This window comes from Odocoileus virginianus, chromosome 32 (assembly GCF_023699985.2).
Source record: "Odocoileus virginianus isolate 20LAN1187 ecotype Illinois chromosome 32, Ovbor_1.2, whole genome shotgun sequence".
Taxonomy (NCBI): domain Eukaryota; kingdom Metazoa; phylum Chordata; class Mammalia; order Artiodactyla; family Cervidae; genus Odocoileus; species Odocoileus virginianus.
In genome coordinates this window covers 2,514,981-2,759,142 of record NC_069705.1, presented here as the reverse complement: position 1 = coordinate 2,759,142, position 244,162 = coordinate 2,514,981, and the positions used below count along the sequence as shown (strand labels likewise).

General features: G+C 44.0%; 5 protein-coding genes, 1 long non-coding RNA gene and 1 pseudogene across 12 annotated transcripts; 5 read left to right on the top strand and 2 right to left on the bottom strand.

Moving 5' to 3' along the window:
• Nucleotides 1-22,290: 22,290 nt before the first annotated feature.
• On the bottom strand, nucleotides 22,291-105,891 carry HOOK3 (hook microtubule tethering protein 3). Of its 3 annotated transcripts, XR_011485083.1 has the most exons (23): nucleotides 105,700-105,891; nucleotides 97,802-97,887; nucleotides 83,764-83,836; nucleotides 80,697-80,747; nucleotides 79,103-79,235; nucleotides 75,645-75,712; nucleotides 68,916-68,978; nucleotides 67,327-67,410; nucleotides 61,588-61,751; nucleotides 58,293-58,433; nucleotides 56,600-56,801; nucleotides 53,641-53,751; nucleotides 52,663-52,750; nucleotides 46,600-46,669; nucleotides 44,321-44,461; nucleotides 39,666-39,753; nucleotides 35,442-35,476; nucleotides 33,349-33,431; nucleotides 32,223-32,323; nucleotides 30,960-31,064; nucleotides 30,162-30,233; nucleotides 27,186-27,284; nucleotides 26,645-26,735 (listed from the first exon to the last, which is right to left on the bottom strand). XR_011485083.1 is itself a non-coding variant. In XM_070459760.1 (22 exons), the coding sequence occupies exons 1-22, from the start codon at nucleotides 105,754-105,756 to the stop codon at nucleotides 26,595-26,597; spliced, it is 2,157 nt and encodes a 718-aa protein (XP_070315861.1). In that variant the 5' UTR covers nucleotides 105,757-105,891; the 3' UTR covers nucleotides 22,291-26,594. The 3 variants fall into 3 exon arrangements, 2 of the variants coding, with proteins under 2 accessions (XP_070315861.1, XP_070315862.1); XM_070459760.1 differs by lacking the exon at nucleotides 27,186-27,284 and having other exon boundaries at nucleotides 22,291-26,735; XM_070459761.1 differs by lacking the exons at nucleotides 27,186-27,284; nucleotides 105,700-105,891 and adding an exon at nucleotides 104,914-104,937 and having other exon boundaries at nucleotides 22,291-26,735.
• LOC139032561 (uncharacterized) lies at nucleotides 73,795-78,479 on the top strand. Its single transcript, XR_011485084.1, has 4 exons — nucleotides 73,795-74,174; nucleotides 74,798-75,794; nucleotides 76,150-76,285; nucleotides 78,423-78,479. It is a non-coding gene; the product is annotated as an uncharacterized lncRNA (long non-coding RNA).
• On the top strand, nucleotides 97,929-98,528 carry LOC139032549 (large ribosomal subunit protein eL24-like; annotated as a pseudogene).
• Nucleotides 105,892-105,982: 91 nt separating the features above from the next.
• Nucleotides 105,983-137,259, top strand: RNF170 (ring finger protein 170). Of its 2 annotated transcripts, none has more exons than XM_070459762.1 (7): nucleotides 105,983-106,142; nucleotides 112,281-112,424; nucleotides 122,249-122,324; nucleotides 123,850-123,958; nucleotides 128,734-128,807; nucleotides 132,815-132,925; nucleotides 136,534-137,259. In XM_070459762.1, the coding sequence occupies exons 2-7, from the start codon at nucleotides 112,288-112,290 to the stop codon at nucleotides 136,801-136,803; spliced, it is 777 nt and encodes a 258-aa protein (XP_070315863.1). In that variant the 5' UTR covers nucleotides 105,983-106,142; nucleotides 112,281-112,287; the 3' UTR covers nucleotides 136,804-137,259. The 2 variants fall into 2 exon arrangements, with proteins under 2 accessions (XP_070315863.1, XP_070315864.1); XM_070459763.1 differs by lacking the exon at nucleotides 105,983-106,142 and adding an exon at nucleotides 106,666-106,731.
• Nucleotides 137,260-142,107: 4,848 nt separating this feature from the next.
• THAP1 (THAP domain containing 1) lies at nucleotides 142,108-151,850 on the top strand. 3 transcript variants are annotated; one of them, XM_020888325.2, is made up of 3 exons: nucleotides 142,108-143,850; nucleotides 147,973-148,168; nucleotides 148,899-151,850. In XM_020888325.2, the coding sequence occupies exons 1-3, from the start codon at nucleotides 143,780-143,782 to the stop codon at nucleotides 149,271-149,273; spliced, it is 642 nt and encodes a 213-aa protein (XP_020743984.1). In that variant the 5' UTR covers nucleotides 142,108-143,779; the 3' UTR covers nucleotides 149,274-151,850. The 3 variants fall into 3 exon arrangements, with proteins under 3 accessions (XP_020743984.1, XP_070315865.1, XP_020743985.2); XM_070459764.1 differs by lacking the exon at nucleotides 142,108-143,850 and adding an exon at nucleotides 144,476-144,809; XM_020888326.2 differs by lacking the exon at nucleotides 142,108-143,850 and adding an exon at nucleotides 146,752-146,874.
• A 26,273-nt stretch (nucleotides 151,851-178,123) lies between these two features.
• CHRNA6 (cholinergic receptor nicotinic alpha 6 subunit) lies at nucleotides 178,124-193,326 on the top strand. Of its 2 annotated transcripts, XM_020888333.2 has the most exons (6): nucleotides 178,124-178,610; nucleotides 180,789-180,928; nucleotides 187,536-187,580; nucleotides 188,607-188,716; nucleotides 188,816-189,794; nucleotides 192,107-193,326. In XM_020888333.2, exons 1-6 carry the CDS (start codon nucleotides 178,532-178,534, stop codon nucleotides 192,236-192,238), a joined length of 1,485 nt encoding a protein of 494 aa, XP_020743992.1. In that variant the 5' UTR covers nucleotides 178,124-178,531; the 3' UTR covers nucleotides 192,239-193,326. The 2 variants fall into 2 exon arrangements, with proteins under 2 accessions (XP_020743992.1, XP_070315860.1); XM_070459759.1 differs by lacking the exons at nucleotides 178,124-178,610; nucleotides 180,789-180,928 and adding an exon at nucleotides 184,246-184,815.
• Nucleotides 193,327-200,863: 7,537 nt separating this feature from the next.
• Nucleotides 200,864-232,835, bottom strand: CHRNB3 (cholinergic receptor nicotinic beta 3 subunit). The gene is made up of 7 exons (XM_070459758.1): nucleotides 232,556-232,835; nucleotides 219,615-219,766; nucleotides 218,388-218,432; nucleotides 208,381-208,490; nucleotides 207,985-208,127; nucleotides 207,214-207,953; nucleotides 200,864-204,672 (listed from the first exon to the last, which is right to left on the bottom strand). Exons 1-7 carry the CDS (start codon nucleotides 232,605-232,607, stop codon nucleotides 204,538-204,540), a joined length of 1,377 nt encoding a protein of 458 aa, XP_070315859.1. The 5' UTR covers nucleotides 232,608-232,835; the 3' UTR covers nucleotides 200,864-204,537.
• Nucleotides 232,836-244,162: the final 11,327 nt, after the last annotated feature.

Sequence of the window (244,162 nt, the reverse complement as noted above, 5' to 3'; positions counted from 1 at the left end):
TGGTGCCGCCGGGGGAGCCTCGGAAGCCTGGATGAGCGCTCCGCGTTAGCCTTCCAACGACATCTACATTCCTCGTACACCGTTTTTTATTTTTTTCCTTTTGGAAGCCAAGAGTTTAGAATGCAGAATTCCAGTAGACCAGGGCTTTTGTCTTTTGAAATTAAAATTCTGATTATACAGGGAAAATGTGTGTACGTTATAGGAAAGGTAAACGTTCATTTTACACACACTGACTACCAAGTGTAGGCAGGGCTTGCTCGTGAACGAAATAAAGTCTCTGCTCTAAAATATGCCTTTAAGAGTCCAGGACGAGCAACTCCACAGATGGTGCTTTGGTGTTTTGGTTGTTTTGAGCTGCAGGCACTTGAAAAACAGCAAATGCGGGAGAAGCTTTCTCTGAATTCCTTCACCTGCCTAAACACAGACCCTCCAAAGAAGAGCTCGGTGAAACTAAGCCCTCTCCCTGGGAGTTTCAAGAGTAGGAGTGGATGCCACACCCAGACAAGTTTTGTTCAACTCTCATATCTCCAGCCTATTCTAAGGGCCCATTCGTCGTCTTTCATCGTTCCTAAAAACGTTTTATTCTCCCCATAAGAGGTCTTCATCTCCCCGAAGCCTGAATTCGTTTTTGTTTGTTTTTGGCCATTACGACCAGCTCCCGCAGCCAGGGACTGAGCCAGGCCTCTCACTAGTGAAAGTCCAAGTCCTAACTCTAGACCTCCAAGGAATTCCCTAAGCCTGAATTCTAAACCACCTCAGGGAGTTGTTAGTTTTCCTTTGGATATCTCTAGTCATTTTTGTATTTTCTCTAGGTGTACACGAGGTATGCTGCTAAGTCACTTTAGTCATGTCCGACTCTGTGATCCCATAGAGAGGCAACCCACCAGGCTCCCCTGTCCCTGGGATTCTCCAGGCAAGAAAATCACCATGCATTTTTGAATCTCAGGGCAAGTTTTGAAATCAACCTTTTCTAATTCGAGTATGAGAACCTAATAATTTAAAAATGTCTTGCTATTATTTACAACCCAATTGCAAACTGCAATTTGCAACTTAATTTTTAAATTACAAACCCAATGTGAGCTGAGAACTTTAGAAGATACACGATCTCTTAGGAGCAGATGGGGTTGGAAAACATAACCTAATTAATCAACCCCTAAACAATCTAGAATTGAGTTTTATTGGGGTTCGTGTGAATGATAGTGTATTCCAATGTACACCAAAGAGACACCTAGGAATTTTTTAAAAGTCAGGCATGCTGACAGCTAACATGATTATTTTCATTAGCGAATTCCAAGTGGTCTGTTTTCAATCTCTAAATTTCTTTGGAAATTCTGAGAGCCATTCTTCCTCAGAACCTCCAAAACTAATTTGTAAAGTACTGGATTATAAAATTCATGTAGTGGTGATAACTTTATCAAACTGTGCTTGTTCTTTTGTAGTCATCAGGCATTAGAATGTGCTTACATATCTTAATTTTAAATTGGTTATTAAAATGTAAGATTATATATTTCAAATGGTCATTAAATGGGCTGTTTAAACACACACACACAAAAAAAAGAACACTGGAGTGGGTTGCCATTTCCTTCTCCAATGTGTGAAAGTGAAGTCGCTTAGTCCTGTCCGATTCTTAGCGGCCCCATGGACCGCAGCCTACCAGGCTCCTCCATCCATGGGATTTTCCAGGCAAGAGTACTGGAGTGGGGTGCCATTGCCTTCTCCGATACATGAGGTATACATGCTAATATATACCATGTTTTTCTCTTGTTAATCGGCCTTTTGTTACTGGAGTCTCAACCAAGAACTCAGAAGGGTGGAGGAAAAATTACTCTTCACCCTCAACAGTAGGTGGTCTGGAGGCTTTTCAGGGGCTGTCTGAGCAGAGACCTGTGAGAAGGAAAAGCTTAGCAATCAGAGAACAGGAGTGCGTGCTTGGTCTGGGTTCAGAAAGGGTGCCGGCAGGGCTGAAGGCCTGTGAGTGAGGGGAAGGAACTGGTAGGTGATAGTCTTGCCATAGACCCTGATGCTGGGGAAGATTGAAGGCAGGAGGAGAAGGGGACGACAGAGAACGAGATGGTTGGATGGCATCACTGACTTGATGAACAAGAGTTTGAGCAAGTACCGGGAAATAGTGAAGGACAGGGAAGCCTGGCGTGCTGCAGTCCATGGGGCCACAGAGTCAGACACGACTGAGTGACTGCACAACAGCAGAGACTGAAGTAGCAGCCAGGGACTGTGGTAAGAATTTGGATTTTTATTTTTATTGTGTTAAAATAGTTATAGCATAAAACTTACCTTTGCCATCATTTTGAAGTGTGTAGTTTGGTGATGTTAAGTGCGTGCACATGGTCATGTAACCATCACTACCATCAGCCTCCAAAACTTGATCATCATCCTCCCAAACTGAAATTGTCTCCATCAAGTACTCCCTGTCCCCCACGCCCAGCCCTTATAACTACTATTGTACATTCTTTCTCTGTGACTGTGACTGTCCTGCACCCTCACAGAAGTAGAATCATGTAGTATTTGTCCTTTGGTACCTGGCCTGTTTCAATTTGTGTAACAGCCTCCAGGTTTATCCATGTTGTAATGTGTCAGAATTTCCTTCTTTTTTTGAGGCTGAATAATATTCCATTGTGTGGCTAGGCCACATTTTTTTTAATCCACTCATTTATTAATGAACATTTGGGTTGTTTCCACCTTTCTGCTGTTGTGAACAATGAAATATCTGTTAAGAGTCCCTGTTTTCACTTCTGAGTGTTTACCCTGAGTGGGATTGCTTGACATATGGTAATTCTTAGTTTTTTGAGGAACTGTTTTCCACAGCATGTGTGCAAGGGTTCCGTTTCTTTCCATCCTCACCCATGCTTGTTGTTTCCTGGTTTTGTTCTGATAACCATCTGAATGAGTGTGAACTGGTATTGTCACTTCTGGTTTTGATTTGTATTTCCCTAATGTTTAGTGATGTTGAGCATCTTTTCATGTGCTTATTGACCATTTGTGGGATTGGATTTTAAGTGGAAATTAGTGGAAGGTTTTGAGTAAGGGAGGGACATGTGATTTACATTTTTAAAGGATTACTTTGGCTACTGTGTGTGAAATACATGCAGTAGAAAGGCAAGAATGGAAACAGATGAGTGAAAAGTTATTGTAGCAGTCCAGGCCAAAGGTCAGAGTGTTTAAATTATGGTTCACAATTCACTGATGGATAATAAAATCATTTGAGTGGATCCTATGAGGACAAGGTGACCCGCCAGTCTCCTCCAAGTAAGGACTTGCTGCCCAGCTTTGGGGAGTGCAGTCAGCGGTCAGCCTCCTGCATCGTGGCCTGAGGACAGCCCACTAAGAGAGGCAGAGCCAGGGAGGCCTGGCCATTGCACCTGACGGGGAACATTGACAGACACCCCCACACCCGTGAGGCTGAGGCCGCCCAGTGCCTGCTTTGCAGTTTGACCCTCAGGTATTTGTCCCTAATCTTACATCCCAAGTTCCTTCTTGGTATCTGATCCCATGACCAGCATTTTTTGGTCTGTGTGACCAGTATTTTAAAAAATGAAACATAATGGAATAGGAAATAGTGCATAGTACACTTAGAAAAAGTAATTTTGGGGTGAAGTTTTGTTAATTTCTACATGTTGAGGTTTAATAGACCACGTTGTGAAATGCACTTCTTACCCTGGGTCATGATTAACAGTTTTGGAAAGCAATGGACTGTATCAGTTGAGGTGGAGGTGATGAGGAGTGGATGGATTCTGTGTGTTCTTTAAAGGTTAATCTGATAGGATTTGCTGACGGCTTAGCTGGATGGAGGATGCAAGACCCAAAAATAGTTAAGAATGACACTAAGGTCAGTGTTCCTTTTGATCAGAGTAGATAAAACCCTTTGACCATCCAGTCCTGTTTTAGTTCAGTAGTCCACTGTGTTCTTTCCCTATGGTTCTACATCCACACATATGTATTTCTAGTGATTTTTTAAAGTCATTTTTATATAGCAGACTTTAGCATTGAGTGAAAATATATGTTTTTTTTTTTTTTGGCCACAATATATCCTCTCTGTCTTTCTTGATCCAGTGATATGTACCTCTCCAAACCCCAATAACATAATGACTCCTCCAAACTCTAATAAATTACAGAACATACTGTTTCAAGTTGTTAGTTATAGGAAGGGAAAATCAATGACTGTTGCCACTCTTTCAGTTTAGGTACACTACACTGTATTAGCTCTGCCAACAAATCAGTCCAAATAGGAATACAATCTGAGTAAAATGACTGGCTGAGCCTCCTTCAAGACAGCTGGATACCGGTCAGCACGTGGACCTTCTCAACCTGTACTTGTCTTCTAGATCCTTGTGATATGCTTGGAATTGTGCACTAACATCCCTGCCTTCATACCAGTCCCTGAGGTTATATGAGAAGCAGCCTAAAGATGCTTGATGAAAATATGGTCAGAGAGATGGAAGTCAGAAAAGGGAAGATGTAAGATGGGGTAGAAGAAAGTCATCACCAAAGAGAACGAGGGACAGATGGGATCTGGATGAATATCCATTAGGACACAGGCTTGCAGGACACACAGATGTCTCATCTGAGATGAGAAGAACCCTGGGGAGAAGCAGGGCAGTTGTTGGTCCCCCACTTTACAAATGAGAACCTGGGCCAGACCTGATGCACTTGTTACAGGACATGGAGAAGGTCATCAGTAAGGAGCCAACACATATGAAACCCAGGCCTGCCAACCCTGTTTCAAAGGATGCCTTCCTCTGCCCAGTATTTCTTTTTTTTTTTTTTTTATTCTTTAAGAAAAAAAACATTATTTGGCTGCATCAGGTCTTAGTTGCAGCACCCACAAGTTTCCATTTCCGTGGCGGCATGCAGATCTTTCATCGTGGCAGGCAGTCTTAGTTGCCCCGTGGCATGTGGGATCTTAGTTCCCTGACTAGGGATTGAACCTATGCCCCCAGCAGTGGAAGCATGGTCTTAATCACTGGACCACCAGGGAAGTCCCACCTGGACAGTTTTACTCAAACTCCAGTGACTAAGCCCCAGCCTCAGGGATCCTAATTTCACTGGTCAAGAGTGAGGGCATGGCATCCGTGTATTTTCAAAGCTCCCCTCATGATTCTGAGATGCAGCCCAGGTTGAAAATAACTGCCCTGCTGAGTCTGTGGTGCAGCCCGCTGCTTTGTCGTCAGGTTTCCTGGGGACGTTAAGATGCCATAACACTAGGCAGGGTTGGTTAGCAACCAGTATGGTATTCTTGCTTGGAGAATTCCATGGACAGAAGAACCTGGCGGGCTGCAGTCCATGCGGTCACAAAGAGTTGGACATGACTGAATGACTTACACACAGACACATACACACATGGTTGTGCTAAATGTAGAAATCAGCCAATCAATAAACAACTTTAAAATAGATTTGTTGTTGTTTAGTCACTAAGACGTGTCTGACTCTTTGCAACCTCATGGACTGCAGCACGCCAAGCTTCCCTGTCCTTCACGATCTCTTGGAGTATGCTCAAACTCATGTCCATTGAGTCAGTGATGCTATCCAACCATCTTATCCTCTGTTGCCCCTTTCTCCTCCTGCCCTCAACCTTTCCCAGCATCAGGGTCTTTTCCAATGAGTCAGCTCTTCCCATCAGGTGGCCAGAGTATTGGAGCTTCAGCATCAGTTCTTCCAATAAATATTCAGAGTTGATTTCCTTTAGGATTGACTGGTTTGATTTCCCTGTGGTCCAAGGGACTCTCAAGAGTCTTCTCCAACACCACAATTGGAAAGCATCAATTCTTCAGTGCTCAGCCTTCTTTATGGTCCAACTTAAAACGGATTACCATTTATTATATAAATAAACTAAATCATACGTGTGTGTAAATAAAACTACTTAAGAAGTGGTATAAGTTGTAGTGCAAATTGTTCATCAGTTCTTCTCTTTATTATTAATCTTTGGTTGCACTGGGTCTTTGTTGCTGCGCTTGGGCTTTCTCTAGTTGTGGCGAGCAGGGCCTACTGTTTGTTGCGGAGCACAGGCTCTAGGCAGAAGGACTTCTGCAGTTGCGGCTCTTGGGCTCTAGAGCCAGGGGCACAGCGGGTGTGGCCCATGGGCTTAGCTGCTGTGCAGCATGAGAAATCTTCCCCAACCAGGGATCGAACCTGTGGTGTCCTCTGCACTTGCAGGCAGATTCTTATCCACTGTACCACTAAGGAAGTCCCGTCAATTTTTATGAAGGTATATTTTACCTCTCACAAAATTTACCTTTTTCATGTGTCCAATTCATCATCAGTTTATTTTTGACTTTTAGGGATTATTGATATGAGCTTTTCATTGGTATGGCCAAATGACACTGTCACTTATTTTTGGTTCTGCCAGGTCTTAATTGCAGCATGTGGGATCTTTAGTTGTGTCATGGGAAGTCTTGGTTGCAGCATGTGGGATCTGGTTCCCTGACCAGGGATCAAACCTGGGCCCCCTGCATTGGGAACTTGGAGTCTTCGCCCTCGGACCGTCAGGGAAGTCCTGATGCTCTCAGTTTGATTGCGCTCTTCCAGAGGTTTCCTCATGAGTTGGATAGTCATTAGGTGCCTGGGAACTGTGTTAAATGCTTGAGCTTTCAACTTCCCCGGTGCCGTGACCAAGTGGAGCCCAGTCACTACATGAGATAGTGACCCAGGCAGGGGAGGATGTCCCCAAGGTGCTGGAAGAGGACACCCGCTAAGGTAGAAGTTTATGGCCAGTAAAAGTATCCTTCAAGAAAGAAAGCAAAGTAATGAGTTTTCAGATAAACAAAAATTGAGTTGTTTGCCACTAGTAGACACTCAAAAGTATCACAAAGACGTGGACATGGCTGAGTGACTGACACTTTCACTTTTTTGTGGGATGTGGTACATTGGTGTTCACCATATGACAACTCGTAAAATTGTACTTTGTACTATACTAAGTATATTTTCATCCTATGTATTTTTATGTTTTTGTATTATATTTTAGAATAAAAAATATTGTAAGGAAACAAAACTGGAGTAAAATGGTGAAAAGCCCCAAAGGGAAACAAATTACATTTGACAGTGGAAAAACCCAAGGGTTAGGGGTGCCAACACCCATGCAATAGAAAATCTACAATATAATTTTACAGTTGACTCTTGGCATTGGTTCTTTCTGCATCTGTGGATTCAACCAACCATAGATCCCATAGTACTGCAGTCTCTGTTTATTAAAAAAAACAAATTCATGTGTAAGGACCCATGCAGTTCAAACCCCTGTCATTCAAACATCAACTGTAATTCAATTTATACACATACAAGTGTGATGAAGATGGTGCTGGGAAAAAGTATCAAAGGCGAGGAATGTAGAATCCTGTTTTTCTGGAGTTTCATGTAAGTCAAACCAACTCTAGCTAAAGGTTTTATGCTAGGTTGATTTGAAAGTGATGACTTTTGTAGAAAATTGTGTAAAAACTGTACTGCATTAAAACAATTTTCTGTTATGAAAGAAAGCTGTAACTTGTCTTTCTGTGAAGGCCGCATGAAATTATGTGAGGGAAGAAACACAGCTTTAGTTTAATTAAGGCAGCTTGCTTCTGTCTGAACACTCAGACAACTGTTCACATACATTGGCCAAATATAATGTACAACTTGGCTTCTGCCATGGAACAGATAGTTTTTAATGACTGAATGATATTCCTTTTAGATGTTATACTTTATATAATACTTAGTAACTTATCCATGGTTGAGTATTTAACATTATTTATCATTTTCTCCTGTTATTGCATTCAATGAATATCTTCATTTCAATACACATTATCTAGTAAATGTTCATTTTGTGACCGGTGGACCAGTTTCTGTTCTCAACTGCAAGGGAAAAAACCCAACAAAATTCCTGCTCTTATGGTATTTTCATCCTAAAGAGAGAGATAAAAAACGATAAATGTACTATTTATTGAATAGTGGTAAATCCCAAGGAAAAAAACTCAGGCAAGAGGGTGCAGAGTGTAGGGGTGGGTTCTTATGGATGTTGCTAGGGAAGTGCTCAGGTCATAGGTGACGTGTGAATAAAGAACTGCAGGAGGTAAAAACGGTAGGTCAGTGTGATTGTGTGTGCAGAGGACCACGCCTGGCAGAAGCCCAGACTCTGAAGAAAGACCAGCTGATGGGTGGATGGGCCTGGGAGGCCAGTGTGGCTGGAGTGGAGTGAGTGGGAGGTCGGGTAGTAGGCGAGGCGTCAGAGGGTTAAGCAGAGCAGAGCACACAGGGGTGGCAGAATTTTGGCGTTCACTCCGGAGTGAGCTGAGAGGTCACTGAAGGATTCTGAGGAGTGAAGGGCCATGATACAACTTGCACCTTTGCAATAAGTCTTTCAGCTCTTCAAAAACGGGGAGAGTGGGGCGAGGTAAAAGCAGGAAGACCAGAGAGGAGGCTGCTGCCTTGACCAGGATAGAGAGTGACGTAGACTAGGGTGGAAGTGGTAGAAGCAGTCAAAATCTGGCTAAAATTTGAAGGGAGAATTAAGAGTTGTTAATCTACTGGATATGGGAGCAGGGTGTGCAAAAGGGCAGGGCAGGGATGACGCCAAGGCCTGAGCAACGACAAGGATGGAGCTAACATCTGCAGGTGTGGGAATTCTGCTGCAACAGCAGAAATTCTGTTTCTTCATGTGTGCATGTGCGGTGGCTGGGGTGGTGATGGTTAGGAGCTGTTTCGGATGTGTTAGGATTCAGAAACCTCTTACACATCCAAGTCTGTAGACTGAGTAGGCATAGGAGTTCTGGAGTTCTGGTCTACGCTGAAGATTCGAATTTGGGAGTCTTTAGTGAAAAGATGTTACAGAACTGGCATGAGACTGAATGAGATCCCCAATGGAGAGAGTAAAGAGAAGGGGGCTAAGGACCAATACTGGGGTGTTTCAACACTGGAGGTTGAGGAGAGGCAGCTCCAGTGAAAGATCCAAGAGAGAACCCTGGAGAGGGGGTAGCAGTGAAATAAGTAAGAAAACATGGTGTCCTGATGGTCAAAGTGTTTGATGGAGGGGAGGGAGACTCACTGCCCACAAGACTGACGTCTGTGTTTGCCGTCTAAGTTTCATAGTGAATGCTTAAATTTAGGTGTATCATCGAATTTGATTTCATCTTTATATATGGTGTGAGCTAGGGGTCCATCTTTATTAAAGGGCTTCCCTGGTGACACAGACGGTAAAGAATCCGCCTGCAATGGGGGAGACCTGGGTTCGATCCCTGGGTTGGGAAGATCCCCTGGAGGAGGCCATGGCAACCCACTCCAGTGTTCTTGCCTGGAGAATCCCATGGACAGAGGAGCCTGGCGGGCTACAGTCCATGGGGTCACACGGAGTCGGACACGACTGGACGACTCAGCACAGCACAGGGTCCACTTTACTCTTCTACATGTGCATCCACTTTCCTAGCACACTTTGTTGAAAATAATTCTCTTGCCCCATTGGAGGGTCTTGATACCTTTGTCAAAAAGCAATTAACCATAAATAGAATGGCTGTTTCTGGACTCTCACTTCTATTCCCTGATGTCTATGTATAACTTTTCTAAGTATCAGATTGGTTTGATTACTATTGATTTGTAGTAAATTTTAAAATTAGCATGTATGAGTACTTTGTATTTATTTTTCATAATTAAACATTTCAAATACACAAATACAGAGGAAAAATAATACAGTGGAACCACCATTTTTACCTGTCAGGCAAATACTGAAAGCATCCTTTCATGGAAACCCATTTCATCAGTATCCTTCATCTGATTTCACAGTCTAGTGGATCATTTTGAAGCAAATCCAAGCATCATATAATTTTATTATAACATGAAAAATACAACTCTAGTGCAATTATCCTGCCTACACTTTTAACAATGAGAATTTCAGCTACAGCAAACACAGAGTATCAGGGACTGGATTTACCCTTCAACATGAAACAACTAAAAAACTAGGTCAAAAAAATGAGGCAAACAGTCCTCAAATCACTGGACCTCAGGAAAACGACAGTGATTCCTGGGTGATGGGAGACACACAGGTGAATCCAGTGATTGTCCCAGCTTCCAGGCTAGGAAACACTTCCAGGTCATGATGTGGTAAGGGGAAACCAGGCAGGACACAGAGGTTGTCCTGAGACGAGTGGCTCAATTTTACAGAATAGAGTATCTGGACAGAAATACTACAAAGAGAGCTCTGAAGCCTTGCAGGGGACCTGTGTTGAGGCTAAGTTGAATAGTGATCAGTGTATGTATGAGAGGAAAGTAACTAAGGCTGGACAAAGCGTCACACAAAAGATACAGTTCAGTCACTCAGTCGTGTCCAACTCTTTGCAACCCTATGAATCACAGCACACCAGGCCTCCCTGTCCATCACCAACTCCCGGAATTTACTCAAACTCATGTCCATCAAGTCAGTGATGCCATCCAGCTATATCATCCTCTGTCGTCCCTTTCTCCTCCTGCCCCCATTCCCTCCCAGGCCTCAAAGTCTTTTCCAATGAGTCAACTCTTCGCATGAGGTGGCCAAAGTATTGGAGTTTCAGCCTCAGCATCAGTCCTTCCAATGAATACCCAGGACTGATCTCCTTTAGGATGGACTGGTTGGATCTCCTTGCAGTCCAAGGGACTCTCAAGAGTCTTCTCCAACACCACAGTTCAAAAGCATCAATTCTTGGGCACTCAGCTTTCTTCACAGTCCAACTCTCACATCCATACATGACCACTGGAAAAACCATAGCCTTGACTAGACAGATCTTTGTTGGCCAAGTAATGTCTCTGCTTTTTAATATGCTATCTAGGTTGGTCATAACTTTCCTTCCAAGGAGCAAGCGTCTTTTAATGACATGGACATTAATATAGGTATAATTGTGTTCTATATTGGTCAAGAAGCAACAGGAGAGATTAAACATATTAAGTAGAGACATGGAAAAAATATATATAGCATATAAAATAATAAAAACATTAGAGCTTCTAGAAATGAAAAGTATACTGTGTGGCATTAGTAGCAAATTAGACATTACAGAAGAAAAGTGAATTTGAAGACATAGCAGTAGAAACTACCCAAAATGAAACACAGAGAGAGATTAACAGCACCAGTGAACTGTAAGGACTTCAGCTCACTAATACATGTGTAACTGGGGCTCCCAATGGGGAAGAGCAGGGAGATAGACAAGTGTTTAAATAAATAAGGGTTGCAATTTTTATAAGCTGGAGGAAAAGTATATACTTAGGGATCCATGAGGGTCAATGAAAGCCAAACTCAAGAAATGTGAAAAAAAGAAAAAGACATAATGGCCAATCAAAGTCAAATTGCTTAAAACCAATGATGCCTTTAAAATCAGCCAGAGCAATAAGACATACCACGTGCAGAAGAACAAACAGGCTGAGCAGATGGCTCACCAGAAGTGGCCACCTCCAGATGGTTCCTAGTGACCCCACCTCCTGTCACTCACTCCCCGAGCTGGACTTCAGGACTAGCTTTTTAGAAGTAGGATGGAGGCAGTGATGATACCTCGTTTTATTGCACTTTGCTCTATTGCACTTTGTAGATACTGTGTTTTTCACAAGTTGCAGGTGTGTGGCAATCCTGTATTGAGCAAGTCTATTGGCACCGTACTTCCAACAGTATTTGCTCAGTCTGTGTCTCTGTGTCACAATTTGGTAATTCTCACAATATTTCAAACTTTCATTATTATTATAATATTTGTTATGATGATCTGTGATCAGTGATCTTTGGTGATACATATATATATATATATATATATCAGGTTTTGAAACACTGTTGAAGTACCACAAAGTATGCCCACATAAGACAGGGATCTTAATTGATAAATGTGTGTGTTATGGTTCCATCAACTGGCTGTTTCCCCACCTCTTGGGCCTCCTGGTTCCCCAAGACACAACAATTTTGAAATTAGGCCAGCTAGCACCGTACATTGATCTCTGTTTAAGTAAAAGGAAGTGTTTTAAGTCAAAGGAAGAGTCATACATCTACTTTAAATCAAAAGCTAGAAATGATTAAGCTTTGTGAGGAAGGGATGTTGAAAGCCAAGACAGGCTAAAAGCTAGGCCTCTTGTACCAGTTAGCTAAGCTGTGAATGAAGAGGAAAGCTTCTTGGAGGAGATCACAAGTGTTCCTCCAGTGAACACATGAATGAAAAGAGAGTGAAACAGCCTTCCTGTTGACATGGAGAAGGTTTAGTGGTCTGGATAGAAGATCAAAGCAGGCAGAACATCCCCCTAAGCCAAAGCCTAATCAACAGTAAGGCCTTAATTCTCTTCAATTCTGTGAAGGCTGAGAGAGGTGAGCAGGCTGCAGAGGAAAAGTTTGAAGTAGCAGGGTTTAATCCTGAGGTTTAAGGAAAGAAGCTATTTGTATAGCATAAAAATGAGAAAGTGCTGATACAGAAGGTGCAGCAAGTTACCAGAAGATCTAGCTAAGGTAATTCGTGAAGGTGGCTCTGCTGAACAACAGATACTCCGTGCAGACAAAACAGTCTTCGACTGGAAGCAGATGCCATCTAGGACTTCCGTAGCTAGAGAGAAGTCAGCGCCTGGCTTTAGAGCTTCAAAGGACAGGCAGGGGCTTCCCAGGTGGTCCAGGGGTTAAGAATCCACCTTGCAATGAGGCTAAGGTAGTAATGAGAAGGAAACTTTTAGCATTAAGGGTCTGTATTAGAAAATAAGAAAGGTTTCAAGCTAATTATCTCAGTTTTTACCTTGAGAAATTAGAGAAAGAAGAGCAAATTAAGACTAAGTTTAAGGATGGAAATAATAAATATCAGAATAGGTATCAATGAACTAGAAATCAAAACCAAAAAAATAAAAGAAAATTAAGCAAACCAAGAGATAGTTCAAATGTATCTCTATGTGTCAGCATGGAACTGGAAATTAAAACGGAAAGATAATACTATTTACAAAAGCATCAAAAATATGACATATATACTTAGGATAAATCTGAAAAAAGATATGAAAAAATGTACACTGAAAACTATAAAACATTGATGAGAGAAATTAAGGAAGACCTAAATAAACGGATGAAAAACTTTTTTTTAAATTAATTTATTGTGGATGAAAAACTTAATATTAAGGTGTCAACTCTCCCAAACTGATCTATAGATTTAACACTATCCCAATCAAAATCCCAGCAGGCTTTCTTCTGTAGAAATTGATGAGCTGATTTTAAAACTCATACGGGGGGATTTTCCTGGTGGTCCAGGGGTTAACACGCTGTGCTTCCACTGCAGGGGCAGGTTTCTGATCCCCACTTGGGAACTAAGACCCCACATGCTGTATAGTGGGGCCAGGTAATGATAAACAAAATGGAAAAAATAAAGAGTATGAGGAAAAACTAACACCAAAAAATAAAAAAAAATTCATATGGTAAGTAATGCAAAGGACCTAAACAGTTAAAGCAACTTTGAAATAGGAAAAAGATGGAGGGTTTACACTGTGTGGTTTCAACACTTCTTATAAAGCTGCAATAATCAAGATGGGGTATTACTGCTGTCAAGACAGATCAATGTAACAGCTGACATCCAGAAATAAGACACATATAGACAACAGATGTTCAACAAAAGCATAAAATGCATTTCAGTGGAGAAAAGATAATTTCAACAAATGCTGCTGAATCATTCTATATGCCTATCCAAATAAACCAAAAACTCCTACAATTCATACCTCGCACTTGCACCATATAAAAAAATTAAGTCAAAAATTGGTAATATGTATAAATATAGTATCTAAATCACTTGTAACCTAGCTGTTCCAGTCTAGGTGTTTAACCAAGAGAAATGAATCCCACAACCAAACAGAGCTTCATTCGGAATAGCCGCAAATTGGAAACATTCAAATAAAATGAACAGGCGAATGAATAATCATAGCATATCTGCACAATGGAATACCACTCAGCAATAGAAAGAACTATGGATACACACAATATGGATAAACCTCTAGTTATGCTGAGTGAAAGAAGCCAGATAAAAATGAGTACACACTGCAGGATACCATTTACACAGAAGCGTATACTATGTAGAACAGGCCACAGTGTCAGAAAGCAGAGGTGTCGTCCAGAGATATGGATGGATGGAGGGGAGCTGGATGGCCGGGAAAGATCACCAGGGCGTCTGAGAGAACCTTCTGGGGTGACGGAAGTGGTCATTATTTTGATCGTTGATGGGTTCATCATGTTATACATTTCAAAAATTATTAAACTGCACACTTAAAAATACAGTTTAAAAATGAACAACAATTCATTAATAAAGACAGGTTGGAGATATGAGAAAAGGGAGCATGCTTGTATGTTAACAGGAAGGATTCAGTAGAGTGGGAAAAACTGACAATGCCAGCCTGGGACGTGGGGGAGATGTCTGAACACGTGTCCTTTAGGAGGAGCCACTGTGCAGACGGAGGACTTCGGCAAGGAACACGGACAGTTCATCACTACGCAGAAGCTTTCATATTTTGGGCAAATTTCTTAAAATATCATCCCAGAAGGTAACTGCCAAAGTAGGGAGTGGAAACATTTTAGAGCTCATGTTACATACAATCTGCCTGCAATGCAGGAGACCGGGATTCAGTCCCTGGGTCAGGAAGATCCCCTGGAGAAGGAAGTGGCAACCGACTCCAGTATTCTTGCCTGGAGAATCCCATGGATGGAGGAGCCTGGCGGGCTACAGTCCATGGGGTTGCAAAGAGTCAGGCATGACTGTGCAACTAACACTTTATGACTTTTCACATACAACTAGATACCTGTCCAAAGAAGTCTGAGTGTTTTTTGTGGCTTCAAGCTTTGCAGGTGTTGTTCACAGGTTTAGTTACATACCTGGTGGTTCTGCAGCCCTGGGGGTGCATTTGGCGTCGGGATTAAAAAACAGGAAAATATTCTGACTTCAGGAGTATGACCTTTGTAGTAACAGTCTTCCTGATCTTTGACTCCAGAACAACGCAGCTAGAGTAACTGCGAAGTGGAGGGTCAGCCCCTTGGACCTGGTAGAGTCCGTGACAATCCTGACAAAGGAGAACTGATGCTTGCGGTTTCGGAGGCTGGGTCCTGACAAGTTTTGGAGCTCTCTCTCGGGTTTCTCAGGCCTCCTGCTTGGGGGAAGCAGCTGCGTCAAGCAAGCCCCTCTCCTCCGACACTCCACCGAGTGAGTGGTCCCCCTGGCCACGTCAGGAGTTTGCGTGAGGAGAGGTCTGATCCTTCCCGTGTGCCCTGTGCACCCCAGTCTGGGTGCCACACAGGGGAGATCAGTCTGCAGACAACCCTAGCCGTGGCCGTCACCAGAACTGTGAGCGAGAGAGGGGCTCCGATGGAGAGTGGCTGGGCCTGTCCCAGCCCCGGGGAGGGCACGGCATCGCCAAAGCCATGTGCTCTGTGCAGCAGGGATGACCGGATGGCGCGAACCATCCTCACGGCCAGCCGGGGTCTTCCAGCTGGACCACGCTAGGTGGTAACTTTCCTGTGTTGGCCCCCATTTGATCACACGGCTGTTTGAAGGCAAAAATATATATATATTTTGCTTCCAGTTTTGCGATTCAACCTACCTTCTCACTCCCTTCCCCTTTGCTTCAATATTCAGTCCTCAGTGCAGACACTCTAAATAAAGGCTAAATTTAAAGGAGGAAAGAGAAGAAAAAAAATAATAAAGGCTAAATTTAATATGGTTGCTCCACGCTGGTGAAGGAAGAACACTTACATTTTGCTTTCTGACACTAAAATGTCATTTTTAAATGCACATTAAAATGGGCACTATTCTGGCATACATAACAGGGTTGGTTTGTTTGTATTTAATCCTGGTACTAACTTCACTTTGGCATTATTCTCAATATGATCAACGTCTCCACAGTTGCTTCCACTCTGTGCTCTGCTGTGCTTGGTCGCTCAGTCGTGTCCGACTCTCTGCGCCCCACGGACCGTAGCCCCCCAGGCTCCTCTGTCCATGGGGATTCTCCAGGCAAGAATGCTGGAGTGGGTTGCCATGCCCTCCTCCAGGGGATCTTCCCAACCCAGGGATGCAACCCAGGTCTCCCACATTGCAGGTGGATTCTTTACTGTCTGAACCACCAGGGAAGCCCCAGAATACTGGAGTGGGTAGCCTATCCCTTCTCCAGGGGATCTTCCCGACCCAGGAATCGAACCAGGGTCTCCAGCATTGCAGGTGGATTCTTTACTCTCTGAACCACCAGGGAAGCCCCAGAATACTGGAGTGGGTAGCCTATCCCTTCTCCAGGGGATCTTCCCAACCCAGGAATCGAACCAGGGTCTCCAGCATTGCAGGTAGATTCTTTACTCTCTGAACCACCAGGGAAGCCCCAGAATACTGGAGTGGGTAACCTATCCCTTCTCCAGGGGATCTTCCCGACCCAGGAATCGAACCAGGGTCTGCCGCATTGCAGGTGGATTCTTTACTCTCTGAGCCACCAGGGAAGCCCTGCTACAATCTACTTAACACTGAACAAGCCATAGTTCAATCATGGGGAGGGTGGGCGTGGCGGACACCCTCACCTGAATTTTAAAGGTCTACAGGCAGGAAAAGGGGCATCTGTGGCCTAAACTTTGGTGCTGCTGTTGTTTAGTCACTAAGTTGTGTCCAACTCTGCCACTCCGTGGACGGTAGTCAATGCCAGGCTCCTCTGCCCTGGGGCTCCCCAGCCAAGAATCCTAGAGTGGGTTGTCATGCCCTCCTCCAGGGGATCTTCCTGGGCCAGGGGTCAAACCCACATCTCCTGCCTGGCAGGTGATTTCTTCACCACACAGCCACCTGGGAAGCCCCATGGCCTAAACAGGATGCTTCAAGAAGAATATATCGTGAAAGAAGGTAAGTACCTACCATGGTTCCTGTTGGACTGTCTGCGAAGAGGGGAGAAGCTAGGTTTACCTTTCATCCCTCAGAACTTCGGACAATCAACTTACACACGCTAGGTCCCAGCCTAAATCAAAAGAAAACCCATCCTACGTACTGGGAAAAAGCTCAAAGAACATTCCCGATTTACAGCAAGTCAGTGGCATAATATCTAAGTTGACAGGACACTATGGCAAGTGGATGAATACTAAAGACAATTATTAAATGTGTCTGTGTCAGGGTTTAAGAGAAGAAAAAATAATCTAAACTGAATTTTTATACAAGTCTTTATTTACAACTTGTTTAACAACTGTACACTTTTTGCAGCCTTGAAAACATTTTTGTACTTGAATGAGAAAATATAGTTTGACCAAATCTTAACTTTATTCTTCATATACATATACATATATTATATGCATACATATAAACATATACATATAATTAATACCATAACAAGTTGGCAGTCATAAAATGAATAAGTGACATCAAAAGGAAATACAATATAAGGTTTAAAAAATTAAAAATCTGTCTCCTGGTGATTTCTTGGACTTCGTGTTTTTGTGATTTTGGTGAAAATTTCTTAATGAGGCTCTCTAACAAGTCATTTACCTCAGAGAAACAGTGAGAAAACTCACGAATCTAACAGAGTCAATGACTGGTAAACAGGTGTGACACTGCTTGGATGCATTTATGTATGAGGTTGCTAAAACTGCACTGATTCATTTGTGAGGTGAAAAATTTAGTCCTACATGGGTTTCCTTTTGGGATTATAATGACTCAGAATGAAATTGTGAAATTACAAATTCAATAGTCAACCAGAAATAAGAACATACCTAGCAATATCCTTTTTGCAAAGGCTAAACTGCAAGGAGGATAACTACAATGTCAAATATCAAACTAACAATTCATAGAACAATCAGTAATACTTAAGACATGAGTATAAGGCCATAGAGCTGGGACTGTAACCAATACAACTCCAACTCTAATGTACTAAAGTGTTTTCCAGCTCGTCTGAAAAGTTTAAAAAATACTGTAGGAAAAGAAAAAAGCCTCTATCCCCAAATCTTTGATAGAATTTGTTAACTGAAATAAGGCAAATTATTAAACTGCTAGATATGTTTGAATTTTACCATTCATTACACAACCAAAAATTGGGTGTTATAAATGGTGGGGCAAATTTCAAAACACAAAATTGCAAAACAAGATTAAACCTGGAAATTATTCTTCTGAGCACAAAGCATTATGAATTACATATAATCTGTAAACAGCAAAGTTAGTGACAGCAATGGCATATTAGTGCATCTGAATTTTCAATAACTAAGACTATTAAAAAAGATTAAAAGGCCCCAAATCATTGATTGGCATTTGTGTACAGTCATTTCCTGTATTTATACTAGCATGTTCTTTCTTATTTCAAGCATCTTGAAAACTTCCCTTAACTAAGAATATGAGTCTCTGCAGAATATACACTTAAATTCGGCCACCAAAAAATAATAAACTCACATGATGCCATGTGCTCATCTGTACTTGAATAAGAATTTCTTTACAGTTGTTTGTAATTTGACACTACTGGATCAAGTCTGCAGTTGATTAAAAAGACTGAAAAGGCAGAGGAAAGTATCTGACTTTCTGACAGTACAGTTCTCACTAAATACCAAGCTGACTCCAAAGAGTTGCAATTAGTCTCTTCTATTCGTTAAAAAATTCAAAGATGCATTTGTATAGATCTGTTGAGTCATGCTAAGCGCTTTAGTAATAAGCCAAGGCAATTAATAAATCTTAAAAAAAAAGTTTCATTAACTAAGTTGCTGGAATAAAATCTGCTTCATACATGAAACTTAACTTGATTCATAACCTAAGTAGTTAAGAGCAAGAGACTAGGAAGAAAATCAAAGAAACTATTTGGATCTTGATATGCCTTTAAGGTGAAAGATGATCAAATGTGATTTTGGGGGCAGAAATGAAAAAACTGTTGGCAAATCTCCTTAGATCTATATAGATGTAAAAGAAACAGAATAGAGACTTAAAAGAATAGTGGACTATGATGTCTATTAACTTTTACTTGTAAATAAATAAGCATTCATCAGTTTCTGCTGGATAAGTGTTAGAAACTATCATCAATTTTAAAAGACTACTTAAAAAAGGGAAGAACCTGAAGATACTAAGTTATGATTTATGAAGTTACTTAATTATACCACTTAAAAAGTAAAGTGCTAAGACTGTTTAAAAAAATATATTGAAAACTAGTTTCAAAGAATGGGGTTTTGATTTTTCAAAGTCTTTACAAAGGGCTGGTATTAATTTTTATTTAAAAAAAAATACCTTTCTTTAATGATGCCAGAAAAATCTATAAGTGTATCATAAGTTAACTGAACGTCTTTATTTCATCCTTATTCTCTCTTTGGGCACCAAATGTCAAAAGCGCCTTCTTCAATGATGGACACGTTCTGGATCTATGTTGTCTGGTACAGTAACTGCTTTCCACGGGTGGCCTCTGATGAAATGTGGCTGGGGGACTGGGGAACCGGAGTCTTAATTTTACTTGAATTTAAACCAGCACATGTGGCTGTGAATTGGCTAGTGGATTGGACAATGCAGGTCTAGAATCTGCTCTTAACTAGATTAGCAAGAAGCCAAAGGATGCTCAAGACGTGTAGAAGATGATTGATCCATTCAACGTTCTGTCCCCATGTGTGAGTGTGACTGTGTGTTTAATTTCTGTTTTCACTCTGGGAGGATAAGAAGTGGCTCTCCTCTCACAGGCTAGAGTCCAGCCTTCTCTATTTGTGCTGCTTTCTTCCAGGTGACCTGCCTACGCCAAGCACATCAGCAGAACAGAGGGCAACACAGAAGCAAGCACTGCAGAACTATTCACGCTCTAAAAGCACTTCTCTCATCTAAACATAAGACAAAACTCTTACGAGAATGTTCTTAACGAGCATATCTCCCTGTTCTTTGGCAGTAATCACTGTGTTAATGTTTATGTAACAACAAATATTTCAGTACGTTTTGACCACGATTTGAATACAAATATATTCAAGTACAAATGAAAAGAGTCCTGACTCCACAAAACATCTCTCAACAGAAAAAAGCTGGAAACTTTGCCATATTTGAACTTAAGAAAATGGCTAAGTTCATAAGGCATATGTTATAGTAGAACTAAGACCACTTTTGTTGCATCCTGCCATGGTTAGTATCTGCTTTTTGCCATCACCTCAATCCCAGCATTTTCCAGATTCTTGGACATCACAGCTCCTGGAGTCTGGCTTTCTTTCTCCTGTGTCTGAGTACATGCAATGATGAAGAAACTATGAAAGTAAAGGAGAGTTTGCCAGTCTGTATTTTAGGAGACAGGTAAATGAAAGGTGAGAGCATCTTCTGGTGAACCAGAAGACTGTTCACTTTTTATTAATGCAACTCCAAGCAACAAGGAGTTTAAAGTGTGTCTGTGAGAGACCTTGGCTTCATAAGTATTAACTTCACGAGTCTTATTAACATGAAATATAAAATATAATTAATGACTCGCAGCCCCAAGCCAGCTTCAGATAGAGTTCTAGACTCAGAACTTCAGATCAGACTTTAAACATTTCAGCAAGAGAGCACAGCCCATTTATTTGGGCGATCTTTTATGGCTGTCTTAGTGGTCTTCCAAAACAAGAAAAGGAACCCCAGTGGAAAAGATGTACATGGAAAATGCCACAGAAAGGTAGAAGGGAAAAACTTATCTAATGTTAGTAAGTAAAGTGCTGTGAGTCTTGCAGTAAAGTATAAATAATACATAAGTGAGTAGAAGTAGTAAATAATATTAAGACATTCAACTCTAATAGTGACATATATAAAATAAACACACTATATATATTCTACATATATAGAATGTATATACAGTAATAACTGTCCACAGGCTGACAAATTACACCAAGAATAAACACGAGTCCCTTTTATAAGTTTTATAGTTATCAATGCTAATCTAATTATTTTCCTTTGTCAGTTAAGAGATCTCTAAAGCAATGATGACTGCTCAGAAGTCTCCCACATGCATTAAAGCCTCAGCATGCTTTGGTGATTTTTCTCACTCTGAGCTTGCTCTTCTCATGATACTTACTTAGCCTTTTAAGCTCTGAGTCGATATAACTTAGGGTATTTGATAGCCCCATCGTCCTTACATTCCAAGGCCACCTACACACTTTGTCTGATGATTTCATCATCAGACCCCGAACACCTAGTTCAGAGCCTGGCAGTCATGTTGCCAGGTACACAAAGGCTCCCCTTGAACATATGCACATAGGAAGTCTACTCTTGCCTTCACTTTAGACAAGAGTTTCTGCGGGGCCACTGTGTGTAATTAAGGCAGACATCAAACTGAGCGTACGGTTTGTAAACCGCACACATCAGCAGAGCCAGGTTACTGCTAGGGAGTTGGTAGTGAGTTTCAGTCACCAGAGATGTCTCATCTCATCACACCATCCTATCTTCACAGTCTTAAAGATCTAGTTTAGAGTGAGTAATGGATTACCAGTTTCAAGATGAAAACTGATGCTTTCCTCTCCACTCACAAACATGTACTGTTAATCTGTGCCCAGTGAGTACCCACTGAAAGGAAGGATGATTAGAAAATAAATGATTTTTGTCTACTTTTTTTTTAAACAAAATGACCATGTAAAGAATGACCATAAAGTCAGAAGACTTTATGTAAACTATTACTTTAGTATTACTATTAAGACCAAGTGTAGGTTGAATGGTGTCAGCACTTCCATCTGCCTGGATACTTGTTTATAATTAGGTCTTTTCGTCTGCCGATAATCGATCTACTCTTTAGGAATGGATCTGCCTTGGCAGCCTTAGATTACTTTCTCAGAGTTCTATGCTCTCTTACATGTAGCATACAAACTTATTTCATAGGATATTATTGGAAAATGTTAGAAGGCAGAAAAGTACACAAGAGAGGCATAATTGCTGAAACAGAATTCTTGGGAAGCATTGTCAGGCCGCAGTTGCCAGACTCATATACTTGCCATAACTAGATTCAGGTCTCTTGTTTCTCAAGTAATGTCCCTTCTCTATCACGTTAAGTGCAGTGTGAAGAATCCAAGTATATTTCAGGATAATATTAAATACAAATTTTAAAGCTTTTATGTTTATAAATACATGGAAATTAGGTTGATAAAAGGCTGTTTTAAAACAAATTATTGGTACATATTTCTCAAGAACATAATCAGTGACTGAAAAGAGATGGAGGTCATCACACTTGCCCTGTCCTTCACTTTATGAAAAACAGGAGCAAAATTTTGACACTTCCACGATTTAGGGGGATGGGGAGGGGCAGCTGTGTCAGTAGCAAATTATTTTATGTTTTTTAGGCTTCTGAGAAATAAACATTATTTATTGCACAACTTAAGAACAATAATATTACCGTGCTTAAACTGTTCACTAAAACATTTTCAAATTTTTCAATAAAATGAACATACACCAATTATTATTTAAATATGCTTTATAGAAAGTAAAAAACGATGAGACAAACAGAGAATAGCCTCCCTTATATAAAAACGTCATGATACAAAATATTCGAATCATCATAGTTACAAAGAATAAGCTCTGAAACTGCTTTTTTTCTTTTTGGAACTGCTTTCTAAATGTAGTGAAACTGGCCTCTACATCTACTAAAATGAGCTGCCCTTTTGACAGTTGGAACTAGAGGAAGAGAGATGATCATTATAAAAAGGGGGGGGGGGGAGAAAACGGAAAAAGCATGCAAAAATAATTTTCAAAGATTCTGAGATCCCCTCTTATTCTGTTCCTACCCTGCGGGGTACCACACAGACGTCACTGCTGAGAAATGTACCCCTCCATCAGTTCCACAGCCATTTCTAGGCAGAGTCACTTTGTAATTTGAGGATAAAAAGTCAAAACATGCGTCCACAGCTTAAGGAACAGACAACAAAACTCATGTTGCTGTTTTGCTCTCAGCTAAAAAAAGCAAAATGCCAAGCACTGTCTTCTCCCTCTAGGGTCACAGACGTTCTTATCTGGGTGGCTCTAAACTAACGAGGTTTATATTATCCGGGTTACAAGTGCTTTGTCAGATAAACCTCACATGTTCCAACTGGGGAAAGTTCTAATGCTCCCGGAGTCTGAGATCTGGACCACTGGAGATTCAATGTAGGAAGTCAGGATAAGTTCAAAAATTTAGAATTTTGCTTCAAGACAATTCCTATATCAGGATAGATTTTCAAACTTTTAGCAGGGTGTTGTTATCTTTAAAAGATGAATGTTGGTCAGAGAGCAAGAGACTCCAAAAAATATCTTCTATCATCAGATGTGAATAAATAAAGCTGCAACTAAGAAGGAAGTGTGAGTAAAAGAATTCATAAATAAAAATGTACCTCTCTTTCAACTTAAACCCCACTTCCCTTCACATCTGACTGCTGGTCTGTCTGTAACAGCACAGATTCGCATGCCTTCCTGAGGCCTGCTGATCGATGTGGCCGGATGCCTCTGACTGGAAACATTTAGCTTAAGTTTATGCAGTTGAGCTGTTACTACCCAGACAAAACAACAGCTGACAATATCATCCTTATTATAATGAAATCATCTCACTAGCCAGTTTTATCAAACAGAAATAATTCAATCCTGATCAGTGTTTAGAAAACAGAGTCTTGGGACTACCCTGGTGGTCCAGTGGTTAAGACTCTCCTGCTTCTAATGAAGGGGACACAGGTTCAATCCCTGGTCGGGGAACTAAGATCCCACATGCCACGTGGTGTGGCCAAAAAAAAAGAAAGAAAGAAAATGGAGCCTTTCTTTTGGGACTTCTTTTTTTCTTGGTTATTAGGTAATCAGACAAATACTAAAAAGATATGATGGAATTTGTATGAGTTCTCTTAAGATATGTACAACTGTATTTTTTATTCTCTTTTAAAGATGTGGTAAACTATAATATTTGCTGGATTTTTCCCCCCATTACAAACTTGTTAAATACACACTGCAGAATATAAAATTTATACTTTTGTGGTCTTTCATTACTAAGTTTGTATTTTCTCACCCTGGTTAGAAGGAAAACAGAAAATAAGGTTTCTGTTTAGAAGAATTCAGACCTGGGGTGACCCCTTGTCCCACCCTTAACGCAGTGACTCTGTGCTGACTCCATGGTGCGTCAGGACTGGCTTCACTGCCCCAGGGAGCACGGGCTTCATGGAGCCACTGTGCGTGGGCATCTGTCCGGCACGGCCCAGCTCAGCTCCCGCCTACGTGAGGCGCCCACTGTCTCGCAACTTGCAGAGAGACTGCATTGGCACAAACCTCCTAGAGATTAATAATCATCGCTGGGGAAAGAGAAATTCATCAAACCCTGCCCAAAAGCTGGGCTAAGGAAGCAGGGTTCTCACTGGGACAGTGCAGCTTTATTCCTGCTTTTCAAAAAACATCACACAGTGTTTAGAAATAACATTTCTGCTGTGGAATGAAAGCAATATACTAAAACTTAAGCCTGCTGTAAAGGTGAGTGAAGGTTATGAATGTAAACACCAAAATAATGGGATGCTGAAGAAAAATGGGATGGAAAATTTCTTTCCAGGAGCTTGGCACTTTCCCATGCAGAGAAACAAATCTGAGTAGGTGGGTGGGTAGGAGGCCAGGACGGGGCTAGTAAATAGAGAACTAAAAGGAAGACTCCTCATCTCTTGGGATAGAATCCACGTAAGAAACAGCTCAGGGACTCTGGTTTTAGTCTATCTTATTCTGTTGGTGTATTTACCAGTAATTTCAATTTTACCGAGGTTAGTGTTCATGCCTTATTTTAAAACAGTTGGATCTGTTCTCTATAATTTGTGAAATAAGGGGATGGGACATGGTAGGGGTGGGCGAGGCTGAACCATCTTAGATTTTAATCTTTTATTGTCAACACATTCCATGTGCTTGGGTCTGCCCAGCCTCCAGAAGCCCCAGGATGCACCTACTCACGTGGTTCTGTCCTTTCCTACTAACTCCTCCTGCTTTTCTTCTTAGCAGGCGGAGGCATTCACACTGAGCTCAGACTTCTGTACTTAATGTAAAAAATTAGCTCAAGGCATGGAGTCACTCCTGCATACATTCTAATACCCTTCTCCAGGTACAGGTTCTGAGGACAAATGAAAACACCATTTTCTTTAAAAAAGGAAATAAGGATTTAAAATCAGACATCCAAATAAAGTTTCTGAGAATTCTTAGGTACATTTAGCTTGATTTAAAGTTACTCATTAAAAAAAAAAGTTACTCATTTATATTTAATGTACAAAACTAAATGAAACCTGAACTTCCAAACAGCAAGTACATGAAATAGAATCTTCTTAATAGGTAACCTATCTAAAACCAAAACTGAACAAATGATCAACCTAATTTCAGTAAATTTTTGCTTTTAAAAAATGGACTGTGGTGCAAGAGAAAGGCTGGAGGGGAATATATTTAATATAATTTGGGGCCAAATATTTAAACCAATATGGAAAGTGAGCCAGAGACATTTCATGTTCAAATGAATGATATTTTGCATTTATATAGCACCTTATATAGTCAAAGTGCTTCACAGTCTCTTGTTACTTGACAGCCATTCATCAACGTAAATAAACAGTTTATAATCTGTCAACAAATGTAAGCACTTTGGGGCAACCAAATACCAGAGAGAGAATCTACTCAGCAGCCAATTCTTAGACTCATCCACAGAATTAAGAAACAGACCTGTCATAAACGTCACACACAGGAAGTCACTTACTGATCTTAATGACTGGTATTAAAGATGTTAAGTATTAGGAATTAGTGAGAAACAGAAGGGTCTATATTAAGGAATAAGACAAATGAAGTGCAAGTCAGCAAGGGAATTACCCCGAAGGTAAGGCTACCTGTGACTCGTAAGTTATATAAAAAATAAATCATTGAGACGTGGAGGGTGGTTGAAATTCAGTGTTAGCCCCATTGCAAGAATCTGATCCTCAGTTACTGTGATATTCCAAAACAAGAAAAAAAAAAAAAAAGAATGTACTGCCTGATTTTTTTTCTTCTGTAATTTCTCCTTGAATAGCCTAACCAACACATTCACTTCTGCCAGCAAACAAGATAGCATGAAATAATGAAATTCTATTTATGTTTTAAAAATAGTTTCCAAATCTTCAGACAAATTTAATTTTCTATAAAACAATGTGAAAACTCATTTTTTCCCCTCTAAATAATTCTCCCAGGGGCCTTCGGTGACAGCTGGTTAGCACCTCTGCCGATGTATTTATGTCTTTGCAAAAAGTGCACTTGCCAACCATTTCATGTAGTAAATATGTAAGTCATCTGAAGTGCATTTGGAAAACAATTGAAAACACAGATTAATACATCATAAAAAGATCAATTCCCTTTAAACAAAGACATTCTTAGAAAGCATGGTAACACAGAGGCACGATAAAGAATATAAATTGTATATCAATTCTTGGCAGAAAATCTAATTCATTACAAAGCCTACACCATTGGGGAAAGGACATTTTCATACAAAGAAAAGTACTACACTAATATACAACACGTTTAATTGGGCATTTAAAAAGATCTTTTGGCACGTTAAAAGGAACTGAAAGGACTACAAAATAAAGGACTGAGAAACTAAAACATTACAGATATAGAAGAGAGAAAGTCCTCAAATGAGACACGAGTAAATGGTAACATAAAGTAGAGACGAAATACAAGCGGGCTGAATTTCCTGAAACGCCGTTACATGTGACAGAAGTGTGTGTTGAACGCGGGTGTTCTGACCCCAGCGGCGGGACGCGTCTACCTTGCGGTGGCCGGCTGGACGTGGCCCGGGTAAGACCGCCGCGTGCTGGTGGCCTGCCTCTGCCTCGCCAGGAACGACTGGCCCGACCCTGTGCTAGCAAGCCTGTCTTCAGCCGCCTTTTTGTGCAGAGTCATCCCCTACATCACAGGGAAAAGAAGTCATCAGGAAACGGGAACACACTCTCACAGCGGAAAACCATCATGCAGAATTTGTTACGTGCGGCCAGAAGGCACGATTTAATCTGTAATTCTCTTCATTACAGATTGAGGTCTTACAGATATTTTAGTTCCAACAATTAGGTACAAATCTTCCTGTGGAGAAATGAAGGCTGAATTTTCTGAATTTACAATAATCTGGACGGTAGATAATAAGGAGATGGATCTCTGGAATTATATCACCCACATGAAATCATACACACTTCCCTTTCAGATCAGATGTATAAAGTGATTTTCCAAGGGAGAAAAAGGGTGATTGATTGGTAGCGGCTGATTCTGTAGGGTACGGAAATCACAGGGTTTAGGTGAACAGAAGACCACACAGCACTCGTTCTTTCTGAAGGCGGAGAGTCACACCAGGTGAATACGTACCACCGCGCTGCTTTTCTTCCCAGGCAGACTTGTGTTCTCAAGTTAAGGGGAGCTCCTGGCGGCCCCCAGCAGAGGGCCCACTTAGCGCAGGGGTCTTTCCTGAGGACAGAGAGGAGCCCACCCACGGGCCCACGACCTGAACAGCAGGGAGGCAGCCTGCGGCCCTCTCTAAACTGGGAGGAGCCCACAGTGAGCACTCTGAGCAGATGGGGAAAGACGCCTTGGTGCTCACTGAATGGGCTGAGCAGATGGGGCAAGACGGCCTCGGAGCTCACTGAATGGGCTGAGCAGATGGGGCAAGACGCCTCGGAGCTCACTGAATGGGCTGAGCAGATGGGGCAAGATGCCTCGGTGCTCACTGAATGGGCTGAGCAGATGGGGCAAGACGGCCTCGGAGCTCACTGAATGGGCTGAGCAGATGGGGCAAGACGCCTCGGTGCTCACTGAATGGGCTGAGCAGATGGGGCAAGACGCCTCGGTGCTCACTGAATGGGCTGAGCAGATGGGGCAAGACGCCTCGGTGCTCACTGAATGGGCTGGAGAGAAGGCTGGCCCGAGAGACGGGAGGAGCTGAGGGCGGCTGGCTCCTCCCGCCGGTGGCTGCAGACAAGACGATGGGAGCAAGGGGACGCTGGCGACAAGGAGGCGGGAGGACCAGGGCTAGGAGGAGAGGCAGAGAGACACCCAGAGGAGCTGGGCAACCAGCACAGAAGACAAGATGCACCTCCCATCACTGGTCAGCTCCACGGAAACAGGGGTCAGGGCTCAGCGTTTGAGGCAGACCCAACATCCTCCACTTTCCCAGTGAGAAAAGCCAGGATGCGTTTTTCACTCAGTTTGAAACTAAACCATTTAAGGATCTGAAGAAAATGGACAAGTATCTTTTGGTAATATTTAACCTACTGATTTGCCTACATATATTAACAATTATATTTAAAACATACCTATCTTTTTTTAAACTTTCATTATCAAAGCAACTTATTCAATTTCTTGACACACGTTTAAGATCTCAGGGTCCATCACAAGGCCATTCTCTGAGACACTTAATACCTTTCACCAGGTACTGAGCTACTCATCACCTTCACTTCCATTTCAGTTGTCTGAGATACAGAACTTTCTGAATGGATATATGACGCTTCTGCTGTTTGTTGCTTTAATCACTTAGTTACATCCGACTCTTTGTGACCCATGGACTGTAGCCCGCCAGGCTCCTCTGTCCATGGAATTCTCCAGGCAGGAACACTGGAGCGGGTTGCCATTCCCTTCTCCAGGGGATCTTCCTGGCCCAGGTTGAATCCGTATCTCCTGCAATGGCAGGTGGGTTCTTTACCTCTGAGCCACCAGGGAAGCCCTATGAAGCTTTTCCAGCTATCTTATCTGAACATAACTTGTGAGATCCTACTGGGAGTTATTCCTTCACTCTCTGCAGAGTTGAAAACTATCAATAGGATTCTTCTTTAAATACCACGTCACAGAGTACATCAGTTTGGTTCCATAAGAAACATAATATGTGAAGTCATGAAAATCAATCACCTATATGAAATCACTAGTATGGACTGAGGGTCAGCGCTCCAAGGTTGCTACACTCACCCTGAAGGAGGTCAAAGAGGAACCAGTACAGGTGACATCAGGACCAGCTCCCAGAGACCTCCCTTAAATACAGTTTTTTCTTATTTTTTACATTTTATTTTCAATTAATCTATACTAACAGTAGTGATACCATAAATCCAGTAAGATTTCCTCTTTTCTTTTCTAAAATTGTGATAAAATCTTAAATATGTAGCTTTAACCAAGGCAAATAAATATAAATGTGGACATGCCACAAAATTGTGTGAATTTCTGACAAAAGCTCAAATTACACTATTAGCAGACCTGGGACACTAACCTTTAAGACACAGTAGCTGTAAAATGGCATGATTTACAACTGTAATTGTAAAATGGTATTGTGTCACGAACACAACTACAGGGTCAAATGGGTATGGGCAAAGGAATCTGTCGCAGGCAACTAAACTCACATCCTGAAAAGGCAAAAGTGGTCGTGTTGGGAAGAACAAAGAGGAAAAAGAAGGGCTTCCCTGGGTGGCTCGGCGGTAAAGACTCCGCCTGTCAGTGCAGGAGACGTGGGCTCGAGCCCTGGTCCGGGGACCCCACACGCTGCGGGGCAACTCAGCCCGTGCGCCACAACCGCTGAGCCTGTGCTCTAGAGCCCGGGAACTGCGACTACTGAGCCCACGGGCCCTGGAGCCTGTGCTCTGCGACAAGAGACGCCACGGCAGTGAGAAGCCTGTGCACCCCAAATACAGAGTGACCCCCGACCCCGCACTGCGGCTCGAGAAAGCCCACACAGCAACCAAGACCCCACGCAGCCCAAAAGGAAATAAAGCTATTACAGAGAAGATGAAAAGGTCTAGGAAAAAAAATATTGAAAAAAAGTACAGCATTCTTCAAAATCCATAGCTCTCCGTATCTGGAAAAATCTTACTGAAAGTCAAAATGCTGGTGAGCATTTATTTTGCCCTGCAATACATACATTTTTTGTGTATTGGAAAATTCAATTTCAAAACCTGCATTTGTTCAGGGTCCCACACTGAACATTTACCAAACCCTGTGAGACAGTTAAACTATCTTCGTTACAAGAACCACTCCTGCAAAGGCACTGAAATAGTCCCACAAAACAAAACCTACTCCATCTGTGTTTAGACATGACTGAAGTCACTACGCCCAAGGACAAATGGTTCTGAGAGACAGAAATTTTCCCATCCTTCAGGACAGTGCCCACAGTGTTCTAACCCCGTTTATGGGTTCTTGTATCTGCTCTTCGGCCCTAAGATCAGCATTAGGGTTTTGTCAGTGTGTGTTAGGATGGCAGTTACTTTCAGATTCATTCGGTAGAAGGACTTCTACACTAAAGGCAGTGTAACAAGTAATACACACTCATTGAACTTTGCAAAGTGTTTTGACATGTTATTTTCTTACCATGTTGTACCAGGCACTGACAATGTATTTCTCTTCCATCTCTCTTTGACTCTTTGTTTTCTCATATTCTTTCTAAAAAGCAAACACATGTAAGCATGTAAACATGAAAAACATTCAACAGTAATAAAAATCTAATTCACGCCCATCTAAATTCACGGGCACAACTGTACAGTTGGCCCTCTACATCCACAGGTTCCGCATCCACAGAGTCAACCAACTCGACACCCAGAACAGTAAGCACAGGGCTTTCCAGGTGGCTCAGTGGTAAAGAATCCTCCTGCTAATGCAAGAAACACAGGTTCCATCCCTCGGTCGGGAATGTCCCCTGGAGAAGGAAATGGCAACCCACTCCAGTATTCTTGCCTGAGAGATTCCATGGACAGAGGAGCCTGGTGGGCTAGAATCCACGAGGTCAGGGGTCACAAAGAGTTGGATACAACTTAGCGACTAAACAATGACAAAAACAAACAAAAAGCCATATATTCCAAAATAGAAAAAAACAGACAAACAAAAAAATCCATAGCATTTACACGGCATTAGGTACTACATTGCAGGCAGATTCGTTACCGCCCGAGCAACAGTGAAGACCTTGCATAACTAACCTGGACATGGTTCAGCGCACATGGATGATGTGCAGAGACTGTGTGCAAATAACCACATTCACTACTGTCTATAAGGGACTTTGCAGCCACAGATTTTGGTAACTGTGCCCTGCAGATGTGGAGACTGGACATGGCAAAGCTTCTAGAATCAAAAATAAAAAAATCAAATGTCTTATCATATCATATAGAAAACTACCTCCAATGAATGGAATTGCCGGTCCCGTTCCTGGAGCTGATTTTTAAGAGCTTGTATTTCTGGTGCTGCTCCTTGATTTTGTTTAGGATCTAAAGTACGGATAACCTGCAGAAAGTAATAAAACAAAAAAGTTTAAGTCTCAAATCTACAGTGTGTGACATCTATGGCAGCAGTTATTTTAAAAAAAAAAAGGATAAACCTTATGAGAGTCCAAAGCTATCTCACAAGGATACTTTAAAATTTGAATGTATGAAATGATGTTCCATTGTTACAACCTTTAATTATAGAAAAGTTTAAAATTAAGTGAAAGAGTCCATTATAAGAAGTAATTCTGGCTTAAAACTCATCAATCACAGTACAGTAGACATGACTGACGGCAGGCTTCCTTTTTCTGTTCTTCTGAACTGATTCAGAGACCTCTGCCTCTGACCAGATGTGTGAGTCCAGCCATGGGTCTCCATGTCTATACGCCTGTCACTGTGACAGTCTCCTCTGCCACAGGCTGGGGTTTAGACTCGGGTGGGGGACACAGGTCTAGCTGGGACACCTGTGGGCTTCCAGGAGGGGTCTTTTTGGCCCATCAGTTTACTGTCAAAACCAATCAAGCCTGCAGAAAAATGATCAAGTCTACAGAAAACTTGTAAGAGCAGAACAGTGACAGCACGTTTCCTTTAACACAGACTTCTTGGGCTCCCCCTCCACTCCAATGCCTATTTCTACTTTTCATAACATGGATTTTCACCCAAAAATCTGGATTTATCTGATGACTTTCTAAAGGTAATTTATTTAACCTGTTCCAATAACCTCATTCTCCCGGGGAACTGGCAGCTAGGCCCGGAAGCCAGTTTAGATTCGGGCTGACCACAGCTGAGGCTCTTCGGGAGGCAGAGGTCAGGTCTCCTAGGGCGTGCAGCTAATCTTCTGTTTCGTCGCACAGTGAGGCATGTGGGATCTTAGTTCCCTGACCAGGGATCGAACCCATGTCCCCGGGCCTTGGAAGTGTGGAGTCTTAACTACTGGATCACCAGGGAAGTTGCTCATGCAGCTAACTTGAACTATTAGGCAAGGTGAGGACTGCCCCTCCTCTCCTACAATGAAAGGTGCTTTCCTCTTGATAACGAGGAAGTAGCCCGCGGGTGGGGCACCGTTTCGGTTCATCTCCTCATGGTCTGAGAGGCCATGGTTCAGGCGTGTATCATGAGAATCACGAGATGTCAGTAAACCATGATCGGAAAGCAGTAAGACTCGCAGACTCACACTTACACTTTTGGCTTTCTCTAGGTATTTTTTATATCGTTCTTCCATTTGCTTCATTTCCTCTTCTTTCTTCCGTAAAGCTTCTTGTAATTCTTCAATTTTTAAGGCTATTGATGAGACAGTTTAAAAAAAAAAAAAAATTTTTTTTAAAGACCATAACAACTTTAAAAATACTTCAACTGACAAAACAGTAAATAGTTAACAGCTTTGAGAGATTGTTTGGTCTATCCTTATATATAATTTTATTTTTAAAAATTCACAATCTTTTTGTTTAACAGAATGCTTTTCTTAGAAATAAAAACTATACTATGGAAGTACACAAATTATAAAAAGCATTCATTGAAGGCTAAAGGGATGACAAAATGTGGTCTATGTATACAAATAGTTGAATATTATTCAGCTTCAATCCTGATACACGCTTCAACATGAAGTGAAAATGAAAGCCATTATGCGAAGTGAAATAAGCCAGACAAAAAGGGACAAACACTGTATGATTCCTCTTATACGCGTTGTATACAAGAGTCAAATGCAAGGGACTGAAAGCAGGATGGAGGTGACCACAGGCTGGGAAGACAGGAGGTGTGGAGTGGGTGTTTAATTAGTAGAGTTTCAGTTTGGGAAGATGAAAAAGTTCGGGAGATAGACAGTGGCTGTGTGACATTGCAAATGTACTTAACATGTCACTTAACTGTATACTTAAAAGTGGTTAAAATGGTCATTTTTTATGTTATGTATATTTTACAACACGAAAAAAGTAAAAGTTTGTATTGCTCCCGCCTCCACACAAAAGGATCGATGGTCAAGTTACCTACATGTGCAAATATTAATAAAAGGAAAATAGTTTGGCTGATATACTGCAACTACACTATGAAAATAACTTCATAAAATATTCATTAGCATTCATAGTTAAGGAAAAACCACAACGGAACTAGAAATCTAAGAACTGTTGTACTGATGATCACACACACACACATACTCTTTCTGTGCTCTCTGTGAACAGGGCACATTCCTTAATCGCTAGAAAATATAATAGGGCCTATTTCTAAAAGTACAAAATTTTACATAAACTCATTATCATGAGGGTAACGCATGCCTAACCACCTGAAAACTCTGATAATCAGGAAAAACTCACAGCTGTTGTTAAATCTTGGCTCAAGATCTTCAATGATGGCCCTCTTCTTCTGCAGCTCATTATTGGCTTCATGCAGCTTCTCTCTGTACCAAAATATACAACTGCGTCACCTACTACTGTTTTGCATTTTGTTCACTTGAAATGAAAGAGGTAAGTTCTTTATTCTTAGGATACACTAGCATATAGCGCACAAATGCTATGAAACAAAGATGAAAAGACTTAACCAACATATTAATATTTTCTAAACGACTAAAAAAGAGAGACAAAAATCTCAGAGTCTGAGATAGAAGTCACACTTTCATATAAACCTTCAGCCCAGGGGGCCAAATTCAGCCCGTGGCCCGTTTCTGTGTAGAAAGCTTTTAGGACACAGGGCCTTGGTTTACATACTGTCTGTGGGTGCTCTCAAATCAGAATTAGGTGGTTGTGACACAGACTATGGTTTGTAAAACCTAAAGCCACTGCTTTCTTGTTCCTTACAGAAAACGTTTCTGACTCCTGGCCCGGAGGGGCCTACCTGGGACCGTGACCACTGCTGTCAAGACTTGTGTTCAGCCTTGCAGCTTCTGCCGATTTGTCACGGGAGCCACGGGGAACTAAGACAGGCCTCCTCTTCACTAATCAGGTGCTTTTGAGGAAGATTTTTACCATGTAAATGACTGAACACGGAACCATGGTCAGGTAGTAGTTTTATGAAACAACAGGTATTCTATTTTCCGCAACAAAGGGGAGGGAAATGACAAAAGGACAGACTTCAGCATGAAATTCTCACTGCAGGTAACCCCCAGCGGCTGGGAGGTGACAGGTGCTATTCCAGAAGTTTAAGCACCTGCCCAGGGTCAGACTTGCTACCAACTGTCAGTGGCTCGGAGCACTCACTTCTGCCACATTAAAGAAGAATCTGGACAGCACACAGCGAGCTGCCGGACTGGAGAATTCTTCCCAATCCCTGCAGGACATGTCACGTGAGCTCTGAGGTACCCAGGGTGTCTGGTTCACCACAGCCCACCAATGGAACACTCCACCAGGCTGGCAACCCATGGCCACCCACACTCAATGTCTTTAAGGACAGAGTTCGGCCAGGGTACGACAGATAGAAGGACTAAAGTTGATACTAGGTGTGAGAGAAATCACAAAACATGCCTAACATCGTCAACCTCCGATAAAGAGGGACAGACACTTCTTCATGAGAAAACAAATGTCATATTTTAAGATGGAATCTTCTAGATTAAAAAGTCGTGTTCGGGTATGCTAGCAATGCAAGGAGGTCTTTGAAAGGCTGCCACCGTGACAAGCTTAATGATACTTTAAAACATTCATATAAAAAGGAAGGTTCAGCTGGCCACAGGCTCTAGAGCTGGGAGAGAGCAGTCCAGGAGGCCAAATTCAGCCTGAGGCCGGTTCCAGCATAGAAAGCTTCAGGGACATAGTCACAGCACTGGTTTTACACTCACACTGTCCACGGCTGCCTTCGAACCACAGCTAAGTGGCTGTGGCACAGACCATGGTCTGCAGAACCTGAAGCAACTGCTCTCTGTTCTTACAGGAAACATTTCTGCCTCCTGATTCGGAGGGTCACACAGTCCTACCTGGGACCATAAATACTACTGTGAAGACAGAAAACTCTGGAAGCTCATGTGAGAACACAGTTCTAATGCAGCAACTGGTCTGATTCAAGGACCTTGGGTGGAGATGACCCTTTAGACCAGGAGACCCACAACCCCTGGGCCACAGGCTGGCACCCGTCCGTGGCTGGTCAGGAACCAGGTGGCAGAGCAGGAGGTGAGGAAGTCTCACTGTATTTAAGGCCACTCCCCGCTGCTCACAGTCACACCTGAGCTCCGCCTCCCATCCGTTCAGCAGGGGCATTAATAAATGTCACGTGCTTGAATCATCCCGAAACCATCTCCCCCTCTCCCTGTCCGTGGAAAAACTGTCTTCCATGAAAACCAGTCACTATTAACATGTCTCATGATCGTCTCTACCTTGAGGGCCACCCGGTCCCCTGCCTAGATGCTTTGTAGCCACCAACACAAAATATTTCTGCTTCTCTGGACACCCCAACAATGGGCCGCAACAGTTTTTATACTCACAGATGCTCTTCAAGCTTCTTTTTTAGAAGAACTGACTGAAAATGGAAAATAGAAAATAGTTTATTACTTGACATTTTAACGAATACATTAATTACTTTTTTAAAAAATGAAGAGTACTTGCTCAGGGTAGCAAGTAACTGAGCAAGCCCTCAGAAAGTTCTCTGATCAGAGTCTGAAAACACATGATGTACCCACGTTTGTTTCTCTCTGATAAGGGAGACAACAGCTCAGAAGTGATAGCAATCAGTATAAAAACCCCCAAAACTGCATATCTGAATTCTCTACTTATAGCCAGGGAAATGAATCAAAGAGTCCTTTAGGTACAGACCTAATGTTCCTGGACACAATAGGCAGGTAAAAGTCTAACAATAGCAACAGACTTGCCCTAAGACACTTTCTGGGCTTCCCTGGTGGCTCAGAAAGTAAAGAATCTGCCTGCAAAGCAGGAGAACCAGGTCTGAGTCCTGGGTCAGGAGGATCCCCTGGAGGAGGAAACGGCAACGCACTCCAGCATTCTGGCCTGGGACAATCCCACGGACAGAGGATCCTGGTAGGCTATAGTCCATGGGGTCACAGAGTCGGACACAACTGAATGACAAATACGTACACAAGATACTTTTTGTCCACTGTGTTATTTTCCCTGCGTCATGAGATCAACTTATATAAACAATGAGTGACTTAATCCGAGATTTCTGATTAGCACAGGCTGGAAATAACTAATGTGATGGAATGGGAAAATGAAAGATAAGTTAGCCACAGCATTTAACACGCTGGGGAATGCAGCTTTGATTGGGTATTAAAAAAAGTCTCCTGAGATGCAGGAGGTCAGAATGTATGCAAAGAATAATGGCATTCCATACAGGACCGCCAGGTTTCAGGATCAAACTCAGTACTAGTGGGGTACATATTACGAATGAATTTTATGAAGCAGTTCATGTTGAGATACATGGTTACATAATTAATTCGGCCGGATTCAAGTAATATGGACTTAGAAAACAGACTGTCCAATCAGTGCAGAGCCACACGGGGGGCACACCCCTCACACCAGGCCCTTCCAGTTTCAGCCCCGACTCCATAATGATGGCTGTAATCGCTTGCTCCAGCTCACTCTGACCCAGCCCTGGACTACTGACATGCCCTGCTCTGCTGAGCGTGTCAACTGCCACAGTGCTCTCCACCACCGCGTCCCCCAGGCACAGAGAAAGACACCAATCCCGCTGGCTTTTGATTACTGCCGTCCCTTCTCCAGTGCCGAGGGTGAAACGAACACACTTTCAAAAAACATCTTCGCTTTCACTGTGCATTTATGTTTTGATTAGGCTCTAAGCAAATTTCATTGTCAGTGTTTATTCTGAGATAGTATGCAGCAAGTAAGATGATGCTTTAATGAGCGGTTACTATGCCGGGCATGGCACTGAAGTTTGTTGTGTGCGCTGACTCGTGGCAACCTCACCACAGTGGGTACCACCAACACCTCTTGGGGATGAGGAAGTGAGGCTGGGGGGACGCCCGGACGCTTCCAGAGCCCCGCACTAGAGCCCAGGCCTGCAGACCCAGAGTTTATGCACAGGCTTCATGCTCCTGCCTCCTGGGCCACATGCCTCTCCAGCTGAAGACTGGTTCTCTCATAAAGTGTGGCAGGAGGTGGCCAGACCGTGGCAGCAAGCTCGTGTCAAAACACTTTATAAAGACAAACCAATTACAACACTGGGGTGGGAGCGCGGTGGGGAGAGAAAGGAGCTGAGTTCCTTTTAGTCTGACTTGTTAGCTTTTTGATATCCTTTAAGTATCTGAATTGTAAAGGGCACAAACCTATAGGTAATCTTGGTTATCTTCATTTTGCATAGAAGCCCCGTAATTTAAAATTTCAACAACATCAACTATGATGGCAGATAATGCATACATCAAAACACTGCTCAATATATAGAAATGAATAGGAAGCCATACTTACAATAGCCTTGAGCAGAAACCATGCCAAGAGACAGAGAAGACACATTAGTACGAAGCATACACAGCAGCCAACAGAAGGAACGATTTAGTAATTCATGAACAGAAGTAAAAGATATGCATTTTGTTCAAAAAATGTACATTTTTCTTTCTTCTATGATCTCATCCTGTCTTGTTCTCTGGAGTTTTATACACTGTGGCTAGCTCAAATTATCCATATGCCTGGATAGAACCAATGCTTTTCTGCTTCCACGCTAAAAATAAATGACATAAAAATAATAATAAAAATGTGCAAACCATGCTACTCTGCCTTAAGGTCACACGACTGTGCTTTTGATAACAGAAATGGGCGGAAATTGTGCTGTTCTTCAGAGAGGACCCATCCCACTTGGCTGGTGGTTCTATGCATTACATGTTTGGAGAGGCAACACTGTAGGCTGAGCGAGAGACAGAAGACAATAGCATGAAACATCTGCTGGGGAAGAACCACATGGCATGGACCACATTTCCCTCCAGCCTGTGGTCAGAGTGAGGAAAGCTTCTATCTGAATCTATAGAGTGGAGAGTTCTGAGAGGAATTTCAGGAATTTACAGCAAAACATCTCATTAACACTGAACAGTCAAATAAACCGGGTCATTTATGCTAACAGTACTTTCAGGGTTGGAAACTCATGTCTGAAATGTCGTCTCTTGAAGTAGTGACACGCAGCGTATTTAATTAGATTTCATCCCCACAGTGATACCTAATCAAGCCATGTAAAATTATTTTTTGTAGAATAAATCTCTTTCTGTGTGCTTTAATATTAGAGAAACAAGTATAGCGGTTATTGTTCTAACACTAAGGTTGAGGAGACACTGATGTTTTGTCATATTTACTTCCTGTGACCCACACATTCTTCCTCTCTGCTGTAACAGACCAACAGGAAGTCTCCTCAGAGTTTCCAAGACCAAAACCAAGTCTAGGGTTACCTCAGTTTAAGGGACCTAGTGGTTCCACTGAACTAAGAAATGTCACTTTGGTTCACCTCTAAGACCCTCTTGGTGAGGTTTACTAGTACTTTCACACACAAATGCTGGCTCTGCTTGTCATTTAGCGTTCTGGATAAAGGCATGTGTAAAAAGTAAACTAGTTCCATTTTAATAAGGGAATGCGGTAGTATAAACATTGGTGAGAATCTGGGGAACTGGGAATTCACGTGGGGAGCTAAGAAGGACTACACATTAGAGGATAAGCTGCAACCTGTGACCTCAGAGGGCACGTGGCCAGCGTAACCCAGACGGTGCACGCGTAAGAAACCCAAGAAATCATCAGGTCATGGATGAGCTCTCGTATCTCACACCCTCAGGCCTTAAGCAATACCCTCTTAGGTTACTGAGGCTGGATGAAACTGGATGGGTCTACAGTTTTGATGCTGAGTGCCCAGAATGACTCCAACAATGAGAATAACCAAACAGGTTTATACTCAAAAGTCAGCGGATTGCGCTGGCAATGGGAAAAAAATCACCACCTGACGGAAGCAAAGACTGGTCACGAGCATTCAGTTTTTATCCCCTCTTCAGGTTAGTTTTGAGCTCTCTGCAAGTGTAGCTCTATTGTACACAGCTTATTAAATGTACAGGATTTGCAAAATGAGACTGGTGCACGCCTTTGTTAGACTGACTGCTACGTGCCGCGTGAGCACCTTGATGTGCGGGGAGCAGGAGGAGGTGAAGGAGGAGCTGTTTCTGCCTCCACATTCTTGCTGTATCCTCGGCGAGCGCCTGCCGAGCAGGCAGGGCTGTGACAGAGGGGCGGACGGAAGAAGGTCAATGAGCTTCTGTCTGAGCGTGTGTGTGTGTGGCCAAGGGCAGGGGCAGAAAGAGGGACTCATGAACCCGGAGAGGGTAGGATTCTAGGAAGGGCATTATTTTCTTAAAGCCAAATTTTATATCAAACATTGCTACCTGAACATGCTAAGATTCTATCAGCACTTTTTTTTTTTTTTTTTGACCAGAAGGAAAATCAATACTCTGAAAACTGAGTTGAGCATGTATGGAACACAAAAGCCTAATTCCTTAGCTAAAAACTACAAATGAAATTCTAATTCCTAGCAGGGTGAATCTGAATGAAACAATAAAGTCTGGTCTTTTCATAAGGACTGTCAGTAAAAGGAAAATATTGTTTCTTTTCTATAACCAATATAATCAGAGTTATTTTGATAGAGACCATAAAAAATGTTATAGCTTTTCTAAACATTATGAAACTGTTGGACCATTACTGTATAAAATAAGACTTACATCTTCTGCCTTTGAGCCTTGATCTTGTAAAGATTTTTGCAGCTCTTCCACTTGCGACTGTACTTCCAGGAGTCTTTGATTCACCAGCCTAGAAATAAAACATACATTAATATTCCAAGTTCTGACTGAACTTATACCTTTTGCCTTAGGTTTTCATATAACGAGCAAAACAAAGTCTCATATTACAGTCGTATCAATTCACTTTTGTCATTATTTTTTGTATAGCTTGAAATTTCGATGATGACATCCAATGCAGTGTTTTTGATAGACACATTGTGTTGAGCTGGTATACTGATGCACATATATTCGTTTGAAATTCACTTCAGTATACATTTATTCAAATGAGTGCTCAGTGTAGTGGTAAAAGATCCTTGTGGGATGTCCCTGGTGGTCCGGTGGTTAGGATCAGCACTTTCACTCCCAGGGACCTGGGTTCAGTCCCTGGTCAGGGAACTATGATTGGGCAAGTCTCCAGGCGCAGCCAAAACACAAAAACAAAAAACCTGCACTTGGGGAGGCAAAATGTAAACAAATAATATACGAGATAAATACTTCAACACAGCACACAGAAGTACCGAGAGGAGTGATAACTGCTCAGAGAAGCGAGGACCACACCTCAGAGTGTGGAGGAGTCAGGCTTCACCTGAACTGAGACCAGAACAACAAATAAAATGCTTGTGTGGTTAATGGTGGAAAGGGGATTCAGGACCGAGAATTCAGCACGTCCACAGGGCACAGAAAGGGAGCAGGTATGATGAGTTCAGGAATGATGTGGTTGAATTCTACACTGTGACTACGTGATGAGGAGAAGGAAGCCTGGAGATGAAACCAGAGGAGAGGCTGGGCCACCATGTGTGAAATTCAAGTGTGTTTTCATTTATCCTATGCTCAGTCGCTCAGCTGTGATTGAGTCTTTGTGATCCCATGGACTGTAGCCCACCAGGCTCCTCTGTCCATGGGATTTCCCAAGCAAGAATACTGCGGCAGGTTGCCATTTCCTATAATCAGGTCTAAAATTTGGTTGCAAGGGAATAGCCCAGCCAGCCTTTAAAAATGCTGACTCTGGAGCTCAGTCTCCACAAATTCTCTAGATCATTAGGCTGCAACGGTCGGGGGACTAGTGGGTCTTGGGTGATGTTGAAGGAGCTGACAGTATTTCAGAAAGATCACGGTGCCGGGCGAGTCAAAGAGATCATTTTGGAAGGCGGAGAGCAGCAGGAAAGCAGGAAGCCCGGGCAGAGGCCACCGCAGTGATGACCACGCGTCCCTGAAACAGAAGGGGTCTGAGGAGGAGAAGAACAGAAACCACAAACGAACAGAAGGAGCAAAATACAGCTGAGGATTTGACTCTCTGCGACCAAGAACTACTTCCTGAGAAAGGGAACACAGGAGGACAGGCTGAGCCAGAAAACGAAGAAACTTGCCCGGTATTTGTTGAAAATGAAGTGATGGGAAATGCCTGTTACAGCGGCTAGACCCTTGCAACTGGCGCCCAGCAGGAGGGCGGAGCGGGCCCTACAGACCCAAGGGCCGTCTGGCGATGGCTGGAGCCGTGAGCATGAACGACAGTGGCCGCCATAAGTGCGGCTCAGTGCACAAGAGACCAGCAAGGTCCCCAGCAGATCACCAAGCAGAGGGCGGAAGGGACGGCTCACCCTGGAGAGGAACCAGGGACTCAGAAGGAGCGAGCGAGGGCTGCTCCTGAAGCTGAGAAGAACTGAGGAGGGGGAAGTGATCAACAGTGAACACGGTAAAGAGGGGAGGAAGAAAAGCCCAGGATGCTCCCATGGGGCTGGCGGTTCTAGTCATTAACACTTTAGGAAAAGTCAGATGCCCCCCATTAAGGACAAAACAGGACAATGACTATTTAGAATCCAAACAGCCAAGAATTTCAGCATGAAACTTTTTACTCAACAAGAAATTCTTATTAGAAACCTCCAGGTGCTATAATTTAGTGAGAGTCACAGTAAAGATATAATAAACCTATAATAATAATTGGTAATTTTTCACACGAAGGAATCGCTTTTCCACTCAGTGAAAGAATTATCTGAAAATTCACATTCAATATGGGAACAGAGGTACATAAGTACATTACTGACTGTAACTTTCTTTAATCTTCTCAGGAAGCAATACAGAAAATACATCAAACTATAAGACTATTTCAACTTTCCATCCTAGCGATTTTTGAAATTTATTTAGTCAGCAAATATTACTACTAGTGGAGGCCATTGTAAGTGTCATCACACACAATCTAAAATACTGGTTAAAGTATGGCTCAAGCATGTACACACATGTATGAAGCTAAAAAACGTACGTAAATATATATGAAAAGGTTCACCGACAAAAGAAGTGATGGGTTATAATGCCGACCTCACGAGAGAGAGATTCTGATGTGGCTGTGCTGTGGACACTTCATGCCTCTCCTAATACTGCTGGAGGGTCAGCAGGTATCACGGATTCTAACAAATGCCAACTTATTGCAAAACTAACTGGAAGGGACTTTGGAGGCTGAGCTCTCCTTCTAAGGTGAGGTACGTTGTGAGCAAATCGGATTTATGGTCATACAGCTCCAAGACTCAGTGAGACTGAAACTCTGCTTGCTTGATGCGAGTCCAGGGCTGTCAACCACTAGGAGGTTAAGGCAGAGACCAGGTAATGTGCGTACTTACTAAACTCAGTAAGACAACACATGATAATTCACCTAAGAGGAAAAGCATTCAGTGAGCGGAAGACGTCAAAGAAAATGTTTTACAAATGTGGCAGAAGATAAACTGGTTGACGAGAGGCTCTGAAGTCAGGTGGCCTGGGTCTCAGTCCAAATTCCTCCATCTGCAAAACTTTAATAAAGTAAGACCACATGTTCAAAACACTCAGCACAGTGTTTGGAACAAAGAGTGGCTTAATAAATGCTAGCTACTATTATTATTATTACTGTGGCAGGTCATAAAACCCACAGATGGCTATGATATACAGGTAAGTTATTGGTGTTGCAATCTGATAAACCAAATAACAGGCACTTGGGAGGTAACCAGTCATCTGTATGTACAGGTGCTGTAATACGAATGACAGCTAGCCGTTCTGTTTTTAAGGAGAAAAGGGCAAAAGCTGTAGTAAGGCCTGTGAAAGACATGGCAAAGTGTTACAGAAGGTGTAGTAGGTGTTGATTCACTGACAAGAAATCAGTGTCGGGAGAAGGTTCTCCCGACTAAGATGCTAAGATTTAGAGGAGGCCGAGGATGGAGGGGTAATTCAAGATGCTCTCAGCTGGGCTCTGCATGATTGCCACCTATTTTCCACTGTTCTTATTCCTCTCCTTTCTCTTTTCCCACTTTTTCTAAGTATTTTTTTAAATAAAGTACTCTATGCTCCTAAGAGTTGATATGCAAATGTCTTCTTATGTTTATATTCAATTACGCTCTAATACCTCACCCTGTGACATACACTGTTTGCTGACTCTCCCTCAGCAGGTTTAAAAATTAAAGTCACAGGAGGAAAGGTGGAGTATGTAAAACTGTCATAACAATTTTGACTCTCAAGACTGACTCATACCTGGAAAATGCCAAATCTATCAGGCATAATAAGCAAAGAATCTGCAATATCACATCAACTGTGAAACTATTTATAAAAATGTCAAATCCCTCAAAAAATGACAGAATATCACAGCTCTAAGAGAAAGAAAAGACACCATATGTTTGGGATCTAAGAAACGGTTCCAAAAAGGAAAAGAATCAGAAGATTGTCACAACAAAATATAAAAGTAATCCTTGCCCGAGTAAGAACTGCTTTTAAAAGCAGCTGGAATGACTGCCTACTGCAACACTCTGAGAACTTACAAGCAGCAAAGTGATATGCTTATTAGATTTGCAGATACTAAATTCTCAAAATAATTGGATTATTCATAAGATGGATGATTTCCAACTAGAGTAGCAAGAATTAACAGATTAAAAAAAGAAAGCTCTATCAATTCAGTTACGAGGGATCCCACTGTGTTCCTTATACCAACTGATTCTTTGAAACATCAGCTTGTCTACACAGGGCAAACTGATTAATCTGATCATGACGATGAAGTAAAAGTGTCTCCAAAGACTGTCAATTAATGGTGACGTGATTTTATCCTCTAGGTTTTTTTTTAATGATTTTGTTTATTTCTGAGTAATTAATTTTGCCTTTGGCTGCGCTGGGTCTTCACTGCTGCGTGCGGGCTTTCTCCAGCTGTGGTGAGTGGGCTTCTCTCTCATTGCTGAGCCTTCTCTTGTGGCTCCAGGGTGTTTGGGCTTCGGGAGCTGTGTCCCCAGGGCCCTAGAGCACGGGCTCAGGAGGTGTGGTGCATGGGCTGCGTTGCTCCTTGGCACGTGGGGGCTTCCTGGACCAGGGATCAAACCCATGTCTCCTACATTGGCAGGCTATTTAAGCTTCTAGTTTTAATTAGTGATTAGGAAGGGGAAATGGCAGGACTTTCCTATCATTTTGCCTGAAGAACTGAAGATGGGGCCGCTATCACAGAGACACAGCCCTTTTGGGCATATCTGCCCATAAGTGGAAAAAAGTACTCGTGATATGAAACAGAGGAAAACACTCTCACTTGCACCCTACAGCTCAGATCTATGTTTAAAGGGATCAGATCAGGGTGAGTGGAGTAGCCGCCACGCCCTCACCTGTTCTCCGTCTCCAGCTCGTTCTTGCGGAGGTTGGCGTCATCCAGAAGGCTCTGCAGCAAGGCGATCTTCTCGTTGTCAGAACCCTCCTGGTTGATTTTCAACATCTTATTTTCATGCTGAAGACGAATGAGCTTCTCCCTGAGAGTGGAAGAAAAACTGATTAACACGGTTATCAAAATCCAGCTAGGCGCCGTTACAGATTTAATATGTAGAACAGAAATGAAAAAAAAAAAAAAAAAAAAAAAGAATCTGCAAGAAATTTAGCTCCTAACTGGCTAAGACATCATGCCTCAGGTCTCAAGCCCTTTCTTTTTTTTTCATTTATTTTTTATTAGTTGGAGGCTAATTACTTTACAATATTGTAGTAGGTTTTGCCATACATTGACATGAATCAGCCATGGATTTACATGTGTTCCCCATCCCGATCCCCCCTCCCACCTCCCTCTGGGTCTTCCCAGTGCACCAGGCCCGAGCACTTGTCTCATGCATTCAACCTGAAGCCCTTTCTTTTTATAATAGAATTGACAGTCTGAAGATAAACAATCTCCAAACATCATGATGTGTAACGAATGAGGTTTCAAAATCCCATTTCCTTTCTGATTTAAACATTTACACATTCTGCCAAACTGCTCAAAAGAAAAGCTATATAACCACAAAAAAAAAAAAAATTTTTTTTGTAGTTCTTTGTGGCGATGGATACTAACTGAACTTACTATGGCGATCATTTCACAACATATACACATATCAAACCATTATGTTGTACACCTAAAACTACTACAAAGTAGTCAATTATATCTCAATTAAAAAATTGTATCTCTTTAGTTTATGAGGTTTCTAACTTTTCCACACCCTTAACATTAGTGAAAATTATCACTTTTAATAGATTTTTGCAAACTGTGAAAGACAATCTCACTATGTATCAAGAATGCTGACCTATGTCAATACTGGTCTATTAATGTGTTGAGAAGTTTCACCCCTTGCACTGTTTCACCTTGGTAGCTCTTGTAGACACTCAGTGTATTTTAATTTGTACTGAGTAATACTCTATAAAAGCTATTTGTTGAATTTTCATCATTGTTCTTTTCTCTCAATTAAAAAATCCGACTTCATTACCTATAAGCTTCCTTAAAATTTTATTTTCAGACATAATCATTTATTTATAGGGACTTCCCAGGTGGCACTACTGATAAAGAGCCTGCCTGCCAATGCAGGAGATACAGGTTTCATCCCTGGGTCGGGAAGATCTGGAGAAGGAAATGGCAACCCACTGCAGTATTCTTGCCTAGAGAATCCCATGGTCAGAGGAGCCTGGTGGGCTATAGTCCATAGGGTTGCAGAATCGGACAGGACTGAAGTGACTTAGCATGCAGCATGTATTTATTTATAAACATTCAAAAAAATAAGTATTTATTTGTGAAACAAATTTTATTGGTCCAATAATAAAGTACCATATCAGATGGCAAAAAAGTAAAAGGTATTCAAGATGCTTCCAGAATTGGTGTTGCATCACACACCTTCTGTCCTTAAACAAATGCTAACAATAATAAATATTGTCTTCATTTATTCAACAAGTGTTTGAATGCCTATGGCAACTTTCACAGTTTATAAAACTTTTACATACATAACCGTTATTTTAGCAAATACCTCCAAGGATGCTATCAAGAATCAAGAGCTGGTGTCGACTTAAAAAGGGGGCAAACTAGCCCAAATAAAGTAAAAGCAATATTCAGGATTAATCATTAACCTTTTGCTGGACAGTTGATGCTTTCCAATCAATTATTCGTTCTTATGCATAAAGACAGGCATACACTAAAATAAATGGAATATTTAAAATACAAATGTAAGGAACTACTGACGGAAGAGCAATAGAGATAGGGCGATGTTTCCTCCTGTCTCTGCTTCTGTCTTCCCCAGACCATCCCCCGCACTTAGGTAATAAATCTTGGCGACTAAGTATTTAGCAGGCTGATGGCTAAGCATAACCTTTGTCTTTGGACCAAGTGGTTTCATGGCTAAATGTCTGCTGCGGCTACCCAAGCAGAGATGTGTTCATTTGCTGTGTATGTGTGAGACCCCGTCCTCCCCAAGAGAGAAACCAAGCCTCTGCATGATCAGCTGAGAAGGTCTCTAACGTGCAGAAATGAAGGACGCAGAACCTCGCGTTCAGGTTGAAAGCGTTAGTGATAAAGAGTAAGTAACTGGTCCTCTATATCACAGAGGAGTAAGTTTTCTACAACAATACTGTGAAGTGTGACTGGACTTCACCATCTCCTTACCTGATTTCTGGTGTGACGATCTCTGCTGCAAGACTGTCTGAAGACTCCTGACTTCCCAGAGGCATCAACCCTATAAACACACAAGCATTGATTCAAGGTTAAGAGAGACCACAACTACCTCCTTTAGTCCCTATATGAACCCTACTTTGAGCATTAAGGTATAAAAACTACATCACAATTGCCTTCCATCATCATCATTATTATCATGTTAACATTTTTAAGTGTACAGTTGAGTAATGCTAAGTCCTGTGCTGGCGCTAAGGCATTATCTTGTGGAACCATCACTACTGTCTATTTCCAAATGCTTTCATCACTTAATACATAAAATCTGGAACCATTAAGCAGTAACCACTCCCCACTGCGTTCTCCCTCGGCCCCTTGTAACTTTAATTCCGATGTCTGCCCATTCATACCGGTATCTGTTCGGTGTCTGGCTCACTTGACCCAACATGCTGTTTTCAATATTCATCTACATTGCAGCATTTATCAGAATTTCATCTCTTTATATGGCCCAACAATATTCCATTATACACATGTATCGCATTTTCTTTATTCATTTATCTGTCGATGGACACATGGGTTGTTCTCACCTTTGGGCTACTGTGAATAATGCTGCTGTGAACATTGGTGTACCAGGATCTAGTTGGGTCCTTGCTTTGATTCTTTTGGGTATATATTTAGGAATAGACTTTCTAGATCGTATGGTAACTTTGTTTAACTTTTTATTATAAAGAACCACCAAACTATTCCACAGTGGCTGACCTATCTTACATTCCCACCAGGATTGCAAGAGGGCTCTGATCTCGCCACATCCTCATCAACACTTGTTATCTCCCTTTTCTCTCTTTTTTGATGACAGCCATCCTAATGGGTATGAAGTGGTACCTCACTGTGGGTTTGATCTGCATTTCTCTAATGACTAATGATGTTGAGCATTGCTTCACAAACACACACTGGCCATCTGGATATCTTCTCTGGAGAAACATGTCCTTAAGTCCTTTGTTTGCTGCTAAGTTTTAGAAGTCCTTTATACTCTCTGGACATCAATCACTTATCAGATAAACGATCTGCAAATATTTTCTCCCATCTTGCACATTACCTTTTCACTCTGTTGGTAGTGTTCTTTGATACAGAGAAGATTTTCATTTTGATGAAGTCCAGTTTACCTATTACTCCTTTTGCTGCCTGTGCTTTTGGTATCAATTTCAAGGAATCACTGCTGAATCCAACATCATGATGATTCTCCTCTATGTTTTTGTCTTAAAGTTTTACAGTTTTAGTCCTTACATTTAGGGTTCCATTTTGACTTCCTTTTGTATATGGTGTAAGGGTCCACCTTCATGCTTCTGGATGTGGACATCCAGCTTTCCCAGCACAATCTGCTTGAAAGACTTTCCTTTCCCCAACTAAGTTGTCTTGATGCTCCTGTTGAAAATCAACTGACTGTCTACGGGAAGGTTTACTTCCAGGCTCTTTACAGTCTACTCCATTGGTCTGTACGTCTGTCCTTTCACCTATACACACTGTTTGGATTACTCTAACATTTTACTAAGTTTTAAAATCAGGAAGTGTAAGTCCTCAAGCTGAATTTTTTCTTTTTCAAGATTGCTTTGGCTTTTCAGGATCCCTTAAAGTATATGTAAACTTTAGGCTGGGTTTTTCTATTTCTGCAAAAAATACTATCAGCATTTTTATAAGAATTGCACTGAATCTGTAGATTGTTTCGGTGATGTCATCTTAACAATATTAAGTCTCAAATGAACATGGATATCATCCCATTTAGGTTTTGATTTTTTTCAGCAGTGTTTTGTACTTTTCAGGGTAGAAGTGTCTTCCTGGTTAGATTTATTCCCAAGTATTTTATTCTTTTTAATCCTACTGTAAAACAAAGTGTTTTCTTAATTTACTTTCCATATTGTTCACTGCTAGTGTACAGAAATGTAACTCACTTCTGTGGTTTGATTTTATATCTTGTAAATTTGCTGAATTCATTTTATTAGTTCTCACAATTTTTTTCCCTTTATGTAGGAAAGGGTTTCAACATATAAGAGCATGTCATCCACGAACAGAAATATTTTGGGTTCTTCCTTCCAAATTTAGATTCTTTTTTCTTTGTCCAATTGCTCTGGCTAGAACTTCCTGTAGCATGTTGAATAAAAGTATAGAAGTGGTGGTAGCAGGCATCATTGTCTTATTCCTGATCTTAGAAGAAGAGCTTTTAGTCCTTTATCACTGAATATGCTGTTAGCTGAGGGTTTTTCACATGACCTTTCTCACGCAGCAGAAGTTTCCTTTCTAGTTTTCTTCCTAATTTACATTATTTTTTAAATGAAAAGGTGTTGGATTTTGTCAATTGCCTTTCCTTCATCAATTTAGATGATGATGCAGTTTTCCCCTTCATTCTATTAATGTGGTATATTAATATACTATATATTATATAATATCTATTAGTATATATACATTATATATTATTAAATAGCAAATATATTTCTATGATATATTTTTAGTATTTTATAATTTATATATAAATCAACATATTATATATAAATTTTAATAAAATATATATTAAATTTTAAAAATATATTTAATAAATATATATTCATTTATATAAAATTATATTTTATAATTTATAATATATAAATTATGTAATTTATATTATATAATTTTATATTATATAATCACATTTATATATAATTATATATGAAGTGAAGTGAAGTCGCTCAGTTGTGTCCAACTCTTTGCGACCCATGGACTGTAGCCTACCTGGATCCTCAGTCCATGGGATTTTCCAAGCAAGTATATCAAACCCAGGTCTCCTGCATTGCAGGCAGAGGCTTTACCCTCTAACCCACCAGGGAAGCCATAATATATAATATATATAATATAATATATATATATAATTTATTAAAAACATAGTATATATAAATCATAAATACAAATATATATTATATAGATAATAATATAAATAATATAATTATATAATTAATATAATTATATATTTAAATATATTAATATAATTATATGTATAATTTAAATTATTGCATATTTAAATTTTATATATTAAATATATTATATATAATTATATATATTATACAAAATAATATATATTAGTATAATATAAATAATTATATAAATAATAAATATGGTCAGTTTTATAATTATATAAATAACTATATAAATATTATATTATACAAATATTATATATAAATTATATATATTTTAAATATATATTACATACTTATATATAATATATAAATTTAAATATTTTAAATATATATAAAAATATATAATTATATATATCAATACACATTATATTAATGTTTATATTTTAATATATTATATTAATATATTTATATTACAATATAAATGTATATTATATTATACATTATAATTATGTTTATAATTATAAATTATAAATATAAACTTTTATATAAATTATATATAACATATAATTATAATCAATTATAATATATAGCATATTATACTATACTATATAGTATATTAATATACTATGTAATATAACATATAATAATATAACTAATATATTAATAAAATAACTACACTGATCTCTATGTCTATCCTATGTGAATTTCATGGTGTTCAACTACAGTAGTTTTACAGTAACTCTTTTTTTCTGTTTTTTGACATGGACCTTTTTTAAAGTCTTTATTGAATGTACGACAATATTGCTTCTGTTGTTTATGTTTGCATTTTTCGGCCCTGAGGCACGAGGGATCTTAGCTTCCTGACCAGGGATTCAATCTGCACGGCCTACATTGTAAGATGAAGTCTTACCCACCGGACCACTAGGGAAGTCCCTATAGTAACTCTTGAAACCAGGATGTGTAAGCTCTCCAGCTTTTTATTTTTAAGATTTTTTTTTTGTTTTAGTGGACCCTTTGTATTTTCATATAAATTGTATCAGTAGAATCAGTTTGTCAATTTCTACAAAAAAGTCTGCTGAGAATCTGATTGGGATTACATTGAATCTTTATAGACCAATACGAAGAGACTGTCTTAACTATAGTGCCTTGCCAACAACCAAATGTGTAATGTCTTTACATTTATTTATATCTTTAATTTATCTTAGTAATGAATCATAGTTTTCAGTGTAGAAGTCTTGCATTTCTTTGGTAAACTTATTTGCAGTTTATTCTTTAAGATACTATTGTAATTTCATTTTCAGATTATTTACTAATAGTATACAGAAATGTATTTATACACTGATCTTGGACATTGAGATCTTGCTGAACTCTTCTGTCAGATCTCCTTCCAATCTGGATGCCTTTTATTTCTTTTTCTTCCATGACTGCACTGGCTAGAAACTCCATGTTGACTACTGGTGGCTAGACTGAACAGCTTTGCTTCGTTCCTGGTCTTAGGGGAAAAGCATTTAGTCTTCCATCACTAAGTGTGAGGTCAGTTGGAAGATGTTCACAGATGACCTTTACTAGGCTGCAGAAGTTTCCTTCTATTCCTAGGTTTCTAAGAGTGTTTATCATGATTTATTTACAAAATGGAGACAGACTCACTGACAGAGAAAACAAACTTATGGTCACCAAACGGGAAAGTGGGTGGGTGGGAATAAATCAGGAGTTCAGGATTGGCAGAAGCAAGCGACTGTGTATAAAATAAACCACAGGGCTTCCCTGGTGGAGGTGTGGTTAAGAATCCACCTGCCAATGCAGGACAGAGGGGTTCGATCCCTGGTCCAGGAAGAGTCCACATGCTTCGGAGCAGCTAAGCCCATGAGCCAGCACTGCTGCTGCTGCGAAGTCGCTTCAGTCGTGTCCGACTCTGCGCGACCCCACAGACGGCAGCCCCCCAGGGCCGCCGGCCATGGGATCTTCCAGGCCAGAGTACTGGAGTGGGGTGCCAGTGCCTACTGAAGCCCACACGCAGAGCCCGTGCTCTGCACCCAGAGAAGCCACAGCAATGAGCAGCTCCAGCACTCTAACGAAGAGCAGTCCCCGCTCAGCGCAGCTAGATAAAAGCCCACATGCAGCAACAAGGACCCAGCATAGCAAAAAGATAAACAAACAGAGAAATAAAATTATAGAAGAAAAATTGAGCTAGGGTTTGACAAGCTGGTCCAGAAATAGGTCAAGAGGATGAGGAAAGACAGTGGCGGTGAGAACACGGCTGAAATGCAGGTACGCAGGCGGGGTGAGCTGGGAAAGGAGGCGATCAATATGGTCACTGGCGAGCACAGAGGGGTGAAGGAGGACGGAGCACAGGAGCAGGTTGGCAGAAGGAGTGGGCAGGGAGAAGGAGGCTGCAGGCAGAGGAAAAGGGAGCGTCCAGTCTCAGGAACAGGAAACGTGAGTGGGGGCGAACCGACGGTGAAGTGTGCTGAGTCCTCAGCCAGGCTCACGCGCTCCCCGAGAGCTGGGAGGTAAACTCCCAGCGAGGCGCTGCTCCTTTCCTGTGAGGAGAAGGTTTCTACTCTGGAGGTAAGTCCCCAGGTAGTGGGTATTAGTGAGCTGATACCCACCTCTCATTTCAGCTGAAAGAAAGATCATCGATTTAGAAAGGCTGATAGACTTTTTAAAAGAGGTCACTAGAAACTTTTCAGGTTATTAACAGAAATGATTTAACAAATTATTTATGCTTTTGATTTAATAAAAACCAAATATTTGAATGCATTCCCAAGTGGCACTAGCAGTAAAGAAACTGCTCGCCAATGTAGGAGACACAAGAGATGAGGGTTCAATCCCTGCGTTGGGAATATGGCAACCTACTCCAATATTCTTGTCTGGAAAATTTCATGGACAGAGGAGCCTGGCGGGCTACAGTCCACAGGGCTGCAAAGAGTCGGACACGACTAAGTGGCATATGTGTGTGTGTGTGTGTGTGTGTATAGGTAAGTAAATCTGGTCTCATAACTACCATCTATTTTGCATAAAATCTGGGTAACAGTTCAAAATTTGTATCAATCTCATGGCCTCTTCTCCAGCTTTAAGTTCTTGTTTTTTTGGTACAATCATCTTAAAATGAATCTTAACATTTTTCCTGATACTACGGAAACAAATAATCTTGCTTGGGCTTCTGAAACATTGTTACCTTGAGTTGTGAGCTGTCCTTCCTGAGCCTGAACACAGCGAAGCTCTTCAATGGTTTCCTTCAGAGAATCCCTTTCCGATCTCAACCTCTGGAGGGACATTAAGAACAAGGGAAGTCAGCTTCAACCTTCACGAATTTACTCATTAGTGGTCTCTCTTTACCTGACAGAATGATCAACAGTGGGGAACATGACATGTTATAGTTTTTAATCTTTTATAGAACGATCACAGAAGGAAAAGATTAGATTCTTCCCAGTTTAACCATACTGAATATATACTACGTGCAAGGCAGTATGTTATCTAGTTCATCGTAAGAAACAAAACTATCTACTCCATTCTTAACAATGAATCTCTCATTATATAAATAACTTTCCATGAAACATAAAAATCTTAAATATTCATGAATTATGACAAAGTAAAAATATTTTTAAAAGCTTCAAAATATGCTAACACCACCAAAAAGAACTGTGTCCTCTGTGTTAAACATACAGAAAACAGAAATACATACAGCTACACAAATTTATAGAAGGTCACAAGATGATGGAAAAATAGCAGCAGTGGCACAAAAGGTAAATATACATAAAATAAATTAGAATAAACAGTTTCTCAATCTTTTATTTTAGATCTGTTTCTGAAACACAAATATAAATCTTCTGTAACTTAAAAATCAAGAGGTGCAGGGAGCTCAAATCCGACGCTCTGTGACAGCCTAGAAGGGTGGGAGGTGGGAGAGAAGTTCAAGAGGGAGGGGACCCGCATAGACCGACAGCTGATTCATGCTGGCAGGTGGCAGAAACCAATATAACACTGCAAAGCAATTATCTGCCAATGAAAAATAAATTAAAAAAAAAGTCAAGAGCATCTCTAAATTTTAAGTTTATAAGTAGAAGAAGAAATTAATGTAGTCAAAACAAGAACTGAGTATCATTTTCTTAACTTCGGCACTGCTCAAAACCAAAATGCCCCTGTGTATACTCACATCCTTTTCTTTTTGAAGACTGTCAACTTTTTCTTTTAGCCGCTTATATTCAAAATCTAATTTATCGGCTTTCTTCGATTCTTCAGATAATCTATTTTGCAGTTCTACTACCTGGTATAGAAAGGTATCATTAATTTTTGTCATTTGATACATTAGAAATTATCAAATTTCTTCTATGCATCTATGAAGATTATCTTTCCCACAGATACTAAAAAAAAAAAAAAAAAAGATAAGATACAGAAGCCTGACTCAATGGAGAGAACCTAGGTACAGAAATCTGCCTAGATACTGTGGGTTCTAAAACCAGATCACCTGGAAGAACAAATGCTCAAACCTAGAAAAACCTACAGGACTTTCGTTTCCTGCAACACAGGTAACTGGGCAGTCTGAAAGCCTTTTTAGTATGAAGCAAAAGAAGTGCTAACGGGAAAAAAAGTCCGATGGCATTGCTAAACTTGTAAGAAAGTGCAGGAGGTCATCAGAGGCTAAAACTGGAGAGGAAGTTTCTGAGGAAGCTACAGGCACTGTGAGATGCCACCTGAAAGTGCCAGGGGCCCAGAACTTTACCATATTGGGAGACAAGTGGTGGTTGGTAAGCTGTCTTGGGTTCTGAAAGATGGTGAGTCAGTAAACAGGTAGGTTAGGAAAAAAAATCCATCAGCTGGCAAAGTCAATAAGGAAACTTGCCTGCCTTAAAGTGAGTGCAACTTGAAAATCTGTAACCATAGCCTGTGGATACATGGATTTGTGTTAGAATTTTTGCCATATGCCTTGTCTAGCAAACCCTAAGCCAGGCAATTAATTTAAGTCATCCTGGCTGGTAACACAGTGGAAAATCTGGCATACAAAAAACCCAACACTGGCTGGAGGAACACAACCTCAACCAGGTCCCCAGCACTCTCAAAGGTGAAGATGAGCGCAAATCCCAAAGCGCGGAAGTCTTAAAGAAATACACCGCTAAGAACAACAGTCAGGGGGAAACATTAACAGTATGGACAAAAGCAAGATCGTCAAACAAGCCCTCCGAGGAAGTCAAGCTGGAGTTAAATACTTAAAGGAAATAAAGAAAGAAACCCAAATTATAAAAGGAATAAAATACCACCAAATACGATCACGCGGGTGTGACTAGCCACCAAAAGAGAAGTGGCAGAAAGAGAAGTGTTACAACGAAAAGTAAAATAACACGAAGCTCCAGCTCCGAAACCAGTTCACGGGGTCACAGAACTGGAGACGACCTAGCGACTGAACAAGATCAGAAACAGAGAACAAGTGTGATATTTCTATGTTCTGTAGTGCAATTTTACCATAATAATTATAGGTGTAGAATTCTTTTTTATTTATTCTGTTTGTAATTCACTGTTAATACTAAATCTGATGTCTTTCATTAATTCTGAAAAACAGCCATTCTTTCCTTCAAATAATGTCCTTCTATAATTCTTTCTGTTCTTTTCTGGAACTCTGATAAAATCATTTCTTATTTTAATTTACTACCCTTTAATCACATGTATAGCCTCTATGAGCTACATTTAACTTTCAGTAATTCTTCCAACTTAGTTGTATGTTGAAAATTTTCATAATAAAATGTTGTGGAAAAATGTATCCACCAAAACACCCTACCAGCCGTACATGGTACACGGGGCTGTTCTACTAAAACGTCTCTATTATAGTAAGTGAGTATAATTTTGAGGCCAAAATCAGCAGATAAGGAAAGCACGAGATAGAAAACTTTGAGTAAACAAATCGTAGAGGTAAAATATTCCTAGTAAAATAAACCAAGTGAATCTAACAATGTGAAAAAACAAATAAATCTGCTATGCCTGAGTTTATCTCAGGAATGCAAGGGTGGTTTAAGCACAGAGATCTATTAATATAATTCATCAGATTAACAGAAAGGAGAAGCAGCATAGGCGTCTCTTAACAGGCGGAGCTGATTAAATTCAACATCCGCTTACGAAAAATACCTGTGAAATTAGGAATATAACGAAATTTTGTTACTCTTAAGAAAATGTGGCTACAAAAACCTAAAGCAATCCTTATAATATACTGGTAAAACGTTTAAAGCACTGCATAAAAAATCAACAAGAAATGGTTGTCTACTATTACTGCTTCTGTTCAAGACTGTAGTAAAGGTCAGGCATGCTGATTAAGAAGGAAAAAAAGGGTATATGCTGTAAAAAGAAACAAAAAAAAAAAAAGATTTTTATTTGTGTAAAATATGACTTCTGACAAGAAAACTAGCAGACAACATTAGAAGTAATATGGGGGACTTCCGTGGTGGTCCAGGGGTTAAGACTCTGCCTTCTGCAGGGGATTCAGGTTCCATCCCTGGTCAGGGGGGCTAAGATCCCACATGCCTTATGGCCAAAAAGTCAAAGCATAGCATAGAAGCAATATCATAACAATTTTTTTTTCCATAACAAATTTAATAAAGACTTTAAAAATGGTCCAAAAAAAAAAAGAAGTAATAATATGGGAATTTGACAAGATTATAAAATCAGCACATAGGACTTCCCTGGTGGTCTAATGCTTAAGAATCTGCCTGCCAGTGCAGGGTTCACATCTTGGTCTGGGAAGATCCCATATGCTGCAGGGCAACTAAGCCCATGCGCCTCAACCACTAAGCCCTGCTGCCACAAACACTGAAGCCTGTGCTCCTAGAGCCCATTCTCTGTAGCAAGGGAGGCCACCGCAAGGAAAACCCTGTGCACCTCAGTAAAGAGGAGCCCCCGACTGCTGCAACCAGAGAAGTCTGAGCCAGCAGCCGAGACTCAGTGCAGTACATTAGGACGTAACACGAGTGTCTGCTGTCGGGACCAATGGATAACCTCTGGGTAAGAACCCAGCTTCCGACGGGAAACACCGAACACCGTGGACAGAAGCCAGTGGACTCTGATAAGCCAGTGAAACTGCGGAGAATTCAGCTGCTAACAATGTGAAGAAACCACGCCACTCTTCTTACCTGTCTCTTATACGTCTCGAGTTGGCTTCGAGCCGCGTTGGCTTTCCTCAGCTCCTCCTCTAGACTGACTGTGTTCTGCATATACATAGTATTCTTTTCTTCTAAGAGCTTAACTTGCCGCCTTAAATCACCTAGATCTTCTAGCTTCTTCTTATATGATTCTACTTGGCCTTCTAGTTTAGACACTTTATCAGAAGAATGTCTAGAATGAGATGGGAAACCAGGAATCACAAACACATCCACAGTTGTAAAGCTGCTGTAGACAGTGCTAAACCAGGAAGATCGCCAGGAAGTAACACGTTCTAATGAAAATGACAAGACCAAAGGTTGAGTCCAGCTTAGTTTTTTGGGCAGGTTCAAAAGTATGACCAAAGCGACAGCAAAATTTGCAATGAAGAACATTAAATAAAATTTAAGGAATGCAAGCAGGAGCGGGTAGTCAGAGTTCCATGCAGCACAAAAGCAAAATAAATTGTACGGTGTCCAAATGATTTGGCAGTTGGATGTTACTAGTGACCAGAGTAACAGCTGCTTCAGGGGAGCAGTGGGGGCAGGCGGTGGCGAATTCTAGTGGGTTAAGGAGAGAATGTAAATCTGACCCCGTGTAATCTAAATCTGTTCTGGAGAGGAGGAGAGAGTAATACTTCTCTTACTTTTTCTAAGAAGAGAGGGACCGAAACATACAAATAGATGCTTGGGGGTGGACTGGGGCTGGGGGAGATTCAAATGGGAAGAAAGGTGATACTGATGTGGTACTGGTCCCTGCAGAGCCAAGAAGGGTTGAGACCAGAGCACCAGGATCAGCAGTGGACGGGAGGACAGGCACCAGTCTGCACGCAGGCAGCAGTGGTCAACAGACGGTGGGCATGCAGAAGCCAGCACGCGGCGTGTCCACGGGTCACGACCTCGTCCCTCGGTGCAGGGACAACGTCATCCACCCAGACTGAAGCTCAGGAGAGGTGGGGGCAGGGGGACAGACAGGTGAGAAGAGTTAGGAAAACTCAGAGCAGCGACAACCTAAGTGGGGGACAGAGTGGTCCACGAATGGGCAGCGGAACAGGGGGCCAGTGAGGGGGAGCCCAGAGGATCGTTAAGTCTGCAGGAGGACAAAAATGACATCACTATGTGATTCTATTTGTTCTCAGCATTTAAACATCCAAGGGGTAAGATACAGATGGTTGGAATGATCTGACGGAGGATAGGTTATACAGGCAGAACAGTGGAGAACCGAAGAGGCAGGGAGCGAGGGGCCCGCTGAGAGCACAGTTGAGTCCAGCTAGGAAATGAGCCTCAAGGGGGAGACAGGATCTGAGCAAGTGGACCACTGATCAGCTGGACGACGCAGACTGACGACCCAGGAGCAGCAGAGAGAAAGCTCACAGCTACGCAAGCATGAAGTGCTGGTCTGAGATGAATTCCTACTTAACCAACGTTTATATGCCGCACTTACCTGCCAGATACTGTTCCGAGTGCCTACAAACATAAACTCACTCAGTTCCTCGTGTCAGCCTGAGTGGGCATGTGTACTGTTGCCACTTTACAGATGAGAAATGCTTCCATGGAGGTGAACCCCGGGGTCCTAGCTCTTAGACACCTTCCCGTGCTCAGAAACCTGATAGTGGGAACACTGGAGGCGGATCTGTGCTGGGGGATGACGGGTCTGAGATCCCACAGGGATGGGGGGCTTGGTTACCTAAGAACATCTATTTCATCCTTCAGAGACTGAGCATCGTCTGCCAGAGTGGTCAGTTCATCGTTCTGCTGCCGAAGTTCAGAGATCTCCTTCTCCAGCTCTTCACAGCGTATTCGATAGTCATCTTTGGCTGCTTCAAGCCTGTCATTGAAACAAAACAGACCCAGAAAGCACTACTTACTAATAATTCTTCTTAGAATAGTAAAAGTAAGTTTAAAAAAATCAAAATACGTTCTTCTGGAACTTGTCTCCTCCTTTTGTGGCCGTATGTTGTATTTCCAAGTTTTAACTATCCTGGAATCAGATTCTGCTATTCTAAGACTTGAAGACCAACAGCCATTACTCTACTCAGAAAGTTAGACACCAGGTGGTATTTTTCAAAATATATCAGCCATTAAGTTTTATTTTTAATTAGGAAATGAACATACTCCCTTTTGAAATTTAAAAAAATGCAGAAAAACAAAGAAGATAAACATCATGCATTACTCTAGACAGGTACCCACTGTTAACGTTTGTGGAGTGTAACTTCCAGCCGGACTTCTTTTCATAGATCTTTTCACCTCCAAAACATGGATAATGTGGTTCCTAATTTAATTCGTTGCTGCTTTTTTTAGCTGAAGCTCATGGCTTGTGGGATTGAACTCAGCCCCTTAGCAGTAAAAGCGCAGTGTCCTAACCACTGGGCTGCTGGGGAATTCCATGTATGCATTTGTTTTGCTTAATACATACACCCTTCCTTTGGATTTACAGGATTCTCTCTCATGTCACAAATATTTATCACTGATAATTTTTTTATCACTGACTATTTTATGTATTTAATGCATAAAGATTCTTAGTTTTTATCCAATTCAACTAATGAATCTCACACTTCATAGTTTTTGCTTCTAATGCACAATTAGAATTTTTTTTCTTCTAATTTGTTATTTTCTGTTAGTATTTATAGGGTTTCATTTTTTAACATTAAAGTTTTCAATTTCTCAGGAGACCATTTGGGTACATAATGCAGTGCAGGAATCTAACTTTTCCTGTCAAAATAACTACCAATAAAAAAAAAAAAATAAAAAATACCTACCAATCATTCCCAAACTATTTAACAAATAACCTTTCCCTATTGATTAGAAAATGCCACCTTTATCATACTACACATTTTTATATATACTTGGACTGGATTATGGATCTTCATTTGTGTCACTGGTGTCTGTATTTTGTTGCTTGGGTACCAAGCTGTTTCCATTAGGGTAAGCATTAAAATTTTTTCTTCTTCTTCATTTATATACTTATGAGCAGAATTTTCCCGGTGATACTAACTAGTTATTGCTAGAAAGGCCTGAGACATAAGCAAAGGTGTCACATAACCTTCTCTCTCTTAAATGTTTTTTGGTTCTAAGAACTTTTCAGTTGGTTCTCTTCTATTTTCGGGTGGACACACATATTATTTATAAATGATGATCATTTATATTTTGTCTTTCCAGTATTTTAATCTCATTTCTTTTTCTTATTCCATTTTCTAGAAAAGTAATAACAGCTAAATCTTATATAGTTTGTATGTGCCAGGAAATATTCTTAAAATACCTTCCATATGTTAATTCATTTAATGCTCACAAAAATTCTAGAGAGTAGACAAAACTATTGGACCATCTTAGAGAAATGGAGGTGTGCCGAAGGTTACACAGCTAGTAAGGGGTAAAGCCAGGATTTATAGTGTCAAGAAAAAAAGTCAGATTAATATTAATAGATTAATACTCATCTTCATCTTATATTCTTAACTTTACCGATAATCTCACATACCAAGCTTATTGTTTATTCTTCCTTCTCTAACTTACAGATTGGAGGAGGCATAATACATTTATCTACTCTAGTAGATTTAATAGTTACTGTAACAGATTTAATAATATTGCTGGGATAAAGCTTATTTTTACTATAGCACTGGATTGAGTCTGCTACTCTTCAAAATTATTTAAAGAATACTTATAAATGAGATGTTAGTCATTTGAAAATGACAGTAATAAACCCATTATGTTAATACGACAATTTACAGTTTATGAAAAACAACTCTTTTCTAAAACTGGTGAGAAGAGTGGATATGTTTCTACATTCTGTGATTCAAATCACTGGTTTACTAGAAGACAGCTGGGTTCTCCTGTTTCTACAGGCGTCTGATGTGAGGGTTTTTTGGCTGAGGTCCAGGAAGGAAATCTAGTCTAACACAGACATGCAGCTGGAAGAGAGAGGGCCTGAAGACACCGAAAGAGTCCTCAGGTCACAGTCTAAACTGCGGTTGTAGATCATAAGCAATGGAATATTTGTCTTAGGTTTCTGGGAAGACTAAGAAAGTGTCCTTTTTTCCGGTCAAGGCAAACAGAACAAAACAAAACAAAACATTCACATTTCACTGGAGAAAAATAAAGACTGATAGATATGCAACCATATTAAGTTAATGGATAAGTAATGATACTTAATTTCACCCACAGTTTTAACACTGAAAATCTATGGCTAGGTAAGAAATGGGTCATGATACATTTTCTAGAAAGTTGTAACATAGTATTTTTATCATCCTGCCAAGTCCTTCCACAGAACACAAGTTCTGTTTTATCTTGCAGGACAGGAGATTTGCCTTTTCACCACTCAAGTGCTAGTGGGCCCTCTTCCTTTTCCGCCCTTTCCTCCCTGAGAAGATGTGTTAGAGGATGACTCCTTTACATCAGCTTGCCCTTTAACTACATCTGTCTCCATAAACCTCGTACCTGGCCTTTGTCTTGCGACTGTAAACTGTGCCCTGGGAGGCACACTCTCTAAATGCCATGCCTGGTTAATTTTTTTTTCCCCACCTTGGCATCTGGCCCTTTAAGAAGATACACTTAATTTGAAATCCTATCCCTGCAGTTTGTGATCTAATTTCTTTTTTTGTTTTAAATTTAATTTCCACATTTGAGTGAACTTAATCTTTCCAGTGACCATTCCAACTCACTCTCAGGCCCCTTTTCTAGTTCCCTGATGTTTTTCTCAGCCTGACTTTAGTTGTCTCCAAGCACCTGGTGCCGTGGGGATGGGATCTGCTCCTTCCCGTCACCCACAGTCACGGTTCAGCTGGGGCGTTCTGTCTGCAAGTCAGGTTGAGGGTGAGAACTTTCCCATATATGTGCTTATTTCATGGTGTGGGGGAAGACTTTTGGGAACTGGCTAATCACAGAGCCACCTTGGTCTGCAGCTACCTGGAAGTCCTAACACTATACTCTTAACTGCAAACGACATCACCAGATCTTAAAGGACCAGACCTGAGTGAGGGCTCCTTTACCTGAACGTTTCTTCCTGGAGCTGCTCTAACTGGGTCTGGAGCTGCAGATGCCTCCTCCCTGCTGGACTGTTCGGATCTTCTATAGAGTCTGACTGATTGAGTCTTTCCATTAATACCTGGTTCTCTGCCAACAGACTGCTTTTCTCCTCCTGCAGCGCTGCGACCTGTTAGAATGTAGAAAGACAGGGGTTGTTTCCTCCAATTACACTGGAATCGGCATTAATCACTTGTAAATTACCATTATGAATTGTGTGTGTGTCAGTCACTCAGTCACGTCCGACTTTTTGTAACCCTGTAGACTGTAGCCTACCAGGATCTTCTGTCCATGGAATTCTCCAGGCAACAATAAGGAGTGGGTGGTCATTCCCTTCTCCAGGGGATCTTCCCGACCTAGGATTCAAAGCTGGGTCTCCTACACTGCAGGCAGATTCTTTACCATCTGAGCCACCAAGGAAGCCACTATGAACTAAAGCCTGTTTTTAAAGAAGTACAAGTAATCTCCACTTAAAACATTTATATTATTTAGGAATACTGCATAGGCAGAGCAGTATGTAAAAGTCAGCAATAATTCATATTTTAAATTTCATATTTGAAAAGATAATTCACCAAAGAAGACATGTAAAAGGCCTCACAGGTGGTTCAGTGGTAAGGAATCCACCTGCCAATGCAGGAGACGCAAGAGATGCAGGTTTGATCCTGGGGTCAGGAAGATCCCCTGGTGCAGGAAATGGCAACCCACTCCAGTATTCTTACCTGGAGAGTCCCATGGACAGAGGACCTGACGTGCTACAGTCCATGGGGTCACAAAGAGCAGGGCATGACTGAGCGACTAAGCAGACAGACACACACAACAGCAACTAAGCACACAAAAAAGATACTCATGATCAGTCATTAAGGAGAAGCGAACTGAGACCATAACGTCACATCCACACACTCACTCCCACTAGGAAGCTGAACATTAGAGACTGGCCGTGCCAAATGCCAGCGAAGATGCAAGCAAGTGGGAGTTTAACACACCTGGTGAGAATGTGAAATGTTCCGAACGCTGTGAATACCTGGTTTGCATTTTCCTAAAAACTTAATCATGGAACTACCACATGATGCAGACAGTTTACTCTCAGGTATTTATTTACAAGAGAGAAACAAAACGTATGTTCACACAGAGATGCAGAATGTTTGTAGCAGTTTCGTTTGTAATAGCTTCCCTGGTGGCTCAGATGGTAAAGAAACCTGCATGCAATGCAGGAGACCAGGTTCAATCCCTGGGTCTCGAAGATCCCCTGGAGAAGATCCCCTGAACCCCGTTCAGTTTTCTTGTCTGGAAAATCCTATGGACAGAGGAGCCTGGCGGGCTACAGTCCACGGGGTTGCAAAGAGTCAGACATGATTGAGTGACTAACACAAACACAGAAAGACAAATATTTTTCAACAGGTGAATAGCTAAGTAACAGCACATCCATAAACACAACACTGTTTGACAACAAAAGAATTAACTATTGATACCAACAATATGAATGAATCTCAAAAAAATAAAAAAAGAAAAGAAACCAGGCAGAAAAAGAGTACAGTGTGTGTGACTCCTTTTATACGCGATTCTAGAAGATAAAGATAACAAGCTAATCCACAGAGACAGAAAGCAGAGCCGGGGCTGGAAGAAGATGACAAGAGAACCCGTTATCCTGACTGGTGATGTCAACAGGCATCAGAATGGTACACTTCAAAAGCAGGCAGTTTACTGTAGGCCAACTACATCTCAAGAACCTGGAAAAGCAGAAGCCGCCTCCACTTCCAATTTTCCGTCTCCGCCCCCATTTCCTCTTGAACCTGTTCCAGCAGGGCTCCTGCCCCACCACCCCCAGGACCAGCGGAGCTCTGCGTCCCGCGGCTCCCCGACACCCCCCTCTCCTGGTCCTCTCCACGCCCCTGCCTTGGGGCACCCACGGCTTTTCCTTCCTAAGTACACGGTTGTCTTTCAGTATCTGGGCGGTAAACACCATGTATTCACCGAGAGCTCACACGTTTCTATTTCCAGCTTGGGATCCCGAACTGGGCATCCCGTCCATGAGGCATCTGACTTTAACTTGTGCAGGTGGGATTCTCCCCGCACCCCCGCCAGCCCGCCTGCCATCTCCCCCTCTCGGCAGTGCTAACTCTGTCCTTCCACTTGCTCGGTCAGGATCCGTCACAGCTCATCCTCACATGCACGCCCATTCTTCCAGCAAACATCAGCGGCTCTGCCTTCAAACAGATTTCCACCACTTCTTACCACCGCTCAATTCTAACTGAAGTCAACCTAAGTTTTCGCCTGACTGCTCCAAAGGCATCTGAATCAGTCTCCATGAGTTGGCCCTCACCCCTGGTCTGGTCTCCACCCAGGAGCCATCAAAACCCATGAAAATAAAACTCGGATCACAGGATGACTCTGCTCGCAAGCCTGGAATGGCTTCCCCTTTACTGAGCCTTTCCCAAGGCCTGTCTGGCCTCTGTGGACGGTTCCCCTCTCCAGATCCACTCAGGTGTGCTATCTGGATGCTCCTCCGGGGAAGACTGGGAGGCCAGCTCCTCCACGTTCTTAGGATCTTACAAACTTGCTGCCTCCACTGGCAGGCTTTGTTGACGACCCATCAGAACAAGTTCCTCCCACCGTGCTCCCCAGAGTCTCCCTCTCTCCAGAACCCTTATGAGCACACGACAGACTGTATTCTTATCCTGTTCATTGTGTCTTCTTCATATGCACATAAGCACCTGGGGGCAGGAATGTTTTATCCAGTTCTGTGTTTCCCCTCAACTTCACTGTATCCACAGCAGCTATGGAGCAGTGGAAGGTCTGGAGTGCGTGCTCAATGTTTGTTGAATAAATGAATGAGTCTGAAATGCCAGCTCTCTATCTTGTCAGATTTCCATAAATACACGAGTATTTTCTCAGAATAGAGCAACAGCTCAATTCTATACCAAGGGTCTATTTCTGCTCTTTTATTCTTTTTAAAAATAAACATTTAAGGCTTTAAATCTTAAAAACTCATCTCTTTTTTACTAGTTTCTTTTTATTTATGTATTCATTTTAGTTGGAGGATAACCACTTTACAATGTTGTGTTGGTTTCTGCTCTGAGTGAGTGAGTGAAGTGGCTCAGTTGTGTCTGACTCTTTGCGACCCATGGACTGTAGCCTACCAGGATCCTCCGTCCGTGGGATTCTCCAGGCAAGAATACTGGAGTGGGTTGCCATTCCCTTCTCCAGGAGACCTTCCCAACCCAGGGATCAAACCCGGGTCTCCCGCATTGCAGGCAGATGCTTTACCATCTGAACCACCAGGGAAGGTTTCTGCTATACAACATTGCAAATCAGTTCATGAAAGTGAAAGTCGCTCAGTCGTGTCTGACTCTTTGTGACCCCATGGACTATATATACGGTTCGTGGAATTCTCCAGGCCAGAGTACAAGTTGTGCACAGCTCAGCCTTTCAGAGCCACGGGTCTTGCCGTGGGTCCTCGGCCCCAACTCTGCAGCACAAAAGCACCACAGACAGCACGCCCAGCAATGAGCCGGCCTGCGCCACCACTTCACTCGTGAGACAGAGGGTCAATCCCAGCGCATGACCGAAAAGTTATACTACCAAGAGTAATACTTCTATTCTGCTCGTAAAAACAACCAGTCTTATCATTGTGAATAATTTATGCATAGCTAAATTTTAAAATCTGTAAAGCAATTAACAGCACTTACACTGCATGCATGCTCAGTCACGTCCAACTCTTTGCGACCCCGTGGACAGTAGCCCGCCAGGCTCCTCTGTCCATGGGATTTCCCAGGCAAGAATACTGGAGTGGGTTGCCATTTCCTTTTCCAAGGGCACTTACATTATGACTAGATGTTATTTACTATATAACCCAACAAGTGTGCTCTGATCACAATTCTATCTGCACCCAAAGCAACGACCAACTATTAATGCCTTCAAAGTAAAATGCTTCTAGCAGAAAATATCACGAACTGAGTACCTACTACCCAGCTTTAGTAAGGATCAATATGTGGCCAATTATGCACCATCTGGACCTCATCCACTCTCTCCTGCCCTCTGGTTTTGTGGTAAATCCAAGACAAACATATTTTATTTCTTATTCTCTTTTTATCTGTGAAAGATTCCTTCAACGTCATTTTAAACTACCCTACTGGATTTTTATTTTGACAATTCTATTTTTAATTTATGTAAGTGTTCCTCTCAGTCTGAGGGGCTTCCCTGTGGCTCAAATGGGAAAGAATCTGCCTGTAACGCAGAAGACCTGGGTTTAATCCCTGGGTCAGGAAGATCCCCTGGAGAGGGAAATGGCACACCACTCCAGTATTCTTGCCTGGAGAATCCCATGGACAGAGGAGCCTGGCGGACTTCAGTCCATGGGGTCACAAAGCGTCAGACATAACTGAGCGACTAATACTTCACATGTTTCTTGATCTCTTTTTTCTTTCTTAAACAGCATCTTGTCCTTATTTGAGAGATGCATTGCACAGGGGCACTAAATAATCAAAAAGAAAACTTTTCTACTACCCCACTTTCTCCACTTCCTCTAGGGCCAGTTTTCTATTCACCTTGTTCTCTTTTTTGCCATGCATTTTTCCTCACATGCTCTCTGTCAATTAGAGAACCTGGAAAGGTCAAAATGCAAAGGGTCTAACCCTGCGATACTGAGTCTATCCTCCCATACTCCTGTCTGCTTAACTCTTGAGAAGAGAACCCTCCGACAGCAAGCCGGCTTCAGGTCAGGGTGTCTGCAGCGCGTGACGGGCATTGGGGGCGCTCTCCTACAGGAGACCCCATTGCACCTCGCTGCAGCCTTCTACCAGGTGGGGGTGGGGGGCTCCCTGCGGTTTTCTGGGGTTCGGCTGCAGGAGCCCACCCCTCTTTGTTGCTATTTTTAACTGTTTACTTTTATTTTTGGTGGCACTGGGTCTCTTTTGCTCGCTTGGACAGACTAGTTGCAGCAAGTGGGTGCTACTCTCGAGTCGGGGTGCACGGCCTTCTTTTTTGGCAGCTTCTCGTATTGCAGCGCATGGGCTGCAGGCGCCCAGGCTCAGTAATGAGGGCCCTCAGGTTCCAGAGTGCGGACTCAGTAGTTGCGGGGCACAGGCTTAGCTGCCCCACAGCATGTGGAACCTTCTGGGGCCAGGGATCGAACCCAGATCCCCTGGGTTGGGAGGCAGATTCTTACCCATTGGAACACCAGGGAAGTCCACATCCCCCTTTATAGAGTTCTGGGTCACAGAGCTCTTCACTGCTCTTAGGCCATTCAGCACTCTTCCCAACTGTCTCTGGACTTCAGAAGTGGATAGTGAGTGTGGAGTGCTACTGCTGGCCATATCGGAGCTGATTGTTAAATATTCAGGAGACAGGTGAGCCGACTGTTAAACCGCTGGTAACTGGTACTGGTCACTGAGAGTGTGTATACTGTGGAGACTGGCAAACACTACAAATCAGGACTTTAAAAAATCTCCCCCAATCTCCTGAGCGCTGGTCTCCCTCTTTCTCTTCTTGTGGCCTTATCCCATTTTAATTCATTCATCGGGAATTGAATGGAGTTGTGAGAAGGAGGGAAAACTCTGATCTTTGCTAGGTCTGCACTCTTTTTCCAGGATTTTTATTCTCTAATTAGGCTGTGTTACAGCCAAACTGAACTGCAAGCGGGGCCCACTGCATGTGGTGGGACTTGGAGAACGTGTTTCAGACAGGTGGTCTGGGAACAGCCCTCTTACCTGCAGATCCAACTCATGGCACCTTTGAGCAATTTCCTCCTTGGCCGACAAAGCTTCATTTAGTTCTTCTGAAGTTTTCTTCAGCTGGGTAGAAACGAAGAGCTACAGTCAACACTGGAATATGACGTGGCAACAGCTAACAATCACACATGTAGAGTACAGAACTCCTTTCTCTTTCTGGGGCACAGCAGAAATCAAGAACCCTTCTGCATGAGTCAAAAGAAGACTTTTTTTTTTCTGATGCTTGATAAATATTCAATGAACAAATCTGGAAATTTATAAATAAACTTCGCACTGTTTGGAAATGATTTAGACCAAATTTCTATTGTTAAGAAGCCACTTCTAACAATGACTATCTTTTAGTCCTAAGCTTTGTCTTTTCTGAACTTGGAATTTGGTTCTCTTATACATCTCTTCTTATCTGGGCTTGGTAATGTTTTGATTCTGTAATAACTGAGAAATTTTACTTTGGTAAAATCTATACATGCTAGAACAGGGGTTTGACTGTTAAATAGCTAGTGTATTTCAACCCAAATGTTCAATCATATTAAACCTCTGTGTTAATTTAGTATATCAGTTTCAAAATGAAAGGTTTTTATTATCCTGATTCTCAGCACAAACCAAACAGTCCCGAGCTGGGTCCCATTATTGTGATAAACTCTAAGTTAGCAATGTATGAAAACATTAAAGTTAATTGACTTTTTAGAAGAAAAAAATCGATGAAAATAAAATTATATTGGCTTTTCATTTCATGTGATCAAAAATCTATGCGTAATGGACACAACAAAAAGTGCATTCAAGGTAACAAGTTTAAACTCAGATGCCACAGAGTAAGGAAAAGACAAATTACAATTTGGGCTAAAATTATAGCATACCCAAAGATTTTCCTGCAAAACATTTAGAAACCATGGGGAAGAAGTGAGACAAGACAAAGAACACAAAGGTTTCTATTCATTATGGAACAGATGTCCCCGAAGAGTAGAATACAGCAACTGACAATGTAACGACATTTTATTAAAAAGCAGTAATTAAAACTACAAATCAACTTTTCTGTTAAAAACCATAAGAATATAATGCAGAGTTCCTTAAAGAAATACAGTAGCTCCTTAGCACATTTAAGTATCTCCTGACAGACTGTTCACATGTTCACAAAGATGAAAGGAAAAAGAAACTTTCAATTGAAGAGTAACATGAAATAAAAGGCAAAATATCTTTTGTATTATAAATAAACTGTAGGACTAAAGGCATGCCATGTCCCAGGACTGAATCTGTTTTCTTAAATGTGGTATACAGAAAGCTATCACTAATGGAAGAAGAAAAACCATGACTAGAAAACACAAAATATAGTAAACTTAAAGAAGCTAATTTATTTAATAAATTATGTTAGTTACAAATTACAAATTTTACTACAAATGTTTACTATCCATTAGTAAAGTGGCTTTAAAAAAAAGTAACTGTAATTCTTGAATTTTTGGTAAAAAATAAAGGATTACACCAATATATTTTGTAAGCTGAAACACCCTTTCCATTAACATCTAAAGTTTACGCTTCAACCTCTGCACAGATAGAATCAACGGAAGACCAGGTACCTGGCGATCAAGGTCAGCATAGGCATCATTCCCAGCAGACACAGGAGACTCTTTACTCATCAGCTGAAATCAAGATTTAAATGATTACAACCAGGAGACAAAAATGACATTCGACATAATATACTTGCAACAACAAACATGAACGCCTGGCTGCCAGAGAATTGTAAAAATTACAATGAAAAACACAAATGTAAAAGGAACATTTTCTTATAACGTCGAAGCTTTGCTTCGCTGCAGGATTAGCCTTCATGTAAAATCATACGTGTGCAACTTCAGGGCGGGGCCACTCATGAGAATCAAGAATTACCTATCCTCACCAAGAAAAAAAGACAAGCCTGTAAGTTGAAATGTGGCTAAATATTTTAAAACACTGACTTTTCGGTACAAAAAAAATAGCATTGCTAGGTAACGATCTCTGAAGAATAAATGTGGGTCAGATCAGTGTCAGCCCAAACGAGCTGCTGATGCTCAGAGATGACACGCACACACACAAATCTAGCTCAGCCTCCCCCACCCTTGCGCTGCTCACAGAGAAGATCCAGGGGGTGTGTGAGGGTTTGGGGAGAAAGGGTAAAATTCTGACTGGGACAAATGTTGGGGGCAGACCAAAAATGTCCCCACTTCCTCCTGTTTCCAGTCTTGTATTCTGTAAAAAGGACAAAAGAGAGGGACGATCACAAAGGTGGGGACATCTTATTGAGAGATCTTGTCACATCAGCCCTCACCCCACCCTTTACAGAGCTCTCTGCTCAGCTGCCCCTTCTTTTCTGCATCAGGGGTTCTCAAGTGAGGGCCCCACACCAATACCACCAGCATCCTGAGAACTTGCCAGAAATGCACATCCTTGGGTCCCCGGCTCAGATTTACTGCATCAGAGACTCTGGGGTTAGGGCCCAGGACGCACACAGAAGTTTGAGAACCACTGCTCTCTAATCCTGTCATGAGAAGAGTCAAAGTCCCCTAGCATATAATCGGGGGAAAAAAAAAATCTCAGGAAGTATAAAAGAAAACTGGCTTCATTTTTTTAAATACTTTCATTGTAAGAATATTAATAAAAAGATGTTCAGAAGAATTTTCTCCCAACTCGGGGCGGGGGGGGGGGAGAACCAACACAGAGAAGATGAAATTCAGGAAAAAAATACAAAAATAAATCCATTATTCTACCATCCAGAAATAACCACTTCTGTAATTCTGAACTATGTAAGAAGCCACCTGTGCCGGGGACCGCATACAGCTCAAGTAAGAAAGACAGCTCAGTGACAAGGGCTGTGACGGATATGGTCCTGGGCAGCGGCGGAGGGGTGGGCAAGGGAGTGGATGCGTCTTCCTGCAGTCTTCTTCCCGTCCCCAGCTACATGTGAGTCCCCGCCCCAGCTCAGCAGCACAGCATCCCACCCCAACACCGCCCTCTCCAGCTCGCCCACAGACAGGGGTCTGCCCGCCCCTCCCTCCCCGGGCCCCGCGCTTCCGCTTCCCTACTTCCCTCTGGTTTTCACTGTCACAGGCACTTCCCTCCTCACTCTGCTCAGACTCAGGTGAATGTCACTGCTCTGCCTGCCCAGAGTTTACTCTTGTCGCCTTCTCTCCAGCAATCGCCTCCCTACGGACGTTGGCGGACATGGTTCAGCATCTGTTTAATCAATTACCTTCTCTTTCGGGCCTAGGCTTCGTGGTCTATTATTTCGTTTTAATATAATCAATTCTCCTACCTTAGTACCTTCTCCCAGGGAAAAAAATCAATCCAAAACCAACCCAACTACCTTTCTCTTCTGGCCGTCAACCCCGACTGCTAAGTTCTGAGAAAGTCAAAATATTTTTTAAAACACAAAACATGTACGGTTTCCAGGGTCAGCTACGCCTTCAAAGTTGCCCCAAAGACAGCTATGTTTCCCCATCAGCAGCCTCTTCATTCCATTAGAGATTATTCCAAACCGTTCCTGCTTCTCAAACCTCACCAACTCTCCCTACACTTTAAGACCAGACTTTGCCTCCAGGTAAGAAATTCCTCAATTTCCTTTGTGTTAACCTAGAGAATGGGGCCGCAGTCATGCCCACCCTTCCTCCTTCAATCTGGTTAAAATGCAAGTGCTCTTCTTCCCACCCAAGGCTGATCCCTCCACTTAAGTCTCTCAACCCTGTCTCTTCCCGGCTTCTCAGACCATGGACCACTTACCATCCTCCTGTGTCATCTCAACCTCTGTCTCACCCTCTCCTGTGGCTTCGTCCTGTTAGCATTTAAAGACCTCAAGGACTATCATGTATCTGACTACCATTCACATGTCTCCAAAGAAGATACTATAACACGGCCAGGAAACTCATGAAAAGATGCTCAACGTCACTAGCTTGGAGGGAAGTATAAAATAGGCCATGATGGGAAAACACCTCCCATCCACTTGGATGAGGGGCAGTTAACAAAGGTGGACGATGGGGGAGAGGAACCAGAATCCCGGGGCGCTGCTGGGGGGAATGGATAACGGTGCCAGCACCTGTGGGAAGCACACTGGCACGTCCTCACAAAGTCATACACAGGGTCACCACATGGACCAGCAATTCAGTTTCTGGGTAGATACTCAAAAGAATTAAAAATAGGTGCTCACAAAAACAAAACACAGCAAAAACCTTACACACATTCATAGCAGCACTACTCACAACACACCAAAGGTGGAAGCTCAAGTGTCCACGGACAATGCATAAACACAGTGTGGTCCACCCACACCGTGGCCTACCACTCAGTCACAAAGAGGAGCTAAACACTGAGACGCGCTACAGAATAACCTTGAAAACGGCAAAGTTTATAGTTATGTGTATTTTACCACAATAGGAAAAAAAATTGCAAATAAAGACAAACAATCATCTTACAGAACTCCTTCAATTCCACAGGTCTGTCCAGCCCCCAGGACCTCCTCCAAGGCCTGATCAGTCACCAGGCCTACCGACTAAAGCTCCGACAGCATTCGGTCTGCCCACACTGGACCCGGCCCTGTAACCCCGTTCAGGCTCCCGCCCTTCTCAGCAAATTACTGAGGCCGCACCTGCTCCCCTTTTCCTGGCCGTGTTTTTCCCCAGTCCATCCTTCTCATTGCCTAGAGTTTCTCAGATACAGACTTCACTGCATTTTCTCCTTGAAAGTCTATGCACTGGTTTCCAAAATTCCAACTCATTTAACATCCTACTGATTTTAGGGCTCCTGCCTCACCTCCCACATCTGCTGAGCGAAAGCAAACTTTCCAGAATGTTAACAGTCTCCGGATGGCTGGAGGCTTTCTCTTCTGCATTCTCCTATTTTTCTAATAAAAGGCATTGTATCTTTAGCCAGGTTTGCAGCTCCTGTGTCCCCCCCACCTGCCCCTGCCCCCACCCCGGACTGCAGCTCGTCTCCCCCTCCAGGGCTCAGCTGAGATGCCACGTTCTCCGGTAAGCCCTCCGCACTGTCCCCATACTGAGTGGCTTTTCCCCATGATGGTGATTTTCGCTCTGAACACTCTGGAGGTGTCTGAACTCCTTGTCTAACCAGGTCTTCCTTTAGACTTACGCTCTGTGTGACAAGAGACCACGTCTACCTTTTCACAGCTGCATCCACCAGCAGGCTTCTACTGTCCCCGCTGCATTCTAAACACCCAATGGGTATCTGCTAAGTGAACAAGATCAGTATGCACAGAATAGACATATCACCTCAATATCCACCTGTACATACCTTTTTCATACATTGCTTTGTTCACTTGACATTTTAAAGGTCTTCCCTTTGTCGGAAGATACATTTGGTGACAAATTTTTATCAGTATACATAATAAACATACAAACCATACAAACTACATAATAAACCATGGAGTGGAAGTGCTATAATGTCACCTTCTTGCCAATGGAAATACACTATTTTCACATTTTTGTTAATATAAAATAAGCTGTGCCCAATCATGGCCTGAATTTCTAAATAATTCCTTGGAATAAGATTCATAGAATGAAAATCACTGTTACAGATTTCAGTGAAAAAGAAAAACCCAAATAAAGATACCTTTTATTACAGAAAAATATGAGAATGCAGAATAGAAAACACCCAACCATATGGAGACAGTTAACATTTTGGAAAGTTTCTTTTCACACATCTTAATTTTTATTGTTTAACAAAAATGGGATTATACTGCTTGCATGTTCTGCATCCTACCTTTTTAAACCTAATATGTTATAAACTTGCCCCACATCATTACTTTTCAAAAAATGTGCTTTAATGCTTACATAAAATGCCAACACATGGTTGAATCATACTTCATTTGTCCATCCCCCTACTGCTGGGCAGTGAGGTTATTCCTAGTGTTTCAGTCCTAGGAAGTAAGGCTGACTAAACAGACCTGCGGTGACACAGCAGAGCCTTAGGCGCGGGCTCTGCGTTATCCGGGTTCTAACTCTGCCGCTGCTTCTGCTGTGAACCTGGGCTAGTTGCTCACACTGTCGAGGTCTCTGTCTCCTCTCTTCTAAAATGGGGACAGTGACAGTACATTCTTCAAAGGATGAGATGTAATCTTTTAAAAAGGTTTTAAATCGTGGTAAAGTATCTGTGACATAAAAGTTGTCATTTTAACAATGTTATGCGTGCACTTCAGCAGCATTAATCCCAGCTGCAGTGACTGTTAAGTGAGTTAGTATTGACAGATGTGACGTGTTTACTGAGTCCCAGCACAGAGCAGGTGTGGATACACGCTTGCTATTACTATTATTGCTGTCTACCTTTGTACTTCGGACTTCCGCAGGATAAACTGCTAACAGTGGAAATACAGGATCAACCACAGGAAGGCAGGACAGTTAGCGGCCCCCTTATTATGTCTTCCTGTTTTTGCTTAGTAACAGAACCCTCACGTTCTGGCTGAGTTCCATGATCACCTAGAATAAAGAACACATTCTCCAGCTGCCCCGAGTGCCAACGCGAGAAACAGCTGGGTAACAAGCGTGAGAATTCCTAGACGTTTTCTAAGAGGAAGTGGAGAACCTTCCTTCAGCCCTGCCTGCTGGGCAGGACGCGATGTGGGGACTGGAGCACAAGCCGCCAGGGCAGACCACAGGGCTGGAATCCCGTGTTAGGGATGGCAGACCACGAGCTGCGCAGAGCTGGGCTCCTGATGCCCACAGAGGCAACCCGAGAGCACTTGAGGGCAAATCAGACTCACATCTCGCTTTGGTGACCATCACTGTGTTATCTGAACACTCACAACCCTGCGTCTTACCCTCCTACCCCGATCAGCGCAAGACTGCCAGACCGACCCTCTGGTAAAAGCTTTGCTTTGTAGTAAGGTCCTGTGTAATAAGAAAGGCTCTGGCTGACCTCTGTCCCCACGTATTAGAGGGTTGGGGTTTTGAGCCACTTGATGTCACCCTGACTTCTGGGGAGGAGGGGGCGGGGCTGGAAATTTCATTCAACCTTGCGGCCAACGATCCAATCATTCATACTTATAAAATGAAGCCCCACCAAAACTCGGGCTAACTTCCCTGGTTGGCAGTAGCACTCTGCGTACTGTCACACATTAACGTGCCAGAGGGGACACCCCTTGATTCCACATGGAGGGGACAACAGAGACTGAGTTAGGGACCCTTCCAGACCTCCACTGCAGGGAGTCATCATCACTTAGTTCTACAAGTCACTCCAGCAGAAGACCAGATCTGAGGGTGAGCGGGAACCTCTGCATTCACAGTCGGTTGGCTGGATTGAACAGAAGATACTTAATCTGCACTTAGCATTTTTCATGTTTGTCTGCTGCATTTTTTCCTGTTAAGTTACTTACTTACATTCTACAGTTCCCTTAAAGGTTTCTCCCATTACTTTTATGATTAAAAATTTCTCCCCTCTTAAGACCCACCAGTTATTAATCTATATTCCATTTTTAATACTATAGTTCTGTGTTTGACATCTGACGGAGTTAAGGACATGCCTCCCCAAAATATGCACCTTGGCCTGTTGGCTATTTCAAGCTGAAGGAACGTGAGAAAGAATGAGGCCGGCCAAGATTTCCTGACCTTCCTTAAGCTCCTCTCGGGAGAGGTGCCCTCCCGATGTCAGAGGAGAGGCGTATCCGTGCCTCCAAGGCCCCAGGGATGCGAGAGGAAGCTGAACACCAGGAGCCTTGCTGCCCTTTTCCCGCCCTGTCACATTTCCCCAAAGGACCCTCCACTCTTCATCAAATCCACGCAGGCTGAAACACTTCAGCCTTCACTTCTTCACAAAGATGCCTGTGTTGTGTAAAACTTACTTTAAATACATCTGTATGCTTCGCTGCTGTTAATCTTTTTTTGTTGTTGTTTTTTAGAGGCCCCAGCAGACAACTTGGAAGGGTAGAGGAAAAAAGTATCTTTCCTCTCCTACAGTTGCAAATAAATATTCATCTAGAAACTGCTTTGAGTCTGGCAGGAGTTGAAGACCGATTTTCTTCCAAACAAGAGACCAATACTTAGGTGTGAGGCAGTCTGCAGGTTAAGACAGAAACTACTTAAAATGGCCTTAAGAATCAGTCTACTATTCCTAATTCATCAGTGTATTAAAAAAAAATTAAGAATAGTTACCGAATATCTACACCCCCAAGAGGAAAGTTTACCATTTAAATAAAAATGAGATAAGCCACAGCATAAAGAAAAGATTCTCAGAACCTGAGCAGGCGCATCGCCTTACAATTTCTACCCCAGACGCTCAGGCTCAGGTTTGCTCCTTCAACCCCTCACGGGCTGTAAGCACAAAGGCCCACGTACCTCCTGGATGGCCGTCATGACAACATGCTGAACAGACTCCTCCATCACCATGATGGCTTGGATGTACTCTGAAAGCAAGAACAACCTGGAATGTCAGTGTGCAAGTGACAGACAACCAAGGGAGTAAAGGCTAAGACTTCATCAATTCTGGTAAGAAGCTTCCCGTGTTTTGATTCTTCCTCAGAATTTCTCGTATGTGGTTAAATACATGTGTTGGAGGTAAAGTGAAAGCTGAAAATCAGCACGTTTCTTTCCTGAAACTGACTCTCCCCTCCCCCATATAGTTGAGGCTACAGCTAAAAGTCCCAGGAATGGAGGATTTCAGGAATGTAAAGCAATGAAACGGTAAAGCGTAAGGCCAAGTAGGAAAGGACTCTGTATTCTGCTCCTAAAGTTTAAACATCTTTCACACTGTTCTGTTACATGTTATAAAACTTTGATGTCTGTGTTTTATTCTTATGTGACATCACAGTATTGAATTGTGTAATTTCTTGTTGTTGTTCAGTTGCCAAGTCGTGTCTGACTCTCTGCGACCCTATGGACTGCAGCATGCCAGGATTCCCTGTCCCTTCACTATTTCCTGGAGTTTGTTCATAAGCGCGTCCATTGAGTCGGTGATGCTATCTAACCATCTCATAATGGTAATTTTTACCTTAATATTTTCTATAATTAAAAAAAAAAAACTTAGGGAATCTGAGAGCTGCTTAGAACAAAGAATTAAGATGGTTTTAAGATAGAGACTGATATCATAGTTTAAAAATACTGTGTAACCCTGGGCTTTAAAGTAACAACCCACATCTTTAATAAGTGAAAGCACCAACTTCCTCAATCTTGTCCTCACCACTGCCAAAAGAGAAGAATCCCTTAGTTGTTAGTACTGACACAGTTGGGGGGAAAAAAATGTCTTGCCTTGTAAAAAAGCCCTGGAAATAGTTTTATTTTCAGATCCAATAACAGATGAGAGAGTGAGGATGAAGCATAAAAAACCAATAGGCCAGCTGGATTTCAACAAATATGACAAATATATTTTAATAAGAAATGTTTCAAAAATTGAAGTCATTAGGAAATTTTAGCCTTAATCTGCTCCTCTCCCACTCTATATCCATAAAAACACCAAAAAATACTGGCTCAGCAATCTAATATGAGATAAAGGGAGTCTGACTGTGCAATTGTTAGTGATCCTTTTGGCAAGAGATTCCTGGATTTTTAATGCCAAACTATAATCCTTAGCTTGACAGGTAACTTGTTTAAAAAAAAACAATGTGGCCTCACTATTAAATCATGACATTCTAGTTGTTAATGCCTAAGCTTCTAGTTCAACAAAACACGTTTCTAAGGAAGTACTGCCCTAAGGAACTTGTAAACTCCATCAAATGTGTGGTGATGCACACAGGCATACACAACACACTACATGCTTAAACCACAGGCCCGGTCAGAAGTGGGAATCGTGTACGTCGTAACTTAGTCACTCTCTCCGGTTAAGAAAGAAATTCCTCTCGTCTGAGCTCAAGGTTTTGCGCTGTCAGGCGCAGTCCATGAGCCTTGGGAACAAGGCACCAAACACGGCCTTTCCCGGCTACGGGACCGCTGGCACGGCTGGGAGCAGAACGAAAGGCTGAGACTGGGGTGGGGGGGGGGGAGGGGGCAGTGGCCCCGGGGATGTGCGGGGTGGGGGGTTAGTCAGGTGTGAGAGGGGAAGCGTTAGTTAAGAAGCGGTGTTGCCACGTCAAGGCCCTTCCCCGCGAACACCGTAAAATGCCAGATGACATAAAATGACGTGAGAACCAGGTTAGTGCACGCTTTTTGAAAAGTAAAAAAAAAAGTAAGTTAAATCTTAAAAGTTAAAAATCTAAGCATGTACAATCTAAGGATGTCTTGGGAGCAGACTCAGGAGCAGTGGAGGATGAGGTGGGCTATATCAGAGAGCTTATCCTGAAAAGCGAGCGTCTAGGTCCAAAACCTCCAGCACAGTCTAGCACAGAGTACCAAGTTCTCATGTGGAAGAGACACAGGGTTTTGTCCTCACTGGCCTCTCATGAGGAAGAGATCTGGGGCGAATAATACTTATATGAGTCTCGGCTTCCCAGTCTACAAAAAGTGTTCTTTGTTGGGTTACCAGGCAGAAGGCAGACATTCAGTTAAGTATTATTATTAGTGTGTTTTTACTACTCATCTTTGCTTTTTCAAACCCACCACCATCTATTTGCCCTGGTTTGAGAAGTCAGGAGGCCAAGATGAACGGACGCTGAGCCAACACTCTGAGCAGTTGCTCTTCACTCTAGGAACTGAAAAACATCCTCTGAACAGAAAGCACATTTTCTGCTGTGCTTTACGGATTACAGAGCAAACACACACACATGGCTTCATTGACTCCTTGTGACGATCGGGTTTCGCACCCTCAACTTTGGAGACGAGGAGACAGGCCGAGCACCTGATTCCGGGACAGGCGGCAGATGGCAGAGCCCCCTGGTCAGCCTCACACCTCGTGTCCTACATGCCCAGCGAAGGCAACACTCAGCAACCCAGAGATTCACGGCATTTGATGCAAGCTCTCAGCTGTCCTCCTGAGGACAGAGAATGCTCTCTGGACAGTGGGGTGTTAAAATCCCGTTCAGAGTGTTCACTGTTCACATAATTTTCAGGGAAAAACTTAATCTAGGTATTACACAGAACACATGGTCTGTGTGAGCAGCTCAATAAATGTTATGATTGCTTTCCCACAGGACTATAGATATAGGTAAAATTCTCATCTCTTCCTATTTGGGTTCTTGTTACCAGCCACTCTTAACGGCTACACACTGCCAAGAGCTGAGGACTCTCCTAACAGCATAACACGTAAGAAATTCTTATCTGAATTCAATGAACTATGCCAAATAATTTTTATCTGCCTTTTAAAATCAAAGCACCTACTTAGAAATGCCTGTCCCACTCAACTGCAAGTTCTATGAGGGCAGGGACTAGGTCAACTGACTGGCTGATTGATTGTCCCAAACCCGAGCGTGATATGTGAATTCAGTTAAGTGTTTGTGAAATAAATCCTTCAATCTAAAATGTCTAATTTTAGATAAATTATATATCTTGCCATCTAAAATATCAAATTTTAAGTTTCCATAGCTGAACAGATCATAGGTATTAATTACTATTAATCAGTAATTAATTTGGCTGGACCTTGTCCAATTAACAGTAAATTTCATCAGATTTGGTGTAGTTAAAAATAATCTACACTCAAAGAATTAGGTAGCCTTGCAGAAAGGGGAAGGAAATCATCGCAATCAAATATGTTTAATCTGTAAAACTCTTTTTAAGCTTGAAAATAGATTACTGGCAAAATCATAGAAAAGGGCATTCTTCATGAGTGGCCTTAGGATGTTCTTATTTGAACATGTGATCTGTATACACATATATGAACTACTTTCCTCGGTTATTTTATATGCACTCACTAACTTCAAATACGTTACCTTGCTTCTGTTCGCAGTTCACAGCACAGCCTAAAATGAGCTGAAGCATCCTTCCCAGCTCTGCAGCGTCGGAGTGCTCCGCGATCAGGTTCACATCGGGAAGGGTAAAGTCATTGATCTGCTGCCCTAGAATCTGGCCAGAGAGAAACACTTGAGAGCTGCAGTGACATCTACATGGCCAATTCCTGTCTCCCAATTCCTAGTTCTACCTCCCACGCGTAAGTTATAAACCTCCTGAGTCATGGCAACTTAAGTCTGTAATCTCGTATGTGGTGTGGACTCTGAGCAAAGAAATAGCACTACTGGGCCCTCCACCTCCCACAGGAAGACTGAATGTACACTCCCTAGAGAAGGAGAGCCCAAGAGGTTCTGAAACCCGGGGGCACTGCCAACAGCAGAAAGAGAATGTAGGTTCATGCCCGCAGCAGCAGGATTCCCCGGGTCACCTTCACTCTATGTGACTCCAAAATGCTAACAACAAGACGCCCGTGTCAGGAAAGAGAAGGGAGACTGGCCCCAAATGAAGCATCTGAGGACAACTGGGTAGGCTTCTGTCTGATGATGGTACAGTGAAGAAGACCCTAAAAGCATGAAAGCAAGACCAATGCGGCTGCAATATGGGGGGTGAGCAAAGAGGAGGAAAAGGGGTCACGTGGCATCCAGTGGCTCCTGGTGAGAAGGAAGGATTTGATTTTCAACACAATGGGAAACCAAGGAGGATGACGTGGAGGACGAGAGTGATGGAATCGAATTTCCATTTTAAAAAAAGTAGCCTGGCTTGAGAGTGGAGAAGAGACTGCAGAAGGGCAAGAGTGAGGCCAGGGCCACCAGCTGGGCTACATCAGCGACCGGAGCAAAAGCTGATGACGGCCTGGGGCAGGGCGCTGGCAGCAGAGACGGAGAATATGGTATTCTGGAGAGTTAACCAACAGGTCGTGCTGAGGGTATCAGAAGGAGGAAGACGGTAGGATGATTTGCAGGGATTGGACTTGAGCAGTAGGGTGGATGGCAGGGTCACGTGCTGAGATGATGAGGACAGATAACCTAAGCACAGATGTAGATTTAAATGCAAGTCAGTTTGTGGAGAAAAACAGTGTGGAAATAAGAGGTGTTTCTAGGCTGTGGTGTGTTCATTTGCTATCTGTGATCACAAAATTTGAAGAAAAACTAGTTCCACTGTCTGATTCTTTTCCCCATTGATGTCCTGACCATCCTGATACAGACTCAGGGGATAAACTGAGTTAATATGGGAGTCTGCCAAGGAATAAGATGGAAGCAGGGAAGGGACTTGTAATTTTGCACCTTCGTGAGTAAGGAAAGATAGCAGAGAGTTAACAGACAGCAGAGAGGAAAGCTTACGTAAATGAGTAACCCCTCACAAACTATCCATATTATAGTGAAAAAGATTATTTATCTAAAAATCACTTAATAGCTGGTTTTCTGAACCAACATCATAGAGACTATACAATGGAAGATAAAGTTGATTATTAATTCTGAGTTAATTTTTCCTTTACTTGAAACTATTTTCAAGTACTGTAAAATTAAACTATCCTATAGTAATACTTCCAAGGAAAATGAAAAAAAATGTCCTTACCTCATGATTGTAATCCAGGATTCCTTTCAAAATTTTCTTTAAGTTGCTTATCTGTTTAAAGAGAGAGAACAACTGGGTAAAGGCCAACCACAGATGAAAACATACTTCAACCTAAAAAACTTCTGAATCAACCAATCATTCTTGTTAATCATAAACATAAAAAATAAAATTCAACAGGACATTTGAATCACCATCATAAAAAGGGACTCTCAACAGTTTAATTTATTTGATCTAAAAGATTTATAAAGCAAATTAATTAAGCTTCCAATTATTAAGTTAAATTTTCAATGTTCTGACCACATTGACAAAATCAGAAGGTAATTGTGTAAGACTTAACAGTAGGATCAAACTATGTAGATTTTCTCCAGGGAGAGAAAAAATGTGGCAACCTTACTGAAGACTAGAGTTCAGTGCCGTTTTCCCCAGAAAAGCAGAGTTACATCTTACACAGAGGTTAAGTTCTAAAGTTAGAGGATTAAGCAAAAGTTATAGTCAAAATTATCTTTGGAAATCTTGCAAAGCAACCTATGAATCAGGTTGTCACCTATGAAGAAATGTCTCTAAGTTCCTCCATGGTCAGAGAAAGACTGTGTTCATTCAGCTGAGACCAAGGAAATATTTAGGAGCCATTAGGTTAAAAAAAAAAAAGGCTATATCTTTACATGTTTGTACAAGGCTCAGGACTGCAAGACAACAGTGCTATGAGGAGCAACATAGTAATAAGACAGGCTGAGCGACTGACACCCACTCAACTCCCCAGCGCAGGCTCCTGGCTCTGCCACCTGGGTGAAACCACGGGCACCATCACCTGCACTATTGACTGCAGACTTGTATTTTCCCCCTTGTTTTTTGGACGCAACTCAGACGGCTGGATTTGCGTCAGGATGCACACACGGTAGGATTCCTTCGGCCATCCACCTGGCTGTCCCCAGGTGGATGCTCCTAGTGGAAGACACCCTAGGAGAGAGGGCAGGGGCAGTGGGGCTCAGGCTCACCGCAGCCATACTGAGTCTTAAGGGAAGACAATAAACTGAAAACATCATCCTTAAAAAAAAAAAAATCTCATAAACAAGACCAACATGCTCACATCCCTGGGAAAACCTGGAGTCATGGGAAATATATAGTCTGCTTTCTCTGGTGCTACCGTGTTCTTTTATCTTTTAACATTTTAACTTAGAAAAAGTCTTAAAGATCAATGCATTCGTTTAAAACGGTAGTTTATTTGCCACTGGAAAAAACTACAAATCTTATCATTCATTCATCAATGGTATCTTAAAATCAATGGTATCTTAAAACTGAAGAAATACAGCTGCAGAAATAGAACACAGGATATGATACAGAGAACAGGAATGCAAATCGCAACGGTGACTTTCAGTTCTGAACATTAAGAACACAATAAGACTCCCCCTTCTCTGGGTTACTGCCCTGCCGCCCTCCTGACACTGACAACCGTGAGTGTTTATGTGTCTGTCTGTGTATAAGCCGTGTGCACAGGAGTGGGGAATACAGCTCCTTCAGCAGAAACATGAGCCGGTGAGCAGCCTGGTTTCTATGTCATAACAATGAAGAGCTACCTCTTAACTGCCTAATCTTGAAAGGGTATTTCGAAAATAAAACAGTGCCATTCAACAGCATCCATTCACTTGAGTTTAGTGAAAAAGATTAATTAGATTCTGTCAGACCCAATGTCTAGTCAATGAATAAATATTTTCCTCAAACACGTGCTTTATGGGGAAATATAAAAACAAACCAAGCTTGGCCCATCGTTAAGTCCAGGGATTTCACAAGCTCACTCACCTGCATCTGAGTCGCTACTAAGGTGTATCAAGGGCTTCCCTGGTGGCTCAGGGGTAAGGAACCCGCCTGCCAACGCAGGAGACGCAGGTCTGATCCCTGAGTCGGAAGAGCCTCTGGAGCAGGGCACAGCAGCCCACTCCAGTATCCTTGCCTAGAGAATCCCCTGGACACAGGAGCCTGGTCAGGCTACGGTCCATGGGGCTGCGAAGAGTCAGACACGACTTGTAGCGAGTAGATAACAAACAGCAACAAGCTGTACCAAAAATAAATGATTCTAGAGTTCTCCACCCTGCCAGTGATGACCACAGAATGATTTCGTGCAACAAGATTACAGAGATGGAGAGGGAGGCGGCAGTGGCCGAGGGCCCGGGTGGTGTGTGCGCATGTGGGGAGGCTGGCAGGGACGGAGCAGCCCGCAGCCCCGCCGTGGGGCGGGGACACGCACGTGCACGTGGACAGAGCCAGGCGGGGCCGCACACGCACAGAGAAGAGTGTCCGCAGAGCTGGGGAGCTCCAAATACACTGTGCGGGGCACCCACATCAGACCCTAGGTTTGACAGAAACTGGGGGAACGGCACGTGGAACTTCTCTGTACTTTTCTTTTCCCAACCCCTTATGAAGTCTATACTCATTTCAAGACAGAAAGGTAAAGAAAATAATTTACAGATGGGCTGCGATCTGTATTTTTAAAAATAAAAACAAAACATTGCTGCATACAGCAAGGTTAGAAACTTAACTAACCACACATGCACACACACTTAGGTGGGTGGGAGGCTTCAGCGTGAACTGCACTTCTCATTGTGGGTTTCGGTCAAAGATGCTTGAGAAGTACTGAAAACTAAGGTTGCCAGGATGGAAATAAAAATGATTCATTCTCTGAGTGCTATGGACACAGTTAATAATGAGCAATATTTCCTCATTTTTAATAACAACACTAGCAACTAACATGACTGTCCTAAGTACAGTACACTCGTTAATTCATTTATTTCCATGGGGCAGATCCTGTCACAACCCTCATTTTACAAACGGGGAACTCAGGCGCTGAGGGGCTGAAGACTTGGCCGGGGTTGTGAGCAAGCGGGCTGGGCTGTGGACACAGGCAGCCTGAGCCCTCGATCACTATGCTTCACTAGACAGCATTTTGGTGAGCAGTTTCAGGTTACCCCCATCTTTAGTTCTAGGTTATTCACCAAACGCTATTTCAGACACATCAGACCAAAAGTCAACAAGTGGCACAGACCCCCAAGCAAAAGACGTAAAAAGAAAATACCTTTAGCCTCCAGTTATCTCCTACTTCAGTTTTGATTCTATTTAACCAATTTTCATCAAAATACGCAGGATCTCTGCAAATAAGAAAAAGCTAGCATATTAAGATCATGTAGTGCTCAACCTAAAACAAAACACACACAAACACAATTGAAATTCATCTTGCATCATCACTTAATTGCCATGTAAAAACGTATCTGACACATATAAGTCACAAAATAACTCAATACATGAGACTGAATGCAATTACAGTAAGTTTCTCTAAAATCAACCGTTACCAGCTTGTTAAAAACATTTTTTAATCAAAAACAAGCTAAAAGGTGAAAAGTTATAACAGAAAGTTAAATGTATTTTTAAAATCATACACTAATCTGGAATTAGTAGATATCACACTAATATCTAAAAGCAGTCAAAGTCAATGACAATTGTTTTAAAAAGGCCAAAGAAATATATTAAGAAGAAGGTTAAAATAAGCTATGCAATTAATATTTCAATGCCTTTCATCTCCTACTACTTTGAAGGTCACCAACAATGTTACTAAAATTTCAATGTGTTTAAATAATATAAACAGAGACCTATTTATGTAATAGTAGGCATCAGACAAAGTTGGATACCGTTTCTGTTTGCAGAACCCCTAAATCTAAGATAACACTTAGATTTGGTGTGGACAAACAAACGGAAAAAAGGATATAACCTGAATAAACTTATGCTTATTTTTCTTAGGAAAACCTCTAAAACTTCTATAAATACTAGAAAGAAAGAAAAACAAAGCTTTTAGCCTGGCATGTCACCTTGAAGTTCTTGACACAGATGCTCTAAGAAATGAAATTTTATTTGTTCAAGACCACAGGTTTTTGAACACCTCTGACCTGCTCTAGCAAGTGCTGCACTGAAACATCCATTCACAACATAACTGTCTCCATTCACCCAAAAAAATGTAACAGCAACCAGAAAAACAGGTTAGGACAAAATCTACAGTCTCAATTTAAACTTTCACTCAAACTGATATGCACAATCAGTACTAAATTTCAAGTTATCTTTAAATGAAATAACATGCTATCTAGAACTTCAAAATTTTATTATTAAAAATGAAAGATATACTTCTTTAGGCATATGTATTTATGAAAAAACTTACGAATAAGTTATCTCCATAGAAATCTACTATGATTATTTTTGAAGCCTGTACCAAAGTTAACATATTCACTTTATTGTCTCTTTAATTTTTTTAATTGAGATATAATTCACAGACCATACAACTCACCTGTTTGAAGTGGATTTTAGTATATTCACATCACCACAATCTAACTTTTGAACTTCTCCATCATCCCCCAAAGAAACCCTTTATTCATTTAGCCATCACCTTTATTTCTCTCTTTGGCCCCTAGGAATTACTAATCTGCTTTTTACCTTCAAGAGTTTGCTGTTTTGTACATTTCATGAAATTATGCACTGTGGTTTTTTCTGTCTGCTTTCTTTCATTCAGCATGTTTTTAAAGTTCATCCACGTGGCAGCATGTGTCATCCCTTCTTTCCTTTTTATGGCTCAATAATATTTCATTTATGGATACACTATACTTTATCTACTCATCAGCTGATATACATGCTTCATGTGGGTATGTGCCTCGGAACGGAATTGCCGGGTCCCCTAACAACTCTGTTTAACACGTGAACGATGACTGAACTGCTTCCCAAAGCAGCTGTACCACTTCACAGTCTCACCAGCAGCACACGTCGGCTCCATTCTTTCCATCCTGCTATTTGTTGCCATCCCTCTTTTTAGTTATGCCTGTCATAACAGTGGATGTGAAGTCCTGTTTCACTGTGGTTGTGATTTGCATCGTCTTAATAACTAATAATGTGGAGCATCTTTTCATGTGTTTATTGGCCATCTGTATATCCTCTTTGGACAAGTCTGTTTCGAATCTTTCCAATTTAACAATTGGGTTTTTTTTATTGAGTTGTTGGTTTTTGGTTTTGCTTTTTTTTTTTCAGTATTCAGGATAAAAGCCCCTTATCAGACATTAGATGTGTAAATACTTTCTTGCATTCTGTGAGTTATCTTTTTACAACTTCTTGATGGCACAATTTGCGGCACAATAGTTTTTAATCTTAATAAAGTTCAATTTCATCTATGTCTGCTCTTTGTATTATATCTAAGAAGCTTTTGCCTGATTCAAGGTCAGGAGGACTTACTCCTCTGTCATCTTCTATGATTTTCAACAGCTTCAGTTTTTTTTTTGAGACTTCAGTTTTAAATGTAGGTGTTTTTCTGGTAGGTTATGATCCATGTGCATAGTGTAAGTAAAGGGTCTAACTTCATTCTTCTGCATGTAGATATTCACACTCAACTATTTTTGTTTCGAGCTTAATGTAGCTTCTTTAGCCGAAACTAATTTGAGACAAACTGCAGAAAGAAGGAACTTGTGGAAGACCGCTGAGGTCCGTTATGGTACAGAAAGGCAGCGGGCTGCCTCAAGAACGAGACTGAGGACGGGGAGGCTGTTAGGAATCTGGACGGTACTCATCTGACTTCCACTGTTGCTTCTGCCCATCCATACACTGTCTCTCTGAAGACCAGCCGTTTCTGTTTCTCCAGACACGCTCCAAGTCTTCAACATGCCAGTTCAAGGAGAGAGTTTTAAAGAGCAGCCCCCAGCCAATCCCAATTCTAAATTCCCAGGAAACTGCAAACAATGAAGCCAGAGTCCGTTTCCATCCCCAAGCTGACTGCCATGTGACCACAAGGATGGAGTGGGACACACACTGGGCAGACACCCCCAGAAAGAGGCCTCTCGGCTTAAAACCTCTTGCGACAATGGATAATGCGAAGAAAAAACAACAATATAAGTGAATTCTACTAAAATATTACAGAATTATCATGAAAGTAATTCAGAAAATAAAAAAACTCCATATTTTTAATACTTAAATCATTGAAAAAGCCATAATCTAAAAATCATTATCACTGCCAGCCAAGTAACAGTCTTTCCAAATAAGAAGGACTCATGAGCAGGGCAAGTTGTGAGTCTGGTGCTAAGTGGGGGATGCTCACCCAAAGCCAAAGGCACACTCAACTTCCTGGTTCAGTTGTGACGCAGGGCCACACAGCTGAAAGAGACTTCCATCCCAACAGGAAACCCCTTAACTTATAAACAAAGAAGGCTTTAAAATGTTTAAGAAACTATACAGTCTGAGAACTCCAAGGCTACGGAATACTTTGTTTACAATTTAGAGTACCACGAATTGAAGAACTTGGAGAAATCTGAACAAAACGTTTCAAGCCAAGCACTAGGATACAGTTTGTTTCTTCCTAAGACCACCACATCAGAACCTCAAACCTCAAAACGCTGCCTGAGCAGAGAAGGAAGGACAACCCAGGCAGCTGTTACCACCCTGAACTGAGCACGGGTAACGTCCGAGCCACAGAGCCCGGCACTCCGCATTCACGGTGACCCTGCCAGGAAGGTATCAGGGTCCCCACGTGACACTGCGGAACATCAGACTCAGAAGGTGAGCGATCGCCCCACGTTCATGCGGTTAAGTGGCACAGCTGATGGTTACTGCCACTCTTCTGATAACAGATGAGAAGACTTCAACATGAAACCGGTCCCCTGCAAACACCACCGCGGTCTTGCGGCCAACCCTCTCCTCCTGCTCAGCAGACCAGACACGGACAGCAAAGAGCCACAACATTCAGGACCACGCTCTGTGCTCAGTGGGGGCAGGCGTCTGTCCCGGCCACTGCCGTCTGCCGAGCACTGCGGGTCTGACACACAGCAGTGCCCACCAATACCTGTGCACTGAACAACGATGGGAAAAGTCATAGCGCTTTTACTGAATAAGCTTCCGATCTGCCACTTGGGTGGAACACAGCAACAACAGGAGTCCACAGATCTAAACTATGACACAAATGAACTATCTATGCAAGAGAACAGAGCAGAGAGCTGGCTGGGCGGGGGAGGAAGTCGGGGAGGGCTGGAGGGGGAGGTCGGGGCTGGCAGATGTAAACTGTTGAACACAGTGGATAAACCACAAGGTCCTACTGTGTAGCACGGGGGATTATATTCAATACCCTGGGATAAATCATAATGGAAAAGAATGCTTTGTTAAAAAGAAGGTATATGTAAAACTGAATCACTTGACTGCACAGCAGTAATTAACAACACCGTAAATCAGCCATACTTCAATTAAAAAAAAAAAAGGAACAGTAGTCCCCACCCGGCTTCCATTTAAAGTGACTTTCTGTAGTCATGAACTCTGACTCAATGTGCCGGCATCTAGCCATAACTCTGTTTCTCGAGGCAGTTGACAATTTCCGGTGTTTTCTCAAAACCCCTAATTAACGTTCTCAGGCTAGGATCAAACAACATAAAGGCAATTCTTCTCCAAAATCGTAACAGATTATACTTCTGCACAGATATGCAGCCAACAAGGGATGATCTTACTGGGAGTGTTCCTCATGAGTAAGGGACTATCTTTAGCTTCTTACTACGTCCTGACTCCTGCTAAGAAAACAACGCAAACCAACCACAAAACACACAAAGCCATTTCCTCAACTTTTCCAGTAACACGTCTACTTGGCTATAGCTTCTTTGTCACAGCTTAAGCTAAAGAAAAAGCCCATTAATTTTAATCGTTCATGTAATTCCACAAATACACCGTCTTCCTGTAGTCAACTGCCTCCACAGAAACCAAAACATTAAATTTTATTTCTACCGCTGAAATTATTCAAGTGCCGTAATATTCTACTTGAATCCCCCAAATGAAGATGTCTAAAACAAACCCTGCATTTTGACTTAATTTCTTAATAAAGCATTTAAAAAACCGGGATACAGTTCCCTACAGTTCTGTGTCAGCTTCTACTATACAACAAAGTCAATCGGCTACATTATACATACATCCTTGATACGGCATTTTTAGTAGCATCCCTTATTATTTTTCTTTAATAAGATATGTTGATTCTTAGGTCTATTTTCTCATGATCTTTTCATTACACAAAACAATCGCCTTGGTCCCCTGCCATTAAATGGATGCTGCAGCGTTGGCTGTGATATTTATACTCTGCATCCTTAGTGATGACAAGAATACAGTGAGCTCTGCTTTATCCCGGCTGTATCCGATGAGCAGCGCAGGCACAGAAGCGACGGGCTCTATCTAAACCAAGGCAGCAACCCGGCCCCACAGGCCAAAAGAGCGCTTCCACCACTGTCCACGGCTTGACCGTCACTTCATCTCCTTTCTTTTCCCTCATTCTTGATCTCTGAAATATAAACCTGACGGCACTGAGAGGCACCTCTTACAACTTCTGATCTGGCTCTTCAATCAATATGTGGTTGTGATAGAACAAGAAATAGGTTCGGTCTTTGTCTCTGGTTCCTGGGGCTGAGCTCCTAAAACCCTGTGAATTTCCTGAGTGATGGGGTGTCCTTTACAATTCATCGTGAGCCGTTTCCAGCCACACCCGAGCTAAGGCTAACGGGTGACTCACTGTGAGATCCCTAGACAGCTTCAGGACCACGGCTGGTCCCAGAGGGACATACAGCCCCACCCCCAACCCCCCAGGAAGGGATGGAGATAAAGTTCAAACTCATGGCAGAGACTTCACTCATGGCTCTGTGGTGAAACCCCCAAATAAGCTCCACACGGCAGGGTTCAGGAGCCTCGGGGTGGTAAGCACAGCCCCGTGCTGGGAGGGCAGTGGGCCAGGGGCACGGAGCTCTGCCCCGCCCTAAACCCCACACACCCCTGGGCATCTCTTTCATTTGGTTCCCGAGTTGGATCCTTTACAATAAAACTGTTATCGTAAGCACAGGGCTTCCCCGAGTTTTGTGTCATTCTCACAAATGTCAAACACGAGGGGGTTCATAGGAACTCCAGCATTTGCAGTTGGCTAGGCAGGAGTGTGGGGGCCTCAGGACCCCACGCACATCCACATGGCGTCTGCAATGGGGACAGGCCCGTGGAACTGGGCCTTAATGCCAAGTTAACACACCGAGTTAACACTTGGGGTGCCCTAAGTGTTAGCAGCAAAAGACTTCTACCTCAACTTGTGGGGCCTGAGCCACCTTGGGATGTTGGCGTCAGGGAAACTTGATGGAAAATGACACAAGAGCCAGGAACTCTTCCTGGAGATAAAGGATAAAAGAAGATAAAAGTTGCTTTCTTTTCATTTCAAAGTCAACGTTTATAATTCCATATTCATTCATTCAGCTAACATTTACAGAACACGTACTCCAGAGACGGACAAGTGGGTCTGGAAGTTGAGGGTGGCAGCAAGTAAACAGGTGGTCGGGGGGTGAGGGGGCTACATGGGGAGATGAACGACTATTGAGGGGCCTGGTGGCTGGTGAGGAGCGGCATCTGGAGGTCTGACTGATAAGCCCTGGGGCGGGAGATGCGTGAGGATGAGCCTGGAGCGGCAAGAACACAGGAAAGTGACGTCAGGACAGTGCCAAGGGTGCAGGTCACGTGGGCTCTGACGTGTCACTCAGACACGTGCGGGCCCTCGGTTCTCACCCCGAGTGACCTGGGGCGCCAGGGTCGGCCTGACGCTGGAAACCTGATCAGGAAATCCTCCTGCTGCTGCACGCACGTCAGCCTGCAGGCAGGCAACTGCAAAGACACCGACGCCGGTCTGGAAATTAACACCATCAGGGCGGCCAGACACATACAGTAGCAGGAAAATGAGTAATTTTCATCATAAACCTTCTTCAGTCCTAAAAATTCCACAGTACACCTCTGGGGAGTGAGGCACTTACCTGTACCTCACCCACCTCGGTTCTGACGCCACACCTCACATAACAAAGAAACGCTCCCAGAATACCATCTGATATTCAGTCTACACTCAAATCCCCTCCATTACATCCTTGAGGAGTCTTTGTTCAAACAGAACCCAAGAGTCACGCACTGCACTTGCTTTTGTTTTTGAAGCTGTGTAAGAACACTTAACATGAGCTCTGCCCTCTCAAGAGACACTCAAGGTCAGAGTTCAGTCTTGTTAGCCGCAGGTGCAGCGCAGCATGGTAGACCTCCGGCTCGTGCATCTCGTGGAACGGAACCGTCATACTTGCAGAATAGCAACTCCCCGTCTCCCCAAATCCCAGTCCCTGGCAGTCACCACCCCACGAGTCCGACCACCTCAGACACCTCCCGGACATCACGGGTGGAGTCTGGCCTCCTGGTAGCCGGTCGGCTACTGCCTGGGCATGATGTCCTCGGGGGCGTCCACGCTGCTGCCCACAGTAGGTCTTCCAAGAAGAGCCATCCGACGTGTCCGATCAGTGTCTGTCTGTCTGGGCTCTTTGATCTAGAACTCTTCACCCCTTTCTTGCTGAACAGACCAAGTCAACTGTCCCGCCAAACAGCCCACTTTCTAGATTTGTCTTATCCTTTCCTCGTGACTTAGTTTCACTTCTTCCTCTGTATTCCTCTGTAATCTGGAAGTCAGATCTAAAGGCTAGATTTAGCGATAGTTTAAATGGAGCCATCAGTATCTCCTACAGACTGGATGCGCGATGTGGAGAAACAGAAGGAGAGAGAGGTTTTAAGGTCCGAGCAGCTCAAGGCCAGCAACGCCAACCACTGAAATGAGAGGACGTCTGACTGAGTGGGTCTGGGTAGAAGGCAGGGCTTAGCTTTAGACGTGATGACTCTGAGATGTCTTTCAGATCTGACCGGAGATGCTGAGCCTAAACCAAGTCCGGCTGCCAGAGGAGAGATTCACGCTGGAGATAAAATCTGAGCATCATCAGGATACGGATGATATTCCAGGCCGTGAGACTAATCATCAAGAGGTGAAGCAAAGCAAAGAGAAGAGGGGTGAGGCCTGAATCTAAGGCTCTGCACCCCTAGGAGGGAGCACAGGAGAGGCAGACCAGCCCAGGACATGCAGACCAACCAGCCAGACGGGAGAGCAATCGGCCGGCCACAGCACCCTGGAGGCCAAATGCGAGTGAGTGCCACAAGGAAGACGCAGCAAGGAGATGAACATCTGTCCTTGGAGCGCTCTCGTCGGTCCCGGCAAGGACTGAGAGATCCTTGGAGCACTCCTGCCGGTCCAGGCGAGGACTGAGACGGCATGAGCAGCAGGCAGATAACTGATGTCCCAAACAAGAGTGGCTCCAACGTGATGATGGAGACACTGCCGGAAGAGGATGTTGGGGGGGGGGAGTCTGGGACAGATGCTCCGCCGGGAGGAGGACCAGCATGGTGGCGGACAGGAGCAGGGTCCTGTGAAGTCTGTTTAAAGACACAGAGGCCTGCTGGGGGATGTGGCCCCACAGAGCAGGGGAGGCTGTGGGTGTCGGAAAGAGGGCAAGGGGAAAAGCGACGCTCCTGAGCAGGAGAGGTGATGGGAGCCAGCACAGCGCCCACAGGTGCGGACGTGACAGCGGGACTGCAGCCCGCAGGCAGCAACGGGCAGCGAGGGGCCACACGGGCGCTGGCGGTGGTGGTGGGGGGCGGGGGCGGGGATGCCAGGGAGGTTTTCTTGTGTGTGTCTCAACTTTCTCAGAAGTATGATGGCCCCCACCTTGGAAAGTGATCAGAGAGAGGGGGAACGTGGTGCTGGGGTTCTGCAGGAGGACCTCGGGAGGCGGTCCCCCAGAAGAGGGAGACGGCAGGGCCGGGGCGGCAGTGGCACAGGGCGACCAAGGGTTCATGCCGGGAAACGTAGAATGACGCATCCCAGCATGTCGGTTCAGCTGCATCACAGACCTAAATATAAGCACCGAAACCATAAAACTTCTCGAGGAAAACACAGGAGAAAATCTTAGTGACCCTGTGTCTGTTAAAGGTTTCTTAATACAGTTCCAAAAAAAAAAGGTGAGCTAAAAAAATATATTATTAAATAATAATTATTTAATAATAAAAAGTTTAAAAACATTTGCTCTGCAAAGACACTATTATTAATAAAGTTAAAAGGGAACCCTCAGGCTGGGAGAAAATATTTTAAAACCTATGTCTGAGAGAGAACATGTATTTAGAAATAAAGAACAATAAGTTCAATAAGACAGACAATTCAATTAAAAAATAGGCAAAAGGGGCTCCCCTGGAGGCTCAGTGGTAAAGAATCCACCTGCCAATGCAGGAGGCGTGGGTTTGATCCCTGGGCCGGGAAGATCCCACATGCTGCAGAGCAGCGAAGCCCGTGCACCACAAGCAGTGAGCCTGTGCTCGAGCGCCCGGGAGCCCCAAGTCCTGAGCCTACGTGCCGCAGCCACTGAGGTGGGCACGCCCCAGAGCCCGTGCCCCGCAACAAGGGAGCAGCCCCTGCGCCCCGCAACCAGAGAAAAGCCTGAGCAGCAACAGAGACCCAGCACAGCCAATAAGTAAATAAAAGTATTAAAAAGAAAAAAAAGGCAGACAGGAGAGGGGACAGAGAAAGGGAACCCTCCTTCACTGCTGGTGGGAATGTAAACTGGAGCGGCCACTATGGCGAGCAGTATGGAGGTTCCTTAAAAACCTAAAAAACAGAGCTACCAAATGATTGTGCAATCCCATTCCTGGGTCTGTATCTGGGAAAAAACTCTGAGTGGAAAAGAAACATGCAGCCCGGTGTTCACAGCAGCAGGATTTATAATAGCCAAGACAAGGAAGCAAGCTAAATGTCCATTGACAGAGGAGTGGGTAGAGAAGATGTGGTACATACATATAATGCAATATTACTCAGCCACTTAAAAAAAGAAGGAAATATTGCCATTTGCAGCAACATGGCTACAACTAGAGATTATCATACTAAGTGAAGGAAGTCAGAGAGAAAGACAAATACCACATGGTATCACTTATATGTGGACTCTAAATACGGCACAAGTGAACCTATCTGTGAAACAGAAACAGACTCACAGGCACAGAAGACAAACGTGTGGCCCCCAAACGGGAAAGCGGGGAGACGACAGGCAAGTTAGGAGTTTGGGGTTAGCAGATACAAATTACCACATACAAAATAAAGTCCTACTGCGCAGCACAGGAAACTGTATACAATAAACTGCAATAAACTACAATAGAAAAGAACATATTAAATATATGCACATAACCGAGTCACCCTGTTGTACCCCAAAAGCTAACACAGCTTTGTGAATCAATTATATTCAGTTTTAAAAAATTAAAAAAAGACCACCACAAACTGTTCACCAAAGGAAATATATATATGTGTGTGTGTACACACACACACACACACACACACACAAGAAAAGATGCCCAATGTCACTAGTCATCACGCTGAGAGAAATACAGGTAAACCCCACAGTGATGTACCCCTGGACAGCCACTAGAATGGCTATAATGAAAAACACAGGCTTCAGCAAGTGCTGAGGCCATGGGGCAACTGGAAGACTCACACACTGCCTGTGAACATTAAACATACACCAGTCATTTCACCCTTACACGGAATTTTGCCCAAGAGAAATGAAAGCGTATGTCCATACAAAGATGGGAACACCGATGCTCACAGCATTTGTGATCGACTGTGATGCTAACAGAGCCTCGCTCCATCTGTAACAGCCCAGACTACAGCAGCCCAGGGCTGGAGGGATGGGCTACAGTTGCGCCTGTGCAATGCAACATGCGTGTGCTCCAATAATACAGGCAACAATACGGATGAATCTCAGATTATGTTGCACAGAAAGAAGCCACCACCTCTCCCTCTAAAGGCAAAACATACTATGAGCATATTTACATAACTGTCTATAAAATGCAAATTAATCGACAGAGCAAATCCGTGGTTGCCCTGGGGATGTGTGTGTGGGGGGGTGAAGGGGCTGGAAGGAGAGGCTGAGAAGATCTTTTGAAGTGACTGATATGCTCATTCTCTTGACAGTTTCCTGGGCATCTCCACCAGTAAAAAAAAAAAACACATCAAATTCTACTCTACAAATGTGCGATTCATTGCACGTCACTTTCATTTCAACAAAGCTGTTTAAAAAATGAGGGATAAGCCCTCAAAAGACACGAACGGGCAAGCCAGGAAGAGACAAGGAGGAATCTTAAATGCGCATTATTAAGTGAAAGAAGTCAGTCTACACCCTGCGTGACCGGAAAAGGCTGAAGAGTGGAGACAATCATTGGGGGTGGGGTGACTAGGCAGAGCTCTGGGATTTTCAGGGCAGATGCTATTCTGTGTGGCTGTAATGAAACTCCCGTAAACTGGGGGCTGGGTGATGACGATGCTTCCACGCAGGCTCAGCAATGGCAACAAACGTCCCACGCGGGGGAGGGTCTGTGTGGGGTGCGGCACGGAGCAGGTGGGAGGTCACCAGACTGTTCGCTCAGTTTTTAAAAACTTCTCTTATTGTAGTTAAAATATACGTATGACTTTATCATCTAGACCATTTTTTAAGCTCAGAGGCATGAAGTACGTTCACACTCTGGTCCGACCATCACCGCCATCCACCGCCAGAACTTTCTCATCATCCCGTATTGAAACTTTTTTCCACTCAGTTTTGCTGTGAAACTAAAACTGCTCCAAAAAACAAAGTCTACTGATTAAAAACAAAAAACAGGGAGACGGGAACCTACACAGGCAAACAGCAAGAGAGGAGGCAGCAACAAGATGCTGGAAGCAGAAAAGCAGATGAGCAGAAAATGACTTAAGATGAGAGGGAAAAAAATAAGCTGCACTAACAATAAGCATACTATGAATATATTTGATAAAATTTCTACTGAAACAACAGGAAGATCCAGTTTTTCACTGCTCGGCTCAGGCAAAATGAAGAGACCTGCCCTTTCTCTGGGCACCCACACTTTGCAGGCCTTCCTAGCCCCTCTGCTGGTCGACGTTCTGACCAACAGCTGAACGTCGAAGGTCTTCAAGGCTGAGGTACACCTGTGTTCTTCTTCCTCCATATTCTTCCCTGAGCGATGTAATCCACACTCACGGCTTCTACTGAGAGACACCCAAATGGATATCTACGGCTTGGACTGCAGAGTCGCCTGCTAACTTTGACACTTTCACAACTTTCTCTGCAGCGCTTGTTTTATTAGCAAGTTTGTTTCCATAGTTAGGTTATAAACTCTCTGAACACAACTACCCTGTGGTCTGTGCTTGCCCTGGCCTCACCGGCGCTGGACACAGAGTAGCTGCTCAGTAAGTATCAAGCTGACAGAGGAGGAAGCTTCTGTGAAGCTATATGACGCAATTATTTAAAACAGACAATGCAGAACAACATGGATGAGTCATGCAGACATTACGTTGAAATAATCAGACACAAACGAGTCTCAACTGTAAGATTCCACTTGTGACAAGGATGGTTTGGAACTCAGAATCACGGTATCTTGGAGACAAGGGGTATTGATTATGGAAGGGCATGGCAGGAACCATCGGGGAGCCTGAAATCTTGTACATTCTACCTGGGTGGCGGTTACACCGATGTGTGCACACATACATGCATACGCATACAACACATACATACACAGACACAAATCTGTCACCTTTTTTTGAAAAAAGGGATGCATTTTGAGAAAAAAGGGTACAAAAACAGAATCCTGATGAGAAATATATCTACAAGACTACAATAAATTACAACAACCACTTGGCAGAACATAATGTATGTTACAATCTTGGTTTGGTAAAACAATATATACAAACAGGCTTTCTCATGGTTTCTACAATGGATAGAAATCCTACCCAAAGTAACTTAGACAAAAAAACTCATTTACTGACACCGACTTGGAAAGCTCACATAGCTATGCCCACTTGCCCACAAATAATTCTTACTAAGAACTTGAGTGAAACTCTCGAGGCTGTGTAAAACGCTACTAGGGCACCGCTTAAAGGTGACCATGGAAATCACAAGACCACTCTTCTCAGTGCTAGGCCCAGGGCTGGTCAGGTTTTAGGCAAGCCTCCTCGAGTTCCACCGAAAAGCCTACAGCCTGTGTATCAGGAGGGACGTGCCATGTGAGTGCCGAAGAAAGACAGCAAGCTACAGTTCTCAGGCACGAACCCCTAACGCGAAAGGCAGGCAGAGCCCCTGAAACGCAGGCGTCCGAGCTGCTTCTCAGACGAGCCGCTCTCCACAGCTCCCTGCTAGGTGAGCAACAGCAAGAAGACTTCATGGTGACACAGGTCCTCAACCGCGCTGCGGGGAGCCTCGGCAGTCACAGGCAATCTCTCACTGTCTCAGGCTTCAACAGACAACCGTGTCCCCAGATCGCATCACACCTAATGACATCGTAAATTCACAGGTAATCCTTCACTTGAAAGTTCCTAGGTCAAAAGTTCAAGACAACCTAATAATATCAATTTTATAACTACCATGCTTTCAAAGTGCTTAGAAGGAAAGAATTGGGATTATTTTACATGATATATCCCAAACGAGTATCTCACTCCTTCCATTAGTCAGTGAACAGAGGACCCAGGATACAGACGGAACCAAGAGATGCTGACATTTGACTATTTTGGATCCACAAAGAGTATTTTCAGATGGCTTACTCCAAAAGCAGGTACTGTCCTAGGTGCTAGGACACAGCAGTGAACAAAAGAAACCTCCCACCCCCAGGTGGAGCTTATCTGTGTGTGTGTGTCTGCAGATGGGTGTCTGTGAAAGCAGCAGGTAACACACGAGTAAAATATATGGCATATGAGATGGCGCTACCTACTTCTAGAAGCACACAAAAGGTTAACAGGGACACAGAACATGGGGCACGCCTTTCCTTTATTTTATAAATAAAACATATTTATAAAATGTAAAAATATAAATATATCACCCTTGCTGATCAGACATCTGGGCAGAGTCCTACAGAGAGAGGAAGCCTCTTAAGAGCGCTCTAGAATGGCAAAACTGGGATGCTAACATGAAAATGTCTGCCACACTTGCTGAAAAAAACACATGAAGAATTCCAGAACTGCTGGAGTATGGTAACAATTGCAGCCTTAACTACCCTGCAGCTGAAATGAGCATGGACCACCCAAACCACATATGCTGCTCAGTCCTCAGTCTACAGGCAACTCGTGTTTCAAGCGAACACTTTATTTTTTGGTCCTTGTTTTCAATCTAATAAATATCCATGTACGTAACACAGAAAAAGATAAAGCGATTTATCCTTACATCTTTTGAAGGACCTGGGCCATCACAACCCCATTCGTTAAATCTTCCACGGTCTGGCATGGTGCATCCACGTTAAATGTCTGGATCTGGAAAAAGGGGGAAAAAAAAGAGAGAGAGAGAGAGAGAAATGATTTCACAGTTAACCATACAGCAGAATTCTCAGGCTTCTTTACCTCATCTTGGAGTTGAACACATTTTAAAAAAGCAGAACAGATCTTTCCTTCTCCCTGGCGTTAGCCACCCTGAAGGTGGAGCTGGGCAGTTTCAGCAGGTTCAAGATCTACCCAGGGCATGGAGGGGGGGGGGGGGGGGCGCTACGCCTGGACCGATGGGAAGGTTTTCCAGTTTCTTGATGCAAAATGTGAGCTGACATTCCTCTCCAAGAGGAATCCTCGTCAGACCAACTGGACTGTCCTCTACAGAAGCAAGCACAGAAACGGACAGTCGGAAGATGTTCAAAAGAAAACATGCTGTGCACTCAAATTCCAGAGGGCTGACACGGGTGCATCTCTTCTGATGTGACAGCCAAGAGGAAATCAGAACCTGAACCTGGGAAGGGGCTCAATGAGAATAAGCTGGCAGGGCCGCCAAGGAAGCAAAAAAAGGCTAAGCAAGCATCTCAAAGGGCAGCAGTGGCTGCTGCAAAGGTTCCCACAGAGGCAGCATCTCAGCAGAAGACTGGGAACCTGTGAAGGTTTCTGCTCCCCGAGCTGGTGGAAAACGCTAGGCTGGCAGATTGGAGTTTTAAATAAAGATCTGACTATTAAAAAAAAAAAAAAAAGGCAGAACAGTAAGAAATGTTTTCCCTTATGGGAAATTTCCTGCAGGCTGCATTGCAATTTTTTTCCTTTTGGTAAAAGGGACTGTGGAGGACGCTGGGCAGCTTCCCTGCATTCAGCATCCTCAGAGATAATCACCTAAGAAAGTCAGGGCACCTGCATTCCCTCTGCCAGTGACTGGCTCACAAGCGGGCTCTCAGGCAGACAATCTGGACCAAACGGATGCAAAGAGAGGCTTAACGTGGGCTTCCAGGGAAGGAAAGCCAACCTTCCCTGGCGTGAATAAGCATGCTGGTGGCCTCAATGGCCACGAGCAGGCATCTTGTGACTGTTAGGATGAGGCCAACGCAGCAAATGGCAGAGAAGAGGAACAGGAAGAATGAGGTCCTGCAGGCCAAAACTGAGCCACTGGACTAAACCTCAGAGCCTCCTGTGATGCGAGATCCATCTCTTCTTTACATCTGGCCAAGCTGAGATTTCTTTCACTCAGAACCAAAGTATCGTGGGGGACTTCCTGGTGGTCCAGGGGTTAAGACTCTGCACGTTCACTGCTGGGGGCACGGATCTGATCCCTGGTCGGGGAACCAGGATCCTGCAAGCTGTATGGGGTGCAGCCAGAAGAAAGAACCAAAACAGCTTGATAATACGTAGAAATCACAGCTACAGCTGGGTTAGATCCTCAGTTCACTGTGACTTTAAACATATCATGAATTCCAACTAACATGCTGTAGCTGAGAATCAGTAGCCACATTTGTTATTTCTGAGCAAGATAACACGCTGAGCCAACAATGATTCTACTCAGTAGTGCAACCGAGACTTGGAAAGAAATAATCTCTGAGAACAGATAAAGGATGTGCTCTGCAGTTTATAGGTTAGTAAAACGGAAGAGTACGGGCATCAGAGGATAGAACAGGGAAGAGGGTAAACGGTGGAAGACGCGGTTAAAGGAGGAAGTACCAGCCTGCAAATCCTCACAAGCCACGTTAGGACTTTATCCTCAGGGCAAGTGGAACAGGCAAAGGATTCTAAGCAGGAGAGGGAGGCTGAGCCATGTGCATAGTAACAAGGATTGCAGCAGCTGCAGCGTGAAGAAAGGCTTGCATGGAGGCGGCAGGGAGGCCTGTGCTAACAGGTTTGCATGTTAACACAGTTCAGGTCAGTTCAGTCGCTCAGTCATGTCCAACTCTTTGCGACCCCATGGACTGCAGCATGCCAGGCTTCTCTGTCCATCACCAACTCCCGGAGCTTCCTCAAACTCATGTCCATCGAGTCGGTGATGCCGTCCAACTATCTCATCCCCTGTCTGTTTCCTCCTCCTCTCGTCTTCAATCTTTCCCAGCATCAGGGTCTTTTCCAGTGAGTCAGTTCTTCACATCAGGTGGCCAAAGTATTGGAGCTTCAGCTTCAGCATCAATCCTGCCAATGAATATTCAGAACTGATTTCCTTTGGATGGACTGGTTGGATCTCCTTGCAGTCCAAGGGACTCTTCAAGAGTCTTCTCCAACACCACAGTTCAAAAGCATCAATTCTTCGGTGCTCAGCTTTCTTTATGGTCCAACTCTCACATCCATACGTGACCACTGGAAAAACCACAGCCTTTGACTATGTTAACACAGCTGAGGTCAAACCAGGTGACGACCATAGAAACACTGCAAATAATGTTCAGGGGACCATCTGCCTTCAGTACGTTTTACTCACTGGGTCATATTCCTAGAAGTAAATTTGCTGAACCAAAGTGTATGAACTCTTTAAAGTTTCTGATAAACATCGCTGAGCTGTCCCTGACAAACGCTGTAGCAATCTACTGTCCAACAGTGGGGCAGCATCCATGTCTCTGCGCTGTGCCATCCATCAAATCTTTAAACCAAGAACTGTGAACAAGTGCAGTCAGTAGCTGCTGCTTCTTTTCTGCAAAGTCTGGTGGGTGGAGATGGCTACACGGTGGGAACTAAGGAAATGACCTGAAAGATCCCGCAGCAAGTGGTGGTTTTCACTCGGATGTCTCTTTGGGAGAGGTGACGAAAGGGACCACCAGGGCCCCCAACACTAACCTTGTGGGTGGCAGAGGCTCAATACATTGTTAGTAAATGAATAGATGGGCCTGATAAACATCATCTGTAGGAAATGACACTGAATTTTACTCCACACCCCCGCCTGTTGCCTTCTCAATGATAATGTGGTGGTAACATGATAATGTGGTGGTAACAATGTATCGAATAGTTCAAAAAGAACTAAGTATGCACTGTCATCCTACAGCTGCTGAATTCATCTCTTTCTTGTAGGCTTAGAATAAAAAACAGCAGTGGGCGAAGGCACACCTCACTCATCTCCTGACCCCCAGCCTGACCCAAAAGACCTCTCACTGAACATGCTCGGAAGGTAAACAGTAACTCCAGGGACTTCCCTCGCGGTCCAGTGGTTAAGGCTCCACGCTTCCAAAGCAGGGGGCACGGGTCAGACCCCTAGTTGGGGAAAAAGGATCCTACCTGCCGCCTGGCCTTTCCCCTCCCCTCAAAAAAAAAAAAAAAAAAAAAAAAACGAACTCCATCTCCAGGTTTGCACCTAATTTACTGGCCATGTGACCTTGGATATGCCACTTTACCTCTTGTAATACCAATTTTTCAACCTAGGAATTGGGAAAAATAGCTTCTGGAGGGGTGCTTCAAGAATGAACGAGGAAACAAATGCACATTAGGTACCTGTAAAAGCCTCAAGCAGCAGTTCCCAGACCAGGGTGTACACTGAATGAACTGGGAAGCTGGAGAAGGCTGGGAGTCTATTTTTAACAAGTTCATCAAATAATCTGAGCAAGGGCACCAGTTTGGCAGGTGGAGCCCTCTAATCCAAAGCGCTACCAGATGCAAAGGATGAAAGATCAGAAAACTGCCACTGGGCAATCAGAAGAAAAAAACTCAATAAAGCAGGCAATTCAATCATGCAAGTAATTTACTTGTAAGACTGTTATCTGTTTATCTCGTGGGACTTAAAACTATTTTCATTTTAATTTTTAAAATGTGGCTTCCAAACAATTCTTTTCTCTGAGTTGGCTCTTGAGGGTTTTTAGCCGCTCATGAGGATGTCCATCTCTGCCTTGAGATAAAAGTAACGCAGGTCCCAGACAGACTCTCTCTGCGGAGTTCCCTTCTGAGGCGATAAAAATATTCTTGGAATTAGCGGTGATGGTTGACAATCTGTGATCACACCACAGAGCACTGAATTGTGCACCTCGAAAGAACTTCGTGGTACAGGTATTACAATTAAAAAAAAAAAAAAAAACCTGTCACCTACCAGTTCTCATAAACTCTTGAGTTAACATCTACAGGGTGTTTCAGGGTAGTAGTAGAGTAAAATTTAAAGGTAATTGCACGCAACCACATTAGGGCATGAAACTCTGCCTCAAGGGTCATAACCTCTCTTTTAATTCCAAGAAGCTCTATTAACACCAACGGGAGCTCCACCTCACCGCCCCCACGAAGTCATGAGAAGGAGAAAGCTCGAGCTCACCTGGAATGACTATCTCCACAGCAGTGATTCTCAACCGCGGGAGCTCTTACTCCCCGTGAGAAATTTCTAGTTGTAACAACCAAGTGGGAGCTATTAGCCTCCAGGAGGTACAGACCAGGGATGCTACTACTGAACCGCCTACAGTAAGCTCAGGGCAGTGCCCACGACGAACGTGACCCAGTCCCGACTGCGCACAATGCTAAGGCTACCAAACCCTGCTCTGGAGCAGTGGTTCTCAACGTGGGCGCTTAGGTCACTAACAGCACCACCTGGAAACCTGCTGGAAACGCAGAGTAGCAGATCCTAGCCCAGCCCTCCCGAATTACAGGCTCTGGAATCCGGACCTGGCAACCCGCACTTTGACGAGCCCTGCAATTATGTTGATCCATACTAATGCATAGGAAACACTTCTCAGCGTCACCCTGAATACAATCTGAACACTGGTGAAGTTCCTCATCCAAAGTTACCCACAGTTAGCACGCAGCCAAGTCAGGACTTGAACCCAGGTGGTCAAATTTCAGAACCTACACTCTGAACAGGTTAAACAGGCCCTCTACTTGGGGGGGGGGGGAGATAAGAAGGTTAAAGCTTTTAAAAACTACGTCTTTTTGTACATCTGACTCCCTCATTCCTCCAGTGGAGGACACCAATGGTAAGCAGAACAGCGTTAGAAAGGCAGAGCGAGTGAACGGGGGAGGTATCAGCCTAGGAACACACCCTTCCTAACTGTGAGCACTGGTGCGCCGTTTCACAGGTCACTGCATGAAAACTTACAAGGGTGCGTTGATATCATTGTGTGGGGATGGCTCCTGTTCCACTTAGCTTCCTGCCATTAATTGGGGGCATCCCTGAGTCTCTGGTTTTTCAGCCTCATAACCCTAGGAAAGAGCAATCATTTCCTGCACGGCTGGAAGGAACAGGTGTACTACGTAGGGCAGACTTTTTCTAACAGGTTAAGAGTGCATTTTGACTCAGAGGGTGGGGAGACAGGGAGAGTGGAAATTTTCCAGCATGTCCTGCTGAACTTGCTTGGTGCATCCACTTTGATTCCGAATGTAACCTTCAACTATTTTCCCTAGGTAGGATGATACTTTGTCTCTTAACAAACATTGCTCTTTCAACAAAAATGTGGAACGTGTGGTTCTGGGGCTAACCTCTCCAATACAACAGCAAATTTAGCCAGCATTTGGGGCAATCAGACATCCCACAGAAATGAATTCTGTACAGGTGGCGACAGTTATCCTTTCAAGTGCCTTGATGCTATTAGTTCAACTACTTCTGGTGGAAGAACTTCTTATAAGTACTATATACCTCTGGTCTCAACCTAAATGCTGTGGAGTGAAAATAAGCTCTTATTTGATGTTCGGGACCATAATTATATTCTTCAGTGATTGAATGTGGAGGCGTAGTGCTATATGCAGCTCAAGGACTGAATGACCTAGGCTGAACCTCCAGCTCTCGGGTCTTCTCTGCCACTGACAGCAACTGCCTGCATCTTGCTGAGCGTGGCAGTTACCTTTCCACCTACTGTGCGCGGAGCAGTTGCACAACCAGGTTGGCTAGAACTTCGTACAAAATAGAGCAAATTATTTCAAATGTGGGGGGGGGGGGGCGGTCTTTTCTGAGGAATGTACAGTGTACATTTTCTTTCCTCACTTTTCCTGTTGGAACTGTCTTTGGCATTAACCCAGCCTTCAGACAGGAGGGGAGCTACTGGAGTAAAGGGACATTTTCAGCTACCTGGGACATTTTCCACATTTGTAATAACAACTAGAAGAACAAACCCCCCATTTAAACTCAACTTTACTTGGAAAGGACTCAAGGTACAATGTTTTAAAATGTTTCCAAGTCTTAGAATTGATTATCTTTGTTTGGACTCTGCCCTCCAGTTTTGTCATTGATAATCTCTTATCTTCCCCCTAGAAACTTTCCTTGATGAGCCTTCCAGTGAAATTTCAAAAAGGCTGTTTTCTACAAAGCCAGATCCCTTGACCACTCTCTGGAGCTGATCACCTTGATGATCTCTATTTTTTAACAACTTACCAGATTTTAAACAGATGCTGCCATGACGTGCTTCTCTTAGCACCCCTTCAAACTTCCCTCTGTGGTTCTGCCTTTGTTACTTTTATTAGCACTTTTCACCCAAATCACTGCACTGATCACCTTTTGGCAGATGCCCTTCAAACACACCTTTTTTTCTGTGACTTGTCTTTCCAAACTTTAAACAATGCAGTCCTACTTCAGATTTAATACCCTTCTTCATCTCTGCCCTCTGGGCTTTTTTCTTTCTAGCACTGAAGGAGGTACAGACTCAAAAATGCTCATTTTCAGATCTTCCACCTTCTGTTTACAACCTCTGCCAAATCCAGTCCTTCCACAAAATCAAAGAATGTGGTGACTCCTTCCTTTATCTCTGTCCTCCCAGTCAAACTCTGGCCACATTATGCACCTTATCAGGTTTGTCTCTGCCCTAAAATACAGCCGTGAAACCCATTTCCCCACGTGAAGCTGCACCTCACTCTAGCTGTAAGCTGTGTGTGAATTATATATACTGCAAACAACTCGAAATGCCAAGGACGGCCTCATGCAAGTCACTGAACAGACCCCTCTATCGTGGTACATACTGTCTCAGAAAACACAACTTGATCCGTGACGAAAGACAAATTATGACAACCTCAGACGACTTTCACATTTGTTACAACCAGCCTAGGGCAGTGCCCCAGTAACCCTTCCACTCTAAGGTCCCCATGGAGGAGACTCAAGTCCACAATCCAAGCTCATCACCCAAGGCACCGCTAAATATAACCCGTTTGGCATCTGTTTCTTACCTGGAGCATTAATACATATGCTGTAGTCACCTCCATACATATATTTGTGCTTCATTCTAAAAGTGATACTAAAAGTGATATTTAACGTTTTTTAGCAGTGAGTGAAACGAAATCTCCCCAAAATAAGTACCGGATTTATCCCGTGGCTCTGCAGATACACACACACACACACACACACTCCTCGGGTACTGACACCACACTTAAGACAAACACACAAGCTTGGGTGTTAATGTCCAGCTGTAGAAAAGGCTGCTACAGGCACGGTTCTTGGCGTGAGAACGGAACACCTTTACAGGCACATGTAAGAATTTTAACCAACATTTAATAACTGAAAATTGAGAAAGCCACAGCGTGGCGCTCCCCCCACCCTCCGCAAATGTCGACTCCCACTACAGACGCCCAGATCCCCCCGCCTTGCGGATTTATTTCCATCCCGAGCACCTTCCCCGGGCACCTCTCCCTTCCTCTCGGATGCCCGGCACGGGCCTCCGTGGAAGCCCCCCTGCCCTCCTCCCCGCGCGGCCCCCCCCCCCCCCCCCCCCCCGCCCCGCCCGGGGCTGGGCCGTCCTGCCAGCGTGACAACAAAGGCGGGAGCTTCGGGCCGGGGTCCCGGGAGCCCCCCGCCCGCCGTCCCCGCGGCGGCCCCCGGCCTCCGCCCGGCACCGGGGGCCCCGCGCCCCGGATGTGACGGCAGCGCCGGCCGGGCGCGGGGTGGGGGCTGGGGGACCCTGGGACGGCGGCCTGGCGGAGGTCGGGGGTCCCCTCCGGAGCGCGGCGCCCACCTACCCAAGTGAGGAGGCTCTCGCACAGCTCCGCCCGCTCCAGGGTCTCCACGTTGAACATCTTCCCGCCGCGGCTCCGGCCGCCCCGCCCCGCCTGGAAGGCCCGCGGCGCGGCCCGGGCTGCGTCCTCCGCGCGGCCGCCGACTCCGCCCGGCGCTGGAGGCCGCCGCGGCTCCCGCAGCGTCACCGGCGCGCCGCCGCCGCCTCGCCCGGCCCGCGCCCCGCCCGCCGGCCCGCGCCGCGCACGGCCCAGCCCGCCCGCTGCCCGCCGGCCGCCCCCGCGCACGGAAGCGCGCAGCGCGCGTGCGCCGCGCCCGCGCCCGGGCCCGCGGCAGGAGGAGGAGGCGGGGGCCGCGGCCAGAGGTGCCCGCGGGGGCGGCGGGCGGCCCCGGAAACACTCCGCGCCTCGGTCGCCGGGAGCTGCGAGGCGTCCCCGGCGCTGCAGAGGTACGCGCGGCCGAGCGCCGGCGGGGCCCCGGGCCCGGGCGGGACGGCGGGAGGCCCCGGGCGCCCGCGCCGGACGGCCGACGTGGCGAGCTCGGGGCGCGCGGACCTCGCGGCCCGGGGAGGCGGGGGACTGGGGGTGGGGGCGGCGGAGGGGCGGAGGGTGGTGGTGCCGGTCCGCCCCACCCCCCAGGGCACCGCGGCCTGGCCCTCCTTGCCCAGTGGCCAGGGGACTGGCCTTCACCCTTCCCCCACCCCGTTCCAGAGCATGCACCCTCTGCAGCGTTACCGATGAATCATTAGGCGAGACACCGTGTGCAGGAAAGTGCACACAGCGTGCGTGCCTAAAGACTAGTTAGTAATAAACAGGCAGGTAAAAAAAAAAAACAAAACAGCATTGCCTCCCCCACCTCCTGTTCCTTTATTGAGCACCTTCCCTCCTCCTTCCGCTGACTTCTGTGATGCTCACTTTCTTGCTTTTCCTTATAGCTTCCCTACCGACGTCTGCGTGCCTAAACCGCGCCGTTTTTACTCTGCCTGCTTTTGAACTTCTGCGAAATTGTGTGTGTCATTTCGTGGCTTTTCTTTCCTAGTAAGTTTGTGCAGATCCCTAGGTAGTTTTCACTGCTGTCTAGTACTCCGCTGTATGAATACAACCGTCTGTCCATGCTACTGGTGATGGGCAAATTTTGCTCTTCTAGTTTGTGGCTAAGAACAATGCTCTAACATTCTTATCCCTATAGACAGGTGCCACGTGTAAGTTTTTTGGGAGATAGGTGCCTTTGAATCCTAGAATTTTTGAGGTATAGGGTATGCATAACTTTGCCACATGATGCCGGACTTTTATTTGGGGTGCAGCAAGATTAGCTTCCCAGCACACACCTTTCTTTGGTTTTCAGTTCCTGGAGTCCACTTTTCCCATTAAGACTAGGTTTTGGAGCCCCCTTTACCCATTAAGATTAGGTTTTGTTATTGAGCTTGCAGAACTGCCAAGACAGCATTGAGTTTTGTTGTTGTTGTTTTCATTTATATGTATTTGGCTGCATCAGGTTTTAGTTGCAGCAAGGGAATCTTGTTGAGGCAAGCAGGATCTCTAGTTATGGCATGTATGCTCAGTAGTTTGTGTTAGTTGCCCTGCGGCCTGTAGGGTCTTAGTTCCCTGACCAGGGGTTGAACCAGCGTCCCCCTGTATTGCAAGGCAAATTCACAACCACTGGACCACCAGGGAAGTCCCAGCGTTGAGTTTTTAGTGATGCTTTTCAGAGTAGCAGTTGTCAGGTTTTTTCATTTTGTGAATCTAGAAAATCTTACCGGGAGTCTTCTCAGTGGTCTTTTAAGTATTCTTCCCTACAGCATTTGATTCTAAAGGCAGAGGAACCTGTAGAAGTGATAAAATGCCCCCCACCTGCCCTTGTTTCCTCTCTTGGTGCCTCTGGACCTTTGTGGAACCAGAGTTTCTACATTCCGAGCTAGGTTATATCTGTCGACTCCCTGGCACTTTTAAGTGACCTTTTTTGCCTTGTTAGACAAGTGAAGTCAACAAGTCGGTCTGCCCTCCCATGCAGCCTTTCCTGAGATGTGGATCCTTTCTGAAAGGCCTGTCCCAAGAGAGCATCTTCACTCCACCTGCTCCCTTTCTCGGGGCTTTGACCTCGGCCTCCCACGTCTCGGGTTTGAGGGCTCACCCACAATTCACTGGTGCGTGATGTGTTCTTGAGCTTTCCATTCGGTAGCTGCAGTTCCCCTCCATGAAGGAAATCATATTAAAAACTTCTCGCATGTGAGTAGTTGTCTGCAAAAGCCATGTTTCTACATGAGTTTGGGTAAAAAGACGTTGAGTTTTCTCCTTTGAAGTTATGGAACTTCCTACACTTCCTGTGTTTGTCTGTGCTGTTTTTTTTCCTGGAAGCTTTGGAAAAGACCAAAGGGAAGTGAGTGGAACTTGTCTTAGTTCGCTCCTTTCTCAGGCTAGTTGGAAGCTAGTTCTCATCTACAGCTGTTTTATCAGCTTCACTTAAACACAGTGGTGTCCTTTGTGGCAATGTGCCAAGTTTATTCAATCCTCCCAAGAAATACATACTTAGAGCTCTGATTAAAGAGGGCTTGGGATGCTACTTAGTTCAGTTGTGGGGAAGGCGTGGCTAGGTTTTATCATGGGTCTGTGGACTCCTTGAAGATGGTTAATAATAGTAATCAAAGTATCATAGCTTCCATTTATTGAGAGCCTGCCAGCATGCCAAATGTTTTACCTTTATTAACTCATCAACTCCACAAAACAAGGATTTTTTTGTGAGGGAGGCCCCAAAAAGTAGCTGTTCAACATAAGTTTGTTAATTTTATGTATTTTACTTACAAGGAAGCTGATATCCAGATTTTGCACAAGTACGCAGTTGTCTGACTGCAAAACTCGTTCTTCTTCAATATATTAAGCTGCTCGATAAGAGTTGGCCAGCTGCATGGTAATGAAGCCACTGCGGCGGTCAGTTCCTGTTCTATCAGTTATCAACACCGTTCCCAAGATCGATGTGTTTTGTTTCTGTAAATCTCAAATCGTTAAAGACAGAGTACTAATCACTTGTTTTCATTTGACAGGATCCTATGAAATAGATGAGATACCATGTTTTATACATTCCATACCCTTTCCTCGGGGTTTCAAGCAAGTAGCGCATTCAGTGCATTTAGAGCGAGGCCCTGTAGTGCGTGTCACTGAGGTCTTCAGAAGGTGCCCACCTCCCGGAAACCAGCAGTCTCTAAGTTGCTTGATAGGAATAGTAGACGTCTTAAATCTTTGAGCACTGAAGCCTAATTTTCCGCCCTGAAGGGAGGAAGCAGGCACTGGCCTTTGTGTTTATTATTAAAGTAATACATCCTGGAAAAGAATTCAGACTGTAGAATTTTATCCTGGGAAAGATACGAATCTGGCTCTCCCAGGCCAGCTGCCCACTTGTAAGCGTTTTAACCTTTGCTATTTACCTTTCCTGCCTTTTATTTATTTGTTTTTTTAATTCCAAAAAAACCTCTGCATCAGAGAAGTGTGGTGGTAAAAGGAAGTTAAGAAATCCTCAAACCCCAGCCTTTTCCTTTTGCAGAAAATGAGCGGTCCTAAGAAGGAAGTGGCAACCCACTCCAGTACTCTTGCCTGGAAAATCCCATGGACAGAGGAGCCTGAGAGGCTGCCGTCCATGGGGTCGCAAAGAGTCGGACACGACTGAGCGACTTCACTCACTTAAGAGATTTAAGTGACAGCAGAATCGGAGCTGAGCTCTGGGCTCTGGTGCCTCCCGTGGTGCCTGGGCTCGAGCTGAGAACCTCGCCCCTGCTTACAGTCAGCAGCACTGTTTGGTCTCGGGCCAGTAGAACCTGGAGGACTGGAGCTCAGGTTGACGTTGGAACTCATTTTCAAGTCATCTCTCCAAGTAGATGATTTTATTCCTTTTTATTGTTTATCCCCTGTAATCTTAGATGGGCCTCTTTGCAAACTGAAGTGGTGATATCAATACCTCATTTCTGAGTCATTAGCTCCTCCTCTTTTTTTTTTTTTTTTGACTTTGATGATAAGAGAGACTGCTGGCGGAAGTTAACTATTGAAACCCCCAACAAGCCAATCAGACACCATTAGTAGTTGTCCGTGCGAGGGCTGGGGTTTCCACGTGGCCAGGAAACGCAGCCGAAAGGGCCACAGGTTCCTCTGTGAAACTCCCCAGCTGTCTCTGCCCTTCCCACCCTCTCTCAGCCCAGGCACCTTCTTCAGTGACACTAGAATTTGTGGAAATAAAGTGACTCTTCGTTTCAACAACATTGGACACTTTTGCTCTAAGGTGATGCAAATAACGTTACGTGATCCTGCAGCACTCAAAGTATCCTGGATCTCTGAGCTCTCGGAAATGTGAAGAAAGCAGTTATCTTAAGGGCATCATTGGTAGAAGTCAAGTATTTTTTCAGTAGAGTGTGTGCATATATATACATTTTTTTATTGAACTGTAGTTGATTGGCAGTGTTAACGATAGTTTCATGTGTAGAGCAGAGCGATTCAGTTATAAGGAAGGGGGGAATGAGTTGGGAGATTGGGCCTGACATGCACACACTGCCGTGTGTATTAACAGCTAGTGGCAAACCTGCTGTATACCACAGCTGATCCCGGGGCTTTGTGATGACCTAGAGGAGGGGGCTGGGGGTGGTGGGAGGGAGGGGATATAGGTATACTTGTAGCTGAGTCACATCGTTGTACAGCAAACTTACACAACACTATAAAGCATCTTACTCCAATAGAAAAGGAATATATAGTGTGTGTGTGTGTGTGTGTGTGTGTGTGTATAGTTTATACAGTAGAATTTAGTCACATTATCTCTGATTACACTTGGAAGAACACGGAAACAAATGCAACCCATTTTTTTTTTTTAAGTACAAAGTAATGAACTCCCTAAACGTCCAGCGTATGAGGGAATCCTCATAACCTGATTCAGTAATTAGAGCCTGGGAATCTTGACATGGGATAACATTTGCTTATCTCTGAGCAGATGTGAGTCAGCCTCACTGCCCTTTGGACTTCTGACATGACCCAGCATCTCCTAATTTAAACAGAAGAGACCTGACCATAATAAAAATCTAAAACTGTCCGCACGGTCCACCCCGAGATTGGTGGAAGCTCTTTTCTTCGGTTTCACTTAGCTGTTCATCTGAGTGTTCTTTTGAATAAAATCCTGAGGTGAAAGCTCCTTCGCTGAGTTCCTGGTGTGTGCTTTCATTAAGGATACTCAAAACCTGTCATTAGAAAGTTCCTGATGCATCAGACCATTACTATGTATAAAGCCGATGAAAGCTGTCTGATCTGTTTTGTTTGCTTAAGTTTCTTCCATGAGAGGTCACTCATTTTCTTACTAGTTTTTCAGGTCCTTTTCTGAAGCGTTAAGACTTTCACACTCAAAGTTTCCTTTTAACAGAAACTCACCTGATTAATGATGCCATTGAATAAAGCTATTTTCAGGGCAGTACATTATACAAATAGAGGATTTTATTTATAAATAGTTATATATGTGTCGTTGAATATTTATTGCCTTTATTTCCCTTTAGGTGTCTTATAAGATTTTAAGTAACTTTAGTGTTTGTCATCTGAAAGAAATAAGAATTACCTGTGATATTTGGATTCTGATGTGGTCTGGCTAACTTCCCTCATACTTATAGAAATCAGGTATTATTTTCCTCCAGTTGAGTGATAACTTTCTCAAGTGGGAAGGATCCTTTCATATGTTCCCTTTTCTCTTCATAAGGAAATTCAACCTCAGAGTCATTCTGTGTTCCAAGCAGTTCACAGAATTCTGAACCATAAGCTGAGCTTAGTCCCAGGTGAGGCTAGTAGTTTTCCAAGCACCAGAATTTTCATGAATTCAGGTAGTCTCAGGATAGCTGTAAAAGGCCATATGTTCTACAGTCTTTTGACTTTTCAGATTGCTAACACCGTAAGGTAAGCTGCTCCTGTTGTATTAGGTCCTGCTGTGTGTAGGACTCCGCGCCAGGTAAGGCAGGAATGTTTGCAGAAGCAGACTTTTTGCTTCCCTGTGCATGCGTGGTGCATTCCATCACCTTCAGTGAGGGACAGGACGGGGTGTGATCTACCTGGGGAACGCTTGTGGTGTTCAGGAGTAAGGAAAGAGGCCCTGGGCATGAGGAATGTCTTTTACTCCTTAACACTTTATTTTTTCCTTTGTTTTTGTCTGTGCTGGGCCTTCGTGGCTGCGTGCGGGCTTTCTCAAATTGCAGCAAGTGGAGGCTACTCTCTCATTGAGGTGCACAGGCTTCTCACTGCGGCGGCTTCTCGTTGCAGAGCACGGGCCCTGGACTCTCGGGCTCTGTAGTTGTGGCTCACGGACTTAGTTGCCCTGCAGCATGTGGGATCTTCCCAGGTCAAAGATCGGACCCCTGTCCCCTGCATTGGCAGGCGGATTTTTAACCAGTAGACCAGCAGGGAAGTCCTCTTCTTTAATAATTAAAAAAAAAAAAAAAAACTCATTGCTGGAGTTATCCTTTAATGGGCACTAAAAAAGCAACTGTATCAGAGGTCAGCTACATTTAAGTTGTTTTTATGGATAGACGTCATTTTCACTGTACTGTTTGTAATGTTCGTCTTGTTTCTTTTCCTTTTAGACCTGGAATGGCCAAATATCAAGGTGAAGTTCAGAGTTTGAAACTGGATGATGATTCAGTCATAGAAGGAGTAAGTGACCAGGTGCTTGTGGCGGTTGTGGTCAGTTTCGCTTTGATTGCTACCCTGGTATATGCACTTTTCAGGTGAGACCACAGGACAAAAGAATAATGCATATTTCCAAGGGCAACTGACTTTCTGACTATGTCTCGTAATGTTTAATACTTAACGTGGAAAGGAAGTACTAGACTTCAGTGACTGTGATAATGTACTAAGGTATTATATTTTCCTGTCGTCAACTGTCTAGTCAGAAAAAGTTTAAATTTGTCATCCATATTTTGAATGAAATGTTAATATTTTCCGTTGGACTATCACAGTTTTAACATGTAATTTTCATAATTGAATTCATCAAATTGCAGCTGATACAATAGGTGCAAATATTTTCATGTTTAAATGGAAAAACCTGGGGCCAGAAAACACCTTGGACAGTGTAGAGGGACTTAAGATTAGAATTAAAGTTACTGTTACGGAATCAGGAATAATACTTAAAGATCTCAGATGTCTATATGCCAGTACAAGAGACAAGGTAATAAACTAGAAATGTAAATACTGACGAATAGAGGTTAATTTTGTATGTATCACTGAAAACAGAAATGAGCAAAAAAGTATAAAATAGAGAAGAGATTAGTTCCACCAACTACAGATCTTTTCGTTTCTTGTAACAATTCAGAAAGGATTATTGAACAGGGTGTGAGCATTCTCTCTTACCTCTGCATGGTTAGTTTCTGAATTAGGGTGATGCTGTTGATTTCAGCAGAACACTTGGTGGTGCACTTGGGGACATAGTGGGGAAATGGTGACCAAATGATGGCAGATGTGCCTGAGTTCGTAACTGGTTGACAGGTCATTCCCAGGAGTACTGACTGACGTTTTGATGTAAACCAAAAGAGGACACTGAATTTTGGTAGGGCTCTGACCTTTGAGCTTGTTCTACTCATCTCTGTGAAGAAGAAAACAGAAGCAGGTTTACTAGATTGTTCATTGAGAAGGATAGCTGATGTATTGATAACAACAGAATCAGGGCTCAAAAATGGGTCATCCTGTGTCCTTGTGGCAGGCTGGTTCATGACCGTGGTACCAGCACCTTTCAGTAGAGAAAGCGCTCAACAAATGATGTTGGGACAACTGGTTCCGCACGTACAAGAGAATGTTGTACCCATACTCCATCATATACAAAAATTAACTCAAAATGGATCAAAGATGAAATGTAAGAGCTAAAACTATAAAACTCTGGGAGTAAATCATGGAGATTCTTACATATGATGCCACAAGCATGATCAACAAAAGAAAATAGATACATTGGAATTCATCAAAAGTAACAACTTTTTTTTTTTTTTTTTGCTTCAAAATCCGTCATCAAGACAATGAAAAAAGAAAAAAAAGAAAAAAGACGATGAAAAGTCAGTTCACTGACTGGGAGAAAATATTTCAGATCACATGTCTGACCTGAAATATTTCAGACTTAGGCCCTTATGTCTGAATATGTAGAGAACTCAAAGCTCCGTAACAAAAAGACGAATAACCCGGTTAATAAATGGGCACAGGATCAGAATAGGCATTCCTCCAAAGATGCACCAACGGCCAAGTGTGTGAATGCATGCCTGACATCCTTAGTCATTCAGGGAAGTGCAAATCAAACCACAGTGCGGTACAGGTTCACACCCACTTCACTAGGATGGCTGGGTTCAAAAAGTCAAGTAATAATGATCGTTGGGGGTGTGGGAAAATTGGAACCCTCATACACTGGTAGTGCAGGCCCTTTGGAAAGCCATCAGTTCCTCAAATGACTAAACATAGTGTTACCATGTGTCCTAGCGATTTCACTCCCAGGTACATGTACAGTGAGAAATGAAAGGATATCTCCATGTAAAAAGTTGTACAGGAATGTTTGCAGCAGGATTGTTCCTAATATCCAAAAGGTGGAAACAGATGACTGGATCCATCAACAGGAAGATGGATAGACAAAATGTGATAGGTCCATGCAAAGGAATATCATTCAGCTATAAAAAGAAGTGACACGCTGATGTATGCATGCTGCCTTATGGAGGAAACTTGAAAGCATTGTGTTAAGTGACGTAAACCAGACACAAAAGACCATGCGTTTGAGTCTGTTTGTACGTCCACAAAAGGAAAATCTGTAGAGACAGAAAGTAGATTCATGGTAGAAAGTAGATTCCAGAGGGACTAGAGTGGAAGGTGGGGTTATAAGGAGTGATAGCTGAACATTTCTTTTTGAAGTGATGAAAATGTTCTAAAATTGACTGTGTTGATTAATTATATCTCAGTAAAGCTGCTTTTAAAATGAGTTGTGACTAGGTAAATACCAAAAAAAAAAAGTGTTCCTTACCCATTAAGAATGGGATATAGATACGAATTTATTATCATTTGAAAATATCCATGATAAATTGTTGAATAAGAATTAAGTGAAAAACACATCACAGAACCATAGGTCAAGTAGCCCATTTTGTTTTTAAGATGGATTTTTATAAATTAATTTTATTGAAAAATAGTTTTCCTTTATTTTTCTAATTTCTCTATTAGGGATAATTATTACTTGTAAATAAAAGTTTTTTCCTCATAGACTGCAGTGATGTGAAACCCAAAATAAAAAGTTTCTATTAATAAAGCAATTGTGTATTGTAGATGCCAAAAACTTAACCAGCATTAGAGTGTGTTAATCAGAATAGTCAGATAAAGTTCACATATAGATTATATTCAGCTTGGGTCAAGCATTTTAAACTGGAAAAGATTCAGGGGAGATTATCAAAACAGGTAAAGCTATGGGATCAAACCATATCCAAATGCTTGAAAGAACTGGGGATGTCTCGCTTAGGGGAAAGACTGTAGGATGCACAAGCTTTAAATACGACGAGGGTGTGTTTTGTTGAAGAAGAGAAAGGTTTGTTCTGTGTAGCTTCACGGGCTGAACTAGGGTGTCCAGGAAAGACCTGTAGACATTTGCTTTTTCTGCAGTGAAGGGACCCGTTCGTACTGTTTCTGTCTCGTGTGTCTCCTTTATTCTTATACGGAGCTCTTTACTTCTGGTCACCTAATGTGTGTGGCTTTTCCCCTGCCAAGCAGTTCTTTTTGACACCATCTGGGTGTCCCACAATTTAACTCAGTTCTGACCCTGTCTGCCTGGAGACACTGTCAGATCGTCTCACAGGTTAAGGGCTCAGTCCCACCACACTTCTGATGCCAACAGCCAGTAATAGGTCCCCAGGTTACGCACAGCCTCGGTCTGATTTCTGTCCCCAGGTTTTCCACCAGAAGTCAGAGGCTCTCGTGACCCCCACCTCAGGTTCGATTAACTTTCCAGAGCAGCTCACAGAACTCGGGGAAGCAGTGGGCTTACCAGTTTATTAAGGGGTGTGATAAAGGATACAGATACAGACACAGGTGACGAGGACACGGTGAGGCCTGGGGGCGGGGGGTGGTCCTGAGTGCAGGAGCCTCTGTCCCTGTGGGGCTGGGGTGTGGGGTCCTCCCCCTCCTGGGGTGGATGTGTTCACCTGCCTGAAGCTCTCCAGGGATTTTTATGGAGGCGTCTTCATGCAGACGTGATCAGTTATTAACTCTGTTTCTGGGCACGCTCCTCTTTCTGGAGAGTGGGGCCAGGTGTCGGGGGGTGGGGGACGCTAAAAATTCCAGCCTTCTGATCCTGTCCTTGTTCCGGTGACCAGACCTCATCCGGGTGTCCTCCCAGAGTCGCCTCCTTAGAACAAAAGACACTCCTGTCACCCAGGAATTTACAAGGGTTTCAGGAGCTCTGTGTGAGGGACCAGGTCAGAGACCAAATTATAGAATAAAAGGTGCTCCTAATGCGCTTATCACTTAGGAATATACAAGTGTTTCTGGAGGTCTGTGCCAGGGACCAGGGGCAGAGACCAGTGTGTGTATTTCCTGTTACCTTATATAGGCCCAGCAGGTGGAGATGAATGACGAGGTTTTAGCTTAACTTAAGATACGACTTTTCAGATAACATAAGGTGCTCCCCCAGTGCCCAGATGCCGTATTGAATCTGTCGCACGATTGAACTCGGGTAGCGAGGTCAGTTTAAGTTGCTGTCTGACTGTTCAGATTGAAATTCAGTTTGCAGCTGTAATCCTGCCCCTTCAACTGGAGTCATCAATAAGTTGGAGGATAGGTAGCATACATTGTATAAGAGTCAAACAAAGGAGGCTTTTGTCTGTTTTCTGTAATATCTGTGATGTTTTTAGTCATTATGATTCATTCTTTCTTTACATTGTGGTGAAATACCCGTAACATAAAAGCTGTCATTTAAGTACTCGTTGGCATTAAGAACATTCACAGTGTTCTGTAATAGACCCTCACCACTGTCTATTTCAAGAACTTCTTCACTATTTGAAACAGAAACTACCAGTTAAATAATAGCTCCCTATTCCTCCTCTCCCAACCCCTGGTAACCTTTATTCCACCTTCTGTCTCAAAAAATTAGGCTAGTTTACATACCTCATAAACAGGAATTAGACAGTATTTTGTCCTTTTGTGTCTGGCTTATTTCTCTTAGTGTAATGCATTCAAGGTTCATCTATGTTGTATCACCCACCAGAATTTTGTTCCTTTTTTTATGGCCGAATAGTATTCCATCGCATGTGTATACTGTATTTATTCATCTGTTGATGGACATTTGGGTTGTCCCCACCTTCTGGCTATTGTGAATGGCGCTCTGTGAACATGGGGCTACAAGTTGAGTGTTTGAGTCCCTGCTTTCAACTGGAATTGCTGGCTCATGCAGTAATGCTGTGTTTAACTTTTTGAGGAACATTTAATCTGTTTTTCACAGCAACTGCCCGGTCTTAACATTCCCACCAGCAACACACAACTGCTCCAGTATCCCTGCACCCTGGCCAACAGTTGATACTTTCTGGTGGTTTTTTTTGATGATCATCCTCATGGATGTGAATTGGTATCTCATTGGGGTTTTGGTTTGCATTTCACTAATGACTAATGATGTTGGACATCATTTCATGCTTATTGGCGATTTGTGTATCTTCTTTAGAGAAATGTTTATTTCATCCTTCATGCATATTTGAATTAGGTTTGCTTTTTAGTGTTTGAGTTATGAGTTCTTTCTATATTCTGTCTCAATCACTTATCAAATATATGGCTTATTAATACTTTCTTTCATTCTGTTGGTTGTCCTTTGAGCCTCTTTTTAAAATTCTTCTTTATCTTAATTTATCGTATTTGTTTGTTTGGCTGTGCTGGGTCTTTGCTGCTGGACGCGTGGGCTTTCTCTCGTTGTGGAGAGTGGGGGCTCCTCTCTGGTTTGGGTGCCCGGGCTCCCTGTGGAGCGCGGGCTCTGGGGCGTGAGGGCTTCAGTAGTTGCCGCTCCCCGGCTCTAGGGTGTAGGCTGAGTAGTTGTGGGGCATGGACTTAGTTGCTCCAAGGCATGTGGGATCTTCGCAGATCAGGGATTGAAGCCGTGTCTCCTGCCTTGGCAGGAGGATTCTTTACCACCAAGCCACCAGGGACGCCCTGCTTTTATCCTCTTGATAGTGTTCTTTGATAAACAAAATTTTAAAAATTTTCATGAAATCCAATTTATCTTTTTTTTTCTTCTGTTGCCCATGTTTTGGTGTCATGGTTAAGAAATCATTGTTAAATTGAAGGTCACAAAGATTTCCATCTCTGTTTTTTCTAAGATTTTTATAGTTTTAGCTCGTAAGTTTAGGTGCTGGATCCATTTTGAGTTAATTTTTGTATACGATGAGGGGAGGGTCCAAATTCATTCTTTTGCATGTGGATATCCAGTTTTTCCAACATCTTTTGTTGAAAAGACTGTCCTTACTCCACTAAGGGGTCTTGACATCCTTGTCAGAAAAAAGACTTTCCTTACTCCACTAAGGAGTCTTGGCATCCTTGTCAAAAACCAATTAACCATACATATAAGAGTTTATCTCTGGTCTCTCTGGTCTACTCCCTTGGTTTATATATTTGTCCTTGTTACAAGTACCGCAGTGTTTTTACTATAACTTTGTAGCAAGTTTTGAAATCAGGAAGTGTCTTGCAACTTCTTTCCTCTCTTTCAAGATTATTTTGGCTCTTTGGAGTCCCTGGAGATACCATGTAAATTTTAGGATGCGTTTGTTTATTTCTGCTAAGAGTGCTCTTGGGATTTTGATAAGAGGTGGCACTGAATCTGGAGCTCAGTCACTTCAGATAGTATTGACATCTTAACAGTGTTGTCTTCCCATCTGTGAACATGGGATGTCTTCTTTAATATTTTTCAGCAGTGCTTTGTAGTTTAATTTCTTTTAAAATATTTTCTATTTGTTCTTCCTTCTTAAGCCATTAATAATAGCTGCCATGGGTTGACGGACCAGAAGCCAGCGACAAGGGTCTGGTAGTCAGGTTAAGCTATGCTTTCATACCAGTAAACTTTGGTTCCAATTTCATTTCTTGACCCAGGCTTTGGGTATCATTGCTTTCCTCACCCTAGAGGTTCCTGGCTCCTTTCCAGGGCTACATGTAACTTAACTGGTTTGACAGTTTTGGTTTCTCCTTTCAAAGAACCTAGAAAGACCATAAATCGTTGATAGATAAAACAACAAGTGTTCTGTTTCATAGTAGAGCCACTCACTTTGGCATCTCACTTTAGACCCTCTTCGTGTCAAATGCAATCACTTTCTCATCACTAAGGTGATCATAGTATTAAAGAGCAAAAATTCGGCCAGTTCATTTGAAGATCTAATTGGCTTTACCAAGCTATTCATGCATCAGGCGGCTTCCTGTCCAGCAAGTAGAGAGGTGCCCGGAGGAGCTGTGTGAAATGGAAAGGTTTCATAGGCAGGAGGAGGGTGGGGCAAGGAAGTTATTCGCAAAAGTAGGGATTATTTCAGGCCAGGCCTACTTCTTCTGGGGGAAGGAAATGCCAAGGGTCTTAGCATTGCAGACCACCTCCTTGATGCTGACCCAGAAACCCCAGATTGGTTGACTCACATCACCTGGGGAAGGTGGGCCAGGCGTGACGTCTAGGTTTGGTGTCATGGGCTGTAGCACAAGTGACAAATGACAAAGCTGCAGTTTGCTCTATTATGTTTCTCTGTATGTTCCAGATTTTCTAATCTAGCTCTCAGTCTATCTGGATTATCCCATTTTCTGGATTTTTGGTTCTGTACCCAGAGTTGCCAGTCACATTTAGCTACCTGAACTCACACCACAATCAGAATCTTGGGCTGTTTTTTCTTGTTCTTTGGCTGCACCTTGACTTTCTAATATTCTGTCAGATATAAAAATTTTATATCTTCTCTTTTATGGAAAGAAACTAAAAGAAACCTTTCAGTGACATGGTTGATATATATATATATATATATATATATATACACACATATATGCACACACACACTCTGAAACTCATGACTTTTTTTCAGTGAAAGGGAATGAATGGTTCTGCAGTGTTAAAAGAGTCAAGAATTTCCAGTTAGCTGTGTGTTTGAAAAAGTGAAAATGTTACTTGCTCAGTCATGTCCGACTCTTTGCAACCCCATGGACTGTAGCCCACCAGGCTCCTCTGTCCATGAGATTCTCCAGGCAAGAATTCTGAAGTGGATAGCCATTCCCTTCTCCAGGGGGTCTTCCCAACCTAGGGATCCAACCTGGGTTTCTTTTTTTTTTTTTTTCCATTTATTTTTATTAGTTGGAGGCTAATTACTTTACATCATTACAGTAGTTTTTGTTATACATTGAAATGAATTAGCCATGGATTTACATGTATTCCCCATCCCAGTCCCCCCTCCCACCTCCCTCTCCACCCGATCCCTCTGGGTCTTCCCAGTGCACCAGACCCCTAGCACTTGTCTCATGTACCCAACCTGGGCTGGTTATCTGTTTCACCCTAGATAATATACATGTTTCAATGCTGTTGTCTTGAAACATCCCACCCTCGCCTTCTCCCAGACTCCACAAGTCTGTTCTATACATCTGAGTCTCTTTTTCTGTTTTGCATATAGGGTTATCGTTACCATCTTTCTAAAGTCCATATATATGTGTTAGTATAGTGTAATGGTCTTTATCTTTCTGGGTTAGTTCGCTCTGTAAAATGGGCTCCAGTTTCATCCATCTCATTAGAACTGATTCAAATGAATTCTTTTTAATGGCTGAGTAATATTCCATGGTGTATATGTACCACAGCTTCCTCATCCATTCTTCTGCTGATGGGCATCTGGGTTGCTTCCATGTCCTGGCTATTATAAACAGTGCTGTGATGAACATTGGGGTGCACGTGTCTCTTTCAGATCTGGTTTCCTTGGTGTGTATGCCCAGAAGTGGGATTGCTGGGTCATATGGCAGTTCTATTTCCAGCTTTTTAAGAAATCTCCACACTGTTTTCCATAGTGGCTGTACTAATTTGCATTCCCACCCAACCTGGGTTTCTTGATTGCAGGCAGATTCTTTATCATCTGGGCCACCAGGGAAGCCCATACTAGTGTGTAAATGAGACAGTTCCTAGCCTGTTCCTGGACAGATTGTTTTTCCCGCAGAGTGGCTTTCTCACAGTGATTCATTCATTCAATCATAAGAACATAACATTTAAAAATAAATAATCCACCAAAATATAAGATGTTTAAACAGAGTTCAAGGAGTTTCATTACATTGATGTCAAGCTTCTGATTAGATATTTGACTTTAAATTCCTTTTTTGACATCTCTAAAATAATGGTTATATTTTTTCCGCTTTCTTTTCTAAAATTTGAATGTTTTACTAAAAATCAAATAGCCATAGGATGGATATCTGTAATTTTTCTTATCCCACTGAAATGCTGATATGGAATTCTAGTTGCTGGGGAATATTGATTCAGCCAAAGAGTAAAGGTCCTCCTATAGATTAACACCGATGCTGAGTGGACTTGAAATATTGCCGTTAAAAGAGATTTAGGTTTAGAAAAAACTGCTCCAGCCAAATGAAATTAAACGGATTCAGACGTAAATCTGCACTTCCCACCCTGCAGCCTTAAGGAGCACTGCTGATGTTCAGTCCTCCGGTCTCTTGTCCTTTTGTATCAGCCACTAACATCTTACCTTTGACCCTTTGTTTTTTTAATCGGAGTATAATTTTTACAGTGTGTTAGTTTCCGCTGTACAGTGTTATGAATCAGCCGTGTGTACGCATACATCCCCTCCCGCTTGGGCCTCCCTCCCGCCCCCCCATCCCACCCCCCTGGGTCAGCACAGAGCACAGAGCTGACCTCCCTGCTCATCAGGTCCCCTCTGGCCGTCTGTTTACACGTGGTGGTGTGTATATGTCCGTGCTACTCTCTCAGTCCATCCCACCCTCTCCTTCCCCCGCTGTGTCCACAAGTCCGCTCTCTGCATCTGCATCTCTATCCCTACCTTGGAAATTGGTTCATTTGTGTCATTGTTCTAGATGCCACATATAGGCATTAATAGGCAGTATTTGTTTTTCTCTTTCTGCCTTCACTTTATATGACGGACTTTAGGTCCATCCACATCTTGTTAATGTTAAGATATTGGTGGTATGATAGGTTTGGGCTTTGCTACATCATTGGTTTGAATTTTTCTCTGTCCCTTTGTTATAGGTGAAAAGTCAGGAGAAAGACCTGATTAGATATGGAAAAGATGTGTCTTGCATAATAACACGAGACATTTTACAGAAGAAATAAATGTGTTAATTGTTCTCTATATGAGAACAATTACGTTCAGTCCCCAAGGCACTAGGCCTGTGGGTTTCATCATTTGCCAGTTAAACCTGATCAGTGCTCTCAGAATGGCCTGGAACGTTCAGTCCTGCAGTGGAGTACAGGTGTTGGCCGTCATCTCTGCTTCTCACGCTACCAGAAGTCTAGGTCAAGAGTTAGATCCAGAAGGAAAACTGATTCATCAGACAGTGTTTTATATTAAAACTTTACTATGTGTTTCTTCAACAGAAATGCACATCAAAATATTCACCCAGAAAACCAAGAGCTAGTGAGGGTGCTTCGGGAACAGCTTCAAACAGAACAGGTACTGTCGTGACCCAGGTCTGTGGGTTTGTGTGAGGAGGGCATAGTCTTACTCCCTTTGCGTAAGAAATCATGATGAAATATCAGTAAATTCCTTCCACAGAAGCATGGGCTTCTCTCCTGCTTGGAGTTGCCTTTCATTATCCTATTGATTCATTATCCTATTGATTGTACATTTTCAGATTAGGCAAATGATTAGCCTTAATCTAATTTAAGATGTTTTCATGTGCTAATTTTAACTTGCTTTAAAAGACAGCAGTTTCCTATTTAACTGATAAGGAAAAAAATCACTGTCTCGTTGACTTTAATGAAATGTGGTGGAAAAACTACTCTTTCTAAAATATATTCCCCTAACACCTTCAGATAAATGACTATAACAGGTGGGTTTTTTCCTTTTTTTTTTTTTCTTCTTTGGTCAAAATTAACAAAACTAGCTAGGCAGAGAGGAGAACTCTCCTCTGCCTCGTCTTTGTTTTTAGCTGTATGGACTCATCAAGAACCAGAAATATATTTCATAAAGGCTGGGTTAAGTAGGATATTATACACCTTCATGGGGCCTCCCATGAAGTTAGTGGTAAAGAACCCCCCTGCCAGTGCAGGAGATGTTAAGAGACACGGGTTTGATCCCTGGGTCGGGAAGATCCCCTGGAGGAGGGCATGGCAACCCACTCCAGTATTCTTGCCTGGAGAATCCCATGGACCGAGGAGCCTGGTGGTCTACAGTCCATAGGGTCACAAAGAGTCAGACACGACTGAAGTGACTGAAACACAGCACACCTTCATCTGAGATAGCTAGCATCAAAAAAAAAAAAACATTAAAAATTGATTGCCTACCCACCAATCCAACTTTAATTCCAAAGAGAGTTTTTATGATATATCCATTTATCTCTTATTTATTAACCATCTACCATATGCCAGATATTGTTCCAGGCATTGGAAATTCATTCATGAACTAAATGGACGAGAATTCTTGCTTCATAGAACTTAAATGCATTGACACAGAAATAGTGTAAACATATTCGTAATATTGTGTTCCAGAGCTCTTGTTATCAGTAATTCATGCTGGGATGGCGTTTTCTAATTTACAAAGTGATTTCACATGTAACTATGTCATTGAATCTCCAAGCACATAACATGGTCAGGAATGTATGAATGAAAGAGATGTTAGAAGAAAGTTAACACTTGAAGAGTTGTTTGGCCTCTCGTGTTCTTCAGCGAATGAAGGCTTTAGCTCAGCCTTCAGAGTAATTCAGAATAACTTAACTCTTTCTATTAGAGTCCCTCCAGAGTTGGTCGAGGTTTTCCTCTTTACACTGTGCTCAGTAAGAAAGGTGGAGCCCGTGCAGGGTCAGAATAGCGGTGGAGGCTCATGAGTTTATCAAACCTGTAAGACCTTCACGGAGTGCCTGTCTAAAAAGCAAGGATTACGCAGTCATGACTGTATCCTCAAGTGTACTTGAGCAAGCAGCTGATTTGGCAACGCCCGCGTGTGTCCTGTCTGACCGTGCACATGTTTTTCTCCCCAGGATGCGCCTGCTGCCGCCCGACAGCAGTTCTACACTGACATGTACTGTCCGATCTGTTTGCACCAAGCTTCCCTCCCTGTGGAGACCAACTGCGGACATCTCTTTTGTGGTAAGCAAACGGTGCTTTATCTCTGGGTCAAAGGGACTGTTCAGACCGAGACCTGTGTGTGTGTGTGCAGGTGAGCGGGAGTCCTCTTATTTCCTTTCAGTCACCATCTGTATTTTGTGAGTAGGACGGATTGCTTCTGGGAGCCTCCTCTTCTTGCCAGCCACTTTTATTGAGTGTCCGTGGGCTTAAAAAAAAAAAAACAGTCTAGTTATTCACCTCCCCAATAAACAGCACTGTGTTTCTTTGAATAGTAAGTGTATCAGCACCACGAGGGAGTCACTGAAGCCCTCCTTTTTCATCACTTTTCGGCTGTCTTTGCTTGTTACTTTTTCTTTCCAAAGAGTCAGGAAGGGTCTTCTCTCAGGGACCTTGCCCGAGACCTTCCCTCAGCTCTGCTACCCCTTTTCACTCTGAGTCGACGCGGAGGTTCTTCCCTCTCTTCCTGCATGACCCCCAGAAACTCGGGAACGCTGGAGCATGTGGAGGAACGAGACGGGACGTTGACATCACCCTGAGTATCGGGACGGGTGCTGTCTACCCCTGGGTGTTCTTCCCGACCTTCCAGAAAGAGTTCATCGAGAGCAGCGGGGTATCCTGCAACTGTTTGCTGGCTGTGGTCACGTGCGATGGGGGAAGTTCAGTTATTCCATGCCTGCTGTGTGCGGGACGCAACACACCCGCATCTCCTCCAAGCCCACAGACAAGGAGACCCAGGTGCAGCGGTGCTGATGTTTGGCAGAGGGCATCCCAGCTACAGGTGGACGGGGCTCGCTTTTAAACCCGGGTCTAACGTCAAAGCCAGGGCTGAATTCTGCATGATCAGTGGTTTACACCGAGACTCTGTACTTAAGGTTTCTGTCATCACTAGACCTGATTTTTATTGGGAGCATTTCCATTTGAACCAAGATGGGGTTCTGATTCCTCCCAGGCTGTACCCAGTTTCCGTGTCCAGACTGATTAAGAATGTAGCGTACATTGATCTGCGTGTTGCTTTCTGCCCTTTGTATCTTTTTTCTGAGGTTCAGAATTCTGAGGTATACCATGTCCCTGTTAATGCTGTTGGGAATGAAATAGAATTTGGACCCTGTCCAGGTGACGCAGGGTTTTCTATATCCCGTGCTCCTTCCGTCAGTGCTTGCCAGTCCCATTATTGCCTCATCCGTTAATTTGAGCCTCTTCCCGCAGGTTTTAGCCTAAGGAGCTACCGAATTGTAAAGCACCATTTCAGGGTGTATCCTTAGTTATCTGTTAAAGTGCTGGTGAGCCGCAAAGTAACGCATGATCAGAGGGGTGGGCGGAATTAAACGGCCATCAGAGGAGACAGCTGTTCCCCGCTCGGAGCTCTGGTCACTGCTCCTTGTCAGCTGGAGCCCCTTGCCAAGTCTGGCCGTGGCCCCGGCCGTCCTCTCTCCCGAGACCCCAGGCCGGCGCTGGGAATCGGGGAGGTCTGGCTGGCTGGACGGAGTGTTTGCCAGGCCGGGCCCTGAGCAGATAACCCAGGCAGCGGAAAGATCGCTGTGCTGTGCGCTTGCTTTTTTTACCTCTGGGTCTGAGGTAAAAGGTTAGATTCCTCCTGTTAACCCTGCTCTACTTGTCGGACACATTTGTTTACTGTCTGTGGGTCCAAAGGTTAAAAAAAAAAACAAAAAAACACCACCTAGTTATTCAACTTCACAGTAAACAGGAGTGTGTTTCTTGGAACAGCAGTTCAAGGATATAGATAACAAGGTGCTTGCGGGGCACTCCAGCTCTGCGCCCTGACAGAGCCAAGGATGCCAGCAGCCCCCGCGTCCCCTTCCTTGCATTTGTAACCCACATTACTGTATCTAGTTCTCCAGTGGTCTTGTGCGGTCTCATTCCCATTTTGCAAAATAAATAGATCCAGAGAGATGGTGGCCTGACTTCAAGTCATTCAGTCATCTCTCCCGTCATCCAGTTGAGGTGGATCACCCTTTTATTTATTTACTTTTAACTTTTTTTTTTTTTTAATGTGGACCATTTTTGAAGTCTTGATTGAGCATGTTACAATATTGCCCCTGTTGTGTACTTCCTGGTTTTTTTTTTTGGCCAGGAGGCATGTGGCCGGTCCTCCCCACCCAGGGTTTGAACCCACGCCCTCTGCTTTGGAAGGTGAAATCTCACCCTCTGGACCACAGGGACGTCCCGGATCTCCCGTTTAAAGAGGTGGAAATGTTGAGGAAGCGAGAAGAAGCATCAAGCACATCCTAGCAGATGTGTGAACCAAGTGTCTGATTAGTTGGCCCATAGCTTGGCATTTAAATTCATCTTTAAATTGTTGAACCAGCTTCCCCCCCAGTCACTAACATGCAGGTGGGCCAGCCGTGGCTTCAGCCGCTGGCTGGCTCACCAGGCCCCTTAGGTACCAGTGTTTCGGCCTCTGGCACGTACTCGTTTTTGTTGTTGTTGTTGTTGTGAAACCTGGAGTGTCCTCCCCTCCTGTGTTCTGCCGAACGACATCTTACCGACCCCGCAAAGTTGGGTTCAAATTCTGTACTACTGTTGTCCCCAAAGTTAAGATGACAGTTCAGGATTTACCTGCCTTCTGATTGATGTGAGTACGTTGCCTTGGCATCCTCAGTCCGATTGTCAGTGCTCGCTCTGAATTGTGGACGTGTGTTTGATCTGGAAGAGTCAGAACGAGGAACACAGAGGGCTAAGCTGGGTGGCTGAGGCAAGAGGAGGAAAACAGAAGCCTTTAGCAGGAGCCAGGGAGCACTTAGTTCAGAGGCACCGGGGAACCCGGACAAGCCGAGAAACGGGGGCCTGCAGAGAAGAACGTGAACTGGCTCGGTTAGTATCAGCCAGTGTTAAAAAGATGTTTCTTCTTGACTTGTTACTGGTCTGAGCTTCAGTGTATATACACGGAGCTCAAAGACCACCACTTCTTAGAGTCTGTAAATCCTCCTGTTAGGCTGTGCTTAGCTGTTTCACTGCTCATCAACACCTTTAAGCAGAGAAGTCCAATCCATCCAGTATAAATTATTTAACTGGATTATGAACTTTATTTGGGCAGGAAGAAAGTAATCTTTGTATCCTTTGGTTCCTTACTCATATTACCTAGTTACTGTTACTTAAATAACTTGGTTTTCTAAACTTTTAAAAATATGGAACTTGTGTTTTTATAATGTATGCATCAAATTTGAAACGGAAAATTGACACCGATTTGTCGGTTATCATGTTTACAATCATGTTCAATTATTTTACTTATTTTACATAAGAAATGCAATAATTTCTGTTGCACCTCATAGCACTGAAGCAGTTTAATGCATGCTTGCCTTTTTTTTTTAATTGAAAGATAATTGCTTTATGTTATATTGGTTTCTGCTATACAACAACGTGAGTCAGCCATATATGTACGTATATCTCCTCCCTCCTGAGCCTGCCTGCCTTTCCCTCATCACACCCTGCTAGGTCTTCACAGAGCACCAAGCTGGGTTCCCTGTGATGTAGGCAGTTTTCTGCTCGCTGTCTAGTTTACACATGGTAGTGTATATATGTCAGTGCTGCCCTCTCAATTCGGCCCACCCCTCCTCCCCACGCTGTGTCCACCGGTCTCTTCTCTGTGTCTGCATCTCTATTCCTGCCCTGCAAACAGGTTCATCAATACCATTTTTCTAGATTCCATATATGTGCATTAATATACAATCTTTGTCTTTATTTTTTTACTTACCTCACTATGTGTAACAGGCTCTGGGTTCATCCACCTCACTAGAACTGACTCAGATGCATTCTTTTTTGTAGCTGAGTAATACTCCATTGTGTATATATATGTGTACCACAGCTTCTTTACCTGTTGGTCTGTTGATGGACATCTGAGTTGCTCCCACGTCCGAGCTGTTGTAAATAGTGCTGCAGTGGATGTGGGGGTACATGTGTCATTTTCAGTTATGATTTCCCTGGGGTATATGCTCAGTGGTGGGATTGCTGGGTCATGTGGTGGTTTTATTCCTAGTTTTATTTTGTTGTTGTTAAGCAATCTTCATACTGTTCTCCGTAGAAGCTGTATCAATTTATATTCCCACCATCAGTGCAAGAGGATTCCCTTTCCCCCACATCCTTGCCTGCATTTACTACTGTTTGTAGTATTTTTGATGATGACCATTCTGACTGGTATGAGGTGATACTTCACTGTAGTTTTGATTTGCATTTCCCTTAATAATGAGTGATGTTGAGCATCTTTTCGTGTGTTTGTTGGCCATCTGTATATAAATCTTTGGAGAAATGTCTGTTTAGATCTTCTGCCCGTTTTTTTGTTTGGGTTGTTCATTTTTCTGATACTGAGCTGCATGAGCTGCTTGTATGTTTTGTAGAGTAATCATCAGTTGCTTGGTTTGCAATTATTTTCTCCCATTCTGAAGGTTTTTTTTTCCTCTTGCTGTGCAAAAGCTTTTATGTTTAATTAGGTCCCATTGGTTTATTTTTCTTTTTATTTCCATTACTCTAGGAGGTCAGTCAAAGAGGACTTGTTGCGATTTATGTCAGAGTGTTCTGCCTGTTTTCCTCTAAGAGTTTTATAGTTTCTGGCTTCATGCTTGCTTTTGATTGTAAAAATGCTTGTATCATAGCTTGTAATTTAAATTAAAATATATTTCAGTGGCTAGGAATTGTTATTAGATTTGAATTTGCCTGAAGAGTTGATTGGATGAAGTAAAAAACATTCCAAAGTAGGTGATGTTGTTAAAATATTCCAGATATATGAAACTTTCTCAGGATCTATGGACTTAACGTCGGCATCAATGTTTTCTTCCCATTAGGTACCTGCATTGTTGCATACTGGAGATACGGTTCGTGGCTTGGGGCGATCAGTTGTCCCATCTGTAGACAAACGGTAATGTTGGTGTGCAGAGAACATCACTTATACAAGTCCATTTTGTAAATTGGGCTTCCCTGTGGCTCAGCTGCTAAAGAGTCCGCCTGCAGTGCAGGAGACCCCGGTTCGATTCCTGGGTCGAGAAGATCTGGGAGAAAGCATCGGCTGCCCACTCCAGTATTCTTGGGCTTCCCTGGTGGCTCACTGGTAAAGAATCTCTCTTCAATGCGGGAGACCTGGGCTCGATCCCCGGGTTGGGAAGATCCCCTGAAGAGGGGAAAGGCTACCCACTCCAGTATTCTGGCCTAGAGAATTCTATGCACTGTATGGTCCATGGGGGTCACAAAGAGTTGGACACGATTACATAGTTTCTGTATCTGACTCTTGAATTATTCTCATATTTTTAACAGAACTTCACTTATCCAAAGCTTCTATGATGTTTCTCGATTGTTTTTTTAAATGTCTGTAAGATGCCCCAAAGAAGGGAATTCCCTTTGATATCCCTTTAGTTGTTGTGAGGAAAAAGCTGGTAAATGAGTCCCGCACCCCAAACCCTAAGAAGTCTTTGTTGTAACTCCAGCAAAGGAATAACTGAACTAGCAATCAGGCTTAAGCAAACATCCCCCACATAGACTTCTTTTGAAAAAAACTGTTTTTTGGTTGTACTTTATTTTTAATCTACCCTTCCATGGTGAGGATCCAGATAGCTTTAAATGATGAACAATACTTTAAAAAAAAAAAAAGTCTCTTTTGGTGACAACAGCCACATTGCATTATCAGAACAGATTAGACCATCCTAGTTGATATAGAAACTCCATCAGGAGGGAGGCGGTGAGCTTTTATAAACATACATTTAAGGCTGAAATGTTAGGACATGTGAGATGCGCCAAATGGTCGCAATTTCTTTGACACTGGAGACACAAAATACTGACAACTCTGAGAAACCGAAGTTCTTTGTTTATAAATTAATAAATATAGCAAAATGGGGTGTTCCATCGACTGTACGTGGTTTTTCAAAATTTCCTTTATATTTCATTTTTCATTTAAAACATATGCCTGAAAATGAGTCCTGAACGTGTGGGAGGTCTTCCAGGGCAGATGGAAGTCCTGAGCAGGACAGAGAGCTTCCTAGTTGAGAAGCCAGACTTGAGCGCCTCCATCTGCTCCCTCTGGCAGCCCCACTGAGATGGGAAAGGCGCCAACCCAGAGAGACCACAGAACAGCCAGAGAAGGAGCAACAGGTTTTCAGAAATCCTTTGTCAACTCTCGTGGACATACAGAAAAGCAGATAAGATAAAGAAGTACAGCTCACTGACTTACTGCCCAGCCATACCTGAGTGACCAACAAAGGTCCGTCTAGTCAAGGCTGTGGTTTTTCCAGTGGTCATGTATGGATGTGAGTTAGACTATAAAGAAAGCTGAGCGCAGAATTGATGCGTTTGAATTGTGATGTTGAAGACTCTTGAGAGTTCCTTGGACTGCAGGGAGATCCAGTCAGTCCATCCTACAGGAAATCAGTCCTGAATATTCATTGGAAGGACTGATGCTGAAGCTGAAACTGAAACTCCAGTACTTTGGCCACCAGATGCAAAGAGCTGACTCATTTGAAAAGACCCTGATGCTGGGAAAGATTGAAGGCAGGAGGAGAAGGGGACGACAGAGGATTAGATGGTTGGATGGCATCACGACTCGATGGACATGAGTTTGGGTGGACTCCGGGAGTTGGTGATGGACAGGGAGGCCTGGCGTGCTGCGGTCCATGGGGTCACAAAGAGTCGGACACGACTGAACAACTGAACTGAATGGAGTGACCAGCACCTTGATGAGGAGCTGGACACTGGCCGCAGCCCCAGCTGCCTCTGCAGGACCTCGTCCAAGTCTCTCCCCCCACCCTTGCCACCTTTCTCTCGTAGAGGTCACCACCATGTGACTGTTAGGACTGCTGTCCTAACTACCCTAATAGTCCTAATCTGGACCATCCTAACTGGACTGTGCTAATAGTCCAATTTCCTCAATTTTCTTTATAGTTTCATTGCCTCAGCATGCTCGTCTAGATTACAGTTTCATTTTGCCTGATTTTTGGACGTTGTATATATAAAACCGAATAGAATGTATTGTGAAACACAAACATACACAGAGACGTACACACATGTGTGTGCCTCTCAGCCGTGGTTCTGGCTTATTCACCACCCCCCCACCGTCACTTCTTTCTTTTTTGGTCAGAGAGACAAAGTTTTAAGGCTTTCTCTTCTTTCCTTCTTGCCTCTTCATCTCCAGATTCTGTCGCCATCACACTTCTTTGTCATGTGATTAGGACAAAAATGATTTTTTGGGTCCCACCTCTCTGGCTGATTTCACGTGCGGCACAAGGCGGTCGACGCTGAAGCTTCCCTGCCGGTGCACCTCTCATCTCCGCCAGCAACACGGAGCCCAGGCCGCAGGTCTGCACCGGAGGCCGGTTCCGCCATCTGTTTCCTCTTCCTGCCGCGGCCCCATGACTGAAAAGCACATGTGTGTGCGCATCCTTTGGACCACACCTGCATTGGCTAGAGGCTAGAAGGTGGAGATGCTGTTCCTTTAAATAGGTTAGCTTGTAGGTTCCCCAACCGCAGAGGAAGCGACCCCTCGTCTATCTGCCTGACCACCTGCTTCACTGGGGATCGCACGCAGGCCGCTGCCCATGACTGGAGCAGGCTCACACGTTTCCCTTGAGCATGCACACTTGACACACCAGCGGTGCAACCACGTTCCTAGGGCAAGCCCGCGTGTCAGGCATTTGAGACACTCCAGACAGGACGTCCTTGCCCTCTGGCACCACTGTAACGCCTGCCTACCCCAGTGCTTTATGACCGCCTGCCTCCTCCTCTCTGTCTAGGGGATTGTGAACACGGGGGGCAAGGCCACATCTTCACTTTCTTGTGTATCTAGCATTTAGCACAGTGCCTCGCCCAGAGTAAGTGTTAGCTGCTCAGGCGTGTCCGACTCTTTGCGACCCCATGGACTGTAGCCCGCCAGGCTCCTTTGTCCATGGGATTCTCCAGGCAAGAGTACTGGAGTGGGTAGCCATTCCCTCCTGCAGGGGATCTTCCAGACCCAGGGATCGAATGCACGTCTCCTGCATCACAGGCGGATTCTTCACTGTCTGAGCCCCGGGGAAGCCCGGCCCAGAGCAGGTGCTCAGTTAATGTTCAGTGAAGAGTTCATTGTATTAACAGGCGGCGGCAGCTGCTGTTCCTGCCACCTGCGGCTCTTGCTGGCTCCTGTGTTTTGCTGCTTGGGAAGCATCTGAGCAGTCAAGTCCTGGTTCTGCAGCTGAGCTGAGGAAGGGTCAAACCCACAGCGAGATGATTGAAACCCAGATCTATCCTGACCACTCCCATGTCTCTGGGGCTCTTACCGTTTAAATGTACTTGTTTTCGAGGTTCCATCGTCTTGAGATTACCCAAGTGTAGCCCCGGGACGTTTGTGATCCTCCTCACCTCTCCACAGAGGAAACAGGGTTAAACACTGCTTTACACGATAGTGTCAAGAATTACCTTTTTGATCGTAGTAGGGATGGGTGCGGTAGCTTCATGTCTGTATTGTGGTTGGTGGCATTCAAAGAGAATTCAGATGCCAGTGAGGATAAGTAAGCATGATTTTAATTGAAGATGAAATCCCTAATTTTTCTCTCTCAAAATAATAAGTACATATTTTTATGTCACTTTGCTCCTGAGTATTTTCTCATCATTCTCGTATCTTCAAATATGTTAGCCTAAAGAGAACCACTGACTTGCTCCCTGGTGTGGACTGAAAAGTCATTGAACCATTGCTCATTTTATTTTATAGGAGCGCAACAACATTTTGAATTGGATTTTGTTGTGAGGAAACAATAACTTATTTTCCTCTCCTGTGTGGCCTTTGTTAAAAGAAATGAGCGAAATCCAAATTCAGAAGCTTATCTCATTTTACTGAATACTAACATAAGATGAAAAAATGCTCCAGAAAGGTGTGCCAACTTTTTTTTTTCTTTCTGTAATATCCAGGTGACCTTACTGCTCCCAGTATTTGGTGAAAATGACCAGTCTCAGGATGTTGTCTCATTGCATCAGGATATCAGTGATTATAACCGGAGATTCTCAGGGCAGCCCAGATCTGTAAGTAATGTTGCAGCGGGTACAAAGTTAAGAGTGGAGTGATACTTGTCTTTTGTGAAGTGAGATTTACCGGCAGATACTCTCTAGCTGTGAAAAGTCTGTATGTGTTGGGTAAATTCTTTACCTTATTCATTGTTTACAGCAACTGGTTTACAGCTCTGCCAAGGACTAGTTCTCTTACCTTTTAAAAATGGCATTATAAAACTTGTTAAGAAAGTGACACCAGCCAAAAAAAGGCAATAGAAAACATTGGAGGGAAAGGTAAAATTATCAGACTCTTAGGTGATTCTCAAATAGAGGTTGTCTTATGGGAAACTTACAAGTGAGAACTTCTGGACGGAGTTTTATAGTTGTGTTTCCTCTGTTTATTTACCCTGTTCGAATTGTTTCCTTAAGTAATCCTAACTTTTGAGGGTTTCGTATGTCAGGTATTTAAAAGCATTCTATTTTTAAAAGAAATCGTGTTAATTCTACAGCTGCTCTTCCTCCCCCAAAAGGCATCCGATAGATTAAAAACTCACACCTTACTGACTCATCCCAGTGTTCTCCAGATGCAGCAGAGGATTCTAGAAGTGCATGTGTGCCTGAATATGTACTTCGAAACCCAGAACACACTCAGTACAAACCTTATGGGAAGCTCTAGGCACCGATGTCCACCCGCTCAGCGAGCACCCCAGCGGGACATTCCTGGAGTCTCGGCCACGAGACGTAACATGAAGGGCACTGCTCAGAATGCCTGTCCCTCTGCTTGTCTCCTGGCTGACTTCTCATCCTCTGGGTCATCCCTAAACAGACCTTCCTCGGAGAGACTGTCCCTGATCAACCAGGGTGGTCTCTGTCATCGCCCTCCGACCTTGTTCATTACCGTTCTCTTAGGAGACAGTTTCATGAGGGTGAGGACTGTATTTAGTCACTACTGTAATCTCAGTGCCTGGGATACAGTCAGCCTTACTGTTTGTAGAACTTCACTCAGTTCAGTCGCTCAGTCGTGTCCAACTCTTTGCCACCCCGTGGACTGCAGCACGCCAGGCCTCCCTGTCCATCACCAACTCCCAGAGCTTACTCAGACTCATGTCCATCAAGTCGGTGATGCCATCCAACCATCTCATCCTCTGTCGTCCCCTTCTCCCGTCTTCAACCTTTCCCAGCATCAGGGTCTTTTCCAATGAGTTGGCTCTTCACCTCAGGTGGCCAAAGTATTGGAGCTTCAGCATCAGTCCTTCCAATGGACTGATTGGAAGTCCATTGGACTTCCTAATGAAGTCCAATGGACTTCCATTTCCTTTAGGATGGACTGGTTGGATCTCCTTGCAGTCCAAGGGACTCTCAAGAGTCTTCTCCAATGCCACAGTTCAAAAGCATCAGTTCTTTGGTGCTCAGCTTTCTTTATGGTCCAACTCTCACATCCATACATGACTACTGGAGAAACCATAGCTTTGACTAGACGGACCTTTGTTGGCAAAGTAATGTCTCTGCTTTTTAATATGCTGTCTAGCATATAACTTACAGTTATCCTTAAGATAGAAGTGATACTACACCTCTGTATTAAACACCTGTGTAGACTTGTGCTCCCACGTATGTACTGTTCCTCATTTGTGATGGCAGGTACATATAAAGGCATACACACAGTTTGCCTGTTGTGGATGGTGATGGGCGAGTCTTTCAGACGTCTAAGGGGCAAGGAAAGCTTGACCAGGTCGCTACTGTCCTCCTTGGGTATTTGGGAGCCTCTTCTGCTGTTTCTTATCCAGCAGTTTTCTTACATATCCTCCAGAGGCATCTTAGGACGATTCTTTGAAAATCAGTGTTTCAAATTCAGGAACTGCCACTGAGGTTAAAAAAATTCATTTAAAGGTATTCATCGATATTTTTAAGTGTGAAGCATACCATCGCTCAATTATTTTCTGTGTGTCAGATATATACTCAATGAGTAACAAAGCTTGGTGTGTGATGAAATTACAATTTAATAAAGACATTTAGCTCTTAGTTTGGTATTCTACCTCAGAGTTGGAGTCATACTGTGATTAATATACAAATATTTCTTGATGGCCCATTTCATATTTTCTTGTCTAATCACTACAGATTTTGTGTAAATGATATGGTATGAGAACTGAACAAAATAGCTCTGGTAACGGACAGAGACGTATTCAAAGGATGTATCAGCTGGTTATTAGAATATTTGAAATAATTTACCATAGACCTTGTGAAAGCTGTATAGTTGTTTTGCTTTAAATATTAGTTTCTTCCACTAATTGACATAGGAAGTGACATATGTCAACAGAAAATTGACATAGGAAGTGATTCTAAAAGGACCATTCTTGTTCTTTTGGGACCAGTTTTCCAAAAGGAGTTATAAGATTTTCTTTATCTAGTGGGGTTTTTAAAACTGTTCTCTCATCTCTTGCTCAGTTCTCCCCATTTTCATCTCCATTTCCCTCTCAATTTAGACGGCACTTGTTAGACAAATAAAATACAGACTGTTGGGTCTATGATTTTATACAGATGGTTAGCAGTAGGTGGACTCTGGGCAGTGGAATGACCACAGGAAATGACGTGCTTCCCCTGGCCAGTTTCTCTTGCATCTCCCAGCCCCTCAGAAATGAGACCTCAAGGACGTGACTGAAGAGTGCTGCATTACCACACAGGACCTTACGGTCACAGTCAGCCAGAAGCTGCACGGAGCAAGTGACACGTCTGCAGTCAGACAGTCAGCTGACTTGCTCAAGGTCATACAAATAGGCACGGGTTCTTTTCTTTTTTGAACAACTGTATTTGCATGTGATTTACATGCCATAAAGTATACCTGTTTCAATTGTATAATTCAGTGGTTTTCAGTTATATTTACATAGTAAATATAATCTAATTATTAGTCTGTATATATTCAGAAAAATAATCACTTCCAGAAAGGGTAAGGCCTGGCATTCCAAAAATCATTGTGGCAATTAGTAATTCACTTAAACTCAAGTTCAACAGAATAAACATAAGGAAATCAGTTTCACTGATACTCTTAGATGGTCAAAGCCATCCAAGTTGATGTGTCTGTGTATTTATATAATATATATATGTTCTATATATATTGTCTGGCAATTTATAAAGGTCTTTCATAACAATATCTTTTCTAGTTCTTAATATTCCTTGTGGCGTATACCCAGTTAGATGCTGACTTATCTCAAGTAGGTTAAACCACTTTCCCCAAGGTCAGCTGGCTAATAACGGATTGACTTTGAATTCAAACCCAGATCTGTCCAACCTTAAAGTTCAGACTTGAGCTCAAGCCTCAGCTTAAAACTACACACAGGTTCTTCATTGGTTTACTTTACTAGCTCAAAGTAGAGAGAACTTGATTTTGTATTATTAATACTATATCCTGTATTTTAAGTTTGTTGACACTTTAGTTGCTTTTCAGTTATCTGTAATAAGACCTGTTTTATAAAAACCTAGTAATCAGAGAACTATTTTTTAAATAAAATAAGTAGAAAATACGGTGTTCTGTCAGTATGTGAAACTCCTTCATTTATGTTAATAACTGCATGTATTAAGAAAATTGTATTATTTTGAAGTCTGACACGTTCGATACCAAATCATAATATTTGTTCTTCTTCTGCCAGATTATGGAAAGAATTATGGACCTCCCCACTTTACTGAGGCATGCATTCAGAGAGATGTTTTCAGTCGGGGGCCTTTTCTGGATGTTCCGTATCAGGATAATACTTTGTTTGATGGGAGCGTTTTTCTATCTTATATCACCTCTAGATTTTGTACCTGAAGCCTTGTTTGGAATTCTCGGCTTTCTCGATGATTTCTTTGTCATCTTTTTGTTGCTCATCTACATCTCTATTATGTATCGAGAAGTAATAACACAGAGACTAAACAGATGAAAAAACATGAGTTTACTAGAACATCTGAGCTGATGTGTGACATCAGACAAAAGGACCATGGCAATGTGAAGTATCTGAATATTATCTAATGAGCTTAAAACCACTTTATGACAAACATTTGATTATCATCTGGCAAATACCTAGCAATATATGACTGGGATTTTTACATGTTGCAGATCCTAATATTAAGGTTAGAATTAGAATGATTTACAACTGTATCTTGATTCTGTGTTGTCTATAAACTCTGTGGAAAAATATGGAATTACATAAAATGGGATGCTTCCTTTTCTTCTATCTTCTCTCCCCCCCAAATTACTCAGATTAATTGAATGTTTAGTGAGATATTGTCAGATGTAAAGTTTATCAGATTCATCCTTCTCAGTGAGTACCTACATGATAATATACTGCTATGAGCCTCACCTAAATATGTTTATTACAATAAAATATTGTACAATATTGGGGAAAAGTCAGTGTTTCTTTGCATACTGGCTAACTTTTGTGCATTTGAAGCAGTTCTGCTTTTCCACTCCAATATAATTCTTTGTCGTCAGCTGAAAGTGAAAGAAGAAACTTGAACTTTGTTAATTTGGTTTCATGATCTTGGTTTACAGAACACTTAACAGAAGAATTAACAAACTGTAAGACATTTGTCTCCAGTCAGCACACTTGATATTCTGTTACGGCATTTCTGTAAGAGTTTGGTCCTTTTATAGGAATAGCATGTAAAAGTTTCAGTATCTTCAAAAGGGAATTTTTTTTCCAGGAACCTGGGTGATCCTGCAGACTCAGGGCAGCTCAGCCCTCCTCAGGAAAGCGGCGCTCATGACTGTGAGCACCAAAGCCCTTGGGAGGTTACTCTTCCCTGCTTTGTGTTCGTTGCTCGGTCGTGACCCCGTGGACTGCAGTCCAACAGGCTCCTCTGTCCACGGGACTCTCTAGGCAAGAACACTGCAGTCGGTAGCCATTCCCTTCTCCAGAGGATCTTCCCAGCCTAAAGATCAAACCTGGGTCTCTTGAGTTGCAGATGATTCTTTACCATCTGAGCCACTAGGAATACTTATCGGAAGGTACCAGGAGCACGGTTTAAATCTGACAGAGAAATTAACAATGGGCTGTAGCCACAGGTGGACAGATTTGGTTAATTTTCTCTTGTCAGAAAACTGTTGTCATACTGTCCTTAGACGGCAGGACATCGCCCAGATTCATCAGGCCTTGTGCAGAAGGAGAGGAGTACGGAAGTTATCTTGGTGTTTGGATGACTGCAGTGTTAAGTACCTAAGCTCCCCTCTGCAGTTTGCTGTTTGCGAAGAATCAAAACCACAAGTGTTATGACATCTTAGGCCCCTCGGCTGGCACTGCTCGTGAGTGACCTCGACTGCAGGGTGGTCTCTGATCCCCGGGGCTCGGGCAGTGTCAGCTCTGCCCCCTGCAGTCCCCCGCTGCCCACCTTGTCCACCCCCACATCAGGGGGCCTCGCTGTGGACAGACGGGGAGAAACGTAGATCAGTCACAGTCCTCCAGGTGAGGCCAGACGCTATCAACTGATGAGATGCTGAATGATGGATGATACGTCAGCAACAGTGCCTTGTCATTGGGCCTAAGACCAAGCTGCTGCTTGTCAGAGAGGAAAACAAAATCCTTAAGTACAGCGCATTGTATTTAAAGCAGTTTCTTGCACACTTTTCATTTTACCCTCAAGACAGTTAACGTGAAGAAGGCAGGCAGGGCATTACCTTCCTCTTCACAGATGAAACTCCTGATGTAGATGAAAGGGGTTTTTTTTTGGTCTGAAGCCATGCACAAGTAAGTGACTGAACTGGTATCAGATGCCTAGGATTCCTACATGGGGACAAACTGGGATCCTTTGGAAGATGTTTGGAACATACATAGGAATAGGAAAGGTCTAGAAAGATGACACATCACAGCTACATGAATCCTGATTCTACAGTTGACAGTCTACTTCTCACAGGGTAGCACATTTCATAGGGAAACATTTCAGCGGCACTGACTTGAAAAGCAGTGAGTAGGAGTTTGTTACACCACCATTTACTAGTCTGGAAACGCATTTCCTAACAACTACACATTTGGTGTGGGGCTGCAGCCGTGTCATTTTTGAAAGGATTTAATTTTCTGTGCACGTGTTCTGCTTCAAGTGTGACACAGTACTTTTATTGTAACATCTTGACTTCCTTCTACAACTTTCCTGGTAGAGGTGTATTGTACCAACTTTGTAACATACAACACTGTGTGAAGTCTTACTAAGTTGAAAAGGGAACATGCTGGCATCTCAGAATTCTAGACGTTTATTATGTCACCTTTATTGATCACTGATGATAAATGTAAAGGGGGTCTGAGTATATAAAGCAGGTAGAGTCAATCAGTGTTTTAAACATCATAGTAGTACTTGTGTGATTCAGCGTTACAGCTTACAAATCAAAGCAACAATTTGGATTTTTATAAACAATAATATTGTAACTTTCACAAAAACAGATGGTCCAACCCCACTAGCAGATGTTAACTTGGGCAGCTCTGTGGGGAGCGAAGCTGGTCGGAGGAAACAGTTGTCTTAACTGTCCACCAGAACAGTGGTTCCAGCGACCACCGTTCTCAGCATCTGAAAGAAAGCAACACGAGAAAGGGTTGTGTTGGTCCCCGTGCCCTGCAGATTCCTACCTCACAGAGTTGTCTCAGAGGACTGGCAGTTTGGCTCAAACTTTGTGATTTAAGTTTGTCAAAAAAAAGAAAAAAAAAAAGTTTGTCAAGCAGTTATTCTTTTGAATAAAAGCAACATATGTAACATTTAAAAGTGGCTTTTACTGTCTGGTTTCTTTGATACTGTTTGCCTTAATTTCAGAACTCCTGAAACAGCATTCCATATAAAATGGTTGCAGTGACTTTTTCACCAGTTTGCTTTGATATTTAAAAATTTTTTAAACATAGAAATGTTTTTGAGGAATATTATTTAATCTGGGCAATCTATATTAATTCTAGACAGTTAAGGGTGAAATTGGAATGAGAGTTAAGACTTGTATCGTGATTCCCACCCCATGTGAGTGTGTATCTTATGGAAATTGTTGGTTGATACCTGAAATGAGTGAGGGATATGAAAGGGCACTCAGGTGTTAAGGCCCGAAGAGTCTCCCAAGAGCAGGCGGGCAGGCTTTAGGGGCTGCTGACAGGAAGTGATCCTGTCACAGAGGTAAAGACAGCCGTTGAGCTTTTGTTGTAGCATCAGAACCAGACCACCGTCATGGTGTCAGTATTTGTTCTGAGCATGGAGTTCTTAGCTGCAAGCACATCTGAGACACTGTCAGTCACACTCTGCTTCATCTGCTGCTGCCGGTCTTGTCCCAATCCAGACGGGGCACGAGGGGAGTACACACCTGTCAGACAACCCTGAACTTGTCTCAACGCTGTCCTTTTCCTTCCAGACTATCTCCTATTGAGGGGAATGTAGTATGTGACACAGAAGAGGGCTAAACGCTAAATAAAGATGTTTTAGTTATATCTAACAGTTTAGATTTTACTTAATTTCAAAACTAAATAATGACTTAAAAATATCTAATAATTCAGATCAAAACATTCACTCTGCTAACCAGTCTTACAGAAAACCTGTAATTTATATCTACATGAAAATCTTGTTTCACGAATCCTAGAATGTCAGAGCTATAAGGGACTCTAGAAACTGACGAATTTTTGTGTTTTCTCTGTGAAAACAGGTAGAAACTATGAATAGCTCCCCAGCTACACACAGGTATACTTTTGGTTCATTTTCAGGGGATTCAAAGAGCTGACCATTCATGGGTTCCAAATTAAGAATTCTTCAGTCCTACCACCTCACCCTACAGATGAAAAGAATGAGGCCCAGAGGGAATGAATAGGGGGGTATTTTAATATAAAAACTTTATAGAAAAAGTAGCATACCTGGATAGAAACTAAAATCTAAACTATTACAGATCAGTAAGCTTAAGGCAGGTTTAGGCCTTAGCCTTCTCCAACACTGAAACAAGTGGCTTATTTTTCTTCAGTGTACCCTTCTAGAAAAACTGGGACAAAACTTACCCTTTTCAGCTTAAGGGGTAAATTTTCTGTTTTCCTTAAAAAAAAATGTTCTATTAGTAAATGAATTAGCCTCTTAAGACTTTGAAGAACATCAATTAACAGTATCCTTCAGTTTATCCCTATTTATTCTTTTAGATGGTCCTATAAAGCTATGTATGTATTAACCATTGATATTTATCGAAGGGGTCAAATGAAAAGATCATATGACCATACAAACAGCTTTCTCTTAAAAAAAAAAGGGCAGTTTTGCCTATCTTGTGTGGCCCTTGTTTGCTTAATAAGCTATTTTATTAAAGTCAAACACCAAACGTTAAGTCATTAGGATCAGATGATGCCTTATCATGATGTGAACATACCATTCAACTATCACTTTAGTCAACAGAGGCGTCACCACCATCCTATAATTCCCTTCATGTGCCTGATTTCTTCAACATTACGTTTGTAAGAAGTATCCATGTGGTGGGGCTGCTTTATTTTGCTTGCCATATAGTTTTCCATTTATGACTGTGCCACAACTTACTCAACTATTAATGGACATTTGGGTGGCTTCCATTAACATTTTTAAAAAGCAGACAATCATCTTTGAAAGTATGATGAAGTCTTTGAAAGACTTCCTTGAAGTCATCCCTTGATAAGTAAGGAACAGTTATCCTAGCCTTAGGATGTGTTAAGAAACGGGCAAAGTAAAAAAGAAAAGCTGATGATGGGTTAGAGGTAGTGAAAATTATTTTTCTATTAAGCAAATAAATTGGTTTGCAGACCACAGTGAAAATTTAGCTTGGGGGGTTGTTTTTACAAAGAAAAATACAACACTCAGTTCAGTTCAATAATATATATATTTAAATTACATGCAATTCACTTTACCAGTAAATTTACCATTCTGAAGTAACGAAAACATTAGGATAATATTCAATAAGTAATAAGAGTGCTTATTTCATTTCCAAATTATGGCTAGCTAGAAGACAGATGGAAGAGGGGGGAAAACAGATTTTTGGAGGGAAATTCAACTAAATTAAATGACCAGATCACAAACCTCAAAAGCATGAGCTGGACTGGCTGGGATCGTTCATGCTTCTTTAGTAGCCTGCATTTCAGGCCCTGAGAACTGCTTATTCTTTCACTCCTTATATTCCTCACTCCTACAACTCCACTGACCCAGCTTCCAAAACCACTCCCAGCCCTCCTCTCTGCTGGGACAGCTGTTTTGTTTTTTTTTTTTTTTAAGGCCGTCAGCACCTGTCAAAGGCACTGCCATCATCTCAAGTGCTCCAGCCAGGAACTCAAGCTCGTGTGTGCGCGTGCACAGTCGTGTCTGACTCTGCCACCCCACAGACTGTAACCTACCAGGCTCCTCTGCCTGTGAATTTTCCAGGCAAGAACACTGGGGTGGTTGCCATTTTCTACTCCACCTTGATTCTTCTCTTCCTCCTCGCTTCCATCTAGCAGCAGGCCCTGGTGTTTTTACCTCTTACATACTTATCCGCTGCCACCACCTTGACCAAAGGAACCATTCTCTTCCTTGCCTGTTAACTGGTCTGCTCACTTTCTCTGTCACCCCTTTCTGATACAGTGTCACAATGACCTTTTAAATATGTTTATCATCTCTCTGAGGCCTAAAATGACTCTTGGCTTCCCGCTGCACTACCATCCAGACCAACAACTTACTAGCCTTCCCCTCGCTTCATGCCTTTCTCCCCTGGCTCACTGGGCTCTACCCAGAGCCTCCATTCGGTTCCCAGAAAAGACAGAATTTTACTGCCTGATCGCCTTAGTTAGCACCCACTGCCTGTGCCGGAAATGCTCTCCCCACCGTCATTCCTTACTAGACATTTCCCCATTCTTTGGTTAAATGTTCCCTTCTGAGACATTAGGCAGTGACCCTCTCCTCTACCCTTATTAGCCTTACAGCATTCTAATGTATTCAGAGTCAGGCATCTCGGCACAGTATGATTTTATTTACATTTTTATTGTCTGCCTTCTCACTAGAAAAGCTGCTCTATGAAGATGTGCTAGCCTTGCTCACCGATTGAAAATAAAGAGAGAGCCGAGAGCCATGAGATGACAACAGTTCGCCATCCACACCGACGAAAGAAGCAAGCCGAGGAGGAAAAACGTTCCTCAGACGGATTTTTTCCCAACACAGCACCAGGGGACTGCTAGGATTACTACAGCAGCCAAGCCCTTAGTCTCGGCCTCCCGGGAAGACTGGGCCTGGCGTGTGTGAGGGTGTCCGCTTTTACTGTTGCGCTCTGGCCCCCGAGCTCCTCAGAGCTCCAAATACCTAAAGAGGCAGGTACGGGGATGGAGAGGAGCCCAGCAAGTCCTACAAATCACTCTAACTGTGGCTGCCGTTTTAAAGAGACGAACCCAATTACCGGACCACCTCAGCTTTGCGCCTGTCCTGCTTCAAGTTGGACAGGCGCAACTTGGTTGGTCTCACCTAATTCTCCAACCTCAGCCGCACGGGATACACAAGCCGGAGAAGCATCGCAGTGGTCGGACTGGTCCTGCACTCCCGCCCTCCTCCTCCCAGCTAGTTCCTTCTTCCTTCCGGAAGCTCGGGGCCCCGCCCACTTCCGCAACGCCGGGCCTCAGCCAATGGCCTGCGTCCCAGGGAACGTTACCTCTGACCTCAGGGCTAATCAGAAACAGTAGGACGAACTCCTCGCGAGAGGTGAGGTTGAAGCTGTCTCCGCCATCTTGGAGATGGGAGACGGGCGATGGCTGTGGTCTTTCCGCTAATGCAAACAACAAAACGGGCACATTATTGACTCCCGAGTGAGGCCCTCGTCAGTCTGACTGTTGGCCAAAGCTACAGAAGAAGCGAGGGTGTCAAAGCAGAGCGCGGCGACACTGATAACAGCCTCAACTGCCTGCTGGGGCGGCAGAAGTGAAGTAACTGAGGACCGGAAGGATGGTACAGTCCTGTTCCGCCTACGGCTGCAAGAACCGATACGACAAGGATAAACCCGTTTCTTTTCACAAGTAAGGACCCTGCACACCTCGGGGGGCTGGGCCCTAGTTGGGCCGAGGGGCGCGCGGCCGCGCTCGGGGGGGCGGAGCCAGGCGCGTTTCCGCGCGAGAACTGTGAGAGGGGCGGGGCCGGGCGCGGGCCTGCGCGAGACCCAGTGCGGAGGCCGCGCTCGGGGGGCGGAGCCAGGCGCGTTTCCTTGCGAGACCTGTGAGAGGGGCTGGGGCGTGCGCGAGACCCGGTGCGAAGGGCGCGCTCAGGGGCGGAGCCAGGCGCAGGCCTGCGCGAGACCCAGTGCGGAGGCCGCGCTCGGGGGCGGAGCCTAGCGCATTTCCGCGCGAGACCTTGAGAGGGGCGGGCCCGGGCAGTGGGCGTATCCCCAAGCAGCCTCCTCAGGGCCGGGTTGCGCGTCCCCGGCGCGCGCCCTCGCGGCGGCCCGCTCTCGCGCTCAGGTTCGCGCGCCTCTCCGGGTGGCGGGTTCGAAGCTCGCGGGCGCTGTGTGGAACCCCCGCTGGTTGTGAGGGTTCCATACCCGGGCCGCGGAGACGGCAGGTGGTAGTAACTCTTGGAAGGGAAGTTGAAGCAGAAGCAGAGTCCCGCGTTTCCAACCCTGTTGGTCCGGCGTCGGTGTGGTGAGGACTGACCTGTCGGTGTGTCAGGGAGCATGTCTTGGACTCAGCTTCTGGGACCCCACTGTTAAGGACGGCTGAGCTCCGGAGAAAGCCTCAGGGACTGCCAAGATGCGCAGTGTAGCCTGGGCAGTGACAGTGCGTCTTGAGTGGTGAGGGGAGCCCTCGGGGTCAGGGTGAGCGCGCCCCCCACTCGGCGCTGCTGCTCCCGGACGGTGCTGCGGCCAGAGCCCTAGAAAATAGAAGCCTCTCTGAGAAGAGCCGCACAACGGAATGATAACGATGATCTGTTGTCCGCACGATGCCATTTTCAATCAAATTCAATATTTACAAATTCTATTACTGTAAAAGTGTCTTGCAAAAATTTCCGACTGTAAATCGGTAATAGCTAAAGGAGAACCGGTGGACCGGTGGTAGATTATACAGATTATTTGTAGGTGGTGGTGAAGTTGCTAAGTAGTGTCCCACTCTTTGCGACCCCGTGGACCGTCGCGCGCCAGGCTTCCCTGCCCTTCACTGCCTCCCCAAATTTGCTCAAACTGATGTCCTTCGAGTGGGTGATGCCAATCAACCATCTTATCCGCTGTCACTCCCTCTCCTGTTGCCTGCAATCTTTCCCAGCATCAGGGTCTTTTCCAGTGAGTCAGCTCTTCACATCAGGTGACCAAAGTGTTGGTCAGTTTCAGCACCTTCCAATGAATATTGAGGGTTGATTTCCTTTACGATTGACTGGTTTGATCTCCTTGTCCAAGGGACTCTCAGGAGTCTTCTCCAGCACCACAGTTAAAAAGCATCAATTCTTTAGCGATCATCCTTCTTAATGGTCCAACTCTCACATCCATACATGACTGCTAGAAAAACCGTAGGTTTGACTAGACGGACCTTTGTCGGCAAAGGGATGGACATGGTTTTTTATATGCTGTCTAGGTTTGTCATAGCTTTTCTTCCAGGGAGCAAGCATCTTTTATTTTATTTATTTTTTTGCACCTTTTAATTTCATGGCTGCAGTCACCATCCACAGTGATTTTGGAGCCCAAGAAAATAACATCTGCCATGATTTCCTTTTTTTTTTTCCTCATCTATTTGCCATGAAGTGATGGGACCAGATGCTGTGATCTTAGTTTTTGAACGCTGAGTTTTAAATTGGCATTTTCACTCTCCTCTTTCACATTCCTCAAAAGCCTCTTTAGGTTCTCTTTGCTTTCTGCCATTAGGGTGGTATTATCTGCATATCTGAGGTTGATATTTCTCCTGGCAATCTTGATTGCAGCTTGTGGTTCATCCAGCCTGACATTTCGCATGCGTATTCTGTGAATAAGTCAAATAAGCAGGGTGACAGTGTAACTCCTTTTCCTGTTTTGAACCAGTCAATTGTTCCATGTCCAGCTCTAACTGTTGCTTCTTGACCTGTATACAGGTTTCTCTGGTGGCAGGAAAATCTGGTGGTCTGGTATTCCCATCTCTTTGAAAATTTTCCACAGTTTGTTGTGATCCACACATTTATAGGTAAATAATTACAAAAAGCAAAATCTTAAATTTTGGGGGAGTGAGGGCCTTCCATGTTTAGCAGGGAATGTGGGTGCATTTTTATACGTTCAATATGAGAAACAAAAATCAGAGTTTGTAGGGTGTAGAGAGGTCTCCAGAATGTTAATTTTTTTTCCTTTTCCAAGAAGCAGATAGAACACTTAACGCTTCCTAATGTTGCCTCTTGATTTATTAGAATTTCAGAAAGCTGTTGGGTGGAGCTCCAGGACTTCCAAAGTGAAGGAACAGGTCTGGAGATGGTGACATGATCACAGGCTTTCAGCTCCTCCCTCCCCATTTCTAATGAGGTGGCTGAGGGAATCCAGACATAAAGAAGACCCTTCATTGGCACTGGTTAAGGGTGACATTCACACATTTCAGAAATACTGAGTTTCTGCTTGCGGTTAAATAATTGATTTGACCGAAAGAAGGGCTAATCTGCATCTCATCCCTTATCTCAAAGAACAGTTTCGGGAAGGATCTTGACCTCAGAAATAAGCTGTATTGTAATCCTTGGTCAGGAGGCCCAGGGTGTTGAGTTTACCAGTGGTTGCTGCTGTGTCTACTTCTAGAGGCACTTCCAGCAGGAACCTTCTAGGAGTCCTTCTTTTCTCAGCTTCTCCATGGTGGCAGTGGGAACAGATGTTCTGGCAAAGAGAAGGGACTACCCTGAAGATAGATTGACGACCGCAGCGGAGTCAGGCTCGAGCGTGTATCACTTGGAGGAGAAGCTGTGGGACAGTCGAATCACCCATCTTTGCCTTTGTTTCAATCCCCTCACTCCCTGAATCTTTTACCTGGAAAAACAGAATCAAGATAAGTTTCAAATCTTCGAATCTCCCTTTATCTGGGCCTAATGGGTGTATTTCAGTCGATGAAGAGGTAAATTAAAATGAATACTTTATTTCCTTATCATTATGATTTGACTATAATTTGATTCATATTTGTCAAGATGATTCTCAAGAGAGCAAAAAGCTTCTTTGTCTCAGTACGTAGTTATAAACGTGCAATTTTGTTTTACAGTACATAGAGGATCACTGGTAAAAAACAATAATTAATACAAATTCACTCTCTAGCCTGTGTATTTTACCCGAAATTTTAATGTCTTCAGTATAAAAAGTTAAGCCTTAAAAACTGAGATAGCTGGATGGTAGAGCTATATGGTTTACCCTTGTATATTAGATGTGTTTGTTTGTGAAGGTTATACTGCAAAGGAGGGAAAAATATCAAATGGGCCCTTGAACCTACCCTCCCATCACCTGCTCTGCCAGCTGCATGCGTCTGACCACGTGGCTGCCTTTTAATGTGTATGTTTTTTGCATAATGTAAATCCTAATGAGCCTGGCCTGTTTAGATTATATACATCGTTATATCTGACATTCTTATGTCTGTGATCAATAAGATTCCTATAAGAAATGCTGCTTTAAAAAAAATGTACTATGCTAGGAGGGGTGACTTATTTTTCACACTAGTGATGGTCACTTTTAAAACAAGCCCATTTTAAAAAAGCGTACTTTATCCAGATATACTTGATTTACAACGTTCTCTTGGTTTCTGCTGTATACCAAAGTGTTTCAGTTATACAGAGGTATGCATTTTTTTTTTATGTTCTTTTTCATTTGGGCTTATCTCAGGATTTTGACTGTAGTTCACTGTGCTACACAGTAGGACCTTGTTGTTTATCCATTCTCTATATGTAACCCCAAACTCTCAATCCCACTCTTCCCCACTCCCCTCCCCCTTGGCAACCTCAGCTCTGTTCTCTATGTCCAAACAAGTACATCTTTAGCAACTAGGGTAATAAGGCTACAACTGACAAACTGTCAATAAAGGATTAGTGGGAGCAGGTGCATTAATCACACTCCCATGGTGTGTGAACACCGGTGATTGTCAGCTAATTCTTTTCTAAGCAAGGAAAGCCTGGGTGTGCTTTTTTGTTTCTGAGTAAGGCTAGAAAACGGACTCATTTCGTCTTCTTAGGTTTCCTCTTACTCGACCCAGTCTCTGTAAGAAATGGGAGGCAGCCGTCAGAAGGAAAAACTTTAAGCCCACGAAGTACAGCAGTATCTGCTCGGAGCACTTCACCCCGGACTGCTTTAAGCGGGAGTGCAACAACAAGCTGCTGAAAGAGGATGCTGTCCCCACGATATTTCTGTGCACCGAGCCGCACGACAAGGTGAGGGGCGTGTAAAATACTGGGTGGGTCTCTTCATAGGCTCAGTGTGTTCACCGGGAAATTTGGAAAATCCACAGTAGTGTTAAGAATATAAATTTACCTGGAACCCCTCTCTTGTAAATGACCACTGTTCACAGTAGAATACTTTTAAAAATACAGAGTGTTTAGTAAAGTAAATATTCTCACACTAAGACACTGAGCCTGGTTTTTAACTTACTTTAAGATCAGTCTGTGTTCCTGCTTGTGTAGGCCACCAGGCTTCTCTGTCCATGGGATCTGCAGCTGAGTGCTGGAATGGGTTGCCATTTCCTTCCTCAGGGCATCTTCCTGACCCAGGGATTGAACCCATGTCTCTTACATCTCCTGCGTAGGCAAGCAGATTCTTTACCACTAGCGCCACCTGGGAAGCCCCACGTTCCTGCTTATATGTTGATAAGTTTTTATTTTTCTTTATCAATGATAGTTAAGTTTCAGGGTATTTTTCCCCTCAGTTTTCAGTGCTTAGTGTTTAATTAAATCTGATTAATCACTCTGCCTTTCTTGCATCCCATTTCTACTTCAGGTAAAAAAGGAAAATTAAAACTATTTTTTCATTTTAGACTATTTCTATGCCAAGGAGGCAGAACTAAGTCTAATAGTCTTATATTGCACAGGTGCAGAATTTAGTCTGTTCCTTTAATCTGTTACTTTTCATAATGAAGCTCAAACATGCTCTGCGTCTTTGTTCCAGAAAGAAGATCTCCTGGAGCCGCAGGAACAGCCCCCGCCGCCTCCTTTAACGCCCCCCATTTCCCAGGTTGATGCGGCGATCGGGTTGCTCATGCCTCCTCTTCAGACCCCCGATAACCTCTCTGTGTTCTGTGACCACAACTACACCGTGGAGGACACCATGCACCAGCGGAAGAGGATCCACCAGCTGGAGCAGCAAGTGGAGAAGCTCCGGAAGAAGCTGAAGACTGCCCAGCAGCGGTGCCGCAGACAGGAGAGGCAGCTGGAGAAGTTGAAGGAGGTGGTGCACTTCCAGAAGGAGAAAGACGACGTCTCCGAGAGGGGCTACGTGATTCTCCCCAATGACTACTTCGAGATAGTCGAAGTCCCAGCATGAAAAAGTGAAGTTTGTATTCGTTTTTCATGGGGCAATACCACCTACCCTCGTCTACCCTAGAGAGGAATTTCATTTGAAAAGAGATTACACTTGATAACTTGTACAAAAGCAATTCAGAATATTTTTTTAAAAGAATAAATTAGATATATACTGTAAAACTGTAAATTTTTTGTTTGTAATTTCAGGGTTTTTACATTTTAGCAAAATATTTTAAAAGTGATAAACTAACCTCAGAGCTTCAGTGTAGTTGGTTTCAAGATTGGGGATTTTTGTTTTTTAATTCGAGTATTTATAGACATGTTTTGAAGATAAAAAGTAAAGAGAATGAGCACAGTGCAGTAAGGATGATTTAAGTTTCAAGTTAAAAAAATTTGATGCAGTTTATTGAGAGAACTTAGTCACATTTTAAATCAGAAGCGTAGGACATAACATCTCAGAATATATATATATATTTACACATTCTTATTTGTAAAGTCAACAGATTCATTTATCTGAATCCCTATCAGAGTTAACTTGGCGAGTTGTGCCATTCCATACCTAATCATAATGGTTAAATGATGTTAAAGAAGGGATTTTTTTAAAGAGTGGGGCCCTTCCTTTCTCCCCGCCCCCATCCAGCATTGTAGAATTCCAAGTGTGTCTCCAGTGGGAGGCACACTCTCCAGCAAGCAGACTGCGCATTGTTACCAGGGAGATGAGCAGAGACCACTGGGGCTGGCCCAGGGCTTGCCTTTCCTCTCACTGCTCTGAGATCAGGGGCGTCCCGTCCCCACTGTAGGTGTGTGTGCACCCAGGTCTCTGCCAGCTCTGTCGTGTAGGTAGAGCGTGACTCGTTGCATAAGGTGGAAATCTTGCTCTTGACGAGTTGATTGGTCAAGGCTTCACACAAAAGACAATTTCTTCACTTTTACCGCAAGTGAGAAATCACATCCTATTTACCTAAATGAGTGATTTGAATCCAAAAGAATCCTAATAGGTAATGCTTATTTTACTCAGAATTGAGACTCAAATGCTGCAGTTTTTGTTCAGACTGTGAGTTGTGCTCTTAACTTTGTGAGAAATTTTACATAGATTTGAAATGAAAACAGTTCTGAGTAAACAAGCACTGCTGTAGGAATTACCTATTAGATTTAGAATAACTGTTCCAACTATAATTATTTTGTATTTCAGAGTGCTGCACAGACCTTTGAAGGCAGTATTAAAGATTGGCAGTCATCAGTCCAGGAGTGTCTTTTGTAGACCTGATTCTCAGTGTAGTTCACTGCCATCCTGCCAGTGCTTTGATTCATGGAGATTTGATTTTTTTTTTTTTTTTATGAACCAGTATTTCAAAAGTAGAAAATTATGACTACTTGAAATTTTATCATCTGATAACACTTAGAACTAACTCTAAGGAATCAGAGGACTTTTTCTAGTTATTCATGGGTCTCATCACTGGTTTTAGAAGCTACAAAATCTCTTAAGTAGTGTGTTTTTACATTTCATCTCTCTAGCAATTCCTGGAGGATATGTGGATAAATATTTTACAAAGTATATATGTGAAACTGAACTGTCATGAACGTAAAAAGAAATCTGTGTTTGTGTGTGTGTGTGTGTCCCCATGTCATCAGAACCAGGAATCCAATATTAATTGTATAAGTGATCATCATCATCAGTTAGCATCTTAGCATTATGAATTAAACTGAAGCTACTTTTTTTCATGGGACAGACATCCCTAATTGGAGAGAACTGAGCAACAGCATGTGTACCAACTATTTGCATTTAGATCACTTACTATGTTTAACGTACAGAATTTGAAGTACAGGTGCTTATTTCTGAATTTGAAATGTAACGTTTGTTAAAATGTTTTAAAAACTCATTTTGTCTGTTGTAGTGTTTATGACATTGCCAAGAGAAGGAGAACATTCAGGCTAAAACATGTCCTGTCCAATCACAGTGAAACGCGGTCTGAAACAGCTGGGCAAGGTCTCCGTCTGGAATGAGTCGGGAGGAGACCCCTGTGAATTTCATCATAGTATGAAAGATGACATTTACTTTAAGCACAGATAGTAACATCCTGAAGGTTCCCTCTGTGAATGATATAATCTGGCAGTAATAGGAGAAATAACTTCTTCCTGATTAGAGCTGCTAGGAAAACTGTAGAATGTTAGAGTTAGAAGGGAGCTAGAAGTGACTGACCACTTGCGTCACCTCCAAACCCTGCGGAATCCCCTTGTGAAATATCCCTGACAACTGGTCATCTGTTCTCTGTGTACCGTTGATATGTAAGCAGTGCTGTTTAGATGCTCTGAAATGAGTTTCTGGAATAGAGTAGCATTTGTTGCCACTTTTAAAAAATACTTGTTTTTAATGCAACTATAAACTTCACTTTGAACTACTGCATAGTTTGAACTATCAAATTCCAAATTAAAGAAGTTTTAAAATTTTGTAAAATAATTTAAATGTTTATTGTGTGCCTGCTACATGTACTAAAAATAATTCTGTCATTGCAGTTAAGAAACAGTGGTGTCTAAAGTTAACTAGCAAAACTTTTTACTTGGAAACCTAAATACATGAGATTTTCTCTTTTAACTATAATTTGTGTAATCCCTTTCTTAGAAGGTGTAGCCATGATGGTGAAGGCAGATGAAAGTTCCACTTGACACGGGTTTTTTTTAAAGATCAAAGTCCTATTTTCTGATCTTTAGTTATTTAAAAAATTGTGTACACACACATACCCCAAACCTATGGCTTTTATAAAGTCAGTCTTGACCCTTATTATTTAAAAGTCCACTTGATCTATAGAAGGAAAGCTTGCAGTTGTGTTCCACACTCTTAAAAGGCCAACCGTGAATAGTGTTTAAAGGAGAAAGAACAGTTTTGCCTGTTTGGTTGTTACTCTTCTGGTATTGGGGACTATGTGAATCTGATACCAATGAATGAAGAGCATTGCTCTTGATATGGTAACCAGGGTTTCTGGACATTATTTTTTCTATGATTGTGTATTAAAATATCAATACAGTCCTTGATGTGAAAGAAAAATATCAAAGCAAACTGATCTGCACACAAGCAAAAAAAAAATTGTTAAGTTTGTCCTTAAAATGACAATAATTTGCTTGAAGTAATATTCTCTTTCAATTCCATGTCTTTATATTTTTTTTTTTTTTACCTTGGACGTGGCTTTGTTCTACTGAGTTTTTTCCTGAAAAAAATTTTTTTAAACTCTCAGAATCTTCAAAATTTTTATTCATTACCAAATTCAGAGCAGTTTAAGATTATCATAATTTCATTTTTTTAATGTCACATGGGATAGGAATAAATTTTGATTTTAAACTATTTTTGGTGAGAGAAGCTACAGTATTAACGACAAGTAGGAAATGATTTTTGGAATGACTCCGTAAGGAGCTCTGACCTCCCCACCATAACTACCGTAAATGGAGGCAAATAACCATTTAAAGTCTGCATGTTGTCCTCAGGGCATACAACACATGAACCTTCAGGAACATCTGAATCTCATAAGAAAGTCAAGACTGGCATTTATGTCTCCTCCTAACCTGTTCCCAATCGTGGCCTATGGTATGTGTCTCCCAGGGAGGGGAGGCTGCCAGTATTTCTTAGGACCCTATAGTGTATCAAAGGCTAAATAAACTCCAGGTAAGTACAGCCAAGAGGTCAGGACTCCCCTCCTCCACTCAGCTCCCATTTACAGGATGGAGGCTCCATCCCAGGTCCCCAGGTGTAGCAGGCCAAGAATCCCGGGACCCTGATTCCCTTCCGAAGGGCAAAGTTTCCACGTCAGGAGAGGCAAGTCAAACTGAGCTCTACTCCTAACGCAGGCATATCAGTCCTAGAGAAGCAGGCCATGGGGCCACTTTCCAGCTCCAGAACAGTGATTCAGGTGTTTTTCCCTCAGTGATGTGGTGGGCTGTAAGAACAGCATTCTGAAGCTCTCCCCAAACCAAAGGGAACCATTTTATGTGGAGGAGTGTGGGGGAAGTTCAAGCCTCAGGGTGCTCTCAAGAAGAATGGAGAGCCTAGTGGTTAGCAGTTAGGAGGCTGGTAGCACCAAGAGGGCAGTAAGCTAAGTTGTACCAGCGAGAGCAATCTAACTCACCAGAGCCAGGGCAAGTGCCAGGGAGGAAGAGTGCTCCTGGCATCGTAGCAGACCCAAAGACTGGCCTCACGCCCTGCCTCTGCCACTCTGCAGAAGAACCCAGATTTAACTGCATCCAACCGCAGGGCAGTCCATGCCCCAGGGCATCATCAGAAACAAAGTGATCGGCCAACAATTGGAGCTGATTTCTGAGTATGCCCCCAAGAAAGGCAGATCACTTAATAGATGGGGAAATTGTTAAAGGTCGGTTAAAATCTGTCACCCCCCCGCCAAGGCTGCACCTCCTAAGGAATGAAACCAGACAAGTCACTAGAGAGGAACAGAAAGAGGATTTGAAGAAATGATGGCTGAAAATTTCCCGAATTTGAGGAAAAACGCTAATCTACCTGGTGACTCATGTGGTAAAGAGTCTGCCTGAAATGCAGGAGACCTGTGTTCAATCCCTGGATTGGAAATAGCCCCTGGAGAAGGAAATGGCAACCCACTCCAGTATTCTTACCTGGAAAATTCCATGGACAGAGGAGCCTGGTGGGCTACAGTTCACAGGGTCGCAGAGTCAGACACGACACGACTGAGTGACACTTTCTTTCACACACACAAGAAGCTCAACAAATACCATTAGGATAACACAGAGATCGACACCCAGGCATATCATAGTAAAAATGATGAAAACCGAAGATAAAAAATTAGCAGCAAGAGAAAAATGACTATTTATATACAAAGGAACACTAGTAAGATTCACAGCTAAGTTCTCATTAGAAAAAGGCCAGGAGACAGAGGTGGAAGAAAAAAACCTATCACCTTGCTGTACAGTAGAAGCTAACACATTATAAAGTGATTATATTTGAATTAAAATTAATTTAAAAACTTTTAACCAAGAATGTAATTATGTAACTACATGATGCAACGAAACTATCTTTCAAAAATGAAGGTGAAGAAAGAGATTTCTGGGAAGATGGTAGAGTAGGAAGCCCTAAGAATTGGTCTCCCAACCAAAGCAAGTACAGTACTGGCAGACTATCTGATATAACCGATTGAAACTCTGGAATCTGATAAAGGCCTGCAACTTCCAGAGGAAGGCTTGGATGGTAAACGGTGGTTCATTTTGGTCAATTTCAACTAGCTCAGTGAGGACCACCCGTGTCACTCCCCCAGCCCATGCAGGTGCTGGAGGAGCTGCAGGAGACCTTGCAGACAGCTTGTGAGAGCCACGGTGGGCAAGAAGGATCCTTTCCTCCAAATGTCTGAAGTCTGTGTTCTGACCGCTGATAGCTGCTTCTGATCACGAAGGTGCAGAAACAGAGGTGGGCAGCCATCGGTGCACGCGCCCCACTGCTCTGGCACGGCTCTGGCGGACGCGACTTCAGAGGATTTAGAGGACTGGTGCCTCCTCTCCACAGGACTGGTGCCTCCTCTCCACTTCATTTTTTCTCCCATTTTTGGAGCCAGGCATTAAAGACTAGGGCGCTCAAAAGCAACCTCACATATAATGAAATCAGAAAGTCACTATGCATACCCAGGGAAAGGTTCAGGTTCAGAAAAGACCTGAGAAAACGTTAGGTTTACATGTCATGCTAATACTTGGCAGATCTTTAGACGACCGCCTACAACAATAAAAAAACAAAAACTGTAAACCCTGAGGAGAGAGTAGAATTGCTGCTGTGCAGGGCCCTCTGGGGCTTCCAGACATGGAGGTCTTTTTGTCCCCCATTTCTTGTAGGCAAGACTTCAGCCTCCAAGACCTCCTCTGAGCTCCGAAGAGCAGGTTTGAACAGTTGCTGGTCAAAGGAGGGGACAGCTAGGTAACCTCCTGAGGCAGGATTAAAGGGACCAGAGAAGTGAAAGTTGCTCAGTCGTGTCCGACTCTTTGCGACCGCCTGGTCTGTATGGTCCATGGAATTCTCCAGGCCAGAGTACTGGAGACGGTAGCTTTTTCCCTTCTCCAGCAGATCTTCCCAACCCAGGAAGAGAACTGGGGTCTCCTGCATTGCAGGCGGATTCTAGAGAAGCCCATCAAAATGAGAAGACCTGAATGAAATAGGGCAAAGGCTAACACTGTTGCCGAGAGAATGCACTGGTCATAGCAAACAGCCTCTTCCAACAACACAAGAGAAGATGCTACACATGGACATCACCAGGTGGTCAATACCAAAATCAGATTGATTATATTCTTTGTAGCCAAAGATGGAGAAGCTCTATACAGTCAGCAAAAAACAAAACTGGGAGCTGACTGTGTGTCAGATCATGAACTCCTTACTGCAAAATTCAGACTTAAACTGAAGAAAGTTGGGAAAACCACTAGACCATTCAGGTATGACCTAAATCAAATCCCTTACCATTATACAGTGGAAGTGAGAAATAGATTCGAGGTTCATGACATTGTACAGGAGGCAGTGATCAAGACCATCCCCAAGAAAAAAAAATGCAAAAAAGGCAACATGGTTGTCTGAGGAGGCCTCACAAATAGTTGAGAACAAAGAGAAGCGAAAAGCAAAGGAGAAAAGGAAAGATATTCCCGTCTGAATGCAGAGTTCCAAAGAATAGCAAGGAGAGATAAGAAAGCCTTTCCCAGCAATCAGTGCAAAGAAACAGAGGAAAACAGTAGAATGGGAAAGACTAGAGATCTCTTCAAGGAAATTAGAGATACCAAGGGAACATTTCATGCAAAGATGGGCACAGTAAAGGAGAGAAATGGTATGGACCGAACAGAAGCAGAAGATATTAAGAAGAGGTGGCAAGAATACACAGAAGAAATATACAAAAAAGATCTTCGTGACCCAGATAACCACAATGGTGTAATCACTCATCTAGAGCCAGATATCCTGGAATGCGAAGTCAAGTGGGCCTTAGGAAGCATCACTACGAACAAAGCCAGTGGAGGTGACGGAATTCCAGTTGAGCTATTTCAAATTTTAAAAGATGATGCTGTGAAAGTGCTGCACTCAATATGCCAGCAAATATGGAAGACTCAGCAGCAGCCACAGGACTGGAAAAGTTCAGTTTTCATTCCAATCCCAAAGAAAGGCAATGTCAAAGAATGCTCAAACTACCGCACAACTGCACTCATCTCACACGCTACCAAAGTAATGCTCAAAATTCTCCAAACCAGGCTTCAACAGTACATGAAGCATGAACTTCTAGATGTTCAAGCTGGATTTAGAAAAGGCAGAGGAACCAGAGATCAAATTGCCAACATCCGTTGGATCATCAAAAATGCAAGAGAGTTCCAGGAAAACATCTACTTTTGCTTTATTTACTATGCCAAAGCGTTTGGCTGTGTGGATCACAACAAACTGGAAAATTCTTAAAAAGATGGGAATACGAGACCACCTGACCTGCCTCCTGAGAAATCTGTATGCAGGCCAAAAAGCAATGGTTAGAACTGGACATGGAGTGACAGACTAGTTCCAAATTGGGAAAGGAGTACGTCAAGGCTATATATTGTCACCCTGCTTATTTAACTTACATGCAGAGTACATCATGGGAAATCCCAGGCTGGATGAAGCAAAAGCTGGAATCAAGATTGCCGGGAGAAATATCAATAACCTCAGATAGGCAGATGACACCACCCTTATGGCAGAAAGTGAAGAACTAAAGAGCCTCTTGATTAAAGTGAAGGAGGAGAGTGAAAAAAAACTCAACATTCAAAAAACTAAGGTCATGGCATCTGGGTCCCATCACTTCATGGCATGGGGAAACAGTGGAAACAGTGACAGACTTTATTTTTGGGGGGCTCCAAAATCACTGCAGATGGTGAGTGCAGCCATGCAATTAAAAGACACTTGCTCCTTGGAAGAAAGCTATGACCCGTCTAGACATATATTATAAAGCAGAGACATTACTTTGCCAACAAAGGTCCATCTAGTCAAAGCTATGGTTTTTTCCAGTAGTCATGTATGGATGTGAAAGTTGGACTATAAAGAAAGCTGAGCGCTGCAGAATCAATGCTTTTGAATTGTGTTGGAGAAGATTCTTGAGAGTCCCTTGGACTGCAAGGAGATCCAACCAGGCCATTGTAAAGGAGATCAATCCTGAATATTCATTGGAAGGACTGATGCTGAAGCTGAAGCTCCAGTACTTTGGCTGCCTGATGGGAAGAACTGACTCATTGGAAAAGCCCCTGATGCTGGGAAAGATTGAAGGCAGAAGGAGAAGGGGACGATAGAGGAAGAGATGGCTGGATGGCATCACCAACTCGATGGATATGAGTTTGAGTAAACTCTGGGAGTTGGTGATGGACAGGGAGGCCTGGCGTGCTGCAGTCCATGGGGTCACAAAGAGTCAGACATGACTGAGCGACTGAACTGAACTGAACTGACTATATAAACTCCCTATTCCTCAGGGAGTTCTCACAGTTCTTGGGGCTCTAGCCTACTGTGATCCCCCTTTGCCTGGCAAAGAAATAAGGTCACTCTTTCTTCTCCATAACTCTACCTCTGTATTTCTGTTCAGCATTGGTGCATGGAGAGCCAAGATTTTGGCAGCAGAATCTGATTCTCATAGTTAACCACATCATTAGATTCAAATGTCCAGTTTTCAACAACAACAAAAAAATCATAAAACAAAAAAAGTCAATGTAATGAAGTAATGCCATTTGCAGCAACATGGATGTTCAGTCGCTCAGTCGTGTCCAACTCTTTGCAGCCCATGGGCTGTAGCCCACCAGGCTCCACTGTCCATGGGATTCTCCAGGCAAGAATACTGGAGTGGGTGGCCATGTCCTCCTCCAGGGGATCTTCCCAATGCAAAGATCAAACTGCTTCTCTTGAGTCTCCTGCACAGGCATCTGGACTCTTTACCACTAGCACCACCTGGAAAGCCAAAAAGAAAAAAGGGAAGAAAAGGCATTCCAAGCAAAGGAAAAAATGAACCTACATAACTCTCCCTGAGAAGGACAAGAAAGCTAACCTACCAGACAGACTTTACAACTGTATTAAAGATGCTCAAGAACTAGAAACAAAGATATGGAGACAGGTAAAACTATGTCTAAGCAAAATGGAAATGTCAGTAGGTAGGAAACCTTCAAAGAAACCAAACATAAACTCTGTAGATGAGAAGTACGATAAGAGAAATGAAAACTTCACCAGAGGGTTCAAAGGCAGATTTAAGCAGGCAAAAGAAAGATTCAGCAATGATGACGCTAGGATAATTGACATGACCAAGTCTGAAGAAGACAAAGGAAAAAGACTGAGGAAAAGTGAACAGAGCCTAAGAGACCTGTGAGATGAGAATGATTAGACTAACATACGCACAGCAAGCACCCCAGAAAGAGATGGGAGAAATAAGGCGTGAGACATATAGAAAACAAAAAGCAAAACACTAGTCAAAAAAATTCAGCTATATCAATAATAGCATGTAATGTGAATGAATGGATTAAACAACCCAGTCAAGAGGCAGAGGTTGTCAGAGTGGAAAAGAAAACTAAGCTCCAGGTATAAGCTGTCCCTGCTGGCTCAGACGGTAGTCTGCCTGCAATGCATGAGACCCAAGTTTGATCCCTGGGTCAGGAAGATCCCCTGGAAGAGGGCATGGTGGACAATATAAGTCCTTGGAGTCGCAAAGAGTCAGACACAACGGAGCGACTGACACTTCACTTTCATATGCTGTCTACAGGAGACATGCATGCGTGCTAAGATGCTTCTCTTGTGTCTGATTCTGTGTGACCCTGGATATTTTTGTGCACTGTTAACAACATGCAAAACACCAGCATCACTTGTGTGTGTGTGTGTGCGCGCGCGCTATAAAGAAGTGTGTCAGGATGCTGCTGCACACATATAAATCAAGCTAATGAATACTTCCGAAGAGAAGGGAGATGCAGTCAGGGAGGGGGCGACAGGAGATTTCAAGGTTTACTGATGATATTTTGCTTCAAAAGCTGGCACGCTCATGTTTGTGGTGGTTCTCTTTACATTTTCTTAGATTTTTCTTTAAATTGCAACCAACAACCAGTAGGTGGCAGGGGAAGCCTGGTATCTGCAGCCTCTGAAAGATTTCTCATGTAAAGATAATACCTCCTTGAAAGGTCCCATGATCAACATGTCGCTCTCCAGATTAAAATGAATTAACTGAAACCTTTATTTTCCTTTTTAATACACATTTGCATCCTGGTATGTGTGTGCTCAGTCACTCAGGCGTGTCCGACTCTGTGCAACCCCATGGACTGTAGCCTACCAGGCTACTCTGTCCATGGGATTATCCCTGCAAGAATACTGGACTGGGCTGCCCTGCCGTCTTCCAGGGGATTGTCCCAGCCCTCTTCCAGGAGTCGAACCCAGGTCTCCTGCATTGCAGGCAGTTCCTAATAATAACATGTTCTTTCAAAAATTATTTAACTTCTCAAGGAGGCCACACTGGCTTTACTCTCCTGGTGTCATCACTGCAATGCGTGGGTGAATCAGGCTCGCTCAGTTCCTGATAACAAGGGTATGGCAGCAAGCGCATGCGTGTGCACACACACACACACACACCACACACTACATACACACCACACACACACTGAAAACATACCACACCACACCACACACACAACACACGTGCAAGCACACACCACACATACACACCACACACACACTGCACATATAATACAGACACACATTCACACACTACACACACACACACACCACATGCTACTGATATACACATACCCACCCTGCAAACACACCATACCACATGCACAACACACATGCAACCACACACCACACATACACACTACACACACACCGCACATGTAATACAGACACATATTCACACACTATATACACACACACTCATACCACACACATACACACCACACACACACACACACACACACACACCACATGCTACTGATATACACATACCACCCTGCAAACACACCATACCACACGCACAACACACATGCAACCACACACCACACATACACACTACACACACACCGCACATGTAATACAGACACATATTCACACACTATATACACACACACTCATACCACACACATACACACCACACACACACACACACACACACACACCACATGCTACTGATATACACATATCCACCCTGCAAACACACCATACCACACGCACAACACACATGCAACCACACACCACACATACACACTACACACACACCACACATGTAATACAGACACATATTCACACACTATATACACACACACTCATACCACACACATACACACCACACATAATACAAACTGCACACACACCGCACACGTACCACACACAACACACATACCGACTACACACAGAGTAAGTCTGCAGCTGTCTTACTAACACCAGCTTCTCAGCACCTTGCTCTCCCCAGATGCTGACATCTGCTTTCATGCTCACTTCCAAGAGCTTTTCTTCTGTCTGTTTCTTGGCTCCCAAACTGCACAGAAGTCAAGCTTTTATCTTACTTGGTCACGAAGAGCAGCCAGGCAGTGCAGCCTGGCTCAGCAACACAGTCCTGCTGTGATTTCTTAAGTGACTCAGCAAACCTCCCCGTGGCAGACACTCTGCTTCCCCTAAGAGCAGAAGTGAAGAAATTGAGGGTTACATCTGATTCTGGCCAGCAGGTATGTTTTGTGGGGCCACAAGCTATTTTACATGTTTAATGTGTCCAAATTAAAAATCAAGAGTGATCGTATAGAATTGAAATGTGGTGTTTCTTTGGAACAATCAAAAATTCTGACAGCTTCATTTCATGTGACTCAAGGGACAGGTTAGTCCCCCAGCCCTTTTCCTCTTGGCTGTAAAGGTATTTGTATGGCAGCCCTTGTCTAGAGCAACAGGCTTAAAAACAGTAAATGTTTTTACTCAACCATAGAAAAGAATGAAATGATGCCGCTTGCAGCAACGTGGATGGACCTAAAGATGATCATATTAAGCGATACAAGCCAAACAAAGACAAATATAACGTGATATCACATAGGTGGAATCTAAAAACAAAATACAACTGAAATTATTTACAAAACAGAAATAGACTCTCAGACATAGAAAACAAACTTATGGGTTGTTGTTGTTCAGTCACTAAATCATGTCTGACTCTTTGCGACCCCACGGACTGCAGCGCGCCAGGCTCCCCTGTTTCCACCATCTCCTGGAGTTTGCTCAGATCCATGTCCATCGAGTCGGTGATGCCATCCAACCATCTCATCCTCTTGCTCCTTTTTCCTTTGGCTTCAATCTTTCCCAGCATCAGGGTCTTTTCCAGTAAGTTGACTCTTGACATCCGTTGCCCAAAGTATTGTAGCTTCAGCTTTGACATCAGTACTTCCAATGAATATTCAGGACTGATTTCCTTTAGGATTGACTGGTCCTTGTAGCCCACGGGACTCTCAAGAGTCTTCTTCAGCACCACAATTTGAAAGCATCGATTCCTTGGCACTCAGCCTTCTTTGTGGTCCAACTCTCACATCTGTACATGACGGCTGGAGAAACCATAGCTTTGACTGTATGGACCTTTGTCAGCAAAAGAATGTCTCTGCTTTTTAACATGCTGTTTAGGTTTGTCATAGCTTTTCTTTCAAGGAGCAAATGTCCTTTAATTCCGTGGCTGCAGTCACAGTCCCCAGCGATTTTGGAGCCCAAGAAAATAAACTCTGTCACTACTTCCACTTTTCTCCTTTCAATTTGCATGAACTAATGGGACCGGATACCATGATCTTCATTTTTCGAATCTTGAGCTTTAAGCCAGCTTTTTCACTCTCCTTTTCACCCTCATCAAGAGGCTCTTTAGTTCCTTTTCACTTTCTGCCACTAGAATGGTGTGTGCTTGCAAAGTCACTTCACTCATGTCCAACTCTTTGTAACCCTATGGACTCTAGCCCACCAGGCTCCTCTGTCCATGAGATTCTCCAGGCAAGAATACTGGAGTTGGGTTACCTTGCCCTCCTCTAGGGGATTTTTCCGACCCAGGGATCAAACCTGTGTCTCTTAAGTCTTCTACATTAGCAGGTGGATTCTTTACCACTAGCATCACCTGGGAAGCCCAATTAGAAAGATATCATCTGCATATCTGAGTTTGTTGATATGTCTTCTGGCAATCCTGATTCCAACTTGTTTTTCATCCAGCCTGGCATTTCACATGTTGTACTCTGCATGTAAGTTAAATAAGTAGAGTGACAATATGCAGCCTTGTCCTACTTTCCCAGTTTTGAACCAGTCAGTTGTTCCATGTATGGTTCTAACTGTTGCTTCTCAATGCCCACAAAGGTTTCTCAGGAGACAGGTAAGGTGATCTGGTATTCCCATCTCTTTAAGAATTTTTCAGTTTGTTGTGATCCACACCATCAAAGGTTTTAGTGGAATCAGTGAAGCAGAAATAGATGTTTTTCTGGAATTCTCTTGCTTTCTTGCATCAAATGTTGACAATTTGATCTCTGGTTCTTTGCTTCTTCAAAACCCAGCTTGTACCTCTGAAAGTTCTCAGTTCATGTACTGCTGAAGTCTAGCTTGGAGGATTAACTGAAGTCTAACTTGGAGGATTTTGAGCACAACCTTATTAGCTTAGGAAATGAGCACAACTGTACAGTAGTAAGCATTCTCTGGCCTTGCCTTTCTTTGGGATTGGAATGAAAACTGACCTTTTCCATTGTGGCCACTGCTGACTTTTCCAAATTTGCTGGCATACTGAGTGCAGCACTTTCACAGCATCAGCTTTTAGGATTTGAAATAGCTCAACTAGAATTCTATCACCTCCACTAACTTTGTTCGTAGTGATGCTTCCTGAGGCCCACTTGACTTCGCCTTCCAGGATGTCCAGCGCTAGCCGAGTGAACACACCACTGTGGTTACCCAGGTCATGAAGGCCTTTCTTGTGTAGTTATTCTGTGTATCCTTGCCGGCTCTTCTTAATCTCTTCTGCTTCTGTTAGGTCCATACCATTTCTGTCCCTTACTTTGCCCATCCTTGCATGAAGTGTTCCCTTGATATCTCCAATTTTCTTAAAGAGGTCTCTAGTCTTTCCCATTCTGTTGTTTTCCTCTATTTCTTTGCATTGTTCACTTAAGGAGGCTTTCTTATCTCTCCTTGCTGTTCTCTGGAACTGTGCTTTAAGTTGGGTGTATCTTTCCCTTTCTCCTTTGCCTTTTGCTTCACTTCTTTCCTCAGCTATTTGTAAAGCCCTCTCAGACAGCCATTTGCCTTCTTGCGTTTCTTTTTCTTGGGTATGGTTTTGGTCACCACCTCCTGTATGGTGTTGTGAACCTCCGTCCATAGCTCTTCAAGCACTGTCTACAAGATCTAATCCCTGGAATCTATTCCTCACTGCCACTGTATAATCATATGGTATTTGATTTATGTCATACCTGAATGGCCTAGTGGTTTTCCCTACTTTCTTCAATTTAAGCCTGAATTTGCAACAAGGAACGATGATCTGAGCCACAATCAGCTCCAGTTCTTGTTTTTGCTGACTGTGTGGAGCTTCTCCATCTTCGGCTGCAAAGAGCATAATCAATCTGATTTTGGTATTGACCATCTGGTGATGTCTATGTGTAGATTCATCTCTTGGGTTGTTGGAAAAGGGTGTTTGCTATGACCACATGTTCTCTTGACAGTACTCTCTTAGCCTTTGCTATGTTTCATTTTGTCCTCCAAGGCCAAACTTGCCTGTTATTCCAGGTAACTCTTGATTTCCTGCTTTTGAATTCCAATCCCCTGTGATGACTAGGACATCTTTTTTTTGGTGCTTTGACCTGCATATAGGTTTCTCAGGAGGTAAGGTGATCTGGTATTCCCATCTAGTACCCATTAATTAGTTCTAGAAGGTCTCGTAGGTCTTTATAGAACCATTCAACTTCAGCTTCCTTGGCTCAGTGGTTGGGGCATAGACTTGGATTAACGTTGAATGATTTGCCTTGGAAATGAACTGAGATCATTCTATCATTTTTGAGATTGCACCCAAGTTCTGCATTTCTTACTTTTGTTGACTATGAGGGCTATTCTATTTCTTCTAAGGTATTCTTGCCCACAATAGTAGATATAATGGTGGTGGTTTAGTTGCTAAGTCATGTCTGACTCTTGTGACCCCATGAACTGTAACCTGTCACGCTCCTCTGTCCATGGGATTGTCCAGGCAAGAATACTGGACTGGGTTGCCATTTCCTTCTCCAGGGGATCTTCCTGACCCAGGATCTCCTGCATTGCAGGCAGATAAAATGGTCATCTGAATTAAATTCGCCCATTCCCATCCAGTTTAGTTCATTGATTCCTAAGATGTTGATGTTCACTTTTGCCTGTTTGACCACATCCAGTTTACCTTGATTCATGGACCTAACATTCCAGGTTCCTATGCAATATTGTTCTTTATAGCATAGGAATTTCACCACCAGGCACATCCACAACCGAGCATCATTTCTGCCTTGGCCCAGCTGCTTCATTCTTTCTGGAGCTATTGCTAACTGCCCTCCACTCTTCCCTAGAAGCATATTGGACACCTTCCGACCTGAGGGGCTCATCTTCCAGTGTCATATATTTTTGCCTTTTCATATTGTTCATGGGGTTCTCCTGGCAGGAATACTGGTGTGGTTTGCCATTTCCTTCCTCCAGGGGACCATGTTTTATCAGAACTCTTCACTGTGACCTGTCTGTTGTGGGTAGCCCTGAATGGCGTGGCTCATACTCTCGTGAGTTACCCACACCCTTTTGCCACAAGAAGGCTATGATCCATGAAGGGGAACTTCATGTTTACCGAAGGGGAAAGGTATAGAGCGATAGATTAGGAGTTTGGGATTAGCATATACACACTACTGTATATACAATAGATGAACAGCAAGGACATACTGAATATGCTACAATAGCCTACTTGGGAAAAGAATCTGAGAAAGATTGGATATACGTGTATGTATAATGAGATCACTTAGCTGTATTCCTGAAACTAACACAACATTGTACATTAACTACAAGGAAAAATTAAATCAAAAACCAGTAAAAAGGTAAATATCTGCTTGCTTTTATAAATAGTATTTTCTCCTCACCACCATACATTTCCCTCAAGGACCCTGTGGAATGCAGCAGGAGGTGGGAACCTGGATTCTGTACAGGCTGTCCTCTGTCTTTCTGTCTCTCTATTAGCAAAGATACGAACAGCTGAAGAATATCAGATGAGGATTTTCAACTGTCTTCCAGTTTTGTTGCCTGAAAAGAAACTTATTTATCATATTTTTTTAGAAACCAAAGGGTGTAGTATAGTTTTATTCTTTTCTCAGATCACCCATCAACTTTAAAAGCTTAGAAGATTTCCTATATTCTTTTCTTCTATGAAACTTTGAGTCAGTTCCCCCAGGAGCAGGCCTTAAACTTATGAGTTTGCTGGTGACGGGCAGCATATTTAGAAATGTCTTATTTTGTTGTATATAAAAACTTGGATGTTGCAGGAAAGTACATTTTAGCATCAAGGTAAGGGACATTTGTGGAAAAAAGTACTTAAGTATTTGCACTACTTTTTGTTGTAATTTAAATGTAACCTATTGAGCACTTCTTTTAAAAAAGGAGCCTCTTTATTTTCTTATATTCTTTCTCAAACTACAAGGTTTTTATAGCAGGCAATTCAGTAACTATGCCCCTCCATGTTTTTTTGCTTGTTTATTTTTTAAGGCAGTTTGACCATGCCTCCTGTTCTCTGTATAACAAATTGGCCTTCTCTTAAAATTTTGTATTAAGTCCAAAGCTTAGTTTATGACAAATGTTAATTTCAGACAAAAAAAAAAAGTCACTTGATTGAAATTGTTAGAGGATATACTTAATGTCTTATAGAATAAAACTACATGTGTTAAGTCGCTTCAGTCACGTCTGACTCTTTGCAATGCTCTGAACTGTAGCCCGCAACACTCTTCTGTCCATGGGATTTTCCAGGCAAGGATACTGGTGTGCTTGCCGTGTCCTCCTCCAGCGGATCTTCTCAACCCAGGGAGTGAATCTGGGTCTCCTGCGTCTCCGCATTGCGCGTGGATTCTTTACCGCTGAGCCACCAGGGAAGGCCATAGCATAAAACCAGGGGTTTTCCAATGACTATCTCATATATATCTCACATATATACACATGCATATATGCATATATATATATATATATGAATTCCACAATAAACCAAATAGCCCAACTTTTTGGTCTAGTCCATTTTGGCCATTGTTAGATCAATATGACAGTAAGACTGGAGTCTTTGAAGTAATTTGACTCAGTATTTAGCTTGAGAGCTATGCTAAGCCTGTCTTGCAGCTCCTTGACATTTAAAATGCCTCTTTACACAGAAGGGAAGGGTCATTGGCTTGCCCAGCAGGATTCAGGCCATATAACACAAGCTCTAAATCTTTTCCTCACTCTGTGATTCCAGGTCTTGTCGGGGTGGAGCACATTTACGATCATCTTGCCTTTACCATCTCACTGGTTTATGCATGAATGTAATCTCCATACATTGTACTTACACATTAGACCATTCCCTCAGTCAAATAAACACCCACGCTCACAGCTAAAGGCAGAGTTATGAAACATGACTACAGTGTTTAAGAGGTTGTCTTCTGGTTTGGGTCAGTGTTTTGAAGTTGGTGTTCCCAAGCCCTAATTAAGGTTCTTGAGGGTGGATGCTGTGATCGCAAACACCCATCTTGGATTAGGTTCTGAATCACTAATCAGTTCCACCTTCCTTGCAGTGATGGGTTTAGGGTTGGGTGGGTGACTTGGTTCTGATGGCCAACGTGAAGGGGGAAGTCTGCTGGGGCGCAGGGGTCTCTCCTCAAGAGTCACGGGAGACAGGCCTCTAGTGGTGGGTTAAAATATGCCTCTCATCCAACTGAAACTCCATTAAAATGCCAAAGGGGGTTGAAAATTATATAAGCTTATAAGGGCAAAGATGATGGAAGAAAAGGACAACATTTTAGAAACTAGAAGAGAGACATGATGGGTGATAACTGAGTTAATGAAACCCAAGCTAGCAGTGGAGAAAGCCCTTGTTGCTGGGCTTGGCAGGGCCCCATAAAGGCCAGGAATTGGAGGCACTAGACACTTCTGAAAGGAGGGGTGCACATGAGGTAAAAACAGAAAGATTTCTGAGTGTCTGCTCCTCATCTAGCTTAATGTAACAGAAAGTCTGCTTCAGAAGGGTGGGGTCAACAAGACAAGGCCTACATGGAAGTAAAGTTTCTGTATCACTAGAATTACATTAGTAAAAATCTGAATAGGTTAGGACAAGTTAAATTGTATATTATAAGCTCTAAATCAACCACTGAGAAAATAAATTTAAAATACAGCTTAAAAATCATTAAAGGGAATTAAGTGTGACGTTAGAAAAATTCACTTAATATAAAATACCACAATGAAGGACATGATGGAAACAAAAAAGCAAATGACAGATGTAACACCAATAACAACATAAGGTCTAAGTGGATTAAATAATCCAATCAAAAGGCAGAAAGTGTCAGCCTGGATAAAAAAGAGCATGATCCAACCTGTGCTGTCGGTAAGAGATACATTTTAGATTCAAAGATACAGATGGGTTGAAAACAAAAGATAGAAAAGATATACTCTGCAAACAACAACCAAAATACAACTGGAGTAGATATATTATCATCAGACAAAATAGATTTTAAAACAAAATTTTACCAGAGATAAAGAAGGAAATATGAGAAAGAGAAACTGGCCCATCCATCATGGAGATCTAACAGATAAAAACATATATGAATAGTAACAGAGCATGAAAATAAATGAAAAAGCTGACAGAAACAAAGGGAGAAAGATATATATAAGTCAACCATAATACTTGGAAACTTAAAATCATACAATGTATATTGTAGTCCTCTGATGGAAAAAAAGATTTCTTTCTTCAAATATCAACACTAACTACTTCCTTATGAGAGTTTTGAGGGAGCTCATTTTTCGCTGTTGAAATTATCCATCTAAGTATTATGTAATCAAAATTAGTCAAACTTGAAAACACTTCGAGAGATATTTGGTGAATTTTCCAGAGAAAATTCTAGCACCTCCATAATGTTTCCAGCCTTTGAAACTGAAATTTTAAAACTACACAAAGTGAGAGGTAGTCATGCAATCTCCATGCAACTTTATTGTGGCCCCAGCAGACTTATTCAATGTATTTTCCCAGGAAATGTTATGAACTTTACCATGATTTAATATACGTCTCAAGAAAGTATTTGGATTAAATGATAAAATTCAGGATTTAAGGTGGCTGCGCTGAGACATTAAAAAAAGGCAGAGCCAGATAAGGGACACACCTTGGTGGTTGATTCGTTTCAGTGTGTGTGTGTGTGTGTGTGTGTGTGTGTGTAGCTTTTCTGGGCATCTGGATGTTACCAACTGATAGAAAGTGTGCTCTTACGATTTTTAGAACCTGCTTGGATGGTTTCTTCTCTTTGATCACCCTGCGAGGCCATGGTGGGGTGGGGGCTTTGGGAATGCTTAAGCCCGATAATAATACACCGCTAACACTGCTCATTTAATTTCCTTACATTTTTGGAAGGTCTCATTCTAGATGTGACCCTTGGCAGCTCTGATGCATGACTGACTCACACAGCTCATTATTTTTAAGTCTCCGGTATCATTCCCTCTCCAGGTAACATTTAGGGAAGAGTGTGAATCGTTAGGGTGACCCCATAAACTGTAGCCCACCAGGTTTCTCTGTTCCTGGGATTCTCCAGGCAAGAATACTGGAGTGGGTAGCCATTCCCTTCTCCAGGGGATCTTCCCAACCCAGGGAGGGAACCGCCTTGCTGGCAGATTCTGAGCCACCAGGGAAGGGAAGAAGTGGAATTGATAGAGTGGTGCTCTGATGCCTTCTAATAGTAGGCTACTTCTTTAGGCTATTTAATAACAACACTGACACGCTAGGTTACCACCGAGTATCTGCTCTTGTCTCTGCTGGATGCAGCTGAGAGCTGGACAGGGCCTTGCGGCCATCTGGCTGTGCACCTCGTCTTAAGGAAGAAACGGCAGCCGGGACAGGTAAAGCCACTCCACCAGGGACTCCCCGCAAAGGGGGCCAGTGGTGAGTGTCAGTAGATCTCTTGATCCCGCCTGGTAGCCTCTAGCACGCTGCCTTGATATCCTATTTTGGGCCACAGTCCGCTTCCTTTCCCACAGGTTTGATTGCCTTTAAGAGTTCTGAATATTCATTGGAATCCTGAATATTCAAAGTCCTGAATGTTCATTGGAAGGACTGATGCTGAAGTGGACACTCCAATCCTTTGGCCACCTGATGTGAAGAACCAACTCATTGGAAAAGACCCTGATGCTGGGAAAGATTGAAGGCAGGAGAAGAAGGGGACGAAAGAGGATGAGATGGTTGGGTGGCATCACCGACTCCAGGGACATGAGTTTGAGTAAACTCTGGGAGCTGTTGATGGACAGGGAAGCCTGGCCTGCTGCAGTCCATGGGGTCACAGAGAGTCAGACACGACTGAGCGACTGAACTGAAGAGTTCATCTGTGAGCTGGCATAGTGAGTGAGCTGGCAGAGGCCTGCTATCCACCCTGAGAGGACTTCGGTGTCTGCCATGGATGCCCCCTCCTCCTGCTCATCCCTTCCAATCTCTTCACACGGCTGCCTCTGGACACGTGTCTCCTGGCAGCCTCCGTCTGCCCCAGCTTCCCCAGCCACAGACGGGCACTGGGGCCTCTGCCTTTTTGGGGCGACGAAGAGGGGGGAGTTCTGCCATGGGGGCTCCAGAATAGAAGGCGCCAGGCTTTGCAGGTGGAGGCTGTGCTGGGGGCCATGGGCAGAGGGGAAGGCTCTTTGGGCACCCCCTGCCCGGCCCCCGTCTTCCTGCCCCATCCCTCCAGCCATCTCCCAGGATCTCAGACCCAGATCCGCTCTGGCTTTGGGGAAGACAGTCGAGCTCAGCAAAGCAGCAGGAAAGCCCGGGGCGGCACTGACAGTGCCCGGGGTGACAGGCCTGGGGGGCACTGCATGGCTGGGGGCAGGCGTCACTGTGCCATCGGGACCTGGGTTTAAGATGATCTCAGTTATGCTCCAGCTGATGACACCTGAGCATTAAGAGCTCTGTTCCTATTGATTTCACCTGCTCCCAAGCCTAAAAAAATAAAAGACTGAGATAACGTTTAATACCTGCCAGAAAGGGATGATGAGGGAATTATACTGGAATCGATGATGTTCCATTTTGCTTTTTCGTGGACAGAGAATCTTCTGTATGGTATATTGTTACTTGTTGAGATGCTTTAGGTTCCTAATAAGAGGTCATTTTACATTTAAAATCACTTAGTCGTGTCTGACTCTTTGCAACACCTTGGACTATACAGTCCATGGAATTCTCCAGGCCAGAATACTGGAGTGGGTAGCTGTTCCTTTCTCCAGGGGATCTTTCCAACCCAGGGATCAAACCCAGGTCTCCTGCATTGCAGGCGGATTCTTTACTAGCTGAGCCGTAAGAAGAAGTCAGTTTTTGTAAATGTGCCATGGGTACTTGAAAAAATAAATATGTATTTTCTACAGGTATATTTCAGTATCTATCACTGTGCCCAGAACATAGTATGTCTTGGTCAACCCTGAACTCAAATGAGCCTTTTTTTTTAACCTCCAACACAGAGCCTGTATGGCAACTTCAGAATATCTCTAAGGTTTTTGCTATGTGACATACAAATTTGCTGGGATGTGTCTGTCCCAGAAACGTCTGACTCTATAATATCAGAGATGCGCTCTGTGGATCGGCTGTGTGGGAACCTTCAGGCAGCTCTCCAGAGGACTTCCTCAGGGTGGTGGGGCTGACCACCTGCATTGGGATCAGCTTGGGAGCTTTTTAAAGATGCAGCTTCTGGGCCCAACCCCAGGCCTGTGGATCAGAATTTCTGAGGATGAGGCCAGAGTCTGACCATTGAAGACTGTCTTCCCACCTGGATTCTGAGGCGCTTGGACATTTGAGAACGTCAACAGAGGAGCCTGGCAGGCTGCAGGCAATAGGGCTGCAAAAGTTGGACCCGATGAAGTGACTTGGCATGCACTTAGCATGCATGTACACCAGAAACCGTCATCTAAGTGACTTTTCAGGTTTTCTTCTTTGAAAGAAGAAAGAAAGAAAGAAGAAAGAAACCTGTATCACTATGGGAAAAAGCATTCTTGCTTCCTGGGTCTTCCCACTGCTCCCCCAGGTCTGTTGAACACATGGAAATGTTGCTATATGAAAGAAGAAAATGAATGTGCGTTACCCCTGTGGTATGTCAGTAGCTGCTATTACATACAATTTCTGATTAGATCCTCATCACAACCCTGTGAGATGCTGTAGTGGGGTACATGGTGGCTCCTAAAACAATGTGTCCGTGTCCTGACCCCCGTACCTGTGAATGCAACTGTCTGACTGTCTTTGGTGGTTTGTTTTTTTCTTGTTAGCTATAAATCATTAATCTGAAAACTTCTTGGACATTTATTTATTTTTATTAAAGAATAGTTGATTTGCAATGTTGTATCAATTTCTCTTGTACAGCAAAGTGATTCAGTTAAATAGATATATATGTATATACATATATATATTCTTTTCCATTACAGTTTATCACAGGATATTGAATATAGTTCCCTGTGCTATACAGTAGGACCTTGTTGTTTATCCATACTCTGCATAAAAGTTCACATCTGCTAATCCCAACCACCCACTCCATTCCTTTCCCAACCCCCTGGTAACCACAAGATTTCTCTCTGTCCATTTTCTGTTTCCATTTCATAGATAGGTTCGTTTGTATGATGTTTTAGATTCCACATATAAGTTATATTGCATGGTACTTGTCTTTGTCTGCATTGCTTCATTTATTATGATAATCTCTAGTTACATCCATGTTGCTGCAAATGGCATTACTTCATCCTTTTTATGGCTGAGTGGTATTCCGTTGTATACATGGACCACATCTTCTTCATCCATTCATCTGAAATGTGACTTCTTTTGAGAAAGTCTTTACAAGATGTGATTAAAGTGAAGGATTTGGAGATGAGTTTAGCCTGGATTGCCCAGTAGGATCTAAATTGTATGACCTCTTTCTTTACAAGAGATCAAAAGGAGATGGCACAGTCAGACAGGAAAAGAGCATGTAATGATAGAGGCAGAGGAGGGAGTGATGCTGCCACAAGCCAAGGAATACCTGGAGCCTCCAGAAACTGGAAGAGGAGAGGATGGAGCCTCCCCTCAAGCCTTCAGCGGAAGTGTGGTCCTTCCTGCCCATATCTTGACTTTCGATTGCTGGCCTCGGGAATTATGAAAGAAAAACTCTGTTATATGAAGCCACCTAGTTCATGGTAATTTATTATGGCAGCCCCTGGGAAACTACTACTAATTTCTCTTTCTAATCACAGAGCTGGGTCAGCTGTAGTGGAATACATTCTATTGCCATAACTGCTGGCCCCTAGGACAGTGGTTACTTTGAACTGATTCTTCCTTTGAGGGCATTTATGATTTAATCACATTTCTTTCTCCTGTGTTAGACCCAGAGATCATTGCTGCCCATTTAGTGCAGTGAAAATTCTGGGGAAGTTACAAAATTCCCAAGGTCCTGGGCAGGAGTCATTTCCGGCTGGAAGAACGTGGTACTTAGTGATGTTCACAGCACAGCCAGCAACAGCACCCCCAAACATGGACGTGGCTGTGACCCCACACTCCTGGAGTAGGGAGCTCACCCAAGCCCTAAGAAGGGCAATCCCCTGGGCTTTCACTCGTGTCTGGTCCTGTGTCCATCATTTCAACTCCCTGCACAAATTAGCCCTGACCTTTCCAGCTCACATGAGGGATGCACTGGGAATAATAACAAAGTTAGTGCTAACCGTGGCCCATTTCAGTAACAACCCTCTAAAAATACATCAGCTTTATAAAGTATTCATGAATCTAAAAGCACTTGAGTGCAGTTTTAAGGTGAAAGCATTACTTCTAGATTTAGACAGACCTAGATTGGAATCCTAACTCAGCCATGCGGCTGCTACGATGGACTGAGTGCCAACGTCCTCACTTAACAAAACTGGGTCTCACCTCTGCGGAATGCCATGTGGATTAAAACAAAACAGAGATGATACAGGGCTTAGCCTCGTGATTGGATAAGAAGTGCTGAGAGAGCCATCATCATTTAATGTCTGAACATTGCAACGAGCTTCCTACTTTTACTGCTTGACCCCAGCGCAGGTTCTAAGCCTTTCTCTATTTCTTAAAATTAACATGGACAAAATGTGGGCGTTGTATGGTTCATTTGAGCCTCGCTTATGAGCTACTTATTTAAAGTTTCTCTGTGGTCTAAAATGACCATTTAATTTGAATACTACCCTTCTTGCTACTTTATTTTTCTTGTCTGGGAAATGTCAAGTGGGGTGGATTTGAAATGCTACTGACTAGGGATATTGAACACGTGAGTGTTTAATGACAGTTTAAAAAAAAAGCAAAGCCAAGCATATGGGATCATTAAATTATTGAAGATGTTTTGCTGCAGTGGATTTATAAATAATACATGTCTAAAGGTTTATCTCCTTTACATTTCTTTAGGGACAACTGAAGAGTCTTCTCATTTGAGTTTAAAGAGAACTGACAGTGAGGAAAAGGTCAATGAAATGTTCATTCATGCAATTTCTATGCCCCAAATCCCTGAAACTTCGAATAAGAACATCACCAATTTTACAGAATGGTATCAAGTAGTGTCCTTTTTTTTGTAGAGCAAAATGAAGCAATAGCTTTAATTTAGCAGCTAGGGAGGGAAAAGCTTAAAATATATTAATAAAAAAAGATTCATCTTAACCAGTATCACTTTTTTCCCCCTGAAGAAAACCTCCAAATTGAAGTTTGCGTCTATGGATAAAATCCAAAAAGGAAGCCAACAATTAGTCTCTGAAGCCTATCAATTTCCTGACACATTAGCTTTTTAAGGTGCTAACCTTTTTTTTTTTGCTGCACCATGTGGAAAATCCCGATGACCACAGATTAAACCCATGCATGCCCCCTGCCATGGAAGGTTAATGTCTTAACTGCTGGGCCACCAGGGAAGTGCTGATTTCCTGACACAGTAGCTGTTTAGAATATGTTATTCTGAAAAAAGAGGATGTGTAGATGTTGCATGGCTTGTGGTGTCCTGTATATTGTTCAGATAAACTGTCATTTTTTTTTGAGCCCTTAAAACTATTTTTCCCCAACCAAGACCTGCAATGATATTAACAATGGTGCTCAATATAGTGGCACACATGCTATAAGGAGAATATTAGTAAATATTTTATTTATAAATAAATTTATTTATAAATAAAATTAATAAATATTAATAAACATTTAGAATAATATATTCTAAACGTCACTAAGGGCTTCCCTGGTAGCTCAGGCAGTAAAGAATCTGCCTGCAATGCAGGAAACCCAGGTTCAATTCCTGGTTGGGAAGATCCCCTGGAGGAGGAAACGGCAACCCACTCCAGTATTCTTGCCTGGAGAAGCCCATGGACAGAGGAGCCTGGCCGGCTAAATAACATGTCACTAAAACAACAACCCCCAAAAAAGAAAAAGGGAGGATGCGGAGTGACTGGGGACAGATCCTGGGAAGACGCTGGAACCACCTGCATTTGCCTCTACCCAGGGCTGCCCTCCATAGGTCTGGGACCCCTGGGAATTATATGACACATGGTGTTTGATGCACATGGGTGGGGGGCACAGAATCCATAGTCTTTATCAGACATTCATGGTCTTGAAGAAAGTTAAGATCCACTACTTCTTCCTTTTTCCCTTTGGAACTGGCCGAGAGGAAGGAGGAGGTGATGGGGTGCAGGTTAAGTGGGGGAAGGAGAAACGCCCCAGCTCTTCCCATGTTACTTAACCTCTCACCTCCAGGCAGCCTTTCCACCTGCATAAACCATGATCAGTAACGTGAAACTTTCAACTGGTTCAACAGGGCGAAGCAAAAGCTAATCACAGAATGTGAAGTTGAAACGGTACAGCAACATCAGGAAAAGACACATTGTCTTTAAACTTTTATTACTTGAATTAAAAAAACTTTTTTTCCATTTATTTTTTATTAGTTGGAGGCTAGTTATTTTACAATATTGTAATGGTTTTTGTCAGACATTGACATGAATCAGTCATGGATTTACATGTATTCCCCATCAAAAAAAATTTATTTTGAAAGTATGCTTGTTCTTAACCTCTTCCTCTGCGATTTTATTTTTTTTCTCTGCAATTTTAAAAAATGGCATGAAGTCCATAATTCAGTGACAAGGTTCAAGCATTTTTCTGATAATGAGGGGATAGTTTAAACATTTTCTTTGAATGGGAGAATGCATTTACTTTACAAGCTTTTAAAATATACTCTTCCTGAAAATATTTAAAATATATTTTAAAATATTTTAAACATTTTAAGAAATATTTAAAAAAATATACTTACAATATGTTCAGGCTTTAGATTCACTTAGTCATCTTACTTATTTGTACTGGTAAGAGATTGAGTAAAAATTCCATGAAAAATTGGGTAGAGAGAGATTAAAGGATTTATGTTACCAAATTTAATCACATCTTTCTGATGATTGCAGGTCTCAGGGGATGCTAAGTATTGGGGCCAGAATCCAAATCTGTCTGACTCTAAAGTCCATGTTCTTCCCTCTGCCTCCTTCACCTCTGGTGAGGTCCCTCTGTGACCCCCCTCACACCCACAAAGTCCCCCTACCCCCCACTCTGCACCTTAGCACCGGGGACAGGCGTCTGCACGCTCCTGGGAGAAAGAAAGACCGATGATGGATGAATCCCATCAGAATCCTTCCTCTAGAGGGGCTCTTTAAGATGACAGGGGATGGCGACATAGAAGGATGGCTGGACAAAACAAAGGACGTGAGATAGCAGTTTTCCTGCGAGACTGCAGTGTGTGTCTGTTAGAAAGTATGAAGAGCAAACCCATCAAAGCCTGAGCAATAGAAACACTAGACAGTGTTGTTGGTGCCTTGAAATTGGCCAACCTGGTTTGGGTTTCACCCTAAAAGCTAGAGAGGCACAGCCCCATTTCAGGGTATGTGATGGCTTTTCATCCATCACAGTGAGGTGTTGTCCAGATACGTTTTCTGCAAACTCCTCATGACATTTTGGCAAAGGGCAAAAGCCCCTGTGCTTCAAGGAGACTGACTAACATCTTAAGGTGACACATCCAAGGCAACCAGCCCAGCGCCTGGTCTAGGTCTGGTGCTAAATAAATGATCATTCTTGAAGGAGATACAAGGCCAGTGTAATTGTGAGGGAAACTGTTAGTCTAAAGCCTGCACAGTTGCCAAGTGTAGTTTCCGTGACGATGTCATGGAATGCTTGGATGGGAGGACCCTGGGGCATCATCTTCGGGTCTCACTCCTTTTCTTTTCCCTCAGCTTTAGTGAGGTGTAACTGACCAATGGAGAGTGTGTATACTTACAGTGTACAAAGTGATGATTTGACATATATTATATTGTGATATATATGAGCACCACGATTGGGCTAACGCATCACTCACGTCATCATGACGCATTTGTGTTGAGGGGGTTAGAACACTTGAGATCTATTTTCTTGGCAAATTTCAAAGATATGGTCACTGTAGTCACCGTGATATACATTAGATCACCAGCACTTATCCATCTATGACTGAAAGGTTCTGCCCTTCGACCAACAGCATGTCATCACCCCATCCCACTTCCTACCAACATGCCATCCTACGCTCTGCTTCTATGAGTCTGGAATTTTTTAGATCCCACATGCACATGAAATCATACAGTATATGTCTGCCTCTGGCTTATTTCACTGAGCTTAATGTCTCCATGTTCATCCTTGTTGTCACAAATGGCAGAATTTCCTTCTTTCGCATGGCTGAATAATATTCTGTTATACACACACATAAATGTATATCACAACTTCTTCGTTCATTCATCCATCACGGGACACCAGGCTGTTTCCATATCTTGTGAATAATAATGCTGCAACGATCATGGGAGTTTAGATACTGCTCAGAGAAATTGCTTTCATTTCCTTTGGATATATTCCCAGAGGTGAGATTGCTAGATCGTATGGTAGTCTTAGTTTTAATTTTTTGAGGAATCTTTCTACTGTTTTCCAGAGTGGTTGCACCAATTTACATTCCAAACACTGTACGGGGATTCCCTTTTCTCCACTAACACTGGATATCTCTTGTCTTCTTAAAGCACCATCTTGCTAGATAGATGGAGATACCTCTTTGTGGTTAGATTCACATTTCCTGATGATTAAGTAAGGTTGAGCCCCTTTTCATATACCCATCGCATCTGTGTCTTCTTTGGAAAATTGTCTATTCAGGTGCTCTGACCATTTCTCAACTGGGACTTATTCATTTGCTCTTGAGTTTTATGAGTTCCTTACATATTTTGGATACAAACCCCTTATTTGATCTGCCAATAAATTCCCCCATTCTGTAGGTTGTCTTCTCTTTTTGCTGCTAACTCACCCTTAACCAACACCAAAATCTGGCCAGAAAGCATAATTCATCAGAATGTTACTGACACAACTTACAGAGGAAAGAAGCGAATGATAAGAAAATGAACTGGTGACAAGGATGTCTAAATAAACATAGAACAGTCCAGTTGGCATCCTGTGTTCAGTATTCATTCTTCTCGTTCTCAGGAGGCTGATCTCTAGTCTCTGTAGGACGAGCACAGAAGGACCAGGCACTAGAAGTCAGACAAAACCAAATTAATTCTGTTCTCCCAGAGCCACACCTAACAGGGACTCCTATTTTAGAACGCTTTCTGGTAACAAGGTTAAGCCCCGATGAGCTAGAGAATTCAGTGAATCAGAATACACGCACTGGGACCTGGCAGGCACTTTACCTAGAGCTGCAGGTCAGGAAAGGTGCGTTCGCTGCCCTCAGGACCGTGGCTGGGAAAAGATGCTCGGCAAAGACGCACTAACCACGACGGAGTTTGCCATCCCTCCTCGGGGCTGTCGGCCCAGCCGCCCCTCCCGCTTCTCCTCCTCTTCGCTCCCGCACGAGAAGCGAGCTGGGGTGTCAGAAGATGAGATGCCTCATCTGATATCAGATTGAGTCCTTTGGGCTTGCCCTTCCGGTTGGCTTCAGCCTCTGATATTGGGAGCGACCGTGTTATATTTGTGAAGGTTTTCATTTCACGGAAGACACTTGGACTGCAGTGGACTCTGGTGATTTCAAGTCCAGTGTGAGTGGCTGGCTGATAGCTCTTTGTTTTCCATAATCCTTTGACTGGGACAAGAAAATCAGAGTGTTTTAATCATGCTGCCCCGCGGGGGTCAGGAAGCCCTTGGCTTTGCACTGTGTGTCTGGTGGTGTGTATTTGCACTATGCTTTAAAGGTAGGTTTTATTTCTGCTTTTTTTTTTGGTCTTCCCTTTTCAGCTGCGTGTATATACACTTCTATTTGTGTGCCACTGAGCAGAGATGGGATACTCTATGGATAAATACGGAGAGTGTTTGTACAGGAGTGACTCCCCATATAGCTGTTAATTAACCTATTCATTTTTAATTGGCTGACTTAACATGTAAAATGAGATGGGGGGGATGGGATGAGGAGGACAAGAAAACATTGTAAACCATGGTTTATTTTCCCAATGAAAATATGCAACAGTAATAATGGTACATTTTCCTGTCTATCTTTGCTATGGATATATTCAATTTCTTTATCTGTATTTATATGTTTTTTCAGAACTGTGGTTTATTAGCTGATACTATGAAGCCTTCCATTTTGTAGGTAATTGTCTTTGTTTGGGGAAATACGTTATATTCCTTGTCCTGAGGTATGTCTCAAGAGGAAGGTCATTCATTTTCAAAGTTAGGTCTTAGAAATAGACAGCTGCCTCTCTGTCCGTGTCTGCAAAGCCACACCTCCACGTGCGGTGGGCTTGCAAGGATTTGCTTGTCAAGACTCATGGAGGGTTCATCTGAAATGTCTCAAAAGAAAAGCAAAATCTTAAAGGAGGAAAATAGGGAATGGGAGGATTTTTGTATTACCTGTTTCATGGAGAAATATCTCTATCATTATTAATAAAGTTGGCAGACAAGGATGGTTTATGTCTAAAATTGTTCTTTCCTGTCTTACAGAACAAGCTTATGGTTGCCTGGAGGAAGGGATAGTTAGGGAGTTTGAGATGGACATGTACACACAGCTATATTTAAAATCGATAACCAACAAGGACCTACTGTATAGCACGAGGAGCTCTGCTCAATGTTCTGTGGCAGCCTGGATGGGATGGAGAGGTGTTTAGGGGGAATGGATACAGGGATATGGATGGCTGAGTCCCTTCACTGTTCACCTGAGACTATGGCAACATTTTTAATCGGTTATCCCCCAAGACAAAATAAAAAGTTCAAGAAAAAAAAAATTGTTCTTTCCTGCTGAAATCTCAATGTTTCCATGTTTCCAAATGCATTTGGCAAAGAACAGTTTTTATTTAGCAGTATGACAGTTACCATTTCATTTGTTTTTGCCTAGTAAGTTGTGCAACCCCTTAAATTTTTTTTCTTTCAGGGCATAAATCCCTTTGGGAAATATATAGCCTAATATTTCAGGTATCAAATTTGACTTTTATGAGGAAAAATATGGAAAGGGCATTAATGAGATGAAATTATGTCAAACGAAGGCAAGTAATCCACATTTAATGCATTCTTGGGAAAATACAAAGAAATGTGATTACATTATTGTCTGAAATTTGGTGACCGAAAGAGCTATTGCTTAAGAACTTAGGGGGTTCTTTAAAAAATATTTTCAGCAAAAATTTCCTTAGAAACTTTGCACTCTCACAGATCAAAGATAATTGAAGTCGAAAGTTGATTTTAAAAAGGAAGAGGGCTTAAGTCCTTTATAAACTTGGTAACTCTTTGAGTGTGTTTGATGAAGTTTCCCCAGCTACACACCCTTCTGGTTGTAGAAACAAAGACCAGTCAGATCAGTCCTTTGACAAGAAAGAGCAGGACTTTTTTTTTTTAAATTTAATTCATGAATTAACTTTTGGCAGCGCTGGGTCCTCACTGCTGTGCGCGGGCTTGCTCTAACTGTGTGGGCGTCTCAGTGGCTTCTCTGGGCGTGGAGCTCAGGCTCCAGGGCACCCAGGCTTCAGTCGTTGCGGTGCACAGGCTTAGACACCTCGCGGCATGCAGGATCTTCCCGGACCAGGGGTCGAACCCACGTCCCCCGCATTGGCAGGGAATCTTACCGTTACCCTGAACTACCAGGGAAGTTCAGGACTTTAATGACTAGATCAGCCAGACGCTGAGTTCTGTTCAGTGACGGAGCTGACCACCCACTTAGAAGCACTCTTCCCAGCATCACTTTTTTACCCTCTCACCAGTCCCGAGATGCAGGCCCTTCTCTTGTCATCTCCATGACATAGGCGAGGAGCCCAGCCCAGAGGGCCAGGAGACGCGGTCCTGGGGGACGCTGATGCCCATGCCGCCTCCTGGGGAGGGAAGGCCCTGGAACCTCCCCGCGGGCGCGCTCTCTGCTTCTCTGACGCCGCCCTCTGTTTGACCCGAAGGCTGTGCAGGCTGCGCAGCGGAGGAGAGGCTCTTTCACAAGCTGTTCGCTCATTATAACCAGTTCATCAGGCCCGTGGAGAACGTTTCCGACCCTATCACCGTGTATTTTGAAGTGGCCATCACGCAGCTGGCCGATGTGGTAAGTGCGAGGGGGTCACCACGTACCACGTGGCCTCAAGGGGCTCCAGCTCTGAGGGGTTTGAGAAATTCCCAATCACTGCACGGGGGTAAATAAAGGGATTTAAAGGAATTCTCTGGCAGTCCAATGGGCAGTACTCCATGCTGGACTCCAAGGGCCCAGGTTTGATCTCAGGTCGGGAAACTAAGATCCCGCAAGCCATGTGGCTCAGCCAAAAAAAAAAAAAAGCAAAAATTTAAAACAAACAAGCAAACAAGAATCTACAAAGTACCGGCCCTTCAAAGCTGGCCCCCATTGCAAGGGATCCACTCCCCTGAGGATGCTGTCATTTCTGTTCAGTTCAGTTCAGTTTCTCAGTCACGTCCAACTCTTTGCAACCCCATGGACTGCAGCACACCAGGCCTCCCTGGCCATCACCAACTCCTGGAGTTTACTCAAACTCATGTCCATTGAGTCAGTGATGCCATCCAACTATCTCATCCTCTGACGTCTCCTTCTCCTCTTACCTTCGATCTTTCCCAGCATCAGGGTCTTTTCAAATGAGTCAGTTCTTTGCAATAGGTGGCCAGAGTATTGGAGTTTCAGCTTTACCATCAGTCCTTCCAATGTATATTCGGGACTGATTTCTTTTAGGATGGACTGGTTGGATCTCCTTGCAGTCTAAGGGACTCGCAAGAGTCTTCCACAACACCACAGTTCAAAAGCATCAATTCTTCAGCGCTCAGCTTTCTTTATGGTCCAACTCTCACATCCGTACATGACTATTGGAAAAACAAAAGCTTTGACTAGACAGACCTTTGTTGGCAAAGTCTATTTATTTCTGTTAAGGTAGTGTATTTCTGGAAATGTTCTCAGAACCAGTCTATGAAGCCAAGAGGCGAAGGAGGGCAGTTGAAGGGGGAATACAGAAGGAGTTGACTTGTCGTGCACCTATTATGTACCAGTGTCTACACTCCGTGGCTGTCCTTTGCATCTTATAGCTGGGGAAAGAGCAGCTCAGGTCAGCCACGTTCCCAACGACATGTGATTACAGATGGCAGCCCTGCAGTTCAGTTAGGCCTGTTTAACCCCAAAGCTCATGCCTGTTTTACTCTACAGATGAATTGCTCTAAGTCTTCTGTTTTACAGAGTAAAGAAAAAGTTCACTTTCTTTTATACAGGGTTCCATCGAGTCCTGAGAAGCAGATGGGTGTTTGGAGGTCTTCATTTAAATTAATTGGTACTCTGTTCAAGGGCAGGGAGGACGAGAGTTCTTTGTTTTGAACAGTCTTGGCACCTAGGTGCTGGCAGAGGAGATGTGGGGCCTGGTGCCCCAGTACTGGGCAGGTTCTGGACTCCGAGGCGTGGCAGGGGCAGGCTGGCCCAAAGCCCTGGACATGGGCCAAATTCTAGGAATAGGCAGGCTCCCGGACTGAGGGGCGTGCGGAGCATCTGTGAGACGGTGGTGTACAGACAGATGGCACATGGATGGGGGTGGGGGGCCGCCCCAGACAGGGAGGAGCCCTCCTTCCGCTCAGCTTTGCTTGGGAGAAACGTGGTGGCTCCAGGCGCGCCTGGGGGGAAGCCCTTGGATAAGGATGTGAAGTCTTGGGCCCACCCACCATGTTTCTCCACCGCACACTTCCCAGGGGACGGGGCTGACCCTGGCCCCTCCTCTGGCTTCTGGCCCAGGCTGGAAGTGTGTGTACGCTGGTAAACACTGATTTTAAAAAAGTGAGCCAGATGCTTTCTCCCACCTAGATGGGACCACTCATTCTTTTTATTTTTTTTAAATTAGCATTGAGTCCATTGGTTACTTTTTAAAAATTAATTTTATGCACTTATTCATTTTTGGCTGTGCTAAATAAACGTGTTTATTTAGGCTTCATTGCTGCTCGAGCTTTTCTCTAGCTGAGGCTAGCAGGGGCTACCCTCTTTATGGTGCGAAGGCTTCTCACGGGGGTGGTTTCTCTTCTGCAGAGCAGGGCTCTAGGGAGAGTCGACTTCAGCAGCTGTGGCTCACGGGCTCTGGAGCACATGCTAGGTAGTTGCGGCTCATGGGCTTAGTCGCTCCACAGCTTGTGGGATCTTCCCTGATCAGGGATCGAACCCGTGTCTCCTGCACTGGCGAGTGGATTCTTTACCCCTGAGCCACCAGGGAAGCCCCCACTCATTCCTTTAACAAATGTTAACAATGTTGTATTAATTTCTGTTGTACAGCGAAGTGATTCAGCTAGATATATATAATATATGCACATTTAAAAAAATACTCTTTTCCACTATGGTTTATCATAGGTTATTGTGCTATACGGTAGAACCTGTTGTTTATTCATATAATTATATATATATTATATATATATTATATATATTTATATTATATATATATATTATATATTTATATATATATATTATATATTATATATATTTATATATATTACTATAAATATATTATATGTATTTAATAAATTACCTCTGCTAACCCCAACTTCCCACTTTCTCATTTCTAATGTAAGCATTTAGCTGCAAATTTTATTCTCAAAACTGTTTTTATCTGTGTCCCTCATATTTTGATGTATTATGGTTTTGTTCCCACTCAGCTCTATGTATTTTAAAAGCTTCCCTTTGAGACCTTCTCTTTGACTCATGGATTATTTAGAAATTTAATTTCCATGGATTTAGAGACTTTCCTGCTGTCTTCTTGTTATTGATTTCTAGTTTGATTCCATTATGGTAAGAAGCAGACTGTGATTCCAACTTTTTAAAAGTTTTGAGGTTTGTTTGATGGCTCATGATAAGGGTATGATCTATCTTGGTTAATATTCCATTCATGCTTGGAAAAGGGTGTGTTCTGCTGCTTTTGAGTGGCGTGTCTGTATGCATCGATTAGATCCTGTTGTTCAGAGTTTCCCTGTTTTTGCTGATTTCTGTCAAGTAGTTCTATTGGTTGCTGGGAATCTCTAACTGTAACTGGGGATCTATCTGTTTCTTCTCCCAGCTCTATCAGCTTCTGTTTCATATAATTCTGTTTTTGGTGCATACAGTTAGGATCGTTAGGTCTTCCTGTAGGATTAAATCTTCTGTCATTACTTAATATCCCTCTTTATCTTTAGAAATTTTTTTTCCTCTGAGTCTACGTTGTCCGATGTTACCACCACAGTCCTAATTAGTGTTTTGGAGGCGACTTGTTCTCATGCAGAGCCCCAGAGGTCCCTGTGGGCCATATTCTTGGCTGCCACTGAGTCATGGTGAGGACTGAGGGTGACTGTGATGCAATAAAGCCCAGGCATGCAATTACCGACTCCCTTCTAGAAGATTCTAGGCCATCCGCTGCTGTTTGAGCCCCACGCTTGGCCTTAGAGCACCAGAGGGCTCTGCACAGAAGGGTGTTTGCTGCTGCATAGAATGGCCTTGGCGGCAAAGTTTACTGAGTGAAGGACCTTCAGAGCAGGAGTGTGTCTCCTGCCCCCCTCATGGAGCCAGGACAGAGCCGCTGCCCTGTTTTTGGTGGCCTGGCATACCTGAAATGACAAACCAGAGGCTTTCAAAATGTGGCCCACCTGGCCTTTCTGAGCTCAGCCTCTGAATCTGTTGCTGCTCCTCCAGAATCGAGTCCACTTGAAATTGTAACTCCAATCCTTTAATTCAATCAAGGTGTCAACTCATTTATTATCCCAAGAGAGAGACACAGGGTGATGGTTCCAAGAATGTGGGGTGGCATTGTGGGGGTCTCGGGCCTCTTTCACTTGCACTGTCTGATAGCAATTCCCATGGCCGTTGGTGCGGTCTGACACTGGATGGAGAATGAGACTTTCTAGATCAGGTCCCAATCCATAAATTTGACTGACACCTCTGGGGATGTCTACCCTCCATGAAACAGGCCCACGCCACCTGGAGCTCCACCAGGCTGTGTAAGTACAGATGGGGAGAAGGGATACCGGATGATATTGCCAGCTGATTTTAATTCTCTGAATACAGCATTCTAGTTCACAGTGTGTTCTGGTTCTCTGAACAGCATATTAGTGGACAGAGAGGAAGCAGTCTTTGGAAAATGTTTATAACTTACCTCTGAGACCTTTCTGGACTGCAGAGCTAGTCCGCGCCTGACTGACAGCCAATGGATTTATTGACAAGGCCCCTGCTGCAATCTGCAGGTCACAAGGTGACCCTCCTATGAGCAGAGGGCACTGTCCTTAGACTGGGGTAATTGTAAAGCCATGGACAAGTATAGTCCATCTCTTTGCCTGCTCTGGCCAACAGAAAGCCGTTAAGGAAACTCGTTTGAAAACCCTGGGGCTTACCGTGACTTGACACAAACCTCTTTGAAGGAGGAAGCTGATGAGGTCTCCAGGTAGCGTTTTCTGGGGGGCGTGGAGAAGGGCAGAGCAGCTCAGAGAACCACAGTGGGCTGGTGTCCAACCTTGGCTACCGCTCCCTTAGCTGTGAGCGCTTCTCTCTGGAAGGCGCTCGTGTGTTTGGGGGAGAAAAGCTGGTACGTGTTGGGAACCCACTGCTGGCACTAGTGGCCATCAACAGCCTCCTAGTGTTGCACTGGGAGGTCGCTGAAGGTTCTGGATGTGTCTTCAGTATCTACTCCACTGGGAGGTGGTAGCTACTTAGGAACACATTATATTTGGGATGTCAGCCTGGAATGCGTTTATCTCAGAGAGATCCGTGACCCTCTGCAGGTCATTTAGGTACTTACTTAAACCATCTCCTCAGAGAAGCCTTCCTGCTTCACCCTGTCTAAAAGAAATGTGTATGCATGTGTGCGCGCACTCACACACACACACACACACACACACACACACACACTCAATCCCTCTTTATTTTTTCCTGTAGGACTTATCACTATCTTACATTATGTGTGTGTGTGTTAGTTGCTCAGTTGTGTCCAACTGTTTGTGACCCCATGGACTGTAACCCATCAGGCTCCTCTGTCCATGGGGATTCTCCAGACAAGAATATTGAGTGGGTTGCCATTCCCTTCTCCAGGGGATCTTTCCAACTCAGGGATCGATAGGTCTCTTGCATTGCAGGCAGATTCTTTACTATCTGAGCCACCAGGGGAGCATCTTACATTGTATCATATATCTATCATTGTATCATATATCTATTTTTTATTTTCTGTCTTCCCAGCTAATAGCTTAGATACACACATGTGTGTGTTAGTTGCTCAATCATGTCCGACTCTTTGCGTGGACTATAGCCCACTAGGCTCCCCTGTCCTTGGAATTTCCCAGGCAAGAATATTGGAATGTGTTGCCATTCCCTTCTCCATTAGACACATCAGTCAGTCAGTTCAGTCGCTCAGTCGTGTCCAACTCTTTGAGACCCCATGAATCGCAGTACGCCAGGCCTCCCTGTCCATCACCAACCCCCAGAGTTTACCCAAACTCATGTCCATCGAGTCAGTGATGCCATCCAGCCATCTCATCCCCTGTCGTCCCCTTCTCTTCCTGCCCCCAATCCCTCCCAGCATCAGGGTCTTTTCCAATGAGTCAACTCTTCCCATGAAGTGGCCAAAGTATTGGAGTTTCAGCTTCAGCATCAGTCTTTCCAGTGAACACCTAGGACTGATCTCCTTTAAGATGGACTGATTGGATCTCCTTGCAGTCTAAGGGACTCTCAAGAGTCTTCCCCAACACCACAGTTCAAAAGCATCAATTCTTTGGCACTCAGCTTTCTTTACAGTCCAACTCTCACATCCATACATGACCACTGGAAAAACCATAGCCTTGACTAGATGAACATTTGTTGGCAAAGTAATGTCTCTGCTTTTAAATATGCTATCTAGGTTGGTCATAACTTGCCTTCCAAAGAGTAAGTGTCTTTTAATTTCATGGCTGCAATCACTATCTGCAGTGATTTTGGAGCCCCCCAAAATAAAGTCTGACACTGTTTCCACTGTTTCCCCATCTATTTCCCATGAAGTGATGGGACCAGATGCCATGATCTTAGTTTTCTGAATATTGAGTTTTAAGCTAATAGGTAAGGGTATTTTCCAATCCTGGTGATTTCTGTAACCCCAGCATTTATAGAGCACGTAGTAGGTACTCAATAAATATTTGTTAATGAATGAGTGAAGCAATCGGCAGTGGCTTGGGCAGGAGTGAGAGGTGTGTTGCGGGGAGTGGCAGGATTCAGCTGCAAGGCTCCATGGTGAGCTGAGCTGACACCTTGAGGGGTGGCTGGGCTCAGGACTGAGAGCCTAGAGGGTGCTGGGGCGCAGCTGGGGAAGAAGATGGCAAAAACAACGATGCCCTCCACCATCTGCTGGGTGTCCCCTCCCTCTTCCCACTCTCCATTCTCTCCCTTCTTTCCTTTCATGAGATCAGAAGGCCTTTTGGGTTGCAGAGGTCAGAAAGCCTTTACAGAAAAAGTGAAGCTTCAATCAGATTTGAAAGACAGTAGTAAAGCCACATTTCCTTTAGAAGTCGACAAGGTGGGCACCAGTGTGGAAATATTGTATTTTTGGTCGATTTTTATAAGTTACCTTTTCAGTCTTTTTTGTTTTCCTCCATTAGCTTGAAGTCAGCTCAGCTCTTTGTATTTGTAATCTTTGCTCTAAGATTCACTTCTATTAGCTGGTACATCTGAGGCTAAAAAAAATATTGCTTCCTCTTCCCAGGATGAAGTGAACCAGATCATGGAAACCAACCTGTGGCTACGTCACGTATGTGCCTGTGTCCCTTACTCTTCTCTGGGAATTGTCACTGACATGTCAGTTTAATAATGTCCAGTGGATAAAATCCACTAGCACTCCCTCTTTCCATCTCCAGTTTATGACAGAGTATAAAATATTATCTATCTTCAAAGCCCAAAGTTCAATCTGGTAACAGCTGCCTGGCTGCAAGCTTCAGGTGCAGAACCTAGTGACAGAGCTCTCACTGACTCTGTCCTTTGAAGGTTTCTGCTCTCGGGTCTCCTATTTTTGCTTATATCTTGAGCTTCAGAGCCAGATGCTTACCCATTCTTTGATTCTGCTGTGGCTTAGATTCCCACTATTTGGTTTAATCAGTCTTGCCATCTTATTCTTCCTTTTGCTCTTAATCTTTTATGCAGATTTTGTAATAAACCAATCATCCTACTATCTTTTTATTATTAGAGATGGATTGCTATTAGAGATTGAACATAGTCTATGGAATGTGGAAACTGAGTCTATAAACTTGACCAGCTAATTAATAATCAATAGATACATATCTAATATCTAGTGGATAACCTATTTTTGCCCCAATCAGCTCAAATTAAATCACCTTGAGTTTAATCTCCCAGCTTTTGGTAGAAACCAAAGTTAAGTGAAAGCCACTCAGTTATGTCTGACTCTTTGCGACCCCATGGACTATACAGTCCATGGGAGTCTCCAGGCCAGAATACTAGAGTGCGTAGCCTTTCCCTTCTCCAGGGGATCTTTCCGACCCAGGAACTGAACCAGGGTCTCCTGCACTATGCGTGTCCACATTCCAAGGACTATAGTCAATCTCTAGTAGCAATTCATTTCTGTTATTAAAAGATAGTATGATGATAGGTTTATTACAAAATCTGCATAAAAGATTAAGAGCAAAAGGAAGAATAAGATGGTATGACGAATTAAACCATGTACTCTTCAAATAAAAACCTTTTCAAAAAACTGTTGAACCAATATAGAATTAACATTAGAAGAAAGTGAAGAATTTTTAAAACTGACTCCTATTTCCTTCAGATCTGGAATGATTATAAGCTGCGTTGGGACCCCACGGAATATGACGGCATTGAGACTCTCCGTGTTCCTGCCGAGATGATCTGGAAGCCCGACATCGTTCTCTACAACAAGTATGCGTACCCAACAGCCAGTCTTTTTCCAGAGCTGCCTTTGGTGCAGGCGGACCCAAAGCATGGGGAGTCACTAACGGTGTCTGATTTACTTTGTAGTGCGGTCGGCGACTTCCAAGTCGAAGGCAAGACAAAAGCTCTTCTTAAATACGATGGCATGATAACCTGGACTCCACCCGCGATTTTTAAGAGTTCCTGTCCTATGGACATCACTTTTTTCCCTTTTGATCATCAAAATTGTTCCCTGAAATTTGGTTCCTGGACTTACGACAAAGCTGAAATTGACCTTCTAATCATTGGCTCTAAAGTGGACATGAATGAATTTTGGGAGAACAGTGAGTGGGAAATTGTCGACGCTTCTGGCTACAAGCATGACATAAAGTACAACTGTTGTGAAGAGATATACACAGACATCACCTATTCTTTCTACATTAGGAGACTCCCGATGTTTTACACCATTAATCTGATCATCCCCTGTCTCTTTATTTCATTTCTCACTGTCTTGGTCTTCTACCTTCCTTCTGACTGTGGTGAAAAAGTGACACTTTGCATTTCAGTGCTTCTTTCTCTGACTGTGTTTTTGCTGGTGATCACAGAAACCATCCCGTCCACATCTCTCGTGATCCCCCTGGTGGGCGAATACCTGCTCTTCACCATGATCTTCGTCACCCTGTCCATCGTGGTGACGGTGTTTGTACTGAACATCCACTATCGCACCCCGACCACTCACAACATGCCCACGTGGGTGAAGGCGGTCTTCCTCCGGCTGTTACCCCAGATCCTGATGATGAAGAGGCCTCTGGACAAGAAGAAGGAGATAGGATCTGATAGAAACCCCAAAGGAGTCTCCAGTAGGCCTGCCAAAGTCAAGTTTGATCATCACAAAGAGCCCAGACTTCTTAAAGAATGCTGCCACTGTCATAGATCCATTGAACCCACCACCAGCAAGAGAAGATTAAGTCATCAGCCTTTACAGTGGATGGCTGAAAACTCGGAGCTCTCACCTGAAGTTGAAGATGTAATTGATAGTGTTCATTTCATAGCAGAAAACATGAAGAACCAAAATGAAACAAAGGAGGTAAATGCATGAGTCCTCTAGCCTGTCCACTCACGGAAGTCCTAGGGCCCCTGCATAGAACCCTAGTCAGAACTCCAGTGTGAATTCTGTTTGCAAGACAGTCAGAGAGTGGGTGCCCTGAGATCTAGCTCTGCGATGCTGCAGTGTTGGTTGAACTGCCCTGGTGAAGGGATGGAGTAAGGGGTAGCCTCAGAGCAAACCTTTGCCTCCAGAAATGTCAACTCAAGTGAAATCTGGTTAAAATAAACACTCAGGGCAGTCTTGGTTAGTTAGACTGAGAGCCCCTGCTTAAGGAAGGCTGGGAGAGGGAAGAGCCAGCCAAGGGACAGAACGGAATGCTTCAGCTCCATCACACTCACTAGACCTGACAGGGATCCAGGTGCCGATTGAATGAGCTTACAGGATATTTTTAGCATCAACTCAGTCGGCTCCTGCTGCCCAGGGTCTAACTATAGCAGGACAGGCCTCCCCATCTTCCAAAGAGAGAGCTCAAGAAATATATGCCAACTTCCCATTCCACCAAGATGACTAGCTAGGTGCCTCTGAAAACTCATGCCAAGGGTTTGGGTCTGACCTGATGGCAGCTGCCAGCATCCTTATCTCCTAACAAAAGGATATCGCAGACCTGAAGTCTGCCCATTGGTGCCGGGGAGGACACCGAGTGTGTGTCACACAGGTGGAGGGGGAGTTTGTATCAGGAGCAGGTGAGCCTGGGACTCCCTTCTGTGAGGACACCTTCGTCAGACCTAGGGGACGGTTGCTCTGACTTCAGCACCACCCAGTAGGGCTCTTGGAGGTTGGGAACAGGAAGGGCAGGAGAGATGTAAGGAACTGTCCACACTAGTGTGATGCCAGGGTCTAGGGGGCTGCTGGCTCCTGGTTGGGCACCATCATCCTGCAGGGCTTTATCCCCCACCCTCTGCTGCCTCAAACCCAGTTCCTGGACCTGCCACAGGGTCAGGAGGTTCCATGGTGCTCATGACAAGAGTGGGTGCAAAATGTCCCCGCTCTATCAGTTGACAATGGATGCTGCAGCCGTCAAGCCATCAGTCACTGCCGTCACCCCCAACTGAGCACCCTGAGGGGCCTCAGGATGGAGAAAGCGGGATACTGGCCCTAGACAGTTAAGGTGCACATCCAGGGAATGATTTCCATAAGCCTAGACTTTTGCCTCTTCCCACTTATAGAAAAGCAGTAAATTCATTAACTTGAGGTGCCTGGTTTTCCTTAATTAATGGTAATCTTTTTAAAAAACTTAAAAAACAATTGAAGGATAGTTGATTTACAACATTGTGCTACTTTCTGCTGTAGAGCGAAGTGACTCGGTTATACATAGGTAAATATACATTCTTTTTAAATGTTCTTTTCCATTAGGGTTTATCCCGGGAGACTGGATAGGGAGGAGCCAGGATATATAGGAGGTTTTGCAACAAAAACTAGGCAGTTGTAACATGGAAGGATGACTGTGGCAGTAAAATGCAACAGAATGCTCTGCAACATCATCTTCTGATGTTCTGACTACCTGGTCTTTGTTGCAAAATCTGCTTATTATCCTGGCTCCTCCTTTACCTCTTCAGGGCAGTCCCTCAGAGCAGTCTCAGAGGCTGCCCCCCAGGCCTGAAGTCCTCAGAAAATCCCCCGAATAGAACATAACTCTCGGGGAGGGGAGGGAGGCTCAAGAGGGAGAGCCTTACATTTATATAGTTATGACTGATTCGAGTTTTGCTGTTTGACAGAAACCAACACACTATTGTAAAGCAACTTTCCCCCAATTAAAAATAAATCTAAAAAATAATTCTCAGCTTGCAGGTTGTGCTTTTTTCTCAGTTAAGGCAAGAATGGAGCAATCTGAGCAGCTCTTTCGGGGCTGCTACTTGCAGTCAGGCTGGAGAAGGGAAAGACAACCCACTCCAGTTTTCTTGTCTGGAAAATCCCACAGACAGAGGAGGCCGGCAGGCTACAGTCCACAGGGTTGAAGAGTCGAACGTGCCTGAGCGACTTACACACACACACACACACACACACACACACACACACACACACCTGTGGTCAGGAGAAGCCCTGCGTGCCCCGCGGGAGCCTGCTGACTGCAGCCCTCTGCCCCAGGACTGACCACGCACACGCACTCTCTGTCTTTAGACAGACGGTTGCTCTGTACACTATGGTGGAGACACGGGTTAACCAGAATCGTAGGGATACTTGCTTCAAAAGTTGTCAACGAAACTTCTGTGCAAAGGAGGCAGCTTATTTATGAAACAGAGCTTATCTCCCATGGTCTTGTTTTTACAGGTGCTTGACATTTTGTCTTTCAGGTAGAGGACGACTGGAAATACGTGGCCATGGTGGTGGACAGGGTGTTCCTGTGGGTGTTCATCATCGTCTGTGTGTTTGGAACTGCAGGGCTGTTTCTCCAGCCGCTCCTGGGGAACACAGGGCATTTGTAAGGATGGATTTTCCCTTCATCTTCAGAAACGAACAGACGCTGTGTTTATTCCCCCATCACCAGGAAATGGATAGAAAACTCCCCACCAGGTCCACATCTACAGAGAAAAAGAGGGCCTTATTGCCAACGACAAGCCTGGACGGCCCTCCTTTTGGGGTGCAGAGGGGTGCTTTAAGACCCCAGGGTCTGGGACCTGATACTGGAGCTCAGAGCCGGCAGCCCCCGCAGGCTTCTCTCGTCTGTACATGTTTGACTTGTGGGGACGTGAGCAACCCAGAGTCCAGTGAGACACGGACTCAAAGTCGAGTCACGCTGAGAGGTGTTCTGCCTCCCCGGTTTAAATACTTCTCGGTATAGCGACACCTGCCAGACACGCGACTTTGGACCTTGGCCTTGCCGACCCCTGCAGCACCCGTGACCTTGTGTATCTTGCTTCCCCATGCTTGTCTCTGTGACGTGGAGCCCACACTGCGGCAGCATTTAACGCAGCAATTGGTAAAAAGGAACAGCAGGTAGTCGGTCTACCCTCTGAAAAAAATCTTATTGAAGTATAGTTGATTTCTAATGTCGTGTGAGTTTCTGCTACACAACAGAGCGACTCAGTTGTATATACACGCGCACACACACGTATCTGTTCTTTTGCAGATTCTTCTCCATTATGGTTTATCGTAGGATATGAATATAGTTCCCTGTGACGTACAGTAGGACCTTGTTTACCCATTCCATATATACTCCTTTGGCTAATCCCAAACTCCCAGTCCTTCCCTCCCCCCGACCCTTGCTCTGTATGTAATTAGATTCATCTGGCAAGAGACTTCAGCAGTGACCAGCACTGTGGGAGGCATGCCGTGGACTCGGAAATAGGCTCTGTCCACACACTTAGAGTTTTTAGAAAAAGCCGTAAACACGGAGATCTCCGGGGCCAGGTGTCACGTGGGGAATGTCTCCGCAGCGCAGACAGCAGGGTGAGCTCTGGCCGGCAGACCTGGAGCAGCCTTTGCTGTGGGTCCAAACGGTATCTCTTCTCCTTAGCCGTTTCCACTTGTTTCTGCGTAGCTGAGACTGAAAATAAAAGTGTTTCTTCTCGAAGGAACGGTGATCTTGCATCTTTCAGAGTATTTCCTTTTTCTGAGTGGGAGAACCTTGGATATTCTATTTTATTCTACTCTCACTTATCATCTTATTTTTTGTATACACTTATCATAACAATTTTAAAGATGCATTTTAAAGTAGAAAAAACAAACTACCCTGACACAGGAACTGATTTCATTTTGCCTTTTCCATTGGAGTCCCTGTCTAAAAGGCACACGTAATTGGACATCTTACCTTTCGGTTTTATATTTTGCTATTTTCTCAACATCATGTCAGCAGCCTTTCTCCTTGATGGTGTGCAGTCTTGAAGTATAATTTTTGTGATTGTATAACCTCTGTTGTGTTGATACACTACAGCTTCTATTTCTGATATCCACTAGAGTTCTTGACCTTCTCTTAATCAATGGAAATTGACAAGAGGCCAGACAAGAAATTCAGGCCAGGCTTTACTGAGGTTTCTGTGGCCTAGGAGGGAGCGAAAACAAGTATCATGTGCCATTGCTTGCTTCTGGAGGCACGCAGGGCAGCCACCGGGGTCCAGGGGTCTGACCAGAGGGGTGGCTTAAGTGGTCTGCCCACCTCTTTGGCACTGCTGAGTGCGGGGGGGTGCACAGAACAAAGGGTCCCGGTACAGCCTGACTCATTACCACGTGCTAATTCTTCCGTGTCTACCTCATCCCGGGGCTTAAGGCGCGCTCTGGGACCCCAGGCACAGGTTATTCTGTTTTAAAGTCTTTTAACTCTCATCATGTCATGTGATTAGATTGCCTCTGTTTTTTCTATCTTCACAGAGTTACTTGTTTCTTGATACCTTTTTTTAAACTATTAAGCCAAATCACTATTTCATGTCATTGTTTAAAAGTTTTAATTGTGGTGAATACACATAACAAAGGGCACCTTCTAAACCATTCTTAAGTGTACAGTTCAGTGGAATTAACTAACATTAAATAACAAAATTAATTAACATTCCCACTGATGTGCAACCTTTTCCCACCATCCATCCCCAAAATGCTTCATCTTGCAAAACTAAACTCTGCACCCATGAAGCAATAAATTTTGAATTTTTTTTTTGAGGAGCCACCATGCTCTTTTCCATACCAGCTGCCCCATTTTACATTCTCATCACCACTGCACAGGAGCTCTATTTTCTCTACGCCTTTATCAACATGTGTTATTATTATTTTTTTTATAACAGCCATCCTAATGGGTATAAGGTAGTGTATTGTGGTTTTGATTTGCTTTTCCCTGATGATTCGTGACGGTAAGTATCTTTTCATATACTCACTGGCCACTTGTCTGTCTTGTCTGGAGAAATGTGTATTCATGTCCTTTGTCCCTTTTAAGATTGGATTATTTGTCTTTTTGTTGTTGTTGGGCTGTAGGGCTTTTTAATATATACTATATATTAACCCCTTGTCAGATATAAAAATAAGACTTTTAAGAACTGCAAAACAGGAATGTGGGGGTGCTCTGTGATCCTTGGGGGGTACTGGGGAGATCTTGTCACAAGCAAACAAACTAGCAACATACATTTTAAAATGTGAAATAAACACTTGAGCAAAAGAGGGACCGCAGCATGGAGGTGCCTTTGTGTATCTGACCGAAAGAATCAATGCCTTAGATGGCACGGAGCTCATAGATTATTTAGCGTGACTCTTTTTATCTCAAGAGGCAGAGTGGCTTGTCTGTGATCACGTAGCTAACAAATTCATCTCTCGAACTCACACCACCTAACTCTTAAAGCTTCTCTCTGCCCCTGGATAATTTAGTCCCTTTGATGAGACGGGAATCCAAAAAGACAGAAAATCAACTGACGTGGCCCGTCTCCTCCTTTCCCATCCCCTCGTCCTCCCAAAGGCCAGGGAAAAGCTCTTCTCACTGTCCGTGAGTGAGAGTCGCTCAGTCGTGTCCGACTCTTTGCAAGCCTGTGGACTGCAGCCCATCAGGCTCCTCTGTCCATGGGATTCTCCAGGCAAGAACACTGGAGTCGGCTGCCGTTTCCTTCTCCAGGGCATCTTCCCAAGCCAGGGATCGAACACAGCTCTCCCGTGCTGCAGGTAGACTCTTTACCCACGGAGCCACCAGGGAAGCCCTGTCAGTAATCAGAAAGAAGAAAACTTCTAATGCAAACCAGGTAACAAGAGGAGGCAGCAAATACTCTTAGTTTAGGGAGGTCAGGACTGTTGGGGTCAAAGTTTTCTGTAGCAGGGGCCAGGGATACAAATAACTTGCGGGCAGTATGTTCGTCTTCAGAATGAGATCAGGCAGTGCTGAGCGGAATAGCAGACAATTCTCGGATTCCAAGTCCCCGGTCCGAGTGAAGCATCCTGAGGTTTTTCCCCCTAACCGCCCCCTGTGTTTGCGCTTCCCCCGGCTGAGACAGCGGGCAGAGGAGAAAAGCCTGGACGTCAGCAGATGCTGACATGTATAGAGAGACCCACCATGAGGGGCCCACCCTGCAGGGTCTGCCCGCTGCCACCGGAGGCGGATTTCCCCCGGCTGGGCCCCGCGTTCTGCTCATCACGCTAAACGTGGTCTGGGAAGCTTGATCATCTGGTTTTTCAAGATAAACCCCAAATCCAGCTTTTTATATAAAATCTCCTAACTTTAAAATGTCGCTACTAAAGTAAGCAAACATTAGGTCTTGGTGTCAGCCAAACAAAATCTGCCTGCGGGGCTGTGAGTGGGCAGCAGTTGGCCAAACACACTGAGGCTTGATCCCTGCTGTCGAGGGCGGTCAGGCAGGAAGGACAGGGTCCGGGGTAGGGAAGGGCCCTGGGCGGGGCGGGGAGGAGGAGGATTTGGGGACCTCGGCGCACCACCTGGGGACCTGGAGAGCGTCTGCATAGGCTGTCCCATCAGTCCGACGTCTGGAGGCCTGCGGTGTGCCTCTCGGGTGCGGCGGGGGGACAGGGAGATGAGGGAGGGGCGTCTCCCCTGTCCAGCCGGCTTTTGACTTGGAAACTATTATCTGAACCTTTTGGTGCGACTAGCGATTCTCAGCCAGAACTGCTATTGTACCCCTCACACACACACATACACACACCCCCCCACTCACCACACACCATACATACGCTAGTCCCTAGTAATCACATCACACATCCCACACACACCACTCATCACACCCACCACACCCACCGCACACCACGTGCATCACACCCACCACCCACCACACCCACCATACACCATGTGCATCACACCCACCACCCACCACACCCACCGCACACCATGTGCATCACATCCACCACCCACCACACCCACCGCACACCGTGTGTATCACACCCACCACCCACCACACCCACCGCACACCGTGTGCATCACACCCACCACTCACCACTCCCACCGCACACCATGTGCATCACACCCACCACCCACCACACCCACCGCACACCGTGTGCATCACACCCACCACCCACCACACCCACCGCACACCATGTGCATCACACCCACCACCCACCACACCCACCGCACACCATGTGCATCACACCCACCACCCACCACACCCACCGCACACCATGTACATCACACCCACCACACCCCACACACATGACCCACACCACTCTACCACTCCCACCACACTAACCACATACCACGCACATCACTACCACTTTGCTGTACCTACCACACCCCCCACACTCCACATACACCACACACTTCACACTCTCCAAAACCACCACACCTTTTCTCACAGGGCTGTTGAGAGGTGGCCTGAGTCAGTTTTCACAATGCGTCCTCTTCCTGCTGACCTCCCCGAGGAGACCTCATTCTTCTGGCCTGGCAGGGCCCACCCCCGAGCCTTCAGGGACACGTCCAATCCTACAACAGCCCAGGTGACCCTGCCCGGAGGTGTGACAACACACACCAGTGGATATATTGCTGCTTTTGGTTTACCTAATGTTAAGATTGTCCATGAAACAAAAAAAATAACGTTGCTTTTATTTTCACTACTATTTTACTGACATACTGAATAGAAAGTGTTATTGCAAAGAAGGAATGTATATCAGGTTAAATATAAGTGGTAGTCACCATAGCTATTAGTTAAACAAGTTCATTTTAATACATAATAGGAGGTGCTTCCAAGAAAAAGTGATTACACTAAAAACCCCACCTCAGCATAAAGATAGTACTCTTTGAAAATTATAGTGTTCTAATGTAGCTGGTTAGAGACCATTTTTAAAGGGACCAAGGTCACAGGTAAGAGTCTTTGTAACTTTGCTGTGTGTTATGGCCACAGACTATACTTCTAAAATTACCAGTAGATTAAGGTGGACAGATCACCTTAATCCAGGGATTAGTTTTAACATGAATGATAAGACAGCTGGATAGTATATCCCCTTATATGGTAAATAGAAGCTACATTCCATCATCTGTGATGTATTCTGCCAACAATATTGAGCTAGATTATAGTTGTGGCTTCCAATACACAGGAAATACAGGACACAGAGGGAGAAGCTAATTGATACCAGAAGCAAGTAAGCAGACAAATCCTAAACTTGAGACATTCTTGGGGGAAAACTGATCTACTCCTTTCAAGAAGTCAGTGACAAGAAAGAAATTAAAAGATTTAAAAGGCATAGCTCTACAGGTTGAACCCTACTTTAGACAAGCTAGTTCTTAATTTAGGCTATTCTTGAGATAGGTAAACTTCAACATGAAATTAATGATTCTTTAAGTATGATCATAGCATTTTAGAACTTTTTTAATATAAGAAAAGATTTGTTTAAGATGCATACTGAAAATTACATGTGCACACACAGAGTTGGAAATATTGGGAGAGGCTGAGCAAGAATACAAATTTGTCCTCATTTTAGACAAATAACCCAATCCAAACTTTGTGGTTTGAGTTAATTAATCAGCAAATATTAACTAAGCCATGACCACATACTCAACTCTATTAGATGCCATTGGGGATGGAACAGACTATATGCTATGGTGTAGCTGAGGAAATAAAATTCACAGAATAAAGCAATAGAGAACAATTATGTTCTAAACTGTATATCAGGGGCTGAAAACACCGCAGACTCTCAGAGTCAGGAGCTCGGGAGAGAGGGCTGTGTGTTCTGCGATGACGTCATGCGGAGGGGGTGTGAGCAGAGAGCTGAAGATTGAGAACAGCTGAGGACAGCTCTCACCTGTGTGTGCCAGCAGGTGTGTCCTGCATGCTCACACACACGATCATGTGAGATAGAAAGTTCACAGGTCTCCAAATGTCCACTTGTTGGAATTAGCTGGAACGTTTTGTTCATTTTGTCTTGCTACACATATGAATAAAATTTCTTTGCTTTACAGTCACCTTCTGCAGCGACTTCCTTAGGATTATCACACTATATAAATGTTTATCCTTCCCCACATTTGAGACCATCATCACCTCCCAGTTTAGCTGTGATGAGCCTTAAGCTTCAGGCACACACAGCAATGGTTGACCTTTGCTGTGTTTGTGTATGGTCGGAAAGAGGCTTGCTGTGGAAAGTGTTCTGTGTGACATTTTTCATAATTTAAAACTGAATTCAAATCTAAATGCATCTTTCCAAGATCAGTACTGTTATTTACCCAGCACACTAAATGAACTAAATCAAGTTAAATAATGAATTCAGTCAACAGTGTTCTCAATAAAATGAAGAACAGTGACTTGCCCTTTGAGTCCACCATCCCATTAGGGACTAAGGCTGGGAATTCTTGATTTTCATCACAATGTATTCCTGCAAATCCTGTCCTAAAGCAGTGATAGAGCCGATTACATTTTCCCACAGGAATAAAATTGCAACGAGAATTTGTGTGGTTTAAAAATTGTTAAAGGTCCAGTATTTAATCTCTAAAGTATAGAATTTGGGAGCAGGAGAGGTCTTCCAAGGTCATGAGTCATAACCTCTTGCTATTGGCCAGGAAAATAAAAACCAGAGAGGGCAAGTGTCTCACCTAAGGCTGGTCAAGAACCCAAGATTTCTAGTGTCCTAGTTTCTACTTTGTCATGTATCTATTGAAAACAAATGCCTTGATCATGTTAAACATTATTTAAACACCCAAAATACATACATGTGATTTCTTTTGAGGTTTAGAATTGCTTTTGAGAGTGATTCGAGTGGAATAAGTCTAAAAACGCAGTCCAGGCTATTTGAAAAAATGCTGTCATTTCTGTTCACTGTGGTTCTGTGCTCAGGCACTTGGCAGGAAAGGAAACTGTACAACACAGGAGGGTAATTAAAGGAGCCATTTTCGGGAGGTGGGATCAAGGGCACAGGGAAGGAGAGATTGGGCGTGAAGGAGAAGGGCTAGCTGGTGTGAACAGGATGGTGAGTGCCTCGAGGCAGGAACAGCAGTTTGGAGACTTCAGCAAAGATCCAGAAGACTGACAGAGCAGGTCTGCAGGGCCCCGGAGAGAGTGCACACGGTCCTCCTGCCGCATCTGAACGCTGATGGCTCATTAACATCAAGACATGCATTACTTTTTCTTGCTGGGAAATTCGCAATTCTATTCCCAACGGAATCATCTTTCTAGTCTACATTCACATCCACCACCCACCAGGCAGCAAAGTCAAGGTCATTCAGTCCTTCAAAGAGACCCCACTCTTCTCACGGTGTGATACCACTTTCGCTGATTTTTCAGGGTCCAGTTGCCATGGACAATTGGACCCATCTATAGGGATTCAGATTTAGAAAAGAGTTCTAGGATAAACGGCTGGCCGATGTGTTTCTTTCCTTTTCTTCTTCTTTTTTGTCCTCCAAATCCCACTGATATTTTGGAAGATGTGTAAAATGAACACGAATGCATAGGAGTACTGAAAAGATGGCTGAGATGCTTTCATAGACTGGATTGGTGGGGATGGCTGAAAGGCATAGGACAGATGAGTTTGGATTTACGGTCAAACCTAACAGAGCAATGGACGTTGCGGTTCCGTGCAGGAGAACTGTGACTGCCAAAGAAATTGCATCTTTTCCAGCAAAACCCCACAATACTCCTAAGATTCTGTGTGAGGGAGACGAGTGAAGGCTGGAGGAGCTGCTGCTGGTTGTCCACTCTCACACGGCTTCTGTGGCCTGTCCTCACTGGTGTGGTCATTTTGATACATGAAAAACTAGAGTGTGCGCCAGATCAGAGAATTAGGGTAGTGCCTGCGCTCACGTCCGGCCACCATGAAGGAAGGGGTGTCCCAAATGTAGAAGATGAGCTGTTCTCACACCTTAGAGAAATGCTTGCTTAATCATAAGAAGGTAAAGAAAAGTGGCTGGGGCCAGACTTACTGTAACGAAAAACTGCTTTTCCTGTCAGGTGAATAAACAATAAAAAAAAACTCCAAATATTTGAGTTAAATGACCACAGAAAAAGCATCAAAAATCAGCAAGCTCACCCCCTGAAGAAAAGTTCTTAATGTAAATAATAGAAGGAGACTTTAAAGTAACTATAACTAGTATCCTTAAGATAGTCCAGAGGGTGTGACACCCAAAAGAATTAAAGAGTTCTTAGAAAACAAATACATGATTTATCTACAAGCATACCATTCCCCTACCGGGGTAGGTGAGCTAAATAGAAGACGGTGACGCAAATGAGTCAGCTACAACATCAAGCTGACAATGTAAAGAGTTTAAATAAAAAGTAGGAGGGAAAAGTTAATAAGACATATAGGAATACCAAGATCCTCTTATTAGAAATTTCAGAAAGAAAGGGGAAGGAGAATGGGAGATAGGGAATAATAAAAGAAGGGAGATAAGAATATTTGTATGAGTTGAAAAAAGACATTATTCATCGAGTGCCAAGATAAGGAGACAGAGAGAGAGCAAGTCCACATACAGCAAACAGGAGATTATTTCTAAAGTCCAAAGATCAAGAGAAAAGCCTGAGAGTCTCAGGAAAGAAAAAATGGGAGTCTACGGCAATAAGAATAAGAATCATCTGTCACCATGGTTCTCATTTATAACATGGGATTTTGAAGAAAAATGTCTTCAAAGTTCTGAGGGAAAATGACTGTAAACTCAGAATTTCACACTCGGTCCACCTAATCTGTGAGGGCAGAATAAATGACAATATCAGAAATGCAGGGATTCAGAAAGGCTAACACACTCAAAACTTTCTGCAAAAATGACTTGGAGATGGAGTCCTCTGAAATGACATGCATCAGGAAAAACAGGATTAGAAAAGTGAGAAAATTTAAGATTAAAAAAACCCAACAACAGTGAACCAAGAAATGAATAATACAGTTAATTGTTTATAATGGGGTTGGGCTTCCCTCATAGCTCAGTTGGTAAAGAATCTGCCTGCGATGCAGGAGACTTGGGTTTGATCCCTGGGTGGGGAAGATCCCCTGGAGAAGGAAATGGCAACCCACTCCAGTATTCTTGCCTGGAGAATCCCATGGACAGAGGAGTCTGGCAGGCTGCAGTCAATAGGGTTACAAGAGCTGGACATGACTTAGCGATTAAACCACCACCAGTGGGGTTGTGGATAAAATGTGTTGTCAAGACATTATTCAGAAGAAAAAGACACATAATATAAAAAATGAATAATGAGCTAAATTCTGGCTGATTTAGAAGAAACACAAAAGGTGATAAGGAAAGGGGGGAGGTGAAGGTGATTTAGTATCTGGTTTTGTTTAGAGTGTAGTGGACAGGTGTTAAAATTCTCAACACTGGTTAAAAAAAAAGATTCAAATGTGTTTATTAATAGATTACTAGAAAAGAGTGCATCCCTTTCAATCATTAGAGAAGAAGAAGAGGGAAAGGAAATTCAGTCAAGGCTGAAAAGGAGCAAAAAAAAGAACAAGAAAACATCATACAGAAAACACAAACAAAATGGCATAAATAAGGTTCAACATAATGATGGTAAGAATTTGCGTGAAAAGGTTAAATAATTAAACCGGATTTTCTAAGTGCCAGCTGCAAAGAGTTTATAAGAAACATGCCCCGCACAAAATAATCCAGAGAAGGATTTGGATTTAGACCTGGGAAAGGAGAACAGCTGTTTCAGGCTAAAATCCACGGTTTGGCATCTGTGAGAGAAAAGTCTGTGAGCCTCTCCCATGAGTCTCAGAGACAGGGTGGGGTGGGTGCTCTCGGAGGGCAGGACCAGGCAATGAAATGGGATGGGATTTGGTGATGGTTTTTTTTTTTTTGGATTTGACACCAAAGCAAAGGCAGTAAAAGCACAATGAAGGAGTGGGACTGCACAGCAAAGGGAACCATCAGCATGAAAAGGAAGCCTATAGAAGGAGAGAAAACATCTGCAAAATACACATTCAGTAAGAGGTTTCTATTCAAAACATGCAAGGACCATCTCAGTAGCAAAGACCCAAATAATCCAGTTTAAAAATGGGTCAAGGATCTGAATAGATATGTTCCTGAAGACGACACTCTGATGGCCAGCAGGTAGATGAAAGGAAATGCAGCATCAGGGAAACACAAATCAGAACCACAGCGAGGGACTTCCCTGGTGGTCCAGTGGATAAGAATCCACCTTGCAATGCAGCGGAGGCAGGTTGATCCCTGGTCAGGGAACAAAGTTTCCACATGACGCAAGCAACGACTGAGCCTGTCCACCACAACTACAGGATCTGTGAGCTGCAATGAAAGACCTCACATGAGGCAATGAAGACCCTGCATGCCACAACTAAGACCCGATGCAGCCAAATAAATAACATTAAAAAAAAAGAAAAAAAACCACCTTGAGGGATGACCTCGTGCTTATTAAGATGGTTGTCATAAGGAAGATAAGAGATAACAAATGTTGACAGGAATGTGGAGACAGGAGACTCCTTGGGCACTATTAGTGGGGATGTAAATTGGTGCAGCCTCTACAGAAAAGAGTATGGAGGTTCCTCAAGAAATGAAAAATAGAACCACCATACACTCCAGCAACTCCACTCCTGGAAATAAAATAATTCTTTCAAAGTGATATCTGTACCCTCATGTTCATTGCAGCATTATTGGCAACACCCAAGACATGGAACAACTTAAGCGTCTATCTGTCCACAGATTAATGGATAAAGCCAATGTGATATGTATGCAGTGGAATGCAATTCAGCCATAAAAAGAAGGAAATCCTGTTATTTGCAGCAATATAGATGAACCCAGAGGACATGCTGCTTTGAAATAAGGCAGACAGGGAAAGACAATACTGATGATCTCACTCATGTGTGAAATCTAGGAAAAAACAAATCTTAAACAGTCTTAAACAGAGAGAAGTGGTTGCCAGGGGCTAGGCAGCAGAGAAATAGGGAGAGGTTGGTAAAAAGGTACACACTTTGGGTTATAAGATGAATAAGGTCAGAGGATCTAATGTAAAACAAGGTGACCACTGTTGATAACACTGCTTTGTATAACTGAAATTTATAAGAGAGTAGAACTGAAGAAGAAGGAAGAAGTGGAGAGGGGAGGGGGAGGGAAAAAACTGGGTGAGCAGCCCGGAGGATGCTGCTGAAATGGATTAGACTAGATGAGGGGACATAAAAAACCATTATCAGAGCACGTTTAGAATTTCAGTTTTCTAGGGAAAAGAGAATGGGTATAATGACTGCCCTCCTGGCAGCCGATGACACTGTTTCTACTGCAAGTTATTTTGCTATGACCTTATAGCAGGTCTCAATCCACAGCAGCCTCTGGCGTGACCACCTGAAAACCTTCGAGAGCCTATGAAGGAGCCACGAGGAACCTGGCTTAGAGGTGGACCACACTCTTGAGTGGACCGTGTGGAACGAACGCCAGGTTTGGGGGGACTCGAGTCACCAGTCTTCCTGGAATCTTAGTAATGACAGGTGTGCCGTGCCCTGGTGCCAGTGTGATGCCCCAAACGGCTCACCAGCAGGGCAGGCGCATGGCTACAGCATAATGATGCCAGTGCCAGCTGGCAGCCAGGCAAAACCCCTAAGGACACCAGCCAACCCTGGAGTCTTCCCTTTCCTGGAGTTCTTGGTGAAACACAGCAACCGTCCTTGTGTGTTGCAGGCTCACGATCTCAGACCCGGACTCACAGTTTCTCCCTGAGGGTCTGTGGAAGCCAAAGCCGGGGTCTGAGGAGGGTCTGCTTAATTGACACCCAACTTGCTGTCATGGCAACCGAGGTTCAGCCTCGCTGAGGATGACATAAGACACTGTCCACCCTCGGGGCCTCCTGATGAGCACGTGCGTGTGCATGCTGTATACACATGGGGGCTGGATGTCAGCTCTGAGGTGTGATTCTGTCTTTAGGGGCGTGTGTTAGATCGCTCTGGAGACCTGCTCCTAATGGTAACTGTGTAGCCACATCTTCAAAGCAGGGGTGAAAATCAGGACCGAGCCGGTGACGGAGGCGATCAGAAAGAGCCACAGGAAGATCCGGTCGAGAACTTGAGCCGCGAACTTCCAGTCTTGCACCACCTGCCGAAGAGAAAGAGACACCTTCCATTCAGGATGCTGCGCGGCTATTCTGAGTTCAGGGACTTCAGAGCAATCCTATTTGGATCACAGCCCTCCAGTTTTCCGAATGCACCTGGTACCTCCCCTGAGACATCGGCTTCCTGGGACCTCACGGTTGATGCCCAAGAAAACGGTGCATGGCTCAAGTTCAGGGGAACATCGAGGACGTAAAACAGAAACAACAGAATCACTGATGCAGTTGTAAACATTACTGACTAAAGCAGAAAAGGCCTGATTTTTACCCGAATAAAAAGCCAGCATCTCCTACTGTGATGCTTCTTGACATGACATAGGAAATATAGCACGAATTTATAAATTAAGGATCTGTGTGGTCACTTATTTCAGTGACCTCTTTTCCCCCACTCCACAGCTGGGTAGGGCTATGGGGGACACTCCTGGCAGAGATGACAGGAAGTGGTGAGGGCCAGAGGAGACCTAGCCCCTCTGCAGGAAGGGAATTTGGGAGACTGGTCTGCAGCCTGGGAGGGCCAGGCCAGACCAGGACAAGCTGCGGGCTGGGGGAGTCTCATAGGCCAGGCCTGTGATCTTTCAAGGGAAAATAAATGTCCCACTCCTACTGCCTGGGGATTTGGTGAAAACAGTGCTGAGCAGGATGCCCGCTGTTCTAGATGGAACATAAATGCTGATGTAGAACTTGAAAATGTTGTGCACGTAGAGGTTTAGAAATAAAACCTTAGGGAAAACCATGAATAAGATGAAAATGTTAAGTGTCAAATATCACATATTAATGCATATATATGGAATCTAGAAAGATGGTACTGATGAACCTATTTGCAGGGCAGCAGTGGAGACGCAGACAGAGAGAACAGACCGTGGACACAGTGGGGAAGGAGAGGGTGGGATGAGCTGAGAGAGTAGCATTGGAACACACACACTACCATATGCGTAATTAGACAGCCAGTGAAAATTCACTGTATGATGCAGGAGCTCAAATCTGGAGCTCTGTGACAACGTAGAGGGGTGGGATGGGGTGGGAGGTGGGAGGGAGGTTCAAAAGGGAGGGGACATATGTATACTTGTGGCTGATTCATGTTGATATATGGCAGAAACCAGCACAATATTATAAAGCAATTATCCTCCAATTAAAAATAAACACATTTAATTTTTAAAATGTCAATCTTAAGTGGAGGATTATTACTGATATGAATCATCTTAAATGCTTCATATTTTCCCAATTCCTTATGCCAATGATGTGTTATTTTTATAATCTTTTAAAAGCTAGTTTTTATAAAAAAATTTTAATATTTTAGTTTTGATGTGACCCACTATTAAAGTCTTTTTGAATTTGTTACAACATTACTTCGGTATTTATTTATTTATTTATTTTGGCCACAAGGCATGTGGGATCTTAGCTGTCTGACCAGGGATCAAACCCATATCCCCTGCTTTGGAAATCTTAACCACTGGATCACCAGAGAAGTCTATAAAAAACTGTTTAAATTTTTGTGTTAGAATTTCTAAAAGATGTAAATAAAGAAATAAAAAATCTTAAGAATAGCTGAAATGCTTGTTCCATAGCAGCAATTTTTTCCCTAGTGCTTTAAAAATTTTTTTTCAGTGGATTTAAAAAACGACAAATTGTAAGAGAGAGGAGGTTCTAGGCAGTGCCCATATAAAATACAGAAGATGTTTGTTGAAAAACCTATTCTTTCTTAAGTTTGTTTATGGCATTAGCTGTTGGCACTCATTTTCACTGATTTTAGAGTAAAATAATGAAACTGTATAAACTGGTATAAATATTAACTCTTTTTAAGCAGCAGACTACCGTTTGTGCTGAGTATTTATATGTCAAATAATATTTGTCTTCCTCAGGGGAAGCAGCATTTAGAGGAGGGAGGGATGGAGAGAAGAGAGATAAGGATTAATGTTTATTGTCTGCACGTCATGAGACCATGTGTTATGGGCACATGGTACATATTTTGTACTTGACGTCAGTAATGCCTCCCTCCAAGGGAGAGTTCAGAAAACAAGTTCAGGCTAAGTAGCTTTTCTCAAGTCACGTGGAACACGGGTAGCATCTGCAAGCAGGACTGTTTTGAGTCAGAAATCCACATCCTTTCCACATCTTAAAAACTAAATCTGTGAACTAAATACTTGTTGTTACATCATGTTTTTGTATTAATATAAAGCTTCTTTCTGTTTTCTGATTTCCAAATATTCTGAATAGAGCTATCCATCATCCCGTAAAAAATGAAATAAGAGACCAGAGACCTGGACAAACAACTTCAATGGAGAATTGAATTATTTAAATAGAATCACATCTAATGAGAAGGAGTCTTGCTTAATCTAGAGTTGCTTCTCTTTTGCTCATTCTGTTTTTGTGAAGGTCTCCCTGAAAATTCATACTGAAGTCCCTATTCTGTGTCAGGGCTTGTGTGAAGCCCTTATAGGTAGCTGATAAGGTCACGTGTGAAACAGGGACCCCGTCTGTTGCAGACAGACATTAAAAATCTCAGTCGGCTCTCTCAACTGTTCCCTCACCTGGCTGATGAAATGCTCCTTCTTCACGTGGCTGGAAATGTATCTGATGGAATCCGTCGCCTTTTCCAGGAAAGCAATCAGCACTTTTTCTCCGTCACTCATCTGCTTTTGTTTTTTTCTTTCGAAGACTCGACCTCTCGCGGCGGGTTTCCTCTCCTCTTTACCTGGGAGAGCGTAGCGATCCACGTGGTCCTTCATGCAGAGTAACTTAGGAAGGGTTTGCAGAAAGAGCCGCTTAACCCAGGGGGCCATGGGGTGGTAGGTTGCGGAAGATCTGTGGTGGACGTTGATGACAAACACGGTGACGATGATGGACAGGGTGACGAAGACCATGATGAACAAGAGGTACTCCCCGATGAGCGGGATGACCTTGGAGGAAGACGGGATGATCTCCTCGATCACCAGGAGGAAGACCGTCAGGGACACCAGGACAGAGGTGGATAAGGAGAGCTTCTCGCCCTCGTCGGAAGGCAAGTAAAAGACCAGCACGGTCAGGAAGGACAGCCCCAGGCAGGGGATGATGAGGAAGAGCGTGTAGAACAAGGGCAGGCGGCGCAGCACGAAGGAGTAGCTGATGAACGGGTACCAGTAGGCGCCGTCCCTCCGGCCCCCGGCCGTGCCCTTGGCGTGCAGGATCTCCCACTCCCCGTTGTCGAAGAAGTCCTTCCGGTCCACGTTCTCGTCTGTGAGGACGAGGTCCACCATGGTCCCGTCGTACGTCCAGGATCCGAACTTCATGGCCGTCGTACGTCCAGGATCCGAACTTCATGGAGCAGTTCTGCCGGTCGAACGGGAAGAAGGTGACGTCCATGGTGCAGGAGCTCTTGTAGCTGGCCGGAGGCGTCCACACCACGGTGCCGTCCGATTTGACCACAGCCTTGGTCATGAGCGAGCCTTCGAACCGGCCGTCCGCACTGTGGAAAGACGGTTCGCTGGACTGTTAGTCTAACACAGATTAGCAGCAATCCCCCCCTCCTGCCTTTTTTCTCCCCACTGCTGTCCTATTTGTATTTTATTCCTTTCCTATCCCAGCATCAAACAAGATTTCCAAAAGGAACAAACAGTTCTTTCCTCAAGGTTGTACCTTTATCTTAATTATTTTGGCACAACTGGGTTTTTCTATTTCCATTCCTCATTGGACTAGCGGATTTTTCTTGTGATACTTACTTTTCAAAGAGAACTATGTCAGGAAGCCAGAGAGATTCTGATGGAACTTTAATCGAATGAATCCCACCGAATTCATCCGGATTCCAGCGTAACTTGTGGTCTGTCCATTCCTGTGTGGAAATGAATATAAATTAATAATAATTTTATTCTGAAAAATCAGTTCGAGTTTGGAATCTTCAAGTTTATGTTAATTTATGAATCTCATGTTTTATTTTAAAAGAGAAATTCATCTGCTTTAGGCCTATGGCCCTGACTCGGGGCAGTTGAAGATATACCCAAGCCAGCCTGGTGTTTGAAGCTCTAGACTCTCACACCTGTCCAGCCAGGGAATTCCAAAATTGCCATGACTACCCCACAAATGACAGAGGCTCAGCAACAAACTTCACTGATTTGTGACCTATTTGTTTTCAGCCTATTTTCTCTGAAGAAACAAAAGGAAAGCAAAGACAGCTCTAACTCAGTTTCTTCTTGGAGAGTTGGTCCATCCAGTGATATTGTTATCTCATGAAAATGGATATAAATGATCTTGAATATCAATCAAGAGTCTTGGACAAAGATCCTCACAATATGTTAATATGAAATATCCAGCATCTGCTGACTACTGAGGACATTATAAGTTTTACCCAATGGAAAAATATTTTCCAAGAATTTCCTTTTACATTCTAATCTGTTCTTATTCTGTGAAGCACCAAATCCAGTTTTAAATTATATTGCTAAATGTCGTTAGCTTGCATATTTTTCCTCATAATAGAATGAAATCATTTAGCATGGTTTACAGGGGCTGAAGGATCCAGATTAACAAAACCATTAATTGATTGGGTTATGAAGGTCAAAAGGATGATGTATGGATGACCCAATTGCAGTAGAAGTGGACTTAGAAATATTTGGAATCCAGAATCTTATGAAATCTGACCTGAAAGTGAATTATCCCACCATCTGTCATGCGGACAGTTGAGGAATAATGCAGGATAATATTAAATGACATTTCAGAAAGACAGGAGGGTGTGCCCAGTATGAGGCTCCCTGGAGCCCAGTGATGCCAACTTTGTCATTAAAAAATCAGGAGTCAGCAGATGGATGATTCACTAGATGGTACAGTATTGAAATATGCATGATACCTGGAAAAGGATGGAATGATACACTCCAGATGAGACACCATCTCTCTTAGACAATATTTGTGAGGCTTGACCCTTGAACACCAAATTTAAAGAGATAGGGACTTTAGAAAGCTATACTCTAAAGGATTAAGAAAAACTGCATGACTACTTATGGAAAACCATGCATATGAAGACTGACAGTGTAAGAGCTCAAACTAATAAAGCATTTACCATGCTTACTCAGAACTCACAAGCTTCTCTCTTCTTCCTCTTCGTTTGCCCACTTTGAAAAGCAAATACAATTTCCTTCCTGTGAATAAATTTGTCTCCTGCTGAGGAGACTTGGCAAACCACTCCAGTGTTCTTGCCTGGAGAATTCCATAGACAGAGGAGCCTGGCAGGCTGCAGTCCATGGGGTCTCAAAGAGTCGGACACAACAGTAGCTAACACAGGGAGACTTCTACCATCAGCAGCAAGTCTGAATCTCAGAAACGTTGAAGGGAACCCAGAGCAGCATTTGTGGTTTGTTTTCACTTTTACATTTAAAACATTTACATACAATAAAATTCACTCTTCTGTGTCCAGTTCTAGAATCAAGTAGCTGGATAATCATGATCACCGTCAAGATACCAGAACAGCTTCACTGCCCCCAATTTTCTTAGGCTGCGCTTTGTAATCAACCTTCCCACCTCCCCCATCCCTGACAACCACCGCTCTGCTTTCTGATCCTATAATGTTGCCTTTCCACAATGCCAGAGAATGGAATCACAGTCTATGGCCTTTCCATCCTGACTTCTTTTACCTATTGAAATACCTTTTTGGATTCTAGGTAGGTTGTTCATTTTTTATTAGTGAGAAGTATTCCATTGTGGGGATATACCACAATTATTTTTTTATCCATTCACCAGGTAAAATATCTGGATTCATTCCAATTCTTAGTGATTATAAATAAAAATTTATTTATAAATTTTGTAGGTTTGGGGGTGAAAAGCATTTTCTTTTCTCTTGGGGAAATATCTAGGAGTGGATGGCAGGGTCATAGGGTGAGTGTATGTTTAACTTTATATGACACCAAGTGGCTGGATCATTTTCTGTTCCCACTAGCGATGCATGAGCATTCCAGCTGTCTGGCATCATCTCCAGTCCTGGGTAGAATCACACTGAAATGTTTATAATAGTTGTAAACTGAGTATCTCCTTATGGCTTTTGCTATACATTTTCCTAATGACTAAATGACATTGAGCTTTTCTTCATGTGCTTATTTGTCATCCATACATTTTCTTTGGTGAAGTGGTTGTTAAGTCCTCTGCATATTCTTTAATCGGGTTGTTTGTTTTCTAATGACTGAGGTTTTAGTTCTTTATATATATGAAAAGTATATTTTTACATATAAAATAGACCTCAAGCAGGGAACAGCAGTGGAAATAGTGACAGATCTAATTTTCTTGGGCTCCAAAATCACTGTGGATGGTGATTGCAGCCACGAAATTAAAAGATACTTGCTCCTTGGAAAGAAAGCTATGACAAACCTAGACAGCATATTAAAAAGCAGAGACATCACTTTGCTGACAAAGGTCCATACAGTCAAAGCTATGGTTTTTCCAGTAGTCATGTATGGATGTGAGAGTTGGACCATAAAGAAGGTTGAGTGCCAAAAAATTGATGCTTTCGAATTGTGGTGCTGGAGAAGATTCCTGAGAGTCCCTTGGACAGCAAAGAGATCAAACCAGTCAAACTTTAAGGGAATCAGTGCTGAATATCCATTGGAAGGACGGAAGATGAAGCTGAGATTCCAATGCTTTGGGCACCTGATGTCAAGAGACGACTCACTGGAAAAGACCCTGAGGCTGGGAAAGATTGAAAGCAAAAGGAGAAGGGGGTGACAGAGGATGAGATGGTTGGATGGCATCACCGACTCAATGGACATGAATTTGAGTGGACTCCAGGAGTTGGTGAAGGACAGGGAAGCCTGGCGTGCTGCAGTCCATGGGGTCGCAAGGAGTCGGACAGGACTGAGCGACCAAACAGTGACAGCAAAGGGAGCAAGCTGCAGGCGATGAGCCTTGGGGACAAACACGTGTTTGGGCAGACTGACTGGAGCTGGTCTCTTACACTCTGGCCCCGTCTTTAATATCAGTGTTAAGTGAGTGCAGAGTCAGTGAGTCCAAACCCACAGTGTCTCCCTGCTTGGAACCTAAAGATCTCCGAATCAATCTCCTGCTTCTGGAATTCAGTCTCTCTTTGATAGGAACTGCTCACCTTTATTGAAGCCAAGGAAGAAGGTGGGGAGCTCAGATTCCGGGGGCAAATCTCCACAAACACAGCAGCTGTGCAGACTGTGCTCAGGGAAATGGGCCAAGCCCCAGGGGAGAGACGGGTCCGTTGGAAAGATCTGTCTTGCCCATTGCACCTCCAGCAGCAGGATGGACAGCTGTGGCCCGAGGGAGTCCAGAGGCCGAGCTTCAGGAAGCTTGATATTTGGGGGAAATTAATCCATCCCACAAATATGCGAGGTTTATACCAGCTCTGAGCAGGGCCACCTTGTCCTCCTAGCCCAGGGCTGCCTCAGACCAGAACCCGTGATAGAACATTCAGTCCTCTTTCTGCCTCCCAGACAGACTCACACTCCTTTCTGTGGGAACTCCTGGTGGGGAGTGTGTGTGTCAGTCGTTCAGTTGTGTTGACTTTTTGCGACCCCATGGCCTGGGGCCCCGCCAGGCTCCTCTGTCCATGGGATTTTCCAGGCAAGACTGCTGGAGTGGATTGCCATCCCCTTCTCCAGGGATCCCAATCCAGGGATCAAACCCGGGTCTCCCGACTGGAGAGACATTCCTTACAACCTCAGTGTCCTTCTGAGGTCAGACCTGGGGAATTAGAGATGCTGTCCCTGCCAACATGCCCATCAAAGGGGCTCACCGAATTTCCAGCAGGACATGGTCCACCATGATGCCGGCTGAGCCCCACACCACAGCATCATTGCTTGTGCTAAAGTCAGCTGAATCAGGGTGAGGATTCAGAGTCCACAGCCTCTGTCCTGCTCTCTAAGGGACTGTGAGGCTTCCTGGTCACTTCCCTTCTCTCTCTGAAACCCTGGGGTTGGAGATTAACCTCCTGTCCCTGCCTTTCTACAGCAGGAGATTAGAAACAGTACCCAGTGTTCACACAGCATGTCCCTGCCAAGATTCTCAAAGCTCTGTACAAACATCAGCTCCACTTTGCAGCAGTCCCGGGCTTGAGAGCTTGTTATTATTATAGAACAGTGGAGCACAGGGGAGGTCAGGGCCAAATACCAAAGTTAATCTCGGACTGAGGGAAAAAAAATAGAAAAATACTCCCAGTCTAGCTTTCTTAATTCCAAAAAGTGCAATTTCAAATCCATATCATATATATTCCCTTAAAATTTTCTTTTCTTACATATATTACCTGAAATATCATTCATAAATGTCAAGCTACAGAACAATCCAGAACCAAATTTCATTTAAACCTAAATCATAAGACTTAAAAAAAACTTTCATGACTTTTTAAAGTAATAAATGAAGTCCTCTAATGATTCTTAATAATTAGAAAAAAATATTATTATAAAATTAATGATTATTAATCCCAAGACCAAAAGATAGTAAAAAACAAATATTCCTTGCTGGTGCAAACTCTGGTTGATCAGCAACCTCTGGGACACCCCTGGGATTTTCAGTTACCTCAAAGTCAGGTGTGAAATTCTTAAAACTAAATTAATGTCAGAAATTCCCTGGAGAGCCAGTGGTTAGGACTTAGCACTTTCACTGCCATGGACCCTGTTTAATCCCTGTTTGGGCAACGATGATCCCTCAAGCCATGTGATATGGCCAAAAAAAAAAAAAAATCTAAATTAATGAAATTATTGTTGATTTATTTTAATCTTAAAGACAGCAACATGGTGTATTATATGTCTCATATTCCCATTGGGGCTTCCCTCATAGCTCAGTCGGTAGAGAATCTGCCTGTAATGTAGGAGACCCAGGTTCGATCCCTAGGTTGGGAAGATCCCCTGGAGAAGGGCATGGCAACTCACTCCAGTATTCTTGCCTGGAGAATCCCCATGGACAGAGGAGCCTGGCAGACTACAATCCATGTGGTCGCAACTGTTGGACATGACTCAACGACTAAACCACCACCATAATCCCAATATATCTGAGTTGTCACGGCCAAGAAATGGGATTTGTCATTAAAAGATGAGAAAGTCTATGAAGAGGGCACCAGGAAATGACATTTATTGAGTTTCCACTACCTGCCAGACCTCAGAGGAGCCACATGCACACACATGATGCCGTTTAACCACCCAGAGACACTGCCGCTGGCTGTTGCCTTATTTCATAGATGAAGAGACCGAGGGTCAGAGAGGAAGTGACCTGCCAAGTTTATGCAGCAAGACTCTGGATCACTGACTCACTTGATTCTTTCTCCGGGTCCACATGAATCAGAAGATCATATGGCAGGGCCTCCTCTGCTAAGGTCAGAGTGAGGCCATGGAAAAGGAAGGCGATAAGATGGTGACAGAGGTTTAAGGTAAATCCCTAGATGTATAGGTGCTCATGCAGGTTGTGGAAGATAACTAGGCTTTGGGGAGATGGCCCAGACCTTACAGCAAGGCCAGCCTTTCCTTAGGTTTTTTTTTTTTTTAAAGCCAGCTTCTTGGTTTTCTCCTCCAAAACCAGCTGCAGGGATCCATGCAATGAGGCCTCCGTGTTTCTGAACTTACTGTGATCTAAAACAGGGATTCAGGGACTTCCCTGGTGGTGCAGTAGCTAAGACTTTGTGCTCTCAATGCAGGGGGCCCAGGTTCAATCTCTGGACCGGGAACTAGATCCCACATGCCACAGCCAAGACCTGGCATAAGCCAAATAAATAGGAGAAGGGGACGACAGAGGATGAGATGGTTGGATGGCATCATCGACTCAATGGACATGAGTTTGGGTGGGCTCCAGGAGTTGGTGTTGGACAGGGAGGCCTGGAGTGCTGCAGCTCATGGGGTCGCAAAGAGTCAGACACGACAGAGTGACTGAACTGAACTGAACTAATGAAATACACAGGAATCAGCTGTTGGAGAAACCACATTGGTCCAAGGTGCTGTCCTTGTAAGATTCAGGGAGCGTTGTGTCCCCGGGTTGCGGGGGTCTGGGACAGCAGCCCACATTCAGCGGCAGTAACACCTGGCCGCTCAGAACCTTCTGGCTCATGGATTTTGCCCCCAGAGTTGAGGCCCAGTGCCCTATATGGCCCTGGTACATAGTAGGTATTCAGGAAGCGCTAGTTGAGTGAGTACTCTTGACATCTGTTGTCAGAGGGATTATTCACAGGGTAACATCTAGGCAAAGGGCCAACCGTCCTGTCAGTGAGGAAGGGTTGGTTTTGTCTTCCATCCCCTTCAGGTGTTTGCGATGCGGTTTTCCTACCCTTGACAAAGACGAAGTGGAATCTGAGTGGCTGGGGCAGTTAAGACCTTTTCACAGAGTTGTAGTGAGTCGGTCTTAAGAATCTATTTCTGACTTGTAGGGTTTAGATTACTCTCTGGAAGTATGAAGACAAACAAGTTTGCAAGATAAAAATCAATAACACAAAAATAGCTCTTCATAGAGGACTTTCTCAGGATGTCACTAAATTTGTGCCTGTAAAGGTCTGCGGTTGGAAGGATAGAAGAGAAATGTCTAAATATACCAGACGAAGATGAAGGAAATAGAAGATAGAGCAGAGGAAGTGGGTTAAAAAACAAAACCAAACACCAGTCGTCTCACTTGGGTATGCTGCAGGAAAACTACTTCAGGACCAAGCAGGCAGAATTTTATTCTCTCCATGGAAATGAACTAAGGAGCATTTTTCAGTGTCTGAGAGGGCAATGAGAAAAGAGAGGTTTGGTCATTTTTGTCTTTATTTTTACTGAGGTAGACAGAGGTGATTGGAAAGAGCTTCTTACAGCTTTGCTCTGGTGTGAGAGCTTTGGGAAGTCATGTTTTTGGGAAACCTATTCAGGTGGGTCACAATTTCTCCACCTTTATGGATCATGGAACCTTTACTGATCCTGCAAGACTGCTCCGAAATGTCTCTTCCCCTTGGAAGACTTCCATGATTTGTCCCCCATTTCATTGTCATTATTGTAATAACTCAGTATCGTATGTATATACTTTACTTATGGTGTCTATCATATTACAGAGGTTATTTTTACACAACTAACACCAGATCCTCTCTTTGAAGGCAGGGTTGCGTTTTATGCTCTGTACATCATGAATCTAGCAGATTGCCTGGCCCTTAGTAGGTGTTCAATAAACCCTGTGGAATCAATGGAGTGACTCCCAGCCTCATTCTCTCCTAAATGCCTTTTTAGAACAGCTTCATGTGAGGTCCCAGAGGTTAAAGGTTAACAGATGCTCAATAAATCTGAACATTGTTGTTGGCTGCTCTGAAACTGAGATCTGTGTAAAACACTAGTGCTAGTTTTTTTAAATGTCAGTTTTATCTTCTTTTTGCATCTGTTTCCTTTAGTCCTTTCCTTTACTCTTTTACACTTAAAAAAATAAAAAAGAAAGTATAAACATTGTGGTGGAGCTCCAATGCCTCCTCTTCCATGCAGCCCTCCCTGCCTGCCACCAGGCCAGAGATTCTCCTATCTTTTTTGCCCCCACACTGTTTGTACCACAACATAGGCCCTGTTGGCTAATACCTATTGTGACATTCCCACTCCAAACCCAATCCGTGTGAGTGGGTTCATAGCTTCATCATGTTCTCAGTGGTTGCTCCTACTTTGGATATTCCTCTAATTTAGAAATAGGGCTGGATGTTTTGCATGAGGCTAGATGTGCAGACAAGGCTCCAGCTGGGGAAAGCTGGTTCTAACCAGATGAAGCAGACTCTTATGTTTCTGGTAACAGGCGTAATGATAGCCACTTTGCTAATTTAGAGAGGTTCAGAAATCTAAATGGATAAGAGCTATGACAACCCATTGCAAATTAATGCAATGAAACCATGTTACTCCTGTTACTTCTATGACATGGGAACCCAGGTTTCCAGCAGGCTTTTCTAAATGTCAGCTAGCCACTCGCGCCCTCCCCCTGTAGATTTCTCTCGCTCTCTTCAGGGATTTTTAGGTGTTGGTTCTGTCTTGACCTGGAGGTGCACATCAGACCACGATTCCAGGGGTCTCGCTTTGCTGGAGGTCATTTCCAAAGAACAGCTGAAGCCCGAGAAAGACGGTTTCCTCCCTTCATGTCTAATTTTGTTCTCTTCGCCTGAAATGACTTCTTGTTTCCAAAATCTCAGGCAAGTGAGAAGTCCCTATAACTCAAAGGCCAAGGGTCCCCGACCGCTGTGTTATGTGTAAGACTGTCACCTCAAGGGGCAGCTGGAGGAGGTGTGTGTGGAGGAGTGAGAGTCTGTTTTATTTTTGCCAACGTCCTAAGCTTATTTACACTTCAACAGAAAAAAATTTTTCTTCTTTTTGTGAAAATGCAAATACTGGACTTCTTACTGACTTTTATGAACTCAAAATACCTTCAAATTCCACAGCCTGTAAAGTGTAAAAGTAGGATAAGTCCCAAGGAATATATATTGAAAAATACATTTATTCATTTTATTTTTAAAATTATTATTACATAAAAAAAATCTGGCCATGCCAGGCAGCGTGTGGTTAGTTCCCTGGCCAAGGATTGAACGCATGACTCCTGCCTCAGAAGCTTGGAGTCTCAACCACTGGGCAGCCAGGGAAGTCCCTATTTATTTAAATTGTATTTTTATACCTACATTCCCAGCTTATTATTTTCTCCTGAACATTTTTATTTACAAGTAAAATAACATGCAGATCTATTTCATAATATGCTAACATATCTACCAAGGAAAGAATCAGAGAACTAGAAACTAGCAAAATTTATACTTATTACCCAAATCTGACCAAAAACTTTGAGTGGGTGAAATCTGATGACCCCAGATGAGGTCCAGAAAATCTCCTTAGAGTGTTTTATCCTTTTATTTAACTTTTATTGTTCCTTATAAACCATTAGCAGAAAGACCTGAATGAGTGTGCACTAAACTGGAACAGATAACTAACTCATTTCAACATGAACAAGTGAAGAATGTTATGTACATGTGTTAAAATTAAATGAGATAGCTAACATATCTAGATTTAAAATCTCTGGGAGAGTAGGTAATATCTGGACTTCTGGTAAAAAAGAAAAAAAAAAGTAATTGCTAACAAAACCAAAAAGAAAGCAGTTAAATCAACCTTTTCATTTCCTGCCAAAGAAGTACCAATATTTTCTCCTATACATGACATAGGTATTACTTGAAGGGTAACTGTTTCCTGGCAACTCTAGAATGAGCAGGAGACAGGCTGTGGTCAGGCTGGGCGCTGAACATCATTCCCTTGCTTTTGTGGACTCAGCGTCTTGACCTGGGCTTCACCTCGTTCTGAAGTTGATAGTGGGGGGGCCTCTGTCATCCCATTTTCTCTTTCTAGAGAACAGCATTAGGGGAAGGGCAACACCCTAGGGAGGACCAGGGGCAGGAAGGGGAATTACTGTCCCTGATTTTCTCATCCGGTTGTCTTAGCTTCAGTGGGGTAAATTGCACTCTGGAACTTGCCCCCCTTTTCTCAAGTAGCCCAGGGACTGGTGCCTGGGACTCAGAGTCAGGGTCACCTGCCCACCCACCCGCTCAGTGAACCCCCTCCAGGAGCAAGAAGACAGCGCCTACGAGCTTCCAGACTGACCTCCGACTTGCATGGAAGAAAATTTTAAAAAGAAGAAACCCTTCCCCCAACACTCCCAAATGTCTCCCTGAATAACTCAATGCACTCTTTAAAATAATTATTTTCCCATGGGAACCTTTCTCAGTGGAAAAGAACGGTGACAATTAGACAGAAGGTAGAGTCCTTGGACTGACAGTTACCTGTTTGAGCCACACGTTTGTTGTCATCAGCTGATTCTTTTCATCCTAAGGAAAGGAAAATTAAATTCAAATTAAGTGAAACTGTGTATTGGATTTTTTTTTTTTTTTGTCATAGAGACTTCTTGAAATCTTACCTTTGAGCAGTCCAAAGTTGGAAGGATTCTCAACTTAAGAACAGTTAAATGGCATTGAGTGAGTGTTAGTCACTCAGTTATGTCTGACTCTCTGCAACCGCTGGACTGTAGCCTGCCAGGCTCCTCTGTCCATGGGATATCCCAGCCAAGGATGCTGGAGTGGGTTCCCATTCCCTTCTCCAGGGAATCTTACCACCCAGGGATTGAACCCGGGTCACCTGCATTACAAGACAGATTCTTTACTGCCTGAGTCGCCAGGGAAGCCCAGTGGCTTTGGGACCCTACAATATTAGGCTTATTTTGTTTAAAATGAAAATAATAATGAGAGCAAGTAGCAGTTCCTTGTGGTGATATTTGTATAAATTGCATAACCAAAGGTGCAGGAAGGGTGTGAAGCAGAATGAAATACTAGCTGAATGGTAGATGGGGCTTGTATGATTTTCTAGAAGGAATCTTGGGCTTTGAGTCAGTTCAGGGGAGGGGGTGATGATGAGTGGATATGGCCAATGGGGGAAGATTGTTCTGGGACTCTGGGGACTGCAGTAGCATGATTTTGCAAAATTTGGGTTATCAAAGTTCACAGATTTCCCCAGGAACCTCATGGTAGAAGTGTGAATCCAATAGGAAAATTAAGGTACGGGGGTGTGTCAGGGAAAGGTCTGGGGTCCCCAGGGGGTCCAGGAGGGAATGGGGTCACCCAGGGACTGTCTCTGGGGCTGTCACTGCGGCTCTCTCTGCTCCAACCCCTGCCCACCCTGGCTTGGCCCAGAGGACACCGAGGCAGCCCCGGGCTCAGCCCAGCCTGCTCTTCACCTTGGCAGCTCCAGTAAACCCATCAGAGAGATGCCCTCCTAACCGCGGCCCACCTCCTTTCAGCAAGAAGTCCCCCTTCCCCTACAACAGTGTTGCCATGAAAATAACATTCTCTCCTCGGGTCATTTCACTGGCTTCTCAGGGCAGGTTTTCTCTCAGGCTGAGTTATTTTTAAGACTGAAATGGCAGACAGAGGGAAAGAAAACAAAATCAAATCTTAGCCTGGACAACGGGTGAAGGAATGCATGTCCTTTTCAGCTGAGGGCCAGGGATTACTCACCACATCCACGAGCTGAGAGATTTTCAATCCAAAGTAGACTTTTATGGTGTCGTTGGAGTGTAAGACGGGGCGAACCCATTTCTGGTAACCTTGGAATAAGTGTCTGAGCAGTGCATCTTCTTCTTCGGCTATGGACCTGAATCCCGCAGCGGCTGGACGAACAGGAGGGGACCCGAATTAACCGGGGAGGCGGGACAGCTGACCCCACATCCCCCAGCTGGACCGTCCTGTGTTTCTAGACAGCCTGATTCAGTAAGGCAAGACCAAGGCTACTGGGCTTCTCGGTCTACATTCTCCTATTCCACCTCAGCTCCCTCCCCAACCACACGTAAATACTCTCCTTCTGTTTCTTTAATGTGGTCCCTGTCTGAGACAGTGGATGTTCATCAGCCATCCTGTGGTCATCCTTCTGTGATGGACATTAAGTTGAATCAATATGCTGGACGTCCTAAATTTACACAAGGCTATATGTTAATTACATCTCAATAAAACTGGAAGAAAAAAATAAATAAAAGTAGGCTCTATACTTTTCCCTGGGGGAGAGCATGGCAACCTACTCCAGTATTCTTGCCTGGAGAATCCCCACGGATAGAGGAGCCTGGTGGGCTACAGTCCATAGGGTTGCAAAGAGTCAGGCACGACTGAAGCGACTTAGCATGCATGCAGACTCTGTAGTTTACCCAGAGCTTTACTTTCTCATAGGACTTTCCCATCATGAGGTCATCACCTTGACCCCCAAAGGATCACCCACATTGCCCCCCTTGTCCTCCACAGCTGTCTCTGCCTGCATGCACTGCCCACCGCCGCGCCTGGCCTGGCCTCTCCATGTCCCTTTCACAGTCTGTCTATATTTGTCTTTGTCTGCCCTGCCCTTGGGGTCCACGAGGGCAGGCACACTCCACGTTGTTTGATGGTGTTCATCCAGCACATAGCACGGTGCTCGGCCACACCAGGAGCTCACCGTGTATCTACTTAATGAATGAACCAAGGGAGGGAGTGGCCAGGGCCATTTCCCATGCCTCCAGCCTGTGGTCACAGAACACCCGCCACCTGGCCTGTCTGCTCGGTCCCTTCCTCCTGTGCAAGATTTCCCTTGCAACAGCCAGCTTCTGACAACTCTTCTCTGCCCCTAAATGTTTGGAAGCCCTAATTTCAAGCTTTAACTCTCAAACTGAAGAAGTGGTTTAGGAATGTGGTCTCGAGGTCAGTTGTTGTTTTTTTTTCTGTGCTATCCAATTTTAAACCAGGAAGATCTTCATTGTTCTATACATATTTTTTTAATTAAAAAAAAAATTTAAAACTTAGTTAATTATGGCTGCATCAGCATGTGCAGGTTCTTAGTCCCCTGACCTGGAATCAAACCTGTGCCCCATGCATTGGAAGCTCAGAGTCTTAACCACTGGACCACCAGGGAAGCCCCTCCTTGTCGTTTTAACTAGGCCCCACCTTCCTCCGTCCGGGATGCTCTTCAGTCCCAGAGTGACTCAATCCACACCCTCTGCTTTCCCACAGAAAACCTTCTCTTCCCACTGACGGATGCACATGTGATGGGCCGGGTCACATGCAAGACACACCCCCACATTTGACCAATGAAAACGGTGAGTTTCTTTGTGGGAAGAAAAGCAAAGTCGCACCATTCCCCACAGATGCGTGGGACCTCCACTTCACTGAGGAGTGATGATTCTCAGAGTAGTTGGTAACCCCCTCCCGGGGTGAGCAGGGCGTGGATAATGGGGCTGATGCTCTGGCTGCCGCGCCCTTTCTCTTCTGCACCAGAAAGCTGATGGAGATGCATCTGAGTGGTAGAGGGGCAACCTTATATTTGCACTTAATAACTCAAACAGCTGGGCTTTCCTGGTGGCTCAGCCTTAAAAAAAATCCACCTGCAATGCAGGAGATGTGGGTTTGATCCCTGGGTCAGGAAAGATCCCCTGGAGAAGGAAATGGCAATCTGCTCCAGTACTCTGGCCTGGGAAATCCCAAGAACATAGGAGCCTGGTGGGCTGAAGCCCATGGGTTTGCAAAGAGTCAGACACAGCTGAGCACATCCACAGACACTCAAAGGGCTAACCAGGCTTAAACTTGGATACTTCATCTATTCTTAGCCAGCATGACTGCACTGAAGAGCGGGTCAGTGGGTGGCGGCCAGGACAGCCCTCCGTACAGGCCCTAAAACGTTCCGGGAAATGTGGGCAGGGAGAGGAATAGAGAATAGAAACTTCCTGAAGCCTTCTGGGAGAGCAGGCTGCCCTTCACGAATTCCCTACCGGATATCCGGGCTTAGCTTCCTTCCAAATAGCAGGCAGCTCTGACGGCTCCCAGCTCCTCTGCGGGTGCCGCCCTGACCTCAGACCCCATCACCTCCCCCGTGGATCCGTGTGCTGCCTGCTAATTGCCGCACTCACCCCTTCACAGTCCATTTTCCGCCCAGCAGCTAGATCATCGCTTAAAAGCCGGGGAGGATTATGTCAGCTTCCTGCTCAAACCCTCCCCATGGTTTCCCATCAAATTTGGGGAAAAACAGCCCAGTTCTTACCATGGCCTCCCAGGCCCCACAGGGCGCCTACCCACTCCCATCCCGGCCTCACCCCTCATCCCCAGGGCCTCGGACACACCACACACATACTACACACACATACTACACACACACATCATATACACACCGCATACACACTGCACACCACACACACCACACATACCACACACACACACCACACACACACCACACACCCACACACACATCACACACACCATACACACACCACACACACACCACACATACCACACACACACACACACACCATACACCCACACACACACCACACACACCACACACACACCATACACACACACACAGCACACACACACCACACACACACACCACACACACCACACACACACCACACACACACCATACACCACACACACCACACACACAGCATACACAGCACACACAGCACACACCACACAGACCACACACACCACACACACACCACACACCCACACACACACACCCCACACACACCACACACCATACACACACCATACACAGCACACACAGCACACACACACCACACACACACACACCACACACCCACACACACCACACACATACTACACACACACCACACATACACACCACAGACACACCACACACACATCATATACACACCACACATACACTATACTCACACCACACCCACCACATACAACACACACCAGACACGCACCACACACACAACACATATACACACCACACATACCACACACACACACCACACACACACCACACACCCACACACACATCACACACACCATACACACACCACACACACACCACACATACCACACACACACACACACACACACACACCATACACCCACACACACATCACACATACCACACACACACCACACACACACCACACACACACCACACACCACACACACCACACACACCCCATACACAGCACACACAGCACACACACACCACACACACACACCACACACCACACACACAGCATACACAGCACACACAGCACACACACAGCACACACCACACACACCACACACACACCACACACCCACACACACACACCACATACCATACACACACCATACACAGCACACACAGCACACACACACCATACACCCACACACACCACACACATACTACACACACACCACACATACACACCACAGACACACCACACACATCATATACACACCACACATACACTATACTCACACCACACCCACCACATACAACACACACCAGACACGCACCACACACACAACACATATACACACCACACATACCACACACACACACCACACACACACCACACACCCACACACACATCACACACACCATACACACACCACACACACACCACACATACCACACACACACACACACACACACACACCATACACACACCACACACACACCATACACAGCACACACAGCACACACACAGCACACACACACACACCACACACCACACACACACCGTACACCACACATACCACACACACACCACACACCATACACACACCATACACAGCACACACAGCACACACACACCATACACCACACACACCACACACACACCATACACAGCACACACCACACACACCATACACACAGCATACACCACACACACCACACACACACACACACCACACACACACCATACACCACACACACCACGCACACCACACCACACACACATACCACACACAAAACACACCACACACACACCATACACAAACACACACCACACACACAACACACCACACACACACCACACACCACACACCCACACACACACCACACACCACACACCACACACCACACACCACACACCACACACACACCATACACAGCACACACACCACACACACACCATACACCACACACAGCATACACCACACACACACACACACACACCACACACACACACCACACACCACACACAGCACACACACACCATACACAGCACACACAGCACACACACACCATACACCACACACACCACACACACAGCATACACCACACACACCACACACACACACACACCACACACACCACATACACACACACACACACCACACACACACCACACACCACACACACACACCACACACCACACACCACACACACACCACACAGCACACACACACCACACACACACACCACACACACCATACACAGCACACACACCACACACACATCATACACCACACACACACCACACACACAGCATACACACACCATACACACACACACACCACACACCACACATACACCACACACACACCTCACACCACACACACCACACACACCACACACACACCATACACAGCACACACACCACACACACACCATACACCACACACAGCATACACCACACACACACACACACACACCACACACACACACCACACACCACACACAGCACACACACACCATACACAGCACACACAGCACACACACACCATACACCACACACACCACACACACAGATACACCACACACACACACACACACCACACACACACACACACACCACACACACACACCACACACCATACACAGCACACACAGCACACACACACCACACACACACACCACACACACACACACACCACACACACCACACACACACACACACACCACACACACCACACACACACACACACCACACACACACACACACACACACCACACACACACACCACACACCATACACAGCACACACACACCATACACCACACACACCACACACACCACACACACACACACACACACACCACACACACACACACACCACACACACCACACACACACACACACACACACACACACCACACACACACACACCACACACCATACACATACCATACACAGCACACACAGCACACACACACCACACACACCACACACACACACACCACACACACCACACACACACACACACCACACACACCACACACACACACACACCACACACCCACACCACACACACACACCACACACCATACACAGCACACACAGCACACACCCACACACACACCACACACACAACACATATACACACCACACATACCACACACACACCAGGCACCATACCCACCACAAACACTACACACAACACATACACACCACACCCATCACACACAACACACATGAAACACCCACCACACACACACAACACGCACCACTCATGCATACCGTATGGGCTTCTTCGCTGGAATGGTCTTACACCATCACGATTTTGGACGTGTGAGAAGCATCTTAAGAAGAGCAGAGACTGGGTTGTGGAACTTCCTTCCTGGCAGGATAACCTCACTGTCGGTTTGCAGGCAGTGGGAGTTGCATGCTGGGAAGGGTCTCCTAAGACTGACCTGACCTTCCCCGGCCCCTGTGGCCCCCAAGCCCACCCCCTCTGAGAAGACGGCTGGACCCTGCTCTTCACCAGCCTCCAGAGGGAAGCGAGCAGATGTGCTCTCAGGACTCTGTGGGTTCTGATCCTGTGACCCACGTCAGAAGGCGAGCTGCCCTCTGAGTTGAGGAGGAAAAGGTGTAGCTCTGTCCTGGCTCTTATGGGCTGGATGTTTGTCCCATCAATTCCATATGTTGAAGCCTGAAACCCCAGCATGACTGCATTTGGAAACATGCGTGCTCGCTAAGTCACTTCAGTCACACTTGACTCTTTGTGACCCCATGGACTGTAGCCCGCCAAGCTCCTCTGTCCATGGGATTCTCCAGGCAAGAATACTGGAGGGGGTTGCCATTCCCTTCTCCAGGGCATCTTCCCAACCCAGGGATCAAACCCACATCTCCTGCAGCTACTGTATTGACTGGTAGATTCTTTACCGCTGAGCCACAGGGAAGGCAGCATTTGGAGATAGGACCTAAAAAGAGGTAATTAAGGTTAAATCCAGTTATAGGGGTGGGGCCCTAGTCTGACAGGGTTGGGGTTCTCATAAGAAGAGGAGGAGACCCCTGGACACCCCTCCGGGTAACACAGAGGGAAGGTCATGTGAGGACACAGCCAGAGACAGTTGTTAACAAGCCAGGAGGGAGCTCTCACCAGACACCAAGCTTGCTGGCACCTTGCTCATGGATTTCTAGTTTCCAGGACTGTGAGAAAAGAAATTTGTTTCAAGCAACCCAGTCTGTTGTATTTTGTCATGGTGGCCTGAGCTGACTAGTACAAAAGGGCCTTGACCAAAACAGACCTTACCAATAAAGAGAAGATAAAGGCCAAAGGTTGGATGCTTTCTGCCTAGTATCTTCCCCAAATAGAAACTGAAGTCACTGATGTTATTGAAGCAGATGTAGAGGACAGGCCTGGAAAGGTTTCTGGTTTGTTCTTGTAAAATGGGATGTTATGAGGAAGGGCAAGGACTTCCATGTTGATTCTTTGAGGCTAGGGCCTCAATAAACATGAGATGATTCTAGGGAATGAGCAAACGAATGAATAAATGCACAGAAGGTTATAATTTTCTTGAGGGGTGGGGGCACGGGACCAGCTCGTGGCTTCAGAAGTTGTAGAACCACAAATGTTCTCAGGATTTCCAGGACAAGTGGTCTCAAGAAATAAATGGATTCCTTCTAATATACAATACAAATGGACTTATCTATGAAACAGAGACAGACTCACAGACATGGAGAAGAGCGTGGTGGTTGCCAAGGTGGGGGGTCAGTGAGGGAAGGACTGGGAGGGTGGGGTTCACAGACGCCAACTGTGATGTATGAGATGGATCGGGACTTCCCTGGTGGTCCAATGGTTAAGAATCTGCCTTCCAACGCAGGGGACGTGGGTTTGATCCCTGGTCAGGGGACTTAAGATTCCACATGCTGCAGGGCAACTAAAGCTTCGCACAGCAACTGCTGAGCCCTCCTGCTCTGGAGTCCATGCACCACAACTGAGAGAAGCCTGCGTGCCACAGTTAGGGGACCTCACACGGCCCAGTGAAAAATCCCGCGTGCAGCAGAGAAGGTCCCCTGGGCCCCGACTAAGACCCGATGCAGCCAAGTTAATTAATCAGTCGATTTTACAAAAGGATGGATAAACAACAGGGTCCCACTGCATAGCACAGGGACCTATATTCAATATCCTATGATAAACCATAATGGAGAAGAATATGAAAAAGAATATATGCACATATAATTGAATCACTTCGTTATACAGCAGACATTAGCACAACACTGTAAATCAACTGTACTTCCGTAATACTTCAAAAACAAATTAAAAAAAGAAAGAAAGAGATGCCTGAGCAGTTGTGTGTAAACCCAATTTTTGCAAACGGACTTATTTTTCAAACTCATTAGATAAGATCACTCTTCTAAGACTCATCTTAGTGATCCACTGACAAGAAGGAAAACTGCTCTTGGAAGATGAGTGAGCCTCCTCCCTGCTCTGCTGTGGGGGTTTCGTTCCCCAAAGTCAGCTTCCTGGGGGGAAGGATGGGAGAGCATTTCAGCATCAATTAAAGAGGAGAGAAAGATAAATGATAAAGACATGAAGACCACAGAGCTGGAAAGGACTTTCAAGACACGTAAGCCTCTTGCTTCACAGGTGAAGACCCAGGAGAGCTGGGAGGGGTCACCCAGAGAATGAGGGGTGCTGTGGTCTTCTGACTCCCAAGTTGCCATCTTTTCCATCAGCTCATGAAGTTCTTCATGGATTGGGGAGGCAAAGACTGTTCCTGCCAGCGTGTCTCCCTGCCACACAAAATCTGCTCCAGCAGTTCACGTCTATGAATGCACATTCAATGTTACTGCTATTTTTGTTGCTGTGGGGCTAGCACTGTATTTTCCAAACTGTTGTTTCAAGTGGTGTATCTTTGGGGAGCATGGTGTTCTTAAACCAGGTCCCAGGTGGTGTCTGTGTGGTCTTGGGGAGACACTCGACCCTGCTGAGAGTGTTCTGTAATCTGCCCCCCAATCTCCTTCTGCGGCAGGGGGCACCCAGCAGGCTGCTGCTTTGCTGTGGGTGGGCTTCTTGACTGGGTGCTGCTCTGGGGTCACTCTCTGGGCGGGGGGCTGCTTGGCGCTTTACAGTCACAGAACAGAGCCATTCTGCTTCAGACTGGACAAGGGTCTCCCCACGTTTCCCTGTAGCTTCCCCAACACACACATACACACACACACACACACACACACACACACACACACACACAGAGTCTAACGTACACATACATCTTCAGAGAGTGTGTGCTGCCTGTTAGAAATGCTTTCCACCATCTCTTTTGGTGAAAAAGGAATTTTGTTTTCCCCTGGAACTCCTTTCTCTCCCTTTCTTCTCTTCTCCCTAGTCTTTTTTTTTTTTTTTTTGCCTGCCATGTGGCTTGTGGGATTTTAGTTCTCTGACCAGGAATTGAACCCTTGGCCTCAGTTCTGTGAAAGCACAGAGTCCTAACCACTGCACCGCCAGGGAACTCCCAGTTCTACTTGACCATTTTGCCCTGGTTTTCTTTGTCAAAATCTTTCCCCTGGGACCAGATAAGCAGTCCCGCAGGCAGAGGGCAAAAAAAAAAAAAGGTGAACCAGAGTGCACCTGAGAGCAATGTGGACAGACAGACAGACAGACAGGGCTGCAGCGCCCTCCTGATCCTAGCGACTTCCTCCGCTTGAAACTGGGCAGGGGCCGTGCTGCAGGAGGGCTCACTGCCCTCGGCTCAGGCCACCGAGTCTCTTGCCAAACTTGTCACTCAATAGAACGAAGAACCTAATTAATATTTATCCACATAGAGAGGCCCTGGACTCAGACTCAGAGATGAGAGCCTGCTCCTGATTCTAGGCCGTGAAAACAGGGCCGTAGATGATGGGGAAGGTCTGGCCACCCACACACTCTGTGCCTCCAGGGTCTTGATGTCCATAAAACAGCCACAAATGCAACCCCTTATTGCCAATATTTGCTGCTCCCCCGAATACAAAGAGAGCCGGCGTGTAAGCTGCACCCTTGATTGGGGAACAGGCCTTCACCCCTGGCTGCAGCAGAGAAGGGATCTGGGTAACGATAACTAAAGCTACCCCGGGATCAGGCGCTGGCTGTGATGAGCTTAGGGCTCGCTCCACGCCAGAGGGTGGAATCGAGACAGATTTGGATCAGGTGCCCACAACCAGCTTGAGACAAATTTTTCTTTGGAACCTACGATTTGAGACTCTGTTCTCTTTATTCCTCAGGACTATTTCCTCTCCTTTCTTTGGAGGCTCAGACTCTGCGCCCTGCTCAATCCCACATCAATAATCACTTTTATAAAAATTTTGGCAAACTCTCTCACACTGAAATATGAATAATTGATAAAACTTAGTAGATGATAAAAAGACAACAAAGTAGTGAATATAACTTAAAAGAAGCAGACACGTAGGTAAAGAGAACAAGCCAGTGGTTACCAGCGCGGACAGGGGAGGGTGATATGAGGCAGGGGATAAAGATGAACAAGCTATTAGGTATGAAGTAAGCTACGAGGACATACGTACAGCACAGGGAATATAGCCAATCCTTTAGAGCAACTACAAAGGAAGTGTGGCTTTCCTGATAATGGCTCAGTGGTAAAGAATCCACCTGCCTGTGCAGGAGATGTGGATTTTTATCCCTGGGTCGGGAAGATCCCCTGGAGAAGGAAATGGCGACCCACTCCAGTATTCTTGCCTGGGAAATCCCAGGGACAGGACTACAGTCCACGGGGTCGCAAAGAGTCAGACATGACTTTGCAACTGAACACCACCACAAAGGGAGCACCACCTTTAAAAACCGTGAATCAGGGCTTCCCTGGGGCTCAGTGGTGAAGGCTCCACCTGCCAAGGTAGGAGAGGTGGGTCCGAGCCCTGACCCAGGAAGATCCCACGTGGGTCTAAGCCCACGCATCACAACTGCTGAACCTGGGGGCCCCAACAAGAGGAGCCGCCGCAGTGAGGAGCCCGAGCACCATATCGAGGAGGGGCCCTGCTCGCCGCACCTAGAGAAGAGCCCAGCCATGAAGATCCAGCACGGCCAAGAGTAAACAAACACAATAATTAAAAAATTGAGAGTCGCCACATTGTACACCTGTAACGTATAGTATAAATGAACCCTATTTCAAACTTAGTAGGTGAAACTTCCCATGATTATTTATGATTTTACTGAAAATGCCACCCCTGTTTATTCTCAGCTAGGAGAGAAAACAGATAATTGAAGAATTTCAAATCTCAGCAAGTATTGTTGTTTACTTTATTTAACACCTTCTGGAGTATTTTCGTTTTGCCTTTCATTCATTATCACTACCTCATCCAAAAAAAAAAAAAAATCTTACCACAAATGGTCTCTTCTGCCAACATGTATAGCTAGCCCACAGGATGGACTCAAATAATAAATATTTAATAGCTTTTGGCTCGCATGAGAGCTTCTCAGAACAACTGTTTTACTCCTCCATGCATCCCACATACCGGAACAATTCCTAGGATGTGGTAGACCTTCAATAAATATTTTTTTAATGAATAACACACATCATCTTTTGTTAAGAAGGATGGGAAGAGGAATAAGATACTGTCCCTATTTCTGGAGTAGACAAAAGTGTGGCCATAGACAGCAATCCTTCCACCAAGACCAGATAAACAGAAATGAGGGCTTGTCCCTTGTTATTTGAAATAAGTAGCTTTGTGTAAGAAAAGGAAACTCATCGTTTTCTTTACAATGAGTAGAGAAGTTAAAGAACTTAAGGAAAGGTGGCACAGATCTAAAAATAGAAAGAGACTCTCCAGTGGATCTAGAAACGCTCACAAACTCCAGAGTTACCGCAGGCGACTACGTGAACTTGTTACAGATCCGTGACAGGTGCACACAGCTAGGCACACAATTCTAGACTCCCGCAGCACACCTACGAAAGCCGGGGGCCAGGCTCTCGTCCGATTCCAACCGTCTTATGCAACTGTCACTGCTGGCAGAGAAGCAGGCATGGGTGAACCCGCTGAGGGTGACTCTGAGGGGTTATGCTAACCAGCCCTGCTGACCCGGGAGATGGTTTCTCTGCCGAAAAGAATGTTAGGGATCAATTCCTGCATAGGAAATAGGATGCTCTAGTAATTAAGGCAGAAAAACACCAGACATGAATTGCATAGAAGCTGATTATGTGTAAGACTAATTGCACGCTAAAACACACAGAAGTTTATTATTATTTTTATGATTGGCAAGGTGCACTGCAAGTTTAGGATCAGTAGAGGCAAACTATTTAGAATGGACAGACAACAAGGTCCTACTGTGCAGCACAGGGAACTATATCCAGTCTTTTGGGATTAAAAATACTTGGGGAAAAAAACACTTTAAAAAATGTATATATTTGTATAACTGGGTCCCTTTGCTATACAGCAGAGACTGACCAACATGGTAAATCAACCACACTTCCATAAAAAAAGACTTTGAAGAAATCAGATTTAGTGATATTTCAAACTGGATTCAACGCTCTCTGCACTTAGAGATGACTCTGTGTGGTTTTGAGCCCCAGGTTTGAGCACAGGCCATGTTTTTGAAGATATAATAATGTTCGGGTGTGTGTGTGAGTCACGGGATTTTAAATCCAAGCATTATTTAAGGACTTGGGCAAGTCAATCTCAGTGCCTCTGGTTCTCCATCTGAAAATGACAATACTTACATGTGGCCAGAACACTAGTGACAAATAAATACAAACTGCTACAGGAACTACACTGTTTTCTCACCATCTGTCTCCTGGCTCTGTATGGAATCTGGTGTCAGGGGAAGAGCTTGCTGTTCTTAAGTTGCAGTAAAAGTGAAATGATTCCTACACCCAGAAAGCTGGCAGGTGATGTTGACCACGTTTCCCTAAACTTCCCAGTTATTTTCTCCCACTTTCCTTTCATGCCCTCTGTCTCCTTTATTTGTCCTCATTCTTTATTAAAAATGCCTTTATTTTCTGGTGGATGATAGTCACAGAAAACTCACAGCACTTCACGGACATTTGCTTAACTGTGATATAAAAAACATACTAAATACACCTATATGCACAAATTTATACAAGTATTTCTATATCTGCACGATATTTTGGTCAATTAAGCATCTATACACAGCTATAATGATTGTTAATAATACGATACTAAAATGTTGATATAATCAATCCCTATGCCAAATATTTTAACAATTCTCTGAGTGTCATTCAGTGCACTTGATAACATTTCCCCTGCTTTCATATCTTCCTACCAAGCTCATAGTGACTCCAAAAGAATAAGAGAGTCAATGGCAAAAGTACAGACATTACAGAATTCATATGATTTCTTTAGCAATATACAGACTTCATGGAATTACTCATCGGAGCTACATTTTTAAAGGTTATCTCAAAGATTAACCTAAAATACCTACACATCACATTTTTTAATCCTGATGTTATCAGCACCAGCAATGATCAAGTTTTCATTTGCTTCGACCTGAGCTTACCTGAGTGGGTGACCCCAAGGGTGCTGAGCACCAGGATAAAGTCTGCTAGCATTATGATGCCGGCTTGGGAGAGATAATGCCTTCCTCCTCTTTAACAGCAGGATATTTCCATCAGAAAGGGGGGTTTTGAAGAGAAAACGCAGAGCTTCAAAGTCCAGAGTGGAACCCAGAGGACGAGGGCACCTGGAGAGAGTAAACCAGGCTCAAACCGGCTCAGATCAGCCCGAGGTCTCTGAAAGCACACCTCACTGATTCCCAGCCAGCTGTCAGATCGTGTAAGTCTGAGAACTATCTCTGGGTCCTAACTCCTGACTTATTAATTCACTCTCCCGCCAAGAGACGCAGGGCAATGGAGAGGGGCTGAAGGGTGAAGCCGGACAACTCTGAGGGCTGTGTGCTGTTTTGCTCATGGTTGGAGATCTGTGTGAAAGAGAAAAACCGTAAATGAAAACACGCAACACGAAAGCCAGGGCAAGTTTCTCCTCCAGCGTTCCCCATCGTCTTTCGTTTTGGACTTGCAGCTTAAAAACAGTGAATATGAGTCAAAAGCTACAGATCCCAGGTATAAAATAAGCCCTGGGGGCGTTTGTACATGGAGACAGTAGTTAATAACGCTGCTGTGCCCAATCACTCAGTCATGTCTGACTCTTTGTGACCCTACGGACTGCAGCCTGCCAGGCTCTTCCGTCCACGGGATTCTCCAGGCAAGAATTACTGGAGTGGGTTGCCACGCCCTTCCCCCAGGGGATCTTCCTGACCCAGGGATCGAACCTGCATCTCCTGCATCTCTTGCATCACAGGTGAATTCTTTGCTGCTGAGCCACCGGGGAAGGCCATAGTTAACAATTCTGTACTGCATATTTGCAAGTTGCTAAGAGAGTAGATCTTAAAAGTTCTCATCACGAGAAAAAAAACTCTTTGTAACCATGTGTACTTATGGGTGCTAACTAGACATTGTGGTGGTCATTTCACGATGTATACAAATATCCAGTCTTTATGTGGTGACCCTGAAACTAACACAGTGCTGTATGTCAATTGCCCCTCAGTTTTTAAAAATTTAATTCTATTTATTTATTTATATTTGGCCGCACTGGATCCTCACTGCTGCACCCGGGCTTTCTCTAGTTGCAGAAAGCTGGGGCTACGTTGCAGCTGTGTTGCATGGACTTCTCATTGCGAGGGCTTCTCTTGTTGCAAAGCTGAGGCTCTAGGGCGCACGGGCTCAGTTGTTGTGGCTCATGGACTTAGTTGCCTCGAAGCACGTGGGATCGTCCCAGACCAGGGATCAAACCTGTCTCCCCTGCATTGCAAGGCAGACTCTTAACTACTGAGCCACCAGGGAAGTTCCACGTCTCAGCTTTTAAAACGAATGACTATGTCCTTCATTGCCCTTGTCTAGGGGTTCTGGCGTGCTTCACGATCAGAGCATCCTTCGGGTTTCCCTGGAGCCTCCAGGGCCCGCAGATAATCCACAAGAGAAAGGACAGTCAGAGTACTGTCTTTTTCTGTATCGCTCCCAGGACTTGGAGGTGGAAATCTCCACCTCCTCTTTGGATTCACCTAGTCCACAGTTGGTCTGATTTTCACCTAGCTCAGCGCTGTCCACACACAGAGGGTCCTCAAGAAATGCAAATCTGCTGATGGGGCAAGAGTAGGTGAGGGCTGGAAGGAGAAGAGAACTGGGTGGGAGCAGAGTCCCCGGATGGGGCCCCAGTGCTGAAGTAGCAACCTCCGGGTGCTGCCAGCCCACCCGGGCCACACTGATGTAATCCAATCGAAATTTCCCTCTACCTCATTAAGCCTCCTCTGTGAGCATCAGCGACTTCCAAACACCTGCTGATGCTCAGCAGGGTGCCAGCATAAAGTCCCAACAGTCTTGCCAGGAGAGGCAGGACCGAGTCCCCTCCTCCAGCTCCTTCCTCTCTTCACTCCTCCAGAAACCTGCCCCCCGCAGGCGGCGGAGCCCTCCCCAGACCACAGGCTCTTCAGGCCGGCCAGCCCGAGAACTCTTACCCTCTCTCCCCAGCATCCCCAGGGCCCACCGCATGTGAGAGCTTCAGGACGAAGAGGAAGGAAACAATTAGACACTCATCTCCCATCCATCTGAACCGCGTTCCAGGCCCGCTGTGAATTTACAACGGTCTCAGGAATCAATTAGCCACTAACCCAGGGGTGCAGGAAGTGTTGCCTTTCTTCATTTTCAATAAATCAAAGAAAACGGAGCTTGCCATTCCACTGAGCAGGCAGGAAATACCATCTCTGTCATTACAGGAACTCCAGCCTCCTGGCTCAGGGCAGCAAAAACACTGGGAAGGCCTTTGCGGCCCCCAGCCACAAGCAGGCTGTCGCCTCTCACCACAGCGGAGGATCGCAGGCAGCACGTGGTTCTGGTGGAAGAGGCGGCTCTGTTACCCTTTCCCCGCCAGGAAGTCTGGGTGACAGGGTCCCCTAGTCCCTGGTCCCTGCTGCTGGAGGGGCAGGCCTGTCTCTGGGACTTTCTGGCCCATCTCCCTTTAGAAGACACTCACCTCATCTCCATCCTGCTCTAAAAACCTCAAATAATCCCTTCAGCGAGTTTACACTTGTGGTGAAAGCTGATGTCAAACAGGAAGAGAGGTTGTCTTTGATGCCTTCTGCTTTCAGTCTCTACAGACGTATGGAGCCCTAGCCCCTTTCTTGGGAAATGTAGGGGAGAGAAAACTACGGAGAAGACAAATTTGTATCAATTCATGTCTCAAAAAATCATCCTGCACCCAGCAAGCGTGTGCTCTCCCTCACCTGTTCTTTGCTCAGTCGTGTCCAACTCCTGTGACCGCATGGACCGTAGCCCACCAGGCTCCTCTGTCCATGGGATTCTCCAGGCAAGAACATGGGAGTGGGTTGCCACTTCCTTCTCCAGGGGATCTTCCTGACCCAGGGATCAAAGCTGGGTCTGCTGCATTGCAGGTGGATTCTTTACCAGCTGAGCCGCTGGGAAGCCCCACCTGTTCTATAACCAACAGTAAACGTCGGTTGGGTCTGGGATGCGGGGGTGGGTCCACAGAACAGAATAGTCAGAAGGTCTCCATCATCAAGGGGACACGTTTGCATCCTGGGAGCCAAGGAAAACCGCTGCTCATCTGTCACTGACCAAATGAGCTCCCCATGAGGACTGAGTCCACTCCTTCCCGTGACTGGGGAACGCTGGCCAGATCGCTTCCAGGAGTGATGTTGTGAGAGCCAGACAGCAGGGCAGAAGGTGATGGGAAACAAGTGTGCTTTCACTTGAAGGTCTAAAGAGTTATGATTAGTGGACGTCCCTGGTGGTGTAGTGGATAAGAATCTGCCTGCCGATGCAGGGGACATGGACTCCATCTCTGGTCCGGGAAGATCCCACGTGCCTCGAACAATGAAACCCACGTGCCACAACTACTGAGCCCACATGCCGCAACTGCTGAGCCCACGTGCCACGACTACTGAGCCCACGTGCCGCAACTACTGAAGTCTGTGCACCAAAGCCTGTGCTCCAGAACCACAGAAGCCCCTGCAGTGAGGAGCCAAGCCCCGCGAGGAACAGCAGCCCCTGCTTGTAGAAACAAGAGGAAGTTCTCCCAGCAGCGAAGACCCAGTGCAGCCAAAAAACGAAGTTATGAAGAGTATTTTTTAAATTGTGAAAGTAGTACAATCCTAACAGTACATTGAACATTAGATTCACAATCCATTTTCCTAATCTAATCACCATCAAGATGTTGGTCTATTTCTCTCCAGTATACTTGCTCCTGCATGCTCACTCACACACACATACACACACACACAGAGTTGCTATCTAGTTCGTATACAAATTTACCCTTCAGTTGAACTGCCACTGACTGTAGTATAAAGCTTGACACCATTAAAAAGGAGAATGTTTTGATATCAACTTTGAAAACAGAAGAAACTTTGATCTCTGTTCTGCAACTTTTTATCTGTGTGAATAAAACTGTTAACTCTTTACATCAGAGTCTTGAGAGTGGGCTATCATGTATATTTCAGGTTTGTTCTTCTCTGTTACACATCTTTCTTATTCAAGAGTCTATTCTACCAAAATATCTCACAGAGTTAGAAAAACTAAACTCTATTGAGGCATTCAGTTAATGAGTCCTTGCAAAGACTGACAATACTGAGTCTGCAGGTCCTTGTGAGAATGGTGTCCAGACTGCTGGGACACTGCCTTTGTTTAGGGAAATGCATTTTAAGAAAGTTACATATGTTTATCTGGGGTGGGGGGAGTGAGTCAGGAGACCCAGAGTCCAAGAAGAAGAAGTTTAGATCCAAAAATTAAGTCTGAGGCAGCTGTCTTTCTGCTATGAAATGTTTACCCTCGACACTTAAGGCCTCCACGCCAACACCATTTTACAGGACAGACACTGAGGCCCAGGCAGGAATCATTGTCCTGGGTCACAAGGTAGAATGGGGCCAGAATCCTGTAAAGAAAGAAAGTGAGGTCACTCTCAGTTATGTCCAACTCTTTGGGACCCCATGGACTGTAGGCTGTGAAGCTCCTCCGTCCATGGGGTTCTCTAGGCAAGAATACTGAAGTGGGTTGCCATTCCCTTCTCCAGGGGATCTTCCCGACCCAGGGATCGAACCCAGGTCTCCTGCATTGTAGGCAGACGCTTTACCATCTGAGCCACCAGGGAAGAATCATGTAATCTGCTATGAACCAGACCGTGCCAGCTCATAGAGAAACTGGTGTGGAAATGACACTCAGCCTGCCTTCTGAAGACCCATCCACACCCTCCCTCCCTGGCTGTCCATCAAGGAGGCACCCGTCCTCTTCTCTGGGCCCTTCCTGTGTCCTCAGACATTCCTGCAGCCTGTCTGCTGACATCTCATCACAGTCATTGAAGTTTCAGATGCTCAACCACCAGCAGTGGGAAGGACTGGCGATGGGAGTTAGCGCTCCTAAGAGTCAGAGGGCTGGAAGCTCAGTGCCTGAAAAATCTCACTGCCCTCCCAAATAATCTCCATTGATGGCTACGGTTTCACTCTAAAGAGAATTCCTAATTTTTTCCCCTAATTTACTTATTTTTTAATTCTTAAATTTAAGAATTTCCTAATTTTTCACTCTAAATTCCTAATTTACTTACAACTTATAAATAAACTTAATTAACATATTAAAGTTAACTCATTAAACTTAAGTTAATTCTAATTTGGTTTAAACCTTTAGTAAAACCAAGACCCTGAGAGGTTTTACCAAACTTGCAGCAAACCAGACCCTTTTTCTGCTTCTGCACGTGTGTGACGGCCTCGCAGTAGTAACATTTCTCATTATGCGTAGCGATTTGAAAATCATGGTTTTAAAATAAGTGTCGAATTCTTCGCTGAGCTCAAAGGATGAAAGCCAAGGGCTCCTGGGGGCCTTTGTGCTCCTTCGGGTCCGCGGAACAGAGCCCGGACCGGCGAGGACTCAGCGGCGCGCGGTTCAGTGGGCGCCGACACCCCCTGCTGGACTGTGGTCAGACTGCAGGTTAGCGCCAACAGGCATCTTTAGATGGCATTTGTTCCTTAAATTTTATTTTATTTATTTATTTTTTTGTTCCTTAAATTTTAAATTAAAAAATAAAATAGCAAACCAAACACATCCTGCCTGGATTCAAAACTAAGCACCTGAAGACGTGGGCTGTTGGTCCAACAGTTTCGGGGAACCCATTCGGGGCGAGTTGATGCCCCCACCACATGGAGTCAGCCCAGCCCCAGTGCTGGAGGGATCCACTCTCCCAGGCCTGGCGCTTGTCCAGAAGGGGGATTTGAGCAGAAAGAAGCCGTCTGTAAAGTCATTACCCACACCAGCGCTTCCCAGTCATTCTGGGATGCTTTCCCTGGGGGTTCTGCTTCGGTGGGTCTGGAAGGCGGCCCGTGTGGCTTACGGACCACAGACCACTGACCAGCATCCTCTTCCAAGTTCGGGTACCGCAAGGACCCAGAGAAAACACTCGATGACAGGGAACTAACCACATGAAACCACCGGGAGGAGGAGGAGAAGCGTGAGATCAGCCAGACCACGAGGACCCAAAGGCCCAGCGGCCTTAGAACTTCTGTGTCCTCTGGAGGCTGGCTCTAACACCAGAGGCGACACCCCTGGCTCGGGCAGGGGGAGGTGGATTTCTCGTTGTTTTTCTGCTAAAAAAATTCTTTTTAAGAAGACAATTCGGATTATACAAATATTTGACCCTTCATGTAGTGGATGGGCTTCCCTTATAGCTCAGTTGGTAAAGAATTTGCCTGCAGTGCAGGAGACCCCAGTTTGGTCCCTGGGTCAGGAAGATCCCCTGGAGAAGGGATAGGCTACCCACTCTAGTATTCTTAGGCTTCCCTGTGGCTCAGCTGGTAAAGAATCCGCCTGTAATGCGGGAGACCTGGGTTCAATCCTTGGGTTGGGAAGATCCCCTGGAGAAGGGAACAGCTACCCACTCCAGTATTCTGGTCTGAAGAATGCCATGGACTGTATAGTCTATGGGGTTGCGTGGACAGATCTCATTCTGGAAAACTGAAAAACAAGGCAGAAGGCAGGGAGCTTTTATAGAATAAAGAATAAAAAACAAGAAAGGGGACAATGGAAAATATCCAATTGGCTGGGGCACCAGGGTCAACCTGATTTGGATGGGAAGCCCAGCGTTGGGTGGTGAGTGGGGTCACTGACTCACTGACTGCATTTACCCTGTGAATCCAGGTCAAGTGGCCTTTAGGGCACACGAGAGTCACCTAAGTTTCTCTTCGCTACGGTGGCACCCCACCCAGGAGCAGCGCCATCGTAGGCCTAGAAGTTCCCTTCAACGCGTCTCATCTCATGCCTCACCTGCTTGTTTGGTTTCCCGCCTGAGGGTTCCCTTCATCCTCTTTGAATGACACGAGCTGCCTGCACTGTTGTCATCACTTTTCAGGGCTCTCTCCCGGTCAGGGTAACAGCTGAGCCACTCCTGGTCTCTGATTTTCCAAGGCCTCTCACCAGGCCGAGGCATGCTACTTCCTCCTAGGTGCTGTGTCCTCAGTAGTGGGGATTGCTTCAAGCTGTGGGACAAGTGGTCAGACATCCAGGCTCCCCCCTGGCCTGGGGAACAGGATCCTGTGGATTCTGCTTTTTCTACAAAGTAAGCTCTGTAGTCAGAGAAGCTTCCTTGCCCCTCCTGGTGGGGGTGCCTCCGGGTGGGCCCTGGACCCAGGCGAGTGGTCCCAGGCGAGTGGACCCAGGCGAGCGGTCCCAGGCGAGCGGACCCAGGCGAGCGGGCCCAGGAGAGCGGTCCCAGGCGAGCGGACCCAGGCGAGCGGTCCCAGGCGAGCGGACCCAGGCGAGCGGGCCCAGGCGAGCGGACCCAGGAGAGCGGGCCCAGGCGAGCGGACCCAGGCGAGCGGTCCCAGGCGAGCGGGCCCAGGCGAGCGGACCCAGGAGAGCGGGCCCAGGCGAGCGGTCCCAGGCGAGCGGACCCAGGCGAGTGGACCCAGGTGCCCACAGCAGATGTGCTGAGGGACCTCCAGGGGCTGAAGGGAAAGAGGGTCGGGGGTGGAGGCCAAATTTGTAACCAGGGCAGACGGCATCCCTGAGCCAGGGGTAGGGACCGGGTCTGAAATCCTCAGGAGCAGCAGGGAGGGAGGAAGGTTGGAAGGAAGAAAGGGGAGCGTGGGGTCCCAGTCGTGGGCGCACAGCCGGCCGCTCTGCACTGACTTTCCTGAGCTCAGACAGCAGTGTGGGGCGAGTAGTCCTAGTTAATCACCCTGGGCCGGGGTTAATTGCAGGTAACTCTTCAGTTATCATCTACAGAAGGGCTCTGGTGTGTGGGCAGAACCCTGACCTACTCTTAGGAACCCTGCATTTGCCCCTAATTAATCATGTGATCTTGGATGAATAATCTGTTGTGGTGTCAGATTCCTCCTCTACTGAGTGAAGATGCTGGACTAGGTTAGTTGTTCTCAATGTTCCCTGGGGGAGCTTTTCAAAAACACTGATGCCTGGTGTTGCACCCAGGCATTTTAGACCAGATTTTAACTGGTTTACTGAGAGGCCTGGGAATCAGATATTTTTCTAAGCTCTCCAGGTGATTCTAAGCCATAGCCAGAGTGTTGATCCACAGACCAGAAGAACTCTGGGTCCCCTTTGCATTTGAAATTCTATGAGTCTAGATGGTAAGCAGGGAGACCAACCATCCCGGTTTGCCCAGGACTCTCCCAGTTTTAAAACTGAAACTCGTTGGCCCCAGCAACGTCTGAGTCTCAGGCCATGGTCTATATCACTCCCTGTCTGACATGGTACAAAAGGAAGGAAGCGAGTCCTGCTCGGAGCTCTCTGTGGTGTGTTGTAAGCGTGGGTCTTGTGTGTGAGGTCACCAGGCCTGTTGGTAAGCAAATGTATGACTCGGCCGCTTGCCTGCCTCATAATTGCCGTGTGTGCAGCTAAGTACACATCTGGATAAAGCTTACCTCCTGTGGATTTCTAAAGATTATACATCAACCATCCTAGCCTGTTTCCTGTTCTCCAACCTGATGCTTTGAGAAAGCATGCTTTTATTTTTTCTTTCTGACTCTAGTAAAAGGAAGAAAAAGTAAGAGCAGAATAGTTTTTAAAGATATTCGTTCACTCAAATCTATCCAGCCTCTGCCTTCTCTGCCCCACGTCCATTCTACACCAAGTCATATGCTACCTTCAAGACATCTCAAACATATCCCTTCCAACTGCCCCACGTCTATCACCCTGGGGCAGCGGTTCTCATATTTGAGGGACATCAGGGTCATCTGACAAGCGTGTTACAATGATAATTCCAGGGCTGGAGTTTCTGATTCAGGAGGTCTGGGGTGGGACCGATCTTTCATGGTTCCCGTAAGATCCCAGTTTCCAACAAGGTTCCAGGTGTTACCCACTACATTCAGGGTGATGTGTGGAGATCTGGCAGGTGGGGCTCCAGACTTCAGAAGAGGGACATGACTCTTGAGCCGTGGACTTAAAAAAAAAAAATTATGGTGGAATACACATAACATAAATTTACCATCGTGACCATTTTTAAGTGTACAGTTTCGTTGTGTTAAGTACATTCATGATGGTGCAGCCGTCATCACCACCTGTCTCCAGAACTCTTTTAACCTTGCAAAATGGAACCTCTGTCCCCATTAAACTATAACTCCCCATCCTCCCCCATCCCAGCCTTGGCAACTACCGTTCTATGTTCTCTCTCTGAGGCAGAATGATAGAGCTTTATTTGCCTCTGTCTTTTTGTGACTGGCTCATTTTGAATTCTGGCGTTAGAGAGTTGAGAGACTCTTGAGAGTCCCTTGGACTGCAAGGAGATCCAACCAGTCCATCCTAAAGGAAATCAGTCCTAAATATTCATTGGAAGGACTGATGCTGAAGCTGAAACTCCAATACTTTGGCCACCTCATGCGAAGACCTGACTCATTTGAAAAGACCTTGATGCTGGGAGAGATTGAAGGCAGGAGGAGAAGGGGACAACAGAGGATGAGATGGTTGGATGGCATCACGGACTTGATGGACTGAGAGACTGAACTGAACTGAACTGAACTATTTCACTTGACACTGTTTTTTCAAGGTCCATTCATGTTGCAGCCTGTGTCAGAATTTCCTTCCTTTTTAAGGCCCGATAATATTCCATTAACTGTATAGACAACATTTTGCTTATTAATTCACCCATCAATGGACATTTGGATCATTTCTGCCTTTTGTGAATCATGCTGCTATAAACATGAGTGTGCAAATGTCTCTTTGAGTCTCTGGTTTCAGTTCTTTTGAGTTGGAAATGAAACTGCTGGATCATATGATATTTCTATTTTTACTTTTTTTGAGGATTCTCTATACTGTTTTTCATAATGACTGAACCATTTTACACTCCCATCTGCAGTCCACAAGCATTCCAATTTCCCCAAATCCTCACCAACACTTGTTATTTTCTGAATTTTTGATAAGCCACGTGGGGCTTTGGCATTTTTAATATACTTGATTAAGGAAATTTGAGAGATTGACATTTAAAAAAATCCTTAGTGAGAACTTAATGCAGGAGAGAGCATAAACATATTGGGTTGGCCAAAAAGTTCATACTAAACCAGTGTGAACTTTCTGGTCAACCCAATACTTTGAAACAGAAACTCTCTGACATGTTTTGACAAGAATTCTTACATCCTCTACCTTTCCCTTCACTCTCCCATCTTTCTTTTTCTCTGCTATTCTGCTGCCATATCTATGCATTCTTTAGCGACTTCTGTCCAACCTTCCGTCTTAAAGGATGATCGTCTTACTCACAAAGCAAGCCATGTCCCTCTCAAAACTACTTGCATCTTTTTTAAGCCAAGAGGCAGGGCAAAGCAAATTCTGAATCAGGTTTTAAGCAGTGGATGTTTGGGTGAATCCTTGGGAGCTTCTTAAACTACATCCACCTTTTTCCAAAATGACAAAGCAATTGTACTTTGGATTATAAAAGGATAAAATGGGAGGCTAAAGTATTACTTTTTTTTTCCTTTGCAACTGCTGACAACAATTTATAATTTCTTGCTGTTCAGAGGCACAGGTTTTAGAATTACCTCTCCTTTGTGTTAAACAAAAACGTAAGACATACATATCAGAGAAACAAAGATACGAACAGGCGGCTCATAGAAAAGAAAACAGAGATTATCCTTCTTTTTTGTGGTCGGTATGCTTTGTTTTATTTTTTTGTAAATTGTAGATTTTGGAGATATTCAGAGGACCCAGCTGACCACTGAAGATTGAAACTGGAAATGTGGAGTTTTGTCCCTAAAGGGCTGGAGACAAAGACCTCAATAGTGGGAAAAGGGTCTCAGCAGATGAAGCATCTGGCCCACAGAGAGATCCCCCCTCCCCTCCACAACACAAGCTTCTTTGGCCCCAAGAATAACATGACAAACACTCAAATAATTGGACCTTGAAGATCAGGGAATGAGTTCTCGATTTCCATGTGCCATCTACTGGACATCATTATATGCATGTGTAATATTTATTGACTGCTAATTAAATGCTAATATAGGTGTTAAAAAGGTAATACTGTCCATGGAATATAGGCTCTAGCAAGTGGCTGCAGACTGATAAACCCACGACAGGACCGGCCTTCCATGCTTTAAAGACTGTCCTCTTAAAAAAAAAAAAAAAAAAAGACTGTCCTCTTAGACTAATCAGCCTCAGAATGGCCCTCGTGAGGGGGGGAAGGGCACCATGTCCAGCATGTCCGCTGAGCCACCTCGGAGATGAGCAGGGTGACCTGCCACAAACAGCCTGTCCCTACCCGAGAGCACGGGCCCTGTCGGACAAGGTGAAGGTGTGTGTGTTTGGGGACAGTGAAGCAGGTAGATTTCTGGCTTAGTCAACCACGTGAAGACCGTTGTTTAAAAATTGCCGCTGTTCAGAATAGAACATTCGCTATTAATCAGTAAGTGTCCCATGGACAGGAGAGCCTGGCAGACTGCAGTTCATTGGCTCACAATGAGTCGGACACGACTTAGCAAGTGAGCACACACACACCCTCTTGAAAGCCAGTTGTGAGATTCATCTGTGATAGGAACTGTGACTGATGGACTTCCCTGGTGGTCCAGTGGTTCAGAATCCGCCTGCCAATGCGGCAGACGTGGGTTCGATCC

Bases quoted from the DNA above. Each gene is read 5' to 3' on its own strand.
- THAP1 (XM_020888325.2), top strand. From the start codon at position 143,780: ATGGTACAGTCCTGTTCCGCCTACGGCTGCAAGAACCGATACGACAAG. The intron at 143,851-147,972 runs GTAAGGACCCTG...TCGTCTTCTTAG, and splicing joins AAACCCGTTTCTTTTCACAA to GTTTCCTCTTACTCGACCCA. The intron at 148,169-148,898 runs GTGAGGGGCGTG...TCTTTGTTCCAG, and splicing joins GCACCGAGCCGCACGACAAG to AAAGAAGATCTCCTGGAGCC.
- CHRNB3 (XM_070459758.1), bottom strand. From the start codon at position 232,607: ATGCTAGCAGACTTTATCCTGGTGCTCAGCACCCTTGGGGTCACCCAC. The intron at 218,433-219,614 runs GTGAGTAATCCC...TCCTTTCCTTAG, and splicing joins TCTCTCAGCTCGTGGATGTG to GATGAAAAGAATCAGCTGAT. The intron at 208,128-208,380 runs GTAAGTATCACA...GTCTTTCCACAG, and splicing joins GACATAGTTCTCTTTGAAAA to TGCGGACGGCCGGTTCGAAG.
- RNF170 (XM_070459762.1), top strand. From the start codon at position 112,288: ATGGCCAAATATCAAGGTGAAGTTCAGAGTTTGAAACTGGATGATGAT. The intron at 122,325-123,849 runs GTACTGTCGTGA...TTTTCTCCCCAG, and splicing joins AACAGCTTCAAACAGAACAG to GATGCGCCTGCTGCCGCCCG. The intron at 123,959-128,733 runs GTAAGCAAACGG...TCTTCCCATTAG, and splicing joins CTGCGGACATCTCTTTTGTG to GTACCTGCATTGTTGCATAC.
- HOOK3 (XM_070459760.1), bottom strand. From the start codon at position 105,756: ATGTTCAACGTGGAGACCCTGGAGCGGGCGGAGCTGTGCGAGAGCCTC. The intron at 56,802-58,292 runs GTAACCAAGCCC...ATCTCATTCTAG, and splicing joins GATGAAATAGATGTTCTTAG to ACATTCTTCTGATAAAGTGT. The intron at 44,462-46,599 runs GTAAGGAGATGG...TTCCACTCTCAG, and splicing joins ATCGTCACACCAGAAATCAG to GGAGAAGCTCATTCGTCTTC.
- CHRNA6 (XM_020888333.2), top strand. From the start codon at position 178,532: ATGCTGCCCCGCGGGGGTCAGGAAGCCCTTGGCTTTGCACTGTGTGTC. The intron at 187,581-188,606 runs GTATGTGCCTGT...TATTTCCTTCAG, and splicing joins CCAACCTGTGGCTACGTCAC to ATCTGGAATGATTATAAGCT. The intron at 189,795-192,106 runs GTAAATGCATGA...TTTGTCTTTCAG, and splicing joins ACCAAAATGAAACAAAGGAG to GTAGAGGACGACTGGAAATA.